The 288,358-nt window shown below is 39.0% G+C and overlaps 2 protein-coding genes and 1 pseudogene across 2 annotated transcripts; 2 read left to right on the forward strand and 1 right to left on the reverse strand.

The window, feature by feature from the left end:
• Positions 1-2,860: 2,860 nt before the first annotated feature.
• Positions 2,861-224,008, forward strand: VEPH1 (ventricular zone expressed PH domain containing 1). Its single transcript, XM_028103177.2, has 13 exons — positions 2,861-3,013; positions 20,722-20,937; positions 32,848-33,022; positions 57,259-57,425; positions 70,666-70,875; positions 98,259-98,479; positions 118,493-118,702; positions 119,537-119,934; positions 177,382-177,521; positions 180,576-180,710; positions 204,802-204,919; positions 217,942-218,078; positions 222,458-224,008. Exons 1-13 carry the CDS (start codon positions 2,876-2,878, stop codon positions 222,692-222,694), a joined length of 2,502 nt encoding a protein of 833 aa, XP_027958978.1. The 5' UTR covers positions 2,861-2,875; the 3' UTR covers positions 222,695-224,008.
• PTX3 (pentraxin 3) lies at positions 43,162-49,446 on the reverse strand. Its single transcript, XM_028103179.2, has 3 exons — positions 49,180-49,446; positions 48,329-48,730; positions 43,162-44,279 (listed from the first exon to the last, which is right to left on the reverse strand). The coding sequence occupies exons 1-3, from the start codon at positions 49,307-49,309 to the stop codon at positions 43,666-43,668; spliced, it is 1,146 nt and encodes a 381-aa protein (XP_027958980.1). The 5' UTR covers positions 49,310-49,446; the 3' UTR covers positions 43,162-43,665.
• On the forward strand, positions 210,789-211,262 carry LOC114209141 (large ribosomal subunit protein uL24 pseudogene; annotated as a pseudogene).
• Positions 224,009-288,358: the final 64,350 nt, after the last annotated feature.

Raw genomic sequence — 288,358 nt, forward strand, 5'->3', positions numbered from 1 at the left:
AAACTTCCTTTTATAGGACAGAGGAGATTTTCTCTGGGTCATCCTTGTATTGTAGGATGTTTGGTGTAAGTCTCAGCTCTCCCTACCCCACCCTTTGAGGTGTGAAAGTTCTCACGGACAGCGGTGTTTTGAACAATACTGTTTTGTAATGATGGACACTCAAGAGTAACAGCATGAATGTAACAGCATGAATGGAGACTCCGTACCAGGGGTCACTGTAAGTGTGGAGAGCAAAGAAGGAGCCCACGGAAAGCCTGGGGTGCTCCTCTCCACCAGCACGTATTTCTGCTCATTCTTGGAGCTCCAGCCACACTATGTCTGGGGCAGCTGACTCTGCTTCAGGAATGACGAGATATCGACCAACAAGCTGGCTGGTCAAGGTGAAATCATTTCCAATGTCCAACCAATGTCTTATTTTCCTGAATATTATTTCACTGAGACCCTGTCACTGCAAATGTCGGAGGCTGGTGGGGAAAAATGTGTTCAGGGAAAATTCAGGAAAACATTGTCCTATCTTTCCTGTAGATACTGTATTCCACCCTTCCGCATTTGCAAGGGTGCGTTCTACTTTGTAGGACTCTCACTCTGCTCTCTCTCCACCCCCCAAAACTACCGCCCCACCCCATCCCCAGCCAACTCTCCTGCTTTTCTTTTCCTCTAAGCTTCTCTTCCTTGTGACTTTCCTGCTGTCTTGTTGGCCTTAATCCCAGGGCATAGATGGGCAAGAATGCAGGGTCCCTCCTTCCCTCAGTGTCAGAGGGAAGAGAAATTCCTTTTCATGCTTTATCACCCTACCCATATCTTCATCTTCAAATGTTAATAATGCTCTGAGGGCTTTTACTCCTAACAGTAGCTGCACGCGGAGCCCTACATGGAATCAACATACCATAGTGGTTATGAACCTGGAGCCTAATCCTGGAATCTCTGGGTCCAAATCCCAGCTCTCCAGTTTGCTAGCTGTGTGGCTGGGGCAAGGTATTAATGCCTTGGTTCCTCACCAGTAAAATGGGGATGAAATATCCTCATATAGTTATCATGAGGGTTAAGTGAGTTAGTGTTTGCAAAGCACCTAGGACAGAACCTGGAACAAAGGCAAGCATATGCAAGTATTGTCATTTTTCTAGAGCTGGTGGTTAGCACAAAAGTTTCATGTAGGTAATATTACCCTTGACACAACTTCAACGGCTACGAAATGCACTGATAACCCCTTATTTAACTGAGCGCCTGGTGAAGGATTTGGCTTGTTGTGTGTGTGGTTTTTTTTAAAGATTTTATTTATCTGAGAGAGAAAGAATGAGACAGAGAGAGCATGAGTGGGGGGAGAGTCAGAGGGAGAAGCAGACTCCCCGCCGTGGGGAGTCCGATGCGGGACTGGACCCTAGGACTCCAGGATCATGACCTGAGCTGAAGGCAGTCGCTTAACCAACAGAGCCCTCCAGGCGCCCAAATGGCTTGTGTTTAGAGACCACATTGCATGGGGAGTATGTATCTTTAAGCTTTAACATTGCATTCAGCACGCAGAGGTGCCTGCACAGTGACAGCTCAGAGGGGAGGTCTGACATCACCTAAGGGAGCAGCAGACGACTCCCCTCTGCCTTTCACACTCATCCTGGAGAACACATTCCAAGTGAAATGCTGGGCAGAATTGCCTAGTGCTTAGATGCTTATATTAAATAAGTCATCCTCAGCTCTCACTCTCTGAACATGTGTCTGCATTTGTAAGTTACATGAGCTGACTCCACTTCATTGTAAACCAGGGAGGAAGCCCACTGGCCTGAAATCAAGAGAACAGCACTGCTGTAGTTACCATGGAGCCTTTGGGAAGTCATTAAATAAATGATGGCTAAGGTCTCTACCAGTGCAAATGGTCTGTGATTTTATTAGGTCCATAAGGGAGCTGATGAGAAAAATCAGATATTTAATTTGTGCCATTGCCCTTCTCTCTGTGGACTGTTAATTGAGTAAGAAGTATAGTGGGACTTTATTATTTCAATTGTGGGAATAGAGGGAAGACTGCCTGATCCCAATGCCTTCCCTCTTTAGCCTGCATTGCTGTGCTATCACTTTCAAGTTGTGTTCAAGCTCAAATTCACACTCACATTCAGCAGAGATCTATGTAGCCTCATACTCCCAGGCAGAATCCTTTCTTTAGAGAGTATATATGAATAAAGCAAGTATTCAGATCACCTATTGGACGTAGGGTTGGGAGAACTTCTGTTGTCAGTATAGGAAAGAAATCCAGCCAAGGAGGCAAGCACTGGTTTCCCTATCCAGGAAAAAAGAGAAAACCAGGCAGTAGTTCTAAGAGATGTTTTCTGTGTTCCCTCTTTCCTTTCGTTGCCCTTTTCTGTTTGGTTTCCATGGGAATCTGGGGTAAATCTGGTGAGTGTTGGGCATATCAGTTGCTCGTCCACTTGTTTCCTTGTGGCATGGAGAGAAGGGGGTGGATATAGAAAGGAGAAAAGTAAGTGTGAGGATTAAGCAGCTTTTTAAGGTTCATAGTAAATTCTAGAGAAACCTAATAATTTTTTACAAGACATTTCGAAAAAAAAAAAAAACAAGGGAAGAGCTCATTTGAAGGTCATCAAGTCAGGATCTGTTACTCTATGCACATTTCCAAATGTCTTTTCCCCCCCTCTCTGCTGGGCATCAAGTTCATATTCTGAGCTCATGCCATTCTACTAGCAGTTTTATCCTATCATTTGTTTCTTTTCCAGGGAGAGTCAAAGAAGACCTCAAATTCTGGAGAAAAATGACCTTTCAAGGAATACAAAGTATACTTCCTGCCGCATGTTTTTTGTCTTACTAACTCCTGATGACTGAAACATATGGTCCTGGGCCTGCAGAAAGTCCATTGATTATCAGACTCCTCATCATGCACCAACTGTTCAGACTGGTCTTAGGACAAAAAGATCTTTCACGAGCCGGGGACCTCTTCTCCTTAGATGACTCCGAGATTGAAGACAGCCTGACAGAAGCTTTGGAGCAAATTAAAATAATTAGCTCATCTTCAGTAAGTAAACCAGTTTTCAAACCAGACACCCGAAATGACTTATTCCAGAGCTGAATGACTGTACATATGTTGGGGGAAAGGATTTTTGCATGGGGAAAGAGGAAGGACCACTTAATACTGGTTCCTTTTAACCCAGCTCTGTTGTTTAGTTTGGCATCTAAGAAATAACACAAGGGCAATCATTGACTTAGGAGGGCAGTGAGGCTGCTCCCGCCCACTCCTGGAGACCAGAACTCTGGAAATTTCAGACCAGAGTGGAATTATCACAAAAGGCTTATCTAAGGGCTGTTTTTCTATCCTTGAAATGACACGGAGAGGAGAGGGAGCAAATCCTGGGAAAAGCAGATGGGCCAGGCTATACAACAGCATCAGTAAACAAAGCAGGGTGTGTGGAGGAGGGTGAATAATGCAAGAAGGCAGGGTGACACCTCCTGACATACAGGTAATAGGAGACAAGGATCACTCTGTTGCCAGAAGTGACAGTTGCCCAGGGCTTGATAACACTGATTCTATGTATTTCTGTATAATCGCCATTAAAAAAAAAATCTCTCATTTTACTCCTTTTTCTATACCCACCCATTTAATTCAACTCACCCATCATTAGCCCCCAGTGTGATCAGACAAATTTAAAATCCCCATCAACGCTCCCATTCCTTTGTTTCTCCTCAATGTCAAGATTATATATTCTGAAAGCACTTGCCAAAGTGGGTGGATGAGCATGCCCAGTGTGGTTTGCTTTTGCCCTTCTTCATTGTGCTCGGACCCTACATGACATTAGTCCCATTTCAAAGGCCAACTCTCCTGGGCATCTCTTGCGTCCTCCCAGCTCAATAGCGTTTGCTAACACTTGGCACCAACAGCCCGCCGGGCAGAGGAAAGAGATGGGACTTGAACCATAAAATACTGAATTACCAAGTGTGTGCACATTTCACAGATCACAGCTTTCTTCCATGTTTTAATGAAGAGGTGTTTAAAAGGCATACCAGCAACCAGCGCAGCTTCCTCCCCAAGACAGTCAGCCTGCTCACTTATTGGCTGCCATGAACACACCATGCCCCCCGTGTGGCCAATGAAGTCATTGCCCAAACACTCTTTTCGCAGCTAATGTCTTTGACAGCAATTATGTGTCCACATTTTTTTTTCCCCAGAATGTTAATCAGCTTAGTCTGACTCAAAACACAAAGTATTCCTGGTACATTTCCACTTTCCGGGCAGGATCTGTGTGCTATTTCCAGCAGCCCCATCCTTCACACTCTTGTGGAAACGAATTGGCTGAATATGCCACTGATTTTCATCTTACCTAATAGAAAAAAAAAAAAAAAATATATATATATATATATATATATAAGCTCCCTGAAGCCTATTTCCACTAGAGGTCACTACTGTCAGTGATTTCTTTAGTTTTCTTCATCAATTGCTTATTTTAACAGATGTCAAATTCAGAATTTTAGGACCGGTAAGTTTTGTTATATATCCCCACTCTTAAACCATTCAGGCAGGCAGCTCCCTTGTCCCCAGGAGCACTGTCTGTCCTTTAAGGCCTCCGATCGGTGTCCCACCAGACCAGCAGGGCTGGAGAGCTAGTAGTTCTCCTGTGGTCTTCACCTGCTAACTTCAGTCATCTCTCACTTCTTCCATTTCTCCACCTGTAACAGGGGCATGAGCAGATGGGTGGCAGAATAAAAAGAATTCGTTTTTAGAGGGATTAGGCAGATCAGTCCATTTTTCTGTTTGTTACTCAATCCTAGTTATAAGTATGTCTCAGGATGGAATTCCTTCTGCCGCTCCATTCCTTTTAAAGCCAGTTCAAGTTTCATTATTCCTGAAATGGCTTCTAGTGATTCTAGTTCTTAGTGATTACTTCTTCCTAAAAATACATAGTTGTCCTTTGGCATTACACTCTGTTCTTATAGAAAGTCATCCATTCATATGACCTCCTCCAGGGCAACTTCTACACTAGGGAATCCCAGATCTGTGTTTTCAGCCTTGGATCTCTCCCTCGGCCTCAAGCCCGTACCTCAAGCCTCAAGTTGATATCCATGATCTCAAAACTGAATCTGTCTGAATCGGAAGTTATCATCTCTCTTCCAGCTGTAATATCACTTTCTTAGATCTCCAGGTTTGCAACCTGGAGTCACTCTTGACTTTTTCTCACTCACTCTCTCACTTCTCTCACTCTCTGTTGTTCTGTGGACACTGCCTGAGAAATGCCTCTTCACCGGCTCCTTCTTTTCCCTTCCTGCTGCCATCCCCCTGGCTCAGGCCATCAAAACAGTTTTGATCTTCTTGCCTTTGGTCTTACTGTTCTCTGAGTCAATGTACTAACAGTTACCTGACTAAACTTCCCAAAGATTTTATTGCATGTACCCCATTGTTCAAAACCTTTCCATGAAGCTTCAATGCCCATGACATTCAAATGACCAAGGCCAGTGATTAGTCCACTGCACGGCCATGTCTACTCTATGGCTCACTTCCCTGTTATCTGTATCCCATCTTTCCCTTATTAGGGCTTTCCTAATGACCCTGGATCTCAGTAATCAATTCTACTTCTCAATTACCCTGGATCTCAGTAATCAATTCTACTTCTCAATTCCTCTTTACAAACAAAGAACTGGAAGGGATCTTCTAAATCATCATTTCCAACTTCTTTCCAGCACAGAAATCCCTCCTTTAGGATTCCTGACAAACAGGTGACCTCTCTTTCTACTCTTGCAATGATGAGAACATAGTAAGTTTCTGATATTTTTTTTTCCTGCTCCTCAATTTTCCTTTTATAAATTTCCCCTTGCCATTTCATGAAGCCTCGATGGACCCTTCAGTCAGTTTTCTACCTTGTCCTTGCCAGGAGAGCAGAGAGGGAAAAAGTGGGGGCACCTGACTATGCCAATCAGAGCTTCTTTCCTGGTAGTTCTAGAAAAAAGGCAGCAGAGGGTTGTCATGGCGATGGTGCTCCAAAGAGATAGTCCTTTGTTACGGTTAGGTTATCCCAACGTTTTCTGTTGCTTATCACCAATCCTAACCTACAAAGAGACCATTGCTGCACTGTCAGAATTTTAAAATTGTTAGTGTGCTCCTCCTTTCAGCCAGATGAAATCTTACTCTTTGTATTTTCTATACATTGTTCTTTGGTCTGTTCATTGCCCCAACGATCAAAAGAGGGTAACTCTATTCCTATAAGAACTTTAAACATATGAAAATAGGTATCAGGGATCGCCTCTAGCTTCTCTCTTCTCAGCTACACATCCTCAGGGTCCTAGTGGCTGCATGACAAAGAAGGAGCCTATGGCAGAGAAAGGTTACACTACCTCACTTTTCCAGACTTAGGTCTGGAAGCTCAATTTTGTCAGTACATGACAAATGCTATCCTCGTGATGCTATCCAAATGCAAGACTGAGTGCTGGTTTATCTATTTACAATGCAAATTATAATTCAAGTCAGTCAGAATTTGTGTGCTTCCCTCTGGTCCTCACCAAGTCTATTTACCCAGTCTTTCTCTAGACAATGGATACTATCATTGATTAGGTTTCCTCCTCTATTAAAATCACATCCAGCCCTATCTCCCTATATTTAATTCACCTGTAGTCGTGCGTGTACAGATAGCATGCTAGGTTAGCCCAGTAGCTGGCTAATCCCACTCATGCCAGTGGATTTTTTTTCACTTAATCCTCAAACGGCAATCTTGTTTCCATATTCTTGGAGGACGTCCCATTGTAGCTCCCAAGTACTGCCTACACTCTCAACATTCTGGTTTCTTTCCCCTGGAATCTTCCTAATTCATTATTGTAATTTATCAAGGCCAAGTACTGAAACCAGCTGCTTGGAACAATTGCTGATAATAGTCAGATACTCTGTTTCTAAAATTCCTTTTCGACAGTAACATCACAGAATTGGTCACATTTATCCTGCCGTGTACCAGAACCCTCAGTTTGAATCAAGACCTGTAATTAGAGAACTTGAAAAATAAATTGTATGTGTATCGTGTCACATTTTAAACCAGTGTAATAATATTCTTGTCTTCAGGCCCTCATTCCAGGATATTCATACCTTTTAAAAATTGTGATTCTGTCCAATATATTAGTTCTCATTCCCATCTTTGTAGAATCTGAAAATTTAGCAAGCAAGTCTTCAATCCTTTTCCCGAAGTCACTCCCACAATCACTGAACCTTCCTAGATTCCATTCTACAGTCCATGCCCTCTTTTCAACTAGTTAGTCCAAAACACTGCTGGGAGATAGTTTGTCCTTATGCTTTGCTTTGAAAATGCGACTGCTCACTCAAAATTCTCTCCAAGTTCCCCAAAGTGCCTTTAAGTTTTGTCTTTTCATGTCAAGTCCTTTCTGGACTACTTGCATCTCCTACCCATTTCTTCTACTACCTTGGCTCTGCTCCCAGACTACTTCATCCCTATCTGCTCATTCTCTTTTCCCACTCCTTCCCCACCACGTTCCCTTTGCCTAACCCATACACCCACCTCCGGTTCTCTTTACTGTTTTTTAAAAACCAATAAAAAATGGTAGGCATACACCAATTGCCCAGTTTTAAAAATTAGAATTGAAATCACCTGAATGTTTCTCTCTGCTTCAAATCTCCTCCCTTTCCTCCCTGAGTAGCCAATATCCTGACTATGGTATTTATCCATGAATGTTTTATTTCTTTGCTACACATGCATATCTCAAACATTATTTGTAGCATTGTAGTCCATGTTTTTAAATTTTATATAAATGGTATCATAAGTTTCAATATAATGTTTCTGAGGTTTATGAGGGTACAGGTATTCCCAATTCATTTCTTTTTTGAGGGATGGGAGTGTTCCACTCAATGACCATGCCTCAAGTTTGGTTATCCATTCTTCTTTTGATGGCCATTTACTACTTAAACAGTGTTATAGTGACCAAACATCCTTATAATCAGCGTTTTCGGCAAATGTGCTAGTATTTCTAGCAAAGACAACTAGGAGTGAAACAACGTTTTTGGGGTTTTATATACTTCCGGTTTCTGATATGCCACCAAATTTCTCTCCGCTATAGTTCTACCTACTTACACTCCCATCAGCCATGCTTGAGGCTCCCAGTGGCTTTACATCTTCACTAATGCTTGCTGTTATCAGATTTTTTAAGTTTTTGTCAATTTAAGTGAACCATATCTAATTGTTCTTTAAATTTGCACTCCCTTCATGATTGGGAAGGGCAACAGATCATTCTTTCGTGTTTATTTGCTATTTGTCATTTGGGCTTCCTCTTCAGTATAGTACCTGTTTATACAATTTAAGTTTTTTTTCTTTCCATTTTTCCATTGAGGTTTTTAAAAAGACTTTTCTTATTAATCTGAAGGAGGTTTTCTATATTCTTGTACAGACCCTGTCATGTATGCATGTTGCATGTCTCCTATTCCTAATGTAGCTTGTCTTATACCTTTTACTGTAATAAGTCCTGGTATCTGGTAGGACAAATATCCCCAAGCTTCTTTAAAATATTAGTTTCTCAATTTTGATGAATGATTCTGTCACTATCTTTATAGAAATTTTACTATATCTATGAATTTATTTGAAGAAAATTAACATCTTTATGTTACTGTCTTCTTATCTGTAGTTATTATATATCTATATATTTACTTAGATTTTCTTAAATATCTTTCAATAAAGTTTATGATTTTTTTCTTAAAGATCTTAAAAGTCTTATAAGTCCTTCTCCCCTTTTTTATTTTATTTATACAGAATTAGCCAACATATAGTACATCATTAGTTTCAGAGGCAGTGTTCAATAATTCATCAGTTGCATATAACACCTAAGTCCTTTTAAAAATATATAAGTATTTTAGATTTTTTTTTGCTGAGATTATAAATGCATCCTTTAGAAAATTATTTTCCAATTATGTTTTTCAGATGATTAAAACAGAAATGATACTTGCATCATGATCATATATCCAGTAAACTTACTCAACGCTCTTATTAGTCCTAATGTCTTGTTTTTCCGCACTTATTCAGCAATACTTGTTAGGCACTTACTATATGCCAGATACTGTACCAGATGCTGGGGATACAAGAGTAAGAAAAATAGAGAAATCTCTGTTCCCTTTTATTCCTGTTTTTCTAGGAATTGATTGATTTTTATCAACTGCTTTTTCTGCTCTTTTGAAGTAATCCTATTTTCCCTTTTAATCTTGTTAATGTGGTGCATTATAATAATCAATTTTTAAAATATAAAACCATCATAACATTCTGGGATAAAGTGAAGTTTGACATTAATTTTAGTACATTTCCTGATTTGGTTTGATATTTTTAAAGAAGCTTTGGAACCATGAGATTGGCCTACAATTGTCCTTTCTTCCACTGTATTTCCTTGGCTATGGTATCAAGTTATATGTACTTGGTCATAAAATGAGCTGGGAAAAGTTTCCACATTTCTGTTATCTATAAGACTTTTATAAGATTGTGGCAATCTATTCCTTAATTTCATAGAAAACTATAAAACCCTCTTGGCACCATGCAGGGTTTTTTTGGGGGGGGGTGGTGCTGGTCAATTTTTAAATTACTGATTTCATTTCTTTGAAGAAAATTGGGGGGGCTTGCTTTAGTCACTTTTGGTAAAATATCTTTTCTAGGAAATTGTATATTTTATCCCAGTTTTCAAATGTATTGGCATAAAACTTTTTTTAATTTTTTTGTGTGTTCTGCTGTATCTGTATTTAAGTTCTCTTTTTCACTGATTTTTTTCATTAATATATTCAGAGCTTTGTCTTTTTAAAAAGCTTTTAGTTTATTAATCATTTGTATAGGGTCTTTTATTCTATCTCATTAATTGCTTTTTAAATGTTCACTTGTTTTCCTCTTTGATCTTTTTCTGGTAGTTTTCTATTCTTTTTCTAATCCCCTCAGTTCTATGATTAGCTTATTGTTTATTGTCATTGTTGTTTGTTTTACTTTCTTATTTTCTGGTATAAGCATTTGAGACCCTAAATTTCTTGCTAAGTACCACTTAATATCATCCCACAAGTTTTTGAGATATAGTATTTTCATTACGAATTCTAAATTCATATTTTGATTGTGATTTCCTCTTTGACTCATAATAACTTAGAAGTTTGTGCTTTAATTTCCTGAAGAATTTTTGTAATCTTTTTGCTGTTAAGTTAAAATTTAGCTGCATTGTAGTTGGACAACATGAATGGCATGATACTGCTTGTTTAGGAGTGGTCCAGACTTGCTTTGTAGCACAGTTTGTGCCTAATCTGTGTAACTAATAATGTAGCACTTACTATGTTCTAGGAATTCTCCTAAGAGCTTATCACATGTTAATATATTTAGTCCTTTCAATAAATTTCAGAGATAAGTGTATAATATTATCTCCATTTTATAGGCAAGGAAACTGCAGCACAGAGAGGTTAATAATCTAACTTGTCCAAGAGTATATAGCTAGTGAGTAACTGCGCCAAGAATCAAGCCCAGGGAATTTGGATTCGGAAACCTCTAAGCCACCGCACTGTCCTGACTCTTTAGATGTACTATTTGTGTCTGAGAGGAATGTGTATTCTCGAATTAGTGAGTATAAGGTATTAAGTAAGTTGATGAAAGAACTCTTTTTGATTGTATTGTCTATGTTCTCTATATTCTCAATAAATTTGTGTTTGCTTAGACAGCCAAACGCTAAGGGAGGTGTTTGAAAATTTCCCACTATAATTTTGGGTTTGTTGATTTCTCCTTGTAATTTTGTCAAGAATCCTTTATAAATTTGGGAGCTTTTTTTAAAAATTGAAGTATAATTAACATACAGTGTTACATTAGGTTCAGTGTACAACATATTGATTCAATAATTTTGTACATTACTCAGTGCTCCCTACAGTAAGTGAAGTCACCATTTGTCAGCATACAAAGTTATTACAATACTGTAACTACATTCCCTATGTTGCACTTTTCATCTCTGTGACATTTATTTTATAACTGGAAGTTTGTACCTCTTAAATCCTCTTATTTTACCCATCCTCCCACCCAGCTCCTCTCTAGCAACGACCCGTTCTCAATACTTAAGATTGGTTTTTTGTTTGTTTGTGTTCATTTGTTTAGTTTTTTAGATTTTACGTGAGTGAAATCATATGGTATTTGTCTTTCTCTGGTTTATTTCACTTAATCCATCCATGTTGTCTCAAATGGCAAGATCTCATTCTTCTTTATTGCTGAGTAGTATTCCTCCGTGTGTGTGTGTGTGCGTGTGTGTGTGTGTGTGTGTGTGTGTGTGTATTATGTATTAGTAAGTTTAGGATTGTGATTTATTCCTTGCAGAACTTTTCCTCTTATTATGTACTGTGCAACTTTATTCTGATAAGTTTTGCCTATTTTCTCTTTTTCTATCCTTTTATTTTTTACCTTCTCATGTCCTTATGACTTAAATATAATTTGTAAGCACCATATAAGTAAATTTTTTAAATAATTCAAATTGAAAATCTGTCTTTTATTGGTAAATTTACTTAATTTACATTTATCGTGATAAATTATATATTTGGATATATTTCTCCATTTTATAGTTCCTGATTTTCTGAATTTCTCTTTATCTTCTTTTCTGCATTTTTTTAATTGAGTGAAACTTTATCCTTTCATTTTCTACCTCTATTGGCTCTGTTGGTTTGAAAGTTACATTCTATTTCTATTTTTTTTAGTAGTTACCTTTAAAATTTTAGCAAGGGCACCTGGGTGGCTCAGTTGGTTAAGCGACTGCCTTCGGCTCAGGTCATGATCCTGGAGGTCCGGGATCGAGTCCCACATCGGGCTCCCTGCTCAGCAGGGAGTCTGCTTCTCCCTCTGACCCTCTTCCCTCTCGTGCTCTCTCTCTCTCATTCTCTCTCTCAAATAAATAAATAAAATCTTTAAAAAAATAAATAAAATAAAATTTTAGCAAATATAGTCGCCATGTATTATCAATTCCAAGACAGTTTTCACCTATTTATAACTCTGAAGCAAGTATATATTTTATAATTGGTTACAATCTTACAATCCCTGTTGGCCAGGTATTAAGCAGAATAAAGTTGCCAATGCTTACATGTGCATAAATTTTCCGTAGCTTTTCATATTAACATTCCGACTGAATTAGGTACATTATTGTTACTACCAGCACTGGGTTAAATGTCCACTTAGAATGCTTCCAAAGCTTCTAGACTATAATGTGGTACTGAAACAAACACTTATTGGGTATGCAGGGAGGCATAGAAGGAAGCACTAGAGTATAAATTTTATATTAGTGAACAAAATATTCATCATTGCAGGAACGATAGGAATTCCATGTTTTCTTGCATAATAATAACCGGGAGCTTTATAGAACCTAAAAAAGGATGTACTTTTTTTTGTTACTGAGATATTTGTAAAATATTTTCTATTATACCACAATAAGTAATGCAATTGAAAGCAGGAAAAACAGGCAATTCTCTTGGAAGACATGAAAGAAATTTCAAAGAAATAAGAGGCTAGCCAGAACTATCAATTTATGTCTTGCATAGAATTCTCTTTAAGACCTGATATAACCCACAATTTAATTGGCAGTCTTCTCTCTTTCTTCATAATGGAAGATCTTATAATTGACACCATCTTACATTTGATGGATTACGATGATGTCTAAAGTTACATTAGGTTTCTCTTCTCCTATTGGCATCAGGACCTTGGAATACTTTCATGCCCCTCTTATATATTAGTGTTAAGCAGCTCTTTTTATTTCACCTTAATACCCTTGAAACTATTCTTTAAAATTACTGATGTTTAAAAAAATTCACCCAATGTTTGTTTCAAGCACCTAATATTTCCCCATTTTTTCCTTACTATTCTTTTTTCCCCATTGTCTTCCTCTCTTTTTTTTTCTGCATCCAAGTTTCCACTTTCTGAAGTATGCATATTAAATATCCCTTCAGCGAAGATCTACTAGTGATAAACCCTCTCAATGTTTGTCTTTTCCGAAAAGTTCCTTGTTTGCCCTTAACTTTGAATGATGGTTACCTGGGCATGGATTTCTAGTTGGGTCATCTTTTTATTTCTCAGTAACTCCTACCATTGCTGTTATAAAATCCTCTGCCAGTTTGTCATTCTTTATGCCTAATCTACTTTTCTATGCTTTAATATTTTCTCTGTCTTTGGTGTATTCTATGGTTTCACCATTATGTGTCCAGATGTGGTTTTATTTGTATATCCTTACTCAGTTCTCATTGCATTTTGTGAGTTTGAGGTTCATGTTTTTGTCATTTTTGGAAATTAAAAAAAATCTTATATCAAATACTCCTTTCCATCTCATTTTTCCTTCTGGAAATTCTACTCACTCATTTATGCATTCCACAAGTATTTTTGAGTACCTATTATCTTCTAGACATTGGGAATATAATCATAAACAAAGCAGACAAAAACCACTACCTTCACATCCTTCATATTCTCTGAATTTATCCTCCATGCCTTTTGACCTCTTGTATTTTCCATCTCTATGAGATACATTATGTTTTCATTTCCTCAGCTCTATATTCCGATCCACTGAGTCTTCTTTTCAGCTGGATCTGATCCACTATTTCATTCATTCACTGAGTTTTTCATTTCTAGAAGTTTCATTTGTTTCTTTTTAATATCTTTCTGTTCCTCTTAAAAAAGACTTGGTTTTTGTTTATAAGAAGAATTTTCCTTGATACATTGAATCATTTTGAACATCTAAGTGCATAATTTGAGGTCAGTAATTCCATTATCTGGTTTTTGACTGTCTAATATGCCCCAAGTTGTACATGCTGACATGTGCTCATATTGTCTTGGTTCCAATGTTTTATAAGTTTGGATTTTTGATTTTGGTTTAAATAGAATTTTATTCATGTGAGTACTGGATGGTTTTACCTGAGTGTTCACCCCTCAAAGTAGTTTTATGTTTGTTTCTGCGGGGAGCCCCAGTGACGATATCAGCTCTGGGATCATTGGTTCTGCTGGTGGGGGTGTTAGTGCCTCCACCTTGGAGATTCTTAGAAAGATAGAATAAGTAAGGTATGTATACATGCGTGCTCTTGAAAGCACAAAAAATGATACATATATAAATATATCATTAGTATGGATGCCATGTAGAATGTGACAGTAAGAGGAGAGTAAATATGTGGTCTTTTTGTGCTGTACATTATGAAGTGGTTGTGAAATGAATGTATAAAAAATTGTACACATAAGGAAATATTTGTAACTCACTGTATGTCATAACATCTATCTGCACTTACTATGTGCCAGATACTGTTGTAAATCCTTTCCCTACATTAACTAATTTAATCCTCACAATAGTAGTAAGAGATAGATATTAATAATATCCTGATTTTAAGGATTAGGCAACTGAGGTACAGAGAGATAAGTGATTGCTCAAGATTGCAGAGCTGGTAAGAGCAGAATATGACTTTGAGCACAGGGAGTCTGACTCAAGAGTCTATACTTTTTTTAAAATTTTATTTTATTATGTTATGTTAATTACCATACATTACATCATTAGTTTTTGATGTAGTGTTCCATGATTCATTGTTTGCGTATAACACCCAGTGCTCCATTCAGTACGCGCCCTCCTTAATACCCATCACCGGGCTAACCCATCCCCCCCCTCCCCTCTAGAACTCTCACTTTGTTTCTCGGAGTCCATATCTCTCATGGTTCATCTCCCCCTCCGATTTCCCAACTGCTATGATATGCTGTCTCTCAAGGAAGGGAGGGAGAAATGATCCTCAAGACGTTTTCCTCTTCTCTTCCAACTTCTACTCTTATGCCATTCCCACCACTAAATACTTTATTTCAGATGTTCCACATAACCTTTAGCCAGCAGGTCATCCCCTGAAGACTGTTTACAGCATAAAGAAGTCTGATTGGTTTATGGTTTATGGATGTTGATGTGGAGGTGTGGTGTCTGTAGCTGGGTAGGGGTGACCCATCCTGGTAACTAGACTTGGAGCAGCACAATGTGTCGATTTTTCATTGTCCCACCCTTATAATTTGACCTCCCTACCACTTTAGGGTAAATTACTTAAAAATTAACAATGACCAAGTTACTGTGAGAATGAACCTCTAAACCCAGTTTGATGGGTTTGATACTAAATAGATCTGGTTCTCAGAAGTTGCTGATTTTAATACCACAGGTACTGATTCAATGTTCAACTCAAACATAAACACATATGCATGCACACATATATATTTCCTAAGAACAGGGTGGAATGTGAGTCAGGAAAACCCTAATTGCAAAGCTGATCCCATGCCAGAAAGCTTTAGGCTATTCAATTACATGATTAAGTTTTAAAAAAAATTTCTTTTGTCTTTTGAATATTTGTTGAAGGAAGCAATTAACAGCTTTTTGGGTTTTTGACATTTTTTTTTTAAAGATTTTATTCATCCGACAGTGAGAGACACAGCGAGAGAGGGAACACAAGCAGGGGGAGTGGGAGAGGGAGAAGCAGGCTTCCCGCAGAGCGGGGAGCCCGATGCGGGGCTCGATCCCGGGACCCTGGGATCATGACCTGAGCCGAAGGCAGACGCTTAACAACGGAGCCACCCAGGTGCCCAACCTTTTTTTGAGGAAACCTCCTTTTTGGAGAATGCTTTTCTTCATGTCATATGTAGGAATTTAAATTTATAATTTTTTTCAAGTTAAAAAATCTTTTCTTCTTAGTAAAGTGAGGGCATGTCATAGGAAACTCTTATCTGCAAGAGATTCACAGTAATATCAAAATTCATAACTGAGGCACCTATGCCTAATATATTAATATGTTCACTAAAATTGTGACCAGTGTACACTGATTTATCCTATGGACAGCTGCTTAACTCTTCTAGTTAGAAATCTTAGAATCAGGATATATGCCTTTTGTTAAACAATCTTGCTGACACACTAATCTCTCTGTATACTCCAGCTTCATTCCAGAGTGCTCCTGTCTGAATTCTCCAACAAAGCAGTTCTCTTTTTAGCAGGAAACTGGAATCTTGGTGTTCATGAACAAAGACACTTATGTATGTCATGTACTTTTCACTGAGTTGCACCTTCCACTTTTACTGAGGCTTATTTCATCCAAATGGAAATCCCTTTGCTATTTATTGTTAAACAGTTGTTTAGATATGGTTTACTATATTTCCCAAAGTCATCTATATAAACTCTGTTGTAATTGGGTTCCCAGGAAAGCAGATTTCAAAATGGCTGTTCCAAGGGAGGGACAAACCCCTGAGAGGGGCCATTCCCTTTGACAAAGAACAGTTTCTGCAGGCAGACTTGGGTCTGGACTGACAGCGGAGAAAATGAGTGCCTTTCTCCTAAAGGGGTCTATGGGCAATGTACCATAGTATCTACTACAGCCTACTCCTCTCACCATTCAGATCTATCTGCTTTGTGTAATAATTTCATTCTGTATGGAAACAGCTTCTCTGAAATGCTTTTCCTAACAAAATTTACAAGAAGGTTAGTGCGAGGATCTATCATCTCTACCATACCAATTGCTATCAAGGCTGCAACTGGTACTCTGTGGTAGGCTGGATAATGCCCCCCCCCCCCCAAAGACATCCACCTGTAAATTTTATTTTGCATAGCAAAAGGGATTTTTCAGATATAATACAGTGAAGGATCTTGAGATGGGGAGATTATCCTCTATTATCTGGGTGGGCCCAATATAATTATAGGGGAGCAAGAAGGTCAAGGGCCTTCTTTGAAGAAGAAGGAGGTGGGCTGATGGAAGCAGAGATTTGAGTGATGCACTTTGAAGATGGAGGCTCATGGAGGTCATGAGCCAAGGAAAGCAGGGAACCTCTAGAAGCTAAAAAGATGTGGAAATGTATTCTCCCCTCAGAGCCTCCAGAGGAACCAGCCCTGCTGACACCTTGAGTTTTGCCCAGTGAGACTAAGTTTCAACTTTTTACCTCTGGAACTGTAGGTAAATAAATTTATTAACACAAATTCTTGAGCCGCTAAGCATGTGATAATAGGTTAGAGCAGCAACAAGAAAGCTAATACAGTGTCTCTCCTCTACCACCTTTTTTTTTTTTTTTTTTTTTTTTTTTTGCTGGTCTTTTGATACAGGAGCTCAAAGTGACTGAGTTCACAGGTTCAGTATTCTACCCATAGGGAATTCAACACCATGTAATAGTCATTGTTTTAGTACGTATATTGCCTTTTAGAGGATTGTTCCTCATCCTCATAAGATATTAGGCTGAGTTGCTTCTTTGAAGACCTGTTCCATCGAACTATTAGTCCAGCAGTTTCAGGGCAGGGGAAAGAGATGTTATCATATGTGATAGGACTAATACATCCCTGATCAGATGCCCACTGCTCTATCTCCTTTGCTATAAAGTGGTTCTGTAGTCTGAGGCAATGTTACGGGGGATCTTGTGTCAGCACGCCAAATACTTTGTGATCCTTCAAATAGTGGCTCAGGCTTAGGTCCTGTGGGCAAGAAAGTCAAACCCAAACCTGGATCACAGGTAAATTCCACTGAGTGTAATTGATGTCCCTTCCAAGGTGGAAAAGGTCTTAGGTAAATAACTTGCACCAAATGATTGATTGGTGTTCTTGAGGGATAGTGCCATTGTGGGGGCTCAGCATTGAACTCTGTTGCTAGCAAGTTCCATGTTTAGGTAATAGCAATATTAATAAGATCACCTTGGTGAATGGGAGCTTATGCTGTTGGGTAATGCATAGCTCTTGTTCCTCACACCAAGATTATTCCGTTTGTTCACCTCTTGGATCACCTTAGGGTGGTTATAATAAAGCCTTGGCTCATGTCACTTGGAATATAGACTTCCTTTTGTCAATGGCATTGGTTCTCTTTTCTATCTATCCTTATGTATGTATTCTCTTTATTACATAAAATACTCTTTATTACACATGATGCTGCTTGATATTTGAAGATAATGCCATTAAAATAACTTCTATTTACAAGGGCAATTGTGACCAAAGATAAGTGATTTTAGCCCAAGAGTATTCTCTGTTATTTTTCACCCTGAGAATGGCTTTGGCTTTTCTATTGCTGCAGAGATTTTTTTTTTTTGAAAAGTTAGAACCATTTTTTTGCACATTCATATTCTGTTTTGTCTCTATGACTTGGCTCCATAAGAACCTATTTACTGCATAGCAGGATTCTGTTCTGGCGTAAGTAATAATTCTGCTGCAGTAAAATAAATAATACAGTCACAAACATAGGAGGAAGGTAAAAGAGAATATTCTAAAACAGTCTGCCAAACCAAGTGGTGTTCATTCAAGGAATGTGGGGGATGGATTAATATCTGGAAATTTCAAACTATACGTTTACATAACACTCACATATGTATGCTGGCTAAGAAAACATGCTTGGTTATCTCCATAGATGCTAATAAGACAGTTAAAAATTAAAACAAATATATAAACTTTGAAAATAGGAAGAAAGTGATGCATCCTATATGATTTTAAAATATTTACAGCATTTTCTAGCTTTTGACCATAAAATTTTAAATCAAAAGTCAAGAACTAAACCAGTATTCTTGCTTTTATCACTTTTATGTAAAATAGCTTAGGAAATTCTAGCCAACACAATAAGCCATGGAATATATAAAAGATATGGATCCAATACAGAGATATTACTGGAACATCCAAGAAAATGATCTGAAAAAATATCACAGTCAAGAACACAGCTGGGTACAAAATGAATAAAAAAAATGCAGTTTGACTTAATCAGCAATACCTAAAAGTTCTAATGAAGAAAAAATACAGATTTTGTTAACATCCACAACAGAGACATAAAGTACACTGGGAAACATCTTTAAAACTTTGTGGGGTTTATATGAAGAAAATGGCAAAATTAGTATTGTAAAAGAATTGGAAAATGGGACAAGCAAACAGAAAAGACAACTCTGAAATACAAACTGATGTGTATGAAACAGTAACTCGGAATGGAATTATTCAATAAATGATGGTGGGAAAATTGATTAGCTATTTAGTAGAAAATGTTCATCTTTACTTCTATACACAGCAGATAGATTTAAGAGCTAAATGAATAGTTAAAAGATTAATTTCTAAAGTACCATATGTTAAATGTTTTAAGTTTTTTTCTAATCTAGAAAAAATGCAAGAGAGTTTTTATTAAACCTTTGGATGAGGAGTGTTTGAAGTTAAAAAACAAAGCCATTAAATGAATCACAGGAAAGCAAGGAGTACATATAGGGGGTTATTTGCATGCTTAGAGTCTCTATGCCAAATACATAGAAACTGTGAACATGGTTTTCCCAGGGCAGGGAACAGGGGTGAGAGGGAGACTAACTTTTCACTGTGAACCTTCTTTTATATCTTTTGTTTTTTTGTACTGTGTTCATGTATTACTTTTTCAAAAAAATAAACAACTCAAATTTCCAGTTTAAAAAAGAACAAACAATGAAATCCCAAAAGGTTGACAGATTTGGCTCTTTAAAAACTTAGCACATCAATAGATAACAGCAAAGAAACTAAAAATAATGAAACATGGAGACATAGTCACAATTAATATGCCAAGTGTTAACTTAATATCCTTCGTAGAAAAAGATATCAAAGGAGGAGCCCAAAACTTGAAGTCATCTCAAGAAAAACTGACACAGGATACAGTGGGCAATTCCCAAAGGAAGAAATACAAATGGCCAATAAGCATGTGAAAATACTCAACCTCACTTCTGATCAAGGAAATTCCAAGTAAAACAGCAATGAGATAACTGTTTTTCACTGATCAAATTAGCACAAATTAACAATACTCTGTGCTTGCAAAGGCAATGGGGAAAGCATGTTTTCACCCAGCTGATGGGAATATATACACATCAGTAACACCTTTCTGGAAAATAGTTTGGCAGTATGTATCATGAGCCCTAAAAATGTTCCTGTCCTTGGTCTCAGAAATTTCCACTTCCTGAAAATCTAGACCATAAAAAATCTAAGTATGGAGAGGGCTTCATGCATAAGATGTTTACTGCAGAATTAGATACAATAGCTAAACCAGATTGTTAGGCTGGAGCTTTCAGTAGGGCAGAGAAGCCCCATCACTTCCCCTCTCGAACAACAGTACATGATGGTGTAAGGATCAGATTGCTTCACTGCTTGATTATATTTTCATTTTTGTCAGTCTGCCAGACCACGGACCGACCAATTTTCCAAATTAAAGTGATGGGCCTATTTTTCACATTTAGATGTTTTGGAGAGTCATATTACCTCCCAATAAAGATGATTAGATATTTGAGGGAGAATTAAATAGTTGAATGAAGGGAAATTTGGTTGGGGAAAGCTAACGTGGATTTGGTAGTTATTTGAACCGAAAAGAGAGAGCTGAGATGATGTGTTCTGTTGTGTAGAGAAAGAGAAGGAATGTTTATGAGGCGAAATTGGAGGATGATTTGAAACATTTTACAAAAATCACTGAAACGTCAGAGGAAAAAAAGTCAACCCTGACCTGTAATGGACTTAGAAACCGAAACGGCCTGAAAATTAAACTCACTTGGCAAGTGAATAATTAAGCTTCTTTGGACTATCCCTGCTCCCTGGATGTGGATCTGTGACAGCAGGAACCTGCTGTTTCAGCACATTTGCATATCACCTTGTCCACCAGATTCTCATCTCCAAGGAAGAAGGCCCTCATCATACTGGGGCTTTCAACCTCACCCCTTAGGGCACGGTATGGCATACCCCTTTGCTAAGTGAATAAGTTGGTATGTTGTCGGTTCTTTGAAAGATAACTTTCCAGAATGTTATTTAACATGAAGGTTTTCTTTCAACTAGGATTACCAGACCAATAACAATGACCAAGCAGTGGTTGAAATCTGTATCACTCGAATCACGACAGCCATCAGAGAGACAGAATCAATTGAAAAACATGCCAAGGCCCTTGTGGGGCTCTGGGATTCCTGCCTGGAGCATAACCTGAGACCCTCTGGGAAAGATGAAGACACTCCCCATGCAAAAATTGCTTCTGATATCATGAGTTGCATTTTACAGGTATGTCATTGTTCATCATCATGCTATTTGATACTGGCTTTGCAACTTCAGTGAACATGGTATCTCTGAACCAAGAGCTAATGTTTCTCTAGCCTTTAGATCCTGTAAAAAGATACCACAAACCATCAATAGCTGAGCCCCACAGGCTCTAGAGAGCCTCAGCTGTCTGCAAGACACACTGTGGGGAATTCAGAGTCATACCGCAGCAAGTTTCAATCTATTTAGAAAGATAAGACATGTGCATATCAAAACCTAACATTAATGTATGCCAAGATCCAAATGATGAATACTGGAAAATTCAGAAAAAAAGACTTCTTTTATCCAAGGAGACCAAAGAGGGGGTGGAGTCTGAACTGAGTGACCCATGAGCTTGGAATACGTGGAGAGAAGTGACTAAGTCATTTTTACATGTACTTCTATATGCATTGTGAATTTGCCATGATAATAATATTTGCCTATTCTAACTGCCTGGCTGGCTCAGTCGGTAGAACATGCGACTCTTGATCTCAGGGTCGTGAGTTCGAGCCCTATGTTGGACGTGAGGCCTACTTCAAAAAAAAAAATTCCTTCTTCTGGTGTAAACATGAATTTGGAATTTGGGCTCAGCCACAAACCAATCATGTAAGATTGAAATGCTAGGGAAGTCACTTAACTTCCCAAGCCACAGTTTCTTGCCTATAAAATACAGATGAAATGACATTGTTTAGGACAAATTTTACCAACCAATAAATGTTGGTGATATTGATAGGTGTTTCTCAAAGGAGAATTCTGTGATCAAATAAGTTTGGAAATACTTAACTCATTTTTTCCCTTTTGGACTATCATATGTTTCATAGCATATTAAAGGCTCTGAAAAGTCCTGCAATTAAGAAAGCTTGTTAATTTTGTTTAGTACAGTACTTTTGATTCTGATGTGCCCATGAAACTTCTTTTCCCCTCCCTACCCCCAAAACAGTATTATGAATACCTCTCAGAACTATGGTTTCTGAGCACAGTTCAGGAAATTCTGGTTATGTGGGAGTGTTGCACTGGGTCGTCTAATATTAGCCTCCTTTCTTCTTCCTCCTCCTCCGCCTTGTTCACCTCTCCCTCCCCCCTCCCTCCCCCTCCTTTTCACAGTTGTCTATACTTAAGTGGACCATATTCCATTTTGTCTGTCTAGACCAGACACTGCTCTACTGAACAAAAGACTCTATACACCCTGTCACACTGTTTTTCCTTTGTCCCCAGGGTTAGAGATAGGAGGGGAGGAAATGGGGATTTCAGAAAAATTAGTGAAAGATGCATGCTGCATGGAGATACAAAACAAAGACCTAATATACCTGTTCTTCACTGATTATCTAACACAGATTATCTTACTCCAAAGTGCCATTCCACAGACATTCAGACAGAAATTCACAAATCATCCATACTCTCTAGCTCCCACTGTGATTTCAAAACCATTTTTGAGTCTGGACTCTAGAGTGGCACTATCCAATAGAAACGGACAATAAGCTACAAACAGAAGCCACATATGTAATTTCAAATTTTCTAGTAGCCACATTAAAGAGAAGAAAAAAGGAACAGATGAAATTCATTTGATAACATATTTTCCTTAACCTAGTATATCCAAAATATTATTTCAACATGTAATCAATATAAAAAATTAATGAGATATTTTACTTCTGTTATATACCAACTCCTATAAATCTGGTGTGTGTTTTAGCACGTTACTTCAGAGTGGTCACGTTTCAGGGCTCAGTTGCTTCCCATGCGTCGTGGCTGCTGTGTCAGCAGAGTTCTAGAGAGTCAGGAAGTCTTCCTGGATGGAGACCACATTTGAAATGGTTATGAGCAATGAATGGCAATTTCACCAGGTAGGAAAGGAGGACATTTCAAGCAGACAGAACATTCCAAACTTGTGCAAAAGTACAAATTTGTGAACTGAGATCAAGGTCAAAGAATTTTAAGTAGGCTGCCCTTCAAACTTCCCCAAATTTAAACATAAAGGGGATGTTTCATTCTGGGCGAAGGCATTAGATCTCCTACTTAAAAAGGGGGTTGGAGCACTGGGTGTTATCCGCAAATAATGAGTCATGAAACACTACATCAAAAACTAATGAAATAGGGGCGCCTGGGTGGCTCAGTCGTTAAGCGTCTGCCTTCGGCTCAGGTCATGATCCCAGGGTCCTGGGATGGAGCCCCGCATCGGGCTCCCTGCTCAGCGGGAAGGCCTGCTTCTCCCTCTCCCACTCCCCCTGCTTGTGTTCCCTCTCTCGCTGTCTCTCTCTCTCTCTCTCTGTCAAATAAATAAATAAAAATCTTTTAAAAAAAACAAAAAAACTAATGAAGTACTACCGTACAGTGACTAACATAACAATAAAATAAATTTTTAAAAAGGGGCGGGGGTTGGAGGTGGGGAGCAAATAAAACACTAAACTTAATGCTGACCAGTGACTCCAAGGAAATGAATGTATAAGACTATTGAGAGCAGGGCCCTAAGCACAGGCATTAATATTTTGGGAAGGGACAGAGAACGGGGCTACAGGATAAGCCTCTTGGTTGAGAAGGACAAGTAAGTCACATAAAGGGGCAACTCCAGGGGTGCCGGGGTGGCTCAGTTGTTAAGCCTCTGCCTTTGGTTCAGGTCATGATCCCAGGGTCCAGGGATCAAGCCCCGCACTGAGCCCCGCATCGAGCCCCGCATAGAGCCCCACATCGGCAGGAAGCCTGCTTCTCCCTCTCCCACTCCCCCTGCTTGTGTTCCCTCTCTTGCTGTGTCTCTCTCTGTCAAATAAATAAATAAAATCTTAAAAAAATGGTGGGGAGCGACTCCAGCCTGAAGGGCCAGTGTGGACACAGGCTGTTCAACTGTGCGCCCTCAGAGGAAGCAGAAGGTATTAAAATGGAAGGCAGGGAGCCCTAAAGGCAAACTTGCTTTTTGGCAAAGTTCAGTGATCTGTGCAGGCCACCCCTGGGGATGTGGTTCCAGAAAGTCAGCCCAAGGAACCAAAGGCAAGGCTGTGGTTGCAGCTTTGCTGTGTAGCTTTGATCAAATTTTAAGGGAAAATTTTTGGCCTGTGGTAAATATCAAAAACACGATGTTGTATTACATGTAATTTAGGATCTTGTGAGAACCATGTAGAAATCCAGATGGCTCATATTCGGTTCTAGTTTTTCAGTCAAATAAAACAGTAGATCAACTTTAAAGCCAACCGCTTAGCATTTGAGCTTGCACAAAACCCAAAAAACAACAAAACAACAAAGAAAGAATGATTCCTTCTCCGCCCATCTACATCCCCAGATAAGCGATGCCAGAATCACACTATCAGGTGCAGACCTACCAGTTCTTCCCACATCCTTGGCCATTTTAACTCGATTTTTTTTTTTTTTTCTGGCCATTTCACTATCATTTCAAGCTAAATATTTTCACACACATAGAAAACTTCTGTCTTTTTTCCCCCACATTGCTTTTTTAACCTACACTCCAGACCTACTTCAGGTGACTCCTTCCTTTTCCACTTTTAATTAGTAATTATATATTTAATTATTTCTTTTCTTGACCCCTACATTTATGAACTTGCCACATTCACCTTAAAGTAGTTTTTAACATTCTAGTATTCACCTTCCATACATTCCTCAGTCCAAAATCAGTACCAGTACTCACATGCATTTTGAGTTCTGGTTTCTTTTGCCTTGGGTGACATGTTTTTACAAACCTACCCCATGTCCTTAAACAAGTCTCACAACCTGTCCTTTATAAAACAGGATGAACCAGATGATCTCTGAGCTCACCTTCCGGTCTAAAATTCCGAGTCTTGGAGGAGATGCTGAGAGGTAGATTAGCAAAGAGCTTTGGAGCTTGAGGGCCTTCCAGTCAAATGCTCTTGGTCTTATATAAATGAGAGCTTGGCCGGTTATCAGAAATTAATTATTTTTCTTTTTTGTAGATGGACCAACTGTCCATTCACCTTGATTCTACACTTCAATTTTCTTATTTCCTCTTCAGGTAATGCTATATAAGATTCAAAGTCTGTCCCTGGCTGGCCTTGAATGTGAAGTGACCTGGGCATTTTTGAGAGCATTTCCTTTGCAGCTCTTAGAGGCAGAATTGGTTATCTTGACCCAGAAGTTTACTCAGTAGGCAATCCCAGCTCTACCATTCACTTGCAGTGTGATCTTGGGCAATTTTATCTTTCTGTGCCTTGATTTCCCCATCTGTAAAGTGCTGCAGCTGTCTCATGAGTTTGTTGTGAGGATTACATAGTCATTAGATAATAGACGTAAAATATTTGGGACACAGGAAATGCTGCATGAGTATTAATTCTGGTTGGCATTATCATCATCTGTAGAAAACTCTAAAATAGCACTCAGTGCTTTCTAACAAGCTATTCATTTCATTATTTATTTTAGCCATTGTTCATTGCTTGTCTCCCCCTCCCCAGAATAGAAGCTCTGTTTTATTGATGTAGTCCCAGCACCTAGAATAGTGAATGGCACATAGTAAGTACTCAAAATAATATTTATTGAATGAATGAATGAAGGAAGGAAGGAAGGAAGGATTGAATAGATCAGGAGATGTGGCTGCCCTCTGGATTTTGCAGAACAGCTATGCTTCTCTCTAGAGTGGGTCTCAGTACTTATTCGTCAGTTAATGCCACACAAGACAATGGCAAAAAATTGGGAGGAGACTGGGGCACAACCTCCCAGGTTACTGAGACCCACTCCCTTATTACCTGTCTGAAAACACAGTGGGAAAATTTAGGTGTATGTGCCATTTATATTATATGTATACCCATGCTGCTAAGAACCAAGCATTTTATATATAAATCCAAAATTTGCTTGTTTGATTATCTGATCAGTGATGCAGGGTGAAAAGCCATAAAACAGTGATTTAAATAAATGACACTTAATATTTCTTGAGATTGCTCTTCCAGGGCTTTTAGTTGAATTCAAAGCCCAAGAGCCAAAGAGCTTTTTAGTTGCTATCATCTCAGATAGATATCTTTTACTTCGCTTTATACTTTTCAATTTCAAAACTATGGGAAATGTTCCCAAAGCACATGTTTTCAAAAGGAAAACCTGCACCAAAAGCTCAAATTGGTGCTAATCTAGTTAAGAAATATAATTCTTGGCTAGAACAAAGATCTTTTGTTCTGCTTCTATAGCTAAAAATAACTGTCCCCATGAGCAAGTTTTTTTTTTTTTTTTTTTAATCTATCCTGTACCTCACTGAATGTGTTCCCTGAGTACTGGGCACTGAATTGTGTGTGAGATGATATGTGTACCAACATGCTCACATCTGCACCAAGAGGCAAGGACCATCATAAGCTCCAGTATTAACAGCTGCTATTAATGTGGTTTATTTGTACAAGTGATCATCGGGCTTTCTCTGCGTGGGTACCATCAGCATTCCTGTGATCTAAATAATCCTAAAGATAACATAAATTAATGGGCCTGAGATCTACTGTGTTAGCAACTCCTTCTTCACTTGAGAGTGAAGTTCAGCCATTAGAAGGAGGTTGTATGGTACCTGTTAGGTCCATTGGACCTGTGTGTTTCTAGCCTCTTCTTGGCCTCCCAGGCCCTCACTCATATCCTGTTTCTGTCATTAGTGCCCATGGCTTCTTGGTACCCTAGAAATGGTCTAGACACTAGTTACAGATTGAAAGCCTTTGGCAGTAATTCCATGGTGTTTATACAAACAATTTGCTCTTTGCTTAATGTTTTACTCCTGCTGTCATTTGAGAGATATCCAAATGACATATGTGGGAGGAAAATAGAAAAGTTGAGTGTGTTAAAGTTTTGTTTTGTTTTTTAATAATGACATTATACTTTTTTTATATTTGACTTTATTTTATTATTTATTTAGTTTTATTAGTTTCAGAGGTTGGATTTAGTGATTCATCAGTTGCATATAATACCCAATGCTCATTACGTCAAGTGCCCTCCTTAATGCCCATCATCCAATTACCCCATCCCCCCACCCACCTCCCCTCCAGCAACCTTCAGTTTCCTAGAGTTCACCATCTCTTATGGTTTGACTCCCTATTTTCATCTTATTTTACTTTTCCTTCCCTTCCCCTATGTTCATCTGTTTTGTTTCTTAAATTCCACATACGAGTGAAATCATATAGTATTTGTCTTTCTCTGACTGCCTTATTTTGCTTAGCATGATACCCTCCAGTTCCATCCACATCATTGTAAATGGTAAGATTTCATCCTTTTTGATGGATGAGTAATATTGCATTTTATCCATTTCTTCTTTATCCATTCATCTGGCAGTGGACATCTGGGCTTTTTCCATATTTTGGCTGTTGTGGACATTGCTGCCATAAACATCAGGATGCAGGTGCTCCTTCAAATCACTATGTTTGTATCCTTTGTATAAATGCCTAGTAGAGCAATTGCTGGGTTAGAGGGTAGCTCCATTTTTAACTTTTTGAGGAACCTCCATACTGTTTTCCAGAGTGACTTCACCAGTTTGCGTTCCCACCAACACTGTAAGAGGGTTCCCCTTTCTCTGCATCCCCACCAACATCCGTTGTTTCCTGAGGTCATTTTAGCCATTCTGATAGGTGTGAGGTGGTATCTCATTGTGGTTTTGATGTCTTCTTTGGAGAAATGTTCGTTCATGTCTTCTGCCCATTTCTTGACTGGATTTTTTGTTGTTTGGGTGTTGAGTTTGATAAGTACTTTATAGATTTTGGATACAAGCCCTTTATCTGATAAAACATTTGCATATATCTTCTCCCATTCTGTAGGTTGCCTTTTAGTTTTCTTGTCTGTTTCCTTTGCTGTGCAGAAGCTTTTTATCTTGATGAAGGCCCAATAGTTGATTTTTGCCTTTGTTTCCCTTGCCTTTGGAGATGTGTCTAGCAAGAAGTTACCAAGTCTGAGGTTGAAGAGGTTACTGCCTGTGTTCTCCTCTAGGATTTTGATGGATTCCTGTCTCACATTTAGGTCTTTCATCCATTTTGAGTTTATCTTTGTGTATGGTGTAAGAAAATGGTCCAGTTTCATTCTTCTGCATTTTTAAAAGTATACTGTCATTATTAAAAAACAATTACATACTTTTAAAAAAATTTCACACATTTCACTTAGAATCACACTTCAAAGACTTTAATAGCTGCCTACTATTTTTTTCTAGAACATCTAGAATTGTTATAAGCAGAATGTGATGGAATTGGTTAAGACAGCCTGTTCTTTCGTGGTTGTTGGCAAACATTATCTCACCCCCAAGGTTTAAAAAATATCAGTTGCTGGGAATACCGATTTTCATTGATCTTTCGCTGTCTGTGTTCACAATTAGTAGGAACATGAGTTGTATTTTCCCAATGCTACCATCTGTGGTTTCTAAGCAAATTACAGGTAAATGTGCTTGGGGATGTATTCCTCTAATGGAAGATGGGTACTTCTCTAGCTGCAAGTTGTTCTTGGCTAAAGACTCAGAGTAGAAAAAGTAAACCTGGGCACAAAGTTCTTTGTTAGAAAGCTCTGAGAATTGTGTGATTGTGCTCCACTCTCAAAACTAGGGCTTTGATCAGCGCTGACAGGGATAAATGTGTCATCTAAAAGTTAAACTAGCAAAAATCTGTGCATAATGGAAAGATTGGCTGTCTGTAGGGGCAACCTAAAAAATTGTATAGGTGAGACTGAGGGATTTGGGAAATATCCAAATGCTATAATTGAAGTAACTTAACTATTACCTCAAGGGAGCAGGGATAAAATAAGATTATAATAGAGAAAAAGGACAAATGAATTGGCCTTGGTAAATAACACCACTTCCTAAACATACTCTAAAGAATATGTCAACAAAAAGGAGGCTGCTCAGTAGGGGGTCATTATTATGGCACAATTAGCAAAATTACCCAGCGCTGTTTTGTGTGTGTGTTGGTGGGGGGAGGGCATAATGGGTAGAGACTGAATCTGATGGACAGGAAAGTTCCAGTCAGTCACTAGAGATGGGGATTTGGTTATGGGGTAGGATTGTGATTTTAGTCGGGTTTCACCATGGCCTGAATGACATAACCCTCAGGATCTCTCCCTGCTCTTATCTGATTTTGTGCCCATCAGTGAACATTCTGGTTAGTCATCTGGTTCCTGATACCCTGATAATGTGAAAGAGTCTGACCTAGGAAAGACCCTCACTGTAGATGAGTAAACTGGCATGCCTGATTATGCACCGAGCTTTTGGAAAGCCCTTGGTGTGAGTTAGCATCAGTGGATCCAAACAATTCTGTCTGGCCTGACTAAGTACACACTCAGACTTCTAAATCTGAAAGGCAGGGAGCAGCCAGCCTCCCAGGGAGGCCTCACAGCTCATCACATCAGTAATGGCCCAGTCCAATCAGGCCTAATTAAACTCACCAGGAGAGGAAATACTCTAGATAAAGTCCAAGCCTGGTATCAGAGAAGTCTGGCTGCAAGCCATTGTCCCAATAGGAACCATGTTAGGAACTCTAAGAAGGATAGGATAGAAACGTAGTGAGTGGAACTGCCAGAGAAGCACAGATTTGTCACAAAGGGATAGAGTCAGAACTTGCAAGATGGCTGACTTAAATATGGGATATCAGGTTAGGTTTTTGAATACTTACTTTCTCTGCTCAGGAGTCAGATTGACCCTTGAATCTAGAAAACGGGTGCAACTACAGAAATGGATTAAGGCTTTATAGGTCTATTTTTGTTTCTAAGGACTGGGAGGGGAAAAAAGTTTAAGCACAAAAGAGTTAATTGACTCACTTGGAAAAATTGGAGGCTAATATTGGCCTCAGGCACAGCCTAATGCATGGGGCACAAATGATGTCACCAGGACCTATTTTCTCTCAACTTGTCTCTCAAATAGATGCATGTTGCCTTGACTCTCATACAGATTCTCTCCTACTGAGGACACAACCTGGCAGCAGCTACTCTTGGTCTTCCATTCTCAACACTTTGGATTCAGTAGAAGAGAGAATCTCTTTCACAGAGACTTTTAATGATTCCTTAACTGTAAATGGGTAACTTGCCCATTCTTGAACCTACCATTTGGACCAAAGAAATGTGATTCTCTGATTGGTCAATGTCTGAGTCATTTGATGACTCCTGAAGCCAAGGGTGCAAATGCCCTCATTAGAAAGAAGTATCATGGCACCTTGGCCATAGAAGTATGAATCTGCTAACGAGAGTGTAACAACTCACCTGCCCAATCAACTAGGACTGAAAATGGATGGCATTGGAGGTTCAGACCCATACTCAGCCATCGCTAGCAGCAACATGAGCGAGAGACATGGGAGCAAATGAGGCCCCCTCCTCCGTGCCTCCCTTCCCATCACATTATGTTCCTGATGACAACTATCACAATAGGTTTACATTTTCTTCATTAGTTATTCAGTTCTCAGATGTTTATTGAACATCTACCCCAAACCCAGAATTGTGGGAAGTATTAGAGGGAATAATCCACAGGTGGAAAGATATAAGCACTTTTCACATGAATGGTTACAGAAAAACAACTACCTTTTATTTCTGATATAATAATATTAAGTCACACATAGTGTGCAGTGTGCAACCTTTGCCTTATAGTTAGACTAAAGGATGGGGTTGATGGTCAGAATAGTTGATGGTAGTGAAGACAAACGATTCTTTCTTTTTTAAGATTTTATTTATTTAATTGTCAGAGAGAGAGAGAGAGCACAAGCAGGGGTAGCAGCAAACAGAGGGAGAAGCAGGTTCCCTGCTGAGCAAGGAGCCTGATGCGGGACTCGATCCCAGGGCCCTGAGATCATGACTTGAGTCGAAGGCAGACACTCAACCCATTGAGCCACCCAGGCATCCCAAACCATTTGTTTTTAAGAAAATAATTTGTATTTTTAACTATTCCCTAACTGGTCAATTAAATGTTGATGGTACTATTTTATGTATAAGGATATTGATGACCAATCACAAAGTAAATCAAAAAGAGAATTATTTTAGGACCCAGAATTTCTTTAGTTTTTAGTCTTATGTTCATTCACTTTTTTCTTCTGAATCTCACTGGCTGAAACTTTAGCTTTTAAGATATAGTCAGAAAGCAACAGTCAACAAAACCAAAAGACAACCGACAGAATGGGAGAAAATATTTGCAAATGACATATCAGATAAAGGGCTAGTATCCAAAATCTATAAAGAACTTATCAAACTCTACACCCAAAGAACAAGTGATCCAATCAAGAAACGGGCAGAAGACATGAACAGATATTTCTGCAAAGAAGACATCCAAATGGCCAACAGACACATGAAAAAGTGCTCAACATCGCTCGGCATCAGGGAAATCCAAATCAAAACCTCAATGAGATACCACCTCACACCAGTCAGAATGGCTAAAATTAACAAGTCGGGTAACGACAGATGTTGGTGGGGATGCAGAGAAAGGGGAACCCTCCTACACTGTTGGTGGGAATGCAAGCTGGTGCAGCCACTCTGAAAAACAGTATGGAGGTTCCTCAAAAATTTGAAAATAGAGCTACCCTATGACCCAGCAATTGCACTACTGGGTATTTACCCCAAAGATACAAATGTAGGGATCTGAAGGGGTACGTGCACCCTGATGTTTATAGCAGCAATGTCCACAACAGCCAAACTATGGAAAGAGCCAAGATGTCCATAGATAGATGAATGGATAAAGAAGATGTGGCATGTATATACAATGGAATATTACTCAGCCATCAAAAGGAATGAAATCTTGCCATTTGCAATGACGTCGATGGAACTGGAGGGTATTATGCTGAATGAAATAAGTCAATCAGAGAAAGACAAGTATCATATGATCTCACTGATACGAAGAATTTTTAATCTCAGGAAACAAACTGAGGGTTGCTGGAGTGGTAGGGGGGTGAGAGGGATGGGGTGGCTGGGTGATAGACATTGGGGAGGGTATGTGCTATGGTGAGTGCTATGAATTGTGTAAGACTGTTGAATCACAGACCTGTACCTCTGAAACAAATAATACATTATATGTTAAAAAAAAAGAAAAAGAAGAAGATAGCAGGAAGGGAAAAATGAAGGGGGGGAAACCGGAGGGGGAGACGAACCATGAGAGACTATGAACTCTGAGAAACAAACTGAGGGTTCTAGAGGGGAGGGGGGTAGGGGGATGGGTTAGCCTGGTGATGGGTATTAAAGAGGGCACATACTGAATGGAGCACTGGGTGTTATATGCAAACAATGAATCATGGAACACTACATTAAAAACTAATGATGTAATGTATGGTGATTAACATAACATAATAAAATTAAAAAAAGATATAGTCAGAAAGCACCTTGTTCAACATTCCTTGGGTTGTCAACTCAAGTATAAATCTGATGAGTTATTTTTGTCATCACTGACTCCTGATCACCCTAAAGATCAATTCCAAACTCCTTGGCACGGAATACTAGACCTTTCATAATCACGCCTCTTTTACTTCTCCTGTCCCTATGCTCACCTCCCTACCCTAACGTTCCCATATGTACCACACTCCCACTGTGCTGAACTAGTCACGGTTCCAATGGTGCACGCTCATCATCACCTCTGTGCCTCCACACATGCTTTTCCTGCTGTCCATCCCTTTCCTTGCCATCACGCAGCCATCTCCTGTTCATTCACCAGGTCCAGCTAAGACATCACTCCCTCCAGAAAGTCTTTTCCTGACACCCTCCAGGACTGGGTTAGGTGTTCCTCCTTTATTCCCTCAGCAACCTGCACTTTGCCTGTCCGTGCCCTCATCAGCCTGGGCTGTTTGCTGCCTGTTTCCCTCCAAGGCTCCCCAACAAGGGCAAGAATTCCCAGAGGCCCAAATACAATGAAAACAGGGTGGGGCCTGTGTTTTCACAGCTGTACTCTGGAAATTAGCTCAATAAATATTTTTGGGATGAATGAATAAATGAATGAATAATGAGCCACTTATTATTTGTCACTTTCTTATGTTTCCTCAGAATTACAACCGACCCCCTGTGATGGCATTAGCCATCCCCATAGCAGTGAAATTCCTCCACAGAAGCAACAAGGAACTGTGCAGGAATATGTCCAACTACCTGTCCCTGGCTGCAATCACCAAGGCAGATCTCCTGGCTGATCACACAGACGTTATAGTAAAGAGCATACTCCAAGGTATGGTGCAATGGCTGAGCTTGGGGATGTTTTTTTAGGAGTGGTTTTAAAGTATTTTCATGAACCATTTTTATGGTTTGTGGAAAGGGAGACCTAGAGTATTGAGAGGTATGTTAGATTCTCTGCTTTGCCATTAGTTGGCTGGTGAACAGAGGTGAGGTTTCTTGGGCGGGCTGAGTCTATGTCTCTTCACTGGGCAGATGAATTATTTGGATTCACAGGGGAGTTGTAAGCTCTCTCTCTTCTAACTATACGTCTCTCAATTTGGAGAATGGTCTTTTCCATGCTTCTGGTTACCTTGTCCAGCTACCAATTGTGAAGAACGTATCTGTCTGCACTGAGTAGAACATGTCCCACTGTTCTCAGTGGCAGGGGGAAAACCTTTTCTGCCTTTGGTTTCCAAAAGCAAGGAATGTTAGATAAAACATGCCAGAGAACACATGAAGACTTCTTAAATGTTAACATGTTGGGACTAATTTGTAATTGTGTTAAATACCACCATAAAAAAATCAAATTAGGACATCTCTGTTAACTGTTTCACGTTTGCATGAAAGAGATCAGGTTAGTCCAATCAAAATATTCTCTTTGTCTTAAGTTTTTCCTTTGGCTTTAGATCTATCAGAAACCATTTTATTTTTGTTTTTTAATTTGGGATCAGAGAACAGTATATGGTATAATGTGATATGCACCCAATGTCCCCAGTTCTCATTAATAAAAATGTATGAGGTCCATGAGTATCTTGGCCCACATTTTACTGTCACATACCCCATGTGCTCAAGTTGAACATCAACCCTCCCAGACCAAGTATTTCTTAAAGTCCCCAAGGGTCCCCACAAATGTTCTCTTTCTTGGTATCCAGACCAGTCCATAAACCCATGCTGTTATTGTCTCCATGCTTCCTGGCACAGCATGCTGTGGTGGTGTCCACTTCCACCACACTAAGCCCAGCAAACTCTGTGGCTGTTACCCTGGAGGGCTCAGGAATGGATTTTACTGCACACTGTCTTGCCAGGGATGGCAACCTCTGTTCCTTTGTGCTGCTACCCCCGAAGCTTCAGTCGGGGTACATTAATTTCATGTGGCAGCCTGTGGCAGGATGGGGAAGTGGGGAGAAACACCTGTCTTTCTCCTTGGTGTTACACTTTGGTAGAGAGGCCCCAGAGTGGAGTTGCTTAGCTCCCAATACCAACCTGTTCCCAAGTTTGCAGGAAAACGTATCCATCTGTCCTAAAATGGTCTCTCTCTTTCCTGGGCTCACCTATCCAGCTAAGAGTGAGGCTAGCAAGAAATCAGTCATCTAGTTCTCAAAATGACTATGGCCCACCAAGGACTAAGGTTTGTTTCATTGTACCAGACATTCCCAAGAAGAGTTCTTGGCAGAGTTCTCTCCAGAACATCTGACCAGCCACCCCAGTGGTCTACCAGATGCCCAGATATGTCTGAACCCCAGCCATGACAGTGGAATTTCATCACTCTACCTGTGTTCCCTTCTAAAGATCTGTCATTGATATTACTAGTCAGTATCATTCATTTCTCATTTTCTTTGGCTACAGGATTGAATTGCTAATTTAACTTTTAATCATGAAACAAAATTTTCTAAAAGTCCAGAAAAGCAGTTATACATTTTTCACCACCTTGACTACATATTTGGAACAGATTTTATATGATATTACAAACACGTATACACACCACACATTTTAAAACCATGATAGTTAGACTTGCAAGTAACAGATATATTGAAAAACAAAACAAAACAAAACACAAAAATGAAGTGTTTCTTCGCGGCTGCCAAGAACTTAGTTCATGTATTTTTTTTTCTTTTTTTGAAATGCACTTTCAATGACAAAGAAATCTTTTGAAACACAAAATGCACTTTCTGAATTCACTGCAAACATTTTAAATAAACAAATGATTTGGTTTATTTGATCTGGCGCTCTAAAAATTACCATAAAAATGATAATTTGACTAAAAGAAGTTGGGACTACATATTTCAGGGCTTAGATTTAGACTAATGTGTCTGTAAAACTACAACCGTTCACATGAGCCCATCAACCTTAGACCTGCAAAGTACAGGGGATCTTACTGTCTCTCAGTAAGTTTTCTGCTCTGCAAATCTTTGTCATATATTCCCTGCAATCAGCTTTAGAAGCCATCATTAGGATTTCTTTTTTTCTTTACCTATAGTTTTCTCCCCTTTAGATCTTCCTCCTTGATTTATATTACCTTAATCTGCATTCTCCCATTTTTCTACTTCTACAAAAAATGCTAAAGTATTGCAGTTTCTTGATTTGATTTTTTTTTACAAGACTAGAATTAAAAAATTGTAGAATCTTATGTTGGGACATTAAACATGGTTTAGCTCAAGTATCCAGGCAATGCTTAAATCCCCACCTAATGGTCATCCTCTCAATGATAACAATAATGATTATAATAACAATTACAACTACAATGGCTAAAACTTATTTCATGCTCTCTTTATGTCAAATACTGTATTAAGCACTTTATACAGATTATAGGATTATATCATTTAATCCTCACAAGAATTCCATAACAAAAATCCTATTATTATCCCATGTTACCCATTAGTAGTATTTTAAGCAATAGAAAACCCAGGTAAAAACAACTTGATGATGATGACAATGATGGTGATAATGAAGATGAGGAAGAAAAGAAAAAAGAGGAGGGGGAAAGGGGGGTAGGAGGAAGAGGAGGGGAAGGAGGGAGAACTTCTTACCAGAACACAGGACTGATAAGCGCATAAGTATATCAGGCTTCCCATATAGTTTGACTCAGGGCTCAATGGCAGTCGCAAAAGTCATTACTCAGCTCTGCTTCCTTTGGGTTGGATTTTCATGCTCCATGTTATGGCTCTCTGCAGCTTCCAACTCACATCATCATGAATACCAATTAAGCAAAAGAAACATATTCAGTCTCGTTGTCTCTCTTTGACCTGACATGGGTCACATGCCCAATTCTGAAGCAATCCATCATCGTTGTCAAGGAATACAGTATTTCAGTTGACCAGGCTTGGATTATGAACTACCATCAAAGCAGGAGATGGGGGTCAACTGCAGTAGAACCACATGAATGGGGTGCAGATCACCCCCCAACCAAATCCAGGGCTATTGCCAGGAATGGCTAAAATGAATACTGGGTACCAACAAACAGCTTTATGTATTTACTTTTATCCTTTTATACTTTCTATTTTAGAGATTCAGCCCATTGCTTTGGCATAACAAGACCTTTTTTTTTAAATTTTTTAATTGTTATGTTAATCACCATATATTACATCATTAGTTTTTGGTGCAGTGTTCCATGATTCATTGTTTGTTCATAACACCCAGTGCTCCATGCAGAACGTGCCCTCCTCAATACCCATCACCAGGCTAACCCATCCCCCTACCCCCCTCCCCTCTAGAACCCTCAGTTTGTTTTTCAGAGTCCATCATCTCTCATGGTTCGTCTCACTGAATAACGATTCTTCCATCTCAGTGTATCTGCAGTTCTTTCCAGGTTCTTGGCATCTGTAAATTTTAGGAATAGAACCACTCTCCCTTCATTTTAAAACACTAATGAGAAAGTAGATCAGATGGGGCCAGGCAAGACTTGTTGTATGCCAGTGGTGACTCCTCCTTATACTTGATTGATATTACTCCATTGATTATATTTTTCAGTCGTTTTATTCAGATGTCTGTCCCTGATTGCAAACGAAATGCCTCCTTTATGCTTGTAAGTCAGTCATGAGAGACTGTTAAATGAGCTTATGTATCTATCCTTGAAGGCAAATATTTCTGTAATTCCAAACCAATTTTTACTACTTTTCATTACTAATAATTATATATAAGTAATAATGTTGACTTTTACATCAAATGTAAATAGAAATTGATTTTATTTAAATTGCTTAGGCTCCATTTGTCTGTTTTGTATTCTCCAAATTCTTCCAGTGAGAAGGGAAATGTGAAAAGTCCTTCCATTTGGAGAAAAGATTAAAGGCACGGGTAATATTGCCTTGGTGCATACTTTGGAGCCAAGGGGTTAGAAAACCTGAAGATACCTATAACAAATAAGACAATTATATCAGTATTTTTAAATCACCCCCACCCCCACAAAAGAAAAAAAAAGTGTCCAATTTAGTTTTATATGCAAGTAATAATTACAGGCTTGACTATACTTTTTCAGATAATTAAAAAACATTCTCCAACCAATTCTGTGAGGCTAGTATATATGTGATATCAAAACAAGAACAGGACAACATAAGAAAGGAAAATAAGGCCCATCTTAATTATGAACATTGATGCACAAATCACAAATCATGAATCAAAATGACTGCAGCAATGCTTAAGGGAAATAATAGTTCATATTTGCTGAGCACTTCCTGTGTACCATTTTCTGGTCTTTTAAGTCATGTAATTGTCCCAGTATCTTATGAGGGAAGAACTATTGTTATTCCCATTTTATAAAATTCATAATGATTCAGTTGAGTTTATGCTAGGAATGCAAGCTTGTCTTTTTTTTTTTTTTAAGATTTATTTATTTGACAGAGAGAGACACAGCGAGAGAGGGAACACAAGCAGGGGGAGCAGGAGAGGGAGAAGCAGGCTTCCCGTGGAGCAGGGAGCCCGATGCGGGGCTCGATCCCAGGACCCCAGGATCATGACCTGAGCCGAAGGCAGATGCTTAATGGCTGAGCCACCCAGGCGCCCCTCAGTTGTGCCTTTTACAAATATTTTTCTCTCAGTCTGTGGCTTGTCTTCTCATTCTCTTGTCACTGTGTTTCACAAAGCAGAAGTTTTTAATTCTAATGAAGTCCAGCTTATCAATTCATTCTTTTTATTTTTATTTATTTTTTTAAGATTTTATTTATTTCACAGAGAGAGACACAGCGAGAGAGGGAACACAAGCAGGGGCAGTGGGAGAGGGAGAAGCAGGCTTCCTGCTGAGCAGGGGCTCGATCCCAGACCCTGGGACCATGACCTGAGCCAAAGGCTGACAGGGACTAGCCACCCAGGTGCCCTGCAAGCATGTCTTAATATTCAAAATGTAATTCCCCCCCAGTAAAAGACTAAAAGGTCAAAAAGTCATCTGATCAGTAAGAGCATTGCATAAATTCAGTACCCATACATGAAAAAAAAGTTTTTGATGGGGCACCTGGGTGGCTTTGTCAGTTAAGCATCTGCCTTTGGCTCAGGTCATGATCCTGGGACCCTGGGATCGAGCCCACATGGGGCTTCCTGCTCAGCGGGGAGTCTGCTTCTCCCTCTCCCTCTGTCCCTCCCCCCAGCTCTCTCTCTCACTCTATTCTCTCTCTCCCTCTCTCAAATAAATAAAATCTTTAAAAAGAAAAAAGTTTTTTGAGAACTAGGAATTTTGGGGAACTTCCTGAAACTGATTAAGGGGATATTGTGTATGTATATATGTGTGTCTATAAAACTATTACATATAATTAAGAGAATATAATATATATATACACCAATATACATATGTATATCCTCTTCTTTTGTAAAATTCCAAGTCTGTTCATGACCAAAAAAAAGAAAAAATCTCTCCACAAACTAGCAATAGAAGGGAACCTCCTTAATCTAATTAAGGATATCTACAAAAACCTACAACTAAAATCATACCTAATTGGAAATATTAACTTCTTCCCTTTGAATTAAAAAATAAGACAAAGATATCACTTACGTAATAAATTTGTTTTCTGCTTAAATAATAACAGAAGTAATTTAATATTTTGTGACATCACCACCTTTTCAGAGTGAGAGTCATTTTTCAGTATTCCTGAATAGTTCTCCAAACTTGTTTTTTGCCATGTAGATGCTTGTAAAACCTGCCCAGTGTTGGCATACAAAAGCACAACCAGTGCTTACTACAGCATAATGTAGCACATCTTTTACCCAGGAAGCTGGCAATGTTATTGGAGATCCTGAAAATGAGGCTATCTCCAACTGTAAGGGATTATTTGAGGACTTATAGGGAAACACTTTCCAAATTTTGGTTTGGAACTCTGTGATGCAATGCACATCACTGCTATCAAAACTCAAAGCAGTGATGTCTCTTCCCTTACGTTTCTGAATCAGTGGTCATGGTAAGGAAATATGCCTCTCTGTCAGTATGCCTTTTATATGGCCCTCTGGCACAGATCACAAGATGACCTCAAATGATTGGAAACTTAAGTCAAAAGTCTTTGGAAAGAAAATGTAATATTGTCTCAGCAAGAGTCCAAATTCCTTTCTGAATTATTGGCAATAGTCTAGAAGAGACTGTCTAGTTAATTATGATAAATTCACTTCATTTCTTTCTCTATGTGAGACAAAATTCAAACCACTGATGGGTGAGCTGTCTCAGAAAATAGAGAGAGAAAATTAACCTCTCATTTATTATGGTAGTAATAATATGTACCACATAGGGTGAGGTGAGGCTTAAGTAGATAAAGCAGTTATACTTTGCACAATGCCAGGCACGTAGTTCGTCAGTGCTTATGATGATTCTTCTTATCGTCATGATCATAATCAACATCATTGTCATTGTCATCCCTAATTGAGCATCTGCCATGTACCAGACCCATATTAAAATATTAAAGGCAGAACCAGATTCATCTGTGGAGTTTTATACCCCCTAGGGAGATACTTAGCCATTCAAAATTCATGATACAATTATTCTTAAGAACAAAGTTTTAAGTTTACTGTATTACAGGTTGTTGAGAAAGAATTTATTAATCCAATTTCTAGGAAACAGGCTACTAAGCAATCTTATTAAGAATATTCAAACTGAATAATAATACACATAGGGAAATATTAAAAATGATATTCTAAAAAACCAACGCAAATGTGGATCAAGAAAAAGAGACACATCTTGAAACAAAAGAGGACCTCTTCTGAATTGTTAACTAAGTCTGGGATCAGTTGTACTCCTGAGTTTGCACCTTCTTGACTCCACCAGCAGATGTTGCTGTGAAGTAAAATAAGGCCTGCACAGAGAGGAACATCCCCGGGCTGGCCTCTGAGAATGGCTTACCCACAATATAAAGGAATCGTTATATTCGCTTATTCGTTTGTATTTTTGCATGTTTGCTTCTTTTTTATTTAATGCACTGGGAACAACTTGGAAAAACTTTTTTTAAGACAACTTTTGTTTCAAATATTATTTTATGCTTTAGAAAGTACATTTAGATACATTATCAGTTTTTTGTCATTGTCATAATAATCCTTCAGCAAGGGAGGCAAGTCCTGTTATCTCTAATTTCCTGGCTAATGTGAGACCCATAAAGATTAGTTGGCAGGCCCAACTTCTTGTAGCTGGTAGGTGATGGTGCTCTAGGGTTCATATGGTGAATTTCTGAGCCCAAGACCAGCACGTTTTCTTACACAGTCCAGATTTATAAAACGGAATGCAAGCCTCAGTAATCTCAGTTTTCCAGTTCATTGAATCCATGAATATAGATGTGAATGTTTATAATTACTTTGACCAAGATTTTTAACTTTGTGAATGCTATTTATTAAGTGGCTAAAAGAGAGTTCTGGAAACTTTTGGCCTCAGTAAGCTTCTCAAAGAAGAGCTTCCTAACATAAAATTTAATAAAAAAGTAAAAATCAATGATTTCTTCTGTTTGCAAATGTAACTGTTAAAATGAAGTTAACTAAGTAATTGTAAATACCAAACTCTCAAATTCTACAATATATACTTAGTAGTAAAACGTTCTCAATATATTTTAAAGACATTAACATTTCACTAAAAACCAATTTATATTGTAATAGACAAGGAAAATATATCAACTCTATTTTGTTCATATATTCATATATACCTCTGCAAAAATATTGTACGTATGTACTAGAGTGACAAAGTGACAAACTGTCACTTTGCCTAGAAATGAAGATTCTTCACACTCTCAGTGCTAAAGCTAGGACAATCCCAGGCAAACCAGAACAGTTGGTCACTCTAGCACACACATACCTAATACTTTATACTTTATATATATATAATGCATTTTTTCCTCCTAATAAATTGAGTCATCTTGCACAATTATTTTATAATGCCATGCTATAGTGATGCCTTTAATGGCCATTGTGGTGAACGAAACTCTTTGCCAATGTGCCAGACTAAGCCAGCATGCTGATATTTTTTTTTAGATATTTTATTTCAGTTTTACACATTTCTTACTTCTTCCTTTTGCTGACACTATGTATTCCGAGACTCATTAAATGCTATTAGGAAAAAAAAAGCCAGAGAGCCAACTTCCTGAGAATTTGGAAAACTAAAATATATTTTCTAAGTATAGCCTATGAATGTTTTGAGGAAATAAAGTGTGTGTGGTCTTTTCAATTTTTTAAAAAAATTGTTCTACTGGATCAGATTAGGTGGTCAAACAGTATTGGATTTAAAATGACAGAAGTGTGGTTTTCTTCATGTTAGAGAAGTGCAGGAACAGGCAGCCCAGGACTGGCAAGGCAGCTTCAGAGCACGGGAGACTCAAGCTGCTTCTATATTGCTACACCGAATTTCATGATCTGAGGTGGTTGCTGAAACTCCTGCCATCACAACCATATTCCAATCAAGTGGAAGGAGGAAGGGAAAGAGAATCACGTTCAGTATTTCAACATCAGTTAGCACTTAGTCATCTGGCCACACACAGCTGCAACTGATGCTGGAAAATGTAGACTGCGCTCTGAGTGGGCATACCTACCATTGAAACCGGAATGCTGTTCCTTTGGAAAAGAGGGAAAATAGGTATGAGGAAACAATCAGAAGTCCCTTGAAACACTTATCTGGATTTATTGCTGTAGCAGATGAAATTTCTACTTTTGTAACCTAAGAATTACTTATTTTTCTTCTATTTTCTTCTTATTTACCCTCAATGTGTAATTCCCATAGAGAAATTAAAAAGACCCTTCTGTTTAACTCTGTCAGCATCTGTGAGTTTGCATGTATTTTGTCCTGCATCATGTTGGATCTTTTGAACAGATCTAGTTCATGCTGAGATGTAGAAATTGAAAGCATGCCTTACTCTCTGCTTACAGTTGGATCCAGTATTTCATCTTCCAGTTAAGCATTCAGGTCATAGAGATAATGGATAAAGGACTTACATATGGCCACTGTGCCCGCAACCTTGAGTCATGTAATCTCCAAGGGTCTGCGACTGGCCTATGACCTCATTAACAGTGAACACTCTTTTTCTCTAAGAATCAGCCTGATTTTGTGGATCTCACAAATGGGATGAAGCTATACTGATGCCATGATCAAAGATTCCTAGATTCTTGAGATTTTATTGCTAAAGGCACTGAGAGACCAAGTCCCTTCTTTTACTGAGAAGACCCAGAGAAGTTAAGTAACTTGTCTAAGGACACTCGACTAGTTATAAAATGTAGTTTGGTAACTACTCCTGGCCCTATTCTCCAAACCTCACAAACCAGAGATGACCCATGGTTGTCCAGACCCTATCTTTAGGTGGACACATTATCCCTGTGGCTCTACCGCATTTGCTGCTGACATTCAGAAGCAGCTTTGTGGATGGTCTATTAGCCCTGCATAGCCTTTACAGGAGGAGAATACTAGTGTGGTTGAGAGGTACCTCCCCATCTGCAGGGTGAAGGACCTTAACTGCCCTCTCCTTCAGGCATGGGTAAGAGAATGGGGTATGTTTTAAGGGCAGGAGTCACTGTTTTTCCAGAATCTTAGATCTCCCTAAGGAACAGTCCTCGTCATGTATATTTGGGGAACTCTGATAGTTTGATTCTGTGTTACATATGACAGAACATTGTATATGATCAAATTGGGACTTAGAGATCAATATTTCCTCAATTCCTTGATTTCTCAGTTGAGAAAACTAAAACCCAGAGATGAATTGACTTAGCCAAGATCAAATTTCTTGCTCATGATTTATAGGAAGCCAAAGTTTAAAACAACTCTACAGTTTATTTCTAACAATATTAACTATTACTATTTACACAATAGATTAGTATCTGAAAACTAGTTCCTAACTTAAGAGTGTAGATTTGCTCCAAAACATCTTTTAAATTTATAATTAGATGACATGGGGTAATTTTATAAAATATTTTATTTACAGTAGAGCTTTAAAAAAATAGTCTTAATAAAATTAATACAAAACCATTTTACAATATAACTTATATAACTATCTTCTCAAAAAAGTGACACTCGATTATAACACATAAACTACATTTGCATTTGTTAAGTCACATTGTAGTATAAATATGTTTTATCATTTTTTAATAAGGTACATACCAATAACAATGAACAATGGACAGCAAGTGTTATTTTATTTTTCTTCCAATGTAAAAGTCATCTCTGGCCAAAACAAAAGTAACCAAAGAAAAGTAAAACAATTGTCCTTCTGTTCAACAATACAGTCCTTTTTAATTATTTGAGAGTCTATCTGACAAAGACACAGCATTAATCTCAGAGCACCATGGCATAAAATCTAGTAACAATATCTGGAAAAGCATTCTCCACTGTTTTCTCTTCAACTGTTTATTCGGTATTTTGCCAAGATAAATAAAGATTGATCTCAACTCTCCCCTTCATTAGTCTCAAGTGTTCTTAATATGCACTGAGGTTTTTAGACTGTCCCAACTGGCACATGTTTAAAATGTGAGTTTCTTTCTTTGGCTTCAAGTAGAGTTTCACAACACTTATGAAACATACTGAGCTCCTCCGTGTGGCTGAATCTCTGTGACTCCCCACCCAACAATATTTCCCCGGATGTGACAAGACTCTGCTCCGCTGGTCTCTCTTATCTCTTCATTGCTGAGAACGCGATCCCAGATATTGAAGCCTGTGAGTCTTCCAGAAAAGGCTAGGGTTTCATCAAAGCCACCACCCACACAGCAGCCATTCTTTTCTTGGCCAATCTGCAGGATTCCTCCCTCGGGAACAATGTGACCTGTGGCCATCTCGACTGTGGTAGCCATCAGCTCACCGTTTACCCATAAGGATGTGCGTCCTTTCTCAGAATTCCAGGTGCTGCACAGATGGGTCCACTTTCCCAGGGAAATCACAGTATTGGCAATCAGTTTGTTCTCCACTCCACCCACCACAAACACTATGGACTGATAGCTAAAGTACAGCTGGATCTCATATGGATTTCGCTTTGTGCCATAGGAAAACAGGATGGTTTTGTTTAATACATCTGTGGCTTTGACCCAAATGCAGGCACTAAAAGACTCAAGCTTCATTGGTGTCACTGGATGTACGCTCCCAAAAATCTTCTTGGAACGCATTGGGAATAAAATTGCTATTTCACAACCTAGAGGAGCAAGAAAGTGAGAAGGATATGAGAGAAAATATAAATTCATTCAGAGATGATTCCAACGTTTAGGTATTTTACCATAGGCACTTTAACGACCACAACTGAAAATTATATGCTGTATCACATTATGACTTGAGGAGCTTCAAGTGTGATCTCGGTAGCACAAAGAAAATGGGATTAAAGAAAGTCAGTTGTCAGGCTTACTCAATGAAGCATCTAAGTGAAGGAGGCATGCAGAGTAGCCAAATTGTCCAAACTCAGAAAATAATGGAAACCATATTTTAACCACTACTTTCCCTCACAAGTAGTTTATTTTCTGTTACTACTTTTTTTATATATAAAAATGTTGAGTCACTACGCGTTAACTTCAAACAATGACGCTGTTAATTTCCAAGAACTTAGAGCCAGACTTGTTTCCCTCTTCTTGACTTCACCAAACTTTCAGAATAAAAAACAAACAAACCTATGAAATTCAATGGACCTAGCTCACCCATTTACCCATCATCAACATACGTTTTTAAATGAAACGCTAGGACATATTGTTGCTGTCCACAGAATTATAATTTGTCTCTTTGTCACTCACATTGAGGATCTATTGTATATTTGATTTTATGCTTTTTCAGTCTCTGAAGCCGTAGTGAATATTCAAGAAAATATGCTCAGCACTGATAAACAGTCCTCAAACATTTAGGAAAGACTGATACTCTGGTACGGTTTCTGTAATTTTAAATGAACAGATTTCCTGTTTAAATAAACCCACCATATATTTGTAAACTTTGCAAAGTTTGTAGAAAACTACCTTTGAAAGGCAACAATGATGACTCACTCTTATTGGGTATTCACTGTGTACCAGATATTGTTCTCATCACTCTGTATCATTTTAATCCTACTTACCAACCCTAAGAGATGGTCTTAATATTCCCATTCTACAGATGAGAGAACTGAGGCATAGAGCACCAAGTAACTTGGTTCTGCTTTACTAGCTGGTTAAGTGGTAAAACTGGGGGTTTGAACTTGGGCACTGTGGCTGCAGAGGCCACACCCTTAACTAAAACACTGCATTGCCTCTTAATGGGAAAAGAACCCCTCGATTTGGCTAGGAGAGATAGAATTCAGTTTGTTTTACTATTAGCAAGCATGCAGTTTTTGATGAGCCCCATAATTTCTCCAGGCTTTCCTGGTATCTATAAAGCCCCTTCCATTCTCCTTCTAATATTCTATGAGTGTGTAAGCAGGAAGTATGTAGTACTCCAGAAGAACTGTGTAGACCAAGGCTATTCTCAAAAACTCTTATTCTGTCCACATGCTTATAATTACTATTTAGGCAGCAATAGAAAATCTTTAAGGAAGAGTGAACTCTTCCAAGGGGCCTGGTGGAGAACATATTTCTGCTAAAGAGCACTTAGAAGGAGACGTTCAGACACCGGGGTGGGCGCATAGTAAACTTCTACCTCAGTTCATCTCCAGGTCATATGTTTGGTCAGGGAGCTAGAGATGCTGAAGTGAAGGCCTTCTAGGTGTGCTGGGAAATGTGCTAAAACCTTTCATAGGTGAGCTCTGCTTTGTGATAACCTCATATGTTTATAAGAGACCAGAAAAAGAATTAAAAAAAAAAAAAATCTAAATGAGGGCTAGGTATTCACTTTATAACAAATTAAAGATTTATCATAAAATAGCTCTGACAAGCAAGCTTCCAGAGCCTTTAAGGACTAACTGGTGAATATAGGAACTTGCAGGCACCAAACATCCAGGCAGTGTGTTAAACTACGCTAAATGCCTGCAAGTGATTTGAGGACTAGGCTCTGTCCTAAAAAATTAAACAGATGTGGACCTAGAAATAGTCAAAGAAATACTGAGATTCAGAAAATCGTATAAAACTAACTGCAATACTAAAGCACAAATTGGTCCTGTCACATTTTGGTATTTGCCTTTTCACTGAATCATTTGAATTTGAAGACTTTTAAGATTCATTCTTAATGAGGCATTCTTGTTTCAAATGAAATTGGTAGATACATTTTTTTTTTCCTAGTTGTGTTAATTAAATCAAACAAAGATCACGGAACAAAAGATCACCATATGCACGACCATTTGAGATAGTCTCTGAATGTCCCAGTAGTGTTCAAGAGGGGGCCTACTGCAGTTCAATGAACTGACTTCCTGTTTAAATAAACCCAGGCAGTCAGGACTGCATTCCGAAGCATTCTTTGATTGCCTCTCAGAGACCCAGCTTCCCCTGCAGGCTACACTGGCTATGTGAGTTCATGGAGTTGGAATTTTCGTGTTCACAGGTTTTTTGTTGCTTTTTTGGTGGGGACCAGTGATTGAGGCTCTTGATACCTCTTTAAAATGTCAGAAATGTCAGAAACTCTCTCATGAAATGGCTTTTAGCTAATAGGTTTTTCTGATTATATTATCAAAGACCAAACAAAATTAAAACCAGGTTCTTAGGAGGCTGACAACAGAATAATTAGGAATCCCTTAGGAACCAAGCTGGCAGGAAACCAAGAAAGGAGAAATCAAACCATGTGGGTAAAATATATATGTAATAAGAAATTAACATTTTAGAACTCAGAAATACATCCCTCTCTGCTCTAACCAGTATACAGAGGTGAGAGTGAAAATTAGTGTTAATCCTTCATTTTTGGGGGTACACTATATGTACAATCATTTCTAATGGTTTGCCAAAGACAATTTCATCCATTAAAATAGCCACAGAATTATAATTTGTCTCTTTGTCACTTACATTGAGGATCTATTGTATATTTGATTTTATGCTTTTTCAGTCTCTGAAACCGTAGTGAATATTCAAGAAAATATGCTCAGCACTGATAAACAGTCCTCAAATATTTAGGAAATGCTGATACTCCGGTATGGTTTCTGTAATTTTAAATGAAACACGCTCTCACACATGCTTATGATTCTTCCTCCTACCCCACCAGATGATTTGCTTTATTGTGAATATAAAGAGGGATGGCACTGTTTGTAATGTTTTCTGTTCATGAGATTCTCAGGAACAGTGTAAGTTATATTTTCTAAGTCACTGATTTTCTAATATAACCCACAAAAGATTTTTGCACTACTACCTCTTAGAAATTTTGATTTATAAAGGAGGGTTATTTGGCTCCAAATCGTCTCATTTCGTTTAACTGTCTTTCAAATGTATTATTCAAATGTATTCTTTCAAATGTATTATTTCGGGCCCATGTGTGTTTGGAGATTCATTCATCATGTCACAGGGGACTTCAACAAGTTGTATCTGGTTTGAACCGCCTCTCTCCTGTTTGGTCCTGACACCCCCCCCCCAAATCCCTGGGGAGGAGGGTTACCAATTTGCTTCTACGTCAGACCATTTCACTGTGGATCCCGCCCAGCAGGTTTATCCCAAACCTCACATACTCAGAGCTCCCCTCTAGCGGGCTAATTCCACAGACCCCAGGGCTTGGGGGACCCCTCAGGAATTCCACTAATCCTTCAGGAGATGAGGTTCAATCTCAAGTCTCCAGCCAGAACCAGCGGAGATGAGGGGCCGGCCCAGGGATAGGAACGTGTCCCTAAAAATTAGGCTGGGCCCTGAAATAGCGCGGGGAACCAGAGCTCCCCTAAAGAGAGAGACAGGCTAAAATTAGAAGTGGAAATCCCTAACGGAGGGAAGCCGGGCAGCTAGAGAGGTCACGGTTATAACCGGCCAATAGAGCTCCTGCCCCGCCTGGTCGGATCAGGTGTCAGTCAGAGGCCCCTGATGTCTATTTTCAAGACTGTGATGTTTATGTCTATAGCTCTCTTCTGGGCTCCTCGAGGCTGGAGAATACCTTTTTAAAGCCAGTTTTTGCGCCTTGTATGGTGTGTGTCTGAGCCCTGTTAGCGTCCATGGAGAAACAGAGGTGTGTGTGTCTCCACTGAAGCAGCTCCTAGAGGGAGCTGCCTAGAGGGCTAGAGGGCTGCCACCAGGCTTCCCGCCACGCGCGTTCCGAGGACAAAGACGCAGGGTGTGTGGGGGCGGGGGGGGGAGAGTGGGGGGCGAGGGCCGCTCCGCGCGGCGTCCTTACCTGCGGGCAGCCAGCGCCCAGCAGCCCAGCCCTGCACAGCGCGGAGGTCGGCTCGCATCCGCCGCAGCTCCTCGAGCACGGCGCCCAGGGCGCGCCCCGCCTCCTCCGGGCGCGGCGTCCCGGCGCTCTCCAAGCGCGCCAGCCTGCGGCCTGCGTCGCGGCTAGCCTGCAGCAGCTCGTCCAGCGCCCGGGCCAGCCGGGCCTCCGCGGGGCCCGGCGGCGCGCACGGCCTCCCCAGGCTGCCGGCCAGGCGACCCAGCTCCGTCCGCAGCCTCTGCAGCTCGCCCCGGAGGACGTCGTCGGTGGCCTGCAGCAGCATGCCCTCTCTCATCTGCGAGTCCTCCAGCATGATGAAGAGCTTGTCCCACTCGGTGTGCTCCCGACGGCAGTCACACGGCGTGGCTAGAGCGAGGGACACACACGTTACCGATCCGCCCAGGCCTTCCTTGGGTGCGCTTTGTACAAAGGTGACCTCCCTCGGTGGTCCCAAGTTCCTGCCCATCCCCAGCACCCCCTTCCCTTTAAGGACACCTCGGAAAAACAGCGTGTGAGTATCTCGACAATGACAGGACCCGTTCCTGCAGGTATATATTACGTGGAACTTTGTGAAATTGCCGTCCGTGCGGCTCAAAACAGGCAAATATCGGCGATTTCATGCGGTTCAAGCCATTATGTATCTGTGACAGAAATAACTGTTTGAAACCTCCCCCTTTCCTAAAGTGCTTCTTTCTTTTGCAAAACAAACTATGATGTTTAGCAGATTTCCTTGGCTACAAAGTATATGTATAATATTTAGACCCAAAGAGGTGGATATGTAGTTAGGGTTAGCAGAGAAACAGTTAAAAACTTACGGTCCTCCGTGGGCTGGAGTCCATTGTCTATTTCATTGTCCAAATTCACATACATGAGTTCATAATCATCTGAGGTCTCCGCCGACACCGCAGACCAGAGAGCGCAAAACAGAATCACAGGGAGATGCATTGCTGGAGAGAGACAAAGTTCTTTCTTCTGCCACTTCCCACAGCTGGCCGTAGGGGACGAGGCGAGAAGCGCTCAAGTGAGCGGTGTTTGAGCAGAGGAGAGTGAGAGTGAAAGGCAAGAGCCCAGAGCCCTTAATAAATGCTGGGGGAAGCCTGAATGGAGATGAATGAGTAATGCCGGTGGCACTGCGGTAACGGGAGTTCCCCTAAATTTGGAGGGGAGGGGGCTGGGTGGGAGGGCGAGGGAAACGTGAACGTTGCACAATAATAGACCGCAAAGTTTTACGCTGCAGTCAGATTAATTGGAGGAGGGTCAGAGGGGAAAGAGGTGGGGAAACTGGGCTAAGACTGTCCCCCTGAGGATTAGCGGTTGTAACTTGAATTGGTAGCACTGAGGGATGAAAGGGAGGCAGGGGAGGTAGGGGGAGAAATAAGTCAGCGGGCGGAGAGGCATGGAAGCAAGATCATGGTTGCAGCATTTTGTGTGGTGCCTTTACAGTTCCACGGTCCTTTATGTATAGAAAACTTGCCCCACTTTTCCTTTGTACACAGTTTCAGAGGCCTAAGTTGTGAAAGTTACTCCCCTGATTCCAAGATAAACCAGCTGAGAGTAAGAATTTTGATTGCTCTAGAAACCAAGTCCATTCCTAGTTATTCCATCTTTAATCCTTTTGGAGTTGCAACTATACTTTTATGAACACACTTTTAAAATGACAGACAGCAAAGCAAAACTGGTAAGTCTAAATTAAGAAATTGCTAGGGGAGAGGAATAAGCTGATTTGAGGAATGTTTCTTTTCATAAACTGGTATTATGTGGAAATTGCATTATTTCACTAGGTGTAGAGTCAAAGATCATGTTTTTAAAGTAAATTTAGGCATTTTTGCTTCCTTCACATCTCTCCTGCACAAAACACTTAGAAATGCATACATTATAATAATAACCTTAAATGTACAAATGAACTACCAATAAAGTAGGGAAGTATCAGGGGCCAACTACAGGGGGGAACCAAAACCAAACTTGTAAGCCTGAGAGCTGGTGCTAGGGCTCTCCTGGAGGGACATAGAGGGAAGTAAGGGTTACCAGTTCTGTAGCAACCAAGTGTTAATGACCATGTGGGAGCAAAGCTTAGGCTGGATTAGGAGTTGGAAGTAAGAGCCTCACCTAAAGCCAGACCCTCAGAGAGTTACTTATTGCATTTCAGTGGATATAGCCCCACCCTCTGTCTTAACACAAGTAAGGGAGAAGTAAGCATGTCTCTCTTTGACTGAACCCTGCAGGGTCCCTAAGAGTTTGTGGTGGTGGGTCCGCCCTCACACACATGTACAAGATTCAAATGTATACTTTCTGCCACAGTAAAAACAAATTCACAATAAAAATATTTAAACGTGTGAGGAAACAACCCACTACAGATGAGAATCAGCAGATACAAAAAAAGGATTAGGTACCCTTCTCCCGAGAACTTCATTTATTTAAAATACCAGCTAGGAACTAGAAAATAAGTGTGTTTAAAATTATTTTAGACCCACAAGGAGTTGGAAACATGAACAAAGAAAAAGACATTATCAAAAGAAAAAGACTAGGCAGATTTTTTAAAGGAACATATGTAACTTCTACAAATAAAAAAAATTAATTGAAATTTTTAAAACCTCAAGGAATGGGTTAAATGGCAAATAGGCAAAGCTGAAGAGAATATTAAAGAACTGGAAGAGGGACCTGAGAAAATCATCCAAAATGTACTCTTTAAGTCCAGTGAAGTATTCTCAAGTCCTTTCATTGTTCAGGAAGATGATAGAGAAATTAATTTTGCTTTGTTAGTTCCAGAATGTTTATCTTTTTAAAGACAGCCATGGAAACCAAAAGGAAATAGAATGTTCAAATAGAAGAAATAGAATTAAACAAACCTTTTTCAATAGAAAGCAGTAAAGAAGGGGAAACAAACATAGACAAAGCAAGATGAACAAAAAACAACACAATGTAAAGATAAATCCAAATATACCAATAATCATCATAACTATTAATAAAACAAACTTTCCAGTTAAGAGAATTAAGACGTCAAGTAGGAATATTTTTAAAATCCCGGCTATAGGTCACTTAGAAGAGCCACACATAAAACATAAAAATCTAGAAATGTCTAAAGGAGCAGGGAGAGAATATACCAAACAAGTGCAATTCAAAAAAGCTAGGATAGCTATAGTTGTATCAATTGGAAATAACTTTAAGGGAAAAGAGGATAAAATATAAACACTTTATTTAGAATTATTTAGTAACATAGTTTCAAATTCCAAAAAAAACTGCTGAAGGATACAAAAACTTAAACTACACAAAGTTTGAAATAATGAAATATATAGTGCATTGTCCAGAAAGTTTGATAAGCAAGTTCTACCAAACATTCAAGGAACATATAAACCTCACCTTTTTTTTTTTAAGATTTTATTTATTTATTTCACAGAGAGAGACACAGCGAGAGAAGGAACACAAGCAGGGGGAGTGGGGAAGGGAGAAGCAGGCTTCCTGTTGAGCAGGGAGCCCGATGTGGGCTTGATCCCAGGACCCTGGGACCATGACCTGAGCCGAAGGCAAACGCTTAATGACTGAACCACCCAGGCGCCCCTAAATCTCATCTTATACAAACTGCTTCTGAGAATAAAGTGTGCAGGAATGTGCTAAATACTTTCTATATGTGTAGTAACTATGATACTAAAAAGAGACAAGGACAGTACAAGAAAAGAAGGCCAACCTCACTCAAGAACATAGATGCAAGAGCTCTAAATAAAATATTAGCCAAACAAACTTAGTAACATATGCATAAAAATACATTATAACCAAGTTGAGTTTATTCCAAGGCTGCAAGATTGGTTAAACATTAGAATTATCTATTAACTTATTACATTAACAATTTAAAGGAGAAATCATAATCATGTCAACGAATGCAGAAAATCATTTAATAAAATGCAACACTTATGTCCAAACTAGGAAACAGAAACTTAAGCTAATAAACAGAAATACCAAAATTGAAAGAAATATATATATACATAATGATGAGTCCTTAGAAACTTCTTAAAAATAGGAAAAACAAAAGGATACCTTGGACACTGGTTCTGTTCATTGAAGTATTGGATGTTCTAGCTAGTAAAGTAGGACAAAAAAAAGCATAAGATATAAGAACAGAAAAAAAAACAAAGCTATCATCAATTATTATGAGTTGATTACCTATATACAGAAAATCTAAGGGACTCTGAAGACAGATTGTTAATAAGAGAATTGAGCAAGTTTTGCTGGCTGAAAGATCAACATAAACATCAGTTGCTTTCTTAATACCAGCAGACAATTGATAATACATTTTTATAGTTTCTATTTACAATAGCAACAACAAAAATGAGATACCTAGGAATCAATTTAATTAAGAGATACATAAGACACAGCTAATATCGATGGACATCTTGGCTCTTTCCACAGTTTGGCTATTGTGGACATTGCTGCTATAAACATCGGGGTGCACGTACCCCTTCGGATCCCTACATTTGTATTTTTGGGGTAAATACCCAGTAGTGCAATTGCTGGGTCATATGGTAGCTCTATGGATAAAGAAGATGTGGTATATATATACAATGGAATATTATACAACCATCAAAAGGAATGAAATCTTGCCATTTGCAACGACGTCGATGGAACTGGAGGGTATTATGCTGAGCTAGATAAGTCAATCAGAGAAAGACATGTATCATATGATCTCACTGATATGAGGAATTCTTAATCTCAGGAAACAAACTGAGGGTTGCTGGAGTGGTGGGGGTGGGAGGCATGGGTGGCTGGGTGATAGACATTGGGGAGGGTATGTGCTATGGTGAGTGCTGTGAATTGTGTAAGATTGTTGAATCACAGACCTGTACCTCTGAAACAAATAATTCATTATATGTTTAAAAAAAGAAGATAGCAGGAAGGGAAGAATGAAGGGGGAGATATTGGAGGGGGAGACGAACCATGAGAGACTATGGACTCAGAAACAAACTGAGGGTTCTAGAGGGGAGGGGGGGTGGGGGATGGCTAGCCTGGTGATGGGTATTAAAGAGGGCACATATTGAATGGAGCACTGGGTGTTATATGCAAACAATGAATCATGGAACACTACATCAAAAACTAATGATGTAATGTATGGTGATTAACATAACATAATAAAATAAAAAATAGGATTAACTGAAAAAAAAGTCACAGCTAATATCACAAAACGTTATTGAAAAACATTTTTTAAAACCCTGCATAGATGGAAGGACATATGTTTTTGAATGGAAAGACTCAATTTCATAAAGATGTCAATTATCCCAAATTAGTCTGTACCTCCAGTGGGGGCGGAAAATAACCTCGTTTTTCAAGGAAGTTGACAAACTAATGGTAAAATTTATATAAAGGAACCAAGAGGAATTTGAAGTAGAAGATAATTTGCCCCATGGGATATAATGATTTATTATAAAGTTATAATTAATAAAATGTATAATTGGTAAAGGTATGATAAATATCCAGAAACAGACCCAGACATATGAGAAACCTGGTATGTGAAAAAGGTATTAAACAAGCAGAAGGGAAGCAACTGACAACTTGATAAATGCTAGGACAATTGTTTATATACACACAAAAAAATCCATTCCTCATGTACAAAAGTAAATTCCAGGTGGATTAAAGACAAATAGGAAAAACAAAACCATAATGCTTTTAGAAGAAAATTTTTGTGAACCTAGGGTAGAGAAAGCTATCTCAATAACAAAAAATTATAAGCTATAAAGAAATTTTAAAAATTGACATTGACATTGCAACTTTAGACGTGATTAAAAAAACTAGTGTCTAGAATAAATAAATAGCTTTTACAAATCAAGAAGAAAACACAAACATCCCAATTGAAAATAGGCAAAGGATACAAATGGTCAAATCGTGGAAGGGGAAATGACCTGTAAACATATTAAAAGGGTGCTTAACTGCACAAGCAGTTAAGGAAATAAAGATGAAAACAACAACAAAAAAATGAGATACCATGTCACACTCCACCAGACTGGCAGTAACCGATGTCTGTCAAGACCAAATATTGGCAAAGATAGGAGCAACAGAAACACTTATGCTGCTGGTGGGTGTGTAGATCATTATAATCATGATGGTAGGCAGAATAATGCCCCCCAAATGTTCGCGTCTTCATCCCCACAACCCGTGGACATGTTATGTTTCATTGCATTGAAAATACAATTAAGGTTTCTACATATAATATGGAGATAATCCTAGATGATACACATGGGCCCAGTGTATTCACAAGCATTCTTTAAAAGTGGAAGAGAGAGGCCCAAGGGAGAATCAGAGGAAGAGATATGATAGCAGCAGAGTCAGAGAGGTGCTCGCTCTGTTGCTGACTTTGAAGATGGAAGAAGGGAACTCCAAGGAATGCTGGTGGTCTCTAGAAACTAGAAAAGTCAAGGAAACCAATTCCCTTCTGCAACCTCCCAGAAGGAACTGAGCCCTTCCAATGCCTGGATTTTAGCCCAGTGAGACTCACAGTGAGACTCACAATAAGAAATTGTGTTATTTTGGGCCACTAAGTTTTTGGTAATTTCTTACAGGAGCTATAGAAAACTAATATAACCACACTGCAAAGAAATTTTGGAAGATCTAGAAACTTAACTCCCAGGGACATAGCCTCTGCTTTGCTGCTTAATTATGTGGTCCAGGGACCATTAGCATCACCTGAGAGCTTGTTAGAAATTCAGATTCTCAAGCCCTGCTGAATCAATATCTATGGTTTAACAAGATACCCGGGTAATTTCTAAGCACACTAAGCTCAGAGGCAGTACCCTAGGGAAGATCTCCCACTTATGAACAAAGAAATAAGTATAAAAATTGCAGCACTATTGGTAAAATCATCATCATCATCATCATCTTCATCATCATCATGGTAATGTCTTTCAACCATAGAGTATATGAATAAATTGTTGCCTATTTATACAATAGAACACATACAGCTGTGAGAATAAGTGAAGGAGAGCTTCTTAGAGCTAAAACTTCAACACAATGTTGAATATAAAAAAATTAAATGTTGCAAAGAGATTTATACAGTATGAAAACTAGTGATATAAAATTTTAAAGCATGCAAAACAACACTATAAAATGTTTGTTGGTAGATACACATGCAAGTAAAATGTAAAAACATTCCTGAAGATGATGAATACCAACTTTAGGATGGTGATTGCCCTTGGGGAGAAAAGCAAATGAATGAGTGGGATAGGAAGCGATTTTGGCACGAGGTTGTTTTGACAAAGCTGGCTGGTGGGCACAACTCTATTCTTTATATTATTGCCTCATTTGTCTAATGGCTTCAAATATTCCATAATTAAAAAAAATGTTAGTTTATAAATGGAATTTATAGGATTTCTCTTTTTTTCTCTGAATTTATAGGATTTCTACATGAGTGTCTTCATCAGTTTCTAACTCAGAAAAAAAAATTTTATGCATTTATTTTTGCATCATTTGATCGAAATTCAAGTCAGCTAAAAAAATGACTAATCTGGAGTTTTTCCTTTCAAGGCTTTCAGGGTGTTTAATGAGTATTATACCAAAAGTCTTACACCAGTTTCCTGTCTTCAATTCCAAAGAGAATGTTATTTATCATGAAATTCTTGAGAGATTGATCAGTATGTCTGCATAGTTAAGTTCTAGGACCTGTTGTACCCTGTACAGACTGGCTGGGCATTACATTTAAAATTCCTGATCTTTTAAGGAAAAGCTCTTGGTTAAAAGAGACAGAAAACAAACAAAATAAAGCAATGTGTTGTGTATGGACACAACATTTTTTTTAAAAAAAACCCTGAGTATTTCTAATACTTTGCACTCTGTGGGCATATGACCGAAATCTGCTGGAGACTAATTCTATGAACCGCATGTGGGAAAAGGAATTCTCATTATTTATCATCATCCATATACATTTAATTTGATCCAGAATCACCCTTCTATTAATTTTAGTCACTGATATTCTGAAAATGATAGCCTTTTGTCCTATTCTCATATCTAAATGTCCTTTATATATGGACATGTCCCTTCTGTTTGAGAAAGGTCTATATATGTGTAATCACTGCTGCTTATTTGATTCCTTCTGTGTCTTTCTTCTATATACAAAGCCAAATTTAAAGTAAATAGACACCAAAAAAAATTTCAAGAAATTCCTGGAAAACAATTCTCCTGGGACATTTAAGTACTTGAGAGGATTTTGAGAAAAAATCCATACTAAAGTGATAAGCAGATGTTTCCCATATGTTGTTCACAGATAAGTCCCTATAGCTTAGGCAATATCTTTTCTTGAGATTTTGCCGTTTTAAATCAAGTTGTCCATACGTGTCTTTGAGGCAAATCATGTGTGACAAACAAGCTGAGTCTAAACTTCTGTTGAAATAGTACAGAAATTGGGGATTTAAATTTGCATTGCTACTTTTCTAACTATTCATAAAAATAAGGCAGTGTTTCCATATGTCAGTTGTCTAAACCATGCCTCTGTATCTCTCAGGAACGTGAATACATTCCTCTGCACTTTTTTTCAGTTCAGGTTCATCCTTATGGCACTGCTTAGTTTTCATTTAAACAGCATCCAAATGTTTCTCGTCAGGAATTCTTTATCAGAATTGTTTCCTTCTTAAGGGTGTGGTCTGGTTACTGTCAAATTTTCCTTTTTCCCCATGGTGCATTACTCAGGAAAACTTTTTCATTAGATAATAAATAAATAAAATATTCCCTTTTATGGAATCCATTTAAGTCATACTTTAGTGATTTTCCAGAATAAGATGCTGTGTTATTTTTAGCGGAGGACTTGGCCATCACTCCACACTATTTAATGAATAAGCACAAAGATTATTGCGTTGACAATAAATGTGTTTCTACTGCCTGTGAGCTAATACTCATCATTCCCGGTATTGTTCCTTCAACAGGCAATACCATGTTGTTGAGGGTGTTGCCCGCTGTGTATGAAAAGCAGCCTCAGCCAATCAACAGACACCTGACAGAACTCCTGGCCTTGATGTCTCAGCTAGAACAACCAGAACAGTACCATCTTCTCCGGCTTTTGCATGTAGCCGTGAAGAGAAAGCAACCAGAGGTAAAAAAGCAAAAGCACATCACATATTTGATGGTCCACACAACCAGGCATGTTTCTGGGTATGAGGACAGGATGTGTGCTCCAGATTTCCTCCCTCCTGCACCCAAACACACCCATCTTTAAATGAAAGCCCTCATTCACTTTTTCTAGAACCGTGAAAGTGAGGAGGTGACGGCAGAGGTTGGGTACTGTGTTATGGTTCCCCAGAGAAACAGAACCAATAGGACACATATATCGTGAGCAACTGGAATTGGCTTATGCGACTATGAGACTGAGGAGTCCTGCCGTACACCATTTGTAAGCTGAGGACACAAGAGAACGAGTGGTGTAGTTCCAGTCTGCGTCCAAAGGCCTGAGGAGTGGGAGAATCAATGGTGTGAGCATTGGGCCAAGTCTGAAAGCTTCAGAACCAAATGGCTGATGGTGTAAGTCACAGCCCAAGGGCAGGAGAGGACAAATGTCCCAGCTCAACCCCTCATATTCAGGCCCTCAGCAGTTTCAAGGAAGCCCATCCATACTGGGAAGGGCAATCTGCTTTACTCATTCTACCAATTTAAATGCCAGTCTCATCTGGAAACACTCTCACAAACACACACAGAATAATGTTCAAGCAAATGTGTGGGCACTCAATGACCCAGTGAAGTTGACACATAAAATTAACCATAACAGGCACAAAAACAGAACAAAGGTAAAACCTGTCACTATGGCAGAAAAGCTTGAATTGAAGTTGAGTGTGGCCATGCAGTCCCAGGAATCTGGTTTCTCAGAAAGGGCCAAGGAAATGACCTGCACGTGGGAAAGTCAGCCTGGAGTGAGAGCAAAGGCTCATTTTCTAGATAGCAACTTAGTTGTTGGTTTTTTGGAATCAAATACAAAATTGTAATAATTAGGATGATTGTGAGGATCAGTCACAGAATACCCAACCCATGCTGGTGTAAATGATAAAAGGAATTTATTAGCTAATGGAATGGGGAAAAATACCTTCTGATGAGGTGGTTGATCCAGGAGTCAAATAATACAAACAGAACAGTTTTCCTTTTCTCTATTTCTCAGATTTGATTTCTGATTTTTGGCTTCCATTTTCAGCAGGCTTTCTCCTTGTGGGTTCCATAGAGGTCCAAGGGGCTCTCTAGGCACCATGCTTCTACCTCCTCTCCCCACCCCACCAACATCCAAACAAAAGTCCTGATATTCTCTGTTTAGGACACACAGTGTACCCCTGGTGCTTCTGCTGAACCCCTAAGATATTCAGATAGAGTCTAAAGACTGCCAGGAGGGGGAAAGTAGAAATGGATTATGGAAGGTACCCAAACATGTGCACAAGTGAAGATTAAAGGTCAACCCAAGGTTTTATCAGTTATGGTTGCAACTCTGTTTCATTTCCTGAGTGAACATTAAGGTAAATAATGGAACATTTGAAGTCAACGTTCAAATTGTTCAAAGGAAAGCAGGCAAGAATGGTCATATGCATGACTAACCACAATAGGCTACAAATGCCTGGTGGTAAGGAATGATTTCTTCTTTTCTTCTGTATCCCAGACCTTGGCATAGTATCTGATAGCACTCAGTAAACATTCACAAAACCAAACAGAATAAAACAGGGTGATAAATATTCTGCAGATGGTATAAACAGAAGGAGGGGCAATGATTTCTGCCTTAGGGAGAAATAGGTAACATGAAGATTCACAATGGGAGTGGCATCAAGGCTAGCCTTGAAGAATGGGAGTTTTGGTCCAGGTGGAACAGAGGGGCAAAGGGCCTTGAGGAGATGGGGACAGGGCTGGGAGTCCTGGACACTGGAGTGTAGACTTGGGCTCTATCCCTAGACACTTCTAATTCAGTAGGTCTGGGAAGGAGACCTGGATTCTGCCCTTTTCCAAGTTCTCAGGTGATGCTTTTCCTGATGCTTCAGACCGCACTTTGAGTAGCTAGGTGGGAGGTTGGGCTGAGAACCGGGGACATCTATGTTACCTGGTGTGCATTTTTGCTTTTGCCCTTAGAACAATATATTGTCATTATTTTTGCATGACTGTCTTTCCCAGTGCACTCTAAACTCCTTGAGGGACCTGTGTCTGCATATTTACATGCACTCCCTAGCATAGGGCTGCACACACAGTAGGATTTCAATAGAAAGTTGTTGAATTCAGAAATGAATAAATGACCAAAAGAGACCAGATTGGAGACCATGGAGAACCAGGGGAAAGATGTTGCAGTCTCCAAAGGGTGTAAAGTGGCTCAACAGGATCAAGATCTAGAGAAGTAAAGGAGCCCGGAGAGGGGAACTGAACTTAGATTTGGCAACTGGGTACTCCTCAGAGCATTGCCTGGGTGGGTGGGGTGAGGAGTGGTGGTCATCTATTATGGATTGTGTGTGGAGGGAATGTTGGGAACTGACCGCATGACTGTAGAAGTTTAGCGGAAATAAGGAGAACTAAAATAAATCCTTTGGAATGCCTTGATCTGTCCCAATTACTTCTGCTAAACACATACAAATTGAACCTCACAACTATTGACCCTTTTCACTAGTAGGGCATTTTGGGTCTTTTTATTTAACTGTGCTCAAAATCCCAATACATTCATAAAGGAGGGGAAGCAAAAACATATAGTAGGAACTGCCAGATCCTAGGCACTCAATGAATGTTGGTCAAGGTACCAAGATGCACTGGACTCCTGGCTAGGGTTGGAGATTGTCAAGGTTTCAAGGAGGACAGTTTTGCTTTTAGCCATTTTAGCTTGTTCTGAATTTTTTAATTTAAATTCCTAGCTCTTGAATCTCCATATTTCTCATTTTCTTCATCCATAATATAAGAATAATCACCTTCCTGATAGGCCTTGCAAAGATTTTGTGATGTCTAAATCATGTTAAAATAAACCAATCTATGCCTAAAAATTAAAAATAAAATAAAATAAAACTCAGGAACAATGAAGAGATTGAAGATGTGGAACAAAGTACTAGCTGGAACCAGGAGCTAGAGGAAGTTAGAGAATGAATACCAGAGCATAAGTGGAGGAATCCATTTGGGAAAGAATTAAGGACAGAAAGTTAGAGCAAGATCATAGTAGAGTTTGGGCAAGGAGTAGAGTTGAGGGATCACTGGATCACTCAAGCAGAGGCTTGGAGTGAAGGACACAGAAGGGGTGAGGTACTTGTTTCCCATCCCCGCTGAAACAACTGACCATAAACTTGGTTTAAGACAGCACAAATTTATTATCCTCCAGTTCTTGAGATCAGAAGTCCCAAATGGGCCAGCAGGCCTGCACTCCTTCTGGAGGCACTGGGGAGAAATCTGTTTCCTTGCCCTTGTCCAGCTTCTGGAGGCTGGCTGCCCTGCTCAGCTCCTGTCCTGCCTCCCTCTCACTTCTGCTTTTCTCATCACATCTCTGACTCTGAGCCTCCCCCGCCCAGGGGTCCATGTAATCACCTTGGTGTCACCCAGATGATCCAGGATTCTCTCTCTATCTCAAGACCTTAACTTAATTATACCTGCAAAGTCCCTTTTGCCATGCAAGGCAACATCATCATGGGTTCTGGGGATTAGGGTATATATACATCTTTGGGGAGTCATTATTCTGCCTACCACAAATAGAGCCTGGGGACCAGACGATATGGGGGATAGGGAGGGGTGACCAAAAGGCCAAACTTGGTTTCATAAAGGAGGCAACTGGCATGCCATTTTATCTGCAGCCTACAAGCAAGAGCAAAACATAGTTTTTGGAAAGGCAGGTTCAATAAAAATTCAAGGGGGATCTAGTGAGAGTAAATTAATTCAATTAATTTCCCATGGGCTAAGGCTGGACATAAAGGTAAATGAAACCAGCCGGAGGCTCACCTATAGGAAGGGGGAGAGAAAAGACTTGGGGGTCTCCCCACCTAAAAAGATGGAGTCCAAGAGTGAGGGTGACACCACGTGTGGCATTCAAAGAGGTCCCATCAGACACCTAGTTACAGTCCCTCTGTGGCTGAGAGACTCAGGAAAGGACATTCATAATCAGGCCCCTGACCACTGTCTGTTCTCATAGGGTCTCTTTAACTCCCAACACCTTGAACAATTATACAGTCCTAAACACCATAGATGGACACTCTTCTCTCAGTGCACTGAGTTTTTATACATATATTCTATGTTCTTCACCTAGAATGTTCTTCCCTCACCACTACCACTCTTCCTGCACTGACTATTCCTAGTCCTTAGACAACTACTTAGATATCAGTTTCTTGCCAGAAATCTTCTCTGAATCCTTCCTTCCCCGCCATCTCTGCCATAGCGAATTTCACATTGTAATGAATCTGTCTCTACTGTTCTCTCTCTCTGGGCTACCTTGGCTGTGATGCAAATGCTGGAGATGTGAAGACCACCTTATTCACCACCGTGTCCCTGATGCCTTGCATAATATCTGGCATACAGAAGTCACTTCATGAATATTTCTTAGTATTAGTGCCTAATTTTGCAGAGGACTTTCTCATTCATAAAGGACTTCTTTTTTTTAGCATCTAATCCTACCAATTTAATTTACTCCTACCAATAACTCTAAGATGCGTTATTTTTTTCTCTGTTTTTCACCACTCAAAATGGGTATTCTGGGAGGTTAACTTGCCCCTATCACACAGGTAGTAAGAAGTAGGGGACAAGTCCAGGACTCTGACTCCCAACCCCTTTCTCTCTCCTCGGCCTGGGGAAATAAGCAAGCAGCCAGGCATACCTTGTTTTATTGTGCTTCACTTCACTGCACTTTGCAGATATTGTACTTTTTACAAATTAAAGGTTTGTGGCCAACCTGCATCAAGCAATGCTATGGGCACTATTTTCCCAATAGCATTTGCTTACTTTGTGTCTCTGTGTCACATTTTCATAATTCTCACAGTAATTCAAACATTTTCATTATTACTATATTTGTTATGGTGATCCATGATCAGTGATCTTTAATGATACTATTGTAATTGTTTTGGGGTACCCCAAACTGTACCCATGGCAAACTTAATAGGTAAGTGTGTGTGTTTTGGCTGCCCCATTGATCCTCCATTCCCCATTTATCTCCCTCTCCCAGGGCCCCCCTATTCCCTGAGACACAACACAATTGACATTAGGCCACCTAAGAACCCTAGAAAAACCTCTAAGTGTTCAAGTGAAAGGAGGAAAAGTAGCTCTCTCACTTTAAATAAAAAACTAGATTGATTAAGCTTAGTGAGGAAGGCATGTCAAAATCCAAGATAGGTCAAAAATTAGGCCTCTTGTGCCAAATATTGGCCTCTTAGCTAAGTTATAAATGTAAAGGAAAAGTTCTTGAAGAAAATTAAAAGTGCTACTCCATTGAACACATGAGTGATAAGAAAGCAAAACAGCCTTATTACTGTTGTGGAGAAAGTGTGAGTGGTCTGGATAAATGATCAAACCAGCCTGACATTTTCTTAAGCCAAACCCTAATCCAGATCAAGGCTCTAAACTCTCTTCAGTTCTTCAAAAGATGAGAGAGGTGAGGAAGCTGCAGAAGAAAAGTTTGATGTTGAAGCTGTAGCAAGTTATGCAGAAGATCAAGATAAGAAAATTCATGAAGGTGACTACACTAAACAACAGATTTTCAGTGTTAATAAAACAGCTTTCTCTTAGAAGAAGATGCCATCTAGGAATTTCATTGCTAGAGAAGAGAAATCAATGATTGGCTTTAAAACTTCAAAGGACAGGCTTCTCTTTTGTTAGGGGTTGATGCAACCGGTGACTTTAAGTTAAAGCCAATGCTTTAACCAATGCTCACTGACCATTTTGAAAATCCTAGAGCCCTTAGGAATTACGCTGAATCCACTCTGCCTGTCTTCTAGAAATGGAACAACAAAGCCTGGTTGACAGCACATCTGTTCACAACATGGTTTACTAAATATTTTAAGCCCACTGTTGAGACTTACAGCTCAGAAAAAGTGAGAGAGAGCAGGAGAGAGAGAGAGAGAGATTCCTTTCAAAATATGACAGCTCATTGACAATTCACCTGGTCACCCAAGAGCTCCGATGGACAGGTAAAATGAAATTAATGTTTTCATGCCTGCTAACACAATATCCATCCTGCAGCCTATGGATCAATGAGTGATTTGAACTTTGAAGTATTACTTAAGAAATACATTTCATAAGACTGTAGCTGCCAGAGATAGTGATTCCTCTGATGGATCTGGGCAAAGTAAACTGAAAACCTTCTGGAAAGGAGTTACCATTCTAGATATCAGTAAGAACATTCATGGTTCATGGGGAGAGGTCAAAATATCAACATGAACGAGTTTGGAAGAAGTTAATTCCAACCTTTGTGGATGACTTTGAGGGGTCCACAACTTCACTAGAGGAAGTAACTGCAGATAAGGCAGAAATAGCATGAGAACTAGAATTAAAAGTGGAACCTGAAGATGGGACTGAATTGCTACAACTTCATGATAAAACTTTAAGGTATGAAGACTTACTTCTTTTGGAGGAGTAAAAAAGTGGTTTCTTGAGCTGGAATCTACTCCCAGTGAAGACGTTGTGGAAATTGTTGAAATGATAACAAAGGATTTAGAATCTTACATAAACTTAGTTGATAAAGCAGCAGCAGGGTTGGAGAGGATTGACTCCAATTTTGAAAGCAGTTCTACTGTGGGTAAAATGCTATCAAATAGTATTGCATGCTACAGAGAACTCATTTGTTAAAGGAAGAGTCCATCAATATGGCAAATTTCATTGCTGTCTTATTTTAAGAAATTGCCACAGGACCCCAACCTTCAGCATCCATCACCCTGATCAGTCAGTAGCCATTAACATAAAGACAAGACCCTCTGCCAGCAAAAAGATTACAACTCATTGAAAGCTCAGATGATGGTTAGCATTTTTTAACAATAATGTATTTTAGCTAAGGTATATACATTTTTTAGACATAATGCTATTGCACACTTAATAGACTACAGTAGAGTATAAATATAACTTTTATATGTACTGGGAAACCAAAAAAACCATTTGAATCTCTTTATTGTGCTGTTCACTTCATTGTGGTGGTCTGGAACCTCTCCAAGTTACTCCTGTAGTGTTCCCAGCTGGTTACAGGAAGCAGAGGAGGGTAAACAAGGGGCACTAATAGTGGTTGAACTAATGTCAAGTTCCGGACACTGTATAGGTGTTTTACAACATTATCTCACTTATTCCCCACAACAGTCTTTCCTTTGGTAAACAGAACAGTCAAAGTTTGGAGGGGTAACAACTGTGGTGGTACAAAGGAGTGACAGTGAAGTGGCTTTTCACACCCTCTTCGTCTTTACCAGCCCCTCCAATTTCCATATGGGCAATGTCTGTGTCTCTCACAGGTCATTACAGCCACATTGCCCTCCCTAAGACTGCCACTTACAGAAAATCTGGGGCTGTCACTGGTTAGGTAACTTTCCTAAAGTCATACAGATAAGGCTGGGCTACATCACAAACCCAGTCTAATTCTAGCCGTTGAGACTTCTGGCCTCAACACCCTGAAAAATTGAGGCTGTAAGGCTGTGGTTTGTGAAGCAGATGGGAGTTCCAGAGGGCACAATGGACAATGGCAGTCAGAAAGGTGAGCTAGATAGGAGAAGTAGGAATGGGGAGGACTGAATGAGGAGAGAGTGAAAGAATTGTGGGTGCTGAGTGTGGATCCCAGAATGAAGAAGTAAGGGTTTAGGAAATAGCCATGGTGATGTGAATGGACCCTACCTGTGCCAGGGCCCTAGTGGGGGAAGAAGTTATAGCAGGGGAACGACCCAAACCTTTGTTTCCCATCAGCGCTCCTCATCATGTTAAAGCAGGCCCCACCTGCCTCCTATGGCTTATCACGCAGCTCTTTGTAAGCTCACACTTGATTACTGAAGTGTGCAGGCAGTGAGCCAGAGAAATGCTGAATTCACCTCCTCTCTCTCATGTTCCTTAATTAGGCAGTGGGCAAAAAGGAAGCAGGGCAGGGGTGGGGGTGGATGTTGTGGCTGACCAGGCAGGTGGGTCCCCTTCCTCCATCACTGCCCTCTGGGTATCCCTCTTTCAGGAAACCATCCTTCCTAGCTGGAGGGAGGCAGTTCCTGGCTAGTGATTCAGGCTGGAACCTCCAGAGAATCCTCAGGGTCCATTTATAGGAAAAGGCTGGGTGGTCAATTTTCCAAGTGGCCTTTTGGGGCTAAGTCTGTATTCTTGGCTGCCATAAACCATGCTGTAATCTAGCCAACAAAAGAAACAGAATTTAGTAACGCATAAGAGCCCATCTGTTATTATCCCCAGGACTTGGGCCTCTAGCCCCAACCATACAGGGATGAGTGGCAGAAAATAGCAGTGTCAGCCCTCTGTTAACGTCCAAACCCAGAGGAACTGCTTTTGTGGTCTGGTCCCTAGAGGAGAGAGTCATTTTCTTGGATTTTCTCTCAACAGCTTAGACCATTCTTATTCACATACCTAATCCTACAGCACCTAACCCAGCATCATCTGGCTGACAATACTCAGAGGTCACTTTTGGTATTTATTTAAAATAAGAAGCCATTTGCAGAACATTAAGAAGATGGAGTGGTGGAATATATAGACTGTTCCACGGTGGTCTTTGGAGCAGATGCATGGCTTTAAGAATATATATTTTGGGGGCGCTGTGGTGGCTCAGATGGTTAAGCGTCTGCCTTCGGCTCAGGTCATGATCCCAGGGTCCTGGTATTAAGCCCCTCATGGGGGGGGGTTCCCTGCTCAGCGGGGGGCCTGCTTCTCCCCCTTACTCTGCTTCTCCCCCTGCTCATATTCTCTCTCTCTCTCTGTATCTCTGTGTCTTGAATGAATAAATAAAAAAAAATTTTAAAAAGAATATATATTTTGTCAGTATGGTAGGCGTACTTAGCAAATGAAGAGTGACAGTTACTACAGAATTTTGGAGATTAATAGATTGTTAATGCTGGCCAAATTAATTAGAAGAGAAAATTGAGCCTGAGGACTAATTTAAGAGGGAGTACATACATAACCACACATATACACACGTGTGCACACACACAAAAGCTCTACCTTTTATTCTATGCATAAGAATTGAAGTGTCATTTGCTGCCAATTAAGTTATGGTGCTATTTGTTCAGATGGCCCTACCCTCAAGGTCCCCATGGCCTGGGGTGATGAGATGCATCGACAAAACTTCAGGTCTATGACAAGATGCTAAGCCTGTCAGCATACTGCTTTGGGATCACAAAAAAGGCAGTGATTAATTCTGCTCTGGAAGGAGTGGAGGAGCCAGAGATAGGTGGCTTCCCTGGGCTACTTACTTTAGAGGATCCTGGTCTGGCCCCCATCTCCGTGTTCTCCCAGTTTCCATGCATTCCTTCACCTACTAAATGTAGTCCAGGTAAGTGGGACCTTGGAATCTTTTCCTATGTATCTCCTTCCTGCCCCCAGGGCTTCAACAGGCCTGGTCCCTGGATCTGTTCTCCCAAGGACAGGCCATGCCGACAGTGTGACCCCACAGGCCTGAGGGGTATCCCAGATGAGCTTGCATATGTGGGCTGGGGTATTCACATACATGCATGAGAGACTCCTTGCAGCGCAAAGCCAGGAGTAGAAAGAGAAAAGGGGGGCAAGAAATGGGGTCTAGGGGTCATTTCTCTCTGTTCCCTCTATACAGGCCAAAAATTCCAAATTCAAATCAGGCCTCCTAGATTGTTATAAAGGTATATGTGTCAGGCAGAGGCATAGCTACTGAGTATTTGAGTGTGTAGTGTGGTGACTTTTATTTGTCATCTAGCTCCTGGTCCTGCATGTGTTAGATTGGGGTATGGGGAAGGCCTCCCAGAAGTAGAGCCATTTGAGATGGGCTTTGAAAGCATGAGCATTCTCTCTGTTCAAGCCAACTGTGGGTGATCGGTGGCATGTCTCTGGGTCAGAGTTCATGGTGGAAGAGGCAGCAGATATGGCCGTCAATGAATGCCATGGCACTGGGACTCCAGCCATAGGCCATGAGAAATCTTTGAAGTCTTGACGTGATTATAATGGGGTTTTAGGACAATGACAGCAGAATAAAAGGAAGAAAGACTTGAGACCAGGAGGCCAGTTGGGAAGCTCTTTCAGAGGTCTGTGCCATGAGGCTTACGGCCTGAATAAAGGCCATGTGGGCTTGCTCTCTGCCAGCCATGGGTGCTGTCTTAGTGGCTACTCTGGTCTCAGTGATGACACGGCTTCCTCTGAGAGATGAAGCAGCTCCCAATGAAGCAGCATGAAAGAGAGCAGCCTAAGGAAATGTCCTGGGTTTAGAAAATAAAATTCCTTCTTATCCAAGAATAATCTATCTAAAGCCCAAAGCACCACTTGCCTTTCATGTGTGTGATAAACTGCAAGAAATATCTATCCTTTCTATCACCATCATAATAAGCTTTGGGCTATCAGGAAATTGCAAAATAATCAACTTTTGTTTAATTGGGAAAATTACTTTGTTTATACTATTCAAGGCTTCTCTTTGCTTCTGTGGATTCAACTCTGCCTAAGCATATATATTCACTTTGTGCCAGCTAGCTTGCTTGCTTGCTTGCTTGCTTGTTTTTTTCTTTTGTCTTTTCCTTTATGGGACATGGATACAATATTCTCTTGCATGGCTTGGGATGTATGGCTGGAGTTTAAATAAAATTGGCATGACTGGAAGCACATGTCACAGAGACCTTCATGTTCCAGGAATAGGACATGAAGAGTAAGGACTAGGAAATAGAATTTTATAGAATGGGGCAGGAAATGTGTAAGCATTTTCCATTCCTAAAAGACTCAGGTTAGGTATGCTGCCCTGACCCGGAGCAGCTGGCTGACACTTCTGCTTTATGTGCCAGGGATCTCTTGTGGGTTCTCCTGAAGGACATACAACCACTCCCAAATGCACAGGAAACATTTATGGAACTGTTCATTCATATGTGCCATATACCGGAAACTAGCCATGGCCCTTCCAAGTACTGGATATGAATATCAAGTTTAAATTTATATGTAGGATAATTTTAGTCATCTCAAAATGTCTTTTTTATGTCCCTATTAGTTATCTTGTATATGACATGTGACAATATGTACGTTTAAACATTATGTATAACTATTCAACACTATGGGGAGGAGTGTGGAGATTATTCAAATGCTACCCTATAAAATCATCTAGACTTGTCTTCCTTTGATTTGTTCCTCAAATATTTATTGACTCATCTTCTGGCCAGGCTCTGTGCTAGGCTTTGGGTATACAATAGAGTACAAATTAGAATTGAGTCTTGACCTTGTAGAGTTTTTAATCCAGCCTGCAAAACAGACATCTAGACCAGCAATATGAAGAAAGTGTGAGAAGGGTTTGCTGGGAACCATTTAGGGTATGATAGGGGCCTCAGCCAGGACATTGGACTGAGTGGGGAGAGAAGGGAGTAGAGGAAGGCTTTTAAAGGAAACAGCAGCTAATCTGAGGCCTCAAGAATGAGGAGTGTCCAGCAAAATAGGGGCAGTAAGAATTGTAGGCGGAGTGGATCACATGAGTAAAATACTAGATGCAAGAGAAAACTTAGCAGGTCCACAATTTTTTTTTTTAAATCAACAAGGTTGAATATGATATGTGATAGAATCTGGATGGGGAGGGTAGAATAAATAAGTCTAGAAAGGCTGGATAGGAGTCCATTCAGAAAAGGTATGTTAAACCTCTATCTGGAGAGCAATGGCAAATTAGTGAAGTACGTTAAGCAGAGGAAGGGTCGCCATCGTGGCCACAAAGCAGAAAAGGAATTGAATGGATGAAATTGAAGGCAGAGAATAATTAGAAAGCTGTTGGAATAATTCAAGTTTGGGATGATGGGATCAGTGGTCTCAGCTTAGATGTGCCTGCTGAGAGAGTACTTCCCTGACCCCAGCCTAAACTAGGGCCCCAGGACATTCTCTCACAGTTACCTTGTATTTCCCCGGTATGGCATTTATTAGAATTTATGATTATACTTTTCCTTTGTAATTATTTGTTTTACCAAATGTCTCTTTTACTAGACAGTGAAGTATTCCACATAGGCAGGAACCTGTCAGATTTATTAGCAGCTGTAACATTGGCACCAGAACACTCCCTTGCTAATAGGGAGGACTTGATACATATTTGTGAATGGGTGAGTTCTCGGAGAAATGAATGAAAACGAAGGGAAGTGGAGAGATCTGTGGGATACTTGAGAGGTGGAATCAGTAAGACTTGGTGGTTGCTCGGATGAGGCTGCTGAAAAGGGAGAGACAGCAGTCAAGAGTAACTCCCAGATTTCTGGCTTGAGTAGCCAGGCAGATAATGGTGCCATTTATGGAGAAAAGGGATACTTAAGGCTAGAAAGGGAAGTGGGAGAAGTAGGTTTTTGGCAGGGGGTGGATTATAAATTTAGCAGGTTGAGCTGAGTATCAGATTCTCTTTTAATACTGGAAGCTACATTTCAGGTCGACCTTACCAAAAAAAGTAACAAACTAAAAGAGGAAACCAACATCAAAAAAGAAATCAGCAGAGTAGAAATATGGATGGGCAAATTGTTTTTACTTTATTGTTCAGTTTTCCACAGGTCATCCTTTCTAATTATTTTATTTTAGCAGACAAAACAATTCATTAAATTGTCAGCGTGCAACGTGTCTATGTACTAACATAGTGATTTTATTCCACAAAAGGTCACATTTTCTTTAATATGAATTATTACATCTTTGTATTCACAAAAGCATTCCAAGTCAAGAAAGCAACATTAGGGTATCAGGACTATGGTAGAAATTGTTTTACTTTGGTAATTTTTTTTATCTTAGTACATTTTTGTGATCAAAATGGAAAATTGAAGAAAATGTAAAAGCTCTTTCTTGCTTTCTTATTTTTATTATTAAATATTTCCAAGGCATACTTCTCCAACTTGAAGGCTTTCATTAAAAGTCATCAAGGATCTTTGACATACTTGTATCATATTGCCCTTTAAATTACAGCTCTCATGGTGGGTTAGAGGAAATGTAATATTCCTGGTGAGGAGATAACACATCAAAACTTGATTTATGATTAGCGGTATCTAAACATTTTTGTAAACTTTACTCTTCAATAGCAGAGCACAGATGAAAAGAAACTGAATCCTCTGAAACTTTATTATAAATTTTAAATTCCAGACTTGGGGAATATGCTTGAGTTCCAGCAAGGGCAATAATCCCAGAATGTGTTGACTTTAGATTTCATGCAAAAAATATTAGACTGATTCTGATTTGATTAATTTTCCTCCTTGTTTCTCTTTCTTCTCTTCTCCTCTCTTTTCTTTTTGTAGGTGGCTCAAAAGTGTATTCCTTTCCTAATCGGGCATCTGAAAGACTCAACCCATAATGATGTCATCCTAAACATCCTCACAGAGATAGCAGGCTATGAACCTGTGGCTTTGAACAGTTTTCTTCCAATGCTGAAAGAGATTGGTGAGAGATTCCCCTACCTCATCGGGCAAATGGCAAGAATCTATGGAGCTGTGGGGCATGTGGATGAAGTAAGTTTGACTTTTTTTCTGTCCATTTCTCTAAATTCCATTGGTGCTTCATCCACTGGGGCTCTCTGACCTCCAAATTTGTCCTGGAACTTCTGAGAGTTCCCATTTTCTCTTTTAAAAACTTTTGCATGGACAGTGGCCTTTGGATCAAGGGTGCATTATAGCAGGGCTAGGTGGAAGGTTCAGGAAGTAAGGATCTCATTGCTGGCCAAGTGTCACCTGAGGAAGGGGAAGGATTAAAATGGAGGGGGCACTATGACAGATTCAAGACCACTTTGTAATAACAATAACCAATAAAAGCGTTGTGTCTCATTTCTGGTTGCAGTTTTGCTCAACTGAGGAAACCATCAGGAAGCATAGGGTTAGGTCTTAGACATACCTATTAATAAGATCATAGCTATGCTGTCAATAAATGCCTAGATTCAGTATCATTTGAGCCCCCTGGATGATGTTACTTGGAAGAGTGAAATAAACGTTCATGCATGCTTAAAAGGTCTAGCCTAAATATTTGCATAATAGAATCTTTTGGCAGGAACAGCAGAATGCCATCAGTTTGTGGGGGTTAGGCAACCAAGAAACCATTTCCAGAAATTCAGGTTCTAAAGGGTGTGCATGCGTGCATGTGTCTGATGATTTTACATTGGGATTTAGGATTTTTATCTTTTCAAAATAAAAGCAAATATAAAATTGATAGAAGGAAGCTTTTACTTTCACACACTTACGTATAATGCAGTTTCCTATAAGATAAATATAAAATTGTACAGCTCTTAAAAGGGAGTTCACAGTTCATCAAGTTCAACCCCTTGATTCTAAAAACTAGAAAAGTTGAGTGGCTTACCCAGACTGAGACTGGGTTAGTTGGTGACCTAGCTGGAGTTGGGTCTTTGCTCTTCTTGGCACTCTTTGCAAATTTGTCTTAGAATAGATCTTTGGTTCTGTTTTATTTTATTTCTGCTGAGATTTGCCAATGGCCTGGTGAATGGAGGCTTCCTTCTGGTGGAAGGCGTTTCTCTAGCTTCCCAGAAGGTGGGAGACCAGAGCTGCTAAGCAGCCTGTAACTGTCAACATGGGGGGAGGGGCGGAATCTTGTAAAAGGATTACTTTGGTGTGGACATGCTGCTTAATATAATCCGTTCTAGCCACTGCTGTTGAGAATGTCTCACACCTGCCACGATCTGCCTTCTGGTAACACTTTGCCATGCCTGTCACCTTTATTGCCAGGAGAACCTGCTGGTGTGCCCAAGTGCTTTTAGAACAACTTCAGCTGACAGCTGTTTGACTGAATCTGCTGACCTTGCATTTTGTAGGTACCAAAAATTCAACCTCTGATGTGTGAGGCCCTGGAATCTTGCAAAAGTGAACTCTTCCTGCATGTTAATAATAGTTCTTTTAATCACAAATACACTTATGATTCAGTAATGTGTTGTAATGCACACTGGAAGTGAATCAACCTCCCACAGAAAATGTAATCTGTTAAAAAAAAAAAAAAAACAGCAAAACACCAGACACATACAATTATATCATTGAAGTTTACCTGAACTAAGTTTAACCTGATAGAGAGTGGCCTGTTAGGGTGACATTTGCATGACTCTGGTTGGGTGCAGGGAGAAGGAGAGGGGATCCAAAGAGCCTAAGGAATCATTTATTTCAGAATTCAGAGTATCAAAATATTTGCACCTCACTCTTCCCCCAGTCTCTCATTTTCATGTGTCCATGAAGGCATCTATGTTTGAGGGGGAAAAATTTTCTCTGGTGGTTCTGACTCACCTCCCTAGTAAAGAACAATTCTAGATCAAATGTCTTCCAAATGTACCTGGATGTCAGGATTACATGGGGAGATTTTTTAAATAATATAAGTTCATGAGACTCATAGAAAATCTGTTAAATTAGAATCTCCAGGAAAGGGACACAGGAATCTGGATTTGTAGGACCCTTTGCCAGGTAATTCTTTTTTTTTTTTTTTTAGATTTATTTATTTATTTATTTATTTTACAGAGAGAGAGAGAGAGAGAGAGACAGCGAGAGAGGGAACACAAGCAGGGGGAATGGGGGAGGGAGAAGCAGGCTTCCTGCGGAGCAGGGAGCCTGATGCAGGGCTCGATCCCAGGACCCTGGGATTATGACCTGAGCCGAAGGCAGACATTTAATCGACTGAGCCGCCCAGGCGCCCCACTGTGCCAGGTAATTCTGATGTAGCTGTTGGTGGATTAGTATTTAAGATCCCTTGATGTAAAGTATTTAAAGCATTTTCTGTCTTAGACTTAGAATCAGGTCTTGTCCATCACTCTTGCTGCCTTCCTCCACCAAGTCATGTGAATCAATTAAAACTTTTCCAGACTACTGATCTAGCAGTTTACATTAAATATGGTTGAGAGTAACACAAAAATTCAACACAATAGTGGCTTAAACAAAGACTGTCATTTCTTTCTCTCACACTTAAAGAAGTCTAAGAAGCAGTCAGTCTAGAAATCTACGTTTCAGGGACCCATCCTTGAGCACACCAGAGAACACGTAACTTGTGTGTCATGGTCCAAGGTGGCTACTTATCTCTACCCATCAAGTCAGTATTTCAACCAGCAGGAAGGTGAAAGGAAAGAAGAACTCTTCCAGATAGTCAAACACAACCTACTATTCATATCTGTTTGGCCACATAGAACCAAACTGCATATGACCATACCTAGCTGCAAGGGAGGCTGGAGCATGTAGTCTGGATTCAGCTGGTTACATAGCAAGAGAAAAGGGCAGAAATAATAATGCAGGGCAAATAATGCCTCTGTTGAAGCTTGGCAAGTCATTTCATTTCTCTCGGTCTCTTTTCTGTCCTCAACAAGAACATCCTTGCACAGGTTTACCTCCCTTCTGCTCTGATATTCTTGATTTCATTATTCTATTTCATTTAAGATCAGCTTGACCATATCACCTATAAACATCAGTCAGCCTCCTTTACTGTGAAATAATGCTCCTTTTATTTGTTTCTAACACCTAAAATACCACCATTAGAAAATCTTTCTTTTAGCTTTGAAGAACGATAAAGTTCAGATGTTCCAAGAATAAGTGTAGTCGTCCAAGCAGCTCTTAACAGATTCATTTGAGTGAGCCTGTTCAAATTCCTAAAAATCTTATGGAATCATATTCCCAAAGACAAAAATCAGCAGGGAAGATATATATGTGTGTGTATTTCTACCCAGCCTCGTTCTAAAAGGAAACATGAAGTTACTGAAGTACATTGCCAGGTGGGTCTGAGGGCAGAAGTTAGGGTCCTGGACACTTATGGAGGAGGGAATTGCAGTAAAGAGGGAGCAACAGGAACTTTGTCCCGAAAAACACCCACCATTTTCTGTGTGGAGAACTTGGTCTATGGAGATAAAGAGACATGGTAATATATGACATGGAAATATTTAGGGTATTAATGATAAGACAGCCATGGTACCTCATGGCCTCAGGCCCTAGGATTCTCTCTCATCCTATGCTGTCTAAAAATTGACTTCATCTAGAAATTTTTCTCTTTGCACCAAGTAGGATTTTTGGATATATTCAGGGTTTTCAAGTATCAGATGATGACACTGCTAGGATTTAAATGATTTTAGAAATGCAGAAAAGCCAATCCAACTTTGAGAATCTTGCTCCAACTTTTGAAATGCACAATCTGTGACTGGTTGGAGCCTACCGTTCCATCCCTCCCTTGTTGCCTGGCCTCCAGAAAACTGAATTGTTAGATCCTTAAGAGGAAAAGGTGAGTCTCCTGGGAGTATGCAGTCATCCTGCCAGGGATAACGTTGGAGTAAATCTAGCCTGGAATCAATTGCATGAATTATTAATTACCTTATGCCTCAGCTTCTGTGCTTGCATGAGGCCAGGTGTGAGAACTGCAAGGCCTGCCTACAGGGAACCAGACCAGATGTGCCTGTCTTTCATATCAGGGTCCATGTGGGTGGGTACAGTGTTTTCAGCAGCTTGAGATCAGTATCACAGTGTTTCCATCTACTTTGCACAGAGCAGAGGAGAGTGGTGTATACAAACCAAAAACTAAAACACTATAGATCCTTATTCTTTCTCCCAAATTACCTCAGGGATCTCTCTCTTTTTTTTTTCCACCCAAATTTAAACGAAGAACTCAATAACTGAAATGTTTAAAAATATAAGAGGAAATAAATAGTAGACTAGAGGAAGCAGAAGAACAGATCAGCGACCTGGAGGACAGAGTAATGGAAAGCAATCAGGCTGAATAGGAGAGAGGAAAAAAATAATACAGAATGAAAATAGACTTAGGGAACTCAGTGTCAGCATCAGGCATAATAACAGTCACATTATAAAGATCCCAGAAGGAGAAGAGAGGGAAAAGGGGGCAGAATATTTATTTAAAAAAATAATAGCTGACAAATTCCTGAATCTAGGGAAAAGAATCCAGATCCAAGAGGCACAGAGAGCACCTGAAAAATCAACACAAGGAGGCCCAGACCAAGACACATAATAAGTAATTAAAATGGTAAAAAGTAGTGATAAAGAGAGAATCTTAAAAGTAACAAGAGAAAATAAAACAGTTACATACAAGGGAAACCCCATAAGGCTATCAGTGGATATATTTTAGCAGAAACTGTGCAGGCCAGAAGGGAGTGGCATGATATATTCAAAGTGCTGAATGGGAAAAATCTGCAGCCAAGAATACTTTATTCAGCAAGGCTATCATTCAGGAAGAGATAAAGAGTTTCCCAGACAAGCAAGGTTAAAGGAATTCATGACCACTAAACCAGCACTACAGGAAATGTTAAAAGGCACTCTTTGAGTGGAACGGAAAGACCATAAGCAGGAGAAAGAAAAGTAGAAAACACAAAAGCAGTAAAATTAAGTATATCTATAAAAATCAGTCAAGGGATTCATAAAATAAAAGGATGTACAGTATGATACCAGATACCTAAAACATTGGAGAGGGGGAGAGGAGTAAAGAATGAGTTCAAACTTAAGCAACCATCAAGTTAATATACACTGCTATATGCAGAAGATGTTATATACAAACCTAATGGTAACCACAAATCAAAAACCAGTAATAGATGTGCAAAAAATAAAGGTCAAGGAACCCAAATATATCACTAAAGAAAACCAGCAAACCATGAGAGAATAGAGCAAGAGGAGAAAGGAACAGAGAAGAACTACAAAAACAACCATAAAGCAAGTAACAAAATGGCAGTAAATACATACTCATCAATAATTACTTTGAGTATAAATGGACTAAATGCTCCAATCAAAAGACATGGGGTGATGGGATGTGTTAAAAAAGCAAGACTCATCTAAATGCTGCCTACAAGAGACTCATTTCAGAACTAGAGACACAAGCAGATTAAAAATGAAGGGATGGAAAAGCATTTATCATGCAAAAGGGGGTTTAAAAACAGCCAGGGTAGCAATACTTATATTGGAAAAAATAGACCTTAAGACAAAGATTATAACAAAAGATGAAGAAAGACACTGTAAAATCATAAATGTAACATTCCAACAAGAAGATATAACAATTACAAATATTTATTCATTCAACTTGTGAGGACCCAAATACCTAAAACAGCTATTAACAAACATGAAGGAAATAATAGATAATAACACAATAATAGTAGGGGACTTTAACACCCCACTTACATCAATGAACAGATCATCCAAACAGAAAATCAACAAGGTAACAGTGGCTTTCAATGAAAAGCTTCCAAATTCATTTTTTGAGGCCTGCATTACCCTAGTACCAAACCCAGAGAAAGACACTACATAAAAAAGAGAATAACAGGCCAATATCTCTGATGAATATAGGTAAAATCCTCAAGAAAATACTAGCAAACTGAATCCAGCAGTACATTAAAAAAATAATGCACCACCATCAAGTGGGATTTATTCCTGGGATGCAAGGGTGGTTCAGTATTCATAAATCAATTGAAGAGGTACATCACATCATCAAGAGAAAGAAAAACTATATGATCATTTCAACAGATGCAGAAGAAACATTTGACAAAGTATAACATCCATTCATGATAAAAACTTTCAATCAAGTAGGTTTAGAGGGAACATACCTCAACATAATAAAATCCATGTATGAAAAGTCCACAGCAAACATCATACTCAGTGGTGAAACACTGAAAGCTTTTCCCCTAAGGTCAGGAACAAGACAAGAATTTCCACTCCCACCACCTTTATTCAACATGGTACTGGATATCATAGCTACAGCAATCAGACAAAGAAAAGAAATAAAATGGGGCACCTGGGTGGCTCATTTGGTTGAGCATTTGACTTTTAGTTTCAGCTCAGGTCATGTTCTCGGGGTTGTGAGATCAAGCCCTGCATCAGGCTCCATGCTTAGTGGGGAGTCTGCTTGAGATTCTCTCTCTCCCTCTCCTTATGCCCCTCCCCCCAAAATAAATAAATAAATAAATCTTTTTAAAAAAGGAAAAGAAATAAAAGACACCTAATTTGGTAAAAAAGAAATAAAACTGTCACTATTGCAGTTGACATGATACTATATATAAAAAGCCATAAAGACTCCAGCAAAAAAATACTAGAACTCATAAATGAATTCAATAATGTTGTAAGATACAAAATCAGTGTGCAGAAATCTGTTGCATTTCTGTACACTAATAACGAAGTTGTAGGAAGAGAAATTGCAGAAAACAATCCCATATACAGTTGCTTGAAAAATAATAAAATACCTGGGAATAAACTTAACGAAGGCGGTAAAAGACCTGTAGTCTGAAAACTATGAAACACTGATGAAACAAATTGAAGATGACACAAAGACATGGAAAGATATCTCATACTCATGGATTAGAAGAACAAATATTGTTAAAAAGACCATACTACCCAAAGCAGTCTACAGATTTAATGCCATCCCTATCAAAATATCAATAGCATTTTTCACAGAACTAGGACAAATAATCCTAAAATTGGTGTGGAACCACAAAAGACCCTGAATAGACAAAGCAGTCTTCAAAAAGAAGAACAAAACTGGAGGTATCATAATCCCAGGCTTCAAGATACACTACCAAACTATAGTAATCAAAACAGTATGGTACTGGCACAAAAAATGGACACATAGATCAATAGAACAGAATACAGAACCCAGATAGAAACCTACATTTATATGGTCAATTAATCTTTTCTTTTAAAGATTTTGTTTATTTGACAGAGAGAGACACAGTGAGAGAGGGAACACAAGCAGGAGGAGTGGGAGAGGGAGAAGCAGGCTTTCTGCTGAGCAGGGAGCCCGATGTGGGGCTGGATCCCAGGACCCTGGGATCATGACCTGAGCCGAAGGCAGACACTTAACGACTGAGCCACCCAGGTGCCCCTATATGGTCAATTAATCTTTGACAAAGGAAGCAAGAAGATGCCATGGGAAAAAGACAGTCTCATCGATAAATGGTGTTGGGAAAACTGGACATCTACATGGAAAAGAATGAAACTGGACCATTTTCTTACACCATACACAAAAATAAATTCAAAATGTATTAAGGACCTAAACATGAGACCTGAAATCATAAAAATCCTAGAAGAGAGCACAGGCAGTAATTTCTCTGAAATTGGCTGTAGCAACAGTTTTCTAGGTATGTTTCCTAAGGCAAGGGAAATACAAGCAAAAATAAACTATTGGGACTACATCAAAATAAAAGCTTCTGCATGGCCAAGGAAACCATGAACGAAACTAAAAGGCAACCTACTGAATGGGAGAAGATATTTGCAAATGACGTATTTGATAAAAAGTTAGTATCCAAAATATATAAAGAACTTGTACAACTCAACACCCCAAAACCAAATAATCCAATAAAAAATGGGCAGAAGACATGAGCAGACATTTCTCCAAAGAAGACATCCAGAAGGCCAAGAGACACAAGAAAAGATGCTCAACATCACTCATCAGGGAAATGCAAATCAAAACCACAATGAGATACCACCTCACACCTATCAGTATGGCTAAAATCAATAACCCAAAAACAACAGGTGTTGGCAAAGATGTGGAGGAAAAGGAACCCTTGTGTACTGTTGTAGGAATGCAAACTGGTGCAGCCACTGTGGACAATAGTTTGGAGGTTTCTCAAAAATTTAAAAACAGAACTACCCCGTGATCCAGTAATTCTACTACTGGGTATTTAACCAAAGAATAAGAAAATATAGATTCAAAGATATGTGCACCCCTATGTTTATTGCAGCATTATTTATAATAACCGTATTATAGAAGCAGCCAAGTACCCATTCATAGATGAGTGGATAGAGAAGAAATAGGATATAAAAATATAATAGAATATTACTCCACCATAAAAAAGAATGAAAACTTGTGATTTGCAGCAACACGGATGGATCTAAAAAGTATAATGCTCAGTGAAATAAGTCAGAGAAAGACAAATACTGTATGATTTCACTTATATCATGAATTTAAGAAATAAATCCAATGAAGAAAGAAGAAGGAGACAAACCACGAAACAGACTCTTAACTATAGAGAAGAAACTGCTGGTTCCCAGAGGGGAGGTGGGTGGGGGGATGGGTGAGATAGGTGATGGGGATTAAGAGTACACTTATCTTGATGAGCAGCCAGTAATATATGGAATCGTTGGATCACTATATTGTACACCTGAAACTAATATAACACTGTATGTTAACTATACTGGAATTAAAATTTAAGAATAAAATTAAAAAATATTTTTTTTTCTGTGTAAAAATAAATAAAAGGTCCAGTTAACCCTCTCAAGATGAGAAATCTTGCGGGTAGGTGTTTATTTTCTATCCATGTTAGTCCATGTATAGTCACCAAACAAATATTTCTCTGATTCCCTGGAACCTAATCACATTTCAAAAATGAAAGATACCTTTACTTTTGAACTTTATTTCAGAAATTTCTATAGCTGGGATTATTGAAATTTAAAAATGTGTAAGGCACAGAGTATATCCCAATATGCATTTATCAGACATGGAGCATTACACAAATTTTTAAATCTCAAAACATATGACTGTTAGATGAATAATTTCTCACAGTTTCACTAGTTTTTTTTTTCTTCATACATAAAGTTCTGCATTATAACAATAGTTAAAGTAAAGCATTTTTTGAAAGATTTTTTATTTATTTGAGAGAGAGAACATGAGCAGAAGGGAGCTGCAGGCAGAGGGAGAGGAAGAAGCAGGCTCCCTGCTGAGCCGGAAGCCCGATGCGGGACTCAATCCCGGGACCCCGAGATCATGACCTGAGCTGAAGGCAGACACTTAACTGACTGAACCACCCAGGCAACCCAAAGTAATAGCTTGTTCTTCCAAAAACTTCAAATTTCGTGTGATTACAGTCTATCTTCCTAGATAGTTTCATTGGATCAGTTTCTGAATCTTTAAATAATTTTTTTGACTTACAGATACCTTTATTTTTTTGTACTCTTTATATCAATTTCCCTATCTATAAAATGGGGGGAGTAACTGTACTTAACTCATAGTGTTGCTGTAAAGATGAAATGACAGAATTAGTGTGAAGCACTGCTCCTAGCACATAACTATGCTTGGGGATTAAAGAGTACACTTATCATGATGAGCACTGAGTAGTGTATAGAATTATTGAATCATTATATTATACACCTGAAGCTAATATAACACTGTATTAGTTAACTATGCTGGAATTAAAATTAAGAAGAGTCTATCTACAACCATACACCCAGATAATTCATATAAAGCCTTTAGCACAGAGCCTGGCATATAGTAAGTTCTTGACGATACATTTCAACGAATAATATTAACAGCAGCAAGTTGTATCACCTCTCTTGGCTCAGTTTCCTCGTCTGTAAAATGGGAATAGCAATATTATTCACCTCATAGGTTTTTGTGTGGATTTAATGAATTATACCGTATGGAACAGTGTCTGGCAAATGGTGAACAGTCGATAAATACAAGCAATCTAATTAATTTATTATTTCCTCAATGTTGCTCAAGTCTTTCTCACTGCATCTTTTTGGAGATAGACTAAAGCTTAAGCCTAACAGACTGAAATTAGGGAAGACAGCAACCAGGGAAATGGCTTGCCTCTTCCCTGCTTCTCCAGCAAAAGAAGCTGAATGGATGCGTATCCATGGCACAAGTCCAAAGAAGGACAGATAGGAAAGGAATGAGTTACCAAAGGTAACTGCATGTATCTGAAAGGTGCAAAGCAGAATTAACTGTATCTTTTTTTCTTTTTTAGAGAATAACTGGTCTATGTAGATATTTTTTTCTGAGCGGAATGTATATCTGCTTTATATTTTGCAGACAGTTATTCCTGAGGGGAATAAGAGTAGCAAAAACAATAAAACCGCATTTTGTAAAAATTTTATAATTTAAGATAGGCCGTGTATTCTTGGGGGCACTGGAAGTACACTGCTTTTCATAAAGAGCATGTCGTCCCCAGCTCCTCACCTATAAAAACAGCGAAAATAATTTTGCAGCATTTTTTTTTTAAAAGCTCTTATTAACTAAATATGAAGTGGTTTAAATTAAACCCAGGCCAGATTGACTTTTTTTTTTTTTGTCCGTGGAGAACTGAAATAGAATGTTTCAATTCTAGAGGCTTTTATTTTTTCCATCATTTTCTTGACTCATTGGACTGTGTCAGCCATGCAAGTGGCCTCAGCCCCCTAGGTTGGGTACAGCAGTTATTATAGACCTCTTTCCTAACGTGGGTCAACATGGAAAAGAGACTCCGTTAGGAATGGCTTTGATTTTTTTTTTTTTTTTGAGAAGCTGAATTGAATTTATGTGCTCTGCCTATTTACTTAAGGCTCAAGTAAACAAACTGAAAACAATTTTAGTTTACTTGTCAAATCCTAATGCGGAACCCAGCCTCATTGGAAGGTACACGCTGGTATATAGCACACACTCTATAGCCATGTTTTTTTTTTTCCCCGTGCCAGAGCCACAAGGCCCCAGACCGATGTGGTGGAGACAGAGACGGGATGCTTTAAAATGCTCTTTAAAATGATCGAGCACTTGGAAGGATGCTATGGCCAGTTGTTTTCCTTAGCTCGAGACCAACAGTCCGCACCTGTGAAGAATCAAATGGCATGCCCTCCCAGTGCAGCCGCTGCCATGTGGGTGTTAAATCCTGTGTCTTCTGCCTTGTTTTTCTAACTGGCTAGAATATGCTGGCCAAGCATCACGGTGTGTTTATTACATCCTCTCTGGGCTCAGAGTCCTGGACCCTTTTCAAGTAAAGAAGAGACACACATCTTGCCCAGGTCGCATTTCTGTGACATCCGGCAGGGTTTCCACAAAAACACTTTCAGGAGGAAAAGGGAAAGAATGACAAAGTCAACTGACAACCCCATTACTGTCCTCATCCTGACTGTGGAAAAACATCCTGGGAAATAGGAGCTGGATGGTTGATTTGCTCCTTTAACTTGCAAATCAAGACTAAAGGATCTGGGGGGCCACTCTACAAGAGGAAGAACCTGTGACTTAAAACGACACTTTTCCCAAAGATGGAGAATTTAGTTAAAACTTTGGTAGTCTCAGTAACGTTGGAGATTCGTTTTCTTAAGCCTTGGTTGGTGCCAGCAAGCTGCTGCTGAACACTACAGAGTTGTCATCAGTTGGGGAAGACATTTTCCCCCCAAAATGCTTTATTGTTTTTTATATTGTGAAAAGATGACATGCTAATTGTAAATAGTATCAATAATAAACCTCTTCCGAGTGTAAGGAAAACAAAACCAAAACAACCTTTGAGTATATACAAAATATACTTTCAAATAATGGTGCTGATATTCCACATCCTCCCTCCCTCCGTGGTACGGGTTTGAGTTGCTGATTCCTTCTGAGTACAAGTCCCAGTGCTGATGACGGGGACACAGAGAAGAGGAAAATGTTGTCCTTGCCCTAGAGGGGCTCTCAGTGAATGTGGGCCAGGGGAGATGTACAAACAGATGATTTGAATTTAATTTGGTGTGTGTTACTACTTCATTCTGAACTGGATCAAGAAGGAAGCAAATAACTGCATGGGGGAATCTAGGAGAGTGTTATATAAGCTTGGTTTGTCAGATGCTAGGATCATGTCATGGGAGGAAGAGGAAGGTAACCACGGGAGTACACAGCACGTGCAATAGCAAGCAGCTGGGGAAGACCTTGAGTGTCTTGGAAACCATGAAGAATTCCGAGTGCCTGGAGCACCGAATGAATTATGGAGGAGAAGCTGAGGCTGGTCGGTAGACTGGGGCTAGATTATGAAAATTCCTCATTGATTAACAGATAGTTCCTGTCTTCTACCTTGTCTCTCCAAAGTTGTTCATCACTGGTGCTCAGATGGCCTTGGAACCGTATTTTGTTTCCCTTCATATTGCCGACAAGTAAATGAATACTGTGTACCTCGGAGTTCCCAAGAAACTAAAGAGCCTGGTAAAAGGACAAACAGTCCCCACAAATAGTTGCAAACGCAGAGTAGTAAATAATGGTTACAAAAGTTACATGTTGCAACAATTTTCAACAATGTCTTGTAATTACCAACTGTAATTTAGGCCAACTGACCAAATCCACAAAGGGCTCTCAGTTCCTCTGTGAGCTGGGCAGCTTGACAAACCTTATGATACAGCAGAAATACCTAGAAGTTACATCTGCCTGACCAGTCTCCCCTTAGGATCGAACCCAAGAATGGCAGCCTGGTCCCCACAGATCTGATCTCCTTTCTTCCAAGGGGGACATTTGACTTTCTTGCAGAGATATCTGTGAGGAAGTAGGTGAGTGTATTTGCCCCAGAAAAGTAGAAAACTCCCACCCAGTGACTTTCCCTTTAGCCTTGAACTCAAGAAGTGATGGAATCCTGGGTTCACTAGAAGGACAACTGAGCCTTGGCAGCAGGGGGGTTGAGAGGATGAAGTAGTTGTTAATTCCAGCTCAAATCCTGCTGCTCTTTTAAGAAGGCAGCAGCAGTCCTGACCCTATCCATTTCCCCTCAGACTTTAATCACTTCAGCTTAAGCTGGCTACTTCACCTGCCCACATCTTCATTTCTTTGCCTATGGCTTTCCTCACCTTCACAAGCCACTGTGCTAATATGCATGACAGGATGGAGATGTGAGGAGTCAACACTCCCTCAGCAGCGCTGAACCAGTGGTTGAGGTATATGCCTCAAATGAGATCTCCTTTCCCCAGAATTCCCAGGTGCCCTTTGTGAGCTACTTTCCTTCTGTACTTCCCTTCTACTCCAGTGCTGATCTCCTGCAGTTTCCAAGTAGTTGATTGGCACTTCGATCATCTCAGGGATCCCGGTCCAAGGAAAAGGCATTTCCATGCCTCCCCAGGCCATCGGGATTTCCTCTGCTCTGAACACATCTGTAATGTGAAGGTTAGCATTTGATTTTTTTCTGGTTGCATTTGCTTTTCATTCATTTAGACTGGAACTTGGCTTAGCATCAGTATCTTTTACTAGTAAATGGCAGCTGATGACATGGCAGGTTGTGTTTAAGGGGGGCCAGGAGATCTATAGGCATTGGGTTCCAGTCATGGCTGGTGGCTACTGGTTTTCAGAATCTGTCGGTGTGCTTCCTGTGTGGTGGCCAAAGCATGGTCCCCAGACTAGGAGCATTGGCCATCACCCAGAAATCAGAATCCACAGTTTAGATCCCCAGGTAATATGTACGCACATGAAAGTGTTAAGAGGCACTGGTCTCAAGGAGCCAGGTCCTGCAGGATTTATCTGCTGTAAAATCCCCCAGAGATTTGTTTATCAAAAAATTTAAGCCTGGATTTATTTTGTAGCGACTAGGAGTTGGGACCTTGATATTGGTTCATATGGACTGAGCTAAAGCGCCTGAGAAAAGATACATCTGACAGCTGACTGAAGATGGACTGTACACTGAAATGTTCATGTTAGAGTTCTTAGCATTAACCAGAATGATACTTGTTATCTACATGAATATAAAGACATAGTTGTTGCAATTTAAGACTGGTACATTTGAGATGACTGGAAAATAAATGTTCCCAGAACATGAGTAAATGGAAATGATCAACCATCAAGGCTGTGTAGATCCCATAGAGGTTCAAATATCTGGCATTTCACCCAGAAAAGTGGAAGACAAATTTTCCTAACTATCTCACATCACTGAAAATCCTTATTTACTAAGTATGGTTGATTTTAGAAATCCCAGAATTATGCTAAACCCCTACTGCACTCTCCATTCTCTTAGACTATTTCTTGTACCGACTTCTGCTTTGGAGGGCAAACTTCCTTCAGCTGCAGGTAGAATTCTTTGTGATGAGGGTCCCTATCTCATTCAAAAGTCCCTTTCTTCCTTCAAAATCTTCCCAGAGCCCACCTTCTCTATGACAGTTCTACATTCCTGAAGCACTACTTGATTACAAACCTTCTTTCCTTCGCATCGCATCTCGCATCTCGTAGATACAAATTCAATTGGCAGGGAAGGAGGGTGATGAAAGGAAACAGTAGAAGTTACAAAGATTTTCTGAAGGAAATATTCTACCTTCTTTCACTTTGGAGAGTGAGAACGACCTTGAAAGCAAGAAGCATGGATTTTAGTATCTCATTTAGTAGATAAAATGGACACAGTAGATACGAGGTGACTCTTTCTGTTCTGCTGTTGAGAAATGGCGAGATTAAACCATGCTATGATCTGAATGTGCAGCCCCCAGCCCACCCAATTCATATGTTGAAACCTAACCCTCAAAGTGATGGTATTAGGAGGTGGAGCCTGGGGAAGGTGATTAGATCATAAGGATGGAGACCTCATGAATGGGATTAGTTCCCCTATAAAAGAGGTCCAAGAGAGCTCTCTTGCCCCCATCCTCCATGGAACCAAATACCACATCTACCAGCACCATGATCTTGGACTTGCTAGCCTGCAGAACTGTGAAAAATAGATGTCTGTGGCTTCTAAGCCACCCAGTATGTGATGTTTTGTTATAGCAGCCTGAACGGATTAAGACAAAATATGAGTCCATCAAGATCTCAACACAACCCCATCTAAAAATCCTAAAAGGCTGTTGTACTCTTTTGCCACTGTTGCTAGAAGTCAGCTCACAAATAAGTGGAAAGGAATTTGGAAAGTTATCCTTTTCTTCAGTCCAGTGATTTTCAAACTTTTGGGCACACCATGGTCTGACATACCTTCAAAACCCCATCCTATTTGCTTCAATTTGTATTTTTATTTACTTGTTTATTTATGCCAGTTAAGTTTAAATAAATTAAGTTAAATAAATTTATGTCAGCAAGAAGTTGAGGCAGTTCACAATGAAAACTATGAAAACATAGTTGCTATGAGACCAAAAATAATTAACCCAAGGCAAAATCCAATAACTGAGAGGTAAGCATTGGGAGGATGGGGAGCAGGGTACCAGAAAAATGAGATCAAACTCTCCTGGCCAATCTCAGGCAAGATTCACACTTTTGCAAACTGCATTTTTCCATTTATTTTCTGCCATAAGTAATGAAATAATACCCATTTCTGTCTAACCTGTATTTTAGGAGTTAATCTCAACTACCATGAATAAAACATCTTGGCTATTTCTTATGAAAATAAGTAGGTGCAAAGAAAGATAGGCATCTAGTGTTTAATTATATAATGAATAAATTATGTAATGTAATGAGTAAATTATGGAAAGTTCAATTGTAGCTGATGTGTAGTTCAACTGAGTTAAATCTTACCATATTGTTCCTTTTCTAATGAACAAAAGCATTTTTTTTTCCTGGCAAAAGTCTCAAACACAATTTCTCTTTTTTTCTTTTCCTTTCCTTTCCCTTTCTCCTTTTCTTCTCCTCTTCTTTTCTCTTCTCTTTTTTCCTTTCTTTTCAGGCCCATAATAAGCATCTTTCTTCAAAATGGTTTCCATGATTGGGCCAGAAGGTCTGTGGTTACTTTTTCTATCATTTTGTGATTACACTACATTTGCTAAACAGCTACTGTGTAATTAAAGATGGGCTGCTTCTTGAGTTCTCTAGAAATGTTTCAATGTTAAAGGCCCAAGTGGTCTTTCAAAATGTTTGCTTAATTGAAGTGAAAGAAATAGTGGAACCATTGTTCAGGGTAATCAGTGAAAGGTCATTTACATGAAGGGACCATGGGGTAGTGAGTAAAGAAATCCTGGCTCAGTATAATTCATTCTGGGTCCCTTGAGTCCACACAAAAGATTTACCTTTAAGAGGCTAAGTTCCCAAGCCCCCAGTTTTTAGAGTAAATCCAAACTATAGAACCTCTAAATCTTTTATCAACCCACAAAATAACACTATGTTAGAAGCTCAAATTAGAAGGACTTCTGCAAGCTTTAACATCTGTATTTGGGGGTCAGTGCAAAGAAAAGATGCTGGAAAATAAACCCTCAGGACAAATGGAGACCGATTTGGGTTTTCAAATATAACTGTGGCCACACTGAATGCTATTTTGGGAAAAATAAATTTATTTTTAAATTGGAAAACTTTATCTGACAGCAGATCGTGCCCAGTGTTTTGCCCTTAAAAAAAATCAGTCATACTAAAAACATAATTTATTTGGCTACATTATTATCTCAAGAAGCAAGACATAAAGATAAGCTACCTTTCACATTCTCTGATTTGTATTTTAAATCCTAAGTCTTTCTAAGGAAGACATAGTAAGTTCCGCATTTAAATAAAAGCCATAATTGGTTTACAAATACAAAAATTATACTTTTTTTAAACAAGGGTGGGGTTTACTTTAACATTCTGTGCCAAATGCATGCAGTTGAACTGAGTCCAATTGGTCCTTAATTTTTGCCATGTTACAAAATTTGAGGTTCATTCAAAACAAAGGATACATCTGTTTTCATCAGCTGTTTCTTGACTTTTATTACGGGGATTCATTTTTTAAAATTATTTTGCCTAGATGGCATTGTTTTTTACTAGGCATGATTTATTACTCTCCCATGTGCCCACAGAAACTATGTGTTCCTGAAATAATGCAAACTGAATCAAAAATGAGAAGAAAAAGAGGGGAACTTATTTCATTTACATTGGATTAAATAATCATTTAGAATATGTGAATACATTTACATTGTAATTGAGTTTTTACTTATCAATGGGAACAAAAATATGTTCAATTACTCCAAGCTGATATACAGAAAAATTGAGGCATGATCAGAGGACAAAAGGAAGAATTGAAGAATGTGACTCTTTTTGGAATGCTATTTAAAAAATCAGCTCAAAATTGAGGATTATCTGCCTAACAGAACATTAACAATGTTTTTATTTATTTATTCTCTACTTTGTTCCACAAAAGAAGATTTCAGGCAGCTTGCCCTCTCAATGTTCTGCTAAAAAATGTATTGAATTTTAGCTTTTGATATTTATGAACTAACGACATTTGATGCCTACTTACTGTGCAAGCATTATGCTAATTTTTAAGGCTAGAAGGGCATATCTCTGGGTAACAACATTTAAAGAGTAAAATTTATTAGTTGTACTGTTATCTTGGCATTTATAGATTACTGGATAGCTTGACCATTACTGCCTTGCCTACTTCAATAACAGTAACTTTTTGCAGGTTTGGAAATGTTTAAATAGTAGAATATTTTTACGTTAGACACAGGAAGATATTGAAAAAGACTGGGGAATAATTGCAAAGAGAAAAAGCTCTAGATAACTATAGATGATGAGCTAAAACTTGGCTCAAATCACTAAGAAAATCTTTAATCGTGCAGTGTTTTTATTTAATCATGTAACATCTTAAAAAAGGGAAACAGACTTTTTCAGTAAAATGTAGAGCGTATTTCACTTCTAGGTAAACTTTTTTTGTAGGTTACTGGTACACTGGCTCATATTTGCTGATACTGAGCTGATATTGGGGTTTTAGACATTTCTAGAACTTCCAAACCTTTGTCAGCTCACAAAATAAGTTAACCAGGAAAATTTGAGGAGATATATTGCTTCTGAGACAGCTTGTTTTAGTTTTTGCGATAATTAAAATATGCCTGCATTTGCATTTACAATTTTTGTCACTCAAGCAATAATAGCTAACATTTATTTAGCATTCCACCTGCCAACCATTGTTCTGAATGCTTTGTTTTTAACCGATTGAATCCTCATAGCTGCTAGATGGGGCAGGCACTGCTTATTAATGTTTTATAAACCAAGCCATGGAGAGTTAAGTAACTTGCCCGAGGTCCATGACTGGCCATCACAGTGCCAAAATTCAAACTCAGGAAGGAGCCTCTGAGCCCACTTTGTGACCACCACGCTACCACCCATGCCTGCTCAGACAAATGAGGTATCACTGTGCAGGCTTTACGTGGTACTGCCACCAATCTGTTCTGTGAGCGTGGGGCTTTCTCTGTGAATATTTATCCAAAGAAAATCTTGCACATTTATTGACAATTTAGACAGTCAACACTCTTCTTATTTGCCTTGCTAGTCTCTTACATTTCTATTTTACATGAAGGAAAGAAAGCTTCTGGAAAGCCAAATACTTAATGAGTCCTTTTTTCAAGAGATTTTAGGCAGTGAAACAATTTAGGTCGTTGCTCGAAGACATCTCAGAAAGAGCTACGAATGGAGAAATTTAACACATTGCTCAGGCAGACCAGCTGAATCCAACAGAAAAGCTATGCAAACAGGTCTCTTATGACTTGGACTCAGTCACCATTTTGGATTTTCTAAAAAGGGTGATTATAAACTCATCAGTGAATAGAATATTTGGAATTTTATCTTAAAGGTTAATACCTCAAATTCCGAATAGAAAACAGAATAGAAGATACCAAAAATCTTCTAGTATAATAGGACAAAGAACCATATACCGTCTTCCTGCTCCAACGTGAATCCCACTGATTAAATTTTTTTCTCATAAATGAGTCATAATTCTCATTCAGGGAGGGCTCCATAGTGTAGTATCCCAAACCAAATGGATCTCTTTTTTTTTTAATGGCATTTTTCTAACATCTTTTTTTTCCTTTTTATATGGAGAACCAAGAAAGATAGAAAAAAGGATTTTGGAATTTCAATGTTACCCATATTTTCATCTTCTTCTATTAGTAACTGAGTTATAAGCAAAAAGCAAATGGCTATCCCCAGTCTTCAATCTGCACACCCGCGTTGGGTCACATATATAAGACAACTTATAATGGGGAGAAGAATTAATATGTGGTGAAAAACACATTTCAAATAGATTTGGATGTGTAGTAACTTGCTACTTAAAGAAAATTTCAATGAGTTTAAAGGCAATAAGAGAATCTGCTGATGATGGAAGTACAAGGAAAGAAAAACTGGGAGATGTGCTAGAGACTAAACTCCATCTGACCTTAGTAAAGGTGAACTAGCATTTCTCTGGGCATGATTGCAATGGCTTATGCAAAGTCTTGCATTAACAATTTAGAATGTCTTTCAACTCTGACCAACCAAGGTAAAAGCAGATATTTCCTTTTATAGGAGATCCACAAAGATCTGAGTTAAATTGATAGATCTTCCTACCAACCTCCTGACCTATTTTCCTTCTTCCCTCCCTCCCTCCATCCCTCTCTCCCTTCCTTCCATCCATCCATCTTTCTATCTTCCTCATCGGTTTCATATTTCTGAATTCACCCACCTGTAAAATGTGTTTGTAACACCAGATCAATACTTGAGGTGCTTCTGAGGTCATCCACAGACGTGCACAGAACAGCAAAAAAATTTGAGTCACCGACACACAGGTTCCCAGTTGAGGTGGAATAAGGTGCTGTTTTGCCTTCTTGTTTCAGCTCTCATACTGTAAACAAGTGTCTGTTCTTTTCATGGTCTATTTAGTGCCACATGTTTCTCATCTTTGTGTTTTTTGCTGGTGATTTTGCTGTTTAAAATGTCCCACAAGTGTAGTGCTAAAGTGCTGTCTAGTGTTCCCATGTATAAGGAGGCTGTGATGTGCCTTATGGGGAAAATGCATGTGTTACAATAAGCTTCATCCAGGCATGAGTTACAGTGCTGTTGGCTGTGAGTTCAATTTAAATGAATTAACAGTATATATTAAGATGTCTTTAACACTGTAAAACAAGGCTATGTACTAATCAGTTGATGAAGATGTATGACCAGAGGCTTATGAGAATCTAACGCTATATTTCCCCTAGAAACAATGCTTCTGTATTTGCTAATTCAGTGTTCACACTGACTTTAGAGAATATAACTACCATGAAAAATGATAATTGACTGTGTGTATACACACAGAGATACACACACAGAGAGAGCTATATACAGTGATATATCATCATATCACCAACAATGTGAGTCTATGGAGCAGAATCCTCTGAGCTGAAATAATTTCCCACCTTCTCTCAGACTGCAGAATAAGGTGACCGTCTCAATTTGCCCATTTGCCCTGGACTGAGGGGCTTCCCAGGATGAGGGACTTTCAAGTGCTACACCTGGGGAAATCCCAGGGCAAACTGGAAACAGTTAGCCCCCTACTCTAGAATTTCTCTAAGCCAAAGAATTAGGGTGGGCGTGGGGCCTATACAAACCCTTCACATCTGGCTCTGGAACTAGTAACCCCACCATCATTAGGAAAGAGACTCATGAAATAAATGTACCCCAAGACATTAAGCACCCCTGGCCCCACTCATGCTTCTAAGGGTTCATGAGCAAAACCTGAGGCCTCTCTGGCAAAACTTTACTGAGAAAGCATTAACAATAAGTTCATTTGATTTGCTTTTCTAATGGCCCTTGTGTCTCTTTGGTGTGTAGAGACTTCAGAGTTGAGCTGTGAAGAAATACAATGCCTTGACCCAATAAAAAAGCAAAAATAGCAGATGCCCAAGAAACTAAATATTTTCTTTTTTTTATTATGTTAATCACCATACATTACATCATTAGTTTTTGATGCAGTGTTCCATGATTCATTGTTTGTGTATAACACCCAGTGCTCCACGCAGAACGTGCCCTCTTTAATACCCATCACCAGGCTAACCCATTCCCCCCACCCCCTCCCCTCTAGAACCCTCAGTTTGTTTCTCAGAGTCCATCGTCTCTCATGGTTCGTCTCCCCCTCCGGTTTCCCCCCCTTCATTCTTCCCTTCCTGCTATCTTCTTCTTCTTCTTCTTTTTTTTTTTTTTTAACATATAATGTGTTATTTGTTTCAGAGGTACAGATCTGTGATTCAACAGTCTTACACAATTCACAGTGCTTACCATAGCACATTCAGGCAGCTAACTATATCATTTTCCATTACTTTCTGTACACTGATAAATGATAGAGGAGAGAAAGTGTGGATTTTAGGATTTAATCCACATTTCCTAAATCAAAAAATCCTCAACTTTTCAGAGATTTGTGGCTCTATACAGAATAGTGATTCTCAACCCTGAGTACACCTGAGAATTATCTGGGAGGATTAAAAAATCCAATGCCTGGACTCCACCCACTACAATGAAAGTAAATAAGAATGGAGGTGAGGTGGGGGTGTTACTGGGCATTGGAATTGTTCTAAAAGCTTCTCAGGTACTCTAATGTGCACCCTGAGCTCAGAAGCACTCACAGGGAAGACAGTGTTGAGAAAAGGTCTTGGGAAGGTTCTACGTTCAGCAGAGAAGAGCACTATAATCAACCGACAGTGCCTGCCATGGGTGGAAGAGGCTTACAGGGAAGGTTACAGCACACAGGACTGCACTACACACCACCTTTTTCAGTCCAGGTGAAGTGGAAACATTCAAACTCCGGAATCAGGCAGTTCTTGATTCTCTGTTGGCTCTGCTATTATGACTTACCTGTGTAATGTCGGTCAAGTGATTAGCCCCCTTGTCATCAGTATCCGTCTCCTGATACCATTTTGCAAGATTTGTTTTTTTTTTTTTAAAGATTTTATTTATTTGAGAGAGAGAATGAGAGAGAGAGAGAGAGAGCACATGGAGGGGGGAGGGTCAGAGGGAGAAGCAGACTCCCTGCCGAGCAGGGAGCCCAATGCGGGACTCGATCCCGGGACTCCAGGATCGTGACCTGAGCTGAAGGCAGTCGCTTAACCAACTGAGCCACCCAGGCGCCCACCATTTTGCAAGATTTGTTGTGAGGATTGAGGAAGCACATGCCAAGTACCTGGCACACGGCGGATGCTTAATAAAGAGAAACTATCGTCGTCACTACAGGCACCCACACTCTCATTTTTGGCGACTTTCTGAGCTGCATTCTGTGATCCTGACAATACCAGAGGAGCTTTATGAGGTGGGAGTAGAGTTATTTTAAAAACAAAACGAATTAACACTGATAAAAGTGAATGGTATGGCCAAGGCAATTTTGTAAGCACATAATGTAGTTCAGGGGTCAGCAAATGACTGCCTGTGGGCCAGATCTAACCATACCCATTCATTTACTTATCGTCTGTAGCTGTTTTCCCATGACAGAAATCATATGGCCCCTAAAGCCAAAAATATTTACTATCAGGTCCTTTACAGAAAAAGTTTGCTGACCCTTGATTCTAGTTCATCAATTCTCAGTGTGGTTCCTGGACCCCTGAGCCCCCCTCAGGGGATCTGTGAGGTCAAAGTTATTTTCACAATAACACTCATACATCATTGACTGTTTGCACTGTGTTGACATTTGTGCTGGAAGGACAAGAGCAATGGCAGATAAAATGCTAATGCTAATAAATGCTAATGCCTTAGCACCCATCCGGACAAGGGCACCAGAATGCGCTTTATGTTCTTTACCAGCACACACTCGCAGGAAAAAGCAAACAAAAAGCCAGTTTCGCTTAACTCAGGGTTTCTTAGCTTTGGCATTATTGACATTTTGAGCCAGATAATTCTTAGTGGTGGGGGGCTGTCCTGTGCGATGTAGGATGTTTATCAGCCATCTCTCACCTCACCCATTACGGACTACCAGTCTTTCCTCTCATTCCTCAGCTGTGACAACCCAAAGTGCCACCAGACGTGTTTTTTTTTTTAAATTTCTCAGTTTTAACTGAATACATGTGACAATAGAGGGCACATAGGAATAGATAAAACTCAGATAAACAAAAATTCGTTGGGTTCTCCTATAATTTTTAACAGACCAGGAGGTTCAGAGACCAAAAACTTTGAGATCTGCTGCTCTATTTTGTATTCACAGTGCATTTTTGGTGTCTATGTCACTAAATCAAAAATAACAAAAGGAAAAGGACAGCATAACTGATGATGAAAAGGATGTAGAAACAAAAAGTAGAAAAATAAATGTGTGTGTGGGGGGGTTGGCGTTTTTTGACGGGAGGGGCTGCGTGTATCACCAGTGAGTACACAGCTCTTAGAGACAGAGAAGGCATACGTGACCTTGAGCAAGTTAGTTTTCTGTTTGTGCCTCAGTTTCCTCCTTATAAAATGGCAGTGATCACAGTACTCACCTCAGAGTATTATTGGGAGGATTCCATGAATAAACACATAAAAAGTGTGCCAAATAGGCTTGGCACTTAGATTAAGTATACCCTGTGGGTCAGCTATTATTATTTTTATAATAAATAGTTTGTCAGAAGGGATGAGTTCAGGCCTGCAATTGAGGCATACAGGTGCTGCTGACCTTACCCCCAGTGGAATGACTGAAAGCAGAAAAAATGAAGTCACTGGTTCCCCAGAGATAAAATATCATGGAGCTGAGAAAGAAATCAGAATCTCCTAACCCCCTTCCTACCCTAACACCACACTTTCTAATCCCAAATCACATCTGTTACCCCTGTAAGGTACATGGACATTCTCCAAGATTTCAAAACAAACGATGTGAGGTTGGCTTGGTTTCATATGTTAGTTCCAGAGCAGTTATAATTTTTCTTGTTCCCATACTGTGATTAATTTTCCCTTCAGCTCACTTTGGCTGTCAGAAGATCATCCAGAATTACGTTGGTTTCAGCAAATACCCACACAGTCCCTTTCACTGTTAGGAAGACACATGCTTTAAAGAAAGGGCTTGCTAGGGGCACCTGGGTGGCTCAGCCAGTTAAGCCTCTGCCTTTGGCTCTGGTCATGATCCTAGGATCCTGGGATTGAGCCTGTGTCAGGCTCCTTTCTCAGCCGGGGGTCTGCTTCTCCCCCTGCCTTCCACTCGCCCACTGCTTGTGCTCTTCCTCTCTCTCTGACAAATAAATAAAATCTTTAAAAAAAAATAAAGGGCTTGCTAATTTTTGTAGTGAGAAGAATCCTTAATAAAACCATAGGGACACTTCTTGGATAAACAAATGAAATGTTTGTGACATAGTTTTAAAAAATGCTGAAGAAGAATATGATTCTGAAGGTGAGGAAGGAAGTTGCTTGAAATTTGAAATTACGTTCTCAGTAGTAAAGTGCCCCATCTCCCGAGTCTCATATCTTCCTAGCCTCCCTGTATCAAACAGGACAATTTTACTGTAATTGTTTCCTGTGGCTACTGAGAATGTTGGGTTTAGATTCTAAAACCCAGTTAAATCCAAATGTCACCTTCTCTGTGAGATCTGACCACCCTACACTATTTAACCTTGACTCCCCTCCCTGCGACTTCCCATCCTGTTTCATTTTTCTTTGAGGAATATTTCTTCTTCCAACACATGATATATTTTACAAAAGTATTTTGTTTATTGTCTGCTTGCCTTACTGTGATGGCAGGGGTTTTTATCCTTTTCCTTCAGTATTGTGCTCCTAGCTCTTGAAACCGAGCCTGGCACATGGTAGGGACCCCCACATTCAGGTTTGCCTTTAAACGGGAGATGGAAAATGTCCCTGTGATGCATTGCATACTGTGAATTCACATATGGAGACCTTGCATGAATTAAAGTATCTATGTTTTGCAAAATAACCTATTAGACTCAAGAGCATTTAACTGTCATTCTGCAACCTGGCAATTGTATGAGCCAAAGTATAAAATGGGCTGTCAGGAACTTGTTCCAATGGTCTCTACTTTTTAGTCATCTAATATTCTTATCCTTTAATGAATAAATGTCTCTTCATTAGATGTCCTGCTCATGAAGTGTGAGCCTCTTCCCATACACCCAGATGGAGCACTGTGACTTAGTGGTTCTTAAGAGATAATTATTAAGGGATTGATTGGCAGCTGTACTCCACATCCCCAAGAGATGTGTTCCAGTGCAATTGTACATGAAATCTTCGAAACCCTAATTAAGTATTAAAGACTAGGGAACTTCACTACTTAAATCTGTTTTGTAATAAGTATTTCTTGTAAAGCACAAAATTCCTTTACAACTACATATTTTATTTGTAAAGTCATATTTTGGCATTTAAGTTTTGCTTAAATGAGTGAATCAAGACTTATACACTGTGTGTAGATGCTACAGGCTCAATTCTGTGCCAGGCTGATGATTGATGTTGAGAAATAGCCCCTTTAGGAGACCTGACTGGTACATATAACCATTAGTGAATTATAAATGGAAGAGGGAATTGCAAGTCCCTCCAAGGCAGAGTCTACCTCTTATTCACCGTTGTCATCTAGAATCTAGCACAAGCATATTTTAGGCATGCAATACCTATCTGGTGATTAAATTAAAACATGTGTACACAAATAATCAAGTGCAAAGTACTAATGAGATTTTTTTAAAGTCTATAATACAGTGAAAATTCAGACAGAAAAGGTCACTAGGAATGGCTTTGTGGAGGAGATAGGGTAGGAGTTACGTCTAGAAAGAAATTAAGGCTTCAAGTGCTAGAATAAAAGGTAGGAGGGGAATATCTAGATAGAAAAGTAATTTAGGCCTATACACCTATCAGTCAAAAGGATTTTGAACATCAACTTCCAGCATATATTTATTTAAAATTGTATTTATATTCTATTACATTAACATAATGAACAGTTTTTTAATACATTTAAAAATAGGATTTTAAAGGGGAAATTAAAGATGAAATAAACCATATTTAAAATTATCTTTATAAATTGTATATCATCATTTATATTGGGTACAAATCTACGATTCATCTATGCTTTGATAATTTTGAATTTTTTGGCTAACTTCCAGTCATGTTGGATTAATCATGGTGCCTTATGGTTCATGAAGAGATAGATATAAGAGACCTATTGGCTAAGACATTTGCTTATTACTCACTCATGCCTGCATTAATCATATTGTCTTTCATCTTTCGTTTCTCTGAAGGAACCAATTTAACTCATTTGTGAACATTAACTTGATTAAAGGTAGATTATATGATCTGCTCACTTGACCAGGCACATGGAATCCATAATATGTTGAAAGATCCTTAAAATGAACAAATGAGTGAGAATACCTTGTGGAGAGGAGGTAAACCTTGCACACCATGGCACCATCTGACAGAAGGATGGATTAAGGGTGCCACTGACCAACCTCCCCCTTGCGGGCAGAGTTATTGAGTCAGAGACATGGAGACTGGCCTGAAGACACAAAGCTGAGGAGAGTAGAAGTGTGGGGTGAGAACTTCAATGGTATTCAAGAGGTTTTGACCTGACAAGATAGGCAAATGAGACTACTGATGTATTTTTAAGAAAGGAATAATTAGGGAAAAGTTTTAATTTTAAAAAAAGTTTGTCCTGAAAATCAGGAAAAAAGTCAAAATCTCAAAAAAGCCAATTCAGAGGCACTGTGAATGAGACATTAGCTTTAGCTAGCTCTCTCAACTCCCCATAGAAATGTCACCTGCTGATCAGGGGACTTTGTTTTTCTTTTAAAATACAGATTTTTGTTTTTCGTTGTTCTTTTGTTCCCCTTCAGCCTTAATTGATGTATAATTGACTGGTACAATTGTAAGATATTTAAAAAGTGCAATGTGATGATTTGATATACATATTCATTATGAGATGATTCCCCCACATTGAGTTAATTGATGCATCCATCACCATACATATTTACGTTTTTGGGCGGGGGTGGTAAATGAGAACATTTAAGTTCTACTCTCTTAGCAAATTTCAATTATACAATACAGAGTTATCAACTATAGTCACCATGTTATACATGACTTTATTCAACTTATAGCTAAAAGTAAGCTTGCACGCTTTGAACAACTTCTATTTCTCCCACCCACCCCAGTCCCCTCAGTCCCTGTTTCTATGAGTTCAACTTTAACTTTTTGTTTGTTTGTTTCCACATATAGATGATACCACACGGTATTTGTCTTTTTCTGTGTGGCTTATTTTACTTAGCATAATGCCCTCCAGGTTCATCCAAGTTGTTGCAAATGGCAGGATTTCCTTCTTTTTTAATGACATGATTATGGATGAATAGTATTCCATTGTGTATATATACCACATTTTCTTTGTCCATTGATCCTTTTATGGACACATTGGTGGTTTCCATGTCCTGGAATTATTATGAATAATTCTACTATGAACATGGGAGTACAGAAATCTCTTTGGGATAATGATTTTGTTTCCTTTGGATAAATACCTAGAAGTGGGATTGCTGGCCATATGGTAGTTATATTTTTTTCATTTCTTGAGGAACCTCCATACTGTTTTCCATTATGGCTGCACCAGTTTATGTTCCCACCAACAGTGCACACTGTCCTTCATTGTTCTCGGCAGGAGAGAGCCAGGAGCTGCCTGCCATTCCTGGTGAGTCAGTTGGCCAACATGGAACATTCATTTCATCATATTCTCCTGCTGGAGATTAAGAGCATCACTGACGCTTTCTCCTCCATCCTGGGCCCTCAGAGCAGAGATATTTTCCGCATGAGCAACAGCTTCACCACCATTGCCAAGCTCCTTACCCAACAACTGGAAACTGCCAAGGCCAGAAGCAGCAGGTGAGCAGGAGTTCCTGTGTACCTCAGGGATATTTCATAAACCCATGGAGGTGTAGCACAGACAGTAGGCACTCAACTTCCCAAAGAAAACCAAACCCACTGTCTCAATGCAGAGCAACTTTTGAATAAATTATGGCATTTGCCAGAATTTTTTCTAAATCTGTGAAAACCAGAATGTAACAAAAAAATTTCTAAAAAGTGCACAAAACGTGGCAAAGGAATAAGAATTAGTACAAATAATGCTTATATCACTCAGTCAAGAAGCATTTAGCAATTACTTACTCTTGCCAGGAATTCTTCTAGAAGCTAGACATATAGAGAGAGATAAAACAAATTCCTTGTACCCAAAGAGCTCACTGTCTAGTAGAGGAAATAAATATTTAAGTGGGTAACTAGAGAATAGTAGGAAGGTCATGCTTAATCAAGATGTGGCCAAGGAGTCTGGGGACACACAAATAGGTATATCTACTTCTGCAAGGAATGAAGAGAAATAGGGAGCTTAGATCAGGGAAGGCTTCCCAGAAGAGATGATATTTTGAACCAAGTCCTAAAAGATGACCAGATTGCTCCAGGCTGTCTTTTGGGGAGCATGTGAAAGAACACAACACTTTCTAGAAACAGAAGTCATTTTGTATGGGCAGGGTATGTGTTAGAAGGAGAGCAACATTAGATAATGCCAATGAAGGGGTAGGCAGGGACCGCATGATTGTGGGCTTGACAACTTCCTAAGGAGTTTGAATTTTACTCTGTAGGCTATGAAGAATCACTGTGGGGTTTTATACATGGCAGGATATTATCAGAATCCATGTTTCAGGAAGCTCACTCTGATTCCAATGAAGAGAATGTCTCAGGGAGAGGCATACTGAAGTCAAGTCCAGTGAGGGAAGGACAGAAGAGTGTCCATGGGTATTAGCCATAAGTATTGAAAATGTGGTGAATGAACCACCAGTGGTATGGGTGGAAAGAAAACAGAATGCTTGGGTTTGAAGGGAGAGAGTGGATACAATGCATCAACCTGGCCAAAGCTTGCGAAAAAATTTGTGGAAAAAAATAAAGATCATGTGAGATTAAGGGAGGGGTTGTGTTTTAGTTTCCTCTATTTTGAATAGGGAAGCACTTGGAAAGTTTTATAACCCTTAGAAGCTAAAAAACAGTTTCCAATATGTACTCTCATTTGATCCTCATGACCACCCCACAAGGTAAGAAAAGCAGGTATCTTTAGTCCTATTTTACAAAAGAAAAAATACTTCTATTTTTGAGGTGAGAGGTGAGTTAAATGTCTTCCCACAGTTAAATAGTGACTAGGTGATAGAGGATGGACTCAAACCTTATCTTCACACCATGCACTGGAGGGTATTCAGTTCTAGAGAAGGGGCAGGGCCCATTTGAGACCAGTGTCAAATTTTGTGAGTTTTTGGAATATCAAATGATGCCTACCATTTCCAGTGTGAATCAAGGATTCCAAAAACGTAAGAAGTCACCTTGACAAAATAGTGAGCATTGAATCATCAGGGTCTACTTTATGTCCAGTTTGGCACAGAGTCTGGAGGTTCCAAGAGACATAAGACACCATCCCTGCCCTCAAGGGATTCACAATTAGGTATGTGAAGGGATTTTGGTAGAAGTGCATACAATGGGCTGTGGAGCATGAGAGATGTATTAACTAACAGCCAGGAAATTATAGAATGTTTTACAGAGAAATTGAAATTTAAGTTCATCCCATATTTATTGAGTAGCTTCATGGGCCAGGCATTTCTCTAGGTACTAGATTAAGTTGTACAAGATGAATGAGAGTTCTTCAGATAAGGGTAAAAGGAGACTTCAAATACAGAGAATAGCATGTGCAAAGTTATGGGGGCTTAAGAGTGTGTGACCCAAACTAAGGAAAAGGGATTGATTCATTGTGGTTGGAGCAAGTACATCAGGGCAGGGTGGGAGAGTAAGCTGAAATGTTAGGTCAGAGGCAGATTATCAGAGTCTTTTACGTGCTGTGTCAGGAAGTGAGGGGCTCATCCCTTAAGCAATATGGAGGCTTAGAAATATTTTAAACCAGGGAATGATCACAGCTCCTAACAGAATAATTAGCAGATAGGCACTTGATAAATGTTTCTTCACTGAAGGACCCGGTAAATGAGGAAGCGGCTAAAGATGTGGAACACTGAATGGATCTGGCTGGAGCAGCAGGATGGCAAGAGAGTGACCAGGATGTATCATTGGAAACTTAATAAACAGGCTCTTTCAACTGTGATAGAGGCCTGAACTAAACCGGTAGTATTTAGACTAAGAAGTCAGGGAATATCATTATAATGAGGAGAGCACAGAATTATGAGGAACTGATTACCAACGGGAAGCAGGGTGAGGAGAAGGGGAGGATTGTGGATAAAACCCAAAGATATATAGTTGGAATGACTGCATACTCAGTAGGAAGATGATGCTAATAACCATGAAAAGAGGAGCAGGAGGGCCAAATAGCAGGATCTGTTAGTCCACTATACAGAGAATATTATCTGGCTAATAGGGTCATCAAAGTCAACAAAAGCTATTCATCCAAAGAAGACTGCTTGCAAGTGCCCTTTTGCTCTCAACACCATAGTTTTGATTTGTTGTTGGCTGGCTCAATGTATAAATGCCTACAAACCAGGGTTTCTAATTTTGGTACTATTGAAAATTAGGCCCGTTAATCCTTGGTTATGGGGCTGTCCCGTGCCTTATAGAATATTTGCGAGCATCTGGACTCTACCCAGTAGATGCTGGTAGCAGTCCTCCCCCTCAGTTATGGCAACCAAAAATGTATCCAGACATTGCTAAATGTCCCCTGAAAGACAAAAAATCTCTTACAGTGAGAACTGTATTCTATTCAAAAATAGTATTTTTACATACCCATGACCTGCCTAGCAACAGCCTAAACACAGCAGTATCCAAGAAATCCAAGGCCAGCATCATGAAGGGGTGATTTGTCATTTGTATGCAAGCACAAAGTCACTTTTGGCCAATTTTCATGATGATGTGGTTTTAGAAATTTGATTTAGAGCCTCTACAGCAGGTGTTTGGGGGAGCCGTTTTGTATTCTGTGCATAGCCAGCCTGCTTAGTTCTTCTTCCAGTGATGAGCGACATGTGCATCAGATGTGAAAGCTTAGGCACATGTTCTGGCCAGTGTTCTGTGCACTCTCTGTTGCCTCTGCAAATGCAAAGTTGCAAGAGGCCAGTTGGCATCTGCAGGAGTATATATGTGAAAAATATTTACATAAAGGAAAAACATGTTATACAAGGGTGTTACCTTGGGCATTCTAACAAGAAAATTGATCCTTAACAAGTAGGCACAACCCAGTTAGCAATAAACAATTTCCCCATGAAAAAAAGAACTTAGGAGATATATACATAGGAGGAAAAAAGATTTTACTATTAAAGTATGAATCTGTAGGTATGAGAATGCATTTAAGTTTTCCTCCTGTTTTTCTGGGGGAAAAAACACATAGAAATTAAATGTAAAGAAATAAAAATGTCACCACTCACCTCACGTACCACCACCACCACCACCACCATCCCCACTACCTCAACCTTTCTCAATTCAAATTACTCACTTTACCAGTGCTCAACACTGTCAATCTCCTTCTAGTTGATTGTAATTATTCAGTGGGAACCTCAAAACACTGGTGTGGACAGCCAGCCTTTTGTATTAGCTGCTCATCCTCTCTGGGATGGTTGCTAAGGCTTCTCTCCCAACATCTTTTTCCTAAATAGCCTTCATTGTGACCACTTAGCTTCAGTAATTTTAATCTGTGTCCCCCGAAGAAGAAAGATCTACACTTTTGTCTAAATCACCCAGCAAACTATGATCCTTACAATTAAAGGGGAAATGAATAAGTGAAGAGAGTTGGAAAGAAAATTAAAGATGATAAAATTCAAAACAGATGTCATCTAATTTACAAATCTGACACATAGCCCAGCAGGTCAGATTTTAGACTTCAGGCCGAAAATACAAGATTATCAGAAGAAAAACAATTAGCATCCTAGAGAAAATGAAAACTGAAGCAGACAGGAGACTTCTTTGTGCCAAGCCATTCTGAATTAATTGGGTGAGTTTTATTAGATGCACCAGGTACACACTTGTGCTTTTCTTGTTCCTGTGTTTTAGAAAGAACATTTATATCTAAACAATAAACCAACAGGACAGTCAAGAAAAGCATTTAGATTTTGAAACTAATTCTGGAGAAGCAAAAAGAAGTAACGGCAATTGTGGGTTAAAAAGGAAGTGACAAGATAAGGGAAAAGATCTATACCTTTCGGAATCGTGGGAGCCCTAAGTAGCCTTCTGAGCAGCCACTAACCATCGGACCTTATGCCAACCAGGGCGATCTGGGGAAGGAGAGGGCGCGCTCCCGGCAACTGTGTGCTGACTGAGCATTCAAATGGTCCTTCGACTAGAAGACACCTTTGCCCAATGCATGTGGTTCCAGGGAGACTACTCTAATCAGGCACCAATGATTTGGGGGCAGTTTATCACAGGTGGTCTTAGTAGGTGGTTAAGCTCAGGCCCCAGTTGGGGACGGAAACTTCGAGAGATGGAAATTGTGAAAAGAAACAGGGGTTGAGGGGGTCAATAGGAGAAATGAGAAAAGACAGGAAGAAAGGATGGCTATGGGATAAAGGCCTAGGGAAACCAGAGGACATGGAGGAAGGGCACCTGCACACAGCCCCCCATCCCAGGCCTGCGTGGTGTGTGTGTGTGTGTGTGTGTGTGTGTTTGTGTGTGTGTGTATCAGAGGGTTTACAATTCCCTCCGATCCAACTTTCAAACTCTAGCCAAAGCCATCAAGTCACTGGGGGGGGGGGGTGGCGGCGAGCAGAGTTGCTTATAAGAAAAGTTTTAACACAAAGCATGTGGTTAAAGCTTTCCCAAACCTCTGGCTTGGTTAAGTGGGTGGTACATTCTTTTGTTGTTTTGGTGGTAATGGTGGCAATAGTGATGAGATTTTGTGTTTATTCTTTGTTTTTAAGAATCAAGTCTGGGGGTGGGGGGAGGGGGAATGAAAGGTAAATTATGGTCAAAACAAAATGGGTAGGTATAAATCTGATTTTGGTATAAATGGAAAGAGGTGACACCACGGAGGGAAGGCCATAAAACAACATGTGTCAGGGAGAATTAAAGGAAAACAGAATAAGGAGATGATGTTCATAAGGAATGGCTCCAGGAAATCTATCCTCCTTGGAGGGGCCCCAGAGTTTTGGTTTATCCTAAATTTCATGCAATAAACATCAAAGAAATGGATTACAGAGAGCCCTAATGTGTACCCAAGCAACATGGCCTGCAAAGACTCTTCAAACTGTGAGACCTTTTGCCACCTGTGTTCCTGAGTTCCCATCTTGATATCCTGAGGATCACATCAGAACCTCCCCCTGATGTACTACACAGTCCCTAAAGGCATTGCCCAAGAGGCTGAGAGTGATGGCTTTTTACTGGGTCCACAACAGAAATTGCAGAGAGGAGGGGGTCACGTTCTTTACAACTTTGCAAAACAGGCTGTTATCTGTAGGTCTGACCATGCCTTTAACCAGCTCCTACCACATGATAGATTTTGTGCTAAGGGCTTTCGACTATGTTATACTGTTTAATCCTCACAACAAAGTCTTTCAGTATGTATTGGGACTACAGAGGCTTCACGTTAAAGTGTAATGGAGTAAACCTTGTGGGCAGGCGAGACTAGAGGAGCATTTTCTATCCAGTCCTTTCTCCCCTCTTGGTCCATGGTAGTTCTTGCAGGGGCAAGAGGGCAAATGCCCAGACATGGGCTCATAGAATTTCCAGTCATTTCTTCCTTTGGTCTAGTCCAGTAGATCTCAATTGTCAGTGTGGATGAGATTTACAGTGCTCGCAGTACTTCATGGATAATTCAAAAGAATTTTAAAGGAACATCAAGGGTGACTTTTGCCTATTCCTCCCCAAAGTGATACCTCCCTAACCTTTATCAGTATCTTCCAGAACGCCCTCTTCCTCCCTCTTTTCCCTTTGAAGGCTTCCCTTCTCTAAGACTCCATTTTGGTACCACTTTCCCAAGAGGGGTTCCCTACCCAACCCTACTCACTCTGACCTTCTCTCCTCTGAGCTACTACAGTTCATACTGCCATTCCACTTCTCTGCACCCACAGTCCTGCCCTGAAGTGTTAGCTATCTTTCTGTGGGCCCCTTTAGTCTCCCCTGCAAACTTGAGAGAGCTAATATTCACAGCCTGTGCTCTGTGGAAGGAAAAATAGAGTCTTAAAAATGCTTATAAGAGTTCCCACTTTTTTAGGCAAGACATGTTTATACAAAGAGAAATTGATTCTTTGAGAGCAACGGTTGGCTCAGGGAATATGAGGAGGTTTAGGATCATAATTAAAAACATGTGATATTCTGGTCAGCATTGCCCCCTGCTTAGGAAAAGTTGAATGTGATTTCGCCCCACCAAGGTAACCAGAGTTTTAATAAAAAAAAAAAAAAAAAAAAAAAAAACAAGTATATCTTTTCAATCTAGAGAGTTCTACACTGGTCATCGTATAAAAAGTGAATTGTAACAGCTATTTGTGACAGTGGCTGTTGTTACTCCATACATAGGGAAGGAAGGGCTTTGGGTTCTTTTTTTGCCCCTCTTCTTACTGAGGAGATTAAGTCTGACATGTGGTACCATTTATGCTCCATGTGTTGTTCATTTACTCCACCACTTGTCCTTCCTTAAAGCAGCATTTATGGTGATGTGAAGGTCTGTAAAGGTATTTCAGGAATTCGTTTATCAGCAAGAGATGTAGGTGGGAGACATCATTGTCAGCTTTGGAGACAATGAAGCAAGCCCAGGGAATGTGTGGCCCCAGAGGGGCTGGCTTTGTGAGTGTGGACAAGGAGGGGTAGAGATGGGAGGTGGGGCAGCCCTGCCAAGGGGTGTGAGCCCTGCAATTGCAGCTTAGCCAGGGGATCCAGGCTCCTGGCCTGTAACACAGAAATGTTTAAAAACACAAGACACACCAAAAAGGAAAAGAGCTTTTCATCAAGTTCCTATGGCTTGGCTTCCTATTTCAAACAAGGCAGGAAACACCAAAGCTTTAGCCTGGAGTAAGGGAAAAAGTGCACTTGTAGAAGAAGAGGTGAGAGGAACTTGACCCTCGATAGCCTCTTGCAGGAGAGATAACACTCCCCGGTTCCTTTTTGGGATCAACCATAATTGAATTCGGAGTTTGCTATTCGCATGACATTTTCTGAGTTTTGAACACCTTTTTAGTTTTGGTTAAAGGGGATACCAAAATTCATTTTTCGGATCCCTGTGAAAGTTGTTCAATGATTATATGTCAACTCTGTTCTGGTGTCTATTCCCATGGGATGTTACTCAGAGATATGAGGGTACAATGACTCTTGTTGGTGACTGCGTTACCACCAATGCCATTATATGTATTACTTACTCCTGGGTTAGATTCAGATGCAACCTGAACCAAACACCTAAAGAGAGGCAGTGGGAAAGCGATGTGACGCGGGTGTGCTCTGGAGGCAGATACTTCATGCTGGGTTTACTTGTTGACCTTCAGTAAGTTACTGAACTTCTCTGTGCCTAAGCTTCTCCATCTGTAAATGGAGACAGTAATAGGACTTGCCCCACTGGATTATGTAAGAAGTAATACATGTAGCAAATTTGAACGGTGAGTGGCTCATGCATAGAAAGCCCTCAGTAAGTATTAACTCTGTTCCAGGTGGACATTATGGGAGGTGCTTTCACTTAGCATGTCCATTATGCCAGAGCTACTGAAAGCATAGTTCATGAACCAACATCAGTCTGCAAACTGTTTCTTACTAGCCTGTGACAAGGTTATTACAGTGATTGAAAATAAGAGTTTAGAACTTTTATAGCAATTTGACTTTGCTGCAACATCCAAATGAATGATCAGTGGGCTTATACTCTGTATGTCTTTGTTTGTGGATCTTGAACTTCTGCCTCTCCACAACGTGCAAGGTGACACTGATACTGCTGGCCCTGTGAGTCCACTTTGAGGGCAGGGGCTTTGCCTTTTTGCTCATCCTTTTTCCATATCCCATTCTCTCTCATGCTGGCTCAATGAAAAGTAAGCAAATGGCTGAGCATCTGTGTAGAGCAGTCACTTCCTCATATCATGGCTTTTTATTTTTTTTAATTTTTTAAATAATTTTTATTGTTATGTTAATCACCATATATTACATCATTAGTTTTTGATGTAGTGTTCCATGATTCATTGTTTGTGCATAACACCCACTGCTCCACGCAGAATGTGCCCTCTTTAATACCCATCACCAGGCTAACCCATCCCCCCACCCCCCCTCCCCTCTAGAACCCTCGGTTTGTTTTTCAGAGTCCATCATCTCTAATGGTTCATCTCCCCCTCCAACTTACTCCCCTTCATTCTTCCCCTCCTGCTATCTTCTTCTTCTTTTTTTTTCCTTAACATATATTGCATTATTTGTTTCAGAAGTACAGATCCATGATTCATCAGTCTTGTACAATTCACAGTGCTCACCATAGCACATACCCTCCCCAATGTCTATCACCCAGCCACCCCATCCCTCCCATCCCCCACCACTCCAGCAACCCTCAGTTTGTTTCCTGAGATTAAGAATTCCTCATATCAGTGAGGTCATATGATACATGTCTTTCTCTGATTGACTTATTTCACTCAGCATAACACCCTCCAGTTCCATCCACGTCATTGCAAATGGCAAGATCTCATTCCTTTTGATGACTGCATAATATTCCATTGTGTATATATACCACTTCTTCTTTATCCATTCATCTGTCGATGGACATCTTGGCTCTTTCCACAGTTTGGCTATTGTGGACATTGCTGCTATAAACATTGGGGTGCACGTACCCCTTCAGATCCCTACATTTGTATCTTTGTGGTAAATACCCAGTAGTGCAATTGCTGGATCATAGGGTAGCTCTATTTTCAACTGTTTGTGGAACCTCCATACTGTTTTCCAGAGTGGTTGCACCAGCTTGCATTCCCACCAACAGTGTAGGAGGGTTCCCCTTTCTCCGCATCCCCGCCAACATCTGTCGTTTCCTGACTTGTTAATTTTAGCCATTCTGACGGGTGTGAGGTGGTATCTCATTGAGGTTTTGATTTGGATTTCCCTGATGCCGAGCGATGTTGAACACTTTTTCATGTGTCTGTTGGCCATTTGGATGTCTTCTTTGGAAAAATGTCTGTTCATGAAAACAGAAGATATCATGGCTTTTTAAATTTTATTCTAACTGCAGGGAATTCTCCTTGTCTACAATTGCTCAGAATTTATGCTTACAGCACCAAGTGGTTGTTGTTGTTTTAAACAATTTCTATATCCCAGTTGCAAGGGCCACTATCCTTCAGTCCACACTCTTTAGGATGCTGCAGGGGTAAAAGCATTGTATGTCCCCCTGGCTCTGAGCAGGAGAAGCTCATCTTCCAGGTTTCATATCACCTACACAAGCTGCCTTCTTTTGGTGTCACGTGTCCACATGGGGCAGCAGCCCCCCAGGATTTAACCATATGACTTTTTCATACCCATTCTGTATGGGCTACGCTGTCAAATCCATTATATAATGCTTTCAGCAATCTGATGATGCTCTATCATTTATCCCATTTTTATATGAGAAAAATGAGACTTAGATTTATCAAGAGATTTACCACATCATGAATAAACAGGAAATTGGAGTCACAAACTTTCCCTGTAAGGCTGTGTTCAGCTCATTTCCCCACAACCATCTCTTTTTGAGAACCCTTTAAAAAAAATCTTATGTGAATGAAATAAACCATAGAGTCGTTTCATTTTAGGCAAAGTTGTACCAGGGGCATGACTGGTCCCCATATAACTGGGCATCTACTGGTCCCTGCTCTTGCCCATGGAGCAAGCAGGTCAGAGGCAGACAAGAATATCAAGACCCAGACTTATCATTGTTCTTTCCCATAGTATTTGAGTGTGGCTGTTCTAGCACTGTTTACTTATTACAGTCCCCAAACAGATGACAGCACTGTGGAGCTAGGGAATCCTCTGTCATTCTCATGATGACCGATGAGCCAAGAAATTGCTGAAGAAGAAGGAACATAACATCCTAAGAATTTAGGATTCCAATGAGGATTTGATCCATCATGTTCTCCTACTTCTCTTCTAACGAACTTAACTTTGCAGGAGTACATATTCTGGACATGGGATCATAAGCCAAGATCATCAAATTTTAACTAACATTATTTTTCTTTGACTTAAGGAGCCAGGAAGAGAGGCTGCCAGTCTCTCTACCCCTGCCAGCTTCATAGTCTCATCTTCAGGCTTAGCGAGAGCAGTGAGCTAGCTGCCCAAGGGCTACTTTGTTTCCAAGGGGAGTCCTGCTCACACAAGAGGGAGGTCATTAGGCCTCCCCCTGAGCATCCCTAGAGGTACTTCTAAAAACTTTACTTTGGCAACAAGACCAGAAACTGTTCAGACTGGAAATCATCTGAGCCTCTTAAATGTGGTATGTTGAGTTAAAGCCAAGTTAATATTTAGGGGATTATAGAACTCTGACAAAGATTTCTGTAAAATTACCTCTGGAGTTAAAAGTGACAAATGGAAGAGAAATAACAACCCCCTGCATGAGCCCAACCCACCGGCCCCCACCCCCACCCCCCACAAGTAAACACATACAGGACCAATGGCTCCACCAGTGCTTTTGCATTTGGGATGCATTTCCTTGCTCTCCAAGGAAAACAGAGTTTATCTCCAGAAAAAGTTTTGGTTCTGAACGAATTCTCTCCTGTCTTTTTAGACCAAATTTAAAAACTAGGAGAAGTGAAGAAGCATGAATGTTTATTATAAACTCAGACTTCTGTCTACCATTTCCTGGACCTTCCAACCTTTTGGAACCAAAGCGTGTCCTAACTCCCTGCCAGCAAAATTCTGTAACAAAACCCAGGTGGATTGATGACCAGTGACAGAACGTTCTCTTTGGTCCGTCTTGTGGCTCTGGCTGCCTTGGTGACTCTTCCTTACCATCCCTGTCCCCTGACTTCTGTGTAAATAAATCTCCAAATCATAAAAACAAGGAAAATCATGTATAAAAGAAAGTCTTTGTGGTGAGAATTCTACTTATCAGTAATGCTCATCAGCCTCATATGTAGAGATCACTTCTCTGGCCCAGATATTTTATTGTCATTTCTTCACTCTTATTTACAAATCCATCATTTTACTCCTACTCTTGCTCCCTGCTTCTCTACATTTGATATTTACCAAATGATATCACCCCACCCTCTACCCCCTATAGGCCAGGAGAAGTGGCCAGTGCCTCATGGGCATCTAGTAGAACTCAGGAGGTTTTGGGGGCACAGAGAGTAGGCTGGCTTAGGAAACCAGGGTGGTCTGAGTTCATTTATTCCACAAACACTGCAGGTACTTGTGTGTGTCAAGCACTGTGCCAGATACAAGGGAACAAAGATGAACAGTATAGGTCCCTGCCCACCGAGTAGCAGAGATTTACCCCAGACAGATTTAACAAATAGAGGTACAAGACACCCAGTTGAATTTCAGATAAAGAACAAATAATTTTTAGTAAATCATTTTAGTATAGTATAACACACTTTTTGTTTATCCCACTAGGGGTATACTTATACTAAAAAAATTATTTGTTGTTGATCTGAAATTCAAATTTAGTTGAGTATCCTATATTTTATCAGGCAACCCTACCCTAAAGGCACCTACCTGACCTGCCCCCCTTGGGGTCAGTGGATGTGTAGGGATAACCCATAACTTCTTTCATGCCCAAAGTAACTCCGAGGGATGTTACAAGGCAATCCAAGAATGAAAGAAGGTATGCTCCCAGCTACTAGAGGTTCTGACTCAGGCCATGGCTTCATAGCCAACACCTGGTAACTAGAGACAGGGTCAGGGAAAGGGAGCTGAGTGTCTTCTCCTAAAGTCTGATGCCATGGCATTCTCCAGGGAACATTAGTTCCCTCCAGGATATGGAATATTGGTCTGTGTCTAGACCACTGATGTGTTCTCTGTATATTAACACAAGACAATGCTAATGAAGTTTCTAAAGGAATAATAATAATATCAATTAATAATAACAATCATACTAATAATAAAATCTAACATCTATTGAGCAGTGTGTTATCTGTTAGGAACAGTGCTTCACACTGATCTGTCATTTCATCTTTGCAACAACACTATGAATTAAGTACAGTTGTCTTCCCTATTATATAAATAGGGAAATTGATATAAAAAGTACAAAAAATAAAATGAAGATCTCTGTAAGTAAAAAAAATATATATTTTAAAAAAGCCAGAAACTGATCCAATAAAATTATCCAGGAAGATTTACTATAATCATATGAAATTTGAAGTTTTTTAGAAGAAAATGCTATTAACTGTTGTTATAACCCAGAGCTTTATGTAGAAAGAAAAAATAATTGTGAATTTGTGAGAAATTCTTCTTCTAACAAGTCATAGGTTTTCAGATTTTAAAATTTGCATAATGCTCAATATCTGATGTATGCATATTGGGTGTATTTTATGCCTTAAAAATTTTTTTTAAAGATTTTATTTATTTGAGACAGAGAGAATGAGAGAGAGAGAGCACATGAGAGGGGGGAGGGTCAGAGGGAGAAGCAGACTCCCTGCCGAGCAGGGAGCCCGAGGCAGGACTCGATCCGGGGACTCCAGGATCATGACCTGAGCCGAAGGCAGTTGCTTAACCAACTGAGCCACTCAGGCGCCCCACCTTAAAAAAATTTTAAGCTTTAATAATCCCAGCTATGGAAATTTCTGAAATAAAGTTCAAAAACTTGAACTGAGTAATATTCTATTATATGTATATGTATATATACATACATTATATATTATATATAAGTATATATATATATGTATACACACACCACTTCTCTATCCACTCATCTGTGGGTGGATACTTGGACTGCTTCTATAATATGGTTATTATAAATAATGCTGCAGTAAACATAGGGGTGCTTATACTTTTGAATCCATGTTTTCTTATTCTTTGGGTAAATACCCAGTAGTGGAATTACTAGATCACATGGTAGTTCTGCTTTTAATTTTTTGAGAAACCTCCAAACTTGTCCACAGTGGCTGCACCAGTTTGCATTCCTACAACTGTTCACAAGCGTTCCTTTTCCTCCACATCTTTGTCAAACACTTGTTGTTTTGGGGTTATTGATTTTAGCCATACTGATAGGTGTGAGGTGATATCTCATTGTGGTTTGGATTTGCATTTCCCTGATAATGAGTAAAGTTGAGCATCTTTTCTTGTGTCTGCTGGCCTTCTGGATGTCTTCTTTGGAGAAATGTCTGTTCATGTCTTCTGCCCATTTTTTAATTGTATTATTTGTTTGATGTTGAGTTGTATAAGTTCTTTATATATTTGGGATACTAACCCTTTACTGGATATGTCATTTGCAAATATCTTCCCCCATTCAGCAAGTTGCCTTTTAGTTTTGTTGATTGTTTCCTTGGCTGTGCAGAAGCTTTTTAATTTGATGTAGTACCAATACTTTATATTTGTTTTTGTTTCCCTTGCCTCAGGGGACACATCTAGAAAAATTTTTCTATGGAAGATATCAGAGAAAATACTGTCTGTCCTCTCCTCTAGGGCTTTTATGGTTTTAGGTCTCATTTTAAGTCTTTAATCCATTTTGAGTTTATTGTGTATGATGTGAGAAAGTGGTCCAGTTTCATTGTTTTGCATGTGGCTGTCCAGTTTGTTCAAGAGACTTTCCTATTGCATCTTCTTACCTCCTTTGTCAAAGATTAATTGACCATATAATTGTGGGTTTCCTTCTGGGCTTTATTCTGTTCTTTTGATGTAAGTGTCTATTTTTGTGTCAGTACCATACTGTTTTGATTACTACAGCTTTGTCGTATATCTTGAAAACTGGGACTGTGATACCTCCAGTTTTGTTCTTTTTCAAGATTATTTTGGCTGCTCCAAGTCTTTTGTGGTTCCATACCAACTTCAGGATTATTTGTTCTAGTTCTCTGAAAAATGCTATTGATATTTTGATAAGGATGGCATTAAATCTGTAGATTGCTTTGGGTAGTATGGATATTTTAACAATATGTGTTCTTCCAATCCATGAGTATGGAATATCTTTCCATTTATTTTTGTCAACTTCAATTTCCTTCATCAATATTTTATAGTTTTCAGAGTACAGGTCTTTCACCTTGGTTAAGTTTATTCCTACACATTTTATTGTTTTGGTGCAATTGTAAATGGGATTGTTTTCTTAATTTCTCTTTTTTCTACTTCGTTATTGTTGTAGAGAAATGCAACTGATTTCTGTATATTGATTTTGTATCCTTTGCCTTTATTAAATTCATTTATTAGTTGTGGTAGGGTTTGTTTGTTTTGTTTTTTATGTTTTCTTTTTTGGTGGCATTGTTAGATATTTTTATATATATAGTATCATGTCATCTGCAAATGCTTTACTTCTCCCTCACTCCTACTTATGTCTTTTTCTTTCCACTCAGAGTCCCCTTTAACATTTCTTGTTAGGCTGATTTAGTGGTCATGAATTTCTTTTACTTTTGTTTATCTGGGAAACTCTTTATCTCTTCTTCTATTCTGAATGATAGCTTTGCTGGATAGAGTACTCTCAATTAGAGATTTTTTCTTTTCAGCACTTTGAATATATTATGCCACTCTCTTCTAGTCTTCCAAGTTTCTGCTGGAAAATCAGCTGCTAGCCTTATAGAGTCTCCCTTGTATGTAATGTTTTCTTTTCTCTTGCTGCTTTTGAAATTCTCTTTATCACTACTTTTTGCCATTTAAATTACTATGTGTCTTTGTGTGGAACTCCTTGGATTGATTTTGTTGGGCGTTCTCTGTGCCTACTGGTTTTGGATTTCTGTTTCCTTCCCCAGATTGGGAAATTTTCAGCTATTATTTCCTCAAATAAAATTTCTGACTCCTCCCCGCCCTTTTTTCTCTCTTCTCCTTCTGGTAGCCCTATAATGTAAATGTTACTGTGCTTGATGGTGTTGCAGAGTTCTAAGTCTTTTTCACTTATTATTTCTTCTCTCTCCTCTTCTGCTTGATTGCTTTCTATTACTCTGTACTCCAGGTTGCTGATCTGTTCTCCTGCTTCTTCTAGTTTACTATTTATTCTCTCTAGTGTATTTTTACTTTCAGTTATTGAGTTCTTCATCTCTGATTGGTTCTTTCTTATGTTTTCTATCTCTTTGCTAAGGGTTTCACTGAGGTCCTCTACTCTTTTCTTTCCTTATGAGCATGACTTTCAATTATCTATCAGGCATATTACTCATCTCTATTTCATTTAGCTCTCTTGCTGTGATTTTGTCCTGTTCTTCCTTGGGAACATATTCCCCTGTCTCCTCATTTTGTCTAACTCTTTGTGCTTTCTTTCTTTCTTTTTTTTTTAAGATTTCTTTATTTGAGAGAGGGGAGGGGCAGAGGGAGAGAATCTTTCAAGCAGACTCTCAGCTGAGTGTGGAGCCCAACATAGGGCTTGATCCCATGACCTATGAGATCATGACCTGAGCCCAAAACCAAGATTGGACACTTAATTGACTGAGCCACCCAGGTGCTCCTCTTTGTGCTCTTTCTATGTGTTAGGAAATTCAGCTTCATTTCCTGCTCTTGAAAGTAGTGGCCTTATGAAGAAGAGGTCCTGTAGTGCCCTGCAGTGCAATGTCGCCTGTTCACCAGAATCTGTTACTTCAGGGATATCTCCTATGTGTGTTGAATGCCCTCTACTATTTTGCCTGAGCCACTTTTGCTTTCAGCCCTGTCTCTCTTTGCCTGTTGTGGGCAGTGTTTGGTCCCTGTGTTATTATTGGGTCAGTTTGGGTCTGCCTTGGTCTTGAGATGAGTCAGACCAGGAATTTACCAGAGATGCATTAGAACTGATCGGCAGTGTGCTTTCCCTGTGTTGTCCCTTGAGATGGTTTATTGGCAGCTAGGGCCTGCATTAAGACTAGATGTCTGCCCACAGCCCCCTGGGGATAGGTCTGCAGGAGAATGTGGGGATGGAACTTGTGGTTTTAGCATGCTTCATGCAGGAGTGTTGTGGGAATGGACCTTGAGTTGCTTTAGACAACTGCAGCAGGACTAGAGGGGGTGTGTCTACAGGAGAACACAGGGGTGGGGCACATGGTCAGCAAAGTAGGTGAGAGTGTTTGTGCTGTGCTGGTTCCCACAGGTGTCCATGTGTCTAAGCTGGGGAGCAGGGGAAGGAAATGGTGCTTGTAAATTCCTTTGTTCCTGGGGAAATCTCCTAAGGATGTCTGTCCCTCCAGCACATGCTCTGAGATTAGTAAATAAATCTTCCCATATACCCCAAACGTTTTTCAAATTGCTACTTCTAGGCTGTATCTCTACAGAGCTGTTTGTTGTGCTGTCCCTTAAGGGCAAGGAATTTGTTTCCTCTTGCCCTCTGGCTCTCCCAGAGTGGAGCCTGCTGATTTTTAAAGTTCCAGGTGTTAAGTCCCCATTGTAAGAATTCACGAAATTAGTCCCCTGTGATTTCCAAAGCCAAATGTTATGGGGATTCATCTTACTTGTGTGGATTTCCCATGCCTGGGGCACTTGCTGTGATGGTTTGTTTCTCCTCTTGACGCCCATGGTGTCCCTTCCTCCATGGACAGACCCATGGGTCCATTTAGCCTCCACCATGTCTCTACCCCTCCTACCCTCTTCAATGTGGCCTTTTCTCTACATTTAGCTATGGAGAGTCCGTTCTGCCAATCTTCAGGTCATTTTCTGGGTTATTTACATCGATGTGGGTGTTATCTAGTTGTATCCTTGGGACAAGGTGAGTGTAGGATCTTCCTACTCCACCATCTTCCCCAGAAGTCCCATTGGATCTTTTAAAAGTAACCTTGATAATCATCATGGTTTGTAAAATACCATCCAGTGATAGTACCATCTTTGTTTCATTTGTAATAGGAGTAAAAGTTCAGGTTTTAGAATTATCTGGCTGGAAGATGTCAAAACCTCCCATCTGTTTGTGGGTAGCCAGTATCTTATGTATCATAAAGGGAAACATGTTTGTGATTAGCCTTTATTCCCATGTACTGATTCTTGAAATCTACTCGTATATTTCAGTGAAGCATGGTATAGATAATAAATTTTGCATTATGTATGCAAAACTATAGGAAGCCTATAAAAATTATATAGATATGTATTTAAGTTTTCTCAGTAACAGTTTATTAGACAATAAACAATATCCTGGTTACTTAAGTGATGATCTACTTGCTTTCCCAGTGGCACCATTTACATCTGTCCCTGGCCTGAACTAATGGGAATTTTAAAAACTGAGGGCCCCAAAACTATGAACCCTCCCTCAAAGCCAGTACCCCTCTCTGGGCCAGCCAGGAAACCTGCCAACCAACCTCTCCCAGTGCCCACCACACACATGGCCCCAGAATGGGTGGAATATAATTGAAAAAACTATCACCAGCACTTTCGTGTTGGTTTTCCCTAAAAAGCAGTGCCATTAGAAAAACCAGAATTGTATTTTCTCATTCCCACCTATGTACTACCAGGTTTACCTTGGCCTTTAGGGGACAATAGCCATATGCTTGAAAACACCACTGTTTTGTATGTTTGAGGCCCTTTTCATCAACCTCTAGGAAAAATAGTAAAGAGGGCCAGGTAAATACACACAGACAAACCAACAGAATTATTAAGCCATCTTGATAAATGGATTTTTAGGGATTATTAACCCTTATATTTATAAAGAAGAATAACCCTATATTATATTGATAGTGATTGTTTAATAGAAATTTGGGACCCCTGGTGGCTCAGTTGGTTAAGCATCTGCCTTCGTCTCAGGTCATGATCCTGGGGTCCTGGGATTGGGCTCCCTGCTCAGCAGGAAGCCTGCTTCTCCCTCTGCCTGCCACTCCCCTGCTTATGCTCTCTCTCTGGCAAATAAATGAATAAAATCTTTAAAAAAAATTAAAGTAGCTCTAGGCTGACTCAGGCAGGTAAGGGAAGATAAATACACACTACTTCTCTGTAATCATTTAGCACCTTAGCATCAAGTGAACTATTTCTGCAGCTTATCTGTAGGCTCTAACTATATCTAAGGCACTATATTAGTCCTTAGAGGGGTTCCAAAGTTATTGTACATATAACCCCTGCCTTAAAGGAGGTCATTTTAGGGCGCCTGGGTGGCTCAGTTGGTTGAGCGACTGCCTTCGGCTCAGGTCATGATCCCGGAGTTCCGGGATCGAGTCCCGCGTCGGGCTCCCTGCTCAGCGGGGAGTCTGCTTCTCCCTCTGACCCTCCCCCGTCTCATGTGCTCTCTCTCTCTCTCTCTCTCATTCTCTCTCTCTCTTTCAAATAAATAAATAAATAAATCTTAAAAAAAAAAAAAGGAGGTCATTTTAATGACTCACCAGTGCTTTATAAATTCCATAAAAAAGATAGTTGGAACTATTAATATCAGTCATGGAAAATCTCTTCCCTCCAACATATTAAAAATCAAAAAGATTTTTTTTATTTCGTAATATAAAATAATCACACTGATTGACATAAAATCAAGAAAACCATGAGTTTATACAGTCCATTTGAAATGTTCTATCAATTTCAGCACAAACAAATTGCCTCTTAACAATTTTCCAAAAAATGTCTGGTATGAATTTCATGTGAAAGCCTTGCTTTTGTAGAACTGGATAAGAATATGGTAGATAACCATACAAACTGCTTTTTATTCTCTGAATTCTTCAACAATTCCTTCTAATGTAAAGTTTGCACACACACACCAATGTTTATAAACTTCTAGCAGAAGAAGCTATAGAAACAATTTCAAAGATCTATGTCCATTGTTCACCTGAAACTAACGTAACAATGTGTGTCAACTATACTCAAATTAAAAAAAATTAAAAAGAGAAGGAAGTTTAGCACACAGGTCAATTTGCTATTGGCTGCAACAAAGAGCCCTAGAGTGTGGGTAAAAAAATTAAAAAGAGAAGGAAGTTTAGCACACAGGTCAATTTGCTATTGGCTGCAACAAAGAGCCCTAGAGTGTGGGTATCAGTGCAGGCGAGATTGAGCAAAGGGTTCAGATCCTATGTAGAGTGATCTGTGCTGTTAGGGCTAATCGGAAGCTGAAGAGGATCTGTGTGGTTGCATGAAGAAAGTCTCCCACCCACACCACTCCCGTTAGCAGGCCACACATCTGCCAGTTCATGATGATTGTATAATGCAAGGGCTTACAAATGGCCACATAACGTTTGTAGGCCATCACACTAAGTAGGATGACCTCAGGAGCTCCAAAGAAATGTTCTCCAAAGATTTAGGTCATACACCCATTGACTAGAATGGTCTTTTATAGAGTAAATCTATAATCATTTTAGGGGTATTTATAGAGGAATAGCAGGCATCAGTAAAGAAGAGATAGGCCAGGACGCCTGGGTGGCTCAGTCAGTTAAGTGTCTGCCTTCTGCTCAGGTCATGATCCCAGGGTCCTGGGATTGAGCCCCGCATCGGGCTCCTTGCTCAGCAGGGAGCCTGTTTCACCTTCTGCCTCTGCCTGCCTGCCACTCCCCCTGCTTGTTCTCTCTCGCTCACTATCTCTCTCTGTGTGTCAAATAAATCAATAAAATCTTTGAGAAAAAAAAGAGAGAGGCCAGAAAAATGTACATGGGAGACCCCAGTGATGGGGACTACAATGAGCACATTTCCTACCACAGAAATGATGTAGATGACAGAAACTAGAACAAATATAATTTTCTTAAAAAAATGGGGGCACCTGGCTCAGTGGGTGGAGCATGCAGCTCTTGATCTTAGGGTTATGAGTTCAAGCCCCATGTTGGGTGTAGAGATTACTTAAAAATAAAATCTTAAAAATAATTAAAAACCCTATGTCCATTGTAGTTACTCAATAAACATTTGCTAAATGACTAATAAAAAATTTATCAGGTAAGTTTTTCTGTTTTGAATAAGAAGCAGTTAAATAGAGAGTAACACTGTCTTGAGGGTACATGTGACCACTATCTAATGCAATGATTTTTATTCCTTTAGGAAGAAACCAAGCACTGAGGTTGAAATCCCTGAGAAGCTGGAAGAAATCAAGCTCACATTGACTGAAAATGAAGACCATGAAAAGCTACAAGTTAAAATACAGGCTTTTGAAGACAAAATAAATGCCGAGAGCAATACTCCTAGCTCGATCAGAAGATATAGTTTGGGCCAATTTTCTAAGGAAGAAAGAAAAGACATTAGATTTAACAGGTATAAATTTTGCTTGGCTGGCTTTTTAAAGTATGCACTTCATGCTTGCTATTAGTTTTGTTATCACACTGTTATGGGGTGGTTTTTAAATATCTTTCACCTATAGCATCCAAAGCCCCATCTTTTCATGAATGAAATGGCATTCACCTGCTTCCATTATCCAAAGAAGCTTTCTATAATAAAAGGAGAATACAAATGGAAAACAAACCTATGGCTTATTTTTTTTAAAAAAAATACTTTAAATATAGATGTGCTATATATATATTTTAAAGATTTTATTTATTTATTATTTATTATTTACTTATTTATTTATTAGAGAGAGAGAGCGTGCGCAAGCAGAAGGAGCAGCAGGCAGAGGGAGAAGCAGGCTCCCCGATGAGCAGGGAGCCCTATGTGGGGCTCGATCCCAGGAACCTGGGATCATGACCTGAGCCAAAGGCAGATGCTTAACCGACTGAGCCACCCAGGCGCCCTATAGATGTACCATATTGAGAATGACTGTCAAAAGCCTCTCTTGCTTTCTGATGAAAAAGCAGAAGCAAAAGTAGAAAAAAAAGAATATAAGTATGTAAGTCTACTATTTTCCAGTTAGTTTTGCCATGAAATTGATTTTTAAATCTCTGTTTTTGGAGGTGGCCTAGATCTTCCAAGGTTTGGCTTATTACATAACTTGTTGCTGCTCTATGTTTTTGTCAAATCTGTTAATAGCACCAATTTTCGGTTTCACACTCTAGAGGAAGTCATTTTTCCCCACCGTTATTATCCTTCCTTTTCCTTCTCAGTGGATGCTAGCTCAGCTTCTTTATCTGTCTTGGCTTTTTGTTTGTATTGCAGGTCAAAGAGTTTGGCTTTGCACACTGCGCTGACAAAGAGCATGAGTTCAGATGATGGGGAAGTTGTAGAGAGTGAAGAAATGCCAGCCAGCACCTTTCTTTCAGAAACAGACCCACTTAGCCGAGGAAATGACAAGTTGCCCTTTAAGGCAAACTCTGACAGATCACAGCTGGGAAGTTCTTCAGTTTCACACCCAAGTATTATACATACAGAATCAGCGTATTTGCCAGAAACAGTTAAAGCAAACTGCCAGGAAGAAACTCCAGAAACAACGGCAAGTCCTGTAGAATACCAAGATAAACTCTACTTGCACTTAAAGGAAAACTTCAGTAAAGTAAAAGCGTACGCTGTGGAAATCGGAAAGAAGATTCCGGTCCCCGATCAGTGTACCATTGAAGGTATGTGCTCTGAGCACCCTAAACTGGAGAAATTTCTGTCATTGCTGGGGGGGGAAAAGGCTCAAATCATAAAAATTGCCATACCCTGGATTTTTTTTTTTTGCAAAATAGATCGTTTGAAAACACCCTCACAGTATTTTAATTGCTTTTTCCCTCCTAATAAGTTCAATCATCTTTTTTATTTCTATTTGAATCTACTTAGGTGTACTTAAGTTCACTGACTCTGATTTTTTTCAAACCTCAAAATATATTGTTCCTGGTTCTCTGTCCCTAGTGTTTAGGAAGCTCCTGAAAGGGGTCCATATTCCCTAAAGCAGGCTCTGGGGTAGAGGTCCAGTCAGAGACATTTTTCTAACCACATAATCATGCAAGGAAGCCATGCACAGCATTGAGCTCCAAGAGATTTTTCTCTTAATCATTCAGCAGCATGTATGAAGCAGCTACTGTGTGCCAGGCAGTATGCTAAAAAAAATACAGCTTTGTGTGAGATTCAGCTGTGACCCAAACAGACACAATTCCTGGCCTCTTGGAGATTGTAGAAAGAAACGAGTGAAATCACAGTCAGGAGGTGATATATGTCAGGAACCAGTGAGAGTGAGCTACTCAGAAAACAGAGAACAAAGAAAAAGATGTCAGGAACTGGGACTTCCCTCGGGTGCACAATTTAAGGAGGTGCCAAAAAATTTTAAGTAAATGTCTTGCCAAGCCATATTAGAGCAGAGGCAAAAGGAGCGAGAGGTAATATTGATCATGTTTCCACTTATAATTTTGATTTTTGTTCATCATGAACCTTTTGTATTAATTTTGATTTTTTAAAAATATTATGTATTTTGACTACTAAATTTTCTCATGCTTCTTAAATTTTGTGCCCTGTTCCTGGAAAAGAGGATAGGTTTGAGGCACAGATACTAAAATGGAAGTGTGCCGGGGCAAGTTCATCCTTCTGGTAGTGAGTTGAACAGATTTGGATGTTTTGAAGGCACTGTCGGCTAATTAGGTTTCTCTTGCAGTCTCTCTCAGTTAGCAGCCATGTTATTCCCTTGAGATCAAGATGAAGGTCCTAGCCCTCTTGTTGGACATGACAGCTTTTCACAGGCTAGACAGCGCATCTTCCAGAAAGAAACAGTGGAAGGATAGTGAATCCAATTCACATTCACCCATGCACTGACTGTCATCCCCCTCAGTGGATGGTACTAGGAGGGTCCCATTTTCTGTACTCTACTTACTATCCCTTCTCCCACTCCAAAGCAGAGAAAAGAATGTATTCTCATGCTAACAAAGGGAAAGGGGGATTCAAGCATTTGGGAATGACAAATATTGTCTGCATGTCTGTAGAATCTGACATTTCCAGAGGTGTTTATATTAATTCATTGATTAGGATTCTTAAAACTCTTTTTCTAATGGTGACAAAAAAAAGTGATATTGCTCATATTCAATATAAGTTTTGGATAATTAAGTATAACAAGATTTGGGAATAACTAAAATCAATAAAACTCAACACAAATTCTTTACAATTTCATATTTCATTAATACTCTATGTATTTAATGCACAGGTTGGAGAATTTAATGTAAAAGAGGTTAAATGAATTTCCCAGCTTAAGGGAGGAAGTTTGTAGCAAATGTAAAGTTAGACATATTTCCATCTGCTAGAACAGTTTTGTTTTTTAAGTTTAGCTTAAAGCATTGAAGCTGTGCTATGTGGTGAGTTTTAACCTTGTGAAAACCCGTGGAAGTCCTGCAGTTACTTAAAGCATCTAGTTGTCAAAAACACATGATATTTCTTACTGCCTTGAATTATTTTGGGAGTTTGAGGGTGACTTGGGTTTTTTTTTCCAAAATATTGAATGAATCCATCATCTTTACTCAAAACAAACAAAAATCAAAAGGTATTTTCTTTTGATGTTTCCTACTGGGAATGGCCTAGAACTGAGTATATATATTTTTTAAGTTGACATTTTGGAATTTATTCACATTTTTGTAATTTCCTGGAAGTTCCTGGAAAATTCCTTGCGCAGGGATATGTGTGAGGGATTGAAGATTTATATGACTCCCTGTAAATACATCCACTGAGAAAGGACTCGTGCTGACTGCAGGGGACGTGTTGTTATTCTTCCCGAGATTGTGTTAACCATTCAGGAGAAGGCCAGCAGTCATCTGGCTGACACAATTCTGCTTGCTGTCATGAGACCCCTCAGCTCAACAGTATCACATTTCTTTCCTTAAAAATTTCTTGAAGAAAGATTTAGGCTTAGAAACTGTGTTATGGTTATTGTGGTGTTGGTGTAAAAAAAGGCACATTTGGCCTTTCTTGTTGAATTATGCAAAGTAATCAAGAAACAAAGGGAAGATAGAAATCATAGCATAGAAATCACTTCCACAACATTTAGAGTTAAAAAGAAAAATAGCCAGCAGGAAATAAGAACAACAACAACAATGGGTTAGGACTAATTTTAGACTGATGTCATAATGCCTATACCATAAGAAAATGATGAAATAACACTTTAAGGAAGTTCTTTTGGTATCCTTTTGAATTGTATGGAAAAAACCAATACTGATATCTGACTCCCTTACTTTGACTTACAAAAATGTCGCTTTCATCAGGCTCAACCTAATACTTTAGTAATAAACTGTGTTGAAAGAACAGGAACCTTACTAGTCAGAGTCCAGCAGAATTCAGTATTAGGTGAATTAAGGTCACAATTACCATTCTTATCCTCAGTCAGCCATGTTATTATTACATGATATTAATCCCAGAGGGGGCAGGTAATGGAGTATAAATACAGCAGCACAAATCTGTCATCATGTCTGGAAAAATTGTCAAACCGCAGGTCTTATTGAGGTTGGGTCAGCAGTGTCATTTGGGGTATGAAAGAGCCTGTTATTCCCAGGTCAGTAATTCTCTCCTGGGCCTCTAGGCCTCTGGTGCGGGTGCAGGTTAGCCAACCATGGAAAGTTAGGTATTCATATTCAGAGTGATGGGCTGACATCACTGCCTGATTGTATTTATGTACAAGACTGAAGGAATTTAGTTCATCAGCTAAAGGGCATTTTAAATATCTGAATCACTGGAATTCCTTTATGTGAACAAAAATGATTAGAGGTTAAAAAAAAAAAACCCTAAAACACATGCTATTGAAATAAATCCTTGAAAACCTGACCCATCACTGGTGTTCTATAAAGGATGATATAAAAGCTTACAAGAACCCATCAATGCGGCTTTGGTTTGCTTTGAAGTATTCCCTGATTGGGTGAAAATACATCCCATCTGTAGAGCATATCAGCAAGCCTAACTTGCAGAAAGCTAATTTTAAAGCTAGTAATGTCGTCCTTTCTCTAACAGGCTGACATGAGGTGATTTTTCAACTTGAACAGATATAAGAATATACAAAAATAAAAGTTCATTTAAAATATCAAGAAACAGGTGCTGTTTCATAATTAATTACAAATAAAGTTTTCTTATTGAAATTTTGCATGTAGTCAAGTCCAACCCCATGCCGGGACGACCAAGGAGGCAAAGCCAACCCAGGCCTTACCTCTTTCTCCTTGGTTGGTCTCATCTGGAGGGTGATACAACACTCATTCATTGAGTGGTTCTGGAGGAAGTGTCCTTTTTTAAAATAGGTTGGTTTAGCTGTAGGATTAGGATCATTTCTCCTTAAGGAGAATTGTAAGATTTGGAAGCAGACACAAATCCTCAAGCTTTTCCACACGATTTCAGAGGAAAAAACAGCGAATAGTTAAGATACAAATTCCCTGTTGCCTCATTTCATTGATATGGTCCACTGGGCTCCTGTTTGAAGAACACTAGTTAGGGAAAACTTTTCTAGAGAATTTTTCTTGGTGCTTGGGAATTTATCATGGATTACCTATCTGCCAGTTCCCATTTCTCCCGAGTGGGTTTTAGTCAAAAGAAGATAGATAAAATAGTGGCCAGGTTCTCCCCTTAACCTTATCCTGCCACTCATATCCTGGCTCCAGTCATCCTCAGTTTCCCATGAGAAACATTTAAATAAAAACAATTAATTAGAAAACATTTAAATAAGTAAAAAGAAGACCTACAAACCCTTTTGGAAAGATCCCTTCCAAACTCTTCTATTGAGTTAACATCAGATTATTGCCCTTGTTCATCCCCAACTGCAAGGTCACTGGTAAAGATGTTACACATTAAATACACACCTTAACTGTTTGCAGAGTTCCACTAGAGAACATCAGATAACTTTATTTCTCATTAATTATATTTGCAAAAGTTACTTCTAAAAATAAAGAAAAGAAAAAGTTTGATTTTCTTTAAACATTCAAATAGATAAAGAAAAATGCCCTAACCATGCTATTGAACAAAAGGGTGTGCTGATTATCTGCACTTATCTGATTGGCTTATCTGATGTATATCTATGAATGAGAAGTATATTCATCCACCTAGGAAACAGTACAAAGTAAAATTGGCGAGCACATGTACACGAGGGCCATTTTGTATGGAAATCCAGGAGTGATTATCTGCCTATAAATCAAATGAGTCATCTAGTCCTCCTAATATAGTGCCCATCTTGGATAGGCTTAAAGAGACATTGTTAATAAAAAAGAGAAGTAAAAGCAAATACATAATGGAGCAAAAATGCACAGGAGTTCATTTTGGCATATCCTGCCCTAAAGGCAGACACATTAAAAGAAGAAGGAGGAGGGGAGATGCTTAGGAGCAGAAGTAGTTTGCTTGAATTTCATATTCTTAAATATATTCTTCTAAATGTATTATTTTTACAGTAGAAAGATATGGCATTATGTTCTCATATCTGTAGTTAGCATTTTTTAATCTTTTTTTTAGTGCAGTTCATACTCAGAGATTATTATTAATCATCCCTGATTTTTGTTTGGGGGTTGTCTTTACTCCAAAGCGTACAGTGCTGTACGAAATGATCCTGGACCATGGATGGTCACCAGCACAAGAGTACATTCCAACCCAGCTTGCTACAAACCAAACTTCAGGAATGAATGTTATTTTTCCATTTGTTTCCATTATGAAACTGGCAGTATATGCCCTACAGGGAAACAAAATGGTCCCTGGATATCATCAAATCTCACTTAAAAACTGAGCAAATCTGTATTTCTGAGCTCTGTTGATGATAAAGAGCTGGTAGCCAAGGAAACTGAAAAGAAATTATATAGCTGGTAAAGAGTTTTGATATAGCATAGGAAAAGGCAAAAAAAAAAATTAATTTTCTCTTGTTGGATCCACAACAGCCATCAAACCCTCAGATGATGGAGTAAGATTTTAAAGTTATTTTTCCAAAAACACAGGCAACTACATAATTGACGATCAGGAGTTCAGGTATTGATAATTTGGAAGGTATTTATTTGTGTTACAGTCTATTTTCATAGAGTTATATGTTTACAAACAGTAGATAAGTCTGTCTAAAGCAGACAGAGTCTCATGTCATGTGTTGGCAGATCCATTTGGAGTGAATAAAAAAGAGTTACAAAAAGAACACCAAATTCCTGTTTCTTCTGTTCACATTTTTGCCCTATCCATATTAGAGACCAGTAAGAAATTATAAAATGAAGATTTTCTTCTTTTTTTAAAAAAAGATTCAGTGAACTTTTAAAAATAAATTGCTTTATGGGAAACATCATTTTTCATATGAAATCTTCACATTAATTATCCAATAGCCATTAAAATATGTCACCATTAAAACAAGCCACAAATGTGGGAAACATAATGCCATTTCAGAAATTCTGAGTATGATTCTGTTTCTCATATCAAACTTCTTAATTTCTTTTTTTTTAAGATTTGTTTATATATTTTAGAGAGAGAGAGAAAGAGAGCACAAGAGGGGGAATTGCAGAGGGAGAGGGAGAGAGAGAGAATCCCAAGCAGAGCTGGCGTGGGCCTCTGCATGGGGCTCATCGTGGGGCTCGATCTCATGGCCCTGCGATCATGACCTGAGCCACAGTCAAGAGTCTGATGCTTAACGGACTGAGCCACCCAGGCACCCCAAACCTCCTGATTTCTAAGTAGTCTTTTCAGATTGGCTTCTTGCATTTAAGCTTCCTTTACATCTTTTTGTGGTTTGATAGCTCATTTCTTTTTTTGCATAAATAATATTCCATTGTTTCCATATTCCATATTCCAATCTACCATTGCAGAATCATAGAGAATAGTTTCACTGCCCTAAAAATCCTTTCTGCTCTGTCTGCTCATCCTGAATATTCATTCTTCATTAATTCTACAAATATTTCTGAATGCCTACTCATGTCAGCATCCTTCTAGGAACTTCAGAAATGTCAGTGAACAAAACAGGCAAATATCCTTGGGTTCACAGAGATAATTCTAGTAGTGAAAAACATACAATAAATAATAAGAATGATAAATAAATAATAGGGTGTTAGAAAGTGTTAAGTGCTATAATAAAAGAAAATATAGAGCCAGCTAAGAAGAACCAGGACAGAAAAGATTTACATATATGTATATACAGAAGGGGGTAGTTCTAGAAGAACACATACCAAACTATCACCACTAGTTTTCTCTGAAGAATCAAATTGGGGATGGAGGTGGAGGGGAAGTAGAGGGTGAAGGTGAAACTTGCACATTTTTAAAGTACACATTTCTGTAAAGTTTGGAATTTTGCAAGAGTGGTTGACTTCAGTAATAAAGAGAGATGCTGATAACTTGGACCTGGGTGATAATTCCAGATTCCCAGCATCCTGCTGAACCAGAGTTTATAGAACTGAGCTTCAGTCCCAACTCTGTTATTGGGCAGTTTCAATTCCTCAAACAGAGTATTTCATCTCCATGTACTGCCACCTCCTCACCCTCATTCCAAGAGTATATTACCAGCTCCTGGGTTCTTAATCTGTGCTCACTAAAAACTGTCAGGGATCCCTTCAAAGAGCCCCAGATCCCCTCTTTCCTCCTTTCCTTGCCCTACAAGCAGAGCAACTGGTGTTACACAGTGGCCTTCCTGATAGATATTTAAACCAAGAATTCCACAGCTTAAGGACACTTGAAAAACACTCAGCTGGATCATTTTTAAGGTCCACTTAAAGAGTTTTTTATGCTCTAAATTAATTGATTCTAAGTGTATTATGTCAGAGCTGGAAAAATGCAAATGTTTGTTATTTGGCCAAGTTTTTCATCAGCCTCAACTTAATTGCTAATTTTATATGTCTAATGTAAAGTTAAAAAATACCTTTCTTTCATGTTAATTTCCTGTCCTTTCTCCAGATATCTGTATTCACCAATTTACAATAGTGTGTTGGGAGAAAATCGGCCAGATTCTTCAATAATTTTGAAGCTGGTCTCACTGTCTGTCTGGATTTATTGATATCTATCAAACAGCAAATGACCAACCATGATTAACAAATTAATGCATTGTGCCTGTACAGACTGGTCTATATATTTTTTTACCTTTCTTTCTATTTTAATTCCAATATAGTTAACATACAGTGTTATATTAGTTTCAGGTGTGCAACATACTGATTCAGCACTTACATACATCAACCAGTGCTCATCACAAGTGCATTCCTTAATCCCCATCACCTATTTCACCCATTCCCCCACAACCTTCCCTCTGGTAACCAACAGTGTGTTCTCCATAGTTAAGAGTCTGTTTCTTGGTTTATCTCTCTCTCTCTTTTTTCCTTTGCTCATGTGTTTTGTTTCTTAAATTCCACATGAGTGGAATCATATGTATTTGTCTTTCTCTGACTTAATCTGTTTAGCAATATACTCTGTAGCTCTATCCATGTCATAGCAAAGGGCAAGATTTCATTCTTTTTATGGCTGAATAGTATTCCATTTTATATATATATATATATATATATATATGGGAATACATATACCATTTACCAGTGGTATATATATGTATATACCACTTCTTCTTTATCCATTCATCTATCGATGAACACTTGGGCCCTTTCCATAATTTGGCTGTTGTAAATAATGCTGCTATAGTCATAGGGGTGCATTTACCCCTTTTAATCAGTATTTTTGTATTTTTTGAGTAAATGCACAGTAGCATCATTGCTGAATCATAGGGTAATTCTGTCTTGTTTTGAGGAACCTCCATACTGTTTTCCACAGTGGCTGCACCAGTTTGCATTCCCACCAACAGTGCAAGAGGGTTCCTTTTCCTCCACATTCTTGCCAATATTTGTTGTTTCCTGTGTTTTTGATTTTAGCCATTCCGACAGGTGTGAGGTGATATCTCATTGTAGTTTTGATTTGCATTTCCCTGATGATAAATGATGTTGAGCATCTTTTCCTGTGTCTGTTGGCCATCTGGATGTCTTCTTTGGAAAAATGTCTATTCATGTCTTCTGTCCATTTTTTAATTGGATTGTTTTTGGGATGTTGAATTGTAGAAGTTCTTTATGTATTTTGGATACTAACCCTTTATCAGATATGTCATTTACAAATATCTTCTCCCATTCAGTAAGGTGTCTTTTACTTTTGTTGATTGTTTCCTTGGCTGTGCAGAAGCTTTTAATTTTGATGTCGTCCCAATAGTTAATTTTTGCTTTTGTTTCCCTTGCCTCAGGAGACATATCTAGAAAAATGTTACTATAGCCAATGTCAAGGACATTATTGCTTGTGTTCCTTCTAGGATTTTTATGGCATCAGGTTCCACATTTAGGTTTTTAATCCATTTTGTGTTTATTTTTGTGAATGGTGTAAGAAAGTGGTCCAGATTTCATTCTTTTCCAGATAGCTGTCCAGTTTTCCCAATACCATTTGTTGAAGAGACTGTCTTTTTCCCATTGGATATTCTTTCCTACTTTGTCAAAGATTAATTGATCATATAATTGTGGGTTTATTTCTGGATTTTCTATTCTGTTCTGTTGATCTATGTGTCTATTTTTGTGCCACTACCATACTGTTTTGATTGCTACAGCTTTGCAATATAACTTGAAATCTGGAATTGTGATACCCCAGCTTTGCTTTTCTTTTTAAAAATTGCTTTGGCTATTCAGGGTCCTTTGTTGTTCTATACCAATTTTAGGATTGTTTCTTCTAGTTCTGTGAAAAATGCTATTGGTATTTTGATAGGGATTGCATTAAATGTGTAGATTATTTTGGGTAGTATAGAGTTTTTAACAATATTTGTTTTTCCAATCCATGCGCATGGAATGCCTTTCCATTTCTTTGTGTCATCTTTGATTTTTTTCATCAAGTTTTATGGTTTTCAGAGTATGGGTCTTTCACCTCTTTGGTTAGGTTTATTCCTAGGTATCCTAATATTTTTGGTGCAATTATAAATGGGATTGTTTTCTTAATTTCTCTTTCTGTTGCTGCATTATTAGTGTATAGAGATGCAACAGATTTATGCACATTTATTTTGTATCCTACAGCTTTACTGAATTCACTTATCAGTTCTAGAAGTTTTTGGGTGGAATATTTTGGATTTTCAATAGGTAATATCATGTCATCTGCAAATACTGGATGTTTTACTCCTTTCTTAGCAATTTGGATGACTTTTATTTCTTTTTCTTGTCTGGTTGGCTAGGACTTCCAATACTATGTTGAATAAAAGTGGTAAGAGTGGACATCCTTATCTTATTCCTGATCTTAAGGGTAAAGATCTCAGTTTTTTCCCATTAGATATGATGTTTGCTGTGGGCTTTTTATAGATAGCCTTTATTATTTTGAGGTATGTTCATTCTAACCTACTTTTTTGAGGGTTTTTACCATGAATGGATATTGTACTTTGTCAAATGTTTTTCTGAATCTACTGAAATGATCATATGGTTTTTATCCATTCTCTTACTAATGTGACATATCACATTGATTGATTTGTGAATATTGAGCCACCTTTGTATACCAGGAATATATCCCACTTGATCATGGTGAGTGATTTTTTTTTTTTTTTTTTAGTGAGTTGTTGGATTTGGTTTGCTAGTATTTTATTGAGGATTCTTGCATCCATGTTCATGAGAGATATTTTCCTGAAGTTCTCTTTTTTTGTGGTATCTTTATCTGGTTTTGGAATCAGGGTGATAATGACCTCCTGGAATGAACTTAGAAATTTTCCTCCTTCTGTTTTTTGGAATAGTTTGAGAAGAATCGATATTAACTCATCTTTAAATGTTTGCTAGAATTCATCTGTGAAGTGGTCTGATCCTAGGCTTCCATTTGTTGGGAGGTTTTTTCTTTTTATTACTGATTCAATCTCCTTGCTGGTAATCATTCTCAAATTTTTTATTTCTTCCTGCTTTAATTTTGGTAAACTATGTTTCTAGGAATTTATCCATTTCTTCTAGGTTGTCTAATTTGTTGGCATATAGTTTTTCATGATATTCTCTTCAGTTATTTGGGTTTTTTGTTTGTTTTATTATGTTATGTTAATATTTCTGAGGTGTTGGTTGTTATTTCTCTTCTTTCATTTGTGATTTTATCTTAGTCCTCTCTCCCCCTCTGTGTGTGTGTGATATGAGTCTGGCTAAAAGTTTATCAATTCTGTGGATCTTTTCAAAGAACCAGCTCCTGGTTTCATTGATCTGGTCTATTATTTTTTAGATTCTGTATCACTTATTTCTGCTCTAATCTTTATCATTTCCTTCCTTCTACTGGTTTTGGGTTTTGTTTGTTCTTCTTTTTCTAGCTCCTTTAGGTGTAAGACCAGGTTGTTCATTTGAGATTTTTCTTGCTTCTGGAGGTAGGCCTGTATTGCTATAAACTTCCCTCTTGGAACCACTTTTGCTGCATCCTAAAGATTTTGGACTGTTGTGTTTTCATTTTCATTTGTCTCCATATATTTTTTTAAATTTTCTGGTTGAATTCTTGTTTGACTCATTCATTGTTTAGGAGTATGTTATTTAACCTCCATGTATTTATGTTCTTTCCAGAGATTTCTTGTCATTGATTTCTAGTTTCACAACGTTGTGGTCAGAACAGGTGCATGGAATGACTTCAATCTTTTTGAATTTGTTGAGACTTGTTTTGTGGCCTAATATGTGATTTATTCTGGAGAATATTCCCTGTGGACTTGAAAAGAATGTTTATTCTGCTGCTTTAGGATGTAATGTTCTGAATATATCTGTTAGATCCATCTGGTCCAATGTGTCATTCAAAGCCACTGTTTCCTTGTTGATTTTCTGTTAGATGACCTATTCATTGATGTACATGGAGTGTTACAGTCCCCTACCATTATTGTATTACTCTTGATGACATCTTTTATGTTTGTTATTAGCTGCTTTTTGTATTTGGATGCTCCTATGTTGGATGCATAAATATTTACAACTGTTTTATCTTCTTGTTGGACTTTTCCCTATAATTATATAGTGTGCTTCTTTGTCTCTTGTTATTGTCTTTGTTTTAAAGTCTATTTTTTCTGACATAAGTATTGCTGCTCTGGCTTTCTTTTCACTTCCATTTGCATCATAAATATTTCTTTATCCCTCCACTTTCAATCTGCAAGTATTTTTAGGTCTGAAATTATTCTCTTGTAGTCAGCATATAGATAGGTCTTGCTTTTTTATCCACTCCATCACCCGGTCTTTTTATTGGACCACTTAGTCCGTTTACATTCAAAGTAATTATTGATAGATATGTATTTATTGCCATTTTGCTATTTGTTTTATGGTTGTTTTCAGTTTTTCTCTGATCCTTTCTTCTCTTTCTCCCTTTCATGGTTTGCTGGGGATGTTTTTAGGTGAAATACTTGGATTCTTTTCTCTGTAGTCTTTGCATATCTGTTACTGGTTTTTTATTTGTGGTTACTGTGATGTTTGTATATAACATCTTCTCCATATAGCAGTCTATATTAAGTTGATTTTTACTGCTTAAGTTCAAACCTATTCTTTTTTTTAGAGAGAGAGAGGAAGAGAGAGTGAGTAGGGAGGGGCAGAGGGAGAGGGAGAGAGAGAATCCCAAGCAGGTTCTACGTCCAGTGTGGAACCCAACATGGGACTTGATCTCATGACCCCAAGACTGTGACCTAAGCCAAAATCAAGAGTCAGCCACTTAACCAACTGAGTCACCCATGTGCCCCCAAAACCATCCTTTACTCTTCCCCCCTCATATTTTACATCCTTTTATTTTGTGAATCCCTCAACTGATTTTTTTTTACAAAAATACTTATTTTTATTTCTTTTGTGGTTCCTAATTTTCATTCTCTCACTTATGGTCTTTCCTTTCCACTCAGAGTCCCCTTTAATATTTCTTGTAGGTCTGGTTTAGTGGTCATGAACTCCTTTATTTTTTGTTAGTCTAAGAAACTGTTCATTTCTTCTTTTATTTCAAATGACAGCTTTGCTGGATAGAGTGTTCTTGGCTATAGATTTTTCCCTTTCAACACTTTGAATATATCATGCCACTGGCTTACAAAGTTTCTGCTGAAAAAACTGCTAATAGTCCTATAGGGTTTCCCTTGTATGTAACTATAACTATCTTCTTTTCTATTGCTGCTTTTAGAATTTTTTCTTTATCACTACTTTTTGCCATTTTGATTGTGTCTTGGTGTGGACCTCCTTTGGTTGATTTTGTTGGAGGATCTCAGTATCTCCTAGATTTGGATACTTGTTTCCTTCCCCAGCTATGGGAAATTCTCAGCTATTATTTCTTCAAATAAATGTTCTTACACTTGATGGAATCACTGAATTCCCTAAGTTTGTTCTCATTTTACAAAATTCTTTTCTCTCATTTGTTCAGCTTGATTACTTTCAATTACTCTGTCTTCTAGTTCATTAATTTGTTCTTCTGCTTCTTCCAGCCTGCTGTTTATTCCATCAAATGTATTACTAATTTCATTTATTGTGTTCTTCATCTCTGTTCATTCTTTTCTATCTCTGTGTTAAATATCTCACTGATGCCCTCCACTCTCTTCTCAAGTCCAGTGAGTATCTTTATGACCATTATTTTAAATTTTCTATCAGGCAGGGGTGCCTGGGTGGCTCAGTCCGTTAAGCATCTGCCTTCGGCTCAGGTCATGATCCCAGGGTCCTGGGATCAAGCCCCACATCAGGCTTGTGGCTCAGAGGGGAGCCTGTATCTCCCTCTCCCTCTGCCTGCCTCTCCCCCTGCTTGTGCTCCCTCCCTCTCTCTCTCTCTCTCTCTCTGTATCTCTGTGTCTCAAATGAATAAATAAAATCTTTAAAAAAAATAAATTTTCTATCAGGCACGTTACTTATATCCATTTTGCTTAGGTCTCTTCCTGTAGTTTTGTCTTCTTTCATTTGTGACATATTCTTCTATCTCCTCATTTTGCCAACTCTCTGTGTCTATTTCTATGTGTAGGAAAGTCAGCTTGCTCTGAAATTTAGGAAAATTAGGACAGTCTCTTGCCCTTGAAATTAGTGGTCAGGACATGAACTTTAACTAGGTGGCACAGGTCCTCCTCCACAGGGAATGTGCATCATGGTGGAGTCCAGGCCAGCCAGGGCCACTCCACAAAGCATGCATGGGAGGGAGGTGCAGTTTTAACAAGTGCACATATCCTCAGTGGAAGGTCAGGAGATAGTGTTTGCAAGGTTTGTGCAGGTCTTCTGGGGGAGGGAATCCCTGGTACTGGGACTGTGGCAGGTCTGCCTGGAGCGGGGGGCAGGGGTGGTATAAGCAAATTAAGTAGTGAGTACAGGTGCCATGCTGGTTCCCACAAGTGGCTCTGTGTTTATGATGGGGGTCAGGGAGGGAATTGGCACCTACCAGCTTCTTTGTTCCTGGAGAAGTCCCCTAGTGAACTTTGAGATTAATAACTAACACTCCCTCCTCTAAGTCCCAGGTACCTTTCAAACTGCTGCTTCCAAATTGTATCTCCACGGGAAGTTTGCTATGTTGTCTTTTTAAGGACAGGGGTTCAGCTTCCTGTCACCTTCTGGGCTCCCTCAGAGCTGAGCCTGCTGAATTTTAAAGTTCCATACTTTAAGTCACACTGGTTGTAAGCACTCACAAAATTCAGCCCCTCTGATTTCAAAGCCAAATACTATAAGGATTTCTGTCCCCCTTTTAGGAGCCCCAGTGTGCTAGTTTGTTACGCATCCTTCTCCATGCATGTGGCTCTCTCGTTTCAGTGGCAGACCTGTAGGGTTTGGGTTCCCACCAAGTCTTCAAGTCCTTGCCCTTCTACCCTCTTCGATGAGGCCTCTTCTGTACATTTAGTTGTAGAGTTTGAGTCCTCTTCTGGGTTGTTTGCTCTAGTGCTAATTTTATCTAGTTGTATCTGTGGGACAAATGAGTTTAGGGTCCTCCTACCCTGCCGTCTTCCCCAGAAGTCCCCTGGTTGTTCTATTTTTATTAGAATTGTTGGTTTGCCTCATTTAAAGGAAACCAATTTTATTTCAAATTGTATATGAAAGAGCCTTTGAAAATACAAAATAAAAAGAGGTGATTTACTCAATGTGAGGGGGGAAAAAAGAGAAATAAAATAAATCTAGTAGTTGAGTTATTTTTTAAAAAAATTTATCCCTGTAAATTTTCATATTTGCTAAATGTGGTTTGCAAATTTACTTCTGAGCACCTTCGTGGCTAGTAAGGAAGGAAATAAAATCAGTGAAAAATCTAGAGTGTCCATAAATAAAAATATTATAATTGCTTAGAAGGGGGAGAAAAAAAAGAAAGCTGTTTATTTATTTGGTTAATGATGCTGTATTCACTGAAGCTAGTTCATCAAAAGAGGTGTTTATATTATACAACGATCATTTACCCACTAAACATAAAAATAGAGCACTGGTTCTCAACTGGAAGCGATTTTATCCCCAGCTTTGGGACTTTTGCTAATGTCTGGAGACATTTTTGGTTGTCATGGGTGAAGGAGTGGAGGCAGGCGCTACTGTCATCTAGTGGGTAGAGGCCAGGGATGTGGTTAAATATTCTACAATGGACAGGACAGCCCTCTGCTCAAACAAAGAATTATCCAGCCTGAAATATCAGTGGTGGTTGAGAAACCCTGCAACAGACCCTTGCTTCTCAAAGTGTGGTCCATGAACTAGCAACAATGACATCACCTGGGTACTTGTTAGAAATTCAGATTCTCAGGCCCATCTGAGACCTGCTGAATCAGTATCTATAGTTTAACAAGATCCCTCAAGTAATTCATATGCAATTAAAGTATAAGAAGCACTGCTATGCAGGAATGAGAAATTCCAGTGGCTCCCATAGTAGGGAAAATAATTTTATTCCTTACAGTGAATTTGTGATTTAATTAAGTGACTTTTCATTTAATAATCACCTCTTAGTTGGGGAGATGACTATTCTTCTCAAGGACACTCAAGGTTACAGGCCTCACACATCTGGACTAGTCACTGAATTTGTGGTTCCAGTTGTCCTTTGATTTTTTTCTCATGGGATAAAAGGTTAGGAAAGGATGAATAGGCTTGTAAGCCAGGAAACTCTTCTCCATGGTGTATGTTTGAATTTGCATTGTGTTTGACCTTCTGACTTTTTATAAACATGGAATTTAGTTCCTTATGGAAGGTAGTTTTAATAGTTTCAGAATATCTTGGGGATCAGTATATCTTCAATGATGATTAGTAAAGTTGTATAAATGAATTAGAAACATATGGAATATGTTTCCCTTAAAATATGCAGAGAATTTAAATTAAGCCAAAGTGTGCTGGAGGCAAAATATGCTTTCTTAAACCCAAAACATTGAAAAGTGGGTTGAGACAACTATCTTCATGTGACCTTACCTATCATTAATATTTACAGATTAATCCCGTTGGCCCTCATTCTTTTTAATAGGAAGTGATATAATTGTACTTTGGACCATGTTTTCTCTACTGAATCTACCTGATTTTTTTTCTAACTTCTTTTAAAAGGAATCTTGAAAATATTTTTCTTAAAAAGCTCTTTTCCAGTAAATGTAGACAGTTAGGACATTCCTACATCCCTATTGTGTCTTTCTACTGACTTTTTAGTTTTCAGTCACACCAGTTACACCCATGTGTTTTTTGTTTTTTTGTTTGATTGTCCTTTTAACAAATCCTTTGAACTCTTAAAAACAATTGAATCTATAGTAAAAAAAAATCCAGACAAATCTTTATATTCTAACAACACTGAAATTATATAATCTTTCCATAATTCCAATGTCAAATGTACATTGAACACTTGAGATGTTTGCTAATGTTTTCAGAAATTTTATCATGTTTAACTTTGCATTTACTATTGTGTATTTTTAATTTATGTACAACAGCAAGAATAATTATTCTGTCTTCATAAGTAATTCAGTAACTTATAAATTAAAGTGTTTATTTTTAAGTACTGAAATACAAGGAAATTTCCAAAGCAAAGGATAAAACAATAGCATATTGCTATCCTTGGTTTGTTGATGTGGTATCTGTGAATACCTTTAATGTAAATTATAGTGTCCTAATGTGTAAGGGGACCCATCTAAGTTCAACTTAGAAACTGATATTTCAAACTCTTGAGGCTTAAGAAATTTCCAAATGCTTTTAGTCAAGCACTATTATTGTTAACTTTTGAACTCATGCACGTTTTAGGGAAACGTAATCCATGTGTTTCAAATTTATTTTCACTTTATCCATCAAGATAGGGTTTGGTAAACTCTTCCTATCCTTATGAGGTGTTTTACTGATAAAAATATCATCAGAAAAGGACCTTTGCTGGTATTAAGAAGAGACCTATACCCAAACTGCCTTAATAATGACCCCAGTGACTTTTGAAAAAAACTTTTTTTCTAGTTTTGGTCACACTTCTTACTGTTAAACAGACAGACAAATCCACATATCTTAACATGGGATCATGGAATCAGCTAATTGTGGGCAGGGTTTGTACAGGGAGAATGTGGATAGGCTACTTTGCCCATTCATGTTAAGCAAGGCTGAGCTTGGAACTACTGCTACAATAAAGTAATGATGAGAGTTAGATACAATAAATAAGTTAAAGGGTCTGAGAAGAATTCCCCTTCTCTTTTTCAATCCAAAGTCTGTACTACCACCACTTTCTTGAGCAGGTGCCTCAAATAATTTCTATTAGCAATGCATTTCTCTGTGTTATCACCCTTTGACCCTTTCCTCCAGACAGAGTCAGCTCACATTCTCCAGCCAGATGAGGGATTGGAGACACAAGAACCTAAAAGGGAGAATGTGGGGGTGAGATGTCCTGAGTGAATGGTCCAGTATGATAAGAACAGTTGGAGCCCTCAGCTGACTTTGCATGTGCTCACTCAGTGCTTGACCACACCAGCCCAGGAGGAAAAGCAGGGTTGACATCTTTGGTGGGCAGCTGACCAGGAGAGAGAAACCCATGCAGCGATGAGTCCCACCAGAGTCAGCCTTTGCGGCCATTGTAGGCCTTCTCAGGTCACAAATCGCTGCCTTTGTCAGATAAATGACTTTCCCAAAATACTTGTTTGTGTCCTAGAGTTTTCCACTACCCTTGCATGAGCAAGCAGAAACCCAGGGCACCAGACATGGTCTTCTCAGCCCCTAGGGTCTTAGCCAGGCCCAAGGTGGGACAAGAATAGTGCTTGGGACCTGAAGAGATTCCCTGGGCCCTGGAGTAGGACGCAGGGTGCCTTTTGTTTCGGTTTCCAATAGCTTGGCTTTTAGGGCTCTGGCTTAAGTAACTCAGTTATCTACTATCCTGTACACTTGCACACCTTGTGAGATACCTGCCGAGAGTGTCAGGGTTTGGAGTCCCAGACACAGAGAGATAGAGTGGGACTCTAACCGCAGCAACTAGAACGAGAAGCTGTTAGCACCTTGGGTCTGAGTCTGTATCCCTGTGACATCCCTGCAGGCTCTAGACCTTCTCTGTCCCCAGTGCCTAGCATAGTGCAGAACAGCTGTTCCACATACATGATTGAATGAATGAATGAATGAACGAATGAGCGAATGAACAAATAAGCCAACAAGTGGAGAACAAGGAGCAGTGTGTGTACCATCAATGTGCAACTGAATCACAGTCTTTGTCAAGGGGATTTTAACATTGCGTGTGACTTTCCACTTACGGTTAGGTGGATAGCCTTTATTTAATTAGGAAAAGAAAAGTTAATTATCTTGGGCAACACAAAAGGTTGAAAACAGCGATTTCCACAAATAAACTATCTCAAACTCAGCTTTTAAAAAGAGGCAAAATGGTTAGTCATTTGCTGGGAATATGTGCGTGGTATTTTACAACACGATATACTGAAGAATATTAGTAGAAATTGATAACTGTTAGTTCTTTTAATAAATGAGCTTCATTATAGTTATTTATAAAATCAGGGAAGAAGTTCAAAAGTAAGGCAATTGGGTGGAGTGGTCAGGAGCATGGTCTCTGGCAGCCAGAGTAGGAGCCAGAAGTCTCTCTTCTACAGTAATGGCCTGATGCATCACATATCTGAGGATTAAATATGATAAGCATCCAAAAATTATTACTCCTAAAAGCTTTTAGTATTTTTACCTGAAATTCAGTCAGTATTCACACTGCAGGCTCCAGCTATCATGGACATTAATTACATATGGATTTTATCTGTAAGAAAATATGGAGTGGGGAATGATTGCACAGTGCAACTCTCTGCAACCCTCCCAACCTCCCATATCCAGGAAAGGCATGGATTGAGCTGTGGATGAGGCAAAGACTTTTATTCTCCAGAGCAATTCCATAGGCTGTGTTACCTGTGGGGAAGATGATGCTAACCCCCAAACTAAAATTGGGACATGTGAGCTGAAGAAAACAAAACAAAACTGAACTAAATGCCAATTCATTTATGTCCAATGGTTTTCATACACAATTCTTAGTCTCTGAGTATTTTGCACCTCTGAGACTGGTATTGACTGAAACTGTTTTATCTACAAAACAAACTTAGCTCATCATTTATCCCTCAGAAAGCTAGCCCCCTGTGATAATGACTTTGTGACAGCTGATAGATAACATTAATTTATCAACTAATGGCACAACCCAATTCTAATCCGCTTCCTGGTAGAAAAAATTCCTTGTGAAGTGAATCTTTTTTCTAATTATAAAAATGTAATGTCCACTATAAAACTTTGGGAAATAGAGGGGCAAAGAAAATTATCCTTAATCTTACCATTGTTACTACTGTTAGAAATTTTATGTATTTTCTTCCGGGACTATGTTGAAGTATTTTGACCTTTCAGGGAAGGGCTATCACTTCTTAAAGGACGATCACTTTTTAAATGCTTTACTTTTTAATCATAATGGTGAAAATTTGGATTTGAAAAATGTGGACTAGTTTACAAGTACAATTTAAAGATCTAAGCCAACAATGTGCAATTATAGCTACTGTTTGCTACAAAATTTTAGCAAGATGATCTTCTAAACGGAGTATTTTTTCTTGAGGCGCTAGAAACAATAGGCCTGCTAGTCAACTAACAATTCTTTAATTTAATATGTAGAGTTGCCAGGTTTCCCTCTATAAGTAATATTATCTCACAACTATAGCAGATACAAGATATTGAACCTAGATCAGTACTTTTCTTTAAAAAGATATTCTTTTACCATACCTTAGTAAAAAATATTTCCTTCCTGCCCGTGGCATTCACTTTGACACTGAAATTAAATGTAATAATTCCAAAAATTTTAACATTCCTCAAACAAGTTTGAAATAAAGAAAAACATTTACATCGTCTTGCAATATTAAGCATTGTTATCAGCCTGCATTGTAGGCCAGAGTTTGGCAAACTTTTTCTGTAAACGGCCAGATAGTAACTTTTTTTGGTCCGAGACAAACCATTTGGTCTCATCTGCAACTATTCAACTCTGCCATTGTAGTGTAAAATCATCCGTAGATAATACATAAATGGATGGGCATGACTGTGTTCCAATAAAACTTTATTTACACAAACAAGCAGAGGCAGACTTGGCCCACAGTTACAGTTTTATCAAGCCTTTTTCTAGACAGTTTTTACTAGCTGCTGCATTCACCTGGATTTTTATGTTAGATGGTGTTTAAGGGTTTCTGACCCTCTCCCCACTCACACCCCGCCCCCACTCACAAACACACACACACACACGCGCGCACACACACACACAAGACTTGCAGTAAACACAGCTGGTTGAACATATGTTTATCTCCACTATCACTAAAATTCCACTTAAATAATAATAAAGAAATTAAAAGGTATAAGCTCAGGAAAATGGAGGCACACAAAGGATGTCATGTCAACAAAGTGGCAGAGTAAAGGAGATGCAAAGTTGGCACTAAACAGTGGCGGGTTAGAGGTCCAAGAGAATCGCCACATAGGAGGGATTTTGTACAGTTCTGCTGAGATCTCCTGGTGATCTAGTGTGGGAGGTCCAGCAAACTGTTTCTCAGGAAAGCTGGTCCTGACCTGATGCAGTCACTGTCAGAGCTGCCACACTTAGTGTATTTGTAAAACTCAAAGTAACTGATGGGGGGGTGAGGTTTGAGGTCTTGACTTCAACTGTAAACATTCTGGTATTCAGTGGGCCTTTGGAATGAGAAGAATAGTGTTAACAAGAACCAGCAGTTTGACTACTAGTGCTCTTACCGCTATTAAGCTATTTTGAAACCCTTTCTCTCCCGCCTTCTTTCTAAGACCCAAGGGAACTATTTGCTCATATTTGCAGAGTCACTCCTAGTACCCATTGACAAGATTCCGTCCTGTGAGGAAGCATAGGACAGAAAGTTGGAAGGTAAGGAGTGCAGAGAGGAGGCTTCTGATTTGGGATGCTGATTTGCATGTCTGGGTCTCTGTCTGCAGAAGCAAGCGCAGACAGAGGCAGGCTGGTAGCTATGGTGCTAGTGGGCTATTCAGGTGTCTCGCTCCACAGCCCCGCATGAGTCCATCAGATGAAGGCAGTGTATAAGGAAGCTGTGTGCTGTGTTGCGACAGATGCAAACTTCAGGGGTGACTGGGGTCAAATATAATAGGCCTCACTAACTCTAAGCCAATAACTCCCGTCTCCTTTTCCGAGCAGAGTATTTGGAGAATTGATGAGAAAAAAAAAATGCACAGTTGACTGAGTGGGTTTTTTTTTTGTTTTGTTTTGGTTTGGTTTGGTTTGGTTTGGTTTTTTTGTGTGTGTTTTTTTTGAGACAGACACTTTTTGTGTTCTGTTCTCCCTTTTGTCCCGAAGCAGACACTAGTTATATTCAGGTCTTGTTTGCTCTGTTCAGAGAGAAAAATTGGACTTCTTGGTTTATTACTACCACCATCACATTATTGTCTTTCCTTTGATTTGATTTCCTTTCCTCATAATAAATCTTCCTGTCTTCTCCCTCTTTGATGTTCTCATCTCCGGCTCAGTTCATTGTATTTGCATTTCCTTATTCCATGCTCATTCCTTTCATTCTTTAGGTTGGTCTACTCTCTTTGAGAATGTCAAAGAAAAAATATCCCTCAATACCCCATACACACAAACTTCAGGCTTTCCAATGGCAGCTTTTCAGAGAACATGGCATTGAGCACAGAGCATCATAATATTGATGAAGGTGATTAGGGGAGTGGGCTGGTTACTGATTTTCAGTTTTGATAGAGGCAAAAATAAAATCAAAAAAATTCAGCAGCCCTACAATCCTCACATAGATTAGGAAAGGCATGATATCCAAGGAACCATGTATCTTTCCTGGTCGTGGAGTACTATATCTGTCATTAACTTCCTGCCAAATTCTTTGTGCTCACGATGGCATCTGGTTCTCCAGTCCTCCTGAATTTTACATTATTGTGGATACCTGAGGCATCCATATAGCCAGGACTCTATGTGAGGACATCTGCAGACAACCTATAGTTGTTTACCTTTGGATTTATGTTAAGTGATACTTGTATTTGGAGAAAGGATGAATCAGCAAGTTTAGAGGGAGGTAAACAGCCCACATTTGCCATGTTGGACCTCTGTCCAAAGAGCTTTGGCCATCTCACTTTGAGTGAGGTGCATAGTAGTTCAAGCCAGGGGGAGGCAATATATAATTGTGGTAAAAATAAAATTAACCCTACCACATGTTGTTACACTCTTTATTACCACTTTATTCTCATAGCACAATATAGTCACATTGTTTCTTCAATTCACTGAGTCTGATTTGAGTTGCTTTTTAAGACTGTGATCTCTTGAAGCCAGAGGGCCTTTTAATTTTTTTTTTTTTTTTTAGTTTTTTAAAAGTAAAATCTCTTTATTTATTTATTTTTGATGTCTGTTAGCTGACATGCCACTTTCCTGCCCACAAACACTTCTGGGCACTTGATGCTATAACTCTCTCACCCTTACACAGAAATTAAAATCAGGCCTTCTCATTCAAATGAGAGCATTCACTTCCAATAATGGTTATGTTCCTCCTATCAGACTAACTTCCACAGACAACAACTATCAACTCTGGGGAAAATATAAAAATACAACTAACTAAAGGTGCTTGGGAGCAATCAAAAGCAAGCAGATTCTGGAGGGGAATCAGCATTTGGAAAAAGGGAATACCTGCTAGGTTGGTGGGTTTTTTAATTTTTTTAATTTAAATTCAATTAATACATAATGTATTATTTGTTTCAGGGGTACAGGTCTGTGATTCATCAGTCTTATACAACACCCAGTATGCACCATAACACATACCCTCCCCAATGTCCATCACCTAGCCACCCCATCCCTCACCCCTCTCCCCTCCAGCAACCCTCAGTTTGTTTCCTATGATTAAGAGTCTCTTATGGTTTGTCTCCCTCTCTGGTTTCATATTATTTCATTTTTTCCTCTCTTCCCCTGTGATCCTCTGCCTTGTTTCTTAAATTCCACATATCAGTGAGATCATATGATAATTGTCTTTCTCTAAGAGACTTATTTCAGTTAGCTTAAGACCCTCTAGTTCCATCCACATCATTGCAAATGGCAAGATTTCATTTTTTTGATGGCTGTGTAATGTTCCATTGTGTGTGTGTGTGTGTGTGTGTGTGTGTGTGTGTGTGTGTGTGTACCACATCTTCTTTATCCATTCATTTGTCTATGGATATCTCAGCTCTTTCCATAGTTTGGCTATTGTGGACATTGCTATAAACATTGGGGTGCAGGTGCCCCTTCTGATCACTGCATTTGTATCTTTGGGGTAAATACCCAGTAGTGCAATTGCTGGGTCGTAGGGTAGCTCTATTTTCAACTTTTTGAGGAATCACCATATTATTTTCCAGAGTGGTTGCACCAGTTTGCATTCCCACCCACAGTGTAGGAGGGTTCCTCACCAGAGGGCCTTTTTAAAGTCATCCTTCTATGTATGCTTGAGGATTAGAATGCCTCTGTTGCCAGAACTAATATTTGAATTTCTATTATAAGAATTGCCAATGGATTTCAAAGATCGTTCAGGGCAAGTTGGCTTCAAAGTCATCTATTGTGGTCAAGGTTTATGCAAATTAAAAAAAATGTGTGTGTGTGTGTGTGTGTGTGTGTGTGTGTGTGTGTGTGTGTAGGCTACCGGGTCTGGCATTATCTTTGAAAATTGTGTATATCGGGCCCATTGCCCAGGTTCTTTCCCACCCAGGGCCAAGACCTCGACCACTTTGCCTTCACCCTGTACCTCGTTCACTCCTGCCTGTCCTTGATGTCTCAGCATGAACACTGCTTCCTTGGAATAGCCCTCTCTGACCCCCAGCCCAGTCTAAATGAGTTGTTCCAATACTGTTCTTTGGGGAACTTTTACTGTTTTTTTTTTTCCTTCAGAGCATTTATCACATTCACTTTTTTGCGTGTATTATTCTTTATTGTCTCCTCCGCTAAACAAAATAACACTTATTTTATTTACTACTGCATATTCAGTGTTTATACTGTAGGAATTCAGTAAATGCATGCTGAATAAATGATCTTTTGAAAATTCCTATAAGTCTATGTCTATACTATATATTTTTTATACTATATATTTTTTTAAATTTTACTTTATTATGTTAATATTAACCCCCCATTTTTTGGGGGGGACACGATCCCAGGACCCCTGGATCATGACCTGAGCTGAAGGCAGATGCCTAACGACTGAGCCACCCAGGCGCCCCAATATTAAATCCCTTTTAATACTTGTTTTTTTACTGCTTAGAAAAACAAAATCTTTATAAGCTCTATTAGCACATGCTAACCTTTGTATGTCTGGATACTTTGGATTTTATTTTTATAGCTTTGACTACATTCTTCCCAGCCAGGCCCTACCTTTGTAAAAACAAACAAGAAAATAGGGAATTGCCTGTAAATTATTGAACAAAGGAATATACAAATTATAAACAATAGAAATAGACCACAACTTGGTTTTTGCTATTGGTTTTTCCTTGTATCAATGTTAGTATTTAGGGGCTACCAATTGATGGTGACTGTCATTTGTATTTAGATGCAGCTTATGCCTCTAGTTTCAGGCTCCAGTAATTTCCCACATGGACTTGCTCTTTCCAAGTGAATCAACTTATTATTTGTAAGAATAGCTAACTTTATTAAGTGTACTATAAGGAATATTAATTGAATAAAAAAACTGAATAAATTTATTTATTTAACCATGATGAAAAGCCTGCAATCTAGTTATGATTGTCCTCATTTTATGGATGAGAAAGTAGATTCAGAAAGTCAAAAAGCCTGCCAAAGTAATACAGCCAATAAGGAGAAGAGTCAGGACTCAACCCTGGATTCAAGGCCATGTCACTGCCAGTCTATCCCACATTGCCTTTTTGGATGTGCTGTTTCCATCCACACCTCTATGCCTTTGCCCATATTATTACTCCACTAGGTGCCCTCTGTTCCATTTCTCTAGGCTCAACATTCATCAAATCTGGATCAAGTTTTACTTCCTCTGTCCTCAGTGATTCCAGGTACTACCCATCTTGTACTTTACCTTGGATTGCTATCTTTCTTTTATATTCCTATATTCCTAACATCTCTTTTTAAAAAGTGATAGGACTCTCAATGAGTCTTCTTATAGTTTCAATACCTAGATCAATGTTCCATACCTGATAAATTGCCAAAATATTTGTTAATGATGATGACGATGCTAGGTGTTTCCTTTGTACAGAATAACAAATGAAATCAACCTTCTTTCCAAGTTTAAAAGCTATCTATATTGTTACAGTAACTACACCAATGAAAGGTAATCTGTAACATGTTTCAGAATTTATGCTCTAAGAGTATAGTTCATATGAAAATGCCTTCCTCAAATGCTTTCAGTCATACTTACAGACTGCAGTATTGAGTTTCCCTAAAGACTAGAATTATGTTCTAAAATTAGCTTCCAAATTCATGGTATATCCCCAGAACTGGTTGCACAAAATTAGCGGCTTTCTATTTAGTGAGTCCTCATTTAGCAGCAGTTAATGAAACAAAGTGCTCTCTAATTTTCCCATGTCAGACACATGATTATGAAGTCAACTTAGAATAAATCCCCAGTGGACATCCTAGGAAAGCCAGGTTTGGCTAGGAGTTGCTAAAGGCCACTTCTTGAAAGAGCTTCAAAGAGTCTGAGGCAGTTGATACATACTCTGTGGAGGTACCATATATCTTGCACTAACCTATCTGACATCATCAAACCTCTTAGAAAATACGTATCACTCTCCCAGGAGTGTTCTCATGAGGCTGATCGGTGGTGGCTAGGCTAGAAGGTCTTAGTTCAGAACTGCCAGCTGGAGAGCAGAAAGATGGATGACTCGCATGTAGACAATCTTAGGCTTGTCCTTCTTTCCTCTGGGAAAAAACATGTAAACAGAGTCATTTTAGTGGAGTTTAATAATAAAATTTCCTAAAATTTTCTGTGCCTTAAATCTGGTTGCTGTTATATATTTTGCAGAATCGCAAAGTAATTGGTCGCACATGGAATGGTACCTGCGGGGGATCAAGGCTTGCCTGCCTTGTTTGCCTTTGCACAACTTTTGATAAATCTCTGCTTGGTAGAGCCAAATGTTTATTTATAACACATGGGCTTCCACTGACTCAGTGTTACCACAAAGTGACTCTGTATCATTGCCAGAAATCAACTACATTAGCATCATAAAAATAGATATGTATGTATTTGATTTAAAATTCATATAAATTCCAAAATTACTTCCACTTCTGCAAATTGTGCTAGCTTCTATGAAACTGTCCCAGATTTATTTCTGACTGTATTAATGTTGACTACTTTGTATTCTTACTGTTTGGACATCTAAATTGTTATTTGGCGACTGTCAAGGGTGCATGGTAGGAAACAGTTGAGCTCTCCCTAATGAACTTCCCCCTGGAGGGTTTGTGACGTAAAAAGGCTCACATTCCTCCTCCCAGAGCTGAGTCAAACTCATCATTGTCGTTGGAGGGTGCATTCTTTGTAGTAGCAACCAAAATTTCATTGGAGAAGTAATGAAAGTATCAATATAGCCATTTAAAGGTAAGCTCAAATTTAAGTTAGTTTCATAATTTTCAATTTCATTATTCCTACTTTGGGAGAAGTATTGGCTAAATTCCTGGAAATATTAGAAACAATATTGAAATTAACACAAAAATATGAGTAATGTTACTACAATAACTTTTTCTGTAATGATAAGCAATCAGTCACCTGATTAGAAATAATCCCAATTTGAGGACTGCTTGAAAGAGTTGCTGCTCATCTGTCTGTTCAATCAGGGGACCAGGAAAGTGACTGCAGATGTCACTCTCTAGGTGCATCTCCTTCACAATTAATATGATGGTTTTATTGCTGAGTAAAATATTATTCCTGAATTATAAATGCAGAAGCTGAAATATAAAAGAGAAAACAAAATTTGCCCCATATCACATTACTGGCAGATAGATGGTAGACCAGAGATTGATCCTAGGTTGCCTAGCTGCAGAATCTGCACTGTTAGCTGCTGTGCTGTTAGGCTGAGCTAATCTTGTCCTGTGATAATAAAACTAATGTGCTTATGGCAGCATGTTCTCAGGTTCTCAGAACAATGCTCATGAAGTTTCAGTTCTTAGCGAACACACTATTTTTATTTGAATCTGCAAAGTCCAAGGATATTTCTATTGGCTTTATTATTTATTTGCCTAATTACCATTAAACATACACACATATGCCATGAAATAACTATAAGAAGTACAGTTCCCTTTCAGTGCAAATTCACTATGCTCTGTAGGTGATTTGCTGTGGTCAGAGGTATCCTATGACTTTCTGCAGTCTTCTTCTGTTGGAACAAGAGATCTATGCAGTTTTTCAAATATATTTCTCCCTCCCTGTCTTTCATTCCTTAGTAAGCTAAATTAGGTTTGGTTGAATCATAAACAAAGGGCTTGGCCACAAAGCATGTAAGAGGTTGAGAGAAGTAAAGAATATCATCAGCACAAAGAATGGGAGTCAGAAGTCATGAGTGAGAAAAAACTTAAAATAGAATGTCAGCTTCCTCCAGGGATCTCCAGACCACCCCAAATGATGCTATCCAAGGAGTGTAGCTCATCCCGAAAGCCCTGGCCTGTGCATTGGTCAACTGCAGAAATGAACCATTTAAACTATGGCCTGTGAGAATGATAACCCCTGGACTCATGCAGTACAGAAAGCCTGTGTGGTTATAAGCAGTGGCCCTTCAGATAAGGCCTAAAGTCACATCTTAAAGTATGAGGTTTGCAGGGCAACCAGAACTCTTGGACAGATGCAGTTCCTGGCAGCAAATGAATGTCAAAGGCACGTTTCCATCCTAGTCCATTCAAGTGGACAAAGGAAATCCACGAGTAGGGCCAATCTCCTGATGGAAGGGCACTAGCAGCAGTTAAGCAAGATTCAAAGTCAGCTCCCATTACATTGAGGAGATGAGATGGGTCCCAGCAGTGGGAAGAAAGTGAAGACCCATGGCTTACTGTTGATGTTTCTCCATCTTTGTTCATCCCAACCTAGACTCTTTCCAGCCCAGTAGCATTAGTGGTGACAGAGCCTCCTGGTTAACCACCAGGTCTGCCTCCCTTGGTTCTGAAAGTGGCTTAGGCAAAGCCTGTCAACAGAGATTGTTGCTCTTGATAGGTGGGCCAGGCATAGTCAAGCGCAAGTTCTGTGATATTTGTACCAGGAGCACTGTGGCCATTTCAGGCTCCTCATAAGTGCAATCAGAAACAGCACATTCGCCCCTTCTTGCCTTTTTGCCACCCAAATCCTGGAAAAGACCCTTTGTCATTTATCCCACCTGCCCTTTTTCTTCTGCTTCTCTCAAATCAGGAGACCAGCCCAGCACTCAACAATAATGAAATGTTTCCTTTTAGAATTTTTCATACAGAACAGTACCAGACACTGTATGGTTGCTCAGGTGATTGTGAATTCATGAATGTGAAAAGTCCTTTCTTGGGGACACCAGCCCAACTGTTCTCTGCTAAGAGATTTCATTTGAGAAAGACGCTATCACACAATATAGATAGGTTTTAAATATCTCAACTGTTTTCAAATACCTCCCATCTTGACTTTCTGATTCTCAGATTCCCCTTCACAACACAGGGCTTTCAGTGAAGGAAAAAAAATTGACTATAGAGGCCTTGCCAATGTAGAAACATTTAATTTCAAAATTAAGCCATTATGATCTAAATGCATGGGAAAAATTGAATTGTGAGCTTTGCCATGCTTTCAAGTGTGTTTGAATCTCAAGATTTTAAAGAGAAGAATAGTTTTCTGAGCTGGTTCCTTTGCAGTCCTATCTTAGAGAAAACTACAGCTCTGGGACTTTATCAGATTTCCCACACAAGGCAAATATTTGACATGCCAGAGTTTCTGAGGGCAATAGGCCACTCCTGCAGTCTCTGTTGAATGCATGCTGATTGTCTTCTCGCCTCAAAGTTTATGGCTACCCCATGGATTACTGAAAACTAGCCAATTGAGCAGGGATAATTCAACTCTATTCACTCTCACTTTAGTTCTTCAATAAATCTTTCTGTCTTCCTCTATGGAACAAAATATATAACCAGCTGTTCCACATTTACAACTAGAAGTTTGAGTTTCTGGAAGCTGAATAATATTGCTACTCTATGATATAACTTTATCTCTAGGCAGCAATAAGAAAATGAAGATAGAAATAATTTACCAGAAAGAGTAAAAAATTGACTTTCATTAATGTTAATTATGATGATTAACGTCATTATCCCTGGTTTTTAGGTTACCTAAGAATCAAACAGGTTGCACTTAAAATACAACTTGAAAGAAACAATAGAAGAAACTAAGGTTTTCAAAGATATATTGACCTCTGTCATGTGTAACACTGATTTATAGAAAAATAATTTTTTGATTATGACTTTTGCTTCTACTGTAAGCTTTCCAGTTTCCAAAGCTAACTTGACAGAGGCAATTTATCTCCTTGACTTATTTCTTTGATTGCTATGCTTCCAGTTCAGATGGCTCCCATTGGGGAACAGTAATATCTTGAGCAGGGATTTCATGGCTCAATCATGTGTGCATCCTTCAAGAGAGGTGTGAGCATGAATGGGAAGGTACCACATAACTCATCTAATAATACTATAAAGGTCAAAACTGCAATCAAAACTAAAAATTGACTATCAACAGATCTCTAAATACTGTGTAAATGAAAATGATACACAATTTATAAGATTTACATAATTAAAAATGCCTAGGTATAAATTAAATCCCTCTTTGACTTCAACTGTTATTAATTGCTGTTTTATGTAAACATAATAAATTACTTAATATCTTTGAGCCTCAGCTTCTTTCTGTAAACTGGAAGTATCCATATTACAGGATTGTTGTGAACGTTAAGTGGGAATACACACATAAAACTCTTAGAACAGTGCCCAACGCTCCCTGCTCAACGGGAGCCTCCTTCTGCCTCTTCCTCTGCCCCTCCCCGCCCACATTCGTGTTCTCACTCACTCTGCTCTCTCTCTCTCTCAAATAAATAAAAAATCTTTAAGAAAAAGAACAGTGTCCAACATATAAAAACCAGCCAATTAATGTTAGCTATTTTTTCCTTATTCTGCTGCAAGAAAGTCTTCCTCTCACTTTGCTTTGCAAACAGCAAACATCAACCTTTTCTCAGAGCTTCCTGGTGGCATTCTTGCCACATTTCTGTGCTTCTGAGCCTCAAAATAGCATTAGCATAAAAAGCCTCACTTGCTCCTGTCTGGAATACTAGAACTTTGAAGATTTCAGAGACCCTAATGGATGACTTCAAGCACTGTTGCTAGATCTTCTTCTGTCACGTCTCCAGAGAAATTTATTTCAATTATAGAGAATTTTATTTCAGCCTGCACTTCAGTATTAGCTCTGTATTAAGTTCTTTTATTTAAATAAATGATTAGCCAAAAATTTCAGGACACTTAAGAGACCTGGAGATTCCAGGGGTCATTATTCAGCCCCTTTAATCCAAATAGAATTATAGCAATGTTTAAATACTCCACTTGGCCGAGAAATCCTCTCCTTTTATATTCAATAGTACTAGTTGTAATAGTGATCATGATAATGGTAACAACCATTACTAAGCACTTGCTCTGTGCCAAGTACACTTCTGTCAGAGAACTTCTTGTGACTTAACTCCTTTGTCCTCATATTAACCAGGGTGACCAATGCCTCTTTGTCCAGGACTTTCCCAGGCTTAGCATGGAAAGTCTCAAGTCCCAGCAGCCACCTCAGTTCCCGGCAAACCAGGATAGTTGGTTACCCTAAACAGCCCTTAGAATTAGGTGTTCTTATTCCCAATTAAGTCACAGAGAGGTTATATAGCTTTCCCAAGGACGTAAAGCTCTTAAGTAGGAAAGTCTAGCTCAGAATCTGTGTTCTTAACCACCACCTTGGAGAAGGACTGGACTTTGGATGAGGGGTCAGAACAATTGGCCCTAGAATGGCTTCTGAGAGGGGCTTTTCCTCCCTGTGTCAGTGTGGACAGATTGGTTGTATGCGAGCATGCAAGGTACTCCATCACCTGAAAGTTAATGGGCAAGTTTCATTCTGTTCTTTAATAGTAACATGAAATAGTAAGCGGGTATAATTTCTGAACAGTTTTCACATAAGAAATTTGCAAGCATATATGCACCAGAGACATTAACTACATTCCACTGTGTGTGATTGGATTTCAGCCCTCATGTGCCAAGAGTTCAATATCCTTCCTTAAGCCGACTCCCTACCATCTATCCTTTGCTGCGTGACTTTTAATAAGACTTTCTAACTTTCTATTAGGACAAGATTTCTTTCTCCACCTGAGTCTTCTTACTCAGTGTACTTTTATTCTCTATCATTACTTTTCATTTATTGTGATATTACAAAATTTCACAGTATAACTCATACTTGCAGAGAAGATATACTATCATTTTGTCCAGAATTCATAAGGAGTTACTAACCACTGTCTAGTGAGAGGGGAAATTAACTGAGTCCTGTTTAAATTTAATCCCATGTGATCCTAACATTTAGGAAACAATCTCTCATTTGGTTGAAAATGTTCTTTCTCCTACCCCTTCCTATGCTTATCTCCCTAAGGTGGCATCTGGGGATGCTCTTTCTGTGTGGTGGTGGGAAAGCACGGGGCCTGGGAGTGGAGGGTGGAGAAAGAGTATCTTTTTGCCTAGAGGATAGTGTCCTTTGTTTGCCTGATCACCCTCTCCCAGTTTAAGTTTAAAGTGATGTAACATTATGTAGGAACTGTGCACAGGGACAGGCCCATAGTTCTACCTGGCCACTCTGACCCCATCTCAGCACCCACTGGTGCTATGGCCTCTCCAAGATCTGCCTTGGACGGTTCGCCCTGCAATCCACCATACAGAGCTTTCCACCCTCACCCACATTGTAGTGATTTCTCTGAAAAGCTGTCCAGTAACAGTCTCAGCTCCTTCTTCCTCCTGTCCACTCAATAACAGAGGCAAGGGTGGCCATGAGAGTTGAATCTCAGGCCTTCTTTGCTTAGCTCCATGAGCTGTGCTTGTGACTAAGTTGGCTGTCTTATATCAGTGGTGAGTGCCACCTGGGAATGGATCTCCTTGGTAAAGGTCACCATTGCCCCCAGTGTTACCATAACTTCTCTAATATATTCCCTCTTCCCCAGACTGAAGCCCAAAGATTGGGAAGTCAGAACCTTCATCTGAATGCTTCACACTTATCTCTCTCCTTCTCTCCACAATCTCCCTTACCAGAACTGAGAAGCCTTCTCTTTTATGTTCTCCCTACCAACCGTAAAACTGACCTAGCTGCCTTTTGCTCCATACCACCAATCTATAAGGCAAGTCCTCCAGGCTCAGGGGTTGATAGATTAAAGGGAGATAAATAAATTAGAATATCCTTCATCAAGACAAAAGTTTTGCTAGCAAGGCTATTGTCATGCTACATAATCCAATTTTGGCAACAGAATTCTATTTTACCTTGATCTTTCTCTTTGTACTTCTATCATTATCTAATGTCTACCCCACGACCACTCTCACACCCATCTGACTGACAAGTATGTGGAGGTTCATGTGGATTAGGACAAAGTTTGTGAACTCAGGAAGGCATAAGAGAAAAATATTCTTAAAACTACAAATATTGGCTCCATTGCATGGTAATTTGCTGAGATATTATTTAAATCACCATATTTAATCAATATCCACTTTTTCATTGTGTATGATTTTTTTTCTTTTTAAATTATGTAGGTACACATGAATATAAACCCACGAGGAGACAATTACAATAATAGAAGTATATGGAATAAAAAGTGTATGCTCCCTATGCCCAATCCCACTTCTCAACCCAGAATAATCACTATCAGTGATTGATCTATAGCCTTACAGATCTTTCTCCCATGCATTTATATCAATATATATGTTCATATATGAATATATAATTTTGCCCTTTTTTCCCCAAAACCAGGGTAAGAATAGGACTTTGTACCCCTATGGTTTGTATATTTCTGATCATGCAATTATCAAATTTCCCTTTGCTTCTCTGAATTTTATTTGTATTATCACTTGCAAAATAACTTTATTTCATTTTTTGGATGATTCCAAATAAAAGCTCTGTCATGCTTGTTTGGCAACTGGCTAGAATTTTTGCCTTGAGCAAGAAAATGAGCCTTGTACTTTGGCTCTGGGAGGGGATGTCACACACATGTGCATGTGTTATGGCCAGTGGCCAGCCAGCTGCTGAGGAGACTCTGTATTTCTCAACCAATAATGTTGTAAGTAGAACTTAGTGAAAATGAGACACAGTCTCCTTTCCCATCATTTCCTGCCCTAGATTCTTCATCAACTGAGAAATTTGGTAATTTTTCCTTAAGCATACATCAGTTCAACAACTCACACTTCTGAGCACCTGCTGCAGAACCAAGCTCTGGAAATACCACAATGATTAGAGCAATGTCGACTCTGAAAGAATTATTATTAAAGCAATGTATACTCATTTCAAAGTCATTTCAGAGATTCATCTTTGTTTTTCAGAGTCTAATTTTTTATTATTTATATAATATATATATTGTATGACATATAATATATATAATAATATCATTTATTATTACCTTGGAATATCTTTCCTTCTATTTCCTACATCAAAGTTATAAAATAGTGGTTATCCTGTTCAAAACATGTAAATTTTAATTTGGGAGTGATAGTACAATATTAGTCTAAAATAAATATATGTATTTGCAAATCATATAGAATTAAAGTTTAATAAGTGGTCCATACAGGTTATTAAGCCTTCTTCCATTTTTTTCAAACAAAAGCAAAATTATTTTATTTTTTTTAAAGATTTTATTTATTTATTTTAGAGAGAGTGAGGGAGCACACAAGCAGGGGGAGGGTCAGAGGGAGAAGGAGAGAATCTCAAGCAGAATCCCCCCTGAGTGCGGAGCCCCACATGGGGCTCAATCTCCCAACCCTGAGTTCATAACCCTGAGCTCATGACCTGAACTGAAATCAAGAGTCAGACCCTTAACCGACTGAGCTACCCAGGCACCCCAAAAGCAAGAGTAATTCAAAAACATGCTTTATTTTACCTGCTTTGGAAAAGCTCCCATGAAACAAATTACCAATTTCATTTCCTCCTACTTTTTTTCTAATTTAGGATATTTACACAGTGAAATGACAGCATTATTTTTTTTAAAGATTTTATTTATTTGAGAGAGAGAATGAGAGAGAGAGAATACATGAGAGGGGGGAAGGTCAGAGGGAGAAGCAGGCTCCCTGCTGAGCAGGGAGTTCGATGCGGAACTCAATCCTGGGACTCCAGGATCATGACCTGAGCCGAAGGCAGTCACTTAACCAACTGAGCCACCCAGGCGCCCGACAGCATTATTTATAATTCTGATTTAGTATTTTGAATTTCACGTCTTTGAAATACATCAGAGGAGAATGATATGGGAGATAGAAGAAATGGTATCAGTGGTTCCTGTCTGTCTAGTATCACGTAGGAGCAGGAAATCTCTCACAGACCCTGTTGCCATCTGTCCTGCATTGAGTACTGAGAGCAAGTCCTGATAGCCCTGGGCAAACATCCAACCTTAATTTGGGAAGTCATCACAGATACCTTCATGGGCTTCTGTAGCCCTTCACTGAATCATAGAATTTCAGAGCTAAAAAATACATTCTAGTATGGCGGTTCCCCAAAAATTAAACATAGAATTACCATGTGACCTTGCAATCCCACTTCCGGGTATGTACTCAAAAGAATTGAAATCGGGGTCTAAAAGAGATATTTGTACACCCATGTTCATAGCAGCACTATTCACAATAGCCAAAAAGTGGAAACAATCCAATTGCCCATCAGTGGATGAATGGATAAACAAAATGTGGTGTATACATACAATGAAAATTATTCAGCCTTGAAGAGGAATGAAATTCTGATATAACCTAGAACATAAATGAAACTTGAAGACATTATGCTAAATGAAATAAGCCAGACACAAAAGGATAAATATTGTATGATTCCACACGAGATACCTAGAGTAGTCAAATCCATAAAGACATAAAGTAGAATGGTGGTTGCCAGGGGCTGGGGGGAGAGGGAAATGGGGAGTGTCAGTTGGGGAAGGTGGAAAAGTTCTGGAGATGGATAGTGGTGATGATTGTACAACAATATGAATGTACTTATTGCCATTGAACTGTATAGCTAAAAAATGGTTAAAATGGTCCATTTCATGTTATATATATTTTACCACAATAAAAGAAGCTTTACCCTCATAGAGCTTATAATCTAGGAGAGAGAAAGATAATAAGCAAATAAAAATGTAAAATTTAAAAAGTACTTTCTGGATCAGCTTTTGGTTGGCCCCCGTTTTACAGATAAGAAGCCAGAGGACAGAGAGAAAAGATAATAGGAGGCTACCCACTAAGACACTGGTGGTCTGACTTCTAGGCCAATGATCTTTCCATTGAACCATACTTCCTTTTTGAGGTACTTCTATTACTTCTGTTTTATCTGCACCATTCAATAATATAGTGGAAAGAGAAGGGCTTTGGAACCTGGGTTCAAATTTCAGCTCAATTGCTTCCTGGAAGTTTGATCTTGAAATTTCCTTCTCTGTAAAATGGGGATAACAAGATCTACTTCATAAAGGCTTGATTTGTTATGTACACCTATGTACAAAGTAAGGAGTCAATGAAAATTAGCTCCCTTGATGCTAAGTCCTTCAAAATGCCTTCTCTCAATTTGTTGCATATTTATGTTATATTTGATGTATGAATACTTTCAGTCTAGCAATTTCAGCAAATATATTCTTGTGTTTGAGTTTTTACAAATAGTTCTAGAAATATAGTTTGGATATGGAGACAAGTGGCTCAACTAAAATACCTGGGAAATGAGCCAGATACATTTATTTGATCCTTATTTAGCTGGGAGAGAAGTTTCAAATTGGAAGTTCAGTAAAGAATTCAAAACAAGAGCTAACTTATTCTTTTTTCTAAAAATAAAGCCAACTCTTTGATATTTCTACTAGCTATATAAAAAGGAAGTCAAAGCTGTATTCTTTATTATTCTTAAAAGGCATTAATCTCTAAATAAAAAGTATATAATGGCATAGATTATATATAAGAACCACCCTGGGTGACGCATTATAAGTATCTAGTCTCCCAAGAAGAATGACGTGTTTCTCAGATCCAATATAGATATTTAGAAAAAGGTCGCACTTGTCAGCTGCTAGCAGAGGATCATGGGGCATTAAAGTTACCACCACAATCCTCTTTCACCTGATTCCACAGTTTTGTCCACCTCAAGGAACCCTAAGCAAAATCATTTTAATTATTCCAATGGGGTTTAGAACCTCTCCTGCTTATTCTCAGCACATCTGAAGATAAAAGAGACCAATTATTCCCATTTTACAAAGGCCTGTGAAGAACTTCTCTTTATAGATTTGCCACAGCTCTTTAGATTTATGAAGATTTGTCCTACTTCCAGGTTAGAAAATTATGTTGACTATATAGTAATGGCATAGAAATTAAAGCCTTAGGTTACATTTCTAGAACTGGAAAACTTATGTGGTCTTGTTAAAAATACTGGAAATTTATTTTGGATTGTTCATCCTGTCCCTGCAAAAATTAGATAGCTCAGCTGTGGAGGCAGATTCAAGTCTATTAGACAATGTGACTTTGAAGGAGGTAGTATCTCTTTTTTATTATTTTTTATTGTTATGTTAATCACGACACATTACATCATTAGTTTTTGATGTAGTGTTCCATGATTCATTGTTTGTGCATAACACCCAGTGCTCCACGCAGAATGTGCCCTCTTTAATACCCATCACCAGGCTAACCCATTCCCCCACCCCCCCCCCCAGAACCCTCAGTTTGTTTTTCAGAGTCCATTGTCTCTCATGGTTCGTCTCCCCCTCCGACTTACTCCCCTTCATTCTTCCCCTCCTGCTATCTTCTTCTTTTTTTTCCTTAACATATATTGCATTATTTGTTTCAGAAGTACAGATCAGTGATTCAACAGTCTTGCACAATTCATAGCGCTCACTATAGCACATACCCTCCCCAATGTCTATCACCCAGCCACCCCATCCCTCCCACCCCCAACCACTCCAGCAACACTCAGTTTGTTTCCTGAGATTAAGAATTCCTCAAATCAGTGAGGTCATATGATACATGTCTTCCTCTGATTGACTTATTTCACTCAGCATAACACCCTCCAGTTCCATCCACGTCGTTGCAAATGGCAAGATCTCATTCCTTTTGATGGCTGCATAATATTCCATTGTGTATATATACCACCTCTTCTTTATCCATTCATCTGTCGATGGGCATCTTGGCTCTTTCCACAGTTTGGCTATTGTGGACATTGCTGCTATAAACATTGGGGTGCACATACCCCTTCGGGTCCCTACATTTGTATCTTTGGGGTAAATACCCAGTAGTGCAATTGCTGGATCGAATGGTAGCTCTAATTTCAACTGTTTGAGGAACCTCCATACTGTTTTCCAGAGGGGTTGCACCAGCTTGCATTCCCACCAACAGTGTAGGAGAGGGTTCCCCTTTCTCCACATCCCCGCCAACATCTGTCGTTCCCTGACTTGTTAATTTTAGCCATTCTGACGGGTGTGAGGTGGTATCTCATTGAGGTTTTGATTTGGATTTCCCTGATGCTGAGCGATGTTGAGCACTTTTTCATGTGCCTGTTGGCCATTTGGATGTCTTCTTTGGAAAAATGTCTGTTCATGTCTTCTGCCCATTTCTTGACTGGATTATTTGTTCTTTGGGTGTTGAGTTTGATAAGTTCTTTATAGATTTTGGATACTAGCCCTTTATCTGATATGTCATTTGCAAATATTTTTTCCCATTCTGTCGGTTGTCTTTTGGTTTTGTGGACTGTTTCTTTTGCTGTGCAAAAGCTTTTTATCTTGATGAAATCCCAATAGTTCATTTTTGCCCTGGCTTCCTGTGCCTTTGGTGATGTTTCTAGGAAGAAGTTGCTGCGGCTGAGGTCGAAGAGGTTGCTACCTGTGTTCTCCTTTAGGATTTGGATGGACTCCTGTCTCACGTTTAGGTCTTTCAACCATTTGGAGTCTATTTTTGTGTGTGGTGTAAGGAAATGGTCCAGTTTCATTCTTCTGCATGTGGCGGTCCAATTTTCCCAACACCATTTGTTGAAGAGACTGTCTTTTTTCCATTGGACATTCTTTCCTGCTTTGTCAAAGATAAGTTGACCATAGAGTTGAGGGTCCATTTCTGGGCTCTCGATTCTGTTCCATTGATCTATGTGTCTGTTTTTGTGCCAGTACCATACTGTCTTGATGATGACAGCTTTGTAATAGAGCTGGAAGTCCGGAATTGTGATGCCGCCAGCTTTGCTTTTCTTTTTCACTATTCCTCTGGCTATTCGGGGTCTCTTCTGGTTCCATACAAATTTTAGGATTATTTGTTCCATTTCTTTGAAAAAAGTGGATGGTATTTTGATGGGGATTGCATTGAATGTGTAGATTGCTCTAGGTAGCATTGACATCTTCACAATGTTGGTTCTTCCAATCCATGAGCATGGAACGTTTTTCCATTTCTTTGTGTCTTCTTCAATTTCTTTCCTGAGTATTTTATAGTTTTCTGAGTACAGATCCTTTGCCTCTTTGGTTAAATTTATTCCTAGGTATCTTATGGTTTTGGGTGCAATTGTGAATGGGATCGACTCCTTGATTTGTCTCTCTTCTGTCTTGTTGTTGGTGTATAGGAATGCCACCGATTTCTGTGCATTGATTTTATAGCCTGCTACTTGACTGAATTCCTGTATGAGTTCTAGCAGTTTTGGGGTGGAGTCTTTTGGGTTTTCCACATAAAGTATCATATCATCTGCAAAGAGTGAGAGTTTGACTTCCTCTTTGCCGATTTGGATGCCTTTGATTTCTTTTTGTTGTCTGATTGCTGTGGCTAGGACTTCTAATACTATGTTGAATAGCAGTGGTGATAGTGGACATCCCTGCCGCGTTCCTGACCTTAGGGGAAAAGCTCTCAGCTTTTCCCCATTGAGAATGATATTCGCTGTAGGTTTTTCGTAGATGGCTTTTATGATATTGAGGTATGTACCCTCTATCCCTATACTCTGAAGAGTTTTGATCAAGAAAGGATGCTGTACTTTGTCAAATGCTTTTTCTGCATCTATTGAGAGGATCATATGATTCTTGTTCTTTCTTTTGTTAATGTATTGTATCACGTTGATTGATTTGCGGATGTTGAACCAGCCTTGCAGCCCAGGGATAAATCCCACTTGGTCGTGGTGAATAATCCTTTTAATGTACTGTTGGATCCTATTGGCTAGGATTTTGGTGAGAATTTTTGCATCCATGTTCATCAAGGATATTGGTCTGTAATTCTCCTTTTTGATGGGGTCTTTGTCTGGTTTTGGGATCAAGGTAATACTGGCCTCATAAAATGAGGTTGGAAGTTTTCCTTCCATTTCTATTTTTTGGAACAGTTTCAGGAGACTAAGTATTAATTCTTCTTTAAATGTTTGGTAGAATTCCCCTGGGAAGCCCTCTGGCCCTGGGCTTTTGTTTGTAGGGAGATTTTTGATGACTACTTCAATTTCCTTAGTGGTTATAGGTCTGTTCAGGTTTTCTATTTCTTCCTGGTTCAATTTTGGTAGTTGATACATCTCTAGGAATGCACCCATTTCTTCCAGGTTATCTCATTTGCTGGCATAGTGTTGCTCATAATATGTTCTTATAATTGTTTGTATTTCTTTGGTGTTGGTTGTGATCTCTCCTCTTTCGTTCATGATTTTGTTGATTTGGGTCATTTCTCTTTTCTTTTTGATAAGTCTGGCCAGGGGTTTATCAATCTTGTTAATTCTTTCAAAGAACCAGCTCCCAGTTTTGTTGATCTGTTCTACTGTTCTTTTGGTTTCTCTTTCATTGATTTCTGCTCTGATCTTTATGATTTCTCTTCTCCTGCTGGGTTTAGGCTTTATTTGCTGTTTTTTCTCCAGTTCCTTTAGTTGTAGGGTTAGGTTGTGTATTTGAGACCTTTCTTGTTTCTTGAGAAAGGCTTGTATTGCTCTATACTTTCCTCTTAGGGCTGCCTTTGCTGTATCCCAAAGATTTTGAACAGTTGTGTTTCCATTTTCATTGGTTTCCATGAATTTTTTTAATTCTTCTTTAATTTCCTGGTTGACCCATTCATTCTTTAGTAGGATGCTCTTTAGCCTCCATGTATTTGAGTTCTTTCCGACTTTCCTTTTGTGATTGAGTTCTTGTTTCAAAGCATTGTGGTCTGAAAATATGCAGGGAATGATCCCAATCTTTTGGTACCAGTTGAGACCTGATTTGTGACCTATGATGTGATCAATTCTGGAGAATGTTCCATGGGCACTAGAGAAGAATGTGTATTCCGTTGCTTTGGGATGGAATGTTCTCAATATGTCTGTGAAGTCCATTTGGTCCAGTGTGTCATTTAAAGTCTTTATTTCCTTGTTGATCTTTTGCTTAGATGATCTGTCCATTTCAATCAGGGGGCTGTTAAAGTCCCCCACTATTATTGTATTGTTGTCAATGTGTTTCTTTGCTTTTGTTATTAATTGCCTTATATAATTGGCTCCTCCCTTTTTAGGGGCATAGATATTTACAATTGTTAGATCTTCTTGTTGGATAGACCCTTTAAGTAGGATATAGTGTCCTTCTTCATCTCTTATTACAGTCTTTGTTTTAAAATCTAATTTGTCTGATATAAGGATTGCCACCCCAGCTTTCTTTTGGTGTCCATTAGCATGGTAAATGGTTTTCCACCCCCTCACGTTCAATCTGGGGGTGCCTTTGGGTCTAAAATGAGTCTCTTGCAGACAGTATATTGATGGGTCTTGTTTTTTAATCCAATCTGATAGCCTGTATCTTTTGATTGGGGCATTTAGCCCATTTACATTCAGGGTAACTATTGAAAGGTATGAATTTAGTGCCATTGTATTGCCTGTAAGGTAACTGTGACCATATATTGTCTGTGTTCCCTTCTGGTCTATGTTGCTTTTAGGCTCTCTCTTTGCTTAGAGGACCCCTCTCAATATTTCTTGTAGGGCTGGTTTCGTGTTTGCAAATTCCTTTAGTTTTTGTTTGTCCTGGAAGCTTTTTATCTCTCCTTCTATTTTCAATGACAGCCTAGCTGGATATAGTATTCTTGGCTGCATATTTTTCTTGTTTAGTGCTCTGAATATATCATGCCAGTCCTTTCTGGCCTGCCAGGTCTCTGTGGATAGGTCTGTTTCCAATCTAATGTTTCTACCATTGTAGGTTACATATCTCTTATCCCGAGCTGCTTTCAGGATTTTCTCTTTGTCTCTGAGACTCATAAGTTTTACTATTAGATGTCAGGGTGTTGATCTATTTTTATTGATTTTGAGAGGGGTTCTCTGTGCCTCCTGGATTTTGATGCCTGTTTCCTTCCCCACATTAGGGAAGTTCTCTGCTATAATTTGCTCCAATATACCTTCTGCCCCTCTCTCTCTTTCTTCTTTTTCTGGGATCCCAATTATTCTAATGTTGTTTCATCTAATCGTATCACTTATCTCTCGAATTCTGCCCTCGTGATCCTGTAGTTGTTTATCTCTTTTTCTCGGTCTCTTTATTTTTCATCATTTGGTCTTCTATATCGCTGATTCTCTCTTCTGCCTCATTTATCCTAGCAGTCAGTGCCCCCATTTTTGATTGCACCTCATTAATAGCCTTTTTGATTTCAACTTGGTTAGATTTTAGTTCTTTTATTTCTCCAGAAAGAGTTTCTCTAATAACTTCCACACTTTTTTCAAGCCCAGCTAGTATCTTTAAAGTCATGATTCTGAACTCTAGGTCCGACATCGTACTAATGTCTTATTCTGCACATATGTAAGTCTTTTTTCTTCTTTCTTTTTTCAAATAACTTCTTATCTTATCAAAATCAATAAAAGTAGGTCAACACCCTGACATCTAATAGTAAAAGTCTCCCCGGATCTGCCGCTTGTTGGGTCCCTGCTGGCAGAGCCATGGCCCAACTGGGCCGTGGATCACAGTTTATGGCAACCCCGAGCTGAGAGCCCGTGCCTCGGCTCTGTCTCTGCAGCTGGCTTCCCTGCTCTGATACCTGGGAGCTCTGCCACACTCAGGCACCCCCAGTCTTTCTGTGACCCCGAGGGTCCTGAGACCACCCTGTTCCGTGAGGGTTCCACCTCCCGCTTAGCCACTGGAGTGACGTCCCTCAGCAGAGCCGACTTCTAAAAGTTCCGATTTTGTGCTCCGCGGCTCTATCACTTGCCAGAAGCGGCCGACGGAGGCCCCCTCCCCCGCCATCTATCCTCTTGAATATCGCCTCGAATTCACCTCTCCACGTGTCCTACCTTCCAGTAAGTGGTTGCTTTTCTGTTCAGAGAGTTGTTGCTATTCTTTTCTTCGATCTCCTGTTGAGTTCTTAGGTGTTCAGAATGGTTTGATCCCTATTCAGCTGAATTCCTGAGGCCCGACGAAATCCAGGTCTCCTATTCCTCTGCCATCTTGCTCCCAGAGGTAGTATCTCTTTATGAACAAAGCATGGGTTTGGCATTATAATAGGTCCAAATCATCGTTCCACATCTTACTTGATTAAGTCACTTGACTCTCTGACCCTTTAATCTCTTTAAGTGAAAAGAGATAATCATAGATAATTATAAGGATTGAATGGTTGATTGAATTATATAAAACATCTAACGAAGTGATTGGTACAAGAGTAAATACTCATTTAATTATTTCACACATTGACTTACTCTAATATTTCATGTAATTCACATATACTCACACATGCAAACTAAAATCTAATGTTTTTTTTATTATAGTTTTGCTTGATTTAGAGTTTCCACTAGACTTTTAAAATATTACTATAAAATTATAACTCCTTTCTGAAATTTCAGGATGTCATTTAGGATCATTTCTAATTTTATGTTTTCTAAAATGTTAATTGGTATACTTTTTAGATTTTTTTTAGCATTTTACAACCATGAATCAAATAAGTATTTATTTACCAAGATCATAAGATACTGGCATCTGGAATAAAGCTAAAATACAAGTGGCTAAACTAAGGTAGAATGTTCACATTAACAAATGTATCTTTCATGTTAGATATGACATTATGGATTGTTCAAAGTGAAATAAAATTTCAATGTAGAAGTTAATAGTGTATTATTACTGTTATAATTTCTCATTATGTTCATGGGGTTATCCTACTGGTTTTATCTTTGTTGTTCAAGAAGGAACAGAAAGTGTAATAAATTATCATTGTTATGCTTTGAAGTAAGCTCTCTATACCAGGTGCTATAGTAGATGCTAAATATACAAAGATTTTTAGGAAAGAAAGAAAGGAGGAGTGGAAGGGAGGGAGAGACCTCTACCTTCTCTACTAGACAGATAAAAATACTAACAGAGTGAGAGCCAGGCACCTCACTGTTGAAGTGGGCATTTTCAGATAAGCAAGGAGAGGAGGCTAGAATGATCCATATGGTAATGAACTGAAGTCATTGGTATGAAACCATGTTTAGTTTAACATAGATGCAGATGGCTATCTATGGAAATACTTATAGACATATATAAATACCCAGGTTAGTGTACACACATAATTTCCTTGTTTTGTCAGCTGAGAGGGCCAAGGAGCAATGACAACCCAGTAGCGAAAGATATCCTAGTACCCAGATCTTAGTTTTTAACACTATTCTCCAATAAAAAGGACTCCTTAGAGAAACAGTTTATTCTATAACAGGGCAGAAAACAATCATGATGAGCCTAAAGCATCTTTTAGTGCCAGAAAGTAAGGAAGTGCTCAAAAACAAAACAAAACAAAACCACACACACACAGTGATGGGGACACATCAAATGAACACAGGAGCCAGCTGAAAGAGCTGCCAATGGCCAAGATTGAAACAATTAGAGCAACAAAATAAATAAAATAGTACTGAAATATAAATATCCATGATTATATACTGATAGAATAATTTAATAAATCATTTGAATGAAATAACTGAAGGAGGAAGACACAGATATGTGCAGAATAGCTACATAAGCTATTCTGCCCACAAGGAGGTGGAGCTGACTCCACAATCCTTAAGTGTGCACTACACAGAATGACTTGCTTTCAAAGATTATAAATTGGAAAGTGGGGAGAAAAAAGAGTAACTTTAGAGAAACTGGTAAACCTTACCTCAGCCAGGTGATCAAGGTCAACATCAATAGTTATTAAGTTATGCTGATCAAATATACTCTTGATATGATATCATGAAAATAGCAGTTTACCTCTGTGGTCTTCTTCCCCAAAACTCAAAATTTCAATCTAATCATAAAAGAAAAACAGCCAAACCCCATCTGAGGGACATCCCAAAAAATACATACCAAAGGAACTCCTCAAAACAGTTGATGTCATCAAAAACAAGGAAAGTCTGGGGCTCCTGGCTGGCTCAGTCGGTTAAGTGTCTGCCTTCGGCTCAGGTCATGGTCCCAGGGTCCTGGGATCGAGCCCGGCATCTGGCTCCCTGCTCTGTGGGAAGCCGGCTTCTCCCTCTCCCACTACCCCTGCTGTGTTCCCTTTCTCGCTGTGTCTCTCTCTGTTAAATAAATAAAATCTTGAAAAACAAACAAGGAAGGTCTGAGAACTTGCCACAGCCAAGAAGAGCCTGAAGATACATAATGAATAAATGTCACACAGTATCTTGAATGAGATCTTGGAACAGAAAAAGGACATTAAGAATAAACTAAGGAAATCAGAATAAACTAAGGAAATCTGAATAAACTATGGACTAAAGTTCATAACAGTGTATCAAAATTGGTTCATGTGCATGGAATATCTTTCCATTTGTTTGTGTCGTCTTCAATTTCTTTCATCAGTATTTTATAGTTTTCAGAGTGCAGGACTTTTACTTCTTCGCTTAAGTTTATTCCTAGGTATTTTATTCTTTTTGGTACAATTAATAAATGGTGTTACTTTTTAAATTTTCCATTCTGTGGCTTCATTGTTAGTGTATAGAAATGCTACTGATTTCTATGTATTAATTTTATATTCTGCCACTTCACTGAATTTAAGTATTACTTCTAGTAGTTTTTTGGTGGAATCATTAGGATTTTCTCTATATAATATCATGTCATCTGCAAATAGTGGAAGTTTTACTTCTTCTATACCAATACGGATGCCTCTTATTTCTTTTTCTTGTCTGATTGCTATGGCTAGGACTTCTAATAATATGTTGAATAAAAGTGGTGAGAGTGGACATCCTTGTCTTGTTACCTGACCTGAAGGGAAAGCTCTCAGGTTTCACCATCGAGGATGATGTTAGCAGTGGGTTTTCTATATATGCTTTATTATGTTGAGGTGTGTTTCCTCTAACCCCATTTTGTTGAGAGTTTTTTTTTATCATGAATGGATGTTGAATGTTGTTAAATGCTTTTTCTTCATTTATTAAAATGAACATATGATTTTTATCCTTTGGATCTTTTGGGGTTTTGTTTTGGGTTTTTTGGGGGGTTTTGTTTTGTTTTGTTTTTTGCTTGGTTTTTTAGGATTTTATTTATTTAAGAGAGGGGAGTGCATGGATGGGGGAGGGGCAAAGGAAGAGGGAGAAGCAGACTTCCCTACTGAGCAGGGAGCCCAACCACGGGCTCCATCCCAGGACCCTGGGACTACGACCCAAGCCAAAGCCAAATGCTTAACTGACTGAGCCACCCAGGTGCCCCTTATCCTTTGTTTTGTTGATGTGGTGTATGACATTGATTTGTTTGTGACTATTGAACCATCTTTGCATCCCAGGAATAAATCCCACCTAATTGTGGTGAATAATCTTTTTAATGTATTATTGTATGCAGTTTGCTAATGTTTTGTTGAGAATTTTTGCATTTATATTCATCAGGAATATTGGCCTGTAGTTTTCTTTTTTTGTGGTGTCTTTGTTTCGTTTTGGTTTTGCGGTACTTAATGCTGGACTTATAGAATGTATTGGAAGCTTTCCTTTCTCTTCTATTTTTTGGAATATTTTGAGGACAGTAGGTATTAACTCTTCTTTGGATATCTGGTAGAATTCAGTTGTGAATCCATTTCGTCCTGGACTTTAATTTTTTGGTAGTTTTTTTTTTTATTATCAGTTCAGTTTCATTACTTATAATCAGTCTGTGAGATTTTCTATTCCTGCTTCAGTTTTGGAAGATTATGTTTCTAGAAATTTATCCTCTTGTAGGTTGTCTAGTTTGTTGGCATATAATTTTTCATAATATTCTCTTATAATCCTTTGTATTTCTGTGGTGTCAGTTGTTACTTCTCCCCTTTCATTTCTGATTTTATTTATTTGAGTCCTTTCTCTTTTTTTCTTGATGAGTCCACTTAAGGGTTTATTAATTTTGTTTATATTTTCAAAGAACCAGTTCTTGGTTTCGTTGACATTTTCTACTATTTTTTTATTCTCTATATCATTTATTTCCACTCTTCCATCATTTATTATTTCCTTTCTTCTACTCACCTTGGGCTTCGTTTGTTCTTCTTTTTCTAGTTCCCGTAGGCATAAGGTTGATTGTTTATTTGAGTTTTTTCTTGTTTCTTGAGGTAGGTCTCTGTTGCTATATACTTTCCTCTTAGAGCTGCTTTTACTGTGTCCCAGAGATTTTGGACCCTTGTGTTTTCATTTTCATTTGTCTCCACACATTTTTCGATTTCTTCTTTGATTGCTTCATTGACTCATCGGTTTACTATCATGTTATTTAGTCTCCACATGTTTATGTTTTTTCCAGTTTTGTTATTGTGATTTATTTCTAGTTTCATACTATTGTGATCAGGAAAGATACATGGTATGCTTTCAATCTTCTTCAATTTATGAGGCTTGTTTATGGCCAATATGTGATCTATTGAAGAATGTTCCATGTGAACTGGAAAAGAGTGTGTATTCTGTTGTTTTTGGATGGAATGTTCTATCTAGATATCTGTTATGTCCATCTGGTCCAATGTGCCATTCGAAGACATTGTTTCCTTATGGATTTTCTGTGTGGATGATCTATTCATTCATATAAGTGGACCGTGAAAGTCCCCTACTATTATTGTATTACCATCAGTTTCTCTCTTTATGTCTATTAATATTTGCTTTATATATCTAGGTACTGCAGTGTTGGGCATGTAGATATTTAAATTGTTATATCCTTTTGTTGGATTGATGCCCTTCTTTGTCTCTTGTTACAGCCTTTGTTTTAAAGTATATTTTGTATGATATAAGTATTGCTACCCCAGCTTTTATTATTATTATTATTTGCTTCCATCTGCATGTTGAATGTTTTTCCATCCCTTTACTTTTGGTCTGTATGCATCTTTAGGTCTGAGGTTAGTCTCTTGGAGATGGCATATATATGGATCTTATTTTTATTTATCTTTTTATCAATTCCACCACTGTATGTCTTTTGATTGGAGCATTTAGGTCATTTACATTTAAGTAATTATTAATAGGTATGTACTTATTGCCATTTATAAAAATTTTGTCTTCTGGTTGTTTCTGTAGTTCTTTTTTCCTTCCTATATTCTTATTTTCCTCTCTTTCTTTGTGATCAGAATATCTATAGTGTTATATTTGCATTTCTTTCTCTTTATTTTTTGTGTATTTATCATAGGTTTTGGGTTTGTGATTACCATTAGGTTCATATATAACATTCTGAGTAAACAGCAGTCCATATTCATTTAATGATCTTTAAGTTCAAACACATTTAAGAAAAAAAAAGGAAACAGAAAAAATAACACTTTTTCTTTTTTATCTTCTCTTCCTTTTTTACTCTCTTCTCCACATTTTATATATATGCTGTCATATTTTACATCTTTTTATTATGTCTAATTATGGCCAATTCTTTTCCATTAAAGAAATCCCCTTAACATTTCTTGTAAGGCTGATTTAGTGGTAATAAATTCCTCTATCTTTTGTTTGGGAAACTCTTTATCTCACCTTCAAATCTGAATGTTAACCTTGCCATGTAGAGTATTCCTGGTTGTAGGTTTTTTTTTTTTTAAGATTTTATTTATTTATTCATGAAAGACAGACAGAGAGAGAGAGAGAGGCAGAGGGAGTAGGTTTTTTATTTTCAGCACTTTGAATATATCATGCCACTCTCTTCTGGCTTGCAAAATTTCTGCTGAAAAATCATCTTATAGTCTTATAGGTTTTCCCTTGAGGTGACTTCTTGTTTCTCTCTTACTGCTTTTATGATTCCTTCTTTATCTTTAATCTTTGACATTTTAATTATTATGTGCCATGATGTAGACTTCCTTGAGTTCCTCTTGTTTGGAACTCTCTGTGGTTCTTGGACTTAAATGTCTATTTCCCTCACTAAGTAAGGAAGTTTTCAGTTATTATTTCTTTTTTTTAATTAATTTAATTTTATTATGTTATGTTTGTCACCATACATCATTAGCTTTTGATGTAGTGATCCATGATTCATGTTTTCATATGACACCCAGTGCTCCATGCACTACGTGCCTTCCTTAATACCCATCACTGGGCTAACTCATCCCCCCACCCCCTCCCCTCTAAAACCCTCAGTTTGTTTCTCAGAGTCCATAGTCTCTCATAGTTCGTCTATCCCTCCAAATCCCCCCCTTCTCCTAATGTCCTCCATGCTATTCCTTATGTTCCACAAATAAGTGAAACCATATGATAATTGACTTTCTCTGCTTGACTTATTTCACTTAGCATAATCTCCTCCAGTCCCATCCATGTTGATGTAAAAGTTGGGTATTCATCCTTTCTGATGGCTGAGTAATATTCCATTGTATATATGGACCACATCTTCTTTATCCATTCATCTCTTGAAGGGCATCTTGGCTCTTTCCACGTTTTGGCTATTGTGGACATTGCTGCTATGAACATTGGGGTGCATATAGCTCTTCTTTTCACTACATCTGTGTCTTTGGGGTAAATACCCAGTAGTGCAATTACTGGGTCATAGGGTAGCTCTATTTTTAATTTTTTGAGGCACCTCCACACTGTTTTCCAAAGTGGCTGTACCAACTTTCATTCCCACCAACAATGTAAGAGGGTTCCCCTTTCTCCACAACCTCTCCAATATTTGTTGTTTCTTCCCTTGTCAATTTTTGCCATTCTTACTGGTGTAAGGTGGTATCTCAGTGTAGTTTTGATTTGAATTTCCCTGATGGCTAATGATGATGAACATTTTTTCATGTGTCTGTTAGCCATTTGTATGTCTTCTTTGGAGAAGTGTCTGTTCATGTCTTCTGCCCATTTTTTGACTTGATTATTTGTTTTTGAGAAGTTCTTTATAGATCTTGGATACCAGCCCTTTGTCTGTAGTGTCATTTGCAAATATCTTCTCCCATTCTGTGGGTTGCCTCTTTGTTTTGTTGACTGTTTCCTTTGTTGTGCAAAAGCTTTTTATCTTGATGAAGTCCAAAAGTTCATTTTTACTTTTGTTTCACTAGCCTTTGGAGATGTATCTTGAAAGAAGTTGCTGTGCAATGTCCAAGAGGTTACTGCCTATGTTCTTCTCTAGGATTTTGATGGATTCCTGTCTCACATTGAGGTCTTTCATCCATTTTGAGTTTATCTTTGTGTATGGTGTTAGAGAATGGTCAAGTTTCATTCTTTTGTATATAGCTATCTAATTTTCCCAGCACCATTTATTGAAGAGACTGTCTTTTTTCCATTGCATATTTTTTTCCTGCTTTGTTGAAGATTATTTGACCACAGAGTTGAGGGTCCATATCTGGGCTCTCTATTCTGTTCCATTGGTCTATGTGTCTGTTTTTGTGTCAGTACCATGCCGTCTTGGTGATCACTGCTTTGTAATATAGCTTGAAATTGGGCAACGTGATGCCCCCAGCTTTGTTTTTCTTTTTCAAAATTTCCTTGGTGATTCAGGGTCTTTTCTGATTCCATACAAATTTTAGGATTTTTTGTTCCAGCACTTTGAAAAATGTCATTGGAATTTTGATCGGGATGGTGTTGAAGGTATAGATTGCTCTGGGTAGCATAGACATTTTAACAATGTTTATTCTTCCAATCCATGATCATGGAATGTTTTTCCATCTTCTTGTGTCTTCTTCAATTTCTTTCATGAGTGTTCTGTAGTTCCTAGAGTATAGATCCTTTACCTCTTTAGTTAGGTTTATTCCGAGGTACCTTTTGGTTTTTGCTGCTACTGTAAATGGAATCGTTTCTCTAATTTCTCTTTCTACAGTTGCATTGTTAGTGTATAAGAAAGCAACTGATTTCTGTGCATTGATTGTGTATCCTGCCACATTACTGGATTCCTGTATGAGTTCTAGTAATTTGGGGGTGGAGTCCTTTGGGTTTTCCACATAAAGTATCATGTCATCTGTGAAGAGAGAGAGTTTGACTTCTTCTTTGCCAATTTGAATACATTTTATTTCTTTTTGTTGTCTGATTGCTGTTGCTAGGACTTCTAGTACTATGTTGAACAATAGTGGCAAGAGTGGGCATCCTTGTCGTGTTCCTGATCTTAAGGGAAAGGCTCTCAGCTTTTCCGCATTGAGGATGATATTCGCTGTGGGTTTTTCATAGATGGATTTTAGGAACTTGAGAAATGTTCCCTGTATCCCTATGCTCTGAAGAGTTTTAATCAGAAAAGCATACTGTATTTTGTCAAATTCTTTTTCTGCATCAATTGAGAGGACCATATGGTTCTTCTCCTCTTATTAATGTGTTCTATCACATTGATTGATTTGCGAATGTTGAACTACACTTGCATCCTGGGGATAAATCCCACTTGGTTGTGGTGGAAGATCCTTTTAATGTATTGTTGAATCCTCTTAGCTAGGATTTTGTTGAGAATTTTGGAATCCATATTCATTAGGAATATCGGTCTGAAATTCTCCTTTTTGATGGGGTCTTTGACTGGTTTGGGGATTCAGGTAACCCTGGCCTCATAGAATGAGTCTGGAAGCTTTCCTTCTGTTTCTATTTTATGAAACCGCTTCAGGAAGATAGGTATTATTTTTTCTTTGAATGTTTGGTAGAATTCCCCAGGGAATCCATCAGGCCCTGGACTCTTGTTTTTTGGGAGTTTTTTGATCACTGCTTCAATCTCGTTACTGGTTATTGGCCTATTCAGGTTGTCGATTTCTTCCTGTTTCAGTCTTGGGAGTTTATAGGTTTCCAGGAAGGCATCCATTTCTTCCACGTTGCTCAATTTATTGGCATATAGTTGTTGATAATTGTTTCTATTTCCTTGGTGTTAATTGTGATAGCTTGCCTTTCATTCATAATTTTATTAATTTGGGTCCTTTCTCTTTTCTTTTGGATAAGTCTGGCCAGTGGTTTGTCAATCTTATTAATTCTTTCAAAGAACCAGCTTCTAGTTTTGTTGATCCGATCTACTGTGTTTCTGGTTTCTAATTCATTGATCTCTGCTCTAATCTTAATTATTTCTCTTCTAATGCATGGCTTAGGCATCGTTTGTTGCTTTTTCTCTAGTTCTTTAAAGTGTAAAGTTAGTTGGTGAATTTGGGATTTTTCTATTTTTTTTGAGTGAGGCTTGGATGGCTATGTATTTCTCCCTTAGGACCCCCTTTGCAGTATCCCATAGGTTTTGGACCGATGTGTTTTCATTTTCATTGGTTTCTATGAATTGTTTAAGTTCTTCTTTGATTTCCTGGTTGACCCAAACATTCTTGAGCAGAGCGGTCTTTAGCTTCTAAGTGTTTGAATTCCTTCCAAAATTTTCTTGTGATTGAGTTACAGTTTTAAAGAGTTATGGTCTGAGAATATGCAGGGAATAATCTCAGTCTTCTGGTATCGGTTGAGACCTGATTTGTGACCCAGTATGTGGTCTATTCTGGAGAAAGTTCCATGTGCGCTCGAGAAGAATGCGTATTCTGTTGTTTTCGGGTGGAATATTCTGTATATATCTGTGAGGTCCATCTGGTCCAGTGTGTCATTCAAAGCTCTTGTTTCTTTGTTGATTTTCTGCTTAGATGATCTGTCCATTGCTGAGATTGGAGTATTGAGGTCTCCTACAATTAACTTATTGTTATCAATATGACTTTTTATTTTGGTTAACAGTTGGCTTATGTAGATGGCTGCTCCCATGTTGGGGGGCATAGATATTTACAATTGTTAGATCTTCTTGTTGGATAGACCCTTTAAGAATGATATAGTGTCCTTCTGTGTCTCTAACTACAGCCTTTAGCTTAAAATCTAATTTGTCTGATATAAGAATTGCTACCCCAGCTTTCTTTTGAGGTCCATTGGCATAGAAGATGGATCTCCATCCCTTCACTTTCAGTCTGGATGTATCTTTAGGTTCAAAATGAGTCTCTTGTAGACAGCATATGGATGGGTCCTGTGTTTTTATCCAATCTGCAAACCTGTGCTGTTTAATGGGAGCATTTAGGCCATTCACGTTGAGAGTGATTATTGAAAGATACGAATTTATTGTCATCATGTTGCCTGTGAAGATCTTGTTTTCATAGATTGTCTCTGTAAATTTCTGTTCTATATCACCCTTGGGGTCTTTCTCTTTTTATAGAACCCCCCTTAATATTTCTTGCAGGGCTGGTTTAGTGGTCACATATTCTCTCAGTTTCTGCCAGTCTTGGAAGCTCTTCATCTCTCCATCCATTCTAAATGACAGCCTTGCTGGATAAGGTATTCTTGGCTTCATGTATTTCTTGTTAATACCCTGAATATGTCTTGCCAGCCCTTTCTGGGTTGCCCAGTCTCTGTGGATAGGTCTGACGTTATTCTAATGTTCCTCCCTCTGTATGGAAGGAATCTCTTCCCCCTAACTGCCCTTAAGATGGTTTCCTTGGTTCTAAGATTTGCGAGTTTTACTATTACATGCCGGGGCATTGGCCTGTTTTCCTTGATCTTCAGAGGGGTCCTCTCTGCCTCTAGGACATGAATGTTTGTTTCATTCCCCAGATTAGGGAAGTTCTCTGCTATGATTTGCTCAAATATATCTTCTAGTCCTCTCTCTCTCTCACCACCCCCCTCAGGGATCCCAATAATTCTGACATTGGATCATTTCATGATGTCACTTATTTCTCTGATTCTATTTTCATGGATTTTGAGTTGTTTTTCCCTGGCCTCCTCTTTTTCTTTCTTGTCTATTAATTGGCCTTCTAGATCACTAATGCATTCTTCTGCCTCACTTAGCCCAGCTGTTAGATTATCTAGATTAGATTGGATCTCATTGATAGGATTTTTAAATTCTGCCAATTCAGCTTTCATTTCTGCCCTTAGAGACTTGATGTTGTCATTGATTGAGTTCTCCATTCTAGCTATTGTCTTGACAATTGCTACCCTGAATTTCATCTCTGACTTCTTGGTTATATCTGTATCCATTTGTAAATCTGTGGCAGAAGTCACAGTCTCTGAGTCTTTCCTATTTTGGGGGTTTCTCCTCCTAGTCACTCCTTTGAGGGGTGGTTGCGGGAATGTACAGAGTCCAAATTATTGACCACAACCCAAGCAAGATGCACCTGTTTTATAGGGACCTTAGGGTTCCTGGCCTCTTGTTCTCCCAGCCTGTCTTCTGGGGGAGGGGCCTGCTGCACTGTTACTCAGGTAACCCTATTTGGGCTGAGTTGCCCTGCCCTCTGGGGGGGGGGTGGGCTCAGTGAAATCCGGTTTTTGGGGGCTTTTGTTCTCTGGTGGCTTTCCCTGGCGGATTTCTACATCTCTTCGGAGAGTCAGAGCAGAAGAGATCATTTCCAACCCTCTGCCTCAGAGCAGAGAGATCACAGTCTGTTCTTCAGTGAGCTCTCCAAGCCACACTATCTTCGTTTCTGTCTATAAACTGCAGCATCCTGGGTTGTGCACCCTTCAGCAGGGCTCCCAGTCCTCATCTCCAGGTCCAGGAATGGGGGCACGTCTCTGCCCTTTGTGCTTCTAAAACTGCCGGCCATCCCCAGTTTGCAAGCCCAGCCCCACCACTCCGGGTTTCAGTCCAGGGGCTGCCCTAAAGCCCTTTCCCCATCGCTAACTACTGGTTTGCGAGTCTGCGCCCCAACCCCAGCACGGGAGGCTATCACTCACCGGTGGTGCAGGATCACCACAGCTCCCTCCCCCTGCCGTTTATCCTCTGATATCTGCCCAAGGAATCACGGCTCCCCACTTCATACCTCGAAACCAACCGCCTGTGATATTCTGTTTGTAGAGATCCAGGTCTATCTTCTTACATCTCAGGCTGATTTTGTGGGTGTTCAGAGTGGTCTGGTAGATATCCGGCTCAATTCTGGGGACCAGTTAGAATAGGTTCCCCTACTCTTCTGCCACCTTTTCCCCTCAGTTATTATTTCTTGACATAAGTTTCCTACACCTCTCTCTCAGTTCTTCTTCAGGGACTCCCTACAATGCGAATGTTTGTTGGTTTGACATTGTCCAAGAGATCCCTTAATCCTCATTTCTAAAAATCCTTTTCACTTTTTGCCATTCAGCTTGTGTACTATTCCCATCTTCCAGATTGCTGATACATTCTTCTGCATCTTCTAATCTACTGTTGATTCCCTCTAGTGTGTTTTTTGTTTTAGTTATTGTATTCGTCAATTCTGATTGGTTCTTTTTAATATTTTCTATCTCTTTATTGAAGGTCCCACTTGAGTTCTCCCACTCTTTTCTCTGGCCCAGTGAGTATTTTTGAGATCATTACTTTAAATTCTTTATCAAGCATATTGCTTATCAGTGAGTTCAGGGCCTTCTTATGTTGCCATCTTGAACTGCAACCTATTCTTGTATTTTGTATCACACCTTTAAATCTACCCATGTGTGTGATGTATACATTTTGGATATTTCAATTTATAATATAATTATATTATACAATTATTGATGTTCATGTTAACTTCAATGTTTATAAAGACCACAACAAATCCTTTGATTTTTACAAAGATAGGCTGTTATCTAGCAAAAGAAAGAAATAATCAGATTTGGTGGAATAGGCAAAGCATTCTATATTTAGCAAAGCATGACCTTCAACATTTACTCTATAAAAATAAATAACCCTTTGGACATCAATTGTATAAGCAAAAAATATCATAATGACCCAGATACACTTACCTTACTACCTGGAATTACCTTAAACTTCATGCCTTATATTTTTTTTTCTGAATATTCCATAACTTAAAATGCTTTTCTCCTCCCAACTTTTTCAGTTCAAGATTGTGGTTATCTTTCAAAGTGACCTCAAATATTTCCTCTTCCACGAAGATTTTCCTTGTTCCCCAATTAAAAAAGCTGCTCATTTCTCTGAGCAGTCAGAATTGTGTGTCCCTCCATTATCCCATGGACTTAAAACAATTTATGTTTTGTTTATAGATGTCTCTCCAATTTGTCTGTAAGCTTCTTAAGAGCAGGGTCAACATCCTGGCCCTTCTTGCTCTCCACATAGTGTCTGACATTCATTCATTCATTCATTCATTCATTCATCCAAAAACCATTTATGCATGCCTACCACTCAATACCACAGAGTGAACATGAGGAAGAAAATTGCAGAGAAAAATCAGCAATTAAATGTTAATGTTGTGGGGAAAATTTTCCAAGTTAGGAAAGCTCTGAAAAAAATGAGGAAAAAATATTGCTACAGATCAGGTTATGGAAAGCATTAACAGAAGATATCACAGAACTGGTTTATTTTTATAGCTAGCATATATGCTTCTAAGTTAAAGGCCTCTGTCTTCTACTGCTTTGCCCATTTTGTGTGATCTGGGACCTCTGTGGGTTGTGTATAGAAAACTGGTAGACTCAGGGTGAGTAAAATAAATCTAATCAATGTTCATTTGCAAAAGAAAACATGAATGAGTACTGAGAACATTTAAGGAAGAGACAAAGACAAAAACTTTTTTCATGGCAGAGGCCTGAAGTCCAACTTGTGACTGTCAAGTTACTGCATAGCTTGTTAGAAAAGAACTTGTTTTCTTTTGAACCCTTCTATTAAAGGAAAACACACTGCTGTCTCAGAGTATACATCACATCTAGCTTTATTTCAAATACCATTTTTGTGTGTGTGCCATTATGAAATACTTGATGTCCTGTTTCTCTACTATTGATTAATTTAAATCCAATTTTCCAGAACATCTGTACCAAAAAAGGATTTTTAGTTACCATTTCAAATAATTTCTGATAGGGCAATTTTAAGCTAATATTGTGCCCAATTCTATACATTGAGATCTTTCTTTCTCAATGCAGGACCTCCTGGTCTTTTCCACTGAACTTTCAGTCATTCTTTACATCTCATAATCCATTCACCCACAGAATACAGAAATGATTTCTGATTTTATACAAGGATACTGAATGCTCAACCCCATTTTTTTTAATTCCTCCAAACAATTAACTTCACAAAAACATCCTCTTCCATACCAGTGTTTCAGAATCACAGATAGTTGTTAATTGTTAAGATTTCTGTATGTATTTCTAAACTGATGGGTGGCTTTATTTTATTTTCAATGCATTCTCCTCTAATGTGTCATTGGTCACTCTTCCTTAATTTTTCTAAGCTCTTCCTGAAAAGCCTGTTATTCCTTCACACCTGAGTCCCTATAGTGCACAGATAGGCCTCCCCAGTTCTCTAGGGAACCCAGGGCACTCTCTTAGGTGGGGACTGACTGCTACCTTATTAGGGTCCCCATCAACTTTATTAATAAACTGTAACCCATATTCCATTTTTAAAAGTAGTCCATACTAAAATCTATTAATTTTCAAAATATTTCATTTAAATTATCAGCTTAATTCTTTTTTTATTAAAATATCAGCTTTGTTCTGAAAGAATAAAGATATGACAATATGACAGATCTAAAAATTCCCAATATGGTAGAGCCTAAAACGTCTTAATGTGGCATCAGTTCAGCTGAGTTCAAATCCTGGCTCTGCCACAGATTGTATAGACTTAAGGAGTTTTTCTAGATCCCTGAGCATCATTCATTTGTCCAGATGCTCTCTTGAGCATCTCTTGTATATGTCACATGCCAAAGTCATGGTGGTGAACAAGGCATTCATAGTGGTTCACTAAGATGACCCGCTAATGCAGTAAGTTTCCTCATTTTTAAGATAGAAATAATAACACCCATCTTGTAGGGTGTAAAAATTAAATGGCTCCTCCTACCTACGGCTTCTTACCACTTCTGCTCCATGCCACCACTGCTACCCTCCCCCACTTTCTTATCCCTAAAAAATGATCTCATTAAGTTTCCCTGCTTTGAACCTCTTCAATATACAAGATAAACTTTTCAAACCACACCAGGCCAGTTCACAGGAATTCACACCACTGGCAAAGTTATTCTGGAGGCTGTCTTTGTGGCCCCTGCACAACCAAGAGAACAATGTTACTGGTTCATGGCATACTATCCACTGCCCAGGAGATGCCTGGGTTTCCTCTATGCATTTGCTTATCCTTCCCACATTATCATTTCAAAGTGCCCAATCAGATAGTAATAACACTGCATCTCCCTTTCTTTTTTTTGGGGGGGGGTGAAAATTTTTTATTATGAAGATAGAGCTCTAAGAACAGAAAGATATTACGTGCTGGCATCTCCCTTTCTATTGGTGAGAAGTTTTCTTTCTTCCAGGTGAGTTCCTTGGAGATTCCTAATGCATTATTAATGAAAACAAGGGAAAGATGGATAGAAAGAATATAATTTGTTGAAAAATCTTTAGTTAAATCTACATTCCATGAAATGGATCCACTCCCCAATACACAGTTGTTTGGAGTTATTCATTTGCAGACTGAAACTGAAGAACGTATTTCCAAAGATGTTTCTATGTTGAAGTATAAAGTACAACTCTGGAAGAATCTATGTGTAATGCTGTATATATTCATTTCTAGATTCTGTTAAAAGTTGTGTAGCAAAGTTGTTCTTTACCTGCTCCCTGAAGGGTCATTACTGCCTCTACAGTAAATCCAGTTTTGTTCTCATCAGCCAAGAACCTCAGCCGTGGATCCAGATCATGTTCCTTTTTCAGCAGGTGTGTATATGCATGTTCATCATGGCTCCTTAGTGAGTTGGTGGGTTATGAGTTTATAATCACTTTTACTGAATTCTTTGATTAGAGTTCCTATGTAAATAACAGCAATGCATACACATTTCACTAATAATTTTTAACATGGGTTTTCTATATTTTAGGGTAGTTTCTTTATGAAAGACCTTGGATTAGTATTAAGGAGGCCAAACCTAGTAGTATCTTGAATGTCCTTAGCTTTAAAAAAAAAAAAAAAAAAAAAAGAGACTGTGCTTCTCTTAAAAAAAAAGAAAAAAAAGAAAGTATTTTTTGTTAAATGACAACAAAAACAGCTTATTTGGAGGAATAGCTTTCCTTATGTAGGGCTTGTCCTTATTTCTCTATAGCCTTCCACTCTCCAATTAATTTTAGTGTCAACATATCCTTTTTGACATCATTAAAATACTGGAATGCCATTTTTTCCCATAGAATTTATGTATATGGGTAAAGTTACATAAAGAGGAACTTTCAACTTAATGAACAACTTGATGCAAAGATTTTTAACATCGGCAGAGAGTCTTGAATATTTGGAAATACTTATCTTGAATGCATTAAACTTTCACATAAAAGTTGAATATAGATTATAAAATGTTAGTAATGGAATATCAGACATCATTTTTACAGATAAGTAAATTAAAGGAAGAATACAGACCACCTGCCCCCGATTCAGTGGTCTTTTCCTAGTAGCACATGTGTTAAAAGATGAAATGAGGCATTTCAGAAAGAAGTAGAGAGGGCTGAGGCAGAAAAAACAGATTATGAATGTTATAAAATAGGTAAAAATTAGGCCAAGTGATAGTATAGTTTGTTTCTATTAATGAAATATTTCTATAAAAGCCCTACCAACCAATTACATTCTTTATAAAGAAAAGGTAAGCTTATTAAGAAAGGATGCATTTTAATGCTGAATAGATCATAATCATAAAATGGAGCTATAGTAATTAAGAAAAGAGACCGCTTAGATGTACCTTAGGAAAACCGCCTTTTCCTATAGGAAGTCTTTTTAAGAACACTTAATAATATCTCATAAAGAACTCACATTTTGATGTGAATCAAATTGTGAGTATAAAAACTAGCATTGATTTTTTTTTCCCTTTTCTTTTTTTTTTTTAAAGATTTTATTTATTTATTTGAGAGACAGAGAGAATGAGAGAGAAAGCACATGAGATGGGGGGAGGGTCAGAGGGAGAAGCAGACTCCCCGCTGAGCAGGGAGCCCGATGCGGGACTCGATCCAGGGACTCCAGGATCATGACCTGAGCCGAAGGCAGTCGCTTAACCAACTGAGCCACCCAGGCGCCCTTTTTTCCCTTTTCTTGAAGTGACCTTATTTTTCTTCTACTTTACTTGTTTTTCAAATAGTTTCCATCAGTGAGTTTGTATTTAGTTTCCTCATTGGCTTTGTTCTTTACTTGTCAGTTTTCTGAAAATAAACCAAAAAACTTGATTTATTGTTGTCCCTTCAGTCATATTTTATTGACTTAGTCTGATTCTTTTTCTCTTTAAGCAAAATCACCCAAAATCATCTGTTTATGATGCTTTTCTTCTTTGTTCATTTTACTATGTTTCCTTTCTTTTTCTACACCCTTGATATTGTGTAGTCTGGGTGAATCCTGACTTTGGGGTCAAGAAAAATCAACTCTTTGACTTGATCATTACAAACCCAGTACTAGCCTTGTATGCTGGGTCAGACTCTTTGCTTTAAGAAAGCAAAGTTAACACATTCATGGAATTCAAGTAACACAAAGTTAACACAAAGTTAACCGTCAACACACTCATGGAATTCTCAAATTCACAGATTCCAGTCTAACTGGTCCTCTTTGGAATGGTGATTAGTTAAATCCGGTCCTGTTCTTCTTTAAGTGAAAAATCATATGCTGTATAAGTTTCTGATAATAATCAAGAAATTCCCAGATATGTCCACATTATGGGTGGTATAATCAATCTATCTGTTACTGGCTCTTGTCTTTTTTAATCTATGGACCACTTACTTGAGGTATAAGATCCTCCACATTTCCCCACTCGGCATAAGAAACAAGTTTATCTTGATGATGATAATAATTAGATTTTTCTGGAAAAAAATTATTAGTTTTCATTTACTAAATAGATACTTCATACACACAGACCACCTAAATTCTCATAAACTAATGCTTGGACAGTCATTGACACAAAAAATAAAATTTTGTAAGTCAATATTATTATTTTATCATACCTCACACATAAAGGATAATATGTATGGTATTATATGTATGTAAATAATACTTGATGCCCTATATTATGGTCTGTTTTTATAAAATTGTTCCCTTGAATTAAAATACTTCTCACTTTATAGATATCATGTCACAATGTTTAAATGACTATTAAACCCATGATGGATTAATAAATATACAAACACAATTTAAATCTTCCTTTGAAAATTTTATTGTCGTTGACTTGAATGAAATACATGTAAATGTGATTTTCTTTACATGAATAATCTTTTTATCCAAAACTAGAGTATTAGCTCTGGGAATAGTCACCTCTTATACATTTTAGGATTAAAAGTGTTTTTGTTTCCCCACCATCCATTCACACTGTAAATATTTGAGTTGTTGAATAGTGTACTCTTAGTTATTTAATTTCTAACCTTCATCATCTACTCTGTATAAACAGACTTGATATTTATAATCTAGTTTTAATTTTATACCATAATTCTCAGATATTTGAAAAAATAAATATGAATATATTAACCATTTTCCAATTAAAGGAAATGATCGAGGTAAACATTACATTACAAAGGTTAGGCATATTTAGAGATCAATATCAACTGGCTTGAAATCCTATTCCATAATTTTACTTTTCCATTAAAAAAAATGAGAAGCCTAAAATGTATCATATGTTTGATCTTCAAGATAGATTTCTTTGTTGTTTTATTTAAATTTAAACCTGGTTGAATTTCAACCCAAATAGTACCTTGTAGTTATCAAACAATATTGTTAGGACAAGAGATAATGTTATGGTTTTCTCATTATTGCCCTTTCAGAGCCTGTTTCCTGAGCCCCTATCCATACAAAGTCATTCTGTACAATTTCTCAGAGCTCTGTGGGATAAGACCCAGGCAGAGGGTGCTCACAGCTTTGAAACAGCCATGATGGAGTCCACGTTTCCACAGCAGAAAGTAAGTCTTTCTTTCCTTGGACATGTTATTTTAAACCAATATTCAAGATTGTCTTGAAACAGTTTGCCTTTTTCTTAACAGTTCAGTTTTTTTCTTTCTTCCTTTACCTTCTTTCATCATTATCAAAAAACATTGATTAATTAATGATTTTCATGTGGTAATCATTGAAAAGACAGAGTAATATTGGTAGATAGGATTATTGCCTGTTATGACTATTAAATTAATATTTGTTAAATGGAACACAGGGTGCCAGATGGTGAGTCCCGGTTCAACAAAACACCACAAGAGAAATTTATTACTCACAGGTCCTGGAGGAAGTACACAGCACACCTCTAGGGGCTACAGGGGGAGGTCAAAGCAAGGTGCAGGCAGAGAGAGAGGCTGGACCTGGGACTTATGCCTTTATTGCTGCTGTGGGTGGAGGGCTTTGGGAAGTTCCCAGGCTAAGGCCAGATCGGTCAATTCAAACCAAAAAGAGCAGTTTTCTGTAAGCCTTGCCAGAATCTATCTAAAGGGCACACCAGGAGAAGGCCCTCAGAAAGAGAGGAAACTGTTGATCACAAAAGCTATTAGAGGTGTCATATCAGGAGTGTGTGTTTGCTTGTGACTCTGCAGGGTGCTATCTAGGGCATGAGTGTGCACGAGGGGATTAGTGTCAGTTTAAGGCCTCTGCAGCCCACCTGGCCAAACAAAATGGATGCCGAGGCAATAATACTATGGAGTAGCTTAACCAAATTCTCAACAGTGTTGTTTGAGGCTCACGGATTGACATAACACAGCCCACTCAGAGACACACAAAAACTACACACATGGTGTGTAATAGAAAACGTTTTAGAAAAACAGACCATGGACTCTGGGATTGAAAGGGAAAAAGCATCAGGAATTGGGCTCCAGTTCCTTGGTGGCTTTCATTTCTTCCTTCCATACTTCCCTTCATCCCTTTGACCTCTGCAATTGCCACAAAGTAAAAAAATGAAAATAAGGTGGGCAGAAGAGAGAGAGCATGGTCAGGGTGAGAAAGAGCTCTATTGAGACAGGCAAGTATGACTTGAAACAGCATTTTAGGGGTGTGGAAATACGGGCAACACTCTCAGGACATAATTGAGAATTCCTGAGCAGACAGCAAACTGGGAAAGGACCAGAATATGGAACTGCACCCATTCACCAAATAGAGTGAAACTGGAAGTGTATCTACACTGACATGATCAGATTTGCATGAGAAAAGTCATAGGCCTGGGTATGGAGAAAACAATTCAAGTAAACCTGGCTGGAGATAGGAAGGCTACTTAGGAAGTATTACTAGAATCAGGTAGGAAATGAAGGTCTGACCTGAAGTTGGAAGTTGTAGGGAGAGGATGGATTCAAGAGCTATTGAAGAAGTAGAACCCACAGGACTTGGTTCTTGATAAAGAAAGTGGAAGAATCAAGGATAACTCCAGGTGCATCATATGGCTGAGTGGATGATGACACCCTTCTGAAAAAGAGACCACAAAGGGAGCTGAGGTGGAGGAAGAAGATAAAGTATTTTGAGTCTGAGTTATCTGTGTAGATAATCAGGTGGTGATGGTGGCTGAAATGCCTGTGTGGACCTCAGGAAGAAGGCCATTATTGGAGACATGGATTTAGAAGTCATAAGGTAGCACTTGATGTCATGGCAATAGATCGGATCACTCAGGGATAATATGTATAATGAGAATAGAGAATGGTTATTGATCTCTCCTTAGTAAATATAACCAGCTTCTCTAAGCTCTTCCCATACTCAAAGATTCTGATTATTCTTATTTTGCCTTCAAGAAAGCCCAGTAATAACTATTGGATGCTTACTGGGCAAACCAGAGGTTCTGAGAGTAATGATCATGTTTTACTATTTTTACTATCCCCTGTTTTACTATTAGAAGGGGAACAAGCGTACCAATGCTAAATAAATTCAAAGTACAGACAAGCAGCAAATTAATCATTATATCATGAAACAACTCAATACCTCTTAAGTGTGAAAGGATTGGGTTAGCCCAGTGATGGGTATTAAGGAAGGCACATACTGCATGGAGCACTGGATGTTATATGAAAACAATGGATCATGGATCACCACATCAAAAACTAATGATGTATTGTATGGTGACTAACATAACATAATAAAATAAAATTTTAAAAAAAAGAAAGGATTGTAAGAAGGATGACAAATGGGTGTGATTAATCAGAAATTTATTTGGAATGGTCTGAAGATGCATCCAACTATTGCGTCACTATTTTTTGGCTTTGGTTTAAGAATTAGACTTGCAGTATTAAGAATAAAGGAAATGCCATAATTGCATCAATGTAAAGTAGAATGGATTTTTTTTGCATATTTCACTCAAATTTTAAACTGTTGCATCATGTTTAAAGACAATGCCTCAAATTCTTATAAATTTTTCATGTGAACTGTATTTTAACTACAGGCAACTAGTAAATTAACACTTGGAAGGCTGCTTCAAGTCCTGAGAGATTTTTTTTTTTTAATTGGCAAACCAGTTTTGTGCATGCTCACAAATATACTTCTTCATATTTCTTCTATTTTGTATCAATAAATATTCCTCTAGGGAAAAATTAACTGCAAATCAAAATGGTTTTGAAATCTTTAGTTTTGTAAATTTATTCATAAGTAATAAAAAAACTCTCTGATATCTGGAATGTCCATTATGTAGCAAAGTTATCTGCCCAGGTATTTCTCAATCAAATTGATTTTCTTCTGTTTTTTTTATGAAGTGTTCTGCCCACTAAATTCAAAATAGCTGTGAGAATAGTCCAAAGTCTGCTTTATTTTCCCCACATATGCCAGTATGCACGTACACCAGCAATTTGAAAGTGGTGTACATGTGTGTATCTGTTGCTGGAAATGAGTTAACACTGCAGCCAAGTTCATGTACACCAAAAAGGAATAAACTCCTAAGAAAATGCCTGAGTCTCTAGAATGTAATGCTCTGGAAGGTTTGTTATTGTGATTGCCTTTTAACAGAGTCTTGGAATTTTAGAACTGAAAATCAACAGTAAGGTAGCTATTAAATTGCCACCCGCTTGGAGGCAGAAGTTACACCCTGTTTATCATTGCATTTGCAGGGTCACACGGTGCCTGGCATACACTGGATTCTCAATAAATAATGGGTACCAACTGAATAAATAAGTGAATCCTGTCATTGTCCAGATATTAAAATTAGAAGCAAAGGGACCTGTTGAAAGTCACACGGCTAGTCAGTGGCAGCAGTAGAACATGAGCACATGACATGGTGATATCACAGCTGTCATGGATGTTCCTGGTTCCTTTCTACTCTGGGCACATAAGAAGGTTACGTTTCCCTGCCTCTTGAAGTAAGGCTTGGCCATGTGACTTGCTTCATCCAATGAACTATGAGAAAGGATACATGTCCCTCCAGGCAGAAGCTTAACAACTATGTGATTCTCTGTTTTCCCTCTCTTCACCTACCATAGTGACTATAGAAGCAAATGTTGATTTTAAGTTGCCAGCACATGGGCACAGAATTCTGAGCCACTACACAGAGGACTGGTGCTCTGGAGAGCCACCCAGACCCACTACACACTTCCCATGAAGAAGAAACAATCTTTTGTTTTGTTAAAAACTAAGGTTTTGGTGTGATTAACATAACATAATAAAATAAAAATATTAACAAAATTAAAGAAAAAAAAGAAACAACGCAACATGCCGAAACCCCCCCCCAAAAAAACCCAAATAACTAAGGTTTGGGTATTACAGCAGCATAACCTACTTATCTTGACTCATCCACCTACCAGAGTAGGTAAGCATGGCTCTATAGCCAGACTTCCTGGGTTTAAAATGTGGCTCTGCCACTTTCCAGTTCTGAAGCCTTTGGCTCTGAACTTCAGTTTCTTTATCAATATAATGGCTATAATATCTGTTCCTACCTCATAGAGCTGTCTGAGGATTGAATAAGTTAATACATAGTTCTCAGAACAGTGGCTGCCATTGTGACTTCTCAGTAAAGGTTAGCTAATATTCTGATTTCTGGCCAACATTTCTCTCTCTCTCTTTCTTTCAAGAATAACAAAAACACTGTTTAGATAACTAACTCTGGGTGGATTAAAGGCCTACATGTGATCAATGAAATCTTATAATTAGAAGAAAATATGAAAAGTCTTTATGACCTCAGGATAAGAATTTCTTAAGATATATAAGCAGAAATCATGAAAAAAATAAATATTTTTGACCACATAAATGTTTAAATTTCTGTATTGCAAAATGCACTATAACAAAGTTAAAAGATAAGCACAAGGTGTGAGAAGGTATTTGAAATATTTATAATTAACACAAAAATCTCCTAAATCAACAAGGAAGAGACAAACAACCCAAGACAAAGCTGGGCAAAGAATGCGAACAGAAAATTCACTGAACAGGAAACTCAAATGGCCTATAACATAAGAAAAGATGTGTAGTCACACTAAAAATCAGTGAAATAATTGATTTAAATATTTAAAAATGATATGCCTTTTTACATGACTGGCAAGGATAAAGAATTGTGACAATACAAGTCTTGGCAAGGGGCACCTGGGTGGCTCAGTTGGTTAAGCGACTGCCTTTGGCTCAGGTCATGATCCTGGAGTCCCAGGATCGAGTCCTGCATAGGGCTCCCTGCTGAGCAGGGAGTCTGCTTCTCCCTCTGACCCTACCCCCTCTCATGCTCTCTCTATTTCATTCTCTCTCTCAAATAAATAAATAAAATCTTTTTTAAAAAAAATACAAGTCTTGGCAAAGATGTGGAAAAGATGAGAATGTTCATATACTAAGATAAGAATATAAAAGTTTAACCTACTTAAAAAAGAAAAAAGTACTTAAGAAAAAATATATATAATCATTAATTAGATTCATAAATGACCACTAGCTGACAATTGAGGTGGGTGAGTAATTAGCTTTCCAGATTCTTAATTTCACTTAAAACTTATCAGAAAAATGCTTAAGCATTGTATCATAAATGCTTATTTTTTTATCACAAAGAGGTTTTGTATTACAACATACAAAAATCTCCTGTCCTAAACAAAGTTTAAGACAAATTTTTCTTTATAACCTTAAGAAGAGCAATCTGGCAATAGCTGCTGGTATGATAAATTCCTGTACCCTATTATCTTGCGATTCCATTTCTAGGTAAAATTCTCACATACCTGAACCAGGAGACAAGTACAGATGTCAACTGAATATTATTTGCACCAAAATATCAGGAGCAATGCAAATGTTCATCAGTAGAGAAACAAAGAAAATGTTGTGGTATAATCATGCTACACAGACAGTGAAAATGAATTAATTAGACCTATACGTAATAACATGGAGTCAGTCTTGAAAACAGGAGATTAAGTTTTAATAAGCAATTTGCAAAAGTATAACAAATAGTATGGTAACTTACATAAATTTTTATAACACTCTAAGCAGTATTATGAATGCTTATGGGTACATATACCTGGGGTAAATTTACAATACCATATTTGGAATCACACCAAAATTCCTGATAGTCTTGCCTCTGGATAACAAAGAAGTACGTAAAGGAGAGGGAAATGTTACTGGAAAGGGAATTAAGGAGATCTCAATTTCATCTGTAACTTTGTTTTTTAAAAAATCAGAAGCAGGGATGCCTGCATGGCACAGTCAGTTAAGCACCCCACTCTTGGTTTTGGCTCAGGTCATGATCTCAGAATGGTGAGATCGAGTCCCACATTGGGCTCAGCACTCAACATGGAGTCTGCTTGAGATTCTCTCTCCTTTTCCCTCTGCCTCTCATGCTTGTGCTCTCTCTCTAAAATAAATAAATAAATCTTTTAAAAAGCAAAAGCAAAATATCAGTATTTATTAATATGGCGAGGACATAGGTATTTGTTACATTATCCTTTGTATATGCTTTTCTTTCTTTTTAAAAAATTAATTAAACCTATAAGTAATATCTAAGAATAGAATGTTGATAGGTTCGACTATATAAAAATATAAAGCTTATAAAAAACAAAACCCGTCATGCCCACTAACTTAAAATGAAAATATGTGCAATAATTATGAAAGACAAAGCTTAATATCCTCAAAATACCATAAGTTCATGCTAATCAATGATCAATGGGCCAAGGACATAAGCAAATAACTCAAGGGAGACTCAGTTCAAAAAAAGTATTCTGCTTCATTAATAGTCAAAGATGTAACAGTTGAAATTAAAATAACATTAACATTACCCTTTTTAATCCATTTTTAAAAAGAATAATCAGTTCTGGCTACAGCAAGGGAGTTTAGACACATTCACACATTTTTAGTTGGAGTGTAAATTATTTCAACACTTCTAAAAAACAATTTAGCAATGCAGGTCAAGAGTCTTAAAAATGTTCATATCCTTTAACACAGTGATTCCATTTCTAGGAATCTATTCTAAAGAAATAATCTGAAATGTGTACAAAACTTAAGATATGCACACCAAAAAATATTGTGGAGTTATTTATAACTAGCCTAAATGCCTCAAGATGGGAGAATGAAAGTATACACATACATACTTTCCATCCATATGGAAGAATATTGAGAAAACATGCAAAATCATGTTTATAAGAAATGTTTCGTGACATGTGAAACAATACTATGTCAAATGTCACATTGCAAGATACAAAATTATTTATATAAAGAGGATTATTTGGAAGATTCCATTAAAGCAACCAAATGGAGATCTACTGAAATGTTAGCAATGGTTAGTTCTGGTTGATGGAATTAGCATTTTTGAAATTTTCTGTTGGAAGTATGGTTTCTTTTATAATCAAGGAATAACAGTTACAGAAGTACTACTTTTAGTTACATTGCTTTATGTAAGTAAATGTAAATGAGCAGTTTACTTAAAGAAAAATCCATTTTAAGTTCATCAATTTTCATTATAAAATAAAGATTTTAGAAAAAAGGCAGAAAAATCCATTAATTTACTTAGGAAATGAGGAGGATGGACTCTGGGAGCAACTAGAGATACCATTAATAATTTCATTCCAGTGCATGTGTTGCCCAGCCCTTCAGAGGGAGTGGCGCTCTGATTATCAGAGTAACAGACAGTTGACAAAGTTGATCCAGGATTGCTAAAGGACTGGAATTTGAGAGAGAAATCTCCTTTATTGACACACATGTTCCAGTTCCCAAAGCATGGAGAAATTCCATATGCCATAGAAATGAAGTCTCAAAACTGCCCATTATGGAAACAACAAAAAAAAAAATTAAATTTACTGCTGAAATAAAATGTATCCCATCTGGCTAACATTTGGAGATTTGTTTTCAGTCCTCATTGCTACAAACACACTTGACAGTTCCCAGGGTAATTGGCTGTAGTGTCAAAGCATAAATAAAACTGAAGCACCAATTCTGGGTATAACAAAAAGGAGACCTTCTGATGCTCCCTGAGACTTAGATTTAAAGTACTGAGTTGCAGTGCTACTATGGTGCTCCAGGAAATAAATGTATAAGTAAGGAATGGGCTATTATATATAAAAGCTGTAACTATCCACATTCTTTTTTTAAAAAAAATTATTTTATTTTATTATGTTATGTTAGTCACCATACAGTACATCATTAGTTTTTTTATTTTTATTTTTTTATTTTATTATGTTATGTTAATCACCATACATTACATCATTAGTTTTTGATGTAGTGTTCCATGATTCATTGTTTCATATAACACCCAGGGAAATTCAAATCAAAACCACATTGAGATAACACCTTACACCAGTTAGAATGGCAAAAATTGACAAGGCAAGAAACAACAAATGTTGGAGAGGTTGTGGAGAAAGGGGAACCTTCTTACATTGTTGGTGGGAAAGGAAGTTGGTACACCACTTTGGAAAACTATCCACATTCTTAAGAGAAATTTAAGTCTACATGTGTGATGTATGTGACAAGTGATGTAGGTCAGCCTCCAGGGAGAGCAGGGTGAATCACGGTGTTGGAGAGAGAATAGTTTTGTTGAGCCCTCCCTTTCAGAGCAAGCTAGGTGAGAATGGGGTAAATGGGAATCGGTTTGTTGATTTCAAAAGCCTAGATTAGGGTGGGAACTTTCAGGCTGCAAGCTGAGAACCAGGAAAATCTGATTGGCACTATCAAAGAAGCAAAGGTGAGGTCAAGAGATAAAAAGAAGGTCTGAATAAAATCTAGTGATTAAGAGAGAAACTCCATGAGAATATCATTCATAGTAGGAAGCTGAAGGCAAAGGGGTTGAGAGGGCAGATTGAGGGTGGAATGTAGATGCAAATGTCTGGGACAACCCTGGCTCAGAGAGAGAGCTGGCTGGGAGAAGGGTAGACATTAAAATAGAGTCTGGGCTTTTAAATGAAAGAGGGACAGGTCTTCATGTAAGGAGGATGACATGAGGAAACATGGAGGAAACAACAACAAAAAATCACAGTGAAGTCCCGATGAATGGAACTGTAAGTTCATTCATTAAGTTACAAATACTTTTTGCGAATGCCTGCTTTATGCCAAGCTCTGTGCAGAGACCAAACATAAATAATCATGCTCTGCCCCAAGGAGACAAGCAATCTGCAAGTAAAGAAATGCACAATGCCACACTGAAAGATACTGTAAAAAAATAAAATGCCTAGAGGAAGAGATGAAGAACAGCAGTGTTTGTTGGGTGGTCAGGACCTTCTCTGACCTGGTGTCAGATAAGTTTTCCTAGCAAAGAGAATAATTTGCACAAAGGTCTTGAGACCATATAACAAAAACAAAAATAACAGATAAATTAAAAAAAAAAAAAAGGAAGACTGAGAAGAGAAAGACAAAACTTTGGTGCATTAGAGCATTCTCCTCCAAATTTAAATCACACATCCCATCAGAAAAAAAATTTGAACAAGCACCGCCCATGTTTATATTTATTTACTTATAAATAATATGTATTATTACACTCATCATTTTTATTATAAAAATATTCAAAAATAAAAACCTTAAAGGATGGGATGAAAAGTAAACAAAAAGTGAGAGTTCTAATATTTTCTTCCTCCTACAACACTGGGCACGCCCACCCCAGGAATGAACTCTCTCCCCTTCCACATTGTTCCAAGAAGTAGAAGAATCAGGATGGAGCCCAGTGAACCAAAGGGAGAGTTGGTCTGGGGTAATTTACCTCTGCTTTGTAAGCCATGGCAAGGAACTTAGATTTTCTTGCAGTCTATGGGAGGTCACTGAAGAGTTTTGAGCAGCAGACATTATTACCCAGCCTATTTTGAAATGATCGCTCAGTACACTATGTGGAGGCTAGATTAGAAAGGGGCAAAAGTGGAATCGGAAAGACCATGAAGACTATTGCTCACCCAGATGAGAGAAGAAGATAGTTTGAGTTGGAATAGTCCTGGTAGGGATAGAAATGAATGACACATTCAATGTAAATTTTGGAGGTAAAAGGGACATAGCAAGCTAATGGGAGAGTGTAAGGGTGAGGGAGACTTTTGAATACCTTAAATTTTAAAATGTCTGTGAGATGTCCCAGTGTAATTGTCTAGTAGGCAAATTTGTGGTTTAGGCCACAGATGAGGCCACTCTTGGCACAGAGGTGGCAAAAACCATGGGAAGATTAAAGCAATCTGAGAAGACAGTCTAGAATGTCAAAGGACCTAGTATAGGATTGAGTCCGGAGAGCAGCCAGAAGACAAAAGGAACCCAGAAAGTATAGAGATCACACATCTCAAGAGAGTCCAAGAAAGAGAGAGAATGGAAGTGGATGGGATCTGGCAGCCAGGTCAAGGCAGCAAAGTACAGAAAAGTGCCCATCCAATTGGGCAACTTGGAAAAGGCAGTTTTAGTGGTGTTTTAAAGGTGAGGTTCAGAATGGAGTAGGTGAGGAAATGAGGAGAGAATGAGGAAGGAGACAGCATCTGTAGAGAGCTGTTGCAGAGGTTGGTGCTGAATGGGTTCGTCATGGAGGAAGTATGGAGATGCTTTAGAATGGGAGCCCCCAGCGCATGTTTTCAAGTGTTGGGATGACACAACAGAGAGGGTGAGGATGGTGAACAGATGAGAAAAAGCGATTGCACACAGACCCAGACCAAGAAGTAGAGTTGGTGGGGGGAAAGATGAATGAGTTCTGTTTCATGGCTTTTCATCTTTTTCAGTGAAGTAAGAGGTGAGGCCATCAGCTGAAAGTGTGATGGGGTGGGGGGAGGGATAGAATGTAGGAGGTTTGAGGAAAGAAAGTCTAAAATGAAATTCTTAGACAAAGGAACTATGTACTTACTAGAGAAATATAGCAGGACTGTCAGGCAATGAGAAACATCCATTTGGGATCCGAGATAACAGACTTAAAGCGAAAATATGATTTCTCCAGTAGTGATCAGCTGTTTAGGTGTTATAATGGAATTCATCCAAGCCTGAGCTTTTGTCTTTTGGTTGGGTGGTAATTAAATTGTGGAATATTTCAAGGTAGGGGAGATCTGTGTTTGAGAAGGTAGAGGGTCAAGGTGCAGACCAAAAGAAAAGACTTGAAAGACCAAAAGAAAACAAGGAAACCTAATTTGAGAAACAGAAAGATAGTCTTTAGAGCCCAGGAAGAAAAAGTTATTTTCTGAATGAAGAAGAGGATGGATTTGTGTTGAGCCTCTCTTCACAAGAACCCTCAGCTGCTCTTCTCAGCCCCAACCCATGCTCTACTACTCACCTTGGAAACAAGGACACAAGCTCATTCATCATGCTGCTGACCAAGGCTAAAGCAGACAGCCGGTGGCCACCAGGCAAGATGAGGCTGGCCGTGACTGTGGCTGAGGGTGTACCCTGCTGTGCGTGTGAGATTTGTGATGCTACGGAGCACCAGAGAGTGTTAGCTTCAGCACAAGATGAACTTTTATCATAGATATGTGCTATCAGTGGACCTGCACTCCCCCACATTATAGTTCATCAGGGACTAATGTGATTAACATAAGAGGACAGGCTCCGAGGTGAAAAGAGTCCTTGAGAACAGACACATCCTCTGGAGACTTGTACAAGCAGGACTCTTATTGATGCCGTAGGACCAGAGTTTAGAAGTCCAGCCAGATTCTCAACTTTGCCTCCCTAAATACTGTCTCTACCTTCATTCAGATTCTTTTTTTCCCCTTAACAGCTATACGTTTTAACAATCTGGAGGACCCCTCATTTAAACAATTCCATACACACAACTCATACTAAGTGATTGCATATGACTTTACAAACACAATGAACCTAAGTGACTATTTGATTCACTGTTTAAAAACTAGAAAATTGTTATCCTTACACTTGGCTAATTAATACACACTATTAGTATCTCCCTAACAACCAGCCACACATATTATACTTATGTTGTACATAAACTTTTTTTAAAGAAATTAAAATTGGCAGAAGAAATATTTTCTCGGCTTAGTTTAAAACCAGGTTGATCACGTGTATTATATTTCCTTCGTTTTTCACAAGCCAGACTGTCCTATAATGAAGCATGTCAATTTTACTACTGTAGTGAACATTCCTTCACAGTCAGCCAGGTGTTCTGCATCAGTCAAGGAAATTAAAAAAAAAAAAAAAACTTTAGAAAATAGTTAACAAAATAACTCTATTCCTGGGGGAACAGAGGTACATAGCTCCTCCGAAATGTCTATTCCAATCCAATAGTGGTTTGGGTTCTTTTCTGAAATGATCAGTGCATGAGTAAAATAGTATACTTTTTCCCCTCAGTGCTATAAGGGATATTGTGTGAATGCCTACAAACCCTGGACACTAAACTATTAGAATAAATAGCACTTTATTTCTTTTTTTTTAAAGATTTTATTTTTATTTATTTATGAGAGAGAGAGAGCACAAGAAGGGGAGCAGCAGGCAGAGGGAGAAGCAGGCTCCCCACTGATCAGGGAGCCGGATTCGGGGCTCGATCCCAGGACTCCAGGATCATGACCTGAGGCAAAGGCAGATGCTTAACCAACTGAGCCACCCAGACGCCCCTAAATAGCACTTTATTTCAAGAAAGGTGGAAGTGTGGTAGTTAGAAGCTCAGGCTCTGGGTTTGAATGCTGACCAGCACTATTGGTTCTTTGATTTAAGTCCTCCGTGCTTCCTCTTCCTTGCCTGTGAAGTGCAGGATACACTTCACAAGGATGTTGGGAGATGTAGAACACATAATACATGTAAAATCCTTGGACCAGCAATTGGCACACCGTTAAGAGCTCAATCAGTGGTAACTAGTATCATTTTATTGTACTTCCTCTGCAAGACCCCTTCAACAAAGTGAATGACAAAGGTGTCATCTTTTGAGAATGAGATCGATTTTCACAATAGCCAAAAAAACTTATGTAGGCCAAGGTCTATTATAAAAGGAGACGACTCAAACTGAATCATAGTTAAAAGCCAGCTTTCACTAAAGTAATGAAACTTTTTCGTATGTGGCTCATGAATATACTCTACAAGACAGTTCTGGGAGAGACTTCTAAAAATGTTTTGAGCAGAGATTGTGTCACTAAAGTGTGAGTTGTCATCCAAGTTTAACACTCATTTCAAATATAGATTCTGGTTTTTTTAATCTAAAAAATCATAGCAATTTAGACATTTCAATACTAGACATATCAAGAAAGAGCACAGTCAGTGGCACTATTTGCTTTTTTTAAAGATCCTGTATGTTGTATGTAGATTAGCAAACTTTTGATTCTGGGGACACATTACCAAATTACTCTCTTTCCTTTAGGGATTATGGAGTAAACTTTATTTTTTTTTAATTCAGTATACAAACATTTCCTAAAGTCTACTTATTTTCAATACATTATTGCATTGTTCTACTATCTTCATTACAATTTGGGGTTCCTATTGAAGACCATTCTGAGAGGAAGGGGCCTTTTTAAAAAAATCTTTTGCTAAATACGGTCAACAGAATCATCTGATGCCTCATTCCAAGGTCTGATAATTCCTTCTGTAGTCTCCCTTGTAACCAACTCAAATTGTTCATGCTGAGTGTAAGCCCCTTTCTTCATGATCTTTTACCAGAGTTGATGAGAAGCATTAGAACACCAGGCTCTAGGGCTGCAGAGTAGTTCCCAGACCTTAGCACATGCAAGAGTCCCAGGAGACCTTGTTTAAATGCACATTCCTGGGACCTCTGTGGATTTTGCAAATGGTAATCTTGGGGGTGGGCCTGTGACTCTGACACAAGGATCCAGGTGACGGTGAGGCAGGAGGTCCCACTGAGTACTCTTATGGAAATACTGAAAGAGAGGCAAAGGCAACTGGAATCCACTTGATTTGACTTGAGTCACATCTCTACCACCAACATGTTCTGGGAATCTAGGCAAGTTGGTTAATCTCACTGAAACTTAACTTCTTCATCTGTAAACTAGGAACAGATCCACCTGCCTGACAGTGTTGCTAGGAAGGCAGTACAAGCTGATTCATTTCATTAAACACCAGGAAGAGCTGCTGGTGCAGTGAGTGCCCCATAAACAGCAACTATAAAACCATTGCTTCATAAACTTTGAGGCTGTGGTGAAATCACCTGTTTGGTTTTCTCTTTTTGAGATTTGTAACAATTTAGTTATCTTTATGGCCCTGCTCTGAATTTTTTCCATTTTCACCTACTTCGTAAGAACTGAATGCTGTGGCCTGTGTCTGATCAGGGCCCAGGCACCTCATTAAAGGCCTATATTTGTGTCTAATCATTCCCTAAATGGGCACATCTTGTTGCACCCTTTAATTTCAGCATCTTGTTAGCGTGTTCCATTTGCCCACCTTGTTATTTCCCATCCCCTCAACAATGTCCCTTTTTTTTTTGCTCTTCCTTTCAGTGCTCACATCTTCTTATGCCCATTTCTTTATTCATGGTAGTAAATCCTTCCTTTTATGCTTGTCATGATTCCTTCCTTTCTGTATAGCTCATTACATCCCTCCATCTGTGAACCTCATTATGCCATCCCATTTTTATCTCGTTACATCCTCATCGTGCACATATTATTAGCTCCTCCATTCATGCGCAGCACTGCATTCTTTCTCTCTGCTTCTTATCATGACCTGCCCTTTCCACCCTTCCCATTTAATGCTTCCATTTATAAATCACATTACATTCCCCCCAAACGCTTTTATCATTACAGCCATCCATTTATGCATCTCATTACACTATTGCCCATGCACATCTCTATGTGCATTTCTATTTGTACATCTCATTACGGCCCCATCAAACATGCACATGGCATTACTCCCCTTTCAAGTGTTCACGTTGCATTACATCCTTCTGTGTTTGCATCTTATTACATCCAATATTCCGAGGTTTGACAACAAACAAAGATAAGTATGTTACTTGCTTTTAGAAAACAAAATCTGTTTCTCAGGCATCTAACATCAATGTTTCTTAAACAAGTCTTTCATTTTGGAAAGATTTACATATTTATCTAGCTAAGAGACCAAAAACCCTATATTTCATGTGCAAAAAAACTTACCTCGTTTTATTCAACTCGTCATCGTTATTACTACTTTGTATTACTTCTCTACAATGTATAAAGTGGTGCGATTATCCATGAATTTATTTGCAGTGGCAAGTCTCTGCAGGAGACGGCTTAGGAATCACAGTCATTTTACAGATTGAGAAGTGCATTGAAAGCACCAAGAACTTAAGTTATTTCCCAAGAACTGCTAGTGAATGGCAGTGGCAGGGCTCAAACTCTCATCTTCTGGTCCCAAAACCTACTTTCTTTCTGCCATATCACTCTCCAGCAAAGCAAAACAAAACAAAAAACACCCTTATTTCTAAGTATCACTTGCATCATTTAAGCCATTCCATAACACTTCCCTAGGACAGAAGTTGGGGTTAGCATGCTTTATGTTTGCTTTGTTTTGTTAACAAAACAATGTAATATCAACACTTTGAAATCACTTTGCATTTCCTGTTTATCTCTTTATCTCTGAGTTGGAAGAGCTAGATTAAAAGAAACTTTAATGTGGAGCCTCTCCCCCAACAATAATAAATGCACATAGAATAAAATGCAAAAATCAGGAGAAAGAGATGGTCCTTTACTGATCTTCACCACCAAGGCCAGCCTCACAGAGGCAAAATAATAGGGACTTCCCTATAAGGGAATTGAGGGGTACCAAGGAAGCCCCCCCGCCATACACAGAACCTTTCTTCCTTACAGACCCTAACCCTGGCCAGTCTCTGCTTCATTGAACTGTGTCCTCTGCCTCACTTTTATTTTTTATTAAACTATGAAATAGCTCATAGATTCAGAAAAGTGCCGAAAGATGATGCCCATTGCCACCACAAGATAGAAGAGATGTTTACATTGCTTCCATGTTTACTTCAAATATCCCCCTTGACAAAAAGAAAGAAACTGTTGCAAATAGTCTCTTGAGGTTGGTGTGTATTATTTCCATGGATATTTTGGTACTGTTGTTTTAAACTTTTATATATGTGTTATCATATTGCACATATCTTTTGCAGTATCCTTTCTCTGTTTACCATTAGGTTTTAAAAATATATCTGTTCACACATGTGGAGCTAGCTCATTCATTTTAGTATCTATAAGGTTTTCCATTATGTAAGTAGGCCAGAGTTTACTTTATCCATTTCTCTATGAGGGATAATTCAACATCACATCTACCTTGATCTCTTATTACTTCATCAGTGCTTAATGCTATGCTCTGCCCTTTAAATAACTAAGTGGAGACATTTGAAATTCCCACATCATGGAAAGCAATGCCTTCTCCATACATCCATGGCAGAGTCAGTTATAACCTCTTTGTAACCGCTCCAAGTAGTCAACACACCAACAAAATGATAGTTCTTAAATAAAACTAGACCCTGGCCAAATTTTGATATGTGCTAGTGTACTAAAATAATTGTACCTAAAAAGGGTGGTCTGATTCCCAGAACCTGGAATGCTTCTTATGATAGCAAAAGGCAGTAAAAATGAAGAAAAATGCAATGTTTGCCACAGAAATGTGGTTGATTTTCCCCCTGGTTTAAGAGGCAATGGTTTATGGTTTAGTCACAGGAGCCTACTGCTAGTCCCCGATGCAATCAGACCAATATGACTGTGGTCACCCAAAAGCATGGCCTAGTTCAGATATAAGAAAAGACTGTTAGATAGTAATCCTTCCAGAAGTTTCAGAGCCCAGAAAGGCCTTCCATTGTGATGCAGGAAAGGAATTCTTCATACTTTGCTGGTGGGAATGTAAATTAGATCATTGAGGAAAGCAATTTAATAGAACTTAGTGAAGTTAGGGATATGAATAATGTTAAATTTTTAATGTCTCATGCAGAGCAGATGACTTACAGCAAATAACCTCACCAACTCCCCTTTGCCTCAGTTATTAACCCTGGGACACACAATGAGAGCCCGGTGTCATCCTACACATACTAGGGTCTGTACTGTAGGTAAAAGAACCCTGAGAATATGGATCTGGATATTTATATAGGGGAGGGCCAGCACCCCCACTCATCTGAGAGAAGGGGAGAAAAAATTTTGTTCGTTGGGAAGGATTCTTGGTTCTTCTATCTTGTGAGATATAAATAAGTCTCTTCAAAGGGAGAATATGACGAGTGTCTCCAGCTTGACAGCTTAAAGATGTCTCTAAATCCTGGGTCTCATCCCCACCTTGAGCTGTAAACACATACTTCTGGGAAGATAAATCTCTCGAGATGGTTTCTTACTTTCTAATTAGTCATAAATTAACTTCTCATGCTTATTCTTTTAGCCCAAGTCCAAGTTTTAGTAAAATTTGTTCAGAAAGCCTATGCAGAAACATAAAAAAATCTTTTCTCTACAGTCTTAAACATACCCTATGATCCAGCAATTCCACTTCTGAATGATTATCCTAGAAAAATTCTTACTCACATCACAAGGAGCTATGTATGAGGATATTCATTGTTGCATGATTTACGTAGGTGCAAAGATGGGGGCTGGGGGGACGGTTAAGTAAAATGTGGGGGTGGCGGATGTGCACTATGAAATCACTCTATAGCAGTGATGGCAACAAACTAAGTACACATACGATGCCATGTGCAAAGCTTAAGAGACACAAGCGAGAAATAGAATGTGGTCCATGACAGAAAATCATTTATGAAAATGAAAAATACACTAAACATTGCTCCATATTTTTCAAGAATCCAGACATGTTCAAAGAAATAGAGCAAACCGAAAAGAATGAGAACTTACGTAAAGGGGGGGTGGGAGGAGCATCTGGGAATGAGAGTGTTATCAGGGATAACCGGGGAAAAATAAGAGAAGGACCTTGCCCCCAACCCCCAACCAAAGAACCTACGTGGCTGAAGAGTATGGTTATCTCACTAATTGATTTCCAGAGGAGAAAAAGAAAGCCCCTTCACTGAGCGTGTTCCCTATCAGCAACCAATGTGGTCTAGTACCATGTGGTAGCACAGTAGTACCCCACCCTGCTTTATACTGGGGGATACGTTCCAAGACCCCCAGTGGATGCCCTAAACCATGGAGAGTACTGAACCCAATATAGACTAGGCTTTTTTCCTATACACACACACCTATGATAAGGGTTAATTTATAAATTAGTCATAGAAAGAGATTAACAATAATAACTAATCATGAAATAGAATAATATAATGATGTACTATAATAAAACTTATATGATTGAGGTCTCTCAGAATATCTTATCAAACTGGACTCACCATTCTTCTTGTGATGATGTGAAGTCATAAAGGGCCTTGTGATGATATGAAGTCATAAAGGGCCTAGTGATGAGATGAAGTGAAGTGAAGGACGCGCACAGTGTGATGGAATAGCATTGGGCTACAACTGACCCTCTGATGATGCATCAGGAGGAGGATCATCTGTTTCCAGACTGGGGTTGACAGTGGGGAACTGAAGTTGTGCAGAGTGGAACCACAGATAAGGGGGGACTACTGGACATTGTGGTGTGAGATGCTCAGTACACAGTTGTCATATGCAGGTGGCAACCATCAGTTAGGGGGAAAAAAAAAACACTGCAATTCTTTGCTTTCCAATATGAAAGGAGATCCCAGGTGAATGCTGGCTGTCATGCCAACAGTTCCAGTGATTACAATTTACTGCTGCCACCACTGTAGAAATGTCAAATTTTCTTGAGATTTTTGAACACTGGTAATCTTTTGCCTTTGCTTTCACTCTGATTAAAAATATTTGCTGGCTTTAATGGGCTCAATTTTAGAAGAAATTTGATTCCTAAAGAAAGTCATTATGGGTTTATCAAACATTTATAAAGCTTCACCCAATTTTCCACCTTTAGTTTCCACTCCACCGATACATTTACATTAGCTTTTGCAAAAACCTCTTTATTTAAACACTTGTAACATTTATTGCCAACATTTTATAATCACATTATTTTTTCATGATCCTTAGGCAAGGGGGAAAACTTGACTTTTTGAATCAATTTAAATATTCTATCATATTTGTTGGTTCTTACATGACAGAGTTCTTCAGAACCTCTCTGTGAAATGAATCAGACATGTTTTCTTCCAGCCACTTGGAGCCAGACTCATGGTTAGAACCACCACGACTTGCCAAGAAGCGATTCAGTTCTTCCCAACACGTGGGTACTCAAAGGATAGGAAAAAAGTCAAGTTTATTTTGTGATCTATAGTAATAGTTAGAAGCTGGCCACACTGACCTCCAACTCTTGTGTACCTAGAGTTCCCTTATTAATCTGGGATAGAAAAAGGAGAAACAATGGAACAGCTCGTGCGTGACATCCACACTGAACACTGGATCACACTGTGTGTTCCTCTGGGGCAGCACCCTCACTGCCTCTGCTCAGAGTCTGTCTCCCACCTGTTGCCCACCCTTTCCCCACACATCCCAGCCTTCTGCCAACTTTCAAATAAGCCCCAACAATTTCAATTTTCACGCCTCTTCTCTTCCTTCCAAGTTGCACAATTTGGAATAATAATGTCTCTGATCTTCAAGAATGGAATTTTTGCTCTTGCAACCAGATTGTATATTCTGTCATTTGAAACCAAACTGTTGTGGGGAAGTATGAACATATGCACATGAGGATTGAAAAATCCCTCAAATACCAATTAATGGAAACAAATCCATCATCCTCATCTGTTTCCAAGGATGTAGGATTAATTGCCAGTCATTGCACATCAGAATAACCTGGGAATTTGTTTAGAAATGCAGATTCCCAGGCACAAACAGACCTATTGGGTTAGGCTTCCAGGGATGGAACCTGTATTTGATGTTTGTAACAAGTTTCCCTGGGATCCCGGCTGCTGACACCTCCTGAGAACTGGTGATTTGGAAAAGCTAAGAACAAGCAGTCAACATGCTGTTATTGAAGGATTTAGACAAGCATTCTTCAATTACTAACATTTTATTCTAGAAACTTGTTTTATAAAATTAAATAAAATGAATTCCTATAATACACATAGAAATATAGGTGTATTTTTTAAAAATAAAAATGTTCTGAAAGGGCTTAGCGGGCATAATTGACGTGAAAATTAAAAATCTAAATGCTAGGGTGCCTAGGTGACTCAGTCAGTTAAGCATCCAATTCTTGATTTCAGCTCAAGTCTTAATCTCGGGGTGGTGGTGAGTTCAAACCCCGCACTGGGCTCCACTCTGGGCATGGAGCCTACTTTAAAAAAACAAAAACAAAAAAACTAAATGCTACTGTTGATATAAATTACAGATAAAATCTGTGTGTCTCAATTAGCAAAAATTTAAAAAGATTCATTGAACATCTCTTATGGGCAAAGTGCTATACTTAGTATTTTCAGAAGCTACAAAATAACAAATAAATTAGTCTTCTTGCCGAAGGGCTTTAATCCAGTTGAGAGCCAAAAGAGTCACACCAGAAGAAGATTAATAACTACCACAACTAAACACAAATAAAGATGTATTCCAGCTTTCCTCTGTGAGGAATACTATGGACCCAGTGCATTACTGTCTCACATCCTGGAATAAAGATGATGTCTCCTTCCTCTATTTATCCTTGGTTCCTGACACTAGGTGCTATAAATACTAATTGCTATAAGTTAAGTTCAGTAGTAATATTTTTCAGAAGTTGAAACAAATTTAAAAAATTAAATTATAGCATAAATATTCTTTAGAGTTTCTTTCGCTAGTTTTTTCAGCTTACAGTATGTTTCTTGCAAGATACTATGCTTGCACAATGTAGGACAATATAAATAATATAGAGATAAATTGTATAAGGATGCCCCATTAATTTTTTTTCCTTCAATAAGTTTATTGCACACCCTGGACTCCATATAGTTAGAATTTGTGTACAAAAAATAACCATAAAGACATAAAGCCCTCTTATTATGTGAAAATATTGGAGATCATTAAAAAAGAAAAAAACCTCTTGTTTACATTTCTTAAAACACACTTGAAGTATGTGCCTAGAGTTGATCCTATTAACCATAGGCACAGAGAGCATATGAGGCAATCCTATGTTTTGTATCTGTGCAAAAATAGCTTTAAACAGAATTTAAATGTACCAGAACCCAAAGTTCTTCCAGATGTATGCTTTCACTGATTTCTCGAAAATTGCTTCCCCGTACCCTTTCACAGTACACTGACCACTTTATAAGATCCAGAGGCCACTTTGCACTTTTACGGAATCCATAGCATTTACTCATGCTGTCACTGTCATCAAAATAATGTTGTAAATATCCTCTCATCTTTCCATGCTATCTGGCTTATTTTTCCCCTAAGAGGCTTGGCAAGAGACTTTTTATATAGTTCTACAAATTCCTACTCCCATTAATGATTAAAAAAAAAAAAAAACAAGACAAAACTGGAGAAACATTCATTTAATCAGCTGTTTAAAAACATCATTTTTCCTCCAGGGGCTTCTATCCCTTTTGAGTTAGATGGTGTTTATCAGGAAAATCTTTCTTAGTATATCTTTACTATGATTATATATCTTTCTCTTTATCTTCTTCTGGTTTTATTGAGACCTGATTTGGAGTGTTCTCAGAAGAATGTGACCCCTCTAAGTAGACTCATCATTTTCATTGAGAATTGGCCAACAGGATATCTGTCACCTTCCCTTCTTCATGGCACAATGTTGGTATTGATTCTTAATGCTTCATAACAAAGTACCAAAACCTAGCAGCTTAAAACAACATCTATTTGTTATCTCAAATTTTCCTTGGGTCAGGAGTCTGCTTGTGGCTTAGCCAGGTCTTCTGCTCAAGGTCTCCCAAGGCTGCAAAATCAAGATATCAGTTGGGCTGTGGTCTCATTTGGAGGTTTGAATGGGAAGGGTCTGCTTCCAAAAGTGCTTAGGTTGTTGGCAGATATCATTTATTTGGGGTGGTAGGACTAAAGACCTGGAATTCGTACTGGCTATTGGCTGTCCTAGAGGCCACCCACAATTACTTGCCATGTGTAACTCTCCATAGGTATTTCAAAACATGGCAGCTTGCTTCTTCAAGGCCAGCAGGAGAGTCTCCCTATGCATCTGCTAACAAGATAGGTCTGTGTGTGTGTGTGTGTGTGTGTGGTGTGTGTACATAATAACATAAACATGGGATTGATATCTTGCCATCTTTGCCATTTTCTCAGAAGGAAGTCATAGGTCTCTCCCGCACTTAAGGAAAAGGGATTAGATGAGGGGATGAACACCAGGAGATGGGAATTATTGGGAGGGGGTCAAACTAGGGTCTGTCTACCATAATTCCATTGAACTAAAATATTCAGAGAGGGACGGTACTTAGATATGCATGCTTTTTATTATTCTTCTGGAGTCTAGTTGTTTTAAAAGAAGCATGTAATTCTCTAAACAAATCAACTTTAGTTCTCTTGTATTAAAAAAATAAAAAAAGCCATATAAGCAATCTTGGGCAAGGCCTAGGAAGCTATAGGACCCAGAAGGGTAAAGAAGATAAGGAGGAGAGGGAAATAATGACTCAAGTACAGTCAGGAAACCAAAATTCCAAAAATTTAGGTATCACGAGTTGGTGGGGTTTTTTGGCTTATTTTGTGATTGATTTTGCTTTGATTTTCCAACAATATTTGGAGATATGTGTGTTTCATCTGTCTGTATTCAAAGTTGGCTGTTATTGCTGATTTCAACAGTTCATAGAATTACCATCCTTCTTCTTCAGTCAATTCCCTTTGCACAACACCTAAATCCTCAGAAGAAGTAAGCCTGCTTTTGACTTCAGAGCTTGTACTGGGATGTAGCTTGCCATCTGTCCTAAACTTTTCAAGTAACTTTTTTGCCAAGACAAATGTGGATTATGGGCAACAACCTGGGACATTTCTGGTCTCAGAACAGGAAAAATAAAGGAACCCTTACATATTAATTTAAGTACTTTGTTTGTTAGCAGTGTTTGTGTTGAATGAAAAATTGATCCTTAGTTGTGTGAGAAATAGAGAAGTGATCTGCATGCCAATGGCCAAGTATAGACTTCAGAGACTTAGCAGTTTTGAAACTGATATTTATGAACATCTGCTTTTTCCCCATAAATTTTAATATAGATTTCATCCTTTGAAACCTGCAAAACTTCCAGGTGCTTCTTCACTCTTTACCTTGGGAACGTGCTTTTTAAAAAAAATGGTATTAAACGTTAGCAACAAAATGCTGTATTCAGCATGTTGAGCCTCCAAGATGTCCAATCCTGGAACACAAGCCATAATAGTCTTAATAAAGAGTGCTGAAAAGTATTTATTTCTAGTCCTAGTTTATGCCTTTCATTATTCCACAAATATTTATTTAATGCCTGCTTATGTGATAGGCATTTTTAGTGCTGAGATCATAGCAGCCAATATAACAGAGAAAATCCCTGCCTTCATTGTGTTTATGTTCCAGTGAGTATAAATGTTCTTTTAAAAGAATCCCCTTTAAATGTTCATAATACTTTCATATAGTTCATTGGAAAACTTTGCATTGGGCTTGCAAACCGATGCTGTTATTCCATTCCTGATGTTGGACTAGATTCTGGGGCTACAACTGTGAACAAAGTAGATGTCTATTCTCTCAAGGAGCTTAGAGTTTAGCATATTTCTCACCTCTGTCAAGAAATGCAGACCCGGAAATGCAGACCTGGCAAACAGGAACTTTGGAGCAGGAACTAAGGAGCCACTTGCCCATTCTCTATTTTAGATCCATCATAAACTGCACACACAGTGCCTCCATCCCTGGGCTCTTGGGCTTACTAAGCACTGTTACTCTGGGTAGAACATCTGAGTGTGTGGACCAGAGGAAAGGGAATAAAATCTCAACAGAGGACCAACACGTCAGTCAGCTGGGCACGTGTAAGGCTAGCTGGCAAAGACATTAAATCCGTCTTAGGAAAGCAAGCTTTTAAGAGTGCGGTTCTGACCACCCTGTAGCAGAGGCTACAAGTCATTTACATAATAGGAAAGCCTCAGGAGGACAGCAGAGCTATTTAATTTAGTTAGGCTAATCATATGCCATCCATTTACAGTGTAATGGAACCTCTCTCCTCTGCCTCTTAAACAGGAACACATTGGCATGATGCCACAGGGCACATAAGACAGGGATGGTCTTCTTGGTGTGTCAATTCAACTCAGCTATTGGGAGGGGGAAAATTAATTAATTTACTGATAAGGAATTTAAGACATTATTTTCCATTAAAACCGATACAGCCGTATCACGGAATATAATGCAAGATTTGCAGATGCTTTTAAGATAAAATGTAGAACTAAAACAGTGCCAGAGCCAAGGATTAAGCCCTCTCCCATATTTCCCATCAGCCCCCTGCAACGCCAACCTAACAAAAATAATTTTTTTGATATGGATATGCGATTTTCAATTTTATGCAAAGTGTAAATAAAAGACAAACTCCCCTGCAGCATTCCTTTCAACCACACGGCCACATGCCTACCCCTCCTTTTTAGAAATTCTGGAGATGCCATTAGATGCAAGAAAATGCTGGGCCACTTCAGGCCTCACCACCCACCCTGGGGCTCATGCTTACTGCCCTCTGCATTTCAGAGAACTCCCTCAGAAGGGTTTGAGGTGGCTGCTCTCATGCAGGATGGGCCCAGAGAGGTTTTCTCAATGCTCCCTCCTTGTCCTTAGCACTGAGTCTGAGCACTGGCCACCCTACTCCCATATCCCTTCTTTTAGTCCCAGAATGCTATGTAGCAGGCCGATCGGCTTATGAGTTCTTTGTGCTTTGTGTTCCTGGAACAGGATCTGGACCAGGTACAGCTCCATCTGGAAGAAGTGAGATTCTTTGATGTATTTGGCTTCAGCGAAGCAGCAGGAGCGTGGCAATGCTTCATGTGCAACAATCCTGAGAAAGCGACCGGTGAGAGACCCCTCCTGTCCACTTGCTGCTCAGAATCGCTTGTGCCCCTGGGATTCAGAGGGACCTCTGAGCCCTGCTGTTCTAGTTGGCCTTCTTCTCACATCCTAAATTGTAATAATGCACAGAGAGTTGCCTGATCACCTCTGCCTCATGCTGAGAAAAGTATCTCACCAAAGTGAGAGTGAGAGAAAGGGAAGGGGTGGAAAGGGAGAGAGACATAAATCAGAAACGAGCGAAAGAAGAAACACCTTACCTATATGTAGTTACCAAGAAAGCAGTACTGGCTGTTTTGCCCTGAAAGCATTCGTTTCAGCCCAGATCACCCTGAGGGTTAGAGAAAAACAAGCATCCTCTCAAAAGCCCCAAAGGAAGGAGACCACAATGAAGGAGTGAACGCATGCGCAAGCCCAGTCATCTTGTGATCGTCCCTCACGCTCCTGCTCCGTAACGGAGCTGTGTAAAAAGGGAGACATTTGAAGAGTGAGGAATTATTTGAGGAATACCTTCATAGCTATTACTGACCCTCTCCCTCCCTTTCTGCTGCCCAAGGAATTTGGTCAGTAACCTTGCCTAAAAATAATAATTACTGGGGCGCCTGGGTGGCTCCGTCGTTAAGCGCCTGCCTTCGGCTCAGGTCATGATCCCGGGGTCCTGGGATTGAGCCCTGCATCGGGCGCCCTGCTCCGCGGGAAGCCTGCTTCTCCCTCTCCCACTCCCCCTGCTTGTGTTCCCTCTCTCACTGTGTCTCTCTCTGTCAAATAAATAAAATATTAAAAAATAATAATATTAGTAGTAGTGAATATGAGCCACGCCCTATGCTAAACATGTCAGATATATCTCATTAACCTTTACAATGATCTTATCAGGTTGGTACTAATATTATCTCCATTTTACTGATGGGGAAACTGAGGTCCAGAACAATTTGATTAACTGAGGTCACACAGGTAATAAATTAACAACAGCAGGATTTGAACCCAATCTGACTCCAGGGCCCATGCTCTTAACCATTCCACCACTCTGCCTCCTCGTTACACTTGTCCCAATCTGACCAGTGGAATTAGGTTAACGAGTCTGTCTTCAGAAAGTTCCTCTGTCCTTGGAAATGGAATATTTCATCACTCATTTGCCTTCTGAGAGGACCCAGAGTTCTCAACATGGCCGCTGCTCAGGAAGTGCAGTTTCAACCAAGAGAACCTTGTTCAAACCGTGTTGAACACAAAGCCACTTCGTAGGCGAGCCATTCTCTAGAGAGCTGCAGATGACACCCCCTGTACCCGTTCCTTTTATTTTAGGATTTTGGGGCCTCTTAAAGATTACCCATTGTGGCAAGTCTATTGTCATGCTAACTGCCAAGAAAGTAAGGCTGAATGGAAAAAAAGTGTGTTTATTTGGCCAGGTGGAGGTGAGAGGGGCGCATGGAGAGGCACCAATTAAAGTGTCTTACCCCACGGAGAAGGTGGGGCAAAAAGAAGCTGGCAGTGAGGGACGGCAGCCTCTGAGAGGCACAGATTGCTGGCTGAAGACAGAGTGAACACCCCGATTTTAAAAAGTTACTTTGAGCAAATAAGGAATTGGGGAATTGGAAGTCTCCATTGTAAAACTTTCTAATTAAACCTTATTTCACCTATGAAAAAGACAGTGTGAAAGAAACTTTATTTGAGAGCCTGGTGAAGTAAGGCACCTATCTCAGAGCACTGAGAGACCCTTAAGAATTCTCATTTCAAGTCAGCTGAGTCCTTAGTTCAATAAACATTTCATCCTTTCTGGCCAATGGAGGCCTCAGACAAGGGCCTGGAAGTTAAAAGCACAAAGCGTTCCTTTAATATATGTTTTCTCAAATTTGCTGCCATACACTTGAAAAGAACATTTTGCAATTTACTCTTTCTTACTTATGTTTCTCACAGTTAAATATAGACTGAGAACATACAGCAATAAAGATTCAAACAAGGCCAAATATTTTATAGCAGAACATATTGAATCAAAATGCTTGGCCCTGAAAACTTCACTGTACTTAGATTTCTTTGCTCATTTCCTTCTGCTACATGAAAGGGGATGCAAGTCTGCAAGAAATCCTATTTTAAACTGTTATTGTCCCCAAAAACTCTTGATTCCCTGAAAAATTTATGGAGGTTGTTGATCTCATCTTGTTTTTATATAAGCATATGAATTATATATTTCATATAAGGGAAAGGTCTAACATAATACTGCTGACACATTATTCATGGAGACAATGTCTGCATTCATGTTCTTAAATTTTGAGTTTAAATATGATCAAGGAACAAATAGGATTAAATATTTTATTATTTGGTTACGCACAACAAGCATAGTATCTGCATCCCACGGTTCATTTATGTAATGTACGTTTGTTGCATTGGTTGAAGGTCTTCTACAGGCTGAGGCTTGGGATAAAATATGAGTAAGCTGCAATATCTCTGCTCTGAAAGGATTCATAATCCAGTTAGGGCCAGACGGCATATATGGAAAAGTCTAGCACACACCCTTGTATGTTTATAGCAGGCAATGAATACTTGCTGAGTGAGTGAATGAATGAATAATATTTGGGAATGGCAAAATCAAATATGCCTCGAATGTTAAAATAAGATGTTTCAAGACTGTGATTATGTGTTAATCAAGTCAAATATATCACTATACCACACCCAGTGCATTGTGAATCTGGTAAATGGAGATTGGTGCTTCTTTCCTCCTTGAGAGAAGTCACTATATGTAAAACAAATGGCCCACTTCCCTAACTTAGCACCTGACGTACTGTGCCTGAGTCTTGTTACCATTCTGGGTTTTAATCAGTGCTCCCATAGGATCCAGATGCCCCTCACAAGGTTTAGTCTCAGAGAGGAGGGGTTTTTAAAGAAGCAGGACTGGAGTCTAAGACAAAAGAAATTTTAAAAATGGATTTGGGTGTTTATTTTTTAAGTACTGACAAATGATACAATTTAACTGCTGTCAAGTATTCATTGTTCCAATATAAAATAAAAGATGCCGTCCAACATCTCCATAAATGAGGAATAAAACATGAGGCATTTAGAAAATTTCAATTAGACATCAGGAAAGACATCCTAAAATATAAATCCTTCTTAACAGTAGGTACCCTAAACTATGGGACTCGTTCAGAAATTGACAGCAAAGCATCCGGTTTACACAGTCACCTGAGTACATTCCCTTCTTCAGATCAAAGTCTTATCACCCACCAACATCCCTACCAATACACAGAAATTCACAGGCATTTAGTATCTAGTAGTCAGTAAAATACACTTTGAATCCAGTTAGGTACAGATGAACTCAGAGGTAAATGAATGCCAGAATAGTCTAAAGGTCCTAAAATTATTATAATTACTGTTGTTTATCATGCTAACTCTGAGCTAAACATCTTTCTCATTATTATTGACTCCATTTTACAGATGAGGAGACTGAAACACAAAGAGGTTAAGTAATTTTCCCAGGGTCACACAGCTACCAAGGGGGTAGAACCAAGATTTAATGCAGATTAATTCCTGAATCTGAAATTGCCACCTCTTGGGCAAATCCAAATTAAGGACATGGACTATTTGAAATTCTAAGACCAATTATTCCACAATGTTATAATATCTACCTCCCTGCTTATTCCATTTAAGGAAGAACAGGGGCTTTGGTAGGATCATGTATGGGAAATGATTACGTGAGGGAAATGGTTACGGTGAGAGCTATTTCCAATCTCTCCAATTGTTGATTCCGTTTCTGATAATCATTTTATAAAAGTACAGAGTAGAAGATTAGCAAATGACTGAAGTAACTCAGGAATCCTCTGAGATTTGTCTGGTGGTGTTTATTGCCAATCCCATTACTCCACATGAATGAGAGAATCGAGATTGAGCAAGCGAGTAGAACAGAACAGAACTTCCTTCTGGAAAACCAAGCAAATCCCTTTTATCAGTTGGCCTCATGTCTTGGAACTGCTAGTTCGTGTTAGCAGTAACAGTGAGTCAGCTGGACCATCCTGGAACGCATCTGGCTCTCTGTTCAGTCACATTTGTCAAAAGGAGGAGGAAGAATGAGGTCGTGACTTTCACTCTTATTTCTTCAGACACATGGGATGCCTTTGTTCTTACACCCTACAAAAAATAACTTAGAGACATCTCAGTTTTGGCACCGGGGTCCTCCTCTGTAAATCGGAGCACTCCCCCGTGTGATTGCTCTCTTAGTCACTCGTTATTTAGTTGTTGAATGTGGCTGTCAGTAGGAGTTCTCCATAGCATCTGAAAGAAAATGAAAGCATGTTTTTTTTCAGACGAACTTCTGTCAGGATTCTTTTTTAGAACTTGATTTCAAATATCTGTGCTATAAAAGCATGCTGTCCATTTTATCACATGGGCAAATACAGATGGTTTCAAAATGGTATCAAGTCAAGAAAGGCCTCTGTAAGGAGATTTTCTTCACACCCTGCTGCCTAACTGGCCCTCGTTTGCTGGACACCTTCAGTGTGGGCTGGATAACTCTCCCCTCCAGATACCAATGTGAGAACAGGCCCAATGGTCTCTGAGGACACAACCCAGAGGCTGCAAATAGTTTTGTGAGTCCATTAAATGAAACTTTTCCACTGAATTTCGTTGTTGGCTTTCACAGTACTTCGGAGGTAACAAAAAGAAAACCCCATTTTGCATTTATGTGGTGGCTAGGTTTGTCATGTGAGGCCTTCCCTCCTACTACATATGTTCGAACATTGTTTTACGTGCTCAGTGTTGTTAGAGCACCAAAAGCAGTACGGTGCTTGTGTTCATATTTATATACTGCTAGTGACTACTGAATATGCATTCCTTATGTAAGATGGAACCCCAGCGTGTTGTGCAAAGATACTTTCATTAATGACAAAATAAAGACACATATATTGACTCAGATAAATCATTATCCTGAAATCATTTTCCTTTTCCCCCCTCTTCCCATTTTCCTGTTTTATGCCTTTCTGGCATGGGCATGCCTCTCTCTTTTAAACCTTCCCATACACTCACATCTCTCTCTCACAACACACACATGCTTGCACGTGGGCACACTCACTGGTATACACAGACACACCACCACCCCTGGATAATAAATTCCTCTCCTCTGTTCTTTCTGTTCTCTGCCAACACTTCTGGGTATGTTGTTAATCATCTCCCCCACTAGACAGTGAACCAGAGGAGATTATTGTTCCTTATATGCCCTACCCAGTCAGTACCCAGCATACAGAAGTGTTCAACAAGTATTTGGCATATGGATGGACTATTGAGTAATTCGTGGATAACCTAAGGGATAGGATGACTATGGAAGATGCAGGATTTGTTTTGAAATGTAACTTTCAAACCTAATACTTTCTCAAAATTAAATAAACACTGAACTGAAACCTTAAAGGAGCAACTTTTGCAAAATAAATGTTTATAAGAAGAAATGTTGTTGTGCACAGGATTTTAACATACCCAATTTTAATATTTTACTAAAAGGTTTCAATACACACATACACATAGAGTCCATAGTAAACTTGCTAGTAACACGTGGGAAATAAACTAAGATCAGTAACCTAGTACCCTTCAGGGGTAATTTCTATTCTTTGTCTCCCATCACTTCCTAATCCTTCTGCCTTTTCATATTGGGTTACAGTCTTACCTTGAAACAGGATAAAAGTGTCTGATAGGCCTTATACTGGCAGCCAAACATTAGTCACCTCGTGGTTCTCCACAAAAAATCATTGTGCATGGAAATGTGTCCTTTTCCACTCGGAGAATCAGTTCAGTCCAGCCAATCTATGGAGGAGGAGAAGCATGCTTTCAAAAGGCAGACTAGAGTGAGTAAACCAGTCTCTTACCCCTATACAGGCTTAAGATAACATTGATTTAGCCCTCTTGTGGCCATCGCTGAAGCGCCAGCGGCCAAAATGAAGTTTAATCCCTTTGTGACCTCTGACCGGAGCAGGTACCAAAAATGGCATTTCAATGCACCTCCCACATTTGCAGGAACATCATATCTTCCCCTCTTTCCAAAGAGCTGAGACAGAAGTACAATGTTCGATCCATGCCCATCCGAAAGGATGATGAAGTGCAGGTTGTGCGAGGACACTGCAAAGGTCAGCAGATTGGCAAAGTAGTCCAGGTTTACAGGAAGAAGTACGTCATCTGCATTGAATGAGTGCAGCGAGAGAAGGCAAATGGCACAACCATCCATGTGGGCATTCACCCTAGCAAGGTGGTTATCACCACAGACTAAAACTGGACAAAGACCGCAAAAAGATCCTTGAACATAAAGCCAAATCTCGCCAAGTAGGAAAGGAAAAGGGCAAATATAAGGAAGAAACAATTGAGAAGATGCAGGAGTAAAGTAATCTTATATACAACTTGAAATAAAAACTGTTAAAATGAAAAAAAAGATAACATCGATTTAAAGAATTTTTATGTAGCTCCAAAACAAAGCACTAAATATATTTCAAAAGAACTCTAGTCATCACCTTTCAGAGTAACTCTAACTTTTTATTTACCTATATAAACATATTAGGAAAGAAATATATTTTTCAGCCACAAACTCACCTATATAAAAGACATACAGGTGCTTTTAGCAGCCACGGAGAATAAAGTCATCAAATATCTCAAGAAGGTGGTAATATTTTGCATAGGATTTCATCCTTCCCACCTTCTCGTATACATTACCCTTTCTTACCTATTCTGTTTCTTCCTCCTAACTGAATCCTCCCATTGGCTTGTTTTAACTTATTTTATTTAAACTCAATTAGTTAACATATGGTGTATTATTATTTTCAGATGTAGAGTTCAGTTATTCATCCACTGCATGTAATACCCAGTGCTCATTACATCACGTGCCCTCCTTAATGCCCATCACCCATTTACCCCATCCCCCCACCCACCTCCCCTCCAGCAACCCTCAGTTTATTTCCTAGAGTTAAGGGGTTTCTTATACTTTGCCTCCCTCTCTGATTTCGTCTTATTTTTCCCTCCCTTCCCCTATGATCCTCTGTTTTGTTTCTTAAATTCCACATATGAGTAATACTATATGATAATGGTCTTTCTCTGATTGACTTATTTTGCTTAGCATAATACAATCCAGTTCTATCCATGTCATTGTAAATGGTAAGATTTCGTTCTTTTTGATGGCTGAGTAATATTCCATTACACACACACACACACACACACACACACACACACATACATCCCTTCTTTATTCATCTGTTGATGGACATCTGGGCTCTTTCCATAGTTTGGCTATTATGGACATTGCTGCTATAAACATTGGTGTGCAGGTGGCCCTTTGAATCACAACGTTTGTGAGTAAACAGGGTATTCAGCAACTATGTTTAAATAAGTTATAAATGGCTAAAGACATATTCAGAATTGCAAGAAACCTTAAAACAAGATGGAGACCTTCAATCATTGAACTCTAGTTCTCTTGAGATAAAAAGGGGTTTTTTTATTATTATTTTTCATGATGTTCTATTACAAAGCCTTAGAGTCCACTCTGCACAATGTCTGAGGATCCTTAGGACTGGTCTCTCCTTGACTTTCACACCAACTCTGGTCCTTCAAGTCCCACCAGGCTCCCATCACATAGAATGAGTTAGTTTCTAGAAGGCATTACACAACCCCTCTCTAAGACTTAGCCTTTTTCTTATGTTTTTTGTTTCTGTTTTTGTTTTTTCAGTATACCTCTTCTCCCTTCACCTTCCTCACTGTTATTTGTTCTTCAGAATTTGGCTCTGACACATTTACTCCAGGAAGCTTTCCTGCTTCCTCTGCCCTGTTAAGAAGAGGTGGCTCTCCAGTGTGTTCCATTCTCCCTTACCTCTGGCTTTCAGTTATAGTTGACCACTAGCAATAAAGGCAGAAGATCAGAGGGAGGGAGCAGAGTGAGGTTGGATTATTTATTCCCAGCTTCCCCTCTGCTTGGTCGCTGCAGGTTGACGGTGTCCTATGCCCAAGGCCATAGCTCCTGTCAGTCAGTGTTCTCCATACAGGTTTCCCTCTGAGTCCTAACTGTTCTCTCTGCTCTCTTCTTCAGGCAGAGGCATGTTATGGCTTCCCATGGTTCCTGGCCCCAAAGTACTATGGTGCTTTTTCTACACCTTGCTCACATCTGTGTAAATAGTCCCTTTATTAACTCCCCTCAATTACCCAGCTTGAGGTGTCCTCTGCTTCCTGCTGAGATTCTCTGTGATACATAACTGATCCCATCTGGGGCCTAAGGGGGGCTTCGTGCCTGCCCTGGCTGGACCTTCACAGGCTCTAGGCTCCTGCTTAGTCCTTAAGAAAAGCAAAGTCCTTTCTAATGAGTCTTCAAAAGGACCTTCAATTAAAGTCCAATATGACCTCACCATGACAGTTTGTTACCCAATCTCTTTCCTGGATCTTACACCTGGAAAATCTTACATTGCCTTCATACCCTCAGCCCTCCACGCATGGCTTTGTCCCAGAACAACTGCTTTACGAAGTTGCTTCTAAGTTCATGGATCCTTCCAGATTCTTACACATCCCTCTTGTACCTCTGCCCTTTTCTGCCCTCTTCCTAAATACCCTTTTTGCTTCCCTAGCCCAGGCCCAGCTCCCATGTCACCTCCTCCTAGCCAGAAGTAGAATTTCCTTTCTTTGAGTGTCGTGGTGCTTGGCTTTTCCTTCTCCGGTGGCACTTGCCAAACTCCACATTGAACTGTAAAATTTGTTAAATGCTTGACCTCACCTACAAGATGATAAATCCAAGCTCCCTCTGTACCGAGCATTGTAACCTCCTCAGATCCAAACACAGTGCCTTACAGCTTATCTGTGCTCAAAAGTACATGTGGAATGGCTGGACGGTTGACAGATGAACAGAGGACTATTATTTATTGCTTTGCTCTTCCTGCCATGGGGCTCCTCATCTTTAAGGTCTTTGTCTGGTATTTCTTCACTCTTATTCACCAACTTCATGCTGAGTAAGATTAATATCTTCAAAATTTATTTTCTAGCAACATAAATATCTTCAGCACTTGGTGCACAAAAGAAATACAATTAATGTATAAACATTTGTATTGACACTCAGAAAGACCTTTAATTTGGTAAACACAGTAACAGTTTGGGCTCCAATTGCTTGACAGAATTCAGTTTAATACTCCATAGCTTTTCAGCCAACTGACAATTAAAGAGAAGAACAGATCCAGGTTGGTAGAGAATGTCTTAGCCAAATTGTGGCACTTTAAATGAACTAATGCATTAATTGGTAAATGAGAAAATACTTATCTTGCTTGTGTTATGTGCTAACAAGATAGTTTCAGACGCGTGATCATTCTCTCAGTCTCATTCCACGTGTTATTTTTCAAATAGATTATGATCATACCTAGAAAGAATTAGTTCCCTGTTTTGATCATGAAGACAGTGTTATCATGCGAATTATTGCTTACAAGGATATGATATGGGCAATAGACCTTTTAAAATGAAACATGGCCTCTCATGCATATGCTAGATATAATTGCAAAAAAAATTAAGAAATGGGATAGTAAGTGGAAAAATTTTAAGTCTCTTTATTTTTTGCCTTTGAAACTATTTTTAAATTAATCCTACAGCTACAAATAGCCTGGCTTTTACAAAATTATCTGAAGCTGACTGATGCCTAAATTGGGTCCTCACATGCAGCTACTTTGCATGTGAGGAAATGCTAACATTTCCTTCCTCCAACCCTTTCCATGGACTTTTTCCCTGGCATAATTTTGGCTGAGCTATACAGTGATAGCCTCTGCTTAGCAGCATTTCTCAACAGTCCTTCAACTTTTATGCTCCAGTAAGCCTGTCATTTTGTCTTGAGTCTTTCATGGTCATTATGGTCATATGGTCATTATGTAAGTCTATGGGTATGATATCCTATCCACTCTGTGTCTCAAGCAATTCCTTCAGCTATTTTGCCAAGTTCTCCTTGCAAACTTTTGTCACATACTCTTCAAGTACAACATTTGTAAAATCTTTTTTTTTTTTTAAGAGAGAGAGCAAGTGAGCATGTGGGCAAGTGGGGGAGGGGCAGAGGGAAAGGGAGAGAGAGAATCTTAAGCAGGCTCCATGCTCAGTGCTTGGAACCCAATGTGGGGCTGGATCTCACGACCCTGAGATCATGACCTGAGCTGAAATCAGGTCGGATGCTTAATCAACTGAGCCACCCAGGCACCCAAGTGCAACATTTGGATCTGCCTTGAGGAGAAATACTTGAAGCTAATTCCTTATGTCAGATCCAGAAGGATCCATGGGCTTAAATATTACCTAAATCAACTATGATTTCTAATCAGCTCAGGTATCATGACTATTTCAAATGCCTCTTTGAGTAAATATAGAAGATTGAGACTAGAAAAATGTACTGTTATGAAGCCATTACATTAAATCATCTTACCATTAAAACCATGGCGAGAAAGCAATGTGATTACAAACCATGAAGTCTAATAAAAGCAGAGGATGGAGGGGGCCATAGTGCTTACTTACCTAGTATCTTCACATAAGTTTCTTAATTTTGACTTTTGATCTCATCATCTTTGTAAAGCAGGTGGGATCTTGCTGATCAGAAAACTATAGTTAAAAGGACTCAAATCTAACTCTTCTGAATTCTTATTAAAAAAATCCTTGACCATCATAATTAGATTAGCAATTTTTTCTCATTTGAAAGCATAGGAAATGGATGTTTTAGGAAAGATTTTAATGTAAGTCTCAGCCTGGGTCTTTCATTGTTTGTTTGTTTAGAGTTTGTTTTCTTTTTATCTTGGGATCTCCCTTTGGACCTTCTGTTCCTCCTCTCAGACAGACTGCTGCTCCCTTCGTGACTCAAGAGCACACTGTTAGTAAACACTGAACCCATGGTCCGGGCCAACAGTGTGAGGCTATTCTGGCTCTCTAGGACATACAGCCCAGGAAAGACAGAGCATCTGTCCTAAGTGTTTTATCCGAGGTAACTGCGGAGTGTAGAGGCCGCACAAAGTAAGTGAGCATCATGTTTATGAGACAATTAAATTTGCAAAGAGCTTTACAGTCTTTAATACTCTAAATCAGATGATTCCTAAGTAAAGCAAAGCAAAACACTGAAATCATTTTATTTTCTTTTTTTAAAAAGATTTTATTTATTTATTTGAGAGAGAGAGCACAAGTGAGAGGCAGAGGGAGAAGTAGACTCCCCGCTGAGCAGGGAGCCCGATGCAGGACTCGATCCCAGGACCCTGAGATCATGACCTGAGCCTAAGGCAGACACTTAACTGACTGAGCCACCCAGGCGCCTCTGAAATCATTTTCTTGAAATTGATAGTCAATACTTCTTGAGTTCCTGGTTTCCCTATGCTCTGCTGGGCATGATACTAGCTGCCATGAAGCTTCTCCAAAGATGGGAGACATTTCTCAACACTAAAGTCTCAGATCAAAGATACCTTCAAATGTCCAAGCTCTTTCCTGACCACCTATGTGAGTGTGCACCAACCCCCAGGTCACTCCCTACTTCATTGTCATCATAGTCCTGTCACTATCTAATAATATATTTGATAGTATTTTCAGTTTTTAGCTTTAATTTGGGGTTGACAATAGAATATTCAATTGAATAGACATCAAATGGGGGTACGGGGGAGGCCAAAGTAGCCTTAGTAAAATTTTGTTTATGAAAACTATACATTTCACTGGAGGGCACATTCTGCGTGGAGCACTGGGTGTTATGCACAAACAATGACTCATGGAACAGTACACCAAAAACTAATGATGTACTGTATGGTGATTAACATAACATAATAAAATGAAATTAAATTAAAAAAAAGAAAACTATACATTTCATCATTCTTAGCCCGAAAATGCTGTCAAGGTGGACAAATACTCCTTGTCTAAAGTAGTTTTTTTACCTATATTAGAAAAGAGAAGTGGTAGGATGGGAAGAACAGGTTGTGTTTATATGGTCAAACAGGCGCTGTCTAAATTTCTAAATGATGGAACACATTTCATTACTTCCAAAGTGCTGTGAAAATTGAACGTAATATATGTAAGTAAATATTGTCATAATCCCCAGAAATCAGATGCTTACCTATGAATTTGGAGAGTAAATCTTAGGTAGTTGACAAAATGAATGAAATTCTTTAGTTCAACATTATAACTTCTGACTTTTGACATTGTAACACATCTTCTAATTCTATGATTCTGTGTGATCATACACACTTTACTTCACTGTAAAATTAAACTTTTCACTCAAAAAATACTTACAGATTCCCTGTATTTGCCAGGCACCATATTAGTTGCCTGGTGATACATCGGTGAACAAAGCAAAGGCCCTCATGGAGCTTTCAGTTCAATGGGAAAGACAGACATGAATTAGATAAACACCAATAACTATCTACTAATGATGCTTGATGTAAAAGAAACATGCCAGATGCTATGAGAACATATGGCAGATGAAGCCACTCTGGTCTGAGTTTGGGGAAGTTCTCCCAAAAGAAGCAACATTTGAGTTGACTCGTGGAATGATTAGTTGTTGATTGGGCAGAGATGGGCATATGCAGAATGGAGAGGGAGTATGTGCGTTCCAGAGTGGAAATAAGCATGTCCAAAAGAGTTGGGCTTGTCTTTGCAATGTTGTGTCTTCAGGAAAAATACATCTTTGGGGGGACTGCTTTGACTTTTGCTGCCAAATAGTTAAATATACTTTGTTTGTGATTAGCTATAAAGCTGTGCTTCTAGGCAGTTCATCTGTACAGACTATCCTGAAACAAAAGAGTTAAGAAGCACAGAAAGCTGGATATCTGGATACGCCTTAAAAACTGCTAACCAGATCCTCTTTTTGTGAACTATATTCCTTTTGAAAATCTCAGTGAGGGCTTTCAACAGGTTCCCGTTATCATATCTAAATTGTGCATTCCTTTAGGGACAAAGGGGGAAAGGTTAACCAAATTCATAATTTATTAGCACACTTTCCAAATATGCCTACTGGGTTCTCATTCATTGTACAATTCTGACTTTTGATCGCTTGCCAGATAAATAATGTGGAAATAAATGGTTTGATCATTCTCTTACCTTCAACAGTTGTAAATCAAGATGGCCAGCCTCTCATAGAAGGAAAACTTAAAGAGAAGCAAGTCAGATGGAAGTTCATCAAAAGGTGGAAAACTCGTTATTTTACGCTGGCTGGAAATCAACTTCTGTTTCAAAAAGGAAAGTCAGTAAGTTTCCCCCTTGTCTTTTACACTTGTATTTTTAAGGTCTTGATCTACATCAACCAGGTAGGCATTTTGTCCTGAGTTAAAAGGCCAATAATTTGTCCTTTTCCATTAATAATTTCAGTGTCATTTTTTTTTGCATATGTCCCTTGGACTGTCTATTCTGTTCAGTCCTATGTTAGTTGGTTTACTGTCTCTCTTCGGTTTATTACGGGAGATCTTTTTTAAAGTTGACTTAAGTTTAGAAGATGAACTGCCAAAGGACTACCCAGTGAGCTTGATTTGAACCGTGTGCCTTTTGTTCCCTTATAGATCACCTACATAAATTAATAGCTTATGATATTGACCCTGACTTCCTTTATAACTAAAGGTTATATTTAGGGACCCAGGGAAGAGAGACAGCAGGCTGGGAGAAAGAAACAAAGCTGATTTATTTTAAGTACTTTTTATAGTCAACTAAGTTCAGTGCTGGTTAGGGAAAACCATTATCATCTTGCAGTCATTTAATACTCAGTTAAATAGAACAGAATTCTAAGAGAATTAATAAATATTCATTTAATGTAATTTTCAATCTGAACTAGGATGCTCAGTAAATATCTGTACTCTGAAATTTCAGTGAGAAACTTCTGAAATAGCATTTTATTCCAATCAGCAATGCAAAGTTATTCCTTTCTTCTCAAGTCAGTTTTATTTATCATTAAATTCTATTCATTCAGGATCAGGGAGAAAGAAATCTTGACCTACCTCTTGGATATTTTGAATATAATAATAATAGCTTATCACATGCCTCCCTGGATTGCCTTAAAGAATCCTCAAAACAGTCCTTTGAGGTCAGCACTATTGTTCTTGTCATGTTACATATGGGTAAATCTGGGGTGCCTTTCCCTCCCTCTCTCCCTCCCTGCCAGCGGATGGAAGCATATTCCTCTGGGCTGGGTGATCTTGGTGGCCTTCTGCACAGTGCACAGGCCCTGAGAGCTGGTGTCTTTCCCAGGATGGGCAGGCACCAGGTTAGGTCTGACAGAAAGAAAGCCTTGTGGAATCTGACTTGAGTGGGAAGTGGGGGCACTTTTGGTCTTTATCTTGCCTGCCAGGCAAGCCAGGAAGAGCAAGACCCTGGCCTTTGGATTTCTGTCTTGTCCCACTCTTACAGGTATTATTTGAGTCCCAGAATCAGAGTGATGGGGAAATATGTGCATATGTACACATGGTCATCCATCCACTCCTGTGGAAAGATGCCCAGAGAACACGCATACAACACCCTGCTGATGCCTTTACACCCACTGTGCCCCACTCATGGACTTTGGGACCCAGGGTCTGTCAGTCATCACCAGGAGTTGGCCTTGGTCCTAATCAAAGATATCTGGGAAATACAAAGGAACTAAAGGTTCTGACAAGTCCTGCAGGAAAGAGCCCACTTAATTTTGTTTAACTACTATATCTCAAACTTGTTCCACCATATGGTACTTTTACATCATGCAACATCAGACCCTCTCCACTCCCTTCCCCTTGTGAGAGAGAGAGAGAGACAGAGACAGAGAGACAGAGACTTTGATTGGCTTGACCAAAGATAGAGCCAGTAAGGTTAAAAGGGATAAAACTGGAGTTGGGCACAGGCAGTGTGACATCAAAGCTTGTTGTTAAGTGAGTGTACTGTCCTGCTTCCCATGAACACTTAAAATACAGAGCCAGTGGCAAACCAAACTGTGTTTGAATGAATTAACGAAAGATTTTAAATTATTTAAAAATCACAAGTCACTAAGAACATATGCACTATGTCTTTAGAGTACTCATTATAAAATTTATTTGAACTTTTTACTCAACAGGAATAAAGTATGGTATATCCGAATTATGACAAATTTTGATGAACGCTTTTTTAATTAATAAAACATCATGTTAACTTTTTGAATGAAAAAAAAGCCCTAAGCTCATGCTACTTTCTTCATCTGCATGTATTATGAAATATACAGATGGACTTTTCTGTGGCTGAAGATCTTTTTGAGAGGGAAGCATAATGGTGTACTCAATTCAGACAGTTATTGGAGGTTTAAAGAAACTTTCCTTAGCATAGCTCCACACTGAAGTATTTTTAAAGTGTTTAAAATGACCATCCGAATTTCCTGTTTTTATTAAAGAAATCAGAAGTTAAGATGCAATGATTTCTCGGATCCCTTGAGACAGAGCGGAGTTAGTGCATAGGAATATTTTTCCTGAACTCAAATAATGACCTTTATACTTCTTGATTTTAATAAAGCTTAGAGTAAGCTATTTTATAATTGGCTAACTTGTTTGATATCTTTATAGGGAAATAATGGTTTCACATTTCAGAAATCTGACAGAACATGTGGCTCAAATATTGAGAAATAATATAATATACTATAAGGATCACAGCAAATTCCCTCTCATCCCCAGGGACACAGTAACCTAGCAGGGGTCACCAGTCCAGCTGAAGCTTCAGCCCCTTTCTTGTAAATGAGAAAAATGTGCATTTTTAATAAGGACTGAAAGACTATAGTGTTATTTTTTTACTTTCACATTTGTAAGGTTTTGATCTCTACCAACCAGCTAGGCAATGGTGCCCTTTGACTTCCTGTCCACTTCTCTTGGGTAATTCACTGTCCCTCTTTAGAGAACTATGCTAACTTTTTGTTTTCTTGATCAGTTCCTCCATGTATCAATTTCTGTTCTATAGGCTAATTCAAAGAAATACAATCTTATTACCGTCAGATATTTACCATAAACCAAATTAAGCTAGCAAATTATTATCTAGTGCAGGTATCTTCAAACTTTATTCTGTCTATTCCCTAAAAGAATTTTGAAAATCAGTGTAATACCTTGCAGCATTTTAAGTTTATCATAAGTTTAAACAGTCCGCAAACTGTAATTTCTGTTGAATTGAAAATATTATCATTTTAAAATAAAAAGTTCACACCTCTCCTTTAAGTATAACCATTGGAATAAGATACCGTAGCAATTTGACACCTAACACCATCCATTAAAGAAATACATAAATTAGTTCATCTTTATTTTTTTTACTATGTTGTTAGCCAGCACATAGTACTTCATTAGTTTTTGATGTAGTGTTCAGTGATTCATTAGCTGCATATAACACCCAGTGCCTATCACAACACATGCCCTACTTAATACCCATCACAATGTTTACATGGTATCATTTTTCTTTGAAATCATATTGTTTTCTACCAGTCCCACAGCATTTTATCCTGGTCACCCAATCATTTTTTTACTGCAATAAAACTATGTATATAAATTGAAATTTAATTATTTTAATATTTTGTGACTATCAGTCTCTAAATGTTAGATATTTTATTACTATATTTTTAAAATTATGTCATTTATGAAAAGTCATAAGTATAACACCAAATGTAATAAATAGTTACTAAACACTAAAAAGTGAAATGCTATTGGAAATGCATCTCTTAATGAAATAGCTGAGGAGTGACTGTGTTGCTTTGTTTGAAGGACACGTCCCTCGCATCAGTATTTTGAGTTGTTTTTTTCATTTGTTTGATCCTCCTGAGATTTTTTCCAAGTTGGATGATACACCATGGTAACTTTGGGATGAGTGAAAAGGGTGCCTTTCCATTGCAGAGTGAAAGAAGGGTGGGTTGTGTAGGGGAGATGGAAAAGGAGAGTTGGCAAGATCCTCAAGCACAGGCACATCCTCCAATAGACAAAAGAATTCAGGGATGTTAAAGAAATTGCTGTAAAGAAGTATTTGATCTTTTGAAACTATTCATACTAGCCCATTGGAATGACCCTCATGTTGCATTGGTGATCTGTAAGCCTCTGTTTTGATGCCAGAAAAATGTAAATCATTAAGTATTCTTTCACTTAATGTTTGTAGACAAATCATACTTCCAAAGCTCCGGTGTGTTTCAAAAACAGTTTGATCTGCTTAAACATTAGGACCCTGTTTATTCAATTAATACACCCCTCTCAGAGATAACACGAAGGAAAATTCAATTTCATGCTTCCCAAATTATTTCAGATCCTGAGTTAATAGTACTTCAATTGTACTATTGCATTTTGCTCTATTGATACAGTGTTAATATCAATCAAACATGACATAAAATCAAAGAAATATGAATTAAACATTTTCCCAAATCCCACCTAATAATAATTTCTTATAAATTGGCCATCTTGTGCCAAGTTAATACACTGTAACATAGGGCTAATTGCTCACTCCCTCCATTGTTCTAATGAATGACTCACTGAGGCCTTAGCATTCAAAATAACAAAAGTTATGAACCATATGCAGTGAAAGGATTCTGATCCTCTTGGAAAATTCTCCAGTTGCCAGAGATCTTTTCATGCTCTCTCCATGCTCAGCTCATGTTCTCTCCTTCCCATATGCATTTCAGAAAGATGATCCTGATGACTCCCCAATAGAACTCAGCAAAGTACAGAGTGTGAAAGTTGTGGCCAGAAAACGCAGGGACCGCTCCCTCCCTCGAGCTTTTGAAATCTTCACAGACAATAAAACCTATGTTTTCAAGGCCAAGGATGAGAAGAATGCAGAAGAGTGGCTCCAGTGCATCAATGTGGCAGTTGCCCAAGCAAAAGAGAGGGAAAGTAGAGAAGTAACCACATATCTGTAGGGATTTGCAAGCCGACCTCACACTGACTGTATACAATGGGCATTGCATTATCATTGCCAATGTCAAGAAAAAGAGATAAATTCACCAAGTCATGTTGTGTTTTTCTAAATACCAGTGGAACTGTTTTCTCTAAGAAGCAGGACCTAAAAGTGGCAGGATTTTTATGCATTTCATATTCTAATGGCGCCTGCATTAACTCCAGAACATCTGTGTGATGCATACAGGAAAAGGAGCTACAGATGGTACGGGGCAGAAAGGGGAGAGTGAGCGATCTAGGAACCTCTGTAGATATGCCATTGTACGTTGTAAGAACACAACTTTACAAGATACCTGAAATACCTATCCTGAGGAAAGATTAAGCACTTCTGATGAAAACCACAGTCTGCCGAAAGTATTAGAAGAAAAAAAAAAAAAGCCCTATCGGGAAAAGTCAAAATTATTGACCCTGAGGGAAAACATATAACTAACTTATATAGACATACAACTGTCTTCTTTCTCTCCAATGCAAATGAGGCAAACACATGGTAAAATGGTCCTCAAGTGAAGATAGTTATATAATTAAATGTCTGTCTTTCAGAACAACTTATCTGATTATTCCATTTAGGTTCATATAATATGATCTAAAGTGTAGGTTCTTGGATATATCTCCTGCCCAAGGCAGTAAGTGTAAGCTAGGATAGACATTGAAACCATTTTCACCATCTTCAAAATATGGGTCATTTCCATTAAACTTTGAGATGTTAAAGTTCTATACCTTTCTTCTTTATATTCAATCTTTCAATATCTCAAAATTACATTTAATGGATTTTCCCATAACTCATATTTAAAAAAAATTAAGCTGTGGCAGGCAGAATTACAGAATGATTCCCAATGGCCTACACCCTGACCCTCCCCTTGAGTGTGGTGGGACTTATAATTTGCTTCTAACTAATAGAATATGGCAGAAAGAATAGGATAGTGTCTCCCATGATTATGTTACATTACATGGCAAAGGTAAAGAGATTTCTGGTTCTTAATCAGGTGACTTTGAGCAAGTCAAAAGGATATGACCCTGGGTGGGCCTGACCTCATCAGACAAGCCCTTTAAAAAAGAGTGAAAAAGTCAGAGACTCTCTCTTCCACTGGCCTTGAATAAGCAAGCTGCCACGAGTTCTACAGCTTCAAGGGAATGAATTTTGCCAACAACCAGTGAGCTTGGAAGAGGATCCCAGCCCCAGCCAACACCTTGATTGCACCTTTGTGAAACCCTGGGCAGAGGACCCAGCTAAGCTGTGCTTGGACGTCTGACCTAGGGGAACGTTGAGATAATAAATACGTGCTGTTTAAAGCCGCCACGTGTGAAAATTTGTTTCGTAGCAATAGATAATACAAACACTAACTTGGTATACATATAAAGGGTCATTATTTTCTTTAAAATTTATTGACCATATAGTCTAGTATAGAAAACTGGAAAAAAATCTAAGTAGTCAGTATTCTTTTTTTTTAAGATTTTATTTATTTATTTGACAGAGAGCGAGACCCCAAGAGAGGGGGAGTGGGAGGGAGAGAAGCAGGCTTCCCACTGAGCAGGGAGCCCAATGTGGGGCTTGATCCAGAACCCTGAGATCATGACCTGAGCCGAAGGCAGATGCTTAATGACTGAGCCACCCAGGAGCCCCAGTAGTCAATATTCTTAATTCTACCTTGACTCTACTGCCAACTCACTAGGATAGGAAATATATAAGAGGCCAAGTTTGAGGAGAGAAACAATTGAATTTTAACATGTAAACTTTGAGGGTATTATGGGTCACAAAATTTATTACAAGTTGGAAACAGTTCTGAAGATCAAGATTTTGCCTCACTGGATATATAGATGGTCACTAAAGATATGGAACTAGCTGAAGTTACTCAGGGAGAAGAAGACAAAAGAACAAATAAGGGCTTCCTTGGGATACCCAACATTTAAACAATGGGCCGCTGGATTGGCTAGTCAGTGTTCAGAGATGTTATAGACCAGGGGAAACAATGTCACAAACACCAAAAATAAGGTTTAGGAAGAAGGGAGAGATGAACAACGTAAAACCCTGGAGTAATCACTTAAGATAAAGAGTGACTTTTGCAGTTAGGAAGCAATTTGTATCATTGGTAGGAACAATTTCATCAGAATGTTGAAGTAAAAGTCAAATTTCAGTGGGTTGAAGAATCAACAGGAGGTTAGGAGTTTAAAGCAATAATTGGACAATATTTTCAAAAAACTGGGGCTAAGACACAGAAAGTGTTTTGTTGTTTGTTTTAAAGATGTATTAGACTTAAGGGGGAAGAATCTAACATACAGAAAGAAAGAAGAAAAATAACTTTGCTTGAGCACAGTTTCTAGAAGTGATGGAAAAGGATTAAAATTCATGCCATAGCAATTTATGGAACAGCACAGCAAGTAACAGGTCCCATGTTTGGCCTGGAGATACAAAAATAAAAGATCCAGCTCCTTCCCTAAAAGAGTTTAGAGGGTAGTGGAGGAGACAATCATGTGAAACAAAAATTGAAATGCTAAGAGGCAAGTGCCTGCATAGAGGTTTGCCCAGGGGCCTGTGGAAATGCAGGAGAAGGCACCACTGTCATTAACTTGGAACTCAAAGCATGGCCTCCCTCACTGTTTCTCAGAGCTGTTAGAGAAGGGACTTGTCCTAAAGAACTAAGTAAGACGGTCGTGGGCAGATGAGAAGATGGCCAGTCGAGGGAACCATGCTGCAAAAGCACAGGCAGGAAAGGGAACAAAACCTGGTCCATTTGCAAAACAGCAAGTCCTTCTGTAGGATTGGAACATAAAGGGGCTGTTGAGGAATGGTGCAGAATGATGCCGGAGAGGTTTACGGGGCCACAGTATAAAGGGCTTGGTTCTATGCTAAGGATCTTGAACTTTTTTCTTAAGATGTTGAAGCACCTTTAAAGGTTTTAAGATTTGCATTTAGAGAAATAATTTTGATAGTGGTATAGAGAATGGATTGTATGGATATAAAAAATCATATCAGGGAGATCATTTGGGAGGTTCTTGGAAGTAGTGAGGTCTACTAGTAGCAGAGGAGATAGAGGGGAATGGAAATGCAGGAAAAACATTGAATTACTAAAACAGATTGGACACTGGTGGATTGGATGGAGCCTAGGTATAGGAATGCGAAGGAGAGTGTCTCTGATGATCCCTGGGTGCTTTCTTGGGAAGCTTGATGCATGATGGTAGCATTTACTGAGAGAAAATTCTAAAGCAACAGTTTAAGAGGTGAGCCAAACGGTAAATTCAATTTCAGTGTATACATTTAGAGTGTAGATTGGTGATTCATTTTGGACTAGAGAGACATCTCCTCCTATGAAGTCAGGCAGGAAAAGGCAAGAATAGGTACAGTTGTAAATGAGTCTTTAAATATTGTTTTGAAATCTAGCAGCCCATTCTTAAGAGGCACTTGAGTAACCCTAGCTGTTAATTAGAAAAAACTGGTAACAGACAAATAGAATATTAAATGACACTGCATTAGTTATTAATCATTTAAATGCCAACAATGTGCTGAAATCTTTCATAGCAGAGAGATTACAGTAAAACTCAACCTGGTTGTATACCAGTTCTGTTTTCACTGAATGCTTGTCCTAAGAAAGAAGAGAATGGCCCTACTAGCTCAATTTGAAAGAAATGAATTATTTTTGTTACTTGTTACAAAGTCCTTGTGATTTAATTAACTGGATGTGTCTAGTTTAGAATGCCACTCTCAGAGCCTTTGAACCAAATCTAAAAAGAAATAAATGTATGAAGTGTGAATATGACTTTTCTGGTTTCATTCCCTGAGGTAGTAGTCATTCCAAATGCAAGCAAATTCTCCTGGGTTTAGAATCACACAAGAATCTCAGACTCATCAGCTACCCCCTGACGTTTCTGGCACTTCCATCCCTGTTGCCAGCTAGCTTACCACAGACCGGCCTTTTCCAAGAGGACTGTAGTTCCTGATCCTGATCTAAGAAGAAACCACTTTTCTAAACATGTTTAAACCTTTAAAAATGTTGGGATGAATACAATTATAATCATGGTTAGAAATTCAAGTGGTTTTCATTTTTATTTTGTTTTGGTTCTTTTTTCCCCTCTCAGAGAGCCATGGAAACAAACGTTTATATGTGAGACTCTCATCTGGTTATTTCTTGAGAACCTGGAGTTTGGTAAAAATAAATGTTCAGTACTTCTCTAACAGGAGTTTTCTGGAAAATCCTTGGCTGTTGATATTGAGAGATATATATTGGGTTATCTTCAATCCACCTACTTTCTGTCAGCACTTTTGGGCCTATTATTGTAACTTTATTCTCAGGCATAAATAAAGAGCACCCAGTTGAAAAACTACCTTTGAGAGATTTATCTTTAAATTTAAAGGTAAATTTACATTTACAAATTGCCTTTAGGAAACCATTGCAAGATGAGGTAAGAGAAGATGTGAGAGGATTTCATGGTACATTGCAGAAAACTCCACACCAGAAGTACCCTAGTCAAGATTTTAAATCCTAGCCTTAAAAGCCCAAGCCAGGATTCCCAGTCCCAAAATCTAAGTTTTTAGATGAAAAACCAAGAAAAACCCAAAATGTCATCTTGTTCCAGAATAGCTCAAGTGTATAGGCTTCTTGAGACCATTCTTCCCCAAAGGTACTTCTGAAGGACAGAGGAGCTGGAAAATTGGGATGATTTCTACCACGGCAGTGAAGGTTAGAGAAGGTGGCACAGGGTCTGGTCATGAGCACATGAGGATTCAAGTCCTAGCTCTACCAAAACTAGATGAGCAACCTGAGTAAATGACTCATCTTTTATCTCTAAGTTGGGGATAATGATGTTGATGGAGCAGAATTGGTGTGAGGCTTAAATGTCAAGTAAAAGCATCCAGCAGAGAATCTTTAATTGAATAGGTACTTGATGGCACACCATTTCTTACACAACACCAAAGGAGGGAAAAATCCTACAAATGAAATTATGATGCCATGTCTTAATAATAGTCTAATCAGTGGTGTTTTACTTCCAAATGTCTTTTATCTATTCTGAGAGTTTGGGCAGTTTCTTCTGACTTTGGGTACCTTGAGTGATGTGTGATAGGTAATTCTTTTGTATCTATTTCAGCAACAAAATGAAACCCAGCCTTCTCTACATGTTGGTATCTTCCTTCATTAGGTAAAACATTCAGTGGCTGCTTTGCAAGACATATGGACCTTCAGTCACTCCTCCAGTGATGGCTCTTTTGTTCCCAAATGTCACATTTCATCCCACTCTTTCTTTGCTTCTCTGTGTACATGGTAACTTTTTGTCTCAAAGTCCAATCATACTATAGTTTTTAAGACATACTAAAGAGCAATTAACACATATAGTGTCGACCATACAGGTAACTCAGTTGAAGTGACAACATGAAGAACTGGGACCCGGTTTGAGTGACACTTGTTCACAGTCATTCTTAGTGAATGACAACTGCCAAACACCACTGATTATAAGACAACTCCCAGTTTCAGAACTGAAAATATGGGAGGAAAAAAAATGTAAGTAAATGAGCAAAAGTAAGTATTAATTTAGGAGTTCTACATGGATTTGTTTTATAGTAATCAAAACTGTATGCAAAAGTTTTTGTGAGCAATACAGCATATTGCATATGTAAGAAATTTTATAAAAAATCTTTTAAAATGGTTAAAATGTGCCCAATGCATCCATTCTCAAAGGTATGGGACCAACCATTTCTGTGAATGCTTACCTTCTGTATTACCAGGATTCTCCAGAGAAATAGAACCAACAGGATATATAAAGATAGATACGTAAGAGGAGATTTATTATAGGAATTGTCTTGTGTGGTTACAGAGGGTGAGAAGTCCACAATCAGCCATCTGCAAGCTGGTGACCCAGGAAAGCCAGTGGTGTAATTCAGTCCAAGTTGAAAGGCCTGGTACCTGAAAGGGAGGTACTGGTGTTAGTCCTAGAGTCTGAAATCCCAAGAACCAGGAGGTCTGATGTCCAAAGGCAGAAGAAGATGGACATCCCAGCTCAAGAAGAGAGAAAGAATCCATGATGCCCACCCACATTGGTAAGGCTGGATCTCTTTACTCAGTCTAATGATTCAAAATGCTAATCTCTTCCAGAAATATCCTCACAGACACACCCAGAAATAATATTTTATCAGCTATCTGGGCATCCCTGGGGCCAGTCAAGTTGACACATAAAATTAACCATCACACACTCTCTTTTGATGGAAATAAAGATTGCTAATATCCACACACAAGCCATGTTCCCGATGCCTCTATTTCTGCCTTCCTGTGTTCTCCTTTATCCAGATTCTCTTTTTTGGCAGGGAAGCTAATAGGAAATGGGCCAAGGTGGCAGGAGTGAGGGTAGGGGGCACTGGTATGTCTTTTAACCATTGTCACAGATTGGAGAGCCTGGAGGTGAAATTAGGATGGTGTCTAAGGAGGAATTCCAGACCAAGCAGGAGGAGCATTTCCAGAAGAGGCCCTCAAGGTCAACCATACCAGAGACAAAATGAGGGAGGCAGGGCCTCGAGCCAGGTTGGAAGCTGGGGAACCAGGGAAGAGCAGAGGGAGGCTCACGGCAGAGCAGATGGAACTGAGGATGTCTGTAGGACCTTTAAGGGAGCACGCTAATTCCCAGGGCTGGCTATTCTCAGGTACTTGCCCAGGCGAGAGGAGTTTTATTCAATGTGCTTTGATGAGACATTTCTCTACCTCCCCGTGTGTGTTTTTCAATTACCAGATTATGTAAGGCCCTATAGCCATGTATTTGACAGAACAGACGACCAGCTCCCCCAGAGGCCTTAGGGAGCCTGGGTCCCACCATGAGACTCCAGCCTTGCAGAGCACTTTCCATATGGACATTCTTCTCATTCTATACCCCCAACCCAGTACATATTGAACTTGTCTACTTCAAAGAAAAATTTTCTGAGGGTATGGGGAGGGGGAGCTGGAAATCCTGAAACTTTCTTGCACATTTTTCTGTAAGATGATAATCGGACACATTGTGTTTACATGGTTCCCTATGACTTTGTGGGCAAACCTTTTTAAAAGCTTGCATCCAATAGAAAGAAAATGCCTTTCCTCTTTCAATCAATAAAATGATTAGAATTCACTTTGGTACTGAGAACCTGGAAGAGTTATAAAGAAGTCAAATAATGTAAAAATAGAAAGTACTCATACAAGTGACAGACTCTTTTGTTCATTGGAATAACAGTGCTCCTCAAGATCTCGCTGGAAATTAAGGAATAGGGGGTGGTAATAACAGTGACTTCTAATTTTTCCTTTTTGAATTCCTCTCTGCCTTGTTTTATTCTTTGACTACCAGTCCACTCACATCAGTGATGTCCATAGTACACATTGATACACATATACACACGCATATTCTTTTACGCTGGTGTGATGACAATAACACAATTGTTTTCACACATGCGTTATAGAAATCAATCTTATTATTTCATTATCTCAAATTTCTCTCTCTCTGTCTGTCTAGGCTGGGATTTCATGTAATCAGAAGACTTTTATGTGTGTTCCATTGTTTTCCGGACAGAGATTCACTTCTACAAACCAGATTTCCTCTGGGAGTATTCTGTTCCCTTTTAATTCTGAACTATTGTAATATGGAGGAAATGGTCTAAATGCTCTTTCTCTTGAGAGAGAAAAACAATGGTCCTGTTTGCCAAACTAACCTATAAACCCAAAAATCAGAATGGAGCCCATCTTTTTAATTTAACCAAAACCACAGTTTGGAAATGTCTATTTAAAAAAATTAACCATTAAATATAATACTTAGGGTATGTGTGATCCAAGTGCTGATTTGAGAACATTTCAATCTGGGTTCACTCAAACAGTTAAGACAGATATTTAATGCTTCTCAACACCCCTCACCTACATATTCATGCTCTTGGCATCACTAAATCCTGCTGTATATCAGCCTCAGTTGAATACAAATCAAATTCCACTGCAGCTAATCCTGTCATGGTGAGGTTCCAATGTAAGGAAATACTGGAAGCATGTAAGGCAGTCAAGCACACTAGACCAAGTTCTTCCAAGAAAGGGGACTCAGCATCTGTCATTCAGGCAATAGTATCATGGGCTGGGGGGCCTGGGGAGGTCAGTTGGTTAAGCCTCCATGATTCTTGGTTTCAGAGTCCTGAGATTGAGCCCCAAGTCGGGCTCCACACTCAGCTCGGAGTCTGCTTGAGATTCTCACCCTTCTGCCCCTCCCCCTGCTTGCAGTATCTCTCTTTCTCTCTCTCTCAAATAAATAAATAAATAAAATCTTCGGGAAAAAAAACAGTATCATGGGCTATTGGAGTCAGAAGAATCTTAGAGCATGTGAGCTCCAATCTCTCCCTTCCCAATGGAGAAGTCCCTTCCTTGTCATCATTGGCAGGTGTCATTCCTGGCTGCTCAAACACTCCTAGGGACAGAGAGCCCATTAACTTGTCACCTGTCCATATCTTTTTAAAATAATTTTGTCTGCTTTAGTTATTGAATTTACCTATTTACTGTATATTAAAACAATATAATATTGTAGAAAAATTTAGAAAACACAAGAAGACTACTATTACCCATAATCCCAGAACCCAAACACATTCAATAGAAGTGTTCGGATGTGATTCCTATTAGGTTAATTTTGTTAGTTTTTTATTAGTATTAGTTTTTGGAAAAAATTCTGCCTTTCCCTAATTTTTGACCTTAAGTCCTGGTTCTTTCCCCTGCAGCCACACAAAATGTCTGTTCCCTCTTCCCCAACCCCCGCCCCGACAACCCTTTAAATAGTTAGATTCAGGCATTCATTTAACAAATACTTAGAGCATCCAACATATGCTGCATACTGTGCTAGGGCATCAGGGCTCAAAGATGACTAATAAATTGTCCATGCCTTTAAGAAACTCAGTAAATAAATACATATTTATCCAGTAAGTAAATCAAAACATAAAGCACCTCCTATGTCCTGGACTAGGGATTAGGAATGCTAAGGTGATCCAGGTGTCCCAACTTTTGTGGAATTTATATTCTAGTGGAAGAAAAAGATGTTAAAGTCTTTTCTTAATTAACTATGAAATTGCCATGTGGCCAGTACGACAAAGAAGCACAATGGATAGAGATCCATGAAATGAGACATGTGACCTAGTCAGGAAGTTAGGGACGGCTGACCTGAGATCTAGAAGATGAACAGGAGTTTCTAATCTGTGGGAGAGGTGGCAGAAAAGCAGACAAGAAAGAACACAATGAGAGATGATCCCAAGGAGAAAAGGTGCACAGCCCATCAGAGAAATCAAAACAGGCCACTGAGTCCAGAAAACATCAGCAGGGGAAAGAAAACTGATGAGGGTAGTGAGGCTGAGGAGGTGGACAAGTCATGCAGGCCCAGAAGGGAAGCCATTGACAGGCTTCAAACAGAGTGACACAATTTGATCAGCATTTATTATTATTATTATTACTGCAGTATAACTGACATGCAATGTTATATTAGTTTGGGGTTTATAACATAGTGATTTCAACAATTCTTTACATTCCTCAATGTTTACCGTGGTATGTGTAGTCTCCATCTGTCGCCATGCAATGTTACTACAGTATTATTAACTATGCTGTCCCTATGCTGTAATTTTCATCTCTGTGGCTTGTTTATTTCATAACTGGAAGCTTATACCTCTTAATCCTCTTTATCTATTTCATTTTTGTAAGCCCTCTAGCTGCTTTGTCGAGAATGGGTTGTTGGGAAAGCAAGACTAGAAACTGAGAAAAAGATAGGAGGCTATTAAGATAGTACAGGCAAGCTTTCAAGCTTGAAAGGAAGGAGTGGCATCAGAAATGGAGAGAAATGGAAGGCCAGAGAGATATTTAAAAAAATATAGGGGCACCTGGGTGGCTCAGTCGGTTAAATAATAAGCCTTCGGCTTAGGTCATGATCCTGGGATCGAGCCCCGCATCAGTCTCCACGGGAAGCCTGCTTCTCCCTCTCCCACTTCCCCTGCTTGTGTTCCCTCTCTCGCTGTGTCTCTCTCTATCAAATAAATAAGTATAATCTTTCTATATATATATACATATATATACATATATATACATATATATACATACATATACATACATATATATATATATATATATATATATACATTGCAGGACTTGGAGATGGATGAGAACTCACCCTCAGGTGAAGGGTAAGAACTCACCCTCAGGATTCTGGCACTGTGGAGGCACTGTTCATGATAAAGAGAACACCAAAGAGGGTGAGGTTTGAGGGAAGCCTTGTCAGTAGAGAAAGCATCACAGCACTATGATGTGGGGGCCATGGCTGAGACAGAGTGGGAAGCAGATGACCCTGCCCCGAGGGAATCATCAAACCCTCCCACTGAAGAGGTGATGATATTCTGGGCCTTGAAGAAGGAATCCACTTTGCTTCTTTTACACATTTGTACTTTCTCAAAGAAAGGAAAGGGTGTTCTAGTCTTAGGGAACAGTATATGCAAAGATTCAGGATCAAAGTTAAGATAAGAGACAACATAAATGGGTGAGGATGAAAACAAGGGTCACTCATTTTTAGCTACTTGTTTTATTTGTGCCCAGTTCCAAAAATTATCTATCATTCTTTTAAAATAAATACTAGATTTAAAAAATAAGTGAGTATCTTAATCCATTCAGGCTGCTATAACAAATTATTCCAGAATGGGTGACTCATAAACAACAGAAATTTCTTTCTCATAGTCCTGGAGGCTAGGAAGTCCAAAATCAAGGTGCCAGCAGATTTGGTGTCTGGTAAAACCTGCTTCCTGGTTCATAGATGGCTGTCTTCTTGCCATGGGTCCTTACATGACAGAAGGGATGAAGGAGCTCTCTGGGGTCTCTTATATAAAGATACTAATCCAATTCATGAAGGCTCTGCCCTCATGACCTAATCACCTCCCAAAGGTCTCACCTCCAGTACCATCACTTTGGAGACTGGGTTTCAACATGTGAATTTGGGAAGACACAAACATTCAGTCTATAGCACTGATGTATCACCAGCCACACCTCCAATGAAGAATTTAGTGCTCTAGCTGCAAGGAGTACTTTTGGTAAACACCCTTTCGCTGTCATTCCCTTCAACGATTGCCTCAGCTTAGCCAATGTCACAACTCTTCCCAGAGTATTTGACATCTAATGAATGGTTGCTGGAGGAATATAAAAATCTGACTATTCATGCTCAATTTAGAACAACCTTGAGGAGCCACTCTAGTTCCAGAGATCCCTTTGAGGTCATCTGAGGCTATTATTGGGACAGCATCAAAGCTCAACTACTTCCCCTCCCCAATCTTGATTCCTTTTCACTCCTTCCATAGGTGTTGATTTTAAAGGGACTCCTTAAGAAACATTCTGCACCTTAAATTCTGTCTCAGAGACTGGTTCCCAGAAAGTCCAACCATATTGAAAGTAAGTAAAGGCCTAGGGCAAAAGGAAACAAGACAGGAAGAATAGTCACCAGAATGAGGTAAGTAGGTAAAATGCATGCCATGAGGTTCTACTCACTAGCAAAAGGTAGGTAAGGTTCAGAGCTGACTCCATACTTTCATGCAAGCAAATTTGAGAGATGTTCGGTCAGATTCATGAGTCACAGTTTTCCAGACTAAATATAAACCAGTTACCCAGAGGAAGAAAATACTCCCAATACTGACACCCAAGAAATTTTTCCCATAGGGCCTCACAAAAAGAACACTGTAATATATCAACAATGGCCTCCACAGCAACTTCTTGCTAGACACATCTCCAAAGGCAAGGGAAACAAAAGCAAAAATGAACTATTGGAACTTCATCAAGATAAAAACTACTGTTCAGCAAAGGAAACAATCAACAAAACTAAAGGAACCCTATGGAATGGGAAAAGATGTTCACAGATGACATGTCAGATAAAGGGCTAGTATCCAGAATCTATAAAGAACTTATGAAACTCAACACCCAAGGAACAAATAATCCAGTCAAGAAATAGGCAGAAGACATGAACAGATATTTCTCCAGAAGACAAACAATGGCTAACAAACACATGAAAAAATCTCAACATTATTCAGCATCAGGGAAATAAAAATCAAAACCACAATGAGATACCACCTCACACCAGTCAGAATGGCTAAAATTAACAACTCAGGAAACAACAGATGTTGGTGAGGATGCGGAGAAAGGGGAACCCTCCTACACTGTCGGTGGGAATGCAAGCTGGTGCACCACTCTTGGAAAACAGTATGGAAGTTCTTCAAAAAGTTGAAAATAGAGCTGCCCTACAACCCAGCAATTGCACTTCTAGGTATTTATCCAAAGGGTACAAAAATAGTGATTTGAAGGGGCACATATACCCCAATGTTTATTAGCAACAATGTCCACAATAGTCAAACTATGGAAAGAGTCGAGATGTCCATCGACAGATGAATAAAGAAAAAGTGGTGTGTGTGTGTGTGTGTGTGTGTGTATACACACACACAATGGAATACTACTCAGTCATCAAAAAGAATGAAATCTTGCCAGTTGCAATGATGGGGATGGAACTAGAGGGTATTATGCTAAGTGAAATAAGTGCATCTGAGAAAGACAAATACCATGATTTCACTTATATGTGAAATTTAAGAAACAAAACAGATGAATATAGGGGAAGGGAAAGAAAAATAAAATAAGAGGAAAACAGAAAGGGAAGCAAACCATAAGAGACTCTTAATTATAGAGAACAAATGGAGGGTTGCTGGAGGAGAGGTGGGTGGGGGATGGAGTAAGTGGGTGATGGGCATTACGGAGGGTACTTGATGTAATGAGCACTGGGTGTGGTATGCAACTGATGAATCACTAAATTCTACCCCTGAAACTAATTATACACTATATGTTAACTAATTCAAATTTAAATAAAAAATTTTTAAAAATGGTCTTAATATCTCCCTGATAAGGACAGTGGCATGTTTTGTAAGGATGTGTAAGGTACAGACACCAGTTCATTAATTTAAACATGTAAATAACATAACCTTTATTTTTTTGTATTTGAACTTAATTTATGTCTTGAGGCCTGGATCCCATTTCACCTGGTGGCAAAAACTGTAATCTTCATCAATTGAGGAGAAATTCGGTAAACTCGGAGGATTCTCCACTTATTCGGGTTTTTCCTCATCCCCCTTCTCCACGGTACTCCCAAATGTATTATTTGTGCAACAAGGTTCATATCCTTGTTCTTCGGGGTCATAAATATTTTTAACCTCAAAATCTTTCCTTCTGAGACAAAATCCCATTTTCTCCAAATATTACCTTGGCCGTGAGTCTCAGAAATCTATTCTGAAATTCAAAAGCTGACAATTCACTGTCCTCTCTAACTCCTTTTCAACTCTCCTCTTCTGAGGCAGTGGATAGTTCCAGTCTAGGGTGAATGAGGGGGTAGGGGTGACAGAAAGGACAAAATGGTCTATAGGATTTTTTTAAAGCATATTAGTTAATTGATTGTTACCATTAAAAAATAACATTCTGCAGTGAAAACCAATAGCACAACACTAGTATATGGAACAAATAAAAGTAATTTGGGTGTGGGCTCAGAACTATGTAACCCAGACAGACAGCATCTGTAAGCCATAATTAAGGCAGGAATACATTTTTGAAAAGAGGAATGGACACACTGTACAACTTCCAAGCAACCTTTCACAAGGACCATCCAAGTGGAGTGAGGATTCTTTATTATTTATTTATACAATATTTCCATATTTAGGATATCTGCTTCAAAAAAGCAAAGAGTTACAAAGGTTTGTCTTTGTCGTTTTAAATAAAAGCCCCTGAGAGAAATGTGAGGTTGTCCCCCCAAATGAAAAAGTCATCATGAAAATTTTGTTTATTTTGTTCTCTGCCTCTGCTAACTAAGCCCAGCCAGTTTGTTTTAAATTTCAAACCACAGGAGAGGACATGCTGTGGGGGGACGGGGCAGTGGTAGGTGAAAGTCCAGAGCTGCCGAGGTTATGCTGACGATAACAGAGCAAAGTTCAAGAGGGCAGGGGGCCCCTTGAAGATGGAATTAAAATAGCAGATGTACACAGAGCTCTCTCTGCTGAGAATGCTGAAAACATGAAGAGACTAAATTGATGTTCTGGAACGCGGTGGGAGCAGATACATTAGACTAATATCTGTAACCAAACAGAGAGGTTAAGAGATGCTTTCTGTGGATGAGAATGGATGCCTTGAGGGTAATCTTAAACTAGCTAAATAATGAGTTTGGCTAGTCATTATCTCAGGACAACAAGCAAATCCATATAGCTGAATATTTTGTGGGGGAAGGTGCTGTTACAGAGAATTACACCATTACTCTTGAAGTTTGCCCCTGACTTCGTATCTGCTTGCTAAAGTTGGAATTGTCATTCACCTATGTGATCACTTAACTCCACAGCAAGAAAGAATATGATTGTAGATAGCCTGTTATTTATTATGAAATTCTTCAAAATAGAGCTATAAAGAATAGTACAATAAACTCCTTATAACCACCACTCAGCTTCAGGAAAAAAAAAAAAGCACTGAAAATGCTTTGGAAGCCCTCTGTGTATCTCCTCCCTAAACGCAATTCCTTCCCTACCTTACAGGTAATGACGTTCTTGAATTTGGTAATTATCATTCCAATGCATTTCTATACAAGCTTACTACATAGATATACATTTCTAAAAAATACATGGTGTTGTTTTATACATATTTAGACTTTACATAAATGGTGTCATATTGCATGAAACTTGCTCTATTTTTAAGTCTCATGTTTGTGAGACTTACCTATCTTGATATATCTCTAACTGATTTTCAGTTTCATTATTCCTTTGCATACCATTCCACTTTTGTATTCATTTTCTGGGTGGTGGCTGTCTCTGGTCTTTGCAATGACCAAAAATATGAAAATACATGAAAATGTCAGTTCTTTGTGTACAAAGTCAAATATTTCTTTGGCCAGTGATTCTCAAAGTGTGATCCAAAGACCCCTGATGAGCCCAGACCCCTTGCCCCCCACCCAGGCAATCCATGAGGTCAAAACCATTGTCCTAATAACACAAAGACCTGTTTACCACTTTCATTGTGTTGTCAATTCTATATTAAAGCAATGGTAAGCAAAGCTGCTGGTGCCTTACACAAATCAAGACAATGGCACCAAGCTGTACTCATGGTCATTGTATTCTTTACCACTGCACACTGGAGATTTTAATAAATCACTTAAGAATAGTAATTTTATTAGAATTCAACTCTTACATACTCATCTATTTAATATTCTGTATGTCAAATGGGAAGTAAGCACAAAGTATTCCTGTTGCCTACTGAAGTGCAATAGTGGCTCAGAAATCACTGCAGTTGTTTGAGTTGCAAGATGAACTACCACTTTGTCATGGAACAGTATTTTCATTTGGAAGAACAATTGGCAGACAAACTACAATTCTTTCAGTCTCAGGTATCTGGCAGACATTTTCTCAAAAAATTGATGACATGAGCTTTCAAGCAAAAATTAGAATTTTTGAAAACTTGATCCAAATGTGAGCTTGACAGCTTCTCAATATTTCAAAAATTTTCTAATGAGATGGTGGTGATTTTCCAATATTGTATAATGTAATTAAACATATCAACATTTAGAAAATCTGTATAACTCAGTAAACCAATATTTTCTTTCTTTTTTTATTATTATTAACATATAATGTATTATTTGTTTCAGGGGTATGGGTCTGGGATTCATCAGTCTTACACCATACACAGCGCTCACTACAACATATACCCTCCCCAGTGTCCATCACCTAGCCATCCCAACCCTCTCACGCCCCTCCCCTCCAGCAACCCTCAGTTTGTTTCCTGAGATTGAGTCTCTTATGGTTTGTCTCCCTCTCTGGTTTCTTCTTGTTTCATTTTTTCCTCTCTTCCTCTATGATCCTCTGCCTTGTTTCTCAAATTGCACATATCAGTGAGATGATATAATTGTCTTTCTCTGACCGATTTATTTTGCTTAGCATAATACCCTCTAGTTCCATCCACGTTGTCGCAAATGGTAAGATTTCATTTTTTGATGGCTGCATAATATTCCAGTGTGTGTGTGTGTGTGTGTGTGTGTGTGTGTGTGTGTGTGTGTCACATCTTCTTTATCTATTCATCTGTTGATGGACAACTGGGCTCTTTCCATAATTTGGCTATTGTGGACATTGCTGCTATAAACATTGGGGTACAAGTGCCCCTTCAGTTTACTACATTTGTATCTTTGGGGTAAATACCCAGTAGTGCAATTGCTGGGTCGTAGGGTAGCTCTATTTTCAACTTTTTGAGGAACTTCCATACTGTTTTCCAGAGTGGCTGCACCAGCTTGCATTCCCACCAAAAGTGTTCCCTTTCTCTGCATCTTCACCAACCTCTGTTGTTTCCTGACTTGTTAATTTTAGCCATTCTGACTGGTGTGAAGTGGTATCTCATCGAGGTTTTGATTTGGATTTCCCTGATGGCAAGTGGTGTTGAGCACTTTTTCATGTTGGCCATTTGGATGTCTTCTTTGCAGAAATATCTGTTCATGTCTTCTGCCCATTTCTTGATTGGATTATTTGTTCTTTGGGTGTTGAATTTGATAAGTTCTTTATAGATTTTGGATACTAGCCCTTTATCTGATATGTCATTTGCAAATATCTTCTCCCATTCTGTCAGTTGTCTTTTGGTTTTGTTGACTATTTCCTTTGCTGTGCAAAAGCTTTTTATCTTGGTCAAGTCCCAATAGTTCATTTTTGCACTTGTTTCCCTTGTCCTTGGTGATGTGTCTAGGAAGAAGTTGCTGCAGCTGAGGTCAAAGAGGTTGCTGCCTGTGTTCTCCTTTAGGATTTTGATGGATTCCTGTCTCACATTTAGGTCTTTCATCCATTTTGAGTCTATTTTTGTGTATGATGTAAGGAAATGGTCCAGTTTTATTCTTCTGCATGTGGCTGTCCAATTTTGCCAACACCATTTGTTTCCACTGCAAAATGTTACAAAATGCATGAGTACAAAGATCCATTCAAAGTGCAAGATAGATCACAGATTTTAATTTAACAGAGTATGAAAAGTTCATTGACATGATTTCAAATTCCAGTTCAACTAACCTTTAAGAAACTACTACTTGTTAGGTTTCCTAGGTGGCTCAGTCGGCTAAGCCTCCAACTTTTGATTTTAGCTCAGGTCATGATCTCAGCATCCTGGGATCAGGCCCCACTTCAGGCTCCCTGCTCAGCGGGGAGTCTGCTTCTCCCTCTCCCTTTGCCCCTCCCTGCACACTCACGCCCCCCCATCCCTATCTCCATCTCTCTCTCTCTCTGAAATAAATAAATCTTAAAAAAAAAAAGAAGAAAAGAAAAGAAACTACCACTTGTTGAGTTTGGGGTATAGTATCAAAGAAAAATAAAAAAGGCTATTGAGATACTACTCCCTTCTTTGATTCCATATCTGTGTGAGTCTATTTTCTTCACATACTTAAATCAAAACAATACACCATAATAGAGTGAATGCAGAAACAGACTCTAGTTGTCTTCTCTTAAGCTAGCCATAAAGGTATTTGCAGAAATGTAAAATAATGCCACTTTTCTCACTAAAATTTTTGTTTGGGGAAAATATAATTATTTTATAAAAATATGTTATCCCTATTAACATGTAATAGGCTTATTTTGCTTTTTAAATGACTTTTGACTTTAAATAACTTTAAATTTCCTTTTTTAATGTATTTTTAATTTCTTGATTTTATTTTCTAGTATAGTAAATATTGATAGATATAACTCATATAAATGAAAGCTCTTCAGCATCCTCAATAATTTTTAAAGATCTAAGGGTCCTGGGACCAGAATGTTTAAGAACTGATGATGTAGGATATACCCAAGAGTGGAATTGCTGGGTTGTAATTTATCTTTGCTAGGTATTTCCAAATTATCCCTCATAATGATTGCATCTAAATTCCTACTTGCACTATATGAGAATGCCCATTGTTTACATCCTTACCAGCATTTTGAAATTGGCTCAGGCTTAAATCTTTTTTATACCTAATGGGAGTCAAAGTGTTGTTTTAATTTGTATTTCTCCAATTATTGGAGAGATTATGCATTTTCTGTGTATTTATTGTCTCTACAGATTTTCTCTTCTTTGAAAATCCTGCTTATATTTTTTCGCACATTCCTCTATTGAATTGTCTTTTCACATTAATTTTTGAAAAAAAATTCACATTTTCCAGACATGTATCCTAGCTGGTTTCTATCCTTTTTTCACCTTTAAGTTTTTAATTTTTTATTGAGATATAAATTACATGAAATAAAATGTACATATTGTAAGTGTTGAGTTCATGAGCTTTGACAATTGTATAGGCCCATGTTATCGACACCCAACACAAGATATAGAATATTACTCTTATTCCAGAAATTTCCTCATGCTTCTCTGCAGAAGCAACCACTATAGATTAGCTTAGTCTTTTCTATAACTTCAAATAAATAGGATCATATCCGCACATGTTCCTTTGCACCTGGCTTCTTTCTCTCAGTATGTTCTGACATTCATCCATGTGGTTATGTGTATCAGTAGTTCATTCCTTGTTACTGCTGAATACAGTTGTGTTGTATAAATATACCAAGCTTTGTTCATCCATTATTCAGCAGATACACATTTGAGTTGTTTCTAGTCTTGGGCTGTTGCAAGTAAAGCTGCCATGAACATTCTCGTACACTTTTGTTTTGGTTTAGTTTGGGTTTTTTTGTAACATATTTTCATACCTTTTGGGTAAAACACTGAGGAATGGAATGAAACACCTTCTAAATAAATGTTTGACCTACAAATGTTATCTTCCATATGTTTTAATTTTTCTTTTTTTTTTTTTTCCCATCTCTTTATACTGTTATACATAAGCTCTTTAGATTTATCTCCCGGCTGCTTATCGCATATACCAAGTTTTCGTTTCAATGTTTATATTATCATTTCCAGGATTTCTTTCACTTATTTTTTTAATCTTCTAGGTATTTTTAAGTAGTATCTTATTCTTTTCTCTTACTGTTTAGTCCATATTTCACTGCCTTAATTATTTAAAATAAAATATCTTGTACTCAATATTTTCATTTTCTGATTTGGGGTGAGCTCTCATCACATTGTTAACTGTTTCTATTAACTCTCAGTCTTAGTAGGTTTTTTCCTCATGGAGCATAAGTTCATGTTGGTAAAGTTTATCTGTGGGATTTATGCTGTTATTTTGATCGTGTGTGTGTGTGTGTGCGCGTGCGCGCGTGTGTGTGTGTACATATCTGTCTATCTATCTACATTTTTTTAATTTACTGTTTTTCCACCCCATTCTGGAACTGGAGATGCAAAGTGAGGCTTGGAACCTGCCACAGGAGGGTCTCAATCTAAGCAACAGGCAGGATTTCCTAGAGGTTCCCTCCGTCCTGGAAGCTTCGTCCCTGGTAGGCAGGGAAAGGGGGACAGTGGGGAGACCAAACTGTCACTTTGACAGTGCTAGTACCCATCATAGTAGCTGACCCCCATTCTGAACACTGGGACTCTGCCCTAACCTAGACTCCCTGAGGACCTGAGAGATTTCTTTGTTGAGAGAAGGGAAGCCTGGGATCTGGCCTTTTTAAGGATGGAGGTGCCCCTAGATTTGAGCTTGGGGATGAGAAGCCCATGTGCACTCCTTCTCCCCTTCCTTTCTATCCACAACGTGGGATCACCACACTCCAGTCTTCATGGGGCTTCCTCAGGGTGAGAGGTGACCAGAATAGCCTTATGGGGGAGTTTTGGTGGAGAACAGGGCAGGGAACCCTTGGTGAACATGTATAGCTGCCAGAAGAAATTTTTTTCACTTTCAAGTTCTACCAATTGGCAGAGGAGCTAACAACCAAGAACCACTTGATTTTAATATCTTAATTCAGGGGCGCCTGGGTGGCTCGGTTGGTTAAGCGACTGTCTTCGGCTCGGGTCGTGATCCTGGAGTCCCGGGATCGAGTCCCGCATCCAACTCCCTGCTCGGCGGGGAGTCTGCTTCTCCCTCAGACCCTCCCCCCTCTCGTGCTCTCTCTCTATCTCATTCTCTCTCTCAAATAAATAAAATAAAAAAATCTTAAAAAAAATTTAATATCTTAACTCAGGAATTCTGACCACTCGGGGTGTATAAATTCAAATCTCAAAACCATGTATAGGCACATCTGAATTTTTTTTTTTTTGACCTAGAGCCCAGATGAAGCATACAAGTTGTCTTGTTATTTCACTTTGCCTAGACATCTTTTTTCTGGTGGTATAGGTCTTTGGGAGTCCTAGCAATTCTGTAGAGCCTCACTTCTACCTCCCCACCATGGTTCAAGGCCTTGGCTTTTGTCCCCACATGTCAGAAACACAAACCTCTTGATTGCCAAGATCACCAAATGTCCCCAAAGCAGGGTTAAGGCTAGAATTAGCACCACCTCACCACTTTTGGTGTCTGGAAGTTTCTCCTGTTTTCTTGGGAGCTTGATGATTGTTTTTATTTAAACTTAAGTTAGTTAACATATAGTGTATTGTTGAAGAGCTTGATATTTTGAAGATTATCTGTTACATTTGATCCATCATTTCTAGGTGTTTTGTATTGAGAGGTTCTTCAGGGTACCTAGTCTGTTATGATGACAGAAACAGAAGTCCTGAAGCTGCTGTTTCCTCCCACCAAAGTCATCAATGAGCAATGACCACCATTATTTCTGCAAGTCAGAAATCAACTGCTTTGTGATTAGGAAAGGCACATTATCCTGATAAAAGACATACATCTTCCTCATATCTGAGAAGCTCCTGCCTAATTCCTTTACTTTATCAGATTCTCAGGGTTCCTGGATTAGTGAAAAAGTTGATAAATATGGAAAGCATCCTTTGGGAACATTCCAGGAAGTTTAATTGGGGAACAGCAAAATATGGAGCCATTTGAAGCAATCCCAGTTCTCAAGCAAGTTCCATATTCTTTCAATGTAAGAACACACTCACTTAAAAGATTATACTCCATGTTTGTTTTGTTTTGAGTTAAAGAAGCAGCTGAGCCAAAAAGAAAAAGGAGAAAAGATTAAATCCTACACTTAGGAAAAAAGACAGAATTTTCCTAGTAGATCTCATGAGACAAAATTTGGGAAAGAGAATATTATTATTTTGGAGAAAGTGTGCTCTGTTGAACTTGATCATTTAGCAACATGCATTGGTCTGAGGAAGAAGACTGTGCCATTTCCCTATAATCTCCCACCCCAATACAACATGTTTTCTTTCCTAATTATTGTTTCAAAACCAAAACTTCTGTGTTAAAGGCCTTTTATGAAATGGCAAATAAGAGAACAAGCATAAAAACAAGTGGTCAGAGAAGAATGGTCTTTAAAAGTCTTATTTACACAGGTCTAGAGAATAAGATCAAGCCATTCAGGGCACAAAAACAAAAACAACAAAAACCTGTGACAGCGGCTACTTACTGATAGGAAGGAAGATACCTATGGCAACTAAATACTGGGTTAGACCTGAAGAATATTCAGGGGTAGGAGATGAAATGGGAGGAAACAGAGTAATATCATGAAAACAGTCACTAACCACAGACTACATCAAAGCAATAGTCTGTAAGGAATCACACACTACCCCGGGCTCAACTGGGTAACATTATGATGCTTTGTTCTCAGTGATCCACCTCTGCCCATGCAGAGTTTCTTGCAGTAATTCTCCTTGGTGCCCTCCTCACATACTTCTTCCTGCCCCTCCCACCCATCCCACATGCCTTCCTCCTACATTAGAACACTCTGCCCTCCTGACAGGCAGAGGGGCTAGATGATTTGGGGAGATAATCTGGGAAAATCCAGCAGCTGCAACAAGAGGAAGATGGAGAACTTTATCAGGAGGCTCCCAGAACGGAGAGTAGGCAAACATTTGAAAGGCGGACTGCTCTGCAATCAAAATGATGGCCCAGCCAAAGAGAATAGATTCTGAGACTTTGCTCCCTGGGAGGATTGGTGGTAAGGAAAGCCTGGCAGAACCCCAGTTGAGAAAACAATAGGGACTCAGCAAGAGCAGAGGAAAGGAACTGGGAGGACCAGAAGGCAGTTTACTGAAATAGATCCCTTAACCAGTGGAGTGATCACAAGGTTGGAGATAGCAGTCTAGATGCCAGATCAAGGATTCGGTGTTGCAGGTAACTTTCCGAGATATTAACAAAGACTCCTCCTGAGCATCCTTCCCCAGGGCTTCTTTCTGCCCATTACTCTCTATGATTCAGCAAGAACAAAAATCAAATTCTTGTCTGTGAGTTCCAAAATAGGCTCTTGAAATTCATAACAGAAATGATCTTATTAAAAGCCAAAATATTTTTACTTGTATGAATTGGACTTTTGAGAGACAAAAGATTGTTTTGGTTCCAAAAGTGTGGCTTTGAATATCAGGATCCAACAGCCTGAACGAAAATTTTTACTATAGTCAAAGGTCGTACTATAAACAACAGAGTTGGAGAGATTGCAGGGTGATGAATAGGCCATTTTCCTCCTCCCACTGCGGCCATTGTCCCCGCCCCCAAGACCCGCAGAAAATCTCACAGGTTGGAGGAGAGAAGATATTTGGGGAAAGAGAACAAGATATGAGTAACTGCTATGAATTCCCGAGAAGAGGGCCTCCATATCCTGCACATCCCAGGTTCAAATCCATGGCGCTGGAGTCAGCACCTCTAAGAGAAATCCCAGATGGGTTTTTAGGAGGACCTGAAAACACAAGAAACTTCTGCCTCACTTTGCAGGCAGTAGCCCAGAGACACGGAGCAAAGCAAGGCCCATGGCAGGATCATAAGCAGCTGCTTGTGCACAATGATAAGGACCAGGCAAAGTGAGTTATATCTTGGAGATGCCAGCAGAAGACAGACGAAGAAGATGGCTATCAGAAAATTCACTCCCTTCACCAGAGCCAGGATGAAAGAGAAGCTGTTTTCACCCCAACACTGAGAGCTTAGATCGCCTACGGGAGACAGAGATACCTTGAATTGGCTGAATCCAGTGTTCTGCCACAGGATGGACATGGTGCTCAAGGGCTAAACTAGATTCAGCTGGGTGCCTGGGTGGCTCAGATGGCTTAGCGTCTGCCTTCGGCTCAGGTCATGATCCCAGGGTCCTGGGATCGGGTCCCGCATCAGGCTCCCTGCTCCTTGGGAGCCTGCTTCTCCCTCTGCCTCTCTCTCTCTCTCTCTCTCTCTCTCTGTCTGTCTCTCATGAATAAATAAATCAAATCTTTTAAAAAAATAAACTAGATTCAGTTACAGAGAAATAAAGGTACATCTTTGCCCACCTGATTTTTGTGACTGTGGTATTTATACCCGTTAAAAGATCCAGATCCAGAGTAACATTGATCTGATGCTGGATCTCCTGAACGGGTGTTTAGGGAGCTACACATTGTCTCCAATTAAATTGTACAGAGTTTGGACATACACCTAACCATACATCAGAATTTAACATCAAAAGTACACTTCAGACCAGTGAGGAAAAGATTATTCAGTAAGTGGAACTGGCACAACTAGGAACCATGTGGAAAATAATTAAGGAAAATCTCCATCTTGCTCTTTATACCAAAGTAAATTTCATGAAGATCAAAGATTTAAACTCTGCAAACAAAACAACAACAACAACAACAACAAAAAAAACCCACGCAAAACTATGATAACACTTGAAAACTGGGCATATTTATCTGTAATATTAGAATGGGGAAGACTTTTCTAAGAATGACACAAAACTTAGAAGTATAAAGAAGATTGATAAATTTGACTACAAAAATTTTTTACATTTCTCTACAATAAAAAAGAATAATGAACAAAATCAAAAGACAATTGGTAAATGTGGAATACTATTTACAATCCGTATGGTAGGGCTAATTTCCTAAACTTACAAAGAACAGGTATAACCAGTTAAGAAAAGATGACCAACCCAACAAAGCATTAAACAAAAGGCATGAGCAAGGAAGGCAGAAAAAGATATAAATGGTTAACGCATGGATGAGAAGATGCTCCACCTCATTAACGAGTAAGGAAACGTAAACCAAAATAACAGTTTTTCCCAACAGTGATCATATTATTATTTGTAGGCACAAATGAGTATTCCATGTTTACATGTTGACACTTAAGAGGAAATGGAGAAATCAGAAGTTTTTATTGCTAATTTTCACAACCGTAACACTCTAAGCAAGCTTGAAACACAAATGATTGTAAAAACTGAGTAAAGATTTACGATCTTTGAATTAAAGAGAATTTCTCAGTTTTTGACAAAATGGGGTTACACTACATTTTCAAAAACCATATTATGAATGAATTCATATTTAAAAATCTGCTTACTATGAATTTCACAATGCTATTACAAGTCAATGTAATGCTTCTCAGTTTGGATGCTATCACACAACACACCAGCAGTTCTTTCAGAAATACCTCCTGACTTCTTTTGTGTGTCTAGGCAAATCATCAGGGTCTTACTCCTGGGTCATTGATATTTCCTTCCGCAAGACATACAGAAAAATCCTTAATTCTAGTGAGCCAAAATAACACTTTTTAATCTATGAAATTGGCAAAAACCTAGGCTTGATGATACTTTTGCTAAGGCCACAGACGCCAGACATCTTCATACACCTTTGGTATAAGAATAGTTGCTATGTCAACACCAATCAAGCAATTTAATCCCCCTTTTTACTCAGGAATTTCAGTGCTAGAAACTTACACTACAGATACACTTGAAAAAGTTCACAGAATATGTTCATTGCAGTATTGTTTTTAGTTAAAAAAAAATAAAACGAAAAGGAAATTCTCTTTAAGGAGGGACCTAGGGAAGGGATTGCTCAAAGCAGACTACACCATCGCAGGAGCCTGGGGGGAGGGGAGGGGTCACGGACAGTAAACTTGGTTACATCAAAGTTAAATTCAGTTCTGTTTCTCAGCTAATGAAATGCTCCCCCATCTTTTATTTGTACCATGAGGTTTTCCTGTTCTCTTTTTCACTTAATTCTGCCCTAAAAATATTTATTACAGTCCTACTATGTTCTACACATATCTTATTAGGTCTATCATGGAGCTGGAGCTTGAGGGATTGGTATAATCTGAACAAGCAGAAAAGGCAGGAAAGTCATTCTAGGAGGGGAAACAAGCAGGGGGCCATGGAAGTTTATGATGTGCTTGATGAGCAAAATATGGCACATCTGAATTACAATGTGAGAAGAGAAGTATAGTTAGAAATAAGCCTGTATGGGGACACCTGGGTAGCTCAATCGGTTAAGCGTCTGCCTTTGGCTGGGGTCAGGATCCCAGGGTCCTAGGATCGATCGAGCCCCATGTGGGGCTCCCTGCTCAGCAGGGGAGTCTGCCTCTCCCTCTCTCTCTCTCACTCACTCTCTCAAATAAATAAATAAAATTTTTAGAAAGAAAGAAGCCTGTGGCCAGAATGTGCTGCATATCCATTGCTTTATCAGCAAATGATCGTTATCCCCATTTGTGTTTTTTGCAAAACAACTCTGGCAGCCAAATGCAGTGTGGAATGAAGAGGGAAGGAGGCAAGGAAGCTAATCAGCTGGTTGAGGCAATAGGTCATGAAGTCAGAACGAGGTCAATAGAAGTTAGAATGGAGAAGGTTGAGAGGGTTGGAAACAACTTAGAGATGGTTTAGACACAAGATGGCTACTTATCAGATGTGGGAAGGGGAGGAAGTGAAGTCATTTGAGATAGCATTAACAGAACCTGGTTGTTGATTGGAGATGGGCCGCAAAGGAGGTGAAAACATTTCTAATTTCGTAGTCTAGGAAAAGTTGATCTGGTTAAACAACATAAGGAGCCAGGAAGGAAGGCATTTTGGTTGAGGGCTGGAAGACACGCTAAATTTTGGAGGTGTTGAGTTCGAGGTATCTATGAGGTGCCCAGGTACAGATGTCTGAGTGATATTTGGAAATATAGTCGGAACCTCCTGAGCGAAAAAGACAGCTCCATGGCTAACACAAGAAGAGAAGAGAGTAGAGGTAGAACTTTGGAGAATTACCTGCATTTCAGGGCTGGGTCAAGGAAGGGGAGTCAGCAAAGGGATTGGAGGAGGAATGGTCAGAGCCCCTAGAGAAAAAGCAGTGCTCCGGAAGCCTCAGGTGGAGGCAGCCGTGAATGCTGAACTGCACAGGGAGCCGCGCAGAGGCCCCCAGAAGTTCAGCTCCTCGAGCTGCCCCCAGCCCCACTCCAATTCTCTCCAGCTGCTCTCTGAAATTTAAAGTACAGCAGTCCCCTCTTCTCCAGCTTCGCTTTCTGAAATCTGGCAGCAGATAATCCTCCTCCTGACGTGTCCTTTAATGTTACAGCACGCTGCCTCTGTCCTTCACCTCATTCATATCGCCACGTGGGCATTTCGTCGGCTCTCAGCATCACAAGAAGAGGGGTGAGTACAGAACAATACGATATTGTGAGAGAGAGAGAGACCACATCCACCTAACTTTTATTACAGTACATTGTCACAATTGTTCTATTACTAGTTATTGTTCATCTCTTACTGTGCCTAATTTATAAATTAAGCTTTATCCTGGGTATGTGTGCATGGGAAAAAAACATAGTATATATAAATATCATATCTACATATATATCAGTGTTATCTATGGTTTCAGGCATCCACTGGGGGTCTTAGAATGTTTCCCAGGCAGATAAGGGGGACCACTGTATTGTTCAGCTTTTTATATAAAAACTCTCAAACATTTTCTAAAAAAACAAGTGCTGTAATCCCCTTTGTCCCAGGATTCACAAATATAAAAAGATACAATTTCCTTACACCTCTAGGCAAGTCAAGGGCAATGGAGCTCACAGTTCTTCAGGCCTAGTCCAAGGCCACAACAGCCAAAACCTTCCAAGCAAATAAACAAACAGAAGCAACAAAATACACCAGAGTCGGCAGAAAGTCATGCAAATTGAATTACATTTCTTTTTCCATACAAGAAAACTTGCTTCTGACAAGAATATTGAGTTCCTTTCCTAGGTTTTATAGCATAATGTTCCTGTTCTTTTTTAAAACTTCTAAGAATTTCCCAGCAATCTTTATGCTCCTTAAATCCCGACAAAGCCAAGGACATTCCTCAAGGCTGGCTTTAGTTAGAACACCTAGGGGACGATTTCTAGACATTTCGCTTCACTGAGTTTTTTGGGGGTGTTACTAAACATTTAAGCATGTAATTAATCCTAAAGCCCTTCTGATTATTTGCTTGGAAAAGAAATGATTTGGATTGCAATGACAGACTCCTAGACATGCCTTGGAATTTATATAAGAAACCAATGAGTTATTACAAAAACAATTCAAACCTGTATATTGTTTTAAAGTTGCCAAAACAAACTTAAGATGCAAAGATGTTTTTAATAATGAATGTTTTTAAAAACAGCTGCGTAAGATGTATTTATTAAACAGTATTTTTTTTAAAGTCAGAATGTAAAGCAGGCACTGGAAGTGAAACCAGGCTCAGCAGGTGAAGGAATAGTTGTTTCTTGAAATAAAGTACTAAGGACTTGAGAGCCTAACTTGGAGAACTTTTATAATTTTGTTTTATAAATCAAATTTTATAAGGAATAGTCCTCACATTCTCACAAACTGTCAGCTATTTTAATAACTAGAAAATTTAATTCGGAGCTAATCTAATTTAGAATTGACTTTATTTGGTATCAGCATACTAAAGAAAACTTCAGTAAATTCAAATACATTGAATAATGCCTTAACTCAGCTGCTCCTTCTGGTCTGGAAGTAAGCGGTTGTCCTTCCTTTTAGAGTTAGGCCTTCAGATACCAGACTTTAGATCCAGTCTTTCCATCCTCCTCAAAAACTTACCAACTCCATTGGCACCCTCTTTGTGGCACCTTCATTCTTTGGCTCTACCGAATCCTTCAATTTTGTCTGTAAGTGGTCTCTCTGTCTTGGAAATAAATACACCTGTGAATGTAGTCCTGCAATCCCTCTGGGATCTACTCCTTTCTCTTGTTCCTTTCACCAAACATTTCTTGATTGGCTGTCCTGCCAATTCCATTCTTGTCGGTGCCATGCACTCAGGCCGTTAGCTCCTGCTGCAAAAGCTCCTGTCTGCCATTCTGCTCACAAATTTGTTCATCAAATCAATGGACTTTTCTCAAACATCATTCCTCTTGAACTCTTTACTATCTGGCCAGCCCTTCCTCAATAACAAGCTACCATGCATGGATCGGTGTAAAACAGATCACGTGAGTTTTTGCAATGGTTAAGAACATAGATTTTGTTGTCAGGGAGACCTGGCATCACCATTTTGTAGCTCTTTAACCATTGCGGGAAATTCTTAAATTTCTCTGTCTCAGTTTGTTCATCTGTAAAATTAAGTAACTCTTCCTCCTAGGTAAGGTATGAGGATTAAATAAGAAAATACATGTAAAATTCTCAGTATACAGTAAGCACTCAATAAAGATTACCTCTACTACTCATCCCATCTTTCTGATGACTCCCTAGTCTCCTTGCTGACTCCTCTTCATTTCTCTGTCTCTAAATGTGGATTTCTCCCAAAGCTTTGTGCTGCCCTCTCTCTACAAGCTCTCCCTTAGATACCCTGTCTCCTCATTGTTTCCAGTATGACCACTACACTATAACCTTCTAGTTCAGGCATGAATTCTATGTCAAGCTCCATCCAGTCCCACTTTCACAGACTGCCCTTAAGCACATTCCTCCCTGAATGAGCTGTCCTCTCTCAAATTCAGCTCATTAACAAAAGGATCTTATCTTCTACCTCCTCTAACCTCCCCAAGTAACATCACAGATGAGGAATCCCGGGGTCATTTTTAAATCATTCCTCTTCCACAACTCCCTGCCCTTCACATACACAATATCCTATTTTATTTTCTAATCTCTCTTATTTCTGGTTATGCCTTCTCTTTCCAGTGATCAGCACTCTGGCCTAGGTCCTAATCTTCTCACACTTCGATTACTGAAATAGCCTTTCAAATGGTCTTCTTCCACCATCAACAGATTAATTTTCCTGAAATGACAATTCAATAATTGTCCTATTAAATTGTCCTATTCAAAATCCACTGACACTCTTCCCCCCCAACATTGTCTACAAGATGAAATAAAATTCTTTAGTCTTTAATTCAAAGTCCTCCACATGCAACAAAAATCAACCTTTCCAATTTTGCCTTCCAACTAAAATCCTCCAGGTTAGAAGCTATGTCTGATTCATCTTTGTATCCCCCATGTAAATCACAGTCCCAGTCAATAAATGTTTGCTGAACTGAGCTAATATAGCTGATGTTCTCCCATAATTATAGGCATTTGTTGATTGAATGTTAAATTCATTCTTCATTCAATTCATTTAACTAATACTTATTGTCAAAGTGCCTGAAACTATACAAGCACTATAATTACACAATATTTATAATGAGTAAGCATATTAATCAGGATAGGCCACTTGATGCTGTGGTAACAAATAATCCCAAACTCTGGCTTCACATACATATGTTTATCGCTCACACAAAACTGGGGCAGGTGACCTTCAGTGAAACTGCCTTTCATATGGTGTCCTGGGATTCCTGCACACTTTAATTCAATGGATGTCCATATCAAGATATCCTTCCACAGTCACCATGGCCAGAAACAACAGCATGGAAAATCATATGCTGGCTCTTACATACACCTGGAAGAGACACGCAGCATCTCCATTCACATTTCATTAATCAAAGCAAATCTTATGCCCAATGTCAAGGAAATGAAGAAGATATATCCTCCCATTTGTCCAGGAAGGGAAGAACCAGAGGACTGATGCATTAGGAATGAGAACAGAGGGCTAGTCAATGAATCAGAGTTCAATACAGCTGCTCTCCAGCTGTAGCTTGTGTCTGAATCACTGCAGAGTTTGTCCAATCAGAGATCACTAGGCCTCATCCCCAGAGTCTCTGATTCAGGAAGTCTGGGTTGGGACCAGAAATTTTGCATTTCTAGCAAGTTTCCAGGAAATGCTGATGCTGCTAGTGTAGGGACCTCACTTTGAGAACCACTGGGTCAAAATATACCTAAGCAATCTTTTCCTATTTTAAATGGTCCCTGCTCTCAAAGAGCCCACAATTCAAATTGAGTTGGAGTGAGAAGAAAATGTTCCTACTGAGCTGAGATAAATATTGGCTTCAAGTGTTCAGGACTGGCCTAGAACAGTAAAAACAATAGCTCAAGTTGTTGCATCTCACACCTCCTTCCACTTGCTGGCTTCCGCTCTATCTTTTTCACTTCTTCCTTCCCCATTCTCTTCCTCTCTTTTCTCCCCTCTGACAGGGGATTTCTCCCTGCCCTTATTGCTCCACCCTCCCATGGATCCATTTCTAGAGTCCTAAATTTTCCTTCCCAACTGGTCCCCTTTTTCTCTCAGTCACCGTGAGCTCATAGTTTTGACATTTACTCCCACCAATGACCATTCATAAAATGTTTGCTGTTATCACTGAAAACCTAAAAGAGTACATCACTCACTCTGATCAGTTCAGCCTAAGGCCCAACTGGGTGCTTCTGTGTATGAGTTTCTATGAATCACTTTTTCCAAAATATTTATCTCTTCTAACCAGTGTGGCTCTCTCTTTGGGAAAGGTGGACACGAGATGGAGGAAATATGGGAGTGTACAAAACTCAGGACCTGGTGGCAGGGCAGGTTGGAGACAACTCAAGTGAGTAGGCCATCACTACTGCTCCCATGACACCATCCATCACTGATCTTGTGGACCAGATATTCTGTGGTCTTGTTGGAGACTTTCTCCAGTCTCCCTGGAAGGCATGACTATCCGGTATCAACCCAAACTCTGGTCATCTTTGCAGGTGTCAGGACAGAGGTAGTCCAGGTAACAATGAAAACTTTCCCCACACCATCAGTGAGGCACCATCCATGTGCCTCAACCCTGACCTGGAGGGGTGACCAAGCTGCACCAAATGGAAATGCAAAAGTCTTATTTCCCTGTGTTATGTGACTGTACCAGAACTGTGGAGCCTGATTCAGCTCACCAGGGGTAAAAAACTATTGGGTCAAATTGGATGCTCCTGCATTTGAGTTCCCATGAACTCACTTTTCCAAAATATTTAGTTGGCTGCATAATCAGGAGTCAGATTATCAAAATTCAATGAGATCTGTCAAATGCCTGAGGAACATTTTCAAATTAAGTCTGCTGCCAGCAGGGGTGCCTGGGTGGCTCAGTTGGTTAAGCTTCTGACTCTTGGTTTCGGCTCAGGTCATGGTCTCAGGGTCCTAGGATCAAGCCCTGTGTGGGGCTTCATGCTCAGCAGGGAGTCTGCTTACAGATTCTCTTCCTTTGCTCCTCTCCCCACTCACATTTGGGGGGGGCGCACATCTGTGCTCTCTCTCTCTCAAAAAAAAAATTGAATAAATCTTTAAAAAAATTAAATACATACATACATACATACATAAATCTGTTGTCAACATTAACCTCACCCATAGGGGACACCCAGAACCCCTTCTGCTGATTACCAGTCAAAATCTATCTGTGGAATTTCTGAAGGTCAGCCATTCCAGATTTTAAGTAGTTTAGAAATTTTAAGTTTCTACATTATTACCAACTTGTGATTTTTTAATTAAATTATTGTAATAGCTTTTTATGTTCAGATGTTAACTAAAATTTACTTTCCTGCTTAGTTTTTTTTTAATAATTTTTATTTATTTATTTGACACAGAGCACAAGCAGGCAGAGTAGCGGGCAGAGGGAGAGGGAGAAGCAGACTCCTCGCTGAGCAGGGAGCCAGATGTGGGGCTCAATCCTAGGACCCTGGGATCGTGACTGGAGCCAAAGGCAGTTGCTTAACCAACTGAGCCACCCAGGCGCCCCAACTTTCCTGCTTAGTTTTATAACCTTTTTGTCATTTATTTTAGCTCTTGCCCATGAGTATGCTTTTTTCTGTTTTGTCACAAAAAGTTAATAAGGGACTATTGATATATTTTGCTTTGGTTCTGTAATGTCAAGAATTTTTCAAAAAAAATGTAAAAGATGGGCTAGAAAAGAAATTGAGGGGGAAAGTATATATAAATCAATGTTATTCTGATCTAAAAAATAATATTTATTCTCCAAGCCAACAAGTAAAGTTGTGCAGTTGTGTTTTCAAAATGGTGACAAGTAAGGGATAAAATCCACCCTCCTGGTGCCAGTGGGTCTGTGTTTACCTTATGGTATGTAGATGACTTTTTCTGATTTGCCCAAAAATTCCATATAGGCTTGCTTCTTCTACAGATTCAATCTATACAGATATATACAAAGCAGAAAACCAAATCCCATCCTCCATTCCTCAGGAAGTATCCCCTATTAATACTTTTGTGTATGTGCCTCCAGGTCTTCTTTTTACTACTCAATTATTATATCTGAATAGGTAGATTTTTTTTAATAGAACCATACTAAAATAGTCTCCTTCAATTTACTTTTTAAAAAAAATTATAGGTCAAGAACATCTTCCCTAGAAACATGTTTATATGAAACTCTATACCAGGCCTTCTTCTAGGGGCTAGGGATATAAAAGTGAAAGTAAAAAGGAGAGCCATTGAAAAGTGTAGTTTTTAGAGGAGAGGGCAGAAAATAAAAAGCAAAATAATAGTAATAATAATAACTTTCAGTTAATAGTTTGTATTATGAAAAAAATAGTTAAAGGGATAAAAAGTGGAGAGGAATGGTATTTTAGACAGGGTAGTGTGTTGATCAGCATGCCAGCAGGAAGAAGAACTTCACCCTCAGATGATTCAAATAGAGACTTTGACAAAGGGACTGTGTACAGAGGCATGAAGAGGAATATAAGGCAAAAGAGAGAAGATGACACTATCCCAAGAGGAAAAGAAGGAACAGAGTCACAGGAGAGCCTATGGCAACTGGGGCATGGAGGAGGGGCCTCTGGAGTTGGGGGGGATACAGCTATGCTAGAGATACAGGCCTGAAGCAAAGGGGGGAGTGGGGAAGAAATACACTGGACTTTCTCTCTTCCCACTCACTGCCATCCTGCTGGGGCCACCCATTAGCTAACCCAGAGAGCATGGGAAATGCTGAGAAGTAATCCGACTTCAGATAATTTGAAGGTAGAGCCAATAGGCTTTGCTGGTTGGATATGGGGAGTGAAGGAAAGAAAAGTACTAGAGGTGACACTAAGATTTTTGGCCCAAGCTACTGATTGAATAGAAATACTACTGTTGAGATGAGGAGGGCTGGGGAAGAAGCAGATTACAGAAGTTAAAAGTTTGGTTTTGGACATGTCTGATTTGAGATGCTTATTAGATATATAACGGAGATGGCTTGTAGCCAGCTAAGTGTATGAGTTCAGAGCTTAGAAAATATATAAATTTGGGAATAATCTGCAAACCGATGACCATGGGGCTGTTTAAGATTGTCTAGAAAGGGTATGACAGATAAAGAGAATCAAGGACACTGTCCCTAGGGTCCTCCAACGTTTAGAGGTCCAGGAGATAGGATGGAACCAGCAGAGATGGGGAAGTGTCCAGTAAAGTGAGAAGAAGCTGGGAGAGAGCAGTGAACTAGAACCCAGTGAAGAGAGTATTTCAAGAAGAAAGGAGTGGTCAGCAGGGGACAAGTGACCTGATGAGGTCCAGTGACCCTGATGAGAATATTTTCATGGAAGCAGAGAGGATGAAAGTCAGATTGGAGAGACTTTTAGGGAGAATGGGAGGTGAGGAAGTGAAGACAGCAACTACAGGCAACTGTTTTAAAGAAGTTTTACAATGGAGAGCTCTAACGGAGGAGAACTTGGATAGAAGGTTTTTTTAGCATGAGAGATCACACATTTGTATGCTGATGGGAATGATCTGTTGAGGAGGTGAAAATTGATAGTGCAGAAGGGAGAGGGCATGATTGCAGAGGCAAAGTTGTCAAGGAGGCAGGACATAGTGGAAAAGTTGTCCACACAGGCATAGAGACTACTGGAATGATTGGACAAGAGGGAAGATGATACAGACATAGAAGTAGAGTTGGAGGTCGAAAGAGAAGTTGGATCTCTCCTGACTGCCTCAATTTGTTCAGTAAGCTAAGAAACAACATCATCAGCTGAGAACGAGGCTGGGGAGAAGATGTTAGAGATCTGAGAGGAGACCTGGACCTGGACGGAAGAAAAGATAACTTACCATACCAGTGTGGTATGACTGTCTGACTATGGCAACAATAAATACTCACATAAGGCCTGCCAGCAGAGTACGAGTTCTCCACCTGTTCCCTCTCTCCACACTCTGCTGCTCAGGGGCAGGTGTGGCCAAGGGAAAGAAATTAGTTGCCCCAGGGTTTTGTGTTTCCCTTTATAATGGCTTCATGGGAGTCTTCTTTCTGTGTGTAAAATTATTTCAAGCTTTGGCTTCGGGAGTCCAGTTATGGTTTATTTATCCATCATAATAAGAAAGCGAACTGAAATGTTTAAGCAATATTAAGCATAACTTAACCTAGGACTCAATTATATGTTTATATTTAGAGGCTTTGAGACCATTTGTTTTGAAAGAACATTAGAAATATGTAAGGTTGATGATGTCATTGTTATATCATTTCATTTTTAAGATTTACACTAAGAAGTAAATTTTTAAATTTTTAAATTTCTTTAAATTCCAGTGTAGTTACCATACAGTGTTATATCTGTTTTAGGTATACAATATAAGTGATTCAGTCATTCCATATATTACTCCCTGCTCATCAAGATAAGTGTACTCTAAGAAGTAAATTTTGAAAACAAGCTTATGAAGTAATTTGTTAGTCAGTGGCTTAGGAACAAACCTTTATATATCCCTACATTGGTCTGCAAGGTGGCTGAGCTCGGAAGTGGGGGGGGGCAGATTGAAATGGGGTCTTTTGGTTAGTTCAGGCGTACTCCTCAGGTCTTCTTTCTCAGACTGAAGAGGCTGCCGCCATGTATGGCATGTTTTTCTCATGACAATGAAAGAATACAAGAGGTGGGTGCAGAAGCATGCAATACCCCTCAAAGCCTTGGCTCAGCACTGGCACATTGTCACCTCCTCCCACATTCTTTTTTATTTTTTATTTAAATTCTATTTAATTAACATATAGTTTATTATTAGTCTCAGAGGTAGAATTCAGTGATTCATCAGTTGCGTACAACACCCAGGGCTCATTACATCAATGCCCTCCTTAATGCCCATCACCCAGTTACCCATCCCCCACCCACCTCCCCTCCAGCAACCCTCCATTTGTTCCCTATAGTTAAGAGTCTCTTATGGTTTGCCTCCCTCTCTGTTTTATTTTTCCTTCCCTTTCCCTATGTTCATCTATTTTGTTTCTTAAGTCCCACATATGAGTGAAATCCTATGGTATTTGTCTTTCTCTGACTCACTTATTTCACTTAACATAATACCCTCTAGTTCCATCCACATCATTAAACAAATAGCAAGAGTTCATTCTTTTTGATGGCTGAGTAATATTCCATTGGGTGCATGCCTGTGTGTGTGTGTGTGTGTGTGTGTGTGTGTGTGTGTGTACATGTACATACCACATCTTCTTTATCCATTCACTTCTTCCACATTCTGTTGGCCAAAGGGAGTCACGTAGCCAAGCCCAACATTAATAGGGTATAAAAATATAATCTGTGGGAAGCATTTCAAATTTCAATGGCAAATGACATAGGTATATCACGTTACTATAAGAGAGAGTGCAGAGCTGAGAATAATAATCCTTATTACTGCTTAGAGGATGACTTCTTGTCATTGGGAACCACAAACTTCATAGACACATGACTTGGGTTTCATATGTATGAGAATTTGATATTATCTGGGATACAGTCTATCTGAAATCTCATTCTGAGTTCAGAATGATTTGTGGTCTGGACCCCCATCTATCCCTTTCTCAGTCTCCTAAACTGATATTGAAGTATTATCAAATGGGCCCCGGTGGTTTTATATTTGTGAACTGAACAAAAGTTGGCCCTCACAAAGGCAACCCTTTCTTCCTTTTTATTCTGTTTTTTTTTTTTTTTTAAGATTTCATTTATTTGTTTGAGACAGAGAGATAGAACATAAGCAGGGGGAGAGGCAGAGGGAGAGGGAGAAGCAGACTCCCCGCTGAGCAGGGAGCCCGACGTGAGACTCAACCCCAGGACCCAGAGATCATGACCTGAGCTGAAGGCAGATGCTCAACCATCTGAGCCACCCAGGCAACCCCCACCCCCACCCCGGTCTGGCTTCGTGCTTGGAAGCATTCCCCGTTTAAGATCCTTAAGCTTTATAAATGTAAAAGAATTCAGTTTTCTCAGGCAAGCATTTTTTAATTCAGACACAGTTTCAGAATGGGGTCTGCCTGGACATGGTTCAGGAGGTGGGGCGGGGGAGGTGAGGGAGTAGGGGAACAGGGACTTACAAGGAACATTGCAAATGACTGACTTACAATACTGAGCATGAGGCAGTGGCTCCCAAAGTCCACTAAGCCATTGTCAGATACAGTTCTGTCACCGGGTTCTTAATGATTTAAACAAAAAGAAATGAAAGAGGAAGAAGGAAAATTTTTTCTTGGAAGTCTCAGAGGTGTTTGCTTCTGCAAGCCAAAGTGTTATTCTCGTATCTTAGCAAAGAACTCTTCCTATCCATTCATCACTTTATTGCTTTTCTGTCTCCCCAGAACTCAAATGGGGGGTCTCATTCAGGGGGTAGTAATCTTTTTTCTTGACTATTTCCAGAGACCGTGATCTTTTCATCCTTGTGCATAGTTTCATTCATCTTGTTTCCTTTGATTCTATTATTCGATGCTCTTCAAGGATTGTTGGATCCTTGAAACTATTTTCCGATGCTGTTTAATGTTTTTAAATACACACATTCATATAAAGAAAAGTGAAATGTATTTTGATGATGAATCACTAAACATATTGTTGGTATTTTGGTCATTTTCCTTTTCAGAGAGAAATCTTAGCTTCCCAGATGCTGTGTATTCTGCAGAAGCACTTACTTGTGAGGACCCCTCCAGACCCTCTCATTGCATTACCAAGTGCATAACATCTCACTTCTTTTTTGGTCTGTGAATTTATGAGACAACAATTCCAGAATCATGTCTTGCATTAAAGCCCTGCAATTCTTCCATGTTATGGTTAGTAAAAATCCTGAGCCAGAATCCTAAAACATTGCAAGGTTAAGTCAGTCAGAGACAGAAAGCCTGTATTTTCGGCCGTGTTATTATTTCAGGAATTGCTTGGCTTCTTAAGTTTTAAAAGAAAAAGAAAGTAATGGGCTTGTGGCCATTTTTAAACCTTTTGGCTTGAGGACATTCAACTTAATTTGACCTCGTTACTACTTTTTATATAGAAAATAGACCTTGAGTATATAGATGCATTTTTTTAAAATCCAGTTTATTAGCTGGATATTAAAATTCTCAGACAAGGCATTGGATTTTTCAACTTTTTAAAAAAATTAATTTGAGAGGTTTGCCATATTAAGAACTTGCATAAATAAAATTGTTATTTATTTCCCCTAAAGCCCCCTAGCTCCCAAATATTAGAAAAACATTTTATTTAATGAACACTTATTAAATGTCTTTTTATTTAAGTGGAAAGAATTGTTCCTCCTCTATTATCTCCAGATATAATTTCTTGAAGGTAGATATTTATATCCTATTCAATTAATATCCAGTATAATATCCTAGACAGTTTTATTAACTCAGTGGTTATTCAATTAATAATTACTAAATGAATTTTTTCAGACTCAATCACTGATCACTTGGTAGTAATTACCTCAATAGAATGGCAAAATGGAGTCAGAAATAACTGTTAGACTTCATCTGGATTAAATCAATAGGGTTTACAATGCATTTCAATAGATAAAGACAAGGATAAATGCCTTTGGGGCAAACTGCAGGAGGAATTAAAGGGAGCAGTGTTGATCCTTATTTTAAACTATAATAGCTTTACAATCTAGTCTCTTCACCAATAATTGTTAATTCCCACCATTTTCCAATCCTTCTGGGCATATTAAAAAAGGAAAGGCTATATATTGAAAGAGACTTCCCTTCTGGCCCCAAGTAAGAATATAAATAAGGAACCTGAGTTTAATTATCCAGCACTACATGAGTCCCCAGAAAAAATATAAATGTAAAGCTTAAAAACATTTTAATCTTTTAGTTTTTTTTTTTTTAGAAGACCTAGAGAAAACCTCACTTTTTTTTTTGGCATGGAAAATAAACAAATAGTGTTCATTGTTTTATTTCCTTCACATTTTCTAATTTAAAATACAGCTTACTTTTTTCCCTTTTCCTCCTTGCCGCACCCTCGCATGACAACTCAGTCCTGAAGCCATGAAGTGGGGCAGAATCAAGTAGGCATCTGCGCCTGGCGGGGAGAACCACAGTGCCCAGAGCAGTGTGCCAGCCTCAAATCAAACAAGAGATTGACCACTCAGGATGGCAGCCCCATGTGGGTGTCAGAGTCAGAGCTGGGTAAGGAGGGTATCCATAGAAAAGGGGCAGCCTGGTGTAAGCTGTCAGTGCAAGCAGAGTGAAGAAGGCGTCCAGGGCATGAGGGCTGCCCAACACGGAGTGCTGAAGCCCAAGCAGGGTCAACAGGTGTCCGCGAGGTGGTGACAGCCCAGTATAGAGCAAGGAGAGCGCCCCTGTGGGCAAGAGTATGCCAGCAGAGCTGGGTAGCAGATGAGGAGATTGATGGAATAATTAAATAAATTCAGGATACTAAGAGTCAGCTTCCTCATTTTCAGAGAAAGGAGAAAACTAGAATGAAACCCATGGTGCTGTATTGGAATTGAAGGATATCAGTGTGAACTCATAATTTTCAATATATATATATGGGTATAGAGATACAGAAAAGCCTGTAGATGCATGCAAATTGTCTTTATGTAAAGATGCAAATGTGTCTATACACATCTTTGTTTTGTATATATACTTTATCAAATATCTAAGTCTAATTACCAACTGAAATACAATCTTAAAAGAAGTATTTCTAACGTATCATATATGTGGTCAAATGTGTACACATACATCATATATACATACATACGCTAGCTCTGTCTACTGAGAGGGCCTGGGAAATAACCAAATTCTAATAGCAATGAACACACCCAGCAACCAGGTCTTGGGTTATAAAGATGATTCTCCACTAACAGCAACCTAGATTTCTTGGGGATACAGAAGATTCTAGAGCTGGAGTGGGGAGAATATATGATGAGCCTATAACATCTTATTATATCAGAAAGCAAAGAGATATGCAAAGAATGATGGGGAAATGACAAAAGGATACAGAAGCCAGCTTGGAGGAGCTGTCACTGCCCAAATACCCCACTGCTCAGGGATAATATGGGCATCAAAATAAAAAAAAATCATAACCTATTGAATAAAATAGGAAACCATGAATCTGAACAGATTTAAATAATGAATTGAAAGTCTGATGAGAAACATAGTTTCAAAGTGCCAAAGGGAGTAGGAGTGACTTTCAGTGCAAAAGCCCAGCAGATGTCATCAGGTGATCAAAGTGAAATTCTTCAGTAATGAGACAAATCTAAATTGTACATTACCCGATAAAATGCAAGAGAACACCATGATAGTCCTACCAATGATGCATAATCTGAGTGTAATCATGAAGAAACATCAGACAAAATTAACGGACATTTTATAAAATAATTAGCCTGTGATTCTGAAAAGTGTCAATGTTATGGAAGGCAAAGAAAGACCAAGGGCTTTGTCAAGACTGAAGGAGACTCAGGATGCCTGGGTGGCTCAGTTGGTTAAGCATCCGCCTTCGACTCAGGTCATGATCTCAGGGTCCTGGGATTGAGTCCCGCATCAGACTCCCTGCTCAGCGGGGAGCCTGCTTCTCCCTCTCCCTCTGCCTGCCGCTCCCCCTGCTTGTGCTCTCTCTCCCTCTGACAAATAGATAAGTAAAATCTTAAAAAAATAATAAAATAAAAAAGACTAAAGAGACTAACGTGACTGTTAAATACAACATGGGATTCTGAACCAGAGCCTTTTGCTCTAAAGTACATCATTAGGACAATTGGTAAACCTTACATGGGGCCTGAGGATTAAAAGTTAGCAATGACTTAGCATTTGTTTCCTGATTTTGATGGTTATTTTGCGGTTATGTAGGATAATGTGTTTGTAGAGAAATGTACACTAAAGTATTTAGGGATGATGAAACATCAGGTCAGCAACTTCCTCTCAAATTATTCAGGAAAACAGAGTTTTCTGTCCTGTATTGTACTTGCAAAGTTTCTTAAAGTTTCTTTCTTACAGTTCCAAATTTTTAAATAAAATATGTATAAAATTTTATAAAACATTTATTTTAAAAATAAATCTCATTCAGTTTGAACTGTTCCCACTTTTTATTTTTGTACTCTCAATATTATGCCCAATGCACCTGGAACTTCTCAATGGTAAAGACAGCATCTCAGTCAATGTCACCCCCAAAGTGTCCGGAATGTACTAGACACTCAATAGCATTGCCTGGACTGAGAATGAAGAGCTCTCTATTGACCACTTTTATTTATGCTTTCAATTGTTGTTGCTTTTTCCTGTCAACTTTAATGATGCTTCAGGAAAAATATATTAAAATGTCAATGTTCTGAGAAGTATTTCTCATTTTTCCCCTATTGCCTCAATAGATGTCTCATACCCCACATAAAATCAAATTAGGTAATAGCCCATATCCTAAACAATGAAAGTCTTTATTATACTTACAACTTAATCGTTTTGTTGTGGTGGTGGGTTAGATTTCACCTTTAGGCTCTTATGGTTCTCCCTAATCCATCTTCTTGTACATGTGGTCCTCTACTTTCTTAAATTCAACTTCCATATAACTCACATTTTTTTAACATACATTATACATTAGGGCCCTCAAACTAAGTATTGTTGGCCACATTCTGAATTTTTTTTCTTGGCTTCCAGACAAACATTTTGAACCATACTATGGGGAGCTGCCTGAGGCCAGTCATCCACTCACTTTGGCCAGCATTTGTCAGTGGAGAGTACTTTCAAAAGAGTTTGACCGTTTTATTATATTTTGCCATTAGTATTTTACAAAAAGTAGTGGAAAATGAGAAAATGGAATGGTTGATATTAGTGAAAAATATAGGTTTCATAAAAGTAATACTATTGAGACAAAGATGGAAATCAGTAGACATGCCAAAAGCTGTAGATTTCAACCTTATTCAGATGTTCACTGGACCTAACCCAGGTAACAGTATGTTTTATTATAGGAGGAAAAACAAGATAAAAATTTGAGCACATATATGATATATTAGAAATACATCTTGAAGATTGTATTTAAGTTGGTATAATTAGACTTATAATGGATGTTTGATAGCCCATTTTCTTTCCTGCTCTCAGGAAGGCTATATATACAAAAGTAGCAGGTTCATGAGAGAAAAAAGTCCACTCCTCATAAAATTCAGACAACTTTCCAAGGTTGTAATTTTTAGCAGCCATGGCCTGGGAACGGAGGGCCCATTGAGAGCAATCACTGAGGTGGCCAAGATGATCACCCCCACCCTCAGCAGTGACACGGAATTATAGATCACCCACCCACCCATAAATCTCATAGACAAGTGTCCAGAAAAAGGACCATTTTTTTTTTTTTTTTTTATTTTAGCTGTGGCCCTGATTAACACCAAGATTGTCAAGATTTTATCTAAGTTTTTCACTGGGTTACCAAACTCAAACTCCACTCTAGGGGCTGTATCCTGCCTTGGTTCACCGCAGTTTAACATGTCTAGAATGCAGGGCACATTAAGGTAGAGGAGAAGGAACAGAGCGAGGAAGGAGAAGGGGAGGAAGAAAGAGAGGAGGGAGATGAGAAAGAGACAGAAAAGGGAAGTAAAAGAAAATTGGAGGCAGAGGTGAGGAAAGAGGAGAGACATGCTAATAAAGATAGAAAAGAAAACAAATCTGACTACATAATGTCTAGATCTTGTTGTCAATTTGGAGAGTTCCTTCTAATTCTTCCTCTTTTTTCCTCCTATTTTGCCTCAGTATTAAAGGGCCAAGGGCACATGGTCAAGCCCCCAGCCAATAGGTTCTTGTCCTATCTTCAAGCCGCCCGTGTTAGCAAACGAGGACAGTAGTACTTGCATCTGTACAGCGCGTCGCTCTTTCTGAAGCACCGTTGCTTTGGTACCATTTGTACTTTGTGGAGACTGAAACGTAAAGGGGTTTAATTTTTAAAATGGGGGAGGAGGAAGTGCCAGTTGTGAAGGTCAGGTCTCTGTCCTCGTATGCAAAGCTTTGTTTTTGTGTTTTTCTTTCCATTCCACAGTATCTTCAGAGAGTTCTGTGTATTCAAAGTAAATTAACTTCAGAGAAAATTAATAGTTTTACTTAATCATAAGTAGAGAAACTGCAGTGTTAGTTTCTATGGCTGTGGTTAGGCGACCCTCATAAAACTAAGAAAGTAAGCCAATGCATACACTGCACAAACACATATATTATATACGTATGCATTTCAAAGCTATTGCTCGGTGGTGAGATTTGAGGCCATTTGTCTGTATTTTCTATATCTTCTGCGCTGAATGTGGATCACTTTCACAAATTTTTTAAGATTCTAAAGCAAACACAGGAAAGAAACTTTTTAAAAACCTCTAGCCTCTGCCCTCTTTCCTTTATACACATACTAGATGGTTTAAGAAGAATATTCAAATAAACAACATCAAGTGACAAGCAAAAAGTACTCAGTAGAGTTAAGAAAAATTCTATTTCTGGGATTAAAATATAAACGCAATTCTTCTGGTTAGACATTGGCTATACATCCGCTGGCAAAGTATTATTGCCTCTTTTAATCTAGAAAGACAGTATGTTGCCATCCTCCCTCCCTCAAACATTCCCAAGTCCTGGTAAACCATAAGCAGCTCCACAAATGGAAAACAGCTACCTGGGGAGGAGTATCGAGCAGCTCCAGGGTGCATGTGATTGTGGGACAACCGCGGGACACTCATCACTGTGCTTCCTCAGGAAATAGTGCGGAGAACTTTGTTATTATTCTACAACGCCCTCTTTATGAGGAATTCCTCACTGTTCTTACAATTAAGAGTGGTTTTTCTCCAGCTAAGTCAGTGTGAGGCCTATGTCTCTCTATTTGCTGCTGAGAAGTTTAGAGCAGAATTTGTAGCCCAACAGAGCAAAGAGACCCATCCTTACAGCACACGTTGCATAGGCTGACCACGCTTATCTTTAGCTGGGTCGTTCCTACCCTCAGTTGGGCCTGATACCTTCATTACTTGTTTTGTGTGTGTGTGTGTGTGTGTGTTTAATCTCTCTGTATTGTATATATTTTGGAGAATCTGAAATCCTTTCTGGGATAAGAAAGGCCATAAATAAATATAGGTAGACATTCTAACTCAAGTTTTAATTGTGAATATGTGAAGCATTTACGTTTGGCTGCGTCAGTCATGTTTTTCACACTGTGTCTACCTACCATAGATAGTGCTCAACGAGTAATTCAAATATACTACCCTAAATTCTTGTTATTCATCATCTTTGTAGTCCATAGCCCTTAATATGTCATGAACAATTAGTGGGCAAAGTCATTTATAATCAGAGTAACTGCTTCAAGATCTGAATTCAACCTTATGATCCCTTTGGCCTTGCTGTACTGATTCACACCTATGACTGTGTTAGCAGAATTTACTAGATTGCCCTCAAGAGGAAATAGAAGTATTTCCTCCCTCAAGGTACTCCTTGACTGTAAAGACATCAATGGTTTGTTTCCAAAGTTGGAAGTGGGGGGAGAGTGGAGGCAAGCACAGGAGGCAAATGGGGAGAGAGAGAGTAATTTTGATATAATTCTATCTAATCATAGACATGTGTAATTATTCCTAGTTTTTGAAAAAGAAAACTGGATGCAAGTTAGGTAATAGTAAAATGAAAAAGCATGTTTACCATATTGGTGAGTCAGTAAGTGTTGACATGGGGACTGACCGCAGGAGACCAGCATTTTCCCGAAATATTCCAAACAGAAACAAACAACACAAAACTGTGTGTGTGTAATAGGGCAGGACCAGCCAGGGGAAACGACAATCACAAGACAGTCAAAACTTGTTGTCATACAAAGCCCTTTTTGAGTATAAACAAAATAAGGAAGATCCCCAGCTTAGTGTTCATGAAGAAATGTTTTCTAAGAAAAATATGGTTTTGAATTTTTTAAGCTCTGCTGATGACTCCTCCATGGAGCTAACACTCGGTAGATTTATTTCTAACCAGTCTTCACTTAAAATGAATGTTTTTTGAAATGCTTCAGCTCACAGGGAATATAAAATTGTGATCTTAAACCACCTTCCTGAGATGTGGCTGAGGGAAGGGTCCAAGAGAAACTGCTGACATTGCAGGTAGTGGCATTTGCTTCTACTTCCAAAGCCTCGAAAGCTGTCTTGTTCTGTTTTGTTTTTTGTGGTGGCATCTGCCCCTGACCTCAGGGCTCTAGGACAGGTAGCGCAAATGGAAATCTCAGAGCTTAGCATGAGTAGGCAAACCTTGAATAGGCACAACGAAATCGTATTTCCTAGGATCATAAGAACAGGGTGCAGAGGGAAATTGGAATCCTAGAATCCCCACTCTGTCATTCAAAGAAAATGTTAAAAATATTCCAGGAAAATGTCTAAAGATATTTTACACAAAAATTTCACAACTTGTTCCATGAGGCACAGAATGAAAAAGTTTAGATTTCCACTAGCAATTAGAGGCCACAGGCTATGTACCTAAAGAAAGTCATGGAGTGATTCGATGCAGCATCACCTGGCTTGGCACACAGTCCTAGGCACCTCCTCCCGCTCTGTTAGCTACCATTTGCTGTGCTGTCCCTGTGTGCCTGGCCCCGGACTAAGCTTGAGGGACACAGAGGTAAGTAAAACTCTGTCCTCAAGGCCCTCATAGTCCAGAGAAAAAAAGACAATTTAACCAATAATTAATACAAGAGACAACAAACATAGTGACTAAGAGTGTAGATGTAGAAGTCAGATAACCAAGTTCAAATCCTGACTCTGGTTTATGGCTTATAAGGACTGTGTGACTTTGAAAAAGTTATTTAGGGGCGCCTGGGTGGCTCAGTCGTTAAGCATCTGCCTTTGGCTCAGGTCATGATCCCAGGGTCCTGGGATCGAGCCCCGCATCGAGCCCCGCATCAGGCTCCCTGCTCAGCGGGAAGCCTGTTTCTCCCTCTCCCGCTCCCCCTGCTTGTGTTCCCTCTCTTGCTGTGTCTCTCTCTGTCAAATAAATAAATAAAATCTTAAAAAAAAGAACAAAAAGTTATTTAACTTCCGTGCCTCAGTGTCTTATGCATACACATACATATATACATTCAGCTACACGCACACACCAATACTTCCCTCCCACGGTGGTTGTGAGAATTAAAATATGTTCATTGCAGGAAACAATCAACAAAACTAAAAGACAACCTACTGAATGGGAGAAGACATTTGCAAATGACATCCGATAAAGGGTTAGTATCCAAAATGTATAAAGAACTTATACAACTCAACACTAAAAAAAAAACTATCCAATTAAAAAATGGGCAGAAGATGTGAATAGACATTTCTCCACAGAAGACATGCAGATGGTCCCAACAGACACATGAAAAGATGCTCAACATCACTCATCATCAGGGAAATGCAAATCAAAACCACAATGAGATATCGTCTCAAATCTGTCAGAATGGCTAAAATCAAAAACAAGAAACAAGTATTGGTGAGGATGCCGAGTAAAAGAACTCTCGTGCATTGTTGGTGGGAATGCAAACTGGGGCGGCCACTGTGGGAAACAGTATGGAGGTTCCTCAAAAAGTTAAAAATCAAACTACCATATGATCCAGTAATCTCACTACTGGATATTTACCCAAAGAATATGAAAACACTAATTCTAAGGGATATATGCACACCTGTGTTTATGGCAGCATTATTTACAGTAGCCAAATTATAGAAGTAGCCCATGTATCCATTAATAGATGAATAAAGAAGTGTATATAAAGTGTATGAAGTGTGTATATACATATATATGTATAAAGAAGTATATATCCATATATATATATAATGGAATATTATTCAGCCATAAAAAATAATGAAATCTTGCCATTTGCAACAACATGGATGAATCGAGAGTATAATGCTAAGTGAAATAAATCAGTCAGAGAAAGACAAATACCATACAATTTCACTCATACGGGAAATTTAAGAAACAAAACAAACAAACAAAGGGGAAAAAAGACAAATCAAATAATAGACTCTTAACTATAGAGAACAAATGGGATTACCAGAGGGGAGGCGGGTGGGGGGAGGGTGAAATAGGGGATGGGGATTAAGAGTAGACTTATCTTGATGAGCACGGAGTAATGTACAGTATTGCCGAATCCCTATATTGTACACAAATATAACACTGTGTTAACTCTACTGAAATTAAAATAAAAAATTTTTAAATAAAATATGTTCATCACTTAGAAGGTTGCCTTGCCCTTAGTAACTGCTCTATATGTTTATTAAATAACTAAGTAGTGAAATTTATTTGCTTTTTTTAAAGATTTTATTTATTTGTGAGAGAGAGTGCACATAAGCAGGGGGAGTGGCAGGCAGAGGGAGAAGCAGGCTCCCCGCCAAGCAGGGAGCCCGATGTGGGCTCGAGCCCAGGACCCTGGGATCATGACCTGAGCCAAAGGTAGACGCTTAACTGACTGAGCCACCCAGGTGTCCCACTAATGCAATTTAAACAAGGTACATAAGAGAACCGTGCATGGCTCCAAGAATGAAAAACAGGTATCTCCACCAGGAGGAGGACATCAGGAATGGCCTCTCAGAAGATACCAGGCTGGAACAGGGTCTATATTAGACTCAGTAAGAACAAGTCCAAGTTAAGTGAGACATGTGGTCCTTCTTAAATCTTCCTCCAGTGTATCTGAAACAGCAAAGGAAGCTAAACTAGAAATAGAGCAACACTTACCCCCAGTTTACAGAAGAAATTTTCTTATGGTTATAGACCTAAAATTTAAGGGGATTTTACATCCTATTCTCTAACATATTTATGTTTGTTCTAAAATAAAAATAATAGCCTTTATTTCTTTTTTTAAGATTTTATTTATTTATTTGACACAGAGCTCAAGCAGGGGGAGCAGCAGAGGGAGAAGAAGCAGGCTCCCCGCTGAGCAAGGAGCTGGACCCGGGGCTCCATCCGGGATTCCGGGATCCTGACCTGAGCCGAAGGCGGACGCCTAACCGACTGATGCACCCAAGTGCCTCAGCTTTTATTTCTTACTAGTGAGTAAAATTGATTTTGAGGCAGAGCTGCCATGCCTCTCCTGGGGGTAGATGTGCCCTGATCTGAGAAGCAAGTGACAGAAAGATTAGAAGATATAACAGTATGGAATTATTGGAAAGGGTGAGACGTTCAGAGTCAGTATTAGAGGGTAAGGCAGCTGGAGTATTCATGGTTATGGAGTGAGTGCAGGACCTCCGGGCCAATGCCACTGGTTACACCAGATGGAAACTCTATAGCAGGCATCGTCCCAGAAGCTCAGGAACTGCTGTGGGGCAAGGACAAAGGAGGCTGCTAGGGATAACTAAGGATGATTTGAAAAATCCATATAAATACTCTGCACCCAGGCTCTTAGTATTGAAAACCAGGCTAAGATTAGAAAGAAAAATTACATTATAGAACTTGGTGCAATTCTAAAATGGTACCAATTGTGACTGAACAGTTTCACCTCAGAGCTGACTGCCCCCAAGACATGATGCCACTAGGTGGTGTTTCTAGGTGGTTTGTAGATGGTCTTTGTACAGACCCAGAAATGTGGTTTTATTAATACTCTGAGTATGAGGTGACCTCTCTGACTTTGGCTTGCATTAACCAAACTCACAGAAATATCTAAATATCAAGTGGAATGCTAATTCATCAACTGACCATGAGAATAACAACTTTAATCAAATTGGAATACGAAATAATTGCTGAGAAAACTACCTACCAAGCTTTATAAATTTTATTATATTTAATTCTCAAAACAATCTTACAAGGTAGATATTGAAGAAACTGTTAATGCTCATCAATATCTCTATGTACCTCTATATTTCCCTGCCTCCCTTGCAGCTCTACTGGACAATATAATGTGAGCAATTTGTGTGAGTCACTTCTGGGCAGAGGTGGTTAAGTAGATGATGTACCTTCCCCATGCACTCTCTTTTCCAAACATGCAGTTGGAAGCAAAGGAAATGGTGGGCCAAAAGACTAGAAGAAAAGAGAGGTGTTAAGGGAAAGGACATCACAATGAGATCCAGGGTGTTCATTTTTCTAAATTCACATTCTCAAGGTCCAAGTCTGGCCCAGACAAGATTGCAGACCCCAAGTGAGCAGAGAGAGAGAGAAGCCGGAACAGACTTTCCACGGGCTACACAGAGAAGTGCCAGGGGTGAATGGAAAGAAGAACCATTTCAGAGGGGTTGAGAAATGAGGAGGGGGGTGGAGGTTGAAGGAGAAAAGATTATGTGGCCAAAGGGAAAAAAAATGCAGGGGTGAAGTATTTCCAGGTGATGACAAGGTCTAGGGTATGAGCATACCAAGAGTAGGAAGAAGTGGAATAGAGGCCTGGAATAGTCAAAGAATGATGAAGAAAGGGTCTGGATGGTAATTAAAATATCAAAATTTTAAACCCAAGCCAAGGCCTTAGACTTATGAAATCACAAGTCCATTTTTTAACATATACACAAACATGGACATCTGATACACTTGGAATCCTGCCTTAGTTTCATTAGTGACTTTCTGCATCATACCCATGTGTCATCCAGGCTAGTTTATTTTAAATCCTATAGGACATAGTTTTGATACAAAACTTTAATTCAATATGTTTACCCTTGTCAACAAGAATAAATCATACGGAAACTGACAAATCCTTGGAACAAATTTAATGAATTGATATGTTGATTTTGAGATATGTGATCGTGAAAACATAAACTTTGCTATTGTATTCCACCAAGTATTTCCTTTTGAATTTTACCAAAGAATATGGGTGATGTTTCACAGATATAATAGAGCCATTCATTCTTTTAAAACAATGTTCTTAACTAGCCCAGACATTTAGCGTCACTCTATTTTCCAAATTTACTACTTTTTTCTTAAATTAAATGCCTCTCCCAATATTTTTGAGGTGGAGATACTGAGGAGGAGTTGTGTTGCTAATTCAGTAATGTATTCTCTGCAATATTGCCAGAAAACGTGCTAGTGAAGACTTCTTGGCTTATGTCGTGGAACAGACAAAAATTCTGTTAATAGTTGATCATCTCAAAGTTAATGGATGCATTTCCACTTGATCACCTGAAACTCTTTACTTGTTTTGTACCTGACTTATATAAAGATATATTTACAGACAAAAACCATCAATACTTACAGATGAAGCAAGCAGAACTATACTAGAAAGGACTCTATTTCCAAAAAAAAAAAAAAAAGTTCTTCTTTACTCTCTCTGACTTTGAAATTCCTTTTACTAAGGACAGAGCTTATCTTTCACAAAGAAAGGGAAGGCTTCAAATATAAATACCTCTGGAAAAGGTAATATACTGTCCAAAACTTACAAATTGTATTCTAGAACATTCTTAAGAACAGGTTTAAAGGAATACAAAATTTTTTAGCTGGTACGAAGGGAAAAGAGGCAAAAAATGAAATAAGGTAAAGACTTGTTAGAGTCACATTTCCAGATTTATTTATTTGGCCAATATCTTTATATTTACATACATTTCTCATTGATTCCTATATTTCTTAACAACTACCAGTCTCATTTAGTACTCAACAATGCTCTTAAAAGTTACTTTAATTCCTGCAATTCACTATTTCTACTTACATAAAAACAGCACTATAATAGCAATGCTATTTCTTAAAAGATTTCTAAGATACTTAGACCAAAATTGTTACACCAGTGTGAAATATCATAGCAGTGGCTATGCTATGATAAGATTTATTGCAAGGTCAAGTTCCCCAAAATAGATGCACCATTTGAAACTGCTTTCTTCTGTGTTTACAAGATTGCTCTCGCCTGGCCTCAGGTCCAGCTCTCCGGAACTGTCCGACGTGCCCCACCTCAGTGCTAACCAGTCACGTTGATTATACTTCAAATGTGATGTCATCTCTGATCTGCCTATAATGATGGAAAAGACACAATTTCATGCCAGAAGAGATAGGAAGACTCCAGGTAGGTGAACTGTGTCATACTTTTCAAGATGTAATTTATCATTCATGTGATTTAATGAATTTGTGGGATTGGGTGTTGGCAAATGTATGCTGCTAGATGTGTAGATGTATGTGATCTATGCACAAGCATGTTAATTTTACTCTGAGTCTAATATCACCACAGTGCCCTGGAGACTGAATCTGCGTAGTCTTCCTTCTGTGTCCTCATTTTTTATTTTCTTTCACACTGCATATCTCTGGTTCTCTCTCACCAAGGACTGTATTACAATTAGTGAATTCATTGACATTCCGAAAATAAATAGGCAAACTTGAGAACTAAAGCACACCCTTGACCATTCTCTTTCAATTTTGAATAAGAGAATTAATGGAAAGGACTAAGACAAGAGACGAAGAAATGAAAATAACCAAAGTCGGTATTTAGAGAAAACATTTCCTAATGCCTAGGTACTCCTCAACTAAGTCAAATAATCTACCAAAATGATGCTCACAAACAAATATCCTATCACTTTCCAGTTTTGAGACTGAGTCTCCAAAAATAAACTAAGTCAACTCAATAAAGGGTTCTTTCCAACTCACTTTTGCTTCTAAATGAATATTTCAGACTTTTATATTTGAATTACTTAGATAATCAGCTCAAATTTTCACTTTACTTTGCACTGGTAACACATTCTTAAGCATGGTTTTACTTTTCTTTTGGTCACAAAATAATGTACTTGACATTTCAAAATACCTTTGACCTTGTCCAAAAATTTTTGACATGGCCTCCAGAAAGCCTTTTAAACTACTTCTATTCTTTGTGCCTGGGATCATCAGTACTAAAGTATTTGACAATATTCTTGAACATCCCTGGACTTATCTCTAGATAGTCTTTAACAATGAAAGATGCCTCAGTATAGCTAATCCAGTCAGCTTTTGTTTGCAAACACTATGTTCAAGCTTTAAAGCAGACCACAAAATCTACTCTGAGACATAAGGCAATGTATTTTGTACGTTCTAGAACTTTTTCTCCTACTTTTCTACACAGAAAAAAAAAAAATCGTCTTTAATTTTTTTCCCTGGAAGCTACAAATTTACCATTTCCTTCTTCCCATCTCCTTTTAACTGTATGGAATTTTCCCATTTTCTTATACTGACATTTAATCCTTCAGAATTCCCAATTTGTCCCACGTGGTTGAACGGAATGTTCAGCATTTTTGTATATCATGCCTCATTGGGCAAGTAATCAACCAAAATAGACATTTATGTTAGATTTAGAGTTCTCTTGTTTTAAGTAAACACACACTCTAAACTCTGTAATAAGCCAAACTTCTAAGTATTCACTAAGAGTTTTACACTGAAAATAGACTATCAGAAAAAAAAATCATATAACACAAATGTCCTCTAGCCAATGCTGTCACAAAAGGCAGTGATATTTAAGTCTAAAGGAGTTGGAACTACACAGCAGATAGTTTGAAATCACTGGGACCATTATGACTAAAATATGACCTTTTATTTAACCAAGCAGATTGTCTGAAGAAATAAATGTACAGTCATTGAAAGAGATTGAGCATGACTCCCAAGTATAGGAGCCAAGCACTGTGTATGGTGTTTACTAATCCTACTCCAGGCTAATTAACTAAGAGGTACGTGGCAAATCCAGTGTAAGCTAAAGATACTTTTTTATTTTATTTTATTTTATTTATTTGAGAGAGAGAGAATGAGAGACAGACAGCATGAGAGGGAAGAGGGTCAGAGGGAGAAGCAGACCCCCTGCTGAGGAGGGAGCCTGACGTGGGACTCGATCCCAGGACTCCAGGATCATGACCTGAGCCGAAGGCAGTCGCTTAACCAACTGAGCTACCCAGGCGCCCTAAGCTAAAGATACTTAAAATTTGACTTGGAAGGAAAACCTACAGCAACCTAAGAGAAACAAAGAAACTGGGGGTATTACAGCCAGAGAAACCTGGAGGCTGATTCCCTATTAGACTTCAGTTTATGAGGACCGTAAGCGAGTCAGGGGCAGACTACTCTCCAATGGAAGGTATGTCATAAATGCAACGTAAGGGAGTAGACACAAGACAGACTTCGTCATAATGGGAGCCTATTAAACTGTAACCTGGGCCAACACTGTGTCAAAAGTGTGTGACCTAAAGGCCCCCATGTACCAACACGGAGGTATCAGAATGAACACAGGAAAGCAACTGCAAGGGTGCAAAAAGAATGTGTTTCTTGCAGAAGGTATCTCGTGGAGATTAGGATGGTGTCATAGCAGACATCGCGGAACAAGACGACCTGAGACTCCTCTCTGACTTCCAATCCCCACCCCCCAATTCCCAGTCCTTCTGGCAAACACCACTGCTCTGGCGGCTCTGCATCCCTGTCGCCTCCCTCCTTCCCTTCTCTCTGCCCTCCCAGGGCACTCCCTCTCTCCTTCATGTCTCTCTCTCTCTTTTTCTCCTTCAAGCCTCTTTTGACTTCCTCCTTTCCCCTTCCCTATACCCTCTCAGTTTCTTTCTCTGCCCACACCCATTGTTCCCATGGCTGGAGAGGTGGGGCACTGGAAATACTTGTAGTAGGATTGGTGTTTTCAGGACACGCTGTAATTTATGCACACCAAAAGACTGTGGCATCGTGCTTTTTTATAAATGATATAAACTTCCTCCCAAGCCCCCTGCTTTGGACTTGTGTGTCCCCACCAAAATTCATATGTTGGAGCCCTCATACTCAATGTGATGCTTATTTGGAGGTGAGACCTTTGGGAGGTAATTGGGTATAGATAAGGTCATGAGGGTGAAGCCCCCTTATGGGGGGGGGGAATGGATGATGCTAGATGATGGGGCTCCACCCTCATGACTTCATCTAAACCTCTTCCTCTTATTTTTTTATTTTTTTATTTTTTTTAAAGATTTTATTTATTTGAGAGAGAGAGAGCATGAGAGGGGGGAGGGTCAGAGGGAGAAGCAGACTCCCTGCTGAGCAGGGAGCCCGATGTGGGCCTCCATCCTGGGACTCCGGGGTCATGACCCGAGCTGAAGGCAGTCGCTTAACCAACTGAGCCACCCAGGCGCCCTAAACCTCTTCTTCTTTTTTAAAAAGTATCCTTCTAAAAGGATAGTTTGGTGACACTCAAATAAATCAACTCTCTACTATCCTGAGTATCCTTATAAAAAGAGGAAGAGACACCACAGTTCTCTCTCTGTGTCATATGAAGACATAGTCAAAGGAGGCAGTCTAAGAGGAGGGTTCCCCCCAGGAACCAAGCCTGTTGGCCCCTTGATCTTGGAATTCCCATCTCCAGAATTGTGACAAAATAGATTTCTGTTGTTTAAGCCACTTAGTCTATGGTATTTTGTTATGGCAGCTAGACCTGACTAACACATTTCATTCCCATTTCTTGAGGTTGTAGGATGGGTGGGATAAGGGGAGGTACAACTTGCCAGTTAAGAATCAGTCAGCTACTTGGCTTTAAACCGTCCCTTCCAGGTAAATACGCAGCCAGTTTGAAGTTCAAACTCCCTCTAAGATTTGTCGCTCCTCTTCCCTCCCCAGATGAGGACTTGAAGGTAGGACAAAGATTACATAACTCTGGGGACAGAGAAAGGGAATGTTGAGCCCAAGGCTGGCCTCCTCAGAGATGTCCCCTGCATTCCCTGGTCATACCCTGCTGGTGACATCCATGATCAGTTCTTTTGGCAAAACGGGGTTCTCAGGGTCTTTTCTTCTGTTACTGGCTCTACCTTAGCTCAGGCTGGCCCTGTAAATCCTCTTGAGTCTGTTTCCATCTCCTCATCCTGCAGTGCCTGAGAGAGGCCTATGCTGGGGGTCCTCCCGCTTCTTGCTACCACAGCCCTAGCAGGCCTATGGTTTTTTGTTTTTCATTTTTTGTTTTTTAATTGAAGTATAATTGACATATAATATCCTATTAGTTTCAGATATATATCATAGTGATTCAATATTTTTATATATATTTATATAAATTATCCCCAAGATGAGTCTAGTTATCATCTCTTGCCATACAACAGTATTAAATATGATTGACAACATCCCCTGTGTTGGACTTTATATCCTCATGACTTATTTATTTTATAATTGGAAGTTTGTGCCTCTTCATCCCCTTCAACTATTTTGCCTGCCCGTCCAATCCCTCCTCCCACGGGGAACCAACAGTTGATTTCCTGAATCTATGAGTCTGTTTCTGTCCTGTTTCGTTTTGTTTGTTCATTTATTTTGTTTTTTAGATTCACATATAAGTGAAATCACATGGTATTAGTCTTTGTCTGACTTATTTCACTTAGTTTAATACACTTTAGGTCCATCCATGTTGTCATCAAATGGCAAGATTTCATTCTTTTTTGTGGCTGAGTAATATCCCATTATATGTATCACATCTTCTTTAACCATTTGTCTGTCAAGGGGCACTTAGGTTTCTTCCATATCTTGGCTATTGTAAACAATGCTGCAATGAATATTACAGTGTATATATTTCTTTCAGTTGGTGTTTTCATTTTCTTTGGATAAATACCCAGAAGTAGAAATGTTGGATCGGAGGGTAGTTCTATTTTTAACTTCTTGAGGAACCTCCATACTGTTTTCCGTATTGGCTGCACCAACTGACATCCCCACTAACAGTGTAGGAGGGATCCCTTTTCTCTACGTCTTCTTTACCAATACTTGTTATTTGTTTTTGTCTTTTTGATAATAGCCATTCTGACAGGTGTGAGGTAATATTTCACTGAGGTTTTGGTTTCCCTTCCCTGGATGATTAGTGATGTCAAGCATCTTTTCATGTACTTCTTATCCATCTATATGTCTTCCTTAGAAAAATGTCTATTCAGGTCCTCTGCCTATTTTTTAACTGGGTTGTTGTTTTTTTGTTGTTTGTTGTTGTTATAGTAAATTGTGTAAGTGCAGGCCTCTGGTTTCAATTGCTGCATCAAGGCATGTAAGAACTGCTAGATCTTTCCACATCACACACAAACCAAAGGATTTTAGGGATTCTATATTTCACTCTCTCTATGCTTAAATACTCCATGTTTGGCCATTTCTACTTAGCTGCCTGGATGGTTCCATATTGGATATGATGATTCTTTTAGAAGGCTTGAAATTTTCCCAGTCTGTATCCAGGGAAACTAGAAACAAAACTCTTTGTTCTGTGAATAATACCCCCCACACCACGATAAAAAAGGTAGGGTTATTTCTAACTCCCTCCCTCCTTTGGCCATGAAGGTATGAAGTCTTCTTATTTGTCCACTTATTTGACCCTTTATCTCCCTTCCTCCTCCTGTGCTCTCCTTTCTCTCTTTGTCTTGGGTGTGTTGAGTGTGTGCACACGTGTGTATGTCTGACTGTCTCTCCTCCCACTCTCCTCCCACAACACACAGCTTCCTAGAAATTAGAAGTATTATCTACTTTCTTTTCCCATTGGGTGGGAAACAGTGTCACAATTTCCTTCAGAACTTCTTTGATACTGTCCTTTCTCTCCCTGGGAAGGAAGCCTTAATGGTGAAGGGTGGAAAAATTAAAATTATATCAGTTTTTATATAACATTCCCATTAATTACAGACTTATGAGGTCAATTTATCTCTACTCAGTGGGGCATAAATATGAGATAATCTTTTTCCTAATCCCTGCTGTGATATTGTGATTTATAATAAGAAATATATAATTTGGTCTTGTCTAATTCCTGGCATAGAGTTCCTAAAACCCTTGGAGTTTCCTAAATGATGGGAGCCACAAAGGTGTTTTTATTACATTAATGGCGACTTTGGGACGGCACCTCTGGATGGGGCTAGTTGCCAAGGGAACCAACCACGTGATTAGAGGATTGGAACTTTTAGCATTCCCTGCCCCACTTCTGGAGAGGGGAGTGGGACTGGAGATTGAATCTAACACCAATGACCAGTGATTTAGTCAATCATGCCTGTGTAAGGAAGCCTCCATAAAAACTCAAAAGCGTGGGGTCCAGAGAGCTTCCAGGTTGGTGAACCAGAATGCTTCCTTGTGCCACTGTACTAGGCTCCAGAGTCCACAGGGACAGAAGTTCCTTTGTTTGGGACCTAATCTCTTCATCTAGTTGTTAATTCATATGCTCTTAATATCCTTTGTAAAAGATCAGTAACCTAGTGAGCAAACAGGTTTCCTGAGTTCTGTGATCCACTCTAACACATTAATCGAACCCAAGGAGGGGGTTGTGAAAAACTATGATTTATAGCCAGTTGGTCAGAAGCACAGAGAACAATCTGGATTTGTGATTAGCTTCTGAAGTGGGGGCAGTCTTATAGGAACGAGCCCCTGGAATCTGATGTTATCTCCAGGCAGATAGTGTTAGAATTGAGTTGAATTGTAGGACACCTAACTGGTGTCCAGAGAATTGCCTGGAGGTGTGAGGAAAAACCCACACGTTGGAATTGGTGATCAGAATTGTCCCTGCCTTCACCTTCACATTTTCCTTCCCTATCATTCCATTGCATCCTGCGCAGATTGCATCGTTTTCTATTAACTTTTGGTTATTAAAAAAGAGATCATCTAAAACTTCATTTTCAAGCTCTATGTAAATTCCATCTCTTCCATATCCCACAACTCCAGAGAAGGCATGAGTTGGGACCTTGACTGTTTGAAGTGAGATGGGGTTGGAAGAAGTCTTAGTTCTGACACAGCCGTTCCTCCCTGTCCCAGGCCTGGCTCCTCTCCAGTATGGGGATCAGGAAGAAGCGAGAAGGAGAGAGTTGTAGCCCTCTCTCTGTTGGTTGCTCTGCTTCTCCAGTGAATCTGAGTGTGTGTGCCAGTATCTGAAGTCTGCCACTTAGGAAGCACATGTGAAACTTAGTCAGAGAGGTCTTCCCACAACACAGTGCCCCATAGGAAAGATTCATATCTAACTGGACTTCTTCTACCCACCCCCTCAACTATCCCAGTAACATATCCCAAGTCACGGTGCACAGTCCTGGGGGGAAGGGGGGCAGGGAAGGGAATTGTACAGTAAGGTGATTAAAGAATAGCTATCTTCTTGTCCTAAGGAATTTCTCGCACCCTGGCCATGACACATAACGAGTGGGCAAGCTGACTGTTCGACTGTCTCCTCTTCTACCTTGCCGACCAGCTCTCCCCGGCTCCATCTTCTCTGCTCTGAGAGGAATGGGCAGCCCCGCAAATCTGCTGCCCAAGCAGAAGCCACCAGAGGCAGTCCCTAAAAGCCATTGTCTTGGAGCCTCTTTCTTCACTTGGCAATGCCAGTCAGAAGACTCTCACCAATGGGAAGGGGAAGAATTGCCCACCCCGCTCCTTCCCTGGCTTCTTGTATAGACCAGTAACTGGGTATTAAGGGGTAGGCGATGGAGGCGGGGACTGACACCCAGTTCTTTAGCCTCTTCGGCAAATTTGGAGAAAGTGTCAGACCCCAGTTGCTGCTTTTTAGTTCTGGGCCCTTCTGTCCAATACAGGGCAACAGAAAAGTCCCCCTAGCATGCCATCATTCTTGTAACTGAATTTCCCCTATCATGTTGGAATCCCTTTCTCCCTAATTCTTTGAAAGCAGATAGACTCACTTCCCTAAATGGATGAAATGGGTTCTGATCCGCAATCACTGAGCTGTACCACATGATACTTCAAGGTCCCTTCTAAAGACCCTGTGATCCTATGAAAACAAGGAAAGAAGAAGTAATTTACATTTATGAAATTAGGTAGATGATTAAAGCTATTTCATTATCCTTATTTCTGAGTGAATTTAAGGGGTTTCTTTTTCTCTAAATTTGATCTCTTATTGACCAAATACCCATTTTCTACAAGTTGACAACAATTGAATCATTCATTTCACCCTTCTACTCCCATCTTCTCTCCAACTCTGTATTTTGATCAGTGTCTTTACTGCAAAAACAGTTCCTGCCAATTAATCCGGCCACTGTGTATGCCGGTTGTAATTTTAGATGCATTTGATCTGAGTAGGATTTGGATTTTATAACTATCTCAATATGCAAAGCTCTAGTGATATCTAGGAATCTTCACCCTTTTTGGATGTGTGATTAGGTAGCCTATATTTTTTAAAGGAAAAAAAAAAAAACTTGATAGAATCTTTGCAGAAGCATCAATTTAATAGTAAAATGCTGCCTCCTTCTGGATAAATTGCATTAGGCATGATAAGCTTGTAGAACTGTTACAGAGGTGTGCCATTTTACGAACACAAATTCTTTTAAAGAATTAAAATGCTACTTTCTTAAATTAAAAAACAAAATTAGAGGACTTGAGTAGACCTTGAAAGATTACCTAGATTTTACCTTTGGGGCTGTAGGACACCTCAACTACTTATCCTATATAGCTGATTTGGTTATCTGACTTTCTTTTAAAGATCTCTGAACAGTAACTGAGAAAGGACAAAATAGATGATAAACTTGCAAGTAACATAATTTTCACTTTTACATTAGGCTACCTTACCTAACATTCAGTTGGCCTGGTCATTTATGCATATGCACACATATTCATACCACATACTTAGAAAAATGTGTGTGCTTGGCAGTATGAGATGTGTGTTTGTGCACACGCGCATGTGTGGATGTGAATGAATGCAATAAAATACCTAAGTGTTCTAGTCTTAATTCTATGGTCAGTAGTCATGTGAATTTTGCCACTTAATCTGAGTCCTAGTTTCCTTATCTGTGTACTGAGGATAATAAACTCATTGTTATTAACGTCAAAAACACTTTGTAAGGCTCATTGAAATCAAGGAGGCACTGCGTTAGCTATTAAATTCATTTGGTTATCTTTAAGGTTTTCAATGGTCACATGCCTGAAGTGAAAGAATAGAACCGGATTTGTAACCAACAAGAAGAAAAACGCTTAATGATGTCCTATTTGTTGCATAACCACAGCTAATTTGGTGACACTCAAATAAATCAGCTCTCTACTATCCGGAGTACCGAGCTGGAAACAAGGTTACAAATAACACCAGACCACACTTAGACAAAAGTGAATTCTACTGTCCATTCTCCAGGGACAGTTAAGTCCCACCTAGCCAAAAGAGCGGGTGGGTCTATCCAAAGATGATATTGTCAGGAACCCAGAGCTCAGCCTCATTCTTGAGTCAACTCTACCTGGAAACCTAGCCCAAGATGGTCAAGGGCTAATTGTGCCCTGGTTTTATTAAAGGGACGTTCATGACTCTCCAAGGATGCTTCAACCAAAACAGTACTAACCAAAATCCAACCCAACTGAGAGACCAAAGGACACTCTAAATATTCTAATTCCTAGTCAGCCTCTCACTAGTGGGTAGGCAATCTAACCACTCTGTACCTCAATTTTGTCTCTAAAATAGGTATTAAAATAATATCTACTTTATTAGGTTGTGAAGATCAAATAAGTTAATATAAGCAGAACACTCAGAACAGTGTCTAGCAGGCAAGGTGTCAATACCTGTTAACTTCTGTTACTACCACCACTGTGATGATTATCACACTAATTTGCATGTCTGTGGCATTCATTCATTAATAAATGATGTGTCTCTCTCATAGCTCTTCAATGTTCTGAGACTGAAGATTGATCTCTTAAATTCTCTGGCCATCAATATTTAGAATTTTGTTCTTATATTAGTTACCTGACATTACTGACATGCTTCTTTTTATTTTTCAATTACAAAGTAATAAATTATAATTACTGGTGCTATTTAATGACATAGTAGCCAAGCCAAGCCACAACTCTGTTTTGCAGCCATACAAACAGATGCCACTGGCCTAAGAGTTGGGACTTACGCACATTTCAAGCTGTTAAACTTTTTTTTATGATGTGGAAATATGCCAGTTCCATTTCACTCCAAGAGCAGAAGCAGCTATAATATCTCTGACTCAAAACTATTTAGTAAATCACCCCAAGAAAAATATTAGAAGGCACCAGAACTGTTTTGATTGAGGACTAAAAATTACACTTGGCCACTAGGTAGCATTTAAATTATGTGGCCTGTTTCAGCTCACGTTTGATCTATTTAAAACCTTAATCGGCTTGCACTTGGTTCAAGCACTGGCAATTCATATATTTTGACACTGTGGAAACTCTCAGGAGTTGGCTGAATCTAGGTTTAGGAATATCTCCAGTAGGTCCTGCAGATACAGATATGAAATTCTTTTGGAGTTATGAAAAGAGAAGTAATTTTAAATTTCTGCCTGAAATCTTCAGTTTTTGTTTGTTTTTTCCTAAGTAAATTACTGAGGGTAAAATTGAGAGACTGGATAACTTCTGACTTTTCAATTCACTTGTGTCATGTGAAGTCTTCATAACCACAGAGCAGCATAATTCACAGGCCACTCATCTCAGCTGGCCAGAGGTACCTGCGAGCTTGGCCTCCACCATTTTACCAGGTCTAGAAGCCTAATCATATTTACCATTTCCTTTTCAATTATTTCCTAGGAAAGACCAGCCATGGACCAGTGAAACATCCCAGAGGAGAAAGAAACAGAATCTAATCCTCATTGAATAAAAAGGCTGCTAAAAGAAAGGAGAGCAGGTCAGTTATTTTTTTCATCTCCACGAGGATATTAGTAGAGAAACATTTCAACAGTAAGACTTCAAGATAACCATGAAGATGAAATAAAATGGTTACTAAAATAAACTACAAAATAAACATGTGCCTGTTCTTTCTATGTAATAGAGGACACACTTCTCTTTGGGACGGTTTTTCATAGAGACATGGAGGAAGTAGTAAATGATCCTCTCTAGCTCTTCTCGTAGGTTTCAAAAAGACCTTGTCAGATTTCAAGCCTATGACACTAATTCAAGTTGTCCACTAGATGGCCCTAATACATCCTGAGTTCCTGTAAGTGGTGGACCGTTTATTCCTGTGATGAAATAAAGTACCACATATTCAATTATATATGTGATTGAAGAAGGCCTCTTCGAAGGGAAAACTGCGCAGTGATTGTCTAAAAAGTTTAATAACAAATTATTAATTTATCTAAAGAGATGGAGAATTGAACATTCTTTATCTTTACTGTCTCCCAACCTACTCCCCTTCGAAAGACAAAAAAAAAAAAAAAATCATAAATCCACAAGGAAATAAAGAATAGGAAAGATAAGCAGACCAAGTCACATTTTTAGGAAGGTGGCAACCCAATGGCTTAATGTGACTAGCCCAGGAAAAAGCTGAAACCCAAGCACCAAGAGTGGGGGAACCAGTGAGAAGTAAACCTATCACACCCTAGAAACCTGGGTCCTCAGAAATCGAATGTGCTCCCCTGCCCTGCTCTAGGAAGGCTAGGGGTGAACTGAAAACAGAATAAAACTTGGGGAAATATACTTATCTGCAAGACCTCCCAGCCCTTTTGCCCATTCATTTCCCAGATAGCTGTCAGACCAGGCTGATTTGCTCTCTCCAAAGCTAAAGAGTAATGGGTCCTTCTGTGCTCAATACAGGGGCAAGCCTTCTAGAAATTGGCTCACTCCTGTGATCCTCCAGTAAAGCTCACCACTCATCAGGCTTCCCCTTTCCGATGAAAACCAGTTTTTTCCATCCTGACTCTTAGATACAGATAGACAGCCAAGAATCACCTGACATTTAAGGAGAGTTTCCAACATAAGAGACATAGACCAAATTGGGGGGGGGGGAGGAGAACTTAGAAGAAACAGAGACAATGCAGACAACAGAAGAAAAGAAACTTTTGAGGAAACTAGTATCCTTTGAAAAAGAAGAAAAGTTGTTGGACCCATAACACAAAAATAAGGTGATATTAAAAGGGGTTTTTTTTTTAGAGAAGAAAGAAGCAATCAGAGAAAAAGAAAGGGGTTTTAGAAATTAAAAGTATAACAACCAGGATGAAAACCATTTCAATAGAAAGATTAGTAGAGAATTTTAAGGAAATTGCCTATTAAATAAGAAAGAAAGAAAAAGAAAGAAAGAAAGAAAGAAAGAAAGAAAGAAAGAAAGAAAGAAAGAAAGAAAGAAAGAAAAAGAAAAGAAAGAAGGAAGGAAGGAAGGAAAGAAAGAAAGAAAGAGAAAGAAAGAAAGAAAGAAAGAAAGAAAGAAAGAAAGAAAGAAAGAAAGAAAGAAAGAAAGAAAGAAAGAAAAGACAAAAGTGATAGGAACATTAGGAGGTAAATCTAGGCTCTCTAACATGAGACTAATAGAAGTTCTAGAATGAGAAATGACAATAAACCAAAAGGAGGAAATTATTGAATAAATAATAAAAGAATATTCCCCCAGATTGAAAGAAATGAGTAAAAGGAATAAGTTTCCAGATTGAAAGCATCTATGTAGTACCCAAGTTATTGAATTTAGAAAAAAAAAAAAATCTACAGGCCCCTGGGTGACTCAGTCAATTAAGTGTCTGACTCTTGATTTTGGCTCAGGTCATGATCTCAGGGTCCTGCATCAGGCTCCACATTCAGCGCCGAATCTGCTTGAGAGTTTCTTTCTCCCTCTCCAACTTCCCTTCCCCATCTGCTCTCTCTCTCTCTCTCTTTAAATAAATAAATCTTTTTTAAAAATCTAAGGCATATCACTGTATAACTTTAGAACATAAGGGATAAAGCAATAATCCTAAAAGCCTTGGGGGAGCAGTTATATACAAAGAAGGAGTAATCAGAATGTATTAGATATCTAAACCGCATGGAAACAGAAGTCAATAGAATAATGCTTTTGAAATATTAAGGATAAATTATTTTTACACCTAGAATTCTATACCCATCCAAACTCTCAACTGAGTTTGAAGGTAGAATATGTCATTTCAGATGCATAAGTCCTCAAAGAACCTACCTTCAGTGCACCCTTCCACAAGGAGCTACTGGAAGATGTTTTCTACCAAAATAAGGGAATAAATCAAGACAGAAGGAACCTGAGATCTAGGACACATGGAATCCAACCTAGGAGAGAGGTGATGGCAATTCTCTGGTGGTGGTGACAAGAAGTGCCATGATAAAACTGTGTGGCGAGGTTCTAATAGCACCTCCAGGAGGAAAAAAAACAAAAAAACAAAAAAATGGCACTAAGAAATTTTCTCATTTATTTGACCTTGCGGAGAGGCATTTTATTCTTCTCTTGGAAATTATGGGTATGAATTAGTAATAGAAACATTGAAAACCAAGCAAATTTTAAAAACAAGGTAACGTGTGGTCCTTGATTAAATCTTTGATTTAAACTTTTTAAAGCCATAAAGACATTACTGAAACAGTTGAGGAAATTTGAATAGGGAGTATATATTAGAAAATATTATTGTGTCAATGTTAAAATTTTTAAGTACAATAAAGGCTAAGTGTGCTATTGTGGTTAAGTGTATTTAAAATCACCAGTGTGGGTGACAGAGAAAAGAGGCTGCCTAAGGAAAAAGACTTTTCACCTAAAAAAAAAAAAAAAAAAGTGAGTCTGAAGAAATGAATATTTCCAGGTGGAAAGAAGAGCATTCGAGGCCAATGCCACATGTTGGAAGGCACCGGGAGAAAAGGAAGCATGACCATCTTCCAGTCATTCAACAAACATTGGGTGAAGGCCCACTCTGTGTCTGGCACAGTTCTTAGCAGTGAGATTACAGCAGGAAATGAAGAGACCAGCCTCCCAGCCTTCGAGGTGTGACATTCTAGAGGCAGATGTGGCAGGAGGAAGGAAAAGAAGGAACAGACAATAATAGTGAGAACCCTCCAGGCACAGCAAAAAAATCCCTGCAAAAATGTTCTGAGGAGAAGCACACCCAGGTCTGTTGAAAGAACAACTGGTAAGCCAGAGTGGCTGGTGGGGAGTGGCCAGGCAGGGAGCAGCAGGAGAAGCTTCCAGAGCTCTAGAGAGGTCAATACAGGGAGGCTTTTAGGACATGGTATGGATTTTGGCTCTTATTCAGAATTTATTGTGTAGAGGAATGAAATAATATGATTCAGGTATTAAAAAGATTACTGTGGCTTCTGTGTTGAGAATAGACTACAGGAGGATATGGGTACAAGCAGGGAAACCATTTAGGAGCCACTGTGTCATTGCTGCTGATAAGTCAAGAAAGGTGAGATGTGAGAATTAACCTGTATGTAGAGGTTATTATGACCTTGACAAGAACAGGTTTGGTACATGGCAGGGGGAGACGCGGTTTGAGTTGGGTTCATGAAAGAATGGAAGGAGAGGAGCTGAAGGGATGTTGAGGTATTTGCTATGAAGGAGAGCAGAAAAAATGGAGCAGTAGTTGGAGGAGATGTGAAATCAAAAGGTTTGTTTCTTTTTCAGTTAGACAAAGTACAGATTGTGTACTGATGAAAATAATCCATCAATTGATAATTTTATTAAGTGATTGATAACTGTAGCTCTTGGGCACAAGCGAAGCCCTGTCCTCAGCTAGGAGCATGGATAGTCCACCCACAGAAACAGAAGGGAAGGCAGAGCCTCAACTCAGATGCAGATGGTGAGTAGCTGTGGTGGTGAGAGCCATAGTGTTCTATTCAGATTGCTTCTCTTTTCTTAAGAAAATGGAAAAGATTAAGGATGGGAGAGGTCCTGGAAGTTAGAAGAAAAAAGGGAAGGTGTAAAAACTAGTGAGCTAGGAGAGGACACACGTTATCCAGAGGGTTACATACGAAGGGGTGAACGTTCCAGAGAACTGTGCAGTTGCCCAGCAGAATCAAGGGTTCTCTTGGGGCTGGGGTTGTGCATTTAGAGGAAGCGCAGCGGGCAGTTTTCTGTTTCTGCAGCTGTGTTATGCTGAGTGGCTCAGGTTGGGAGTGGAGAGTTACACAAGGCAGCGGTTACACAAGGCAGTGGAGAGTTACACAAGGCAGCGGTTAATGGCATTCCACTAATATGGAAGTGAAGCCAGGCAGAGAGAAGAGTGAGAATGTGACAGAGAGAGAACAGTTAGGAGCAGGCTGTGACGACGGGCGGAGGTAGGGCGAGACGTAGGGATGGCTAGGATGGGCTGTGACAACCCATATTGGCCCCATGGGAGTTGAGCAGCTGTTAAGGGGAGGGGAGAGGACGTGATTATTGGAGAAGTCAAAGGAATCATGAGGCCCGGCTACTGGAAGATCATCCACTTGGATATTCAAAATCAGGAGAGCGGCAGTGAGCCTGGAGATCAAAGTCTTCCAAAAATAAAGGGGAAGGACCTAGGACTCCATAAATCACTGCATTATGGAGGCATAGAAGAAGACTAAAAACTGTGTATGGAGGCAGAGAGGAGGGGGAGAAATGGTCTGGAAGTAACCAGGAGGAGAAAAGGCATCCACCCCACCTGCAGACCCAGGGGCAGGGGGAAGCCTCTGATCAGCCAGGCTAGAGTGGGTTGCAGAGACCAGCGTCCTCAGGGACAGCAGGGTTTCTGTGAGAACAAGAAGGTGAAGGGAGCACTTATAGATGAGAGAAAGGATAGAAGGAATTTGCCTAGGGTGACCAAGTTTAGCAATACTAACCATCGAAACAATGTCCAAGTCATGATGACAACTACAAAATTATCTATGATTCATTGTACTTTCTGAGCCAAAATGTGCTTACTCTCTAAACCTGTAACAAAGTCAAAACAATTCTTTTTTTCTAAGCAGATCACGGCCTGCACAATAATCTATAGGAACATCTCCATATCCAGGCTGTTGCCTGCTGATAAAGACCTGTGAACTATGGCAGAGGATGGTGGTCCAGAATCCCGTTTGAGATGGAACCAGAGGGG

Source organism: Eumetopias jubatus, unplaced genomic scaffold (assembly GCF_037043125.1).
Source record: "Eumetopias jubatus isolate StellerSeaLion01/CBP00866 unplaced genomic scaffold, mEumJub1_p1.0 scaffold_1, whole genome shotgun sequence".
NCBI classification, from domain to species: Eukaryota; Metazoa; Chordata; class Mammalia; order Carnivora; family Otariidae; genus Eumetopias; species Eumetopias jubatus.

What these genes read in the sequence shown, in the direction of transcription:
- VEPH1 (XM_028103177.2), top strand. Translation starts at nt 2,876, where the DNA reads ATGCACCAACTGTTCAGACTGGTCTTAGGACAAAAAGATCTTTCACGA. An exon ending in CTGTGGGGCATGTGGATGAA is followed by an intron (nt 70,876 to 98,258) that starts GTAAGTTTGACT and finishes TGTTCTCGGCAG; the next exon opens with GAGAGAGCCAGGAGCTGCCT. An exon ending in TCATGTTCCTTTTTCAGCAG is followed by an intron (nt 177,522 to 180,575) that starts GTGTGTATATGC and finishes TTGCCCTTTCAG; the next exon opens with AGCCTGTTTCCTGAGCCCCT.
- PTX3 (XM_028103179.2), bottom strand. Translation starts at nt 49,309, where the DNA reads ATGCATCTCCCTGTGATTCTGTTTTGCGCTCTCTGGTCTGCGGTGTCG. An exon ending in ACTCCAGCCCACGGAGGACC is followed by an intron (nt 48,731 to 49,179) that starts GTAAGTTTTTAA and finishes CCCTCGCTCTAG; the next exon opens with CCACGCCGTGTGACTGCCGT. An exon ending in TGGGCGCTGGCTGCCCGCAG is followed by an intron (nt 44,280 to 48,328) that starts GTAAGGACGCCG and finishes TTGCTCCTCTAG; the next exon opens with GTTGTGAAATAGCAATTTTA.